Genomic DNA, 288,358 nt, shown 5'->3' with positions numbered 1-288,358 from the left:
TCACAGTGATCTGCCTGCTTCTGCCTCCCTAGTGCTGGGATTAAAGGCATGTGCCACCACACCCAGCCACTATTTTTTCTTTTTAAAAGTGTGTGTGTGTATCCAGGACAGCCAAGGCTACACAGAGAAACCCTGTCTCAAACCCTCCCCCCCCCAAAAAAAAAGTGTGTGTGTAGCTGGGGGGATGGTGACACATGCCTTTAATTCCAGCAGAGGCAGGTGAATCTCTGAGTTCGTGGCCAGCCTGGTCTACAGAGTGAGTTCGAGGGCAGCCAAGGCTACACAGAGAATCCCTGTCTCAAAAAATCCCAGAGGAGGAGGAGGAATCTCTCTCTCTCTCTCTCTCTCTCTTTCTCTCTCTCTCCCTCCCTCTCCCTCCCTCCCTCCCTCCCCCTCGTGTGTGTGTGTGTGTGTGTGTGTGTGTGTGTGTGTGTGTGTGTATGTGTGTGTACCAGTGTGTATCTAGTGCCCTTGAAAGACAGAAGAGGGAATCAGATTTCCTGGAACAGGAGATAGAGACGTTTGTGAGTCATCATGTGCAGGCTGGGATATGAGCCCAGGTCTTCTCAAAGAGTAGTCAGTGTTCTTAACCACTGAGCCATCTCTTCAGCCCCCACCATTTTTTCTCAAGACTGTCTCTCACTGAGCTGGAACTTGCCAAGTAAGCTATGTTGGCTGTTCAGTGAGTCCCCAAGTCTGGCATTACAACTGTGTATTACCACATCCAGGGAGCCATCTCCTGCCCCTGACAATTTTTCAGTTGTATTCTTTGGGATCTGTGTATTATTTGCAGGTGCCTTTTCTCTTTTGTTTTGTTTTTTGTTTTATTTGTGTTTGTTCATCTATCTGTCATCTACCTATATATGTTCTTTTGAGACAAGGTTTCTCTGTGTAGCCTTGGATATCCAGGAACTCACTGTAGACCAGGATGGCCTTGAACTCACAGAGATCCACCTACCTCTGCCTTCCAAGTGCTGGGATTAAAGATGTGCACTACCATAGCCTGGCCTCTCTTTTTTTATAATCCCTTCTAATTTCTGCTTCTCAGTTTCTTCCTCTATGAAATTGAGATAATATTAGCAAACAAGTTAATATATGTGTTAGCTTGTGATAGTTTAATATACTTAAACTAGTGTGGAGGGATGGGGGTATAGCTCAGTTGTGGTGTGCTTGCCAACAAAGCAAGGAACCAGGTTTGTGCCCCAGCAACATAACACACACACACACACACACACACACACACACACACACACAGAGAGAGAAAGAGAGAGAGAGAGAGAGAGAGAGAGAGAGAGAGAGAGTGTGTTAACTATCCCTACCCAAAAAATCCACAAACAAAAACCCTCAATGTTTAGCAAATAGGGAGCATTGTAAAATTGAATAACATTTTAATTTTTTTCTCTCCTATGGCCACTTTTTTTTTTCAAATGCCCTGTTTCACATACACGGCAGAATTACCCCTCTTCTCTCTCTCTCTCTCTCTCTCTCTCTCTCTCTCTCTCTCTCTCTCTCTCTCTCTCTCTCTCCCGTAAAATTTAGTAGACCCTCCAACAAATGAATGAGTGTTTTACCAAAGGCCTTGTCTGTTCAGTGAACGGAGTTGATTCACTGTTCTAAGAAATAAAACCATCCACACCACGTTACCTCTTGCAATGTCACTGTGCCACTCTTACTGGTGAAAATGAACTTCCAGGCTCCTCTGCGGTCAATTGGTTCCTTCTGCTCTATTAAAGACATTGTGATGCTGTCGGGAAAGCCGAATAAAAGCAGCAGCGGCCATGCAGTGAGAGCACAGCCGGGCGCAGAGCGGTCCTGTCCAAACTCGTGGAGATGACGGTGGCCAAGAAGCCACAGCACTTTACTGGACGGGTTGGACAGCCCAAGTGAATGCTGGGAGAGTTCCTGGGAGAGTTCCAAAGGCGCTTCCGGTAGGAAAGCCTTGCCTGGCCCAGAAGGCTGGGACTCCCTTCCCACGGGATCAGGTGGGGTTCTGTCCGGCCATAAATGCCGACTTCAGGACTGGTTTCTACTTTACCACATTCTTGGGGTTTGCGAAGAACAGTGTTCACTCTGCAAACATTTCTTGAGAATATATGTAAGCTTTTCTGCCATCCAGTTTATATCAGTAATCTGTGTATCCCAGAGAAATGACACCCCTGGAAGGGTGTCTACATGTCCCCAAAATTTAGGGCCATGAAATCTTTACTCTGAAGTTAAACCATGTTAGAAGTGAAGTGTGGTCACTGAAAACTCTGCTTTCTTGGGGGGAAATAAATGTACTTCTTTCTGGGAGTTAGAATATTAACAGGATGTTCACAGCTTATTTCTCTGACTAAGAAGTTCGCTCTCCTTTTACATTCAATGGTAGTGTTTGGTTTTTGTTGTTGTTTCTTGTTTTGTTTTTGTTTTTTCGAGATGGGGTCTCTCTGTGTAGCCTTGGCTGTCCTGGACTCCCTTTATAGACCAGGTTGGCCTCGAACTCCCAGCGATCCGCCAGCCTCTGCCTCCCAAGTGCAGGGATTAAAGGCGTGCGCCACCATGCCCGGCCAACATGTAATTCTTGATCTAAAAAAGAATGTTAACGGCATTCCATTCATAGTCCATATCAGCAATCTTAGGTATCGCTCTCAACATCTGTGCCTGACAAGACGTGTTCAAATGTGCTACAGTAACCATCCTTGATAAGATAGAGGGGGCTTACCACAGTAGAAGCTGTTTCCCACTCCGTTAAGTGAAAGCTGGGCACCACACAGATTCTTTCAGGTTCTAGGATGCTGGGGCCCCAACCATCTGCAATATGATCAGTTACCACCAGAGGGCGATGAGCATCCTGAAGACTTTCATCTTGGCAATTTGATGCTCAGCCTTGCTGGGCCCAGTCAAACCAACTTTCCTCAAGTTTGCCTGAGAACACCTCTGGCAGCCCTGCTGACTGACCTATACCCGCCCCAACTACAGAATTGCATGTACTCAGAACAAAAACTAATAACAAGAACCAATGCCTTACCAGGGACTCCCGGAAGCAGTCCTGAGGTGAGGGTCCATGTAAAATGATTAGGGGTGTCACAAAGATAAGGGAGCAGGGCAGAGAGAAGATGCAATGTCAGACAGACTCAAAACCACACGAACACCCATGGAGATGATTTAGGTTTAGCTCCACAGAGGTATTCTGGATGGTGCCATACCCCAGAGTAATGTGGGTCAAGAACAAGAAACTAGAATTCATACATACATAACGCATACACACCTACTATGTACACACACACATACAAACATATATGTATATATACACACATACATACAAACACATTTATTTTGCGTGTATGAGTGTTTTGCCCACATGTACATCGGTACACCACATGCGTGCCTGGTGCTTACAGAGGCCAAAGATGACATTAGATTCCCTGGAACTGGAATTACAGATGGTTGTGAGCCACCCTGTGGGTCTTGAGAATTAAAACCAGCCACTCTAGAAGAACAGCAAGTGCTCTTAACAGCTGAGGCATCTCTCAAGTCCCACAAACCCCGTTTCTCAGATGGCAAAACCGAGGCTCAGAAACCTGAGGTCTAGTCACTTGCCCAAGCCTTTCAGTTAGTGACAAAGGGACAGAATGCCAGTCTAGTGTGTATTAACCCCACAGCCTTTCTCTTTATATCAAAATGTTTCTGGATCATGAATGGTCCTCCCACTGTGCCTTACTGCCACTTCTATAAGCTTTGTGTGTCTGAACCCAAATACATGACCCATTTTACTTCCCCATATTGTTAATGGTCCTGTCACCCCTTGGTGGCATCCCTTCTGTATTCAAGTTACTGTACTTCTGACCCCTGAAAGTCTATTTCTGCATCGGGGCTGACATTGTGTGCCCAGGCTGTGGTATACAAAAGTCCCCCACAAGCACTGTACGTGGGTGGTCCTGGAACCAAGCCAGCAGCGAGTTCTTTAGCAGTGGACAGCATCCCAGTGAAACGCCGCGCCAGGAATGAGCTCAGAATCCAGGGAAGGAAGCCAGCGTTGGCTGGTCAGTTTGCCAGGCTGGGAGCCCTTGCATGTGGTTGTCAGCCAAAGGAAAGATGCCAGTAGAGAGGGACGGACTGACTGATGGTGGGATGAAAGACGCAGGGACGGGTAGAGCAGGCTCCTGGGGGAAACGAAAGAAGGATCTTATATACATGCACGCATCTCTTCGGGCGAGAGCTTGCTCTGATGGTGGGGGTCTAGACACCACATACACACACCACACACACACCACACATACACACACACACCACATACACACACACCACACACACACCCCACATACACACACACACCACACACACAACCCACATACACACACACCACATACACACACACACCACACATACACACACACACCACATACACACCACACATACACACACACCACACACACAACCCACATACACACACACCACACACACAACCCACATACACACACACCACATACACACACACACCACACATACACACACACACCACATACACACACACACCACATACACACCACACATGCTGCACACACACACCACAACCACACACATAGACCACATACACACACCGCACACACACCACACACACACACACCACATGCATACCACATACACAGAAACACAGACCACATACACACACCACACACACACACACCACACACACACACACCACACACACACACACCACACACACACACACCACACACACACACACCACACACACACACACACACACACGCACACACCACACACGCACACACCACACACGCACACACCACACACACACACACCACACACACACACACCACACATGCACACACCACACATGCACATAGACCACATACACACATACCTCTGATGAAGTTTCATTTATAAATTAGGAACAATGGGAATTTAACAGCATGAACTAAAATACAATAATTTTAACAGTATGCTGCAGTAAAACTTCCTGCAACTCTAATCTCGGGGCCATTAAGTCAATACAAGTTGCCTCCCAGGACACCACAACACTACAGTTGGCTTGACAATAGCTCAATGCTATTTAAGTGACTATTGGGCTAGCGTCAGGTGAGTGGCATATACTATACTCACATTCAGAGCAAAGGCTTGATTCCCTTGCGTGGGATGGATCAGACAGCGAGCAGTTACATTTTACCACATGAAGCAGTATGCAATTTATTTCTGGAATTTTCCACTTAATATTTTATGATCCTGGAGGACCATAGAAAGTGAAACCAATGATAAAGGGCGATTACGGTAGAGATGTGCAGTTCAGAACGAGGGCAGCAGCTCGGGGATAGGGATGCTCCAGAGGGCTGAAGGCAGCCACTGAGTCGGGAGTGGGGGGGTGGGGGAGGATAGAGTTGGGAGGGGGGAAGGGTGCACTCACATTGGTGATCCAGAAAGCAGGGCACTTTAAGAAAGTTCCACTTCTGGCAGAAGTGTCTTGGCTACCCTTCACTTCAAGGGGGGTTGTGCTGCTTATTTTATTTTTGTTTTCTTTCCTTTTTGGTTTTTAAATGGTTGGTGGCTTTGTGAAACGGGGTTTCTCTGTGTAGCCCTGGTTGTCCTGTAGTCCAAGCTGGCCTTAAACTCATAAACATCTGCCTACCTCTGCCTCCCAAGTGCTGGGATTAAAGGCTTGCACCACCACACTCAGGTTGTTTTGTTTTGTTTTTGGGAGTAAGAAAGAACAAGTTGGGCGGATGGGGAGGAGGGGGGCCTGGAAATATGATCAAAATATATTGTATAAAAAGTTAATAATAGGGGCTGGAGAGATGGCTCAGAGGTTAAGAGCACTAGCTGTTCTTCTAAAGGTCTTGAGTTCAGTTCCCAGCAACCACATGGTGGCTCACAACCATCTGTAATGAAATCTGGCGCCCTCTTCTGGCAGGAAGGGGTACATGCAGGCAGAACATTGTATAATAAAGAAATCTTTTTAAAAGTTAATAATAAAACGTAGAGTGAATACGTACATACAGGAAAGGGAACCAAGCTGTAGGAGCTTTAGGTGGTTAGTGGAAGGGGCTGGGCTGGGGCACAGTTACACACTGCCATGCTTCCTGAAAATTTGCGACTGTCTTGTGTTCTCCATGGTAATTTCTGCCAGTGTAAGCGCTCAGTTGTAAAGAGGAATGGCATCTTACACCCAAATGAATGGGATGGAGGACGCCATGTTATGTGAAATGAGCCAGACACAGACGGACAAATTCTACTTGTTCTAATTAATATTCATAGCATGCATCTATCCAATATGTAATATGCTAATAAAAATAAATACATTAAAAAAGACAAGAACGGCCTGGATGAGCATTTTGGAGAACGTATTTAAATATCCCGAACCAACTTCAGTTATTTTGATGAAATGAAAAAAAATATCATGTCCTTATTGTCAGGCAAAAACTGGAAGCAGAGGCTGGAGAGATGGCTCAGTGGTTAAGAGCACAGTCTGCTCTTCTAAAGGTCCTGAGTTCAATTCCCAGCACCCAACATGGCAGCTCACAACTGTCTGGAACTCCAGTTCCAGGGGATCTGGCACCCTCGCACCAATGCAAATAAAATTAAATAAGTAAAAACAAACAAACAAACAAAAAACAAAACAAAAAACCAACAACAAAACCAAAACCAAAACAAACAAACAAACAAACACAAAACTGAGCCAGGCGTGGTGGCGCACGCCTTTAATCCCAGCACTTGGGAGGCAGAGGCAGGCGAATGGCTTTGAGTTCGAGGCCAGCCTGGTCTACAAAATGAGTCTAGGTCAGCCAAGGCTACACAGAAAAACCCTCTCTCGAAAAACCAAACCAAACCAACCAACCAACAAACACTGGAAGCACAAAATTGTAGGGTAGGGAAGAAGAGAAAGAAGATGGAGCGGGAGTGGAGAGTATCAGCCGCTGCCCTGCCCTCTTCTGAGGACTGGACACATGTTTGAAGTCTCAAACAGGGATTACGGACCTGCCCACTCATTGGAGATGCTGGCTGGTGGCCGCTCAAGTACGACAAAGCTGCAGTGGGCCATAATCTGCGTGCTCGCGCCCTCTGGTGGTAACACTATGAAGTTCCTCTTTCAGGGGGTGGGCAAAGAGAAAGAATAGAGAGACCCTGAAGTGAAGTAATTCATTCTGTTTTGTTTTGTTTTTGTTTCTTTTAGAGACAGAATTTCTCTTGTAGTCTTGACTGTTCAGGACTCGCTTTGTAGACCAGGTTGGCTTCAAGCTCACAGATCCGCCTGCTTCTGCCTTCCCCAAGTGCTGGGATTAAAAGCGGTTTGCCCACATAATTAAAAAAAAATTTTTTTTAGATTTCTGTAGCAATTGAAGATATTTAAAGTCTCTGCCCCCTCGTGTGTGTGTGTGTGTGTGTGTGTGTGTGTGTGTGTGTGTGTGTGTGTGTGATGCATTTTCACTAGAACACAAAGTTGAAGCTGCTTTCAAAAAAAAATTAAAATTGACAGCCAGGCGTGGTGGTGCACACCTGTAATCCTAGCACTCTGGGAGGCAGAAGCAGATGGATCTCGGTGAGTTTAAGGCCAGCCTGGTCTACAAAGTGAGTCTAGGACAGCCAAGGCTACACAGAGAACCTCTGTCTCAACCCCCTCAAATTAATAAAATTGACAAATAAAAATTACTTGAACATTTTAAATTAAGATACCCCTTATGCATATATTGTAAAATGTACAGATAATGTGAGGAGGGCGTCTCCCCACCTCACTTTTCAGCCTATGGCTGCCTTAGTGCATTAGCACTGACCAGCATGGATTCCAGAATTTTCATGTAAAAGCAGTTAATTCAAATATATCCTGCCCCCGTACTAACATGTAAGTGAAAGTGCCATGCTTGCCCAGGACCATGTGACTCTGACAAAATCTAACAGTATGTCTAATAGGGTTTTTTGTTTGTTTTTACAAATCAGGAGACCATTTGAATTAACAGAAAATAAGAGGCAGGTATGGTGGCGCACACTTTTAATCCCAGCACGTAGGGAGGCAGAGGCAGGTGGATATCTGTAAGTTGGATCCCTGTGAGTTTGAGGCCAGCCTGGTCTACAAATCAAGTCCAGGACAGCCAGAGCTATTACACAGAGAAACCCTGTCTCGAAACAAACAAACCGACCCAAAAAAAAAAATAAAGAAAAGAAGTCAAATTACAGGCAAGTGACAGAGGGAGAGATGGCCCTCCCTAGCAGAGAGCATAACAATTGGTTGTTCAGTGACACACAGTCAGCCCTCAGGACATACATACAAGTAATGGTCTACAGCCTCAACAGGTTAGATTTAAGAATATATATGTGGGGGCTGGAGAGATGGCTCAGAGGTCAAGAGCACCATTTGCTCTTCCAAAGGTCCTGAGTTCAATCCCCAGCAAGCATATGGTGGCTCACAACCATCTATAATGAGATCTGGTGCCTCCCTGAGGCAGGCAGGTACACACATGGGCAGAACACTGTGTTAAATTAAAAAAAAAAAAAAAGAATATATGTGTATATATATATTCATGCAATAACAATAAAAAAATAGACCACGAATTTGAAGAGGAAGAGGGAAGGATATATGGGAGTGTCTGGAGGGAGGAATGTTGTCATTAAATTACAATCTCAAAAAATAAAAAAAGAAGTCGGGCGTGGTGGCGCACGCCTTTAATCCCAGCACTCGGGAGGCAGAGGCAGGCGGATCGCTGTGAGTTCGAGGCCAGCCTGGTCTACAAAGTGAGTCCAGGATGGCCAAGGCTACACAGAGAAACCCTGTCTCGAAAAACCAAAATAAATAAATAAATAAAATAAAATAAAAAAAGAATTTGGAAAAAATGTACATTTTTACTATATGACAAATAGATGGCTGACTATATATTTCACACACACACACACTCTTTCTTTAAACACTTGAATGTTAAGTTCAATGTTAAAAAGCTTTTTTAAATTACATGAAAGAGAAATGCAGTAATGTTGGAACTCAGAGCCTTCTGGAGTGAGTGAGGGGGAGAAGGGCTGTGGTCCACTCCTCCTGCTTGGTTTTACTGAGTGTGAGTGTGAGTGTGTGTGTGTGTGTTGCTAGGGGTAGTCCTGGTTGGTCTGGAGTTCACTTTATAGATGAAATTGGCCTTGAACTTGGTGCAGCTTTCCTGCCTCTGGCTTCTGAGGGCTGGGGCTACAGGTGTGCTGCACTGGCGTGCTGCACTGTGCCCGGCTGCTATAAATTGCTTTATTGGTGTCGGGCGGTGGCGGTGCACACCTTTAATCAAACAGACACTTGCCCAGTCCCAAGCTGTATCCACCTCAGTGAACTGAAGACAGAAAGGCCATTTTGAAAGCTTGGAAGTTTGCTTGGGGTTTTATACTTTCACTGTCAGTTACATTTTAAAAAATTAATTATTTGCTTTACATCCCATCACAGCTGTCCTCTCCTCCCAGTCCCTCTATCTCTGTCACATTTTTCATGAACTCACCCACCACGAAAAAAAACCTATAAAACTGAAACTAGAAATCCAATTAGCTTTGTATCCTTTTTTATGACTCATATTAAAAAAAAAAACTGTGATAAAGTATACATAACACAAAGGTTACCATTTGTTTTATTTTTCTGACAGGGTTTCGCCATGTTGCCAAGGCTGGTTTGTAACTCCTGGGCATAAGTAAGTGATCAGCCAAGTCTTCTGAACAGAAAGAACTTGGGGAGTTCTAGAATAAGTGTTGAGGATGGGGGGCCCACCACCTACACTTCCTGCTATGTGTGTGCGCATGTGTATGTGCATGTGTGTGTGTGTGTCTGTGTGTATACCATATGCCCATCTTGTCCAATTCTGTGGTTTTAAGTGCCTTCATGTTGTGTAACTATTACCAGTGTTTCTTGAACATTAAAAAAAAATATTTATTATTTATACAGTATTCTGCCTGCATGTACACCTGCAGGCCAGAAGAGGGCACCAGATCTCATTATAGCTGGTTGTGCGCCACCTTGTGGTTACTGGGAATTGAACTCAGAACGGTTGCAAGAACAGCCAATGATCTTAACTTCTGAGCCACCTCTCTAGCCCCGTGTTTCTAAAACTTTAAACCCCATACAGAAACTTTGTGAGCGTTAACCTACAATGCCCCAGCCCCCACACCACGTTGCACCTTTATTAATTGCTATTCAAATCAAATCGTTTTGATGGTCACTGCTTTGTTGCCACTGAGCACAGCCTTGCCCCACTGATTCTCAACAAAGGAGACAAATGACCAAGACAGAGTGCAGTTAACACAGCCTGAGAAGAATCAAATGTGCCTGAGGTAGGAACTCATGCGCTAATAACAGAGCACACCAAGAGATTCGTGGAGTGTGCTGCCATCTAGGGGTCAACTAAAGGGTTACAGGCAAGGAAATCTGAAGCACAGCAAGTAGTGATGGGAATATCTCAGACAGAACAGGGGGCAGCAACAGGCATCTGAAAGAAGAAGAAGAAGAAGAAGAAGAAGAAGAAGAAGAAGAAGAAGAAGAAGAAGAAGAAGAAGAAGAAGAAGAAGAAGAAGAAGAAGAAGAAGAAGAAGAAGAAGAAGAAGAAGAAGAAGAAGAAGAAGAAGAAGAAGAAGAAAGGAAGAAGAAGAAGAGGAGGAGGAGGAGGAGGGGGGGAGGGGGGAAAAGGGGGGAGGAGGGGGAGGAGGAGAAGGGGGGAGGTGGAGGAGGAAGGACCTGACTACTCCTAGGTCTGGTGGAGAAGAAAGTTAATTGTAGATAAAAGGGACAGCATAGCCAGAGGCAGGGACACCTGGGAGAGTCCAGAGCAACCATGACTCTGAGCCTGGCCATGTGAGGAGAGAGGAGAGGAGGGGAGAGCCAGGAGAGTAAAGCGTAGACAAAGGGATGGGTAATGAAAATGTCTGGAAGCCGGGCGTGGTGGCGCACGCCTTTAATCCCAGCACTCGGGAGGCAGAGGCAGGTGGATCGCTGTGAGTTCGAGGCCAGCCTAGTCTACAAAGCGAGTCCAGGACAGCCAAGGCTACATAGAGAAACCCTGTCTCAAAAAATTAAAAAAAAATTTAAAAAATAAAAAAAATTAAAAAAAAAGAAAATGTCTGGATTATATAGAGAAGGGCAACTAGGGGAAGGGCAGCCCTGCCCTCAGGATGAGGGATGCTGGGAGAACCTGGCAGCCATGTCTGCTTTGATATCTTAAACAGGCACGTCAGGACAAATAGCCATTTGTCCCAGGTTTGAGACCTAATATCGCAGCCTTTTTTTTTGTTGGTAATAATTGATAAGGGGTGAATTAATCTTTTCTATGACTACTTCCTGTTGACAGTGGGCCATCACTTTGGGGGACTCCAGAAAGATGGAATGCTGGCCAAGTCCAGGAAGAGAAAGGAGTGCAGGCGTTCACTTGCTATCCAGGCGTGAGGGACCATCTGGGGCTAGGGAAATGTAGGCCTTCCTGGTCTGGGGTCCTGCTGTCTGGGAGGCTGGACCACATGGGTTTGAAACTTCCAGGTCCGAGGTTCTGGTAGTTGGAGGAAGGGGAGTCCCAAGGGGAGGGGGAGGAGGGGAGGGAGAGGGAGAGGGGGAGAGAGGGAGAGGAGGAGGGGGAGAGAAGGAGAGAGGGAGAGGGAGGGAGGAAGAAAGGGAAAGGGAGGGAGGGAGATAGAGAGAGGGGGGGAGAGAGAGAGAGAGAGAGAGAGAGAGAGAGAGAGAGAGAGAGAGAGAGAGAGAAGGAGAGGGAGAGAGAGAGAGAGAGAGAGAGAGAGAGAGAGAGAGAGAGAGAGAGAGAGAGAGAGAGATCCCGCCCTCAGGAGTAAGGAGTAAGCAGGTGGGGGGAGTTAGGAGTATTTATCTGGAGTCCATTTGATCTGTGACAGGTGATTCAAATAGATTACCTGAAGCTTATGAGATTTTTTTTTAAAAGTCTACACAAAGAGACAGAAGTTTAGGATATGCTAGCATTACCACTGTCTGTAATCTGTACTGAAATCCGTGTTGTCGAAAAGGCACTAGACTCACGCCTTTGAGTCACAGCAAAAGCTCGGGAACCCAAAAATGATGTTGAGTTAAAAGCATCTTTGAATATTTATCTCCTTTCAGAGGCGCTTTTCTCAGCTAGAGACTTAGTAGCTCTAGGAAAGTGAAGCCCATGGCTAGATTTTTATATATGACAAGAAGCTGTAGCCTTGGGGGGCAGAGGGGGGACCCCCCCCCAGGAGCTGATAGGCTCCCTGCTGTTACAGCTACAGTTAGTCACAGAGATCTGAGAAGGATACATTGTAGCCGGAGGTATAATCCACATGACATATGTATCAATTAACATGACAGAGACCTACCCAATGCGAGATGGTTGCCCTAGGCTCCTGTCCTCTCGATGTGGGGGCAGTGGGCAGTCTTTGGCTGTCACACAGGACAGCATTTCCTCTTCAGCTACCACACAGAGCAGCACTGGCCAGGCCCAGGTCTAAGAGCTTTTCCTTGGGAGGAGGGACTTGGAGGACTGACTTTATTTTGATCAGGGAGAGTAGGGCAATCAACCCAAAAGGGTCCACAGCTTGGGCGGAGACCTGGCAGCTGGTGAGGCAGCTTTATTAGACACTTTTAATGCCACACTCAGTAGATCTTTCACATATCTGAGGGCTATCTATTTATTAAGGATACATGATTTTAGGCTTAACCCTGCAAACACGTACAGGAGGCTAAATAAAGCTTGTTATTGAGTGAATTATGTAACACTTTATAAGTTAGTAGCCTTTATAAGATTTTACAGCTTTATCCTTGTTACATTTGAGCCTTAAAATTTTGAGTTGAAGATTTAATTAAAGGTCCTTTGTTCTCAAAATAAAACTCAGCTATAAATATAGTAAACTTTAAACCATAAGTGCCATTCATAGAGAGTCTGAGAACTTTACTGACCCTTTTATAGTGCACCATTATAGAAATCAGATTTTTTAATAACTCAGTTTATTTGAATAGCCAAAGCTTAACAAAGTGAGCAAAGACAAAAACGCTAGTAGACCTTTGAAATTTATAAACTTTATTTATCATATATACACACACACACACACACACACACATATATATATATATATATACTAAATATATGTTGTTCTTTACTTAAAATATTTAGAAGCCTGAAGTTGAATACAGTTGGCAAAGACACAATAGTAGTTAGGCATAGATCTTTAGGTTAGGGTCTGGTAACTTAAAGATACCTCTATAACCTTAGGAATTTTGTATTATACAATAATTCATCCTAATTAAAAATATTTTGCAGACCTGGTGTTGTTTCCCTGGTCTAAAAGGTAGATACAATGGAGAGCTCAGTAGTACTAAGAAGGTTTTTGTTGTTTGTTTGTTTGCTGTTTTTTAAGCAGGGTGTCCTGTGTAGCCCTGGCTGTTCTGGACTTTCCTGTCTCTACCTTCCCAAGCAGCTAAGAAATTTTGTACTTGTTACTTTATACCACGAGGTCATCTTTTCTTTTCTTTTCTTTTTTCAAGACAAAAATTTCTCTGTGTAGCCCTGGCTATCCTGGAACTCTGTAGACCACACTGACCTTGAATTTACAGAGATCCACCAACCTCTGCCTCCAGAGTGCTGGGATTAAAGATGTGTTCCACCACTCCTGGCCTCCATGTGGTCATCTTAACCAAGATTTTTTTTTAAAGACTTATTTATGTATTATGTATATTATGTTCTGTCGGCATGTAATGCTTGCCTGCCAGAAGAGGGCACCAGATCTTATTATGGTTGTGAGACATCATGTGGTTGCTGGGAAATGAACTCATGACCTTTGGAAGAGCAGGCAGTGCACTTAACCTCTGAGCCATCTCTCCAGCCCAACCAAGATGGTTTTGAAGTTACATGACATGTACCCTTTTTTACCTTAGTAAAGATGGCCACTAGCCACGTGGCTATTATTAAAATATCCTTTATTTTAGATCTATTTTTTAAAAAAGCAAGTATTGAGTCACATATATAGTAAATTGTAACAAATTAAGATTAACCATGTATAAAAATTTAATTATAAGCTTTGTGTTATAAGTATTTTGTTTTGTTTTGTCTTTTGGTCTTTTAAGACAGGGTTTCTCTGTGTAGCAGAGCTCTGGCTTTCCAGACTCACTCTGGACCAGGCTGGCCTTGAACCTCTGCCTCCTGAGGGCTGGGATTAAAAGTGTGCACCACCACACCCAGCTTGTTATAAGTTTTTTCTTTTCCGAGACAGGGTTTCTCTGTGTAGCCACATGTTGACATCATCCTACCAACCCCACCCCAGACAAATACAAGTGCCCTTGACAGTGTTGGCACCATAATGTACTTATTTAGACTAGTCACATGAGTGCAGAGTGCAGCCACTGTGTTGAGAACATAGTATTAGAGGTAAAACGCTTCATGAATTATGGAAAATCACATACTGTAAAAACACAAACTACTGCAAAAAAAAAAAAATTCCATACCATAGGAACTTAATCTGGATGCTGATTTTTTTTTCTCCGAAACAGGGCTTCTCTGTGTAGCCTTGGCTGTCCTGGACCCCCTTTGTGGATCGGGCTGGCCTTGAACTCACAGCCATCTGCCTGCCTCTGCCTCCCGAGTGCTAGGATTAAAGGCATGAGCCACCACACTGGGCTCTGATTGGTCTTCTAAATTCAGCTGTGATGAATCTACAGCTGTTGCAAATTGTTCAGTTACTAGTTTATGTGAGCTGTATTAATGACGGTGACTTTAAAGATGAGTTTCTTTTTTGCGAACCTCTTGAAACAACTACTACTACGTGCGATGAATTTGACACAGTTGGCTCATTTCTGAAAGAGCCTAAGGTCTCCTGGGGAAAGGCCGTGGTGTTTGCACAGACGGTGCTCTGGCAATGCTAGCATGCCGATCTGGAGTTTAACGTTTGGTTATGAATGAGTTGCCAAAAGTCATCGGCAAATATTAGCAAGGAATATGCTGCCACAAGAGTTACAAGAAGCCATGAAAAACCTCGTAAGTTCTGTCAGTTTTGTAAAGGTGAACACTTTAAACAACAGCCCACTGTTTGCAAGTGTGCACCCGTTTGGATTTGCTGAACAAAGCTCTGAACTGAGATGGTTGTCAAGGGGATGTTTTGTTTATATTTTGTTTTGTTTTTCGAGACAAGGTTTCTCTGTGTAGCCCTGGCTGGCCTTGAATTCACAGAGATCTACCTGCCCTGCCAGGAGTGCTGGGATTAAAGATGTGCACCACCTCAGCTAAGAGGACATTTCAAAACATGTTTTTGAGCTTCGTGGTGAACTCAAAATGTTTTTTAGGGCCTGGAGAGATGGCTCAGAGATTAAGAGCACTGACTGCTCTTTCAGAGGTCCTGAGTTCAATTCCCAGCCACCACATGGTGGCTCACAACCGTCTATAATGTGATAAGATGCACCATATACATAAGAATAAATAAATCTTTTAAAAATGTTTTTAATAAAAAAGCAAGACGGCAGTTCAAAGCACTTTTCAGCAATAAAAGTGAACTGCAGAAAACCTTTTGAGGAATATTTCTCCTAATTAAGAATTGGTCTGTTTAGACAAAGAAAGGCCTACAGCTTTAGGCAAGCATGCCCTGGTCTGGCTTTGAGCTTATCTGACAAGCCAGGAATGTCAGGGGATTTGGGGTGGAACTCTACCAGTGAGAAAAAAGTCAGTTAGATGCTTGTCTCAAGCCTCCAGGCTGATGCTTCCTGTGAGGAAGGTGAGGAAGCCTGCTGTCTTTATCTACCTGTGGCCTCTGTCCCTATTTGCCTGTCAGGGTCCCTCCACACAGGGGCAGTTCTTTTTCTCACCTGTAGATGGCGCTGAATAAAAGCAATTCGGCAGGATTTAGCTATAAGGGGATGACTTGTAAAATCATTTAAGTGTTCTGCATAGCCAAGTCAGAGGCCAGCCTGACCTTAAGATCTGACCTGTTTGCTTACTCGGTCTCTGCGTGCACAGGACAGTGAGCTATTGTATGCAGGGGAGAGAAGCTGCATATGACATCTCCTCCTTAATTATCAATTGACTTAATTTTTTTTGGGGGGGGTGTGGGTCTTCCAGGTGGGTTTATTGATCTCTGTTCCTGATGGCAAAAACCTGACGTAATATGGGAAGTTAGCTTCGAAGCAGCTAAGCATTTGGATCTCAAGTTTCCTGTTGTTAATTATCTACTCATTATTCATTTTCTTATTCAATTTTCAGCCAGAATGAATTATCTTAAAAAATTGTGCATACCTGAGCCCGTTCAAGATATGCACAGTGGGGTTTGACCATCATAGAAAAAACAGTTTAGTTTTCAGTTCTCATAAATGAGTCTTTGTTTGTTTGTTTGTTGAGGCAGGGTTTCTCTGTGTAGCCCTGCCTGTCCTAGAACTTGCTCTGTAGACCATGCTGGCCTCGAACTCCGAGATCCATCAGCCTCCGCCTCTTGAGTGCTGGCATTAAAGGCATGTGCCCCTGCCACCTGGCTCTATTTTCTCTTGGAAAAAAAAAAGAAAGAAAGAAAAACTAACGACCTGGAAACATTAAGCTCAAATAGTAATGTGGGCCTGCGTATCTTGTCCTTCTCTGCAGGCTGCCTGTGCCTTCTGAGCACTGGGGCTGCACTGAGAGCTGATGGAGATTCCCACACTGTTATCTGACCTTGACCATGAGACCTTTCCCAAGTGTGCTTTTATAGTCTCTTGCCTTGACCTGCCTCTGTCTTATCTTTCAGCGTACTCTTTTCGCTTAAACTCACGATGACGTCCTAGTAACATAAAAATAGAAAGGATTATTTTTAAGGACCCACGGTTATTATTTGTGTGTGTGTGTGTGTGAGAGAGAGAGTGTGAGTGTGTGACAGTGTGAGTGTGTGCATATTCCCATGAGTGCAGGTGCCCATACTGGCCACAGGAGTTGGGCCCCAGTGGTGCTGGAGTTACAAGTATTTGAGAGCCATCAGCTATCTGATGTGGGTGCTGGGAATCAAACCCAGGCCTTTGGAATAACAGTACTTGCTCTTAACTGCTCAGCCACCTCTCCAGCTCATGGTGCTTAATTTTCTTTTCTTTCTTTTTTTTCCAAGACAGAGTTTCTTTGTGTAGCCTTGGCTGTCCTGGACTCACTTTGTGGACCAGGCTGGCCTTGAACTCACAGCGATCTGCCTGCCTCTGCCTCCCGAGTGCTGGGATTAAAGGCACGCGCCACCACTGGTGCTTAATTTTCATTGCTGTTTATTACAAATATGAAAACTAAAGTTTTAGCCAAACGCTTCCTTTTGATTAGCTCTCCCCATGTGCCTGAGGATGAGATAAATTTATGACATTTCGTGTACACTCTAATCTTTAAAAGCCAGTTTTCTTTTCTCATGTGTAGCTATGTTTACATGTGGGGGAACACGTGTGGGTATGCATGCGAATGGGAGTGAGTACGTTGTGGAAGCCAGAGTTGTCTTCAGAGTAATCTCCCATTGCCTTCCCCTCATTCAGTGAGACAGGGCCTCTCAATCAAACTCAGAGCTAATTGATTATGGCAACTAGCCTTGCTAAGCACCTTGCTTTGGGGATTCTCTGTTTGCTTTAATGTCTATGGCTTCCTGACAAACTGGAGTTTATTTTTGGTCATGAGCCTTACCTTTCACGGCTGAACAATCTCTCCAGCTCCAAACTAGAGTTTATGAAGTGATAAATCTGAATAATTTTGAACTCAGATTAAAAAAAAAAAAGATTTATTTATTATGTATACAATGTTCTGCCTGCATGCGTCCCTTCTTGCCAGAAGAGGGCACCAGATCTCAATATAAATGGTTATGAACCACCCTGTGGTTGCTGGGAATTGAACTCAGGAAGAACAGCCAGTGCTCTTAACCTCTGAGCCATCTCTCCAGCCCCAAACTGCTCAGATTTTAATGTCACCATTTCATAGATATTGCTTTGCATTTACAAAGCAACGTCTGCCTGTGCACACTCTGCATACTTGTCCTGTTGCCCCTGCGGTGGTCTCTGTTGGAGTTTTCTCCTCTTGGTGCACACAGGGAACATAAGCAGTTGCCCTCCATTCACACCCTACCCAGCATCCTCCCTGCAGAATGTCAGGTTACTTCCTGATTTGGGGTTCCAGTGTGCTGACATCATTCATCATCCTCTTACTGTCAAAGACACACACACACACACACACACACACACACACACACACATACACACACACACACACACACACACACACACACACCCCTTTTGATTTCACCCCTTGGTTTTGATAGGAGTAAGACATTATTGAGGCTGTTAGGCGCTCTAGTGTTTTCTGGGTCAATGTCACCTTGCTTCTCAGTGGGTTACTCATGACTTCCAGCTGTTGTGGAAAGTGGGTTAACATTTATTGAGTTGTAACGTGTGGTTTAAGTAGCTAAGGTACACACTGAAAGTCAAGGCAAATATAAAGTTGTGTGTCCTGAGGTGACCTCCTCCCTCACTTGTCCATAAAACACACCCTGTCCTAGATCACAACCCTATTCGTTTTATGAGTATGTCCTTCCAGTTGGTCTTTATATAAACAAGCTAGAAACACATACTGTTTTTTCTCTTTCTTACACAAAGACAAACATATTGTATCTTGGAGGGTTTTTTTCTTATCAGTACGCAGAGAGCTGTTTCTACCCTTTACAGTGTTTCTGCTCTTTAAGTTTTACGTCACTCAACAGTTTTGTTCTCCATCTTTAGTGGTTGTTTTTTATTTTTTAATTTTTTCGAGACTAGGTTTCGCTGTGTAGCCTTGGCTATCCTGGACTCACTTTGTAGACCAGGCTGGCCTCGAACTCACAGCGATCCGCCAGCCTCTGCCTCCCGAGTGCAGGGATTAAAGGCGTGCGCCACCGTGCCTGGCAAGTCTGAGCTTTTACAAGGCAAAATTAAATCTGAGTTAGAGATTTTGGTGAGAATCGTAGAGACAACTGCTAGCTCATAATCATCCCCTTGTACTTGTGGTGGGTTGGGCGTCTGTGGAAGCCGGAGGTTAACCTCCAGGGTTGGGCTTCAGGAGCTGTCCACCTTGATTTTGGAGACAGGACCCAGCACTTGCCAATCAGCCTGGGCCTGCAAGTCAGTGAGCTTTGCTATATTCAACTCTCTCTGTACCCCAGCCCTGGGCACTGGGATTGCATTGTTATGTGGGTGCTGGAGTCAAACTCAGATCCTCGATTTGCATGGTGAGCATTTCAACAGTGCTGTTTCCCCAGCACCGTGCTCTGTTATTTTACAGTTGTTGGGTTGCCTGGCTTTTCATTCATTTGATGGTTCTTTGCTTGTTTTGTTTTTGAGATAGGGTTTCTCATGTAGCCTTGGCTCTCCTGGACTTGCTTGATAGACCAGGCTAGTCTTGAACTCACAGAGATCCGGCTGCTTCTGTCTCCCAGAGTGCTGGAATTACAGGCGTGTGCCACTGTGCCCAGCTTGGCTTTTCATTCTTGATTTTTTTTTTTTAAAACTAAAGCTAGAATTCACTGGAGCCTCAGTCATACCTGATGCCCCTGAGGGCACTAGGGAATTAAGGAGAATTCCATTTACCCAGAGCAGCCCCCCCATCTAACCCTCCATGTAACCCCCCCCTCCAATCTAACACACTCTTTAACCATCTCTTCTGATGTCACTTCCCTGTTCCTTCACTGTGCATGTTAGCTTTCCATCATGGTAACAAAATGTCTGACACAGTCAGCTTAAAAGCTAAAAAGTTTATGTTGGCTCATTGTCTCAACCCCCATTAACTAATTAATTGCTCAGGGCTTGTGGCGAGGTTGTACATTATGGCTCAGAACACATGGGGCAGCAAAGCGGTTTACCTCATGGTACCTGGATGAGTAAAGACACAGAGACAAGAAAGGACAGGGAGCCAGGCGTGGTGGCGCACGCCTTTAATCTCAGCACTCAGGAGGCAGAGGCAGGCGACCACTGTGAGTTCTAGGCCAGCCTGGTCTACAAAGTGAGTCCAGGACAGTCAAGACTACACAGAGAAACCCTGTCTCGAAAAACCAAAAAAAAAAAAAAAAAAAAAAAAAAAAAAAAAAGAAAGGACAGACACCCAATATTTTCTTAAAGGACACACTCCAATACCCTAACTTCCTTCCATCAGGCCCCTGTTTCTAAAGGTTCTAGAACCTTCCTCTGGTGCCTCAGGCTGTAGCATACGGACCTTTGAAGAACATTTAAGATCCAAAGTGCACGTCTGTGTTGTATGAGATCACCTCCTTAATGCACTGCTTGTACTCAGGGTTTTCTTTTAGTCTCCTTGTGGGGAAAACTGTGACATGGCCCTAAACCAGAAGTAGCGTGGTGAAGAAAGGATGATTAAAAAAACAAAAACAAAAACCCGGTGGTACAGTTCTTAGGAGAGGGGAAGGGACCTTATGTGACAAGACAAGCGACTTGTTAAGCCAGTGCTGATATCACATGCTTTATAACATTTTTTTCTTGTTTTTGAAATTTACATTTTTATATATGTCATGAAAGTAGAAGATGTCTGGTAGGAGGAGGAAGGAGTAGGACAGAGGAAGGTAATGGTAGGCGGCAAATGTGAGCCAAGTGTAGATATAAATATATGTATATATGAAGGTCATAGTGAAGCCCGTCGTTTTCTATAGTAATATTAAACAGCAATAAAAATTAGTGAATAGATGGGATGCTTTATTTCCTTACTTATGATGCTGTGTTGGTTTGAATGATCTTGGCCCCCCAAAAGGCTCATGTATTTATAAGTTTAGTCCCCAATTGATGAGCTGTCAGGGAAGGGTTAGGTGTGGCCTTCTTGGAGGAGGGATGTTACTAGGGGTGGGCTTTGAGGCCCAGCGTGTTTGTGTTTGCGTGTGTGTGTGCACATGTGAGTGTGTGTGTGTGTGCCTGTCTGTCTGTCTGTCTGTCTTGGCCTGTTGCCTGTCTAGCTCCAGGGCCATGCCTGTTTGCTTTCTACCATGATAATGGACTAGCCCTCTAAAACTGTAAACAAGCCCCGAATTAAATCCTTCCTTTTTTAAGAGTTGCTGTGGTCATGGAATCTCTTCACAGTAATAAAACAATGACTGAAATGGACAAAAATATCTCATTAGCCAAGAAGTAGATTAAGGGTAAGGAAGGTTGAGTCTTCAGCATCCTGAACTGTAGCTACTTCCTGCTAGCTCAGAGAGTCAGAGGATCACAGTGTTTCTAAGATGCTGGAGGGCATCTTGTAAGGTAATATTTCTCTAGTGCCGTCATGCATATATATGCACACATGCAATCATCTTGACTGTTGCTTCCTTTGTTTTTGTTTTTGAGGCAGGGTCTCTCTGTGTAGCCTTGGCTGTCCTGGACTCACTTTGTAGAGCAGGCTGGCCTTGAACTCGCAGCAATCCACCTGCCTCTGCCTCCCGAGTGCTGGGGTTAAAGGCGTGCGCCACCATGCCTGGCCTGGACTCTCTTTATAGACCAGGCTGGCCTCGAACTCACAGATATCCGTCTGCCTCTGTCTCCCCAAGTGCTGGGATTACAGGTGTGTGCCAACATGCTCAGCTTTGTTGCTTCCATTTGTAATTGATTTATATTTTTACTAACAATTTTAAAAAGCAACCTTGCTATTTAAAATGGAAATATTTAGTAGACAATGAATTCAAGATCTTTGGCTATAAATGGACAACTTTTGGGGTTGGGGATTTAGCTCAGTGGTGGAGCACTTGCCTAGTAAGCACAAGGCTCTGGGTTCAGTTCTCAGCTCTGAAAGAAAGAAAAAATAGATGACTCTCATGCAAAGAAGTATAAGACTGTAAAAATTCAGATATTTCATTCACACTGTAACAAGTATCTCTCTTCCTCAGAATTGAATATGGAATAGTTATATGGAATATGAATTGATTAGAGATTTCTAGTCATTTTTTAGGCTTTTTCCCCCTTTTTTTCCTTCTCAAGAATTTTATTATATTTATTTATTTATTTTTTAAATATTTTATTTAATTTTAATTTTTATGTGCCTTAGTAGGAAAGTGTCAGCTCTTGGAGTTACAGACAGTTGTGAGCTGCCATGTGGGTGCTGGGAATTGAACCTGGGTCCTTTGGAAGAGCAGGCAGTGCTCTTAACCACTGAGCCATCTCTTCAGCCCCGAATTTTATTATATTTAAATAAAATATTCTGAGAAGGCATGTAACATACACATTTGTACATAGCATCTTTCAATTTAAAAATGTACAGGTGGGACAGTATTTTCGTGGAAAGCTTGAATTTCTTCTTTAATTAAACTGTGAGATACTCATTGTCTTAAATGTAACTGTTTACACAGAGAAAGTGAGCATCCAAGAGGTATGGCAGCTGTCCTGTAATGAATGGCCCGTACACCAGGAAGTAATTAATATGCGTCCTCCTGCCTCCAGCAGTTTCCTCTAAAGCTGGCGGTTTCCCCTGTACTCCTCAAGGCTGGTTGACTGTTCGATTAGCTATGTTCTGCCGTGGTGGTGTTTTCAGTCCAGTCGAGTCGTCCTCTGATCTTTCTATGTAAGAATGTGTGCTCTTGAAGAAATCTGATACATACACAACAACGAATACTGCAACCACAGCTCCTTGAATGAGTCCAACCAGCACGTCGCTCGAGTGGTGTTTGTAATCAGAAATTCGAGAAAGGCCCACGTATATGGAAAAAGCAACAAGCCCAAACTGCAGCGTGGGGCGTAGGAGTCTTGCCCACTCTGCTTTCATCCTGGCTTGAAGGTAAAGTGCTGTAAACAGCATGCAGTACATAGAAAACGAAGCATGGCCCGAGTAGAAGGACAGCCTGCCTTCCCTGACTTTCGCGGCACTCCCCTGACATACGTAGGTCTCAATATAACCATCGCTACAGTTGATCTTTGACCAGTCTGGGTTGCAGATGGCCAAGAAGTGAGGCCGCAGTCTGCCTACAGAGTACTTGGCGATGTCAGTCAGTGACTGACTAGCTACGACTCCGAACAAAAACGTGCCCACAGCTTTGTAAATAGAGGCGACGTAGTGGTTGTTGACAAAGGAGTTTGATCGCAAGGTACTAAAGTAAACAGACAGGGTTTCTCCGACAATCATAGAGGAAATGGGTAAGCCAAGCCCCACTGCGGTGAGAATAACGAATCTGACGGTACTGTTATGGTACGGATACTTCACGCTGTTGTCAGAACAGAAAAAGCCTCTCTGAAATGGATATATTTGGCCCAAATTTAGAACAGCCGTAGGCATGGAAACCAGCAACAGGCACAGCACATCGAGGACCACTAACGGCAGCCGCGTTTTGTCGAACATGTTCACTGGCTGGGAGATGTGACAATCTGATGCTGGCGGCGGTTGGAACAGGCGGCAGGCCGCAGGCGGAGGAGGTCCAGACACCTAATTCCCAGGAGCCCCGCCCTCGGGATGGCGGCAGCCTCCTCTGAGGACTGTGCCTTCTCCGCTGAGGGCAGCGACTGTGACGACAAGTTGGACCCCTTCCGTGAGAGGCCTGCAACCTTGGCCTTCCTGTTGGTCCTCTGCCAATGGATGTCTTGGCAGAGATTTTCTCCCCACTCACTGGCTTCACTCCCTTTGTTACCCAGCGAGGGATCTCCAGCTCAGTAGCCTCAACTGCAGGTCAGGACTCCTACTTCTTAGGTGAAAGATGTCAAGTACAAATCACAAAACACGCCTTCTGCTTTCTCAGGTGCTTCCTGCAAGGCACCCCAAAAGACCAGTGGGAAGATGTTCATCTTGGGGAGTCAGAGGTATTTCCAAGTGCAAGGTTGTGGTCCTTCATGAGGAGACGTCCGGGCAGGAACTAAAGGCAGGAACTAAAGGCAGGAACCTGGAGGTAGGCGCGGAAGCTGAGGCTGTGGAGGAACACTGCTCACTGCTCTCCTAAGCGAGCAGATGCTGTCAGCAGTCTTCTCCAAGCCACTGCGCCCTGAAGCGTTCCTCTCCGTCTGTCTCTGCTCGCTTCAAACTGCTACACGCCACCTTTTTTCCCCCTTTCTGATAGCAGTGTTGGTATGCAGGCTTGGTGTGAGCGTGATCTGTCCTCATCTGTTGCTATGAAGCCCAGCGCCTCGTTCCCACTGGGGGAGCCAAGTGATGACATTTCATTAAACAACAGTGGTGCTTTGTGGCTGGTTCAGTCAGGTTGTTTTGAAAAGATGGGCTGGTGCCACTTGTCCAGGAGTGCAACATAGTCGGGTGCCATCTCCTTAATGGCTGTCTCCAGTGTGTTCCTTTCCTTTCCTTTTATTTTTTGTTTTGTTTTATTGTTGTTGTTGGTTTTGGTTTTTTGTTTTGTTTTGTTTTCAAGACAGGGTTTCTCTGTTGGCTGTCCTGTACTCCTTTTGTAGACCAGGCTGGCCTCAAACTCACAAAGATCTACCTGACTCTGCCTTCCTGACTGCCGGGATTAAAGATGGCCAGCTTCCTTTTATTTTTAACCTCTGTTTTGACCCTGGGCATTCTTCTGGTTTGCAAGGGGATGTAATGTTTGGTAGCATCTGGAGCTATAGCATCTTCTAGCTGTCAAGTTGTGTTGATGGATTACTGTTTTAGAGACTAGACTTTGGTGTTATGTGGTCTTTGACTGTCAGTTTTCTTGGCATTTGGGTTTATTTCCCCAAGAAATTGACACATTAACAACCCATGTTTCAGGGCTGGAGAGATGGCTCAGAGGTTAAGAGCACTGCCTGCTTTTCCAATGGTGCCAACTCAATTCCCAGCAACCATATGATGGCCCACAACGATCTATAATGAGATCTGGCGCCCTCTTCTGGCCTGCAGGCGTACATGAAAGTGAAGCACTGTGTACTTAAATAAATACATCTTTTTAAAAAAGAGCACGTACCATTCTTCCAAAGGACCTGGGTTCAGTTCCCAGCATCCACAGCGGGCAGCTCCAGGGAATCCTGTGTCCTTCGTGGCTTCTGCAGGCAGCCACATGCATGTGCACATATCTACACACAGAAACACAGAAATATATAATTTTAAAAAATCTTCTGGGCTGGACTGTGGTGGTACAAGCCTTTAATCTCACCACTGGAGAGACAGAGGCAGGTGGATCTCTGTGAGTTCAAGGCCAGCCTGGTCTACAAAGCAAGTCCAGGATATCCAAGGCTACACAGAGAAATCCTGTCTCAAAAAACAAAAACAAAAACAAAAACAAAACAAAACAAAACAAAAAAAACCCCAAACCAAACAGAAAAATCTTTATTGTAAGAATCATCATCATTTTTATTACTGATATTATTCTTTGCATTTTTATTTTTGAAATCACAGTCTCTGTGGTCCTGTAGAATTTATTGCTTATCCTAAATCTTCCACTTTCTCCAGTAAAAGATAAAGAGCCTAAAGATATGAGTTATTTTACTGTACCATTAATGGAGAAGGAGGTGTTTTTAACAAAAATAGTGTTGCTTTGGCACATTTTGGTTTAATGCTGAACAAAATGGATTATCGGCCAATAAATAAATAAGTAAATAAATAAATAAAACCCAGGCAAGTGCCATTGGTTTGTATGCAGATACATCAGTGATCTGAGAAAGAGAAAGAAAACAAAGGTCCAGCCATTAGGAAGTGGCAGAACTAAGCTGTGTAGTCATGATTTATTTATTAGTTTACTTATTCATGCCTTTTAGATAGGGTCTCACTGTAAACTATGTAATCTAAGCTGCCCTTGAATTTTGGATCCTCCTGAATCCGCCTTCTGAGTGCTGGGGTTATAGGTAAGCATCACCACATCTAGCTAACAACTCTCTTTTTCTTTTCTTTTCTTTTTTTTTTTTTTTTTGAGATAGGGTTTCTCTGTGTAGCCTTGGCTGTCCTGGACCGCTTTGTAAGCCAGGCTGGCCTCGAACTCACAGCAATCCACCTGCCTCTGCCTCCTGAGTACTGGGATTACAGGCGTGCACCACCACGCCCTGCTTCTTGTAGCTTTGTTTTTAATTCCGAGGATCTTGGAATCCGTGTCTTATTTTCAGCTGTGCATGTGACTCTGTCAATCTGACTTGTCTGAGCAACCCCTTCACTTATGTGAGGGCCTGGCTGGGGTGCACACCTACAGGTATGTAGGTACGCGGAGACCTAGCTCAGGTCCCTGCAGTGGTCAGAGTTGAATCTCTGCTCTGGAACTAGAGTTACAGGCAGTTGTCAGTTACCTGACATGGATATTAGGAATTTAAGTCCAGCCTTCTGGAAGAGCAGTATGGATGTACTCTCTCTCTCTCTCTCTTTCTCTCTCTCTCTCTCTCTCTCTCTTTGGTTTTTCGAGACAGGGTTTCTCTGTGTAGCCTTGGCTGTCCTGGACTCACTTTGTAGACCAGGCTGGCCTCGAACTCACAGTGATCTGCCTGTCTCTGCCTCCCGAGTGCGTGCTCCACTATGCCCAGCGTGGATGTACTCTTAACTGCCTAGCCATCTCTCCATCCTTCTCCCCTTTGTTCCTCTAGAGATAGGTCTACACTATGCAGGCCTTGTTGGGACTCACTTTATATCCTAGCCCAGGTTAGCCTCCATTCATCTGGTTGTGGCTGCTTCTGCCTCCTGAGTGTGAGGGTTAGAGGGTGTGGCCACCTGCTCTGGTGCAATGTTGTTTTTCAGTACAAAAAGAAACCTTGACGGATCAACATCACTTCAAGGTGCCAAGAGCAGAGGCCCCTGGTGGCTTGTTCCTTACATTGGGGCATAATAAACATAAACCAGCACAAATGAGCTGATAGATGTCACATTTGTATCCTTTGCTTTTGTTCTGGAGAGCAAGGTACAGCCACTGGAGAGTTCTCTGCGTGGGTAGGCTTCCTGGATCAGCTTATCACCAACACAGCCATTTCAGTGTTACAGGAGGTGCTTGACAAAAGGTGATGACACTGAAGGTAACTGTAGTTAGTGCAAGCGTCTCCGCAGCAGCCGGCTACTGCTAAATAACCTTGGGTTGAGCATCTTTAGATAAGGCAACACGCAGCAGTGACTTTGTTTTCAGCTGAACTGAAAGCGACTGCCTTGCTGTTTAAAGACATCCACTGACTATTCCAGCCAGAAGGATAAGGGAATTAATTACCCCTCCCACGGAAGCCGATAGGAACCCAAAGCAGCCATTTCCTGGTAGAAACTATTACCGCAAAGCAAATTCAATTGCTTTCTGCCCACTCCTCCCATTCACCGGAAATTTTAAAGAACAAAACAGTTCCAGCTGGTTAAGCCAAAGGTCCATGCAGGAGGCCTCCAATGTGGCCAGTTCTGGGAGCTGGAGGATGCTTGACCCAGTAAATTCAACATGAGCAGGATCCCAGTAGAGCCTTGAGTTCTCCTGTGCTCTGGGCTGTGTCTTCTGTTCACCCTTTAAGGGAGATGCTCCTTCAATGGCTTGATGTTCCACTTTGTCACTGAGCATTCGTGCAATGGCCATGTGGGTGCTAAATTATAAATGAAGCCTTGCTTGCCTCAAGCTTGGGAAACTATCCCAGCACTTTGCTAGTGTCTGTCAAGATGCCAGAATTTAACATCCAGGTCAGTCAGGAGACACAGGGAGATTTTGAAAGATTTAGAACATAATGGAGGTTACTATTCCTTTTTCCCCCCTCAGCCCCCCGAAGCTACATATTTCCTCCCTTAGAAGCTCTTAAAGGCAAGGTCAGAAATTACATAACCAACATTGCAAGGTTGGCAGTTGACCTAACAATAGGTCGTAGAATACACTCTTATTTGGACAGAAACCCCGAGTGACTGTAGCTTCCTCAATAAAGACATGCACACACAATAACCAGCTGCTATTTAAAAACGAAAACATATAGCAAGCAGCCAAGCAGAAGATGCATTGCTGTACATTGATGTATACATGACCCATGATACGGATATACATTGTACCTACTTGAAAAATACTGCAAAGCCAAGCATAGCAGATCTGTAATCCACCACCGCCTGGCGGCAAGTTTTAATTAAATTCTGCTCAGGATGATGGACACTAGCCAGGTCTATTCTGGGGTTCCCAGAAAATGGTGATGAGCCTTTGTTCAATCAGGGCAGACATACCTCCTAACTCATTTCCTGCCTACGTACCTCCCTCCAATGATCAAGTACATCCAAGTGCAGTTACATCAACCAAACTTGCTCAGGGAAGTGAACACATGTGGTTTGTTTTCTTATATGGACAACAGCTTCCAGCATCTCAGGAAATATATCTGTACCTGAGCAAGGGGCTTACAGGTCAGAGGCATTTTTGTTTTATGGATCTCTTAGGCACAGTAATTAAAACGTAAAACTTGACGTTGGCTCTCACACAATATTCTGGAGGCTGAACTGGGAGTATTATTGTAAATCTAAGGCCACCCAGGATTATGCAGCGAGACTGCTTCTCAAAATAATAGCAGCAAACAGACAAACAAACCAGTAAATCTCAGCTAATATACAACTTAAAAACTGTGACCCAATTAACAACATAATAACCATGGCCTCTGAGACACAAAATTTTCATCATATTTGGGACTTGACAACTTGCTGTATTATGACTCTCAGGGATGCTACAATTTGGACATTCTCCTAAAATTCCACACTTTAAAATTGTAGTCTCCAGATTCTGGCTACTACGAATAAGGCTGCTATGAACATAGTTGAGCAAATGTGCTTGTTGTATGGTGGAGCACCTTTCAGGTATATGCCCAGGAGTGGTATAGCTAGGTCTTGAGGTAGCACTATTCCCAATTTTCTGAGAAAGTTACAGATTGATTTCCAAAATGGTTGTACAAGTTTGCACTCCCACCAGCAATGGAGGAATGTTCTCCTTTCTCCACATCCTTGACAGCATGTGCTGTCACTTGAGTTTCTGATCTTAGCCATTCTGATGAGTGTAAAAATGGAATCTCAGAGTCATTTTTATTTGTATTTCCCTGATGACTAAGGATGTTGAGCATTTCTTTAAGTGTTTCTCAGCCATTCAATATTTCTCTGTTGAGAATTCTCTGTTTAGCTCTGCATCCCATTTTTTAGTTGGATTATTTCATTTGGTGGTGTTTAATTTCTTGAGTTCTTTATATACTTTGGATATTAGGCCTTGGTCGGCTGTAGAGTTGGTGAGGATCTCCCAGTCTGTAGGCTGTCACTTTGTTCTGTTGACAGTGTCTTTTGCCTTACAGAAGCTTTTCAGTTTCATGAGACCCCCCATTTATTAATTGTTCGTCTTAGAGCCTGAAGTATTGGTGTTCGGTTCAGGAAGCTGTCTCTTGTGCCAATGAGTTCAAGACTCTTCCCAACTTTTTCTTCTAGCAGATTTAGTATGTCTGGTTTTATGTTGAGGTCTTTAATCCACTTGGACTTTAGTTTTGTGTAGGGTGATAAATAAGGATCTATTTACATTATTTGTTGAAGATGCTATCTTTTTTTCCCTTGTATGGATTTGGCTTCTTTGTCAAAAATCAAGTGTGTGGGGTTATTTCTGGGTCTTCAACTCAATTGCATCGATCAACCAGCCTATTTCTATGATAGTACCATGCCGTTTTTATTACTGTTGCTTTATAGTACAGTTTGAGATCTGGGATGGAGATTCCTCCAGAAGATCTTTTATTGTATCGGATTGTTTTAGCTATTCTGGGATTTTTGTTTTTCCACATGAAGTTCAGAATCAATCTTGTAAGGTCTATAAAGAATTGTGTAGGTATTTTGATAGGGATTGCATTCAATCTGTAGAATGCTTTTGGTAAGATGGCCATTTTTACTATGTTAATTCTTTCGATCCATGAGCATTGGAGATCTTTCCATCCCCTGATATCTTCTTTACTTTCTTTCTTTAGAGACTTGAAGTTTGTTTGTTTTTTTTTCCATACAAGTCTTTCACTGCTTGATGAAGAGTGGTTTGGAAGAATGGGGGGATGGAAGGACCCAGAGGGTTAGGAGCCCCACAAGGAGACCATCAAGGCTGGCAGATCTGGACCCAGGGGGACCTCCACAAACTGTTGCAACAACCAAGGCCAGTGCATGCAGTCATACTAGACCCCTGATTCAGATGTAGCCAATGGACAGCTCATTCTCCACAGTTGTGGGGAAAGCAGGGACTGCCTCTAACATGAACTCTGGTGCCCCCAATTTGATCACTTTCTCCTTGTGGGGAGGCCCAGCAGGCACACAGAGGAAGGAGAAGCAGACTTTCAGGATGAGACCTGATAGGCTGTGGTCATATGGTGGGGGAAGGAGTCCCCTTTTGTCAGAGGTCTAGGGGAGGGGAATAGGAGGAAGAGGGAGAGAGGGGGGAAAGGGAAGATACAAGCAGGGATAACAATTGGGATGTAATCTGAATAAATTATAATAAATTAATATTAAGACAAATTGTAGTATCTAGGATGGTAAGCCTCAGTTAAGAAGTATAGGCCTTGGGGCTGGAGAGATGGCTCAGAGGTTAAGAGCACTGGCTGCTCTTCCCGGGGTCCTGAGTTCAATTCCCAGCAACCACATGGTGGTTCACAACCATCTATAATGTGATCTGGTGCCCTCTTCTGGTCTGCAGGTGTACAGACAGGCAGAGCACTGTATATATAATACATAAATACATAAATAAATAAATCTTTTTTTAAAAGCACCCCCTGTACCTGCACTAGCACTCTTAGAATGTTGTAACAGCTTGTTTAACAAAAGAAGAAGAAGTAAAGGCCTAGTGGGAGGGGCTATGGCAACACATACCCCACAAAGACAAGATCCAAATGACCTCCTTCCTTCATCCAGGCCACTGCCCAGCATCCTATTATCTCTCAGTGGGCTAGCCACATTTTGAATAAATCACTGGATTAAACCATCCATTAGGTTGGAGGCCTTAGGATCCACCCCTCTTGTGATAGGCTCTTATCCTCCTAGAGCCATGAGGTAAAAAACAAACATCTTCTCCCATAAGCTGCCTTTGGCCATTGCACTTTATCTCAGCCAACAGGAACGTAAGTGAAGTAGACGTTGGCTGGTGTCACACATCCAGCTTTTTCTGGGAAGAACCTGACCACATTGTTTCTTTGGAAGAATGTGGAAAACTTTGGGGACTTTGAACCGAAAAAGCAGTTGGATGCTATAATCAGGGCTTAACAGGCCATCCTAGCAAGGGCCTGGACGACAGTGAGTGCTGAGAACAGAGCAGACAGTAGAGGCCCCAGGTCAAGAGGTTTCTAGAAGAAGCATAGACTTCTAGACCAGCGGGGTTAGGGGCCATTCCTGAGATATTTTTGGCAAATAGGCAGGCTATCCTTGTTCTAAAAACATCCCTAACACTAAATTTAAAACCAGTGGGTTGGCTGGGTAGCACAACCTTTAATTTCAGCACTCAGGAGGCAGAGGGCAGTCAGACCTCTGTGCATTCAAGACCTGCCTAGTCTACATGGTGAGCGTCAGGACAGCCAGGGTTATAGAGTGAGACCCTGTCTCAAAACAAAACTAAGACAACAGCAGAATAGTAATGGGCTAATTTCTTCGGTGAAGGACATTTCAAGACAGTACATTGCATCTGTGATGACTGGTAACGTTTATGTAGTTCTAGAAATACAAGACATACAGCTGGGAGAGCAAAAGTGCACTAGAAAGCTTAGGGCTGTAGCCAAGGCTTGTGCTGATGGGACAGACTGGAAATAGATTACTGTAATTACTGAGAAGCCCCCCACTCTGCACTGGAATAAAGGGAAGGGTACCCTCAGGGTCAGACCCAACCCAGCTACGAGTCCAACCTGTGAAAGAGAATTTAAGATGTTTTCTGTTCCTGGAAAGCAAATGGATAAAATAGGTGCTGCTGGTGTGATTCAAGAAGGCTGGGGTCCATCCCAAGCTAACATTCAAATCTGGCAGTGTCATCTGTGTAATGCTGGCTTTAGAGGCATGAAGAATGCAGCAGTGTGTGTGGGGGGCAGGGGTTGTGGATTCTTTTTCTGTGGTTTCAGAGTCACTAAGGGACAGCAGGAAATGCCTGTCAAGGTGAGTCCCTTCCTAAAGGCTCGGAAAGAGCGCGGGGCTGTGAAAGTGAAGGCCAGCTTGCGGGGGAGATTCCAAGCTGTTGGGAGAGGTGAATACAGGGAGTGGAACCTTCCCAAAAGAGAAATATGTTACAGATTAAGGGCATGCCTCACCACACCCAGATTGGCCGTTTTTTAAAAAATAATTTATTTATTTTTATTTTATGTGCATTGGTGTTCTGCCTGCATGTATGTCTGTGTGAGGGTGTCAGATCTTGGAGTTACAGACAGTTGTGAGCTGCCATATGGGTGCTGGGAATTGAGCCCCGGATCCTTTGGAAGAGCAGTCAGTGCTCTTAACCCCTGAGCCATCTCTCCAGCCCTTGGCCATGTTTTTTTTTAATCATAGCAACAGAAAAGAAACTGACACACATGGCATAGGAGTTCTCATAAAACAAAAAACAAAAAACAAAAAACAAAGGGCTAACAATTTAGATATAATATGAATAAATTAATGAAATATATTAAAAAAAAACAAAAAACCCAAAGGGCCCAAGAAATAGTTAAAAGTAGGTTATTTCACTGACTCGGACTGAGAACAGCAGGTTGTGAAGAAGCCACTGATCCTTGGGAAGGACGGAAAGAGTAACAGTTATCTTAACAAGGGCTGCCCACAGTTCTCTTGGTCTCAATGTCTCATCCTTGGAGATTAAAGTTTCTTTTCTTTCTAGAATAGGGAGAGTGACTATCCCATGGGGATTACGAAGCAACAAAGTTTAAGATGATCTACTTGCATCCCCTGGGATTCAGATGTGTTTAAAAACTTAAAGTGTTGATGTGCCAGAACAGCGTATTTTCCTCACTCAGTGTGAGGCCCTTCTGACCACCCACAGTCTAAAGTGCTTAGCCTGCCAGTTCGGATTTTATATTCTGGACTCAATGCTCCTCCTCCTCCTCGTCTTTTTCTTCCTGAGATTTATTTACTTTTATTTTATGTGCGTGAGTGTTTTCCTATATGTGTGTATGTACACCATGTGCATTCCCAGTGTCCATGGGTGGGAGAAGAGGTCATTGGACACTCTAGAAGTCAAACTACAGACTGCTGTAAGTTATCATGTAGGTTCTGGGAACTGGACCGTGGTCCTTGCAAGAGTAGCAAGAACACCTAGCCACTGGCCCATCTCTCTAGCCCCAATGTGGTGATGGCCACTGGCCCATCTCTCTAGCCCCAACACTTAAATGTGGTGATGGCCATTTTAAAATCTTGCATTTTTTTTTTAAATTTTTTTTTCTTGCATTATTTTTTATACAAATTAGAAAAGTATAAGCCTTAGCTAGACATGGTGGCACACGTCCAGCTCTCAGGAGGCAGAGGCAGGTAGATCTCTGTGGGTTTGAGAGCAGCCTAGCCTATATAGCAAGTTCCAGGCCATCCAGAGCTATACAATGAGACCTATCTCAAACATAAGTACATTATCACAAAAAGGAAAACACAGAAAACCCAATCTTGGTATTTGCTCTGTGGAGGCCACAGAGGGAGAGCAAATGCATTTATCTAGAGAAATAAAATAATTTTTAATATGCATTATATGTTTACTGCTTTGGGGCAGAGACATGTCAAAAACAAAAACCAAAGGTTAAAATGTTTTAAGGAAACTTTTGAAGAACTTTTGAAAGTACATAAAACTAATTGACAGGTTTAGCTTGCTTTCAAACAACGGACACATCTAAAATAAGTTCAGAGGATAGAATAAGATCTGGACAACATGCTGGGTGTGGTGGCATACACCTTTAATCCCAGTACTTGGGAGGCAGAGGCAGGTGGATCTCTGTGAGTTCGAGGCCAGCCTGGTCTACAAAGTGAGGGGAGCCAAGGCTATACAGAGAAACCCTGTCTCGAAAAACAAAAACATAAAAGAAAGAAAGAAAGAAAGAAAGAAAGAAAGAAAGAAAAGCAATAGGAGGGTGAAAATCAGGATAGAGCTCTCCAGAGACAGTTTGAATTTTGTTTCAAGCGCATGGAGGGGGAGTGCTGAGCTGCCATGAATTAATCAACAGGCCTCAGATCTTGGAGCCAAGGTCAGAAATGATTGTTATCATGGTAGGTGGCTGAAATCTTATGGAGGGAGCCTTCAGGGAACAGAACAAGGAGCCGGTATGAAGAGGAGCCGCTCCCTGATGGTGATAGTCACCCATTCAAAGGGGAGAGGAGGAAATCGCTGCAGCTAAGCAGAACTTACATTTTGATGCCAAATTGGCATGGCTGCTAATGGAGGTGGCTTGACCTTTGGCCTGTTGAACGCACCCCGAATGCTTCAGAGCCTCATCACGTGTCTTCCTCCCTAAGCACTGCTCTCCTGCCAGGCGTTTCCCACACGTCACTTCCAACTCTAGCGACAGTTGAAATGTCCTGCCTGGGCTTCCTATGACTCTCAATGCTGACTGGAAATGACCTTAGGTTTAAAAGCATAAATAGGTCACTCCCCTGGGACCAGTGGTTCTCAGAGAATCCAACCGGGATGAACTTCTTGCTATAAACCATAGCAAAAAGAGTGCTATGGAGGTGGAAAGCAGCTAGTGGCTTGAAGTATAAAGCGCAGTGTTTTATTAAAATGCACATAGCGGGCTGGAGAGATGGTTCAGTGGTTAAGAGCACAAGGCTGCTCTTCCAGAAGCCCTGAGTTCAATTCCCAGCAACCACATGGTGGCTCACAACTAACTATAATGTGATCTAATGTCTTCTTCTGGCCTGCAGATGCACATGCAGATAGAGCACTCATATACATAAAATAAATAAAATCTTTTGTAAAAAAATTTAAAAATGCACATAGCAAGAACACATGGGCTGTTCCAGATGATTTATAGAAGCACTGACTTTAAACACAGAAACAGGTGAGCTAGAGGGCAGAGGTCAGGGTGGATGTAAATTGTTGTGTCCCGGAGACCTCAGGTCTCAAGCTGTAATCAAAGGTCAGCCCTATTGCCTGTGACTAATTAGTGGCCAGGGCTCTGGAGTGCTGGCCATGTGCCAAGCATCACACAGCCCAAGAGCGCCATGAAGCAGGCGTATTGAGAGAGTGGGGTAGTCGGGTACCATGTGAGAAGAGCAAGCTGGTAAGTGTGACAGTCACTGCTGTGCTATAGATGCAAAAGAAAAGGCAAAGCACAACGTTCTTGTCTTCCTCCGTTTCTTCTGTGTGCGCGAACGTGAGAAGGGAAAATGAGCCTCAAAAGGTGCTCACGCGTGGTATCAGCCCCGTGGAGGCCTCAGAAGGAGAGCAAATGCATTTATCTAGAGAGAAGGAAGCGGTTGAGGCAGCTAAGAGTGAGCTTTGGCAACAGAGGCCTCATTCATTTGCAAGCTCATTTTCCTTCCTTATCTTCCCCCTGCTGGTTAGTGGCCACAGGGGAGTCCAGGCTGTTGCCTGTCTCAAGCTCCAAAGCTTCCATGTTTCTTAGCATCTCTCTGCCTAGGGACACATGTGCTTAGTCCTCCAATGCGATGCCAGTTCCGGGGAAGGATTGGGGACTGCAGAGGCATCTAGTTCCTCTATTTCCTTGTAGCTCTGTGCCTGGACAGGTAGGACCGCCTGGAGGCAGGAGAGGTATAGTCTATGACCCACAGGGGGTGCCAGAAACCACAGAGAGCACCTACCACAATATATGTTATGGCTTCTTCCCTCTCCTGCTGCGCCCCCCCCCCCCCCCGCAACCCTGAGACAGGGTTTCTCTTGTGTAGCCTTGGCTATCCTGGACTCACTTTGTAGACCAGGCTGGCCCCAAACTCACAGCGATCCGCTTGCCTCTGCACCACCACGCCCAGCTATATTATGGTTTCTTTATACATATGTTTTCTATACATGTGCAAAAGCCCAGTTGGTAAAACAAACATGGTAAAATATTAACAAAAGCTAAATAGAACAGTTGTAACAATAGAAGGTGGGAAACACACTCTCTCTCTCTCTCTCTCTCTCTCTCTCTCTCTCTCTCTCTCTCTCTCTCTCTCTCTGCTTGCCTGGTCCTCCCGAGGTGATGTGATAGGCAGTATTTGTGTGATGTAACATTAGGGTATTATTGATCTGCTGATGTGACATCAAACTTACATGCTGTCTCTTTCTGGAATCTTCCATTTAGTATTTCTGGATCAAATTTGTCCACGTGTTAACTGAAACAATGTAGAAGAAAACTGAGGCTAAGGCTTGGGGACCTCTGTGACGCAATGCCCTTTAACCTTAAAAGATTCCCTTCTTCCCATTGCTTCTGTCTCGTTTACATTTATACAGCCTGAGCCCTCTGTACTTCCAAGCACCTTCAGGAAAGGGCTAGATAGGAGAAGCAGGCTACCAGGATGAGACCTGATAGGCTGTGACCATACGGTGGGGGAGGAGGTCCCCTTCTGTCACAGACCTAGGAGGAGGGGAATAGGGTGAAAGAGGGAGGGAGGGAGGAATGGGAGGATACAAGTGAGAGGATAACAACTGCGATGTAGTCTAAATAAATCTATTAAAGAAAAAAAGAAGAAAAGAAAAGGGTTAGATAGACTCTTTCACAGGGTGGGGGTGGTGGGGGGGTGGGGGTGGTGGGGTGGGTGGTGGGGTGGGGAGGTGGGGGGGGGGGGGGTGGTGGGGTGGTGGGGGTGGTGGGGGGGGTGGGGTGGTGGGGGGGTGAGGGGGTGGGGTGGTGGGGGTGGTGGGGTGGGTGGTGGGGTGGTGGGGGTGGTGGGGTGGTGGGGGGTGGTGGGGGGGGTGGGGGGGGGGTGGGGGGTGGGCGGTCATATATCAGGTACCCTGCACTTCAAGTATTTACAAGGAATAAAAGTAGGAGATGTACAGTTATGAGGTAGCAAGGGAAAGAATGTTGTGGTTTGGGGGGGGTCACCCCAACATGAGGAACTGTATTAGAGGGTTGCAGCGGTAGAAAGGCTGAGGACCACTGTGCCTCCACTGGGTTTCTGCTGTCTGACCTCCAGTGTCCCTGTTTGTCATGTCAGAGAGTTCTAGGATTAGGAATATCAGGAGAAATTCTAACCTGGACAGAATCTGGATGTTCCTAAGACACGTATGGAGTAAAGTTGAGTTCTTGTAGGGTTACAGAACTTGGCAGGTATGAAACAAATTTCCTTTCAGAGCTTTTCTTCTCTTTTCTTTTCTTTCTTTTTTTTTTTTTTTCGAGACAGGGTTTTCTCTGTGTAGTCTTGACTGTCCTGGACTCACTTTGTAAACCAGGCTGGCCTCGAACTCACAATGATCTGCCTGCCTCTGCCTCCCGAATGCAGGGATTAAAGGCGTGCACCACCACACCCAGCCAGAGGTTATTTTAATGGTATGGTTATCTGACCCTCATTCTGTCTAAGAGTTTATTCTCTCGTGTTCTTGGTGACACAGTTATTCCTGGGCTCAAGTGAGCTACTGACCCAAAGCTGAGCTGACAAACTTCAGGGCACCTTAGTTAACACCCCACAACTGCATTTACCATTTATCCTTGTCTGAGAGCATAGATATTAGCAGCCACGGGCGCTCCCTGCTGCCCCCCCGCCCCGCCCCCCGCTAGCGAGAAAACCCCGCAGGAGCTCAGGGCTGCACCAAAGTGCACACACAGCATCCTGCTGACCAGAGCTTCCGATAGCTATGAGAACTTTTAGGTCTCAAGACGCTTTTTTTTTCTCTGCAAACGGATCATTGCTGAGGTCAAATGGCTTCCATTATATGCAGCAAGTCAGAGGCTCCACCAGAAATAGAAGGTACTCCTGAAACCCCGGGCAGGAACTTCAATCACCGCAAACCCCAGGAACAGGAGGAGGGCACGACCCCGCAGAGTCTGTCCGTACCCCGCCCCCCCCCCCCCGATAAAATACAAAAGCGCACTCTGAGGTCAGAGTGACTCTGGCAATTCGGAGTGTGTCACCACTTTCCCCAAGTCCACTGTAACTCTGAAAGTGCTCCACCGGAAGCTGAAAATTGCAAAGCACAGGCCAAGGAGCTAACATGCATCCGCTTAGTGGATCTGAGTGAGTACCTAAATTCCGCATGCGCAAATGAGCAGTGTGGGTGGGCTCCAAGAGGCAGGCGTCTTGATGATGAGCAATGGATTGCGAGTGTCCCCACCAACGGCCTAGTTAACCTACAGTGATGCTGGGCTCCCAGGGTGGTTGTCTAATTGCTAGTTGGGGCTGAGGTAAAGCAACAGCAGGATGCTGTGGGGGCTGCTTGCTCTCACACTATGTGCCAGCTGTGCACCCCTGGGCCACTTCATTCTTTCTGTTTGTTTTTCTCGTCCATAAAAGGCCAATGGTAAAAGCACCCAGTTCCTGAAGTGCCATGTAACTGTATTACGGTGTCATCTACTCAAAGGGTTGCTAGGTGATCTTTCAAAGTGATGTTATAAACAGCAGAGGGCTGGTAACTGTTTAACAACTAGCTCTCTGGAGAAACTTCTATGTATAGTGCTGGCTGATTTTCATGGCTCACATATTCTTTCTATGGCTGATGCCAGGCCACTAACGCGCATGCACCTGTCACTTACCACTCTAGTACGAAATACAGAGGGGAAGGAATCATCACGCTCATGAGCTGGCAGGCTGCCGGTGACAGCACGCAGGGGCTACGTGGAGGATACTCATGAAATGGGAACGGGCAGGAAACTAAAACGGAGACCAGGTGTGAAGAATCACGGAGTGGACAGAGCCAATTAGGTGCATAGGAGACCTGAACTTCGATTTGCAGCTATAATGGGAAACTAAGGAACTACTTTTTTTGTTTCTTTGTTTTTTGAGACAGAGTTACTCTGTGTAGCCCTGGCTGTCCTGTGCTCACTTTGTAGACCAGGCTAGCCTCGAACTCACAGCGATCCGCCTGCCTCTGCCTCCCTGAGTGCCGGGATTAAAGGCGTGCGCCACCACGCCCAGCTGGACCTACTTCTTGTAGATGCCTCCACCGAAGCAAAGCAGAACGTGGGGCTGAGAAGATGGCTCAGAGGGTAAAGTGGTTGCCAATGGGGGATGAGGACAGAAGTCTGTTTCTGGGAACCATGTAAATGCCAGGAGATACTGTAGCTTCAAACCATAATGCCAACATAATGAAGATCAGAATTATGTAGGGATTCTGAATGGCAGAACTGGGGTTGGAGAGGAGCTGGGGCAGTGACAGGATCTAGCTCTTGGACATTCCATGGCCACCAGCCTTTGACACCCAAACTCTACCTGCTTTCTATCCAAGTTCTCTGGATATGTATTAGTGTCTTCTACTGGCGTCAGTGGTCCCTGGCTAGGCTGGACCGAGCACCAAGGAAGATGCTTGGTCGGGAGCTAACCATTTGGACCACTAAAAAGACTGCGTTCCACAAAAATAATGAAGCTAGCACAGCGTGAAACATCTCAGACTTGCCTCTTAGAAGCAATGAAAAGGCTGTCTGACTGAGAAAGAAGGGGCATGTTATTTTTAGACAAGATTGGCACATTTACCAGATGACGTCACTATGCAAGACTGCTCTAACCCTTTTGTGGGTGCTCAGTGGAGTTCCACTTGGAAAGTCTAAGCATAGAGGATCCCCCGGAGTTTGAGTATCCTTTAAAAATATGGTCCCCGGAGGACAGAAAGCTCCTGGGTCTGAAAAAACAAAGCCCAAATTTCCCAGAAAGCCGTATCTGGGAGTCAAGTTAGAATTTGGACTACGGTCATTTGAGGGAAAAGAGCTATCTTTATCTGACCGACTGTTTTGTCTTTGATAAAGAAGATGCAAGTTTGCACAGACTAAGCCGCCATCCGTCTAGGAAGAAGAGTCACATTTTGGCTCCAAGTAAGGAGTCAACAGGAACACAGGAGACATAGCTTTGAAAGTAGTGACCCCACTGTTCCCTGGACTGTGTTCAGGCATGTGCAATGCAGCCAAAGAAGAACATGGAAAGCTGAAGGGATTGCAGGTAAGCATCATCATCATCATCATCATCAGCAGCAGCAGCAGCAGCAGCAAAAAAAAAAACAAAACAAAACAAAACAAAAAAACAACAACAAAAAACCATTCTGAAGACTGCATTCTACAGAGACCCATCTCACATAGAAAGGGCTGCTATAGCCGGGCATAGTGCATATGCCTTTAATCCCAGCACTTGGGAGGTAGAGGCAGGTGGATCACTGTGAGTTCAAGACTAGCCTGGTCTATAAAGTGAGTCCAGGACAGCCAAGGCTACACAGAGAAATCCTGTCTGGAAAAACAAACAAGCAAACAAGAAAAAAGAAAAAAAAAGGGGGGTGTGCTAAAACCACAGACATCCCCTGGAAGATCTTTAGCAAGGATAACCATGGAGAAATGACCACATCTTTTCCTCTGCTCCTGAGGGCCAGACTATGGTGGTCAAGCACAAATCATGGAGAATGGGACCAGATAAATGTAAACAAACGTCACATAAAATATAATCTCTGACCCGGAAATTCTCCCGTGGAGAAAATGCTTATGACAAGGAAACTGCCTTGATAAGCTCAGTTCGTGCAGACACTGACCGACTTTGTAGGGCGGCACGTGATAAGGAGTACATCTCAAAAGGCAGGAAGGGACATTTTACATTTTGTGGTTTTGTTAGAGAACAATGAAAGGGAAAAGGGAGTGGGTGGGCAGAGGGGGGAGGGAGGAAACCCCTTAAAAGAAGAGCCGGGTGGCGGTGGTGCACGCCTTTAATCCCAGTACTTGGGAGGCATAGGCAGGTGGATCGCTGTGAGTTCGAGGCCAGCCTGGTCTACAAAGCGAGTTCAGGTCAAGGCCACACAGAGTAACCCTATCTCGAAAAACCAAAACCCCAAAAACAAAACAAAAACACACAAACAAACAAGAAGTGGGAAGCCGGAAGGGCAGTCTTAGTGGCCTGGCTGTAACAGAAGGAACGGATGAGAAAGGACAGGAAAATGACTCTCCATGCTAGTTAGAAGGGACAATGCGATGAGCAAAGGAGACACAGTGATGCCTCCCTTCGTCAGCACACTCTGCGGCAAAGGGAGAGCAGACAGACACACAAATACATAGGATGCAGTTTGCAGAAAACATCCCGTGGTAAAATAGAGCCTAGAGACCCCGTGGGAATGGTCGCTTGGTTCAGGGACCACCCAGGTCTCCTTTTGGTTGGGAACCGAATAAGGTGAGTGGTTTGTCACCACAAGTGCCTGCAGTGGAGAAAGAAGGTGACCACTCAAGGGCAGAAGCAAAGCCTCATTACGCTGCGGAACTTCAGGAGTAGAACCAATCTTCTCAAAGGAGCCACCTCCATCTGGTCAGTGAAATGTGCAGAGTGCTTACTTAGCCCGTGATGCCCCAGAACTACACTCAGCACCCACCCCTAACAAACCAACCAATGGGTCTTCTCTCTAGAAGGTTCTCAAGGTGCATCAAGCCCCTGTTGCTGAGGGGATGTTGTGGGAGGTAAAATTAATTTCATTAAAAAAAAAAAAATGGCTAGCTTGCTGTAAGATTTACTTGATGTGCCAGGCATGGTGGCACACGCCTTTAATCCCAGTACTAGGAAGGTAGAGGCAGGTGGATAGCTGTGAGTTCAAGGCCAGCCTGGTCTACAAAGCGAGTCCAGGACAAACAAAGCTAATACAGAGAGACCCTGTCTCGAAACACAAAAACAAAAACAAACAAACAAAAAGATTTACTTGATGTAAATTTCCAGGCCTTGCTTCAGGAATTCCGAATGAGAGCTTTTGCAGAAAAACGATAACCAGGGGTTTGTACTTTTAAAAAAGTTTCCCAGTGTTCTTGAAACAGAACACACTTGGCATTTGGAAGCTAACAAACTTGGCGACTTTTAAGATTTCCTTTAGCTCAGAGAGTTTGATATGCCAACTCCTTCATAGTCAGTTGCCAGTCAGCAGCTAGAGTTCTGAAAACTTTATAGTTTTAAATAGGCAGTGTTTGCTATAAAGAAAAAAATCCCTATGAGGGCTTGGGGAGATAAAGTAGTTGATAAAGTGCTTGCCGCGCAGGGATGATGTCCTGAGTTCGATTCCTAGTACCCATCATAAAAAGCAGCACCTGATAGCATTGGTTGTAATCCTAGCACCAACAGACACTGACATGTTTTTCTTTTCTTGATGGGCAGACAATATAGCTCCCAGTGAGAGTCTGCCTCAAAACACAAAGTAGATGCTGGGCAGTAGTGGCACACGCCTTTAATCCCAGCAGGTTGGAGGCAGAGGCAGGTGGATTTCTGAGTTTGAGCCAGCCTGGTCTACAGAGGAAATCCAGGACAGCCAGGCCATTTTACACAGAGAAACTCTGTCTCAACAACAACAACAACAACAACAAAAGAAAACAAAGATAAAAAAAAAAAAAAAAAAAAAAAACCCAAGGTAGATAGCTCCTGAGAAACAACACCCAAGGTTGACTTTAGGTATACATACATACACATACATAGGCACACACAAACACACACACACACACACAAGCATGTAATCCTCATACTCCCACCCACATACACATGCACACAAATACAAGTAATGTAGAAATATAGACTGTATGTTCCAGAAATAACCATGGTTGGTATGCTATTCCAGATGTTTCTATGTGCATATATATCCATATCTATATATGTATAAGAAAAGTAATAATCCTTTTGTTCACAAAATATAACCATAATTTATTGCTTCTTGTTTTGTGTAGTTAATAACATATCTTGATAATAAAAGATCTGTGTGTGAGCATAGGCTATGCAATGTATATATGTGTGTGTGGGTGTGTGTGCACTCTCATGTGAAAACCAGAGCTCCATCTTGAGTGTTTTCCTTTACTCTCTACATTCTTCTTATTATTTTGAGACAGGGTCTTTCACTCTATGGCTCTGGTCATTTGGCCTGGAACGTGCTTTGTAGACCAGCCTAGCCTCAAACTCACAGAAATCAACCTGCCTCTGCTTCCTGAGTGCTGGTTTTAAAAGCATGCACCGTCGCATCTGGCTTACTCCACATCACTACTATTATCATTATCATTTGTTTTATGTGTATGGGTGTTCTGTCTGCATGTACGTATGTGCGCCATGTGTGTACCTGGTGCCTGTGGAGGTGAGAAGAAGGCGTCAGATCCCCTAGAACTCGAGTCAAGGATGGGTGTGAGCCACCATGTGGGTGTTGGGAACCAAACTGAGCTTCTCTGTGAGAGCAGCAAGTGCTCTTTACTGCTGAGCATCTCTAGCCCCACCTTAGCACCCGGAACACATCACCTTGGCTAGACTGTCCTGCTAGGAAGCTCCAGGATCTGCCTGGTCCCCCTCCCCCACCCCCCCCCCCCACAGTGCTGTGTTTACAGACAGCATGGCTTGTACATATCACCTCTTGTCCTCAGGCTTATGTAGCAGGTACTTTGCCAACTGAACTTAGAGAATCACCTCGTGATTAGAACTGCCTAGTGTTTCATTTCATAGGTCAAAAGATAAATGACGTTTGTTTCTTTCTGCTGTTACAACCACTACTGAAATAAACATCATTACAATAATCTATTCGTTGGTGTTCGTTGTGTGTATTGGGCATAGGTTCTTAGATTTGGAATTTTGGAGATGCTTTAAGTGTTACTCATATACATTTATATCATTAATTATATATAAACCTTCCTAGTCAGGCATATTGATTCATGTCTAAAATCCTAGCATTTGAGAAGCTGAATACTCATAAGTTCAAGGCCACCCTTGGCTACACAGTGAGATCCTATCTCAAAGAAAGTGACTATTTTCTATCCCATATTCCGGTAAAAACTTACTCTTTCTTAGTGCGCAGTAGAATGGATTTTGGCAAATGGATGGAGTTGTATAGCAACATCGAGATACAGGACCAGTGAGTCACCACAGGACTTCCCTCACAGGCTTCACTGTCAGACACTGACCTGATTTCTCTTGCTCTTCACTGAGCTGTCAGCTTGGGATCCTCCAGACCTCAGCTCGTATTTCACAGTGAACCTAGTCTTCTAGGAGTGGGAGCAAGGTCTGACCTGGAGAAAGGAAGTTCTGGGCTTTTCATTGTGCCCAGGCAGGCAAGAGAGGTCACCAGAAGAAACTGGATGCTCAGTTCAGCTGTGATCAGCCTACCTGAGAGCAACAACATGATAGGCCCCTTTCAAGCCACCAGCTTACACCTACTCCCCTTAGAGTCTGCGTAGGTGCCTTAGTTTAGGCTTTATGAACACTTGAGGTTTCTCTGCAAGCACAAAAATGAGAGAGAGAGAGAGAGAGAGAGAGAGAGAGAGAGAGAGAGAGACAGAGAGAGAGAGAGAGAGACAGAGAGAGACACAGAGAGAGACAGAGAAAGACACAGAAAGAGACAGAGGCAGAGAGACAGAAACAGAGACACAGAGAAAGACAGAGACAAAGACAGAGACAGACAGAGAGAGACAGAGACAAAGACAGAGAAAGAGACAGACAGATAGAGACAGAGATAAAGACAGAGAGAGACAGCAAGAGAGAGAGAGGGAGACAGAGATAAAGACAGAGAGAGACAGCAAGAGAGAGAGAGAGGGAGAGAGAGAGAGAGAGAGAGAATTCAGGTTCTGTGTTGTTCACATGTGAGGGAGCCAGAGGCATTCCTCAGGGATGCCCTCTACCTCCTTTGAGACAGGACTCGCGTTGACTTGAAGCTTACTAATTCGTCTGTACCATCTGGCCAGTGGGCACCAGGGATTTGCCTATTTCTACCTCCCTGGTACTGGGATTACAAGCACATACCAGTGTGCCTGCATTTTGGTGTGGGTTCTGGGGACTGAAGTCAGGTCCTCAGGCTTGTATGGCTTTGCTGACTGAACCAACTAAGCCATCCTCCCAGGCCCAGTTTCATACTTTAAAGTCTGGGGCCCATGGTGTGCACGTCTGAGTAGGATTGACATAGGGGCTTTGAGTTGTCCTGTGATTCTGGGATTTGAGGGAACAGACAACGGAGAAGAGACAGGTGGCTCTGGCATATGAAAAAACCCCTGGCAGAAAGAGGTCTGGGGAGGTTTTCTTTAATTCAGGCAGACTTGTAGTAAGTGACGAAGCTTAGGACTTAGCTGTGGGTTCCGTTGCAATGCAGAGGAGGTCATGAAGCATTAGCCATGGCTTTTTTCCTTGCTGAGTACTGCCAAGCAATTACCGTCCATGTTGCCGACATTTCAAACGATGACACACCGCAGAAAGTGTCCCATTCTGGTCTTCAGGGATTAAAGACTATTTTGAGAAACAAGTGAATAAAAATGGAGTGATGGCTAAATCTAGTCTTACTGACACATACAGTATTGCATATCCAATAAACTGGTAGGAACTCATTGCTACCGAAGTTAGCGAGGAATTTATCAGTTTTTTGGTTGTTCAGTGCTTAAGACGATAGTTGCGTGTGAGCGAGTGCTGAAGTGAACTGATTCTGAGAGTTATTGTCATTGTTTTTAGGAAATTAAAATTTCTGCAGATTCTGACAGAGCCACCTGGGCAAAGGTCCCAAGAACCTGTATCCAGATAGATTTATTCACCGCCATTTATTCTTAGTTTTGGAGTCTCAACTAAAACAGATGACAGCCATTTTCATTTTAACATCCACCGTAGGGGGGTGGCAGTGGGGGGGGATCTCTTAGGAAAAATGTGATCACAAAAAGGAGTTGTTTCCACAAAAGCCCAAGTTAAGTATTTCAGACACATACAAAAGCTACACAAAGGACGCCGCAGATCTTGGTTTGGACAGCTGTAATTCTCGGAGTCGGTTTACAAAGCTATAGGAACGGGCCCTTAGCTTAACAGCTGCTTAACTTTCAGCTTCCTTTTCAAGAGGCTAAAGTGATTTCATGATTTCTAGGCTGATTTCCATGGCTCTCAAAGAACACAAGGTGGGTAACTTGCAGCAGTAGAAATAATGAACTGATTAACACACACACACACACGCGCGCGCGCACACACACACACACACACACTCTTGTTAAATTTTAATCCACTGGCTAGAATAGTTTCCGGAACAGAGTCAGTCAGGTTGCTTGAAGGGGATCAATGGCCTGACTAGAGAGGACACACATGGGAGTCTTAGCAGACAGGGAGGACAGGTCTGCCTACCAGAGGCATACACAGGGAACACTAAGGACAAACCCGTCTGTTGCCAGTGTCCACCAGCCACACCTATAAAGCATCATTGGTTGGTGCAAGACAGATGGAGTCTTGCAAGGAGCCAAAGCACAGCTCCAGTTGCTGATATCTGGCAGATTGGAAACCATTTATCAAACCCACCTGAAGGATGGATGTGTGTTTCAAATAAGACAAGTCTCCCTGTTGGGGGTCCTTGTGAGATTTGATTTCTAGTTCCCAGGGTGCTAAGAGGCTCTCAGTGTGGAGGGGAAATGCTTGGTCTGCCTGCCTTCCTGTCTGGCCTCGCGCTTCATCGATTGGCCTGAGTGCTTAGTGCCGTTTCCCCACTGAGGAAACTGTAATTGCGCTTATTCGTCACTCTCCTAATTGGAGATGAGCTCCGGGCGATAATCCGATTTACTGGTTTTGCTTTTCCGGTCGCTTTTCTGAGAGGATCCATTGCAGCAGTGCAGGATGGAAGACGCTGCTGATAGGAAACAGGTGGAAGTAGGGGGCCAGTCCAGGCTGGGGAGCCACGGGAGCTGGGATGCCCGTTTGGGACGTTAGCTGTTGCCACATATGCATGTGGTGACTGTCCCATTCGTTAAGGGTCCTGATGAAGAAGCTATGACTGTGGAAGGCTGTGGTGGGAGGGGTTAGAGCTGGAGGATTTCCCTCGCTCACACATAGTCTCCTTTAGCATCTCCCGCGGTTGCCTGAAAATCATTTTGCCTCTATATTGTTTCCTGCTATGCAAATGCAGATTCAGGTCTCTTAGCATCTCTTCTAATCCAGAAGGTTGCTGCTGACGCCTTCTAGAAAGAAGTTCTGAGGGTAGGAATGGCCTTCTTCCCTGAGGAGTATTACGGCTTAGTTATCAACTAGCTCTGACATATTGTCTTCCAGTGCTAGGATATGGATGTCTGCTGCCCAGTCTAGTTCTAGTTTCATCTCTGTTATGGTAAGACACTCGCCAAAAGCAATTTAAGGAAGGAAGGAAGGGAGGGAGGGAGGAAGGAAGGAAGGAAGGAAGGGAGAGAGGGAGGAAGGAAGGGAAGAAGGGAGGGAGGGAGGAAGGAAGGGAGGGAGGGAGGGAGGAAGGGAGGGAGGGAGGGAGGAAGGAAGGAAGAAAAGGAGGAAGGAAGGAAGGAGGGAGGGAGGGAGGGAAGAAGGGAGGGAGGAAGGAAGGGAGGGAGGTGGTGAGGGCAGGAGGAAGAAAGGGAAAGAGGATGGGAGAGAGGAAGGAAGACAGGAAGGAGGGAAGGAGGAAGGAAGGGAGGGAAGAAGGGATAAAGGAAGGAAAGGAGGAAAGGAGGAAGAAAGGGAGGAAGGAGGAGGAAGGAAGGGGTTTGTAGGTTTAAGAAAGCTTACAGGTTACCTTCTATCACTGAGGGAAGTCAGGGCAGGAACTCAGGCAAGAAACTCAAGCAGGAACCACGAGGAACACTGCTTGCTAGCTTTTTCAGACTCATGCTTAGTTAGATTAAAAAAAAAAAAAAAAACATCCTAGGGACACCTGGCCAGGGAATGGTGCCACCCACAGTGGGCTAAACAATCAAGATGATCCCTTGGACATTTCCCTAGGCCAGTCTGATCTGGGAGATCCTTCAGTCGAGACTCTGTTCTCGGGTAGATAATTAAAGCTAACTTGGTCAGTGGCCATAGGTAAGACAGAGCCGTGTGATTTCATAATGGTGACTAACATGATGACATACATCATTGCAGCTTCAGACAGTGTGACAGTCTCCCTAGCCTTAGACAACCATGGAGAAGGCCTCACGCTGAGTGATAAAGCTCCCAAGGGTGAAGCATTCTGGGTAACTCAGCCACCTTAGGGCAGCTACCCCGGAGGGCTACCTTTCCCTCCTTGCTAGCATCTGAGGGGCAGGGATTGTTGGTTTCTGCAGGATCACTCAGCCTGTCCTTGCTCCTACAAGAACCAGTCAGTGGAACAGTTGGTTGGCCTGTTTCCCTTTGGTCTTATTCTATGGGTGGTTGATGTGAAACTCTACCTCAGGAAGAGTAGCCAGTGCTCTTAACCACTGAGCCATCTTTCTAGACCGCAAGAATCTTTGTTAAATCACCTTTGCTTAAGCAAGAAAAAAAATTTTTTAAAGATTTATTTATTTATTTATTTATTTATTTATTTATTATGTATACAATGTTCTGTCTGCATGTGTGCCTGCCTGCCAGAAGAGGGCACCAGATCTCATTATAGAGGGTTATGAGCCACCATGTAGTTGCTGGGAATTGAACTCAGGACCTCCGGAAGAGCAGCCAGTGCTCTTAACCTCTGAGCCATCTCTCCAGCTCCAGGAAGAAAAAAATTTTTGAGAATGAACCCCCCTACTGTTTCATTATGATGAGAGACTAAGAGTTGGAGAGATTTCTTGGGAGGCAAACAGATGAGGAGAGGGGTCCTGGCTAGGTAATAAAGGTGGTAAACTTTGAAGATGGCTGCCTTCTTCCTCCCCTTCTGACCTGAGACAGAAGCCAGGCAGCTCAGAACAAAGGCACTGCAGGCTGATGAACCAGCTCGCCAAATTCAAGGTGGGGTCAGGACACATTTACACCTGCCCCAACAAGTTCAAGGCTGGATCAGGGTGTGTGCCTCAATGGTTGTGGGCCAATCAGACACCCCGTTTTTCTTCAAACTGATCAACCCAAAGTTAGAGGGAGAAAAATCTCTAGGGACTTTAAGAACCCTAGGCCTTGAGAAGAAACTGGGTTTTCTGACTCCAAACTCTTCCCTTTGCTCTGTGGATGGTCTGGTCTTTTTCTGTGTCTTCAGTGTGTGTGTGTGTGTGTGTGTGTGTGTGTGTGTGTGTGTGTGTGTGTGTGTGTGTGTGTGTGTGTGTGTGTGTGTGTGCGCGTGTGCATGCATTTCATCAACACCAATAAACACTGATCTTCAGGGACTGATCCTGTCTACACTGTTGGAGATTTCTCCCCTGCAATATGTTGTGCTGGAGACTTTTTTCCTGCCTTTCAATTGTCTAACTGGCAGAGAAGATGAACCCGATCAAACTGCCCCCCCCCCCCATGTTTTGGGGTTTTACAAATGGGGCAAAAACTTCATAGCCCCATTGAGAAAGTTTGAGAACCTAGGGGAGCATTTGGTGCTCCTCACTTAATGCGTGCGTGTGCACACACATGCGCGCGCGCACACACACACACACAAAGTAAAAGTGGGAAAATATGTGTGCATAAGTCAGAGGGCAACTTGTGGGAGCTGGTTCTCTCCTTCCATCATGTGGGTTCCAGAGATCAAACTCAGGGTTGTCAGGTCGGGCAGCAAGCTCTCAGCTGGAGTTTCTATTGCTGCGAAGAGTCACTGTGGCCATGGCAAGTCTTAGGAGGAAAACATCTAACTGGGGATGGCTTACAGGTCAGAGGTTTAGTCTGGTGTCGTCACTGTGGGAAGCATGGCAGCGGGCAAGTAGACGTGGTGCTGGAGAAGGAGCTGAGAGCTCTACATCTGCATCTGTAGGCAGAAGGAAGAGAAAGACGCTGGGCCTGGCTTGGGCTTCTGGAACCTCAAAGCCCACCTCCAGTGACACACTTCCTCCAATAAGGCCACACCTACTCCAACAAGGCCACACCTCATAGTCCTCTCAAATGATGCTGCTCCCTATGGGAGCCATTTTCATTCCAACTACCACTGAGCCACATCAGCCGCACTCCCCATTTGCCCTTTTTAGGTGATAAAAAGAGTGTCCCTTTCCCTGACACTTCTAAAGGCTAGTGTAAAAGCAGTTGCTCTTTTTCTCTTCTGAGAATTTAATACCTAAATTCAGAGCTCCTGAAGGCTCTGCCAGAAGCATAAATTATCAAGCATTCCTTAGAAAGATGCCCAGTCCCCCCTCCTACCCCCCGGCCTAAGAAAGTGTTGCCTTTGTCTAGAAGTCATGCTTGCCACCTTGGAAGGTCCCATCCACTTGCCTGAAAACTCTTCCTGGGAAAGCTTAGCAACAAACAGGATCTTGACACTACCTTAGCAACGAACAAGGTCTCCAAGTTTCCCATCACCTCAGAGTGAACCAAGCAGAGTAAATATGGTGATGGCTTTTCCACTGTGCTTTTATTTTTAAAATTTATTTATATGTTTTTGAGAGAGAGAGAGAGAGAGAGAAAGAGAGAGAGATGAAGTTGTTGGGTGGGTAGGGAGGTGAGGAGGATCTAGGAAGAGTTGGAATAAGGGAAAAAAATGATCAAAATAGATGGCATGAAATGATTTTTAACAATAACATCGGGAGGTAGAGGCATGCAGATCTCTGAGTTCAAGGCCAGCCGAGTCTACAAAGCCAGTCCAGGACAGCCAGGGTTGTTACACAGAGAAACCGTGTCTCAAAAAAAAAAAAACAAAACAACAAAAAAAAAAAAAAACAAAAAAAAAAAACAAAAAAAAAACAACAACAACAACAAAAAAAAACCCAAAACCTACAATAATAATAGAAATCTACTGAGCAAATTTAGAGAAGTAAATATCACATGGCAGTGTCCACTGACCGGTTTAACTTTACATACAAGACAGATACTCCACATACGGGCCCGATTGGTTTGTAGTCCAACATGCTTAACTTTATCAATATTCTTTCTCAACCTCTTTCTGCTCTTCTTTCTACTTTGAGTTCTCATGAACCACAAAGACGCAGTGAGCAGCAATCATGCCACCACTGCTGCTTTAAAATCTCTTCTACCAGACAAGTCAGTTTGTTGTTTTTATAACTTTACCCTCATTCAAATTTTCAGGAAGAATGAATGCAGTGAGACTCTGAAGTCCTTATGTTGGTCTAAAGCAAAATGAGTGTAGCCTTCGCTGTACACATTGTCTGCTCTTCCATACTCCTGCCAGAAGGACCCTTTTAGTTTTGCTTATAGCATCCTAGGGCTCTAGCATGCAGCTCCAAACTCTTCCATGTAGAGGGCTTTTAATCCAGAAACATGCCTGCCCTGGCAAGGAATCACATTTAAAGACCTGGATCTACTCTATTGATCCTGCAGGAACACAGCCATGCGTTCAGTACACACTTTCAATCCCAAACAATGTAATCTAAGTGACGGGCAGACAAAGTGACTAATCAAAGATTTGACAGAACAAGGTCAGGGTTAGGATATGCCCAACACTCACGAGATGAGCCTATGGGAGGTGTAAATACACCACCCTCAAATACACTCCTTTGAGAAACTGGAGCAGATTATTTTGAGAAAGTGAAGAAACCAGTATTCTCTGAAGAGCTGTCTCTCTGTAAAAGAAATTCTTCCATACAGGAGATCTGCCCTGGTGGCGTGCTGGCATCAGAGATAATGTTCGTTACCCGAGCATTTTCTCCCTTCCCATAACCGTTTTCCTCACCCTCAGAAGTTCTCAGCCCTTATTCTGTTGGGTAGCTCAAGATTCTTGTACATACATTCACAAGGCATCGTTTTTATGTCAGTTTAATTCGTGGCCTAGCTAAACGAACCCAAGGCTGCACCAAATTAAAATATTTTTTTCCTCTTCCTTTATTTTCAATTTACAAGCGTAACTGTTTTCCCCTACTCTATATCTTTTGTTTGTTTGGCTTTTTTGTTTTTGTTTTTGTTTTTGTTTTTGAGACAGAGTTTCTCTGTGTAGCCTTGCCTATCCTGGATTCACTTTGTAGACCAGGCTGGCCTTGAACTCACAGAGACCCGCCTCCCTCTGCTTCTCCAGTGCTGAAATTAAAGGCTTGTGCCACCATGCCTGTCTCCTGCTCAGTTATCTTAATGATTAACTACACTGGCCCTTTGCCACTGCCAAGTTACAAGAAAGGGCATAATATAAAGATGATTGTCAGGAAAGTATAGAGCTGAGACTGGCTGTGTCAGAAACTAGACACACCCACCCTCAAACAGCAAACCTCTGAACACTCATGCTCCCTTTGATTCTCTGGTCTGGGTTGACTCTATGTCCTCCAGACCAAGATAACATACGCAAAGCCTGTGTTCTGGAACTGGCCATGCCTCAAGACATGAATCACCCTGGTGTTCACCTGTCTGAGACCAAGATAACCTTCCCATCAGTGCTGTTGTGTAGAACTCACTGGTGCCAAGGAAGATGAAAACAGGTTCATTCTTGGTTATCAACTTGACCACATCTGGAATGAACTAAAAGCCAGGTGGATGGATATACCTATGAAGTATTATTATTATTATATTATAAAATCATTGACTAGATCTTCTCAAGTGGGAAGATCCACCCTTAATCTGAGCCACACCTTCTGTTGCTAGCTAATACAAAGGACAGGGAAGAAGGAAGCTCTCTTAATCTGCCTCCAAGTCCATTCCTTCACTGCCATTAGAGCCACTTCCTCAGGATTCTAGTGGGCTGGGAGGTCCAGCCTCATGGGCTGAACAACTACTGGATTCTTGGACCTTCTGACAGCCATTGTTGAACTAGCTAGAACACATCCTGTAAGCCAGTCTAATAAATCATACACACACACACACAAACACACACACACACACGCGCACACACACACACACACATACACACACGGGTTGGGGAATGTCTCACTATTATCTCTGGCTGTCCTGAACACACTATGTAGACCAGAATAGCCTTGAACTCACAGAGATCTGCCTGCCTCTGTCTCCCAAATGCAAAGATTAAGCATGTGTGGTGCGTGTGGAGGTTGAAATTGACAAATTGATCTAAAATACACTGTAATACAAAAGACTATAGATAACTGATGCAACTTTGCAAAAAAAAGTTTGACTCAATTTATTTTGAGACTTATACAGCTACAGCTGGAACAGGGAAATATTAATAAGGCTAGGCAAAAAGAAATATTTGAATAGAAGGGATAAAGTACAAAAGGAATTCAACTGAAAAGGTCAATTTTCACCAGGTGGTGGTGGCACACACACACTTTTTTTTTTTTTTTTTTTTTTGAGACAGGGTTTCTCTGTGTAGCCCTGTCTGTCCTAGACTCACTTTGTAGATGGGTCTGGCCTTGAACTCACAGAGATCCCCCTGCCTCTGCTTCCTGAGTGCTGGGATTAAAGGAGTGCGCCACCATCGCCCAGCGGTATACACACTTTTAATTCCAGCGCTTGAGAGGTGGAGATAGGCAGACCTCTGTGAGTTTGAGGCTGTCTTGGTCTATAAAGTGAGTTCCAGGGCAGCCAGGACACAGAGAAACCCTGTCTTGAAAAAAGAAAAGAAAAGAAAAGATGGTCTTTCTAATAAATACTGCTGAGTGTCCTTTTTTTTTTTTTTTTTTTTGAGATAGGGTTTCTCTGTGTAGCCTTGACTATCCTGGACTCACTTTGTACACCAGGCTGGCCTCAAACTCACAGTAATCTACCTGCCTCTGTCTCCTAAGTGCTGGGATTTAAGGCATGTGCCATCACGCCTGGCTGAGTGTCTATTTTTTAAAGAAGTGGGTGGGGCCTGGATACAGCTCAATGGTTAGGAATATGCTGTGCAATCCTGAGGACCAATGTCTACATCCTACCCTGTCAGTAGTGTGCTGTGCAATCCTGAGGACCAGTGTTTACATCCTACCCTGTCAGTAGTGTGCTGTGCAATCCTGAGGACCAATGTTTACATCCTACCCTCAGACACAAGCTTCTGTTTCACAAACGCCTGTAACCCAGCTCTGAAGCACGGATGGTGACAGAAGGATCTCGGGGGCTTGCTGGTTTTGGCTTAGCAAAGAAAACTCAGCCCCTAAGGTTAGTGAGCGACCCATCTCAAAGGAACATGAGGAGAGTGACAGAGGAGGATGCCTGATGCCCTACTTTGGCCCTCCCATACATATAGAGGCACTTGCACTCCACACGCACACATACACTCACACAGACACACATAAATAAATGAGAAGGCTGACTGAAAAATCAATAGATACAGATGTGAAATCCAAAACTATAAAACTTCCATGGAAAGATGGACTTAGATCAGAAAGATTTCTTAGCTACAACACACAAGCACGGCGCTTAAAGGAATTTTACAGAAAATTGACAAGGTGACCATTTAAAAATTTTGGTTTGGAGGGGTTGGGAATCTAGCTAAATTGGTAGAGCAGCTGCCTAGCAAGCACAAAGCCCTGTGCTTTATAACATATAGCTATATGTATAACAACAACAACAGCAACTACAACAACAAGTAAACCCCCTTTTGAAAAGTACAGTCAAAACACAACCACATATTAGCAAGCAATACTGCAAATCATATGTCTGATATTAAAGAATTCATAGCTTAAAACTTGGTCGAGATAGACAACAGTCAAATACAAACAAGCCCTTAAAAGGTGGGTGAAATTCTGGGTAGCCACTTTGATGAGAAGAGATGCAACGTACAGCTTTAGAAAGTCTAGAGAGGAAGTGATGGCAAGGATGTGGAACTGGAACTCTAAAGCAGTGCTGGAGGGATATAAAATGGCAGATGCCATCCTGGGGTGCCATGCAGTCCAGTCATCGTACCCCTAGATGCTGAAAAGGAGAAAAGGTGTATGTCTGTGCACAGACTTTTACCTATATCTGTAACGGTAAAAAACAAGACACTCTAAATGTTCTCTGATAAGGATATCAGTTACCTCCCTTGCTGATTGAAAAAAATAATGAGGGACTGGAGAGATGGCTCAGAGGTTAAAAGCACTGGCTGCTCTTCCAAAGGTCCTGAGTTTGATTCCCAGCATCCACATGGTGGCTCACAACCATCTATAATGAGATCTGGTGCCCTCTTCTGGCCTGCAGGTGTACATGCAGGCAGAACACTGTATACATAATAAATAAGTATTTTTTTAAAAAATGAGCAAAGGCAACTTATGGGAGAGTTTATTTTGGCTAATGGTTCCAGGAGCAGAGTCCACATTGACAAGGATGTCATGGCAGCTAACGGCCCCACAGAGCAGGAAGCTGAGAGATCACATCTTCATCTGCAGACCAGAAGCAGAGTGAGTGAAATGAGAGTGGAAAGAGGTTATAAACCCCCCATGTCTACCCCAGGTGACACAGTTCCTCTAGCAAACTCCTCTGCATACATGTTGCATAGGCTCCCCAAACATCTCCACCAGCTGGAGACCAAGCGCTCAAGGACAGGAGCTGGCGAGGGACAAAACTCATTCAAACCACCACGGTAAGTGAATGAATATGCCAATTGTGGCATATCCACAGAACAAAACATCCTATGAAATAACCCATTGATACATACTCCAACATAAATCTTAACTCTGTTGGGTGAAAAAGCCAGACAGAAGGGAGTATACCCTGTTCATTCCAATTACCCAAAGTTCTAGAAAACATGAACTACTCATGCATCCGGTTCCTGATTTTCAGTGACTTGGTCTAGGGCTTTTTCAAGTTTGTGGTGGTGCAAAAGCGCTGTGAACTGACAATATGTGGCAGCAGCAAGCTGAGCTGCCATGCAGCCACATCGTTGCGCAAGGAGGCAAGCTGCAGAGGAGCGATGATTCAGAACATGGCTGCTCTGGCAAGAGATCACATCCAAAGACCTTCTAGGTCTGTGTGTTCTGCCTGGAATACAGACATGCCTTTAATCCAGGTGACAAAGGCAAATAGATCTGAGTTCAAGGCCAGCCTGGTATAGAGAAAGTATCGGGTAAAGAAAAGCTTAGGCCCAGGCATGGTGATACATGTGTTCAATCCCATATAAAGGTAAAGTTAGTAGGTAGAAGAAGCACCCATGTTTGAAAATGATGTCTAATTGAGTGGCCAAAAAGGTGAAGAATCGGAGAAGATTTGACAGAATAGGATAGCCAACTTTCATGAGGACAGAAAGGAAAGGGAAGCTACAAAAGAGGGATTTGTACCAGGACAGTAATGGAGAAATGGGTTGCAGAGAGAGAGAGAGAGAGAGAGAGAGAGAGAGAGAGAGAGAGAGAGAGAGAGAGAGAGAGAGAGAGAGAGAGAACTCAGGTGAAGACAGAACAAGCCAGAAAATGAGAAGCCAGATGAGAGCAGATTGTTGAGTTAGCAGAGCAATTCCAGGCCAAGAGAGAAGCCAGATTAAATCAGTCAGCTGGGAGAAGAGTTTGAGCCAGAACAGTTCAGTTGAACCAGCCAGCCCAGAGCCTAGAAAGAACAAGAAAGGGTGAGCTTATTAAGCAGTAAGTCTCAGAGGCTGAAAACATTCTAGGCGTGGTTAGATTGTATGGAGGCTAGAAGTTTCTAGGACTAGGCCCAGGTTAGCAGGAGAAGGTTGTAAGTCTCCCAGACAACAACTGAGCCAGGAGAATCAAAGTTACTTTCACAGCAAGTGGTGCTGCAGTGCATGGCAGGTTAGGTACAGGAAGGGCATTATCATCTTGCCATGGGCTTACGTTGAGGCATGCCTACAGAGATAGAAAATGGGCTCATGGTTCTTTAAATATAAGGAGAGACACAGGAGGAGATTAAAAAGGTCACTGCGGGGCGGGGGGCGGTGTTTCACTCTCTCAGTCGCTGTGTTGGCTTCATGCTTATATCAAGGGTCAAAATTTATCAGATTGTACACTTCATGTGAAGTTCATTATCTGTCAATTATACCTTTTAAAAAGCTATTTTAAAAGGAAGATGAAGAACTTACTACCCCTGGCACTGTTGAACAATTAAATCAATGGCACAGCTGCCCATAAGCCCTTTAGTTATGAAGAAATCCTCAATAATGAAGCCACCGGGGAGTCAGTGTCCCTGTCACACACAGCTGGAAGCATGATTTTCTGCTACGTCCGACACCTTGCTTACGTAACAAAAATCACAGAATGCTAAAACTAGATGGGTGCCTAGATTATCTCAAGTCTCCCCTGTGGATCTGTGACCCATTTAAACAAACATTACATTTATTCATTTGTGTGTGCGTGTCCCCGCGCACGCGCATGCGTATGTGCACATATGTGCCTGCTATGGCACGTGTGTCAAGATTGGAGGACAACTTGTGGAAGTGTGCTCTCTTCAGCTACCATGTGGGTTTTGGGGCTCACACTCAGGCTGTCAAGCTTGGAAGCATAAGCCGTTACCCGCTGAGCCATTTCACCAGCTCTCTTTGAAAGAGAAACCCATTTCCACGAACATCTGTGTTCCACAGATAAAGAGGCAGAAACCCAGAGAAGTGGACAAAGCCCCAAAGCCGCAGCGTCGCGGCTCCCAAAGCGACGCACATTCCAGCATGTCCCCCTGAGGTGTGCTTTGTCAGTTTTTCGTTTCTAACTTTTATTTCTTAAGGACAGCAAAGAGAGCACACGTGGAGTGGAATTTAATGCGTACGAGTGGAATTACCTACAGGGACTCTTGCATGTTTTATAAATGAGACAGCAGACCTGGAGTTAGGAGCAGAGGTATTTTTCTCTCAGAGTCACAAGACCAACATTAAATGGTGTTCTTTTGAAACAAAGAAAAAAATGTCCCTATGTGTCATAAATACTTCTCAGGCGTATGACTTATTTGTTATCTGTCCTTTAAAGCCAATCAGCCTACCTCTCTGCATGTGTGCACGCCTGGAATCTTAAGCTCACTGTTTTCCTACAGCTTGCTAAGAACCAAGTGCAAAATTTCCATCATTTTTGTGCTAACTGTCATTTTCTTAAACGACATGACTTTTTATATAACTGAAAATTGAATTTGTTTTAGGTTGGGCTTACTCACAGGGACTGAAGGTTCTTTTTATTTCTGTAATGTTCCCATCCTTGAGCAATAAACCAAGCAGTGAAAATTCTAGCTGAGGCATAGAACGGAAGTTAGTCCCTGGTAGTGGAAGCCTTCCCAATTCCATGTGCTATTAATAGCTATGGGTCAAACAAAGGTTAGAGTTGTTGTTTGGTTTTGTGAGACAAGGTTTCTCTGGGCAGCCTTGGCTGTCCTGGACTTTGTAGACCAGGCTGGCCTCGAACTCACAGAAATCTGCCTTCCTCTGCCTCCCTGAGTGCTGGGATTATAGGTGTGCGCCACCACACCTGGCGTGGTTAGAGATTCTCTTTTTGAAATTTTTAATTTTATTAATTTATTCAGATTATAACTCAATTGTTATCCCATCACTTGTATCCTCCCATTCCTTCCTCCCTCCTGCTTTCACCCTATTCCCCTCCCCTAGGTCTGTGACCGAGGGGGACCTCCTCTCCCACTAAATGGTCATAGGCTATCAAGTCTCATCTTGATATTCTTTCTTTGAGTGCCATCAGGGCTCCACACCAAGGGGAGGTGGGCAAATATGGGGCACCAGAGTTCATGTCAGAGTCACTCTCCACTCTTCACATAACTGTGGAGAATGTCCTGACCACTGGGTAGATCATAGTAGGGGTTTGATATTTACTACTTGTATTGTCCTTGGTTAGTGCAATAGTTTGAGCAGAACCCCCTGGGTCCCGATCCACCCTTCACGATGTTCTTCTTGTAGGTTTCTAGGACCCTCTGGGTCCTTCTATTTCCCCATCTCCTCTATTTCTCTTACCTAGAGTCTCAGTAGGATGCCCTCACATCTATCCCACTCTCCTGGTGGACATGTCTTTTGGGATAGTGCCCAGTTATAAGTGAGTATAGACCATGTGAGTCCTTCTGCTTCTGGGTTAACTCAGTATGATCATTTCTAGTCCCATCCATTTTGTCCACAAATTTCTGGATTTCCCTGTTTTTAATAGCTGAGTAGTATTCCATGGTGTAAATGTACCACAGTTTCTTTATCCTGGTTAGAGATTCTTAAAGGGGAAAAAAATGTTCCTGCTGCTTGCTAAAGCACAGGAAGGATTTGGAATCGTCACAACAGTTGTAGCCCACTGCAATGCATCTTGGAGCAGAAGAGAGAACTTGAGGTCAACATGAGCCAGTGGGAATTGTGACCAAGGAGCAAGGTGGGTGTCAGTGGATGGAAGATTACTGAGAAGAAACACAGGTGTGTGTGTGTGTGTGTGTGTGTGTGTGTGTGTGTGTGTATGTGTACTCTAGCAAAACTGACCTAACAGACTGTTGGTGAAGACAGACATCTCCTGGAGGAGATGGAAAATGAGGAAGCTGATCCAGCATGGATGCTGATGAGACATCAACAGGAGGACTTCTGCTACACTTGCTTACCTGGATTCTTTGTGAAGCCTGGGTTTTCCCACGAAGTGCTTAGGTAGGTCAGAAGTTTCGTAAGCTTGATGGTAATTTGGCAAAGATGCTGTCAGGACATAGCTCTCTGAGGGGCTCAGTAAGCGATACCCTCAAATATGTCGCATCACACAGGGAACTGGGAGCCCCTGGGGAGTAGGACATACAGGTCAGAGCTTCTCTGAATGTCTTATCCACCTGAAGGACAGCCTGTGGAAGAGGAACGAAGATGTCAGACGCCTTCGTGTTCACAGAGGAAAAGATAAAGTTTTTTCTTTCTGTCCACACCGGAGTCCAGAGGAACTTTATTCCAGGTCTCTGATTGTTCTCCAAGCTTATTCCCTGCCCTACTTACTATCACCAAGAATGGCCTACAGCCCTCCACTTCAGCAGTCTGTAAGGATAGTATTTGTGTCAACCACCTACCCTTTCTTTGAATTTCCAACATTGCACGGCTCCCGTGCACACGTGGGCACTGATGCACTGCTATGCTTGGCTCCTGTTAGTCTTCCTGTGGTGTGTCTTTTGGTAGACCCACACCCATACTTTCATTATTGCATTATGTTAACGTCAGTGTTCCCAATACCATCCATGTGGTAGAAACAGAATGTAACAGTCTGCCACTGTGCACCTGTCCTACCTGCGTCCTCAAGAGTAGCTTGATGCTGGTCCAGGTGGGAACACTGGGGCAAGGGTTCCATATCGGGGCAGTATGGCTTTCTGATTCTGTTTTTTCTTTCTTTCTTTTTTTCCTTTTCTTTCTTTCTTTCTTTTTGAGATTAGCTATTAACATACATGTTGGTCAGAACATCAGGCAGCACCAAGGAGTAAAGTTGTGTGTTTTAAACGAAGCTGGGTTGATGACAGGGATGCATCAGGGGTATAAAACAAACTTCCTGGCCAGCTGAGGGTTTAAAAATTGATGACCATTTAATTACATTCAGGGTTTCTCGGGCTCCAACACTGTGCTGATGTCTGATTATGTGATAGCCGGTGGTAACTGAAGGCAGCTTGGCCTGGCTTTCTTTGCAGGTGTATCTGGTGCATTAAATTCCTAGGGCTACCATAAGAAAGTGAGCCTCACGGTTTGGGTAGCTCAAGAGAAAGAAATAGTCTTGGAGGCCAGACGACTGCACCAGGAGGGTCCGGCTCCCCTGAGAGTCTGGGTAACATAGCCTTCCTTGCCTCATGACTGCAGAACAGTGATGTAAAGTCTTTTTTGTTTTGTTTTGTTTTGTTTTTCGAGACAGGGTTTCTCTGTGCAGCCTTGGCTGTCCTGGACTCACCTTGTAGACAAGGCTGGCCTCAAACTCACAGTGATCCGCCTGCCTCTACCTCCCGAGTGCTGGGATTAAAGGCATGTGCCACCATGCCTGGCTAATGATGTAAAGTCTTAACTAGATCTTTTTACAACGATCCTGCTTCCAAGTGAGCTCCTGCTCTGAGTTACTAAAGAATACAGTTTCGGTCTATCACTTCAGGGAGCATAATTTACCCCGTCCTAACTGCAAGCTGCCTGTTTCTTCAGTGCATGAATAGTGTGTTGCAAGCCACCAGAACTGCAGGTGCAAGCTCACCTACACGGCTATGTGTAACCAGTCTAGACAGCTCTGCACTTTTTCTAGCTCCAGAACTTGCCTCAGCCAATCAAGAAAGAGGAGCATGCCAGGGCCTCAAAAAGGCCTGAGGTCAAATATAATTATCTGTTGTTTTGGCCGAGGATTTAAGTAAAACAATTCATGAGCTATGAGTGTGAGGGGTCAGAAGCTGGCATGGGGCTCAAGGAATTATTTTCTAGTCCCAGGATGATGATGTGCCCAAGAGGAGGCGGCCAGTATTTATCCAACCCTATATAAGTACTGACGTGTCTGAGATAGTTAGCACCTCCTTCGCCTTACCAGCCAAGAGGGTGGCTGGCCTAGTCCTCCTCCCAGGTCTGGCATAGCGGAAGTGTTTTTACTTCCTTTTGGGGGACATTATGGTTTGATGTTCTCCAAAAGGCTCGTGTGTCAAAGGCTTAGCTCCTACCTGGTAGGGTCAATTGTTGGGAGGTGATCTGGGCTGTGAGGGCCATGATCTAATCAATAGGTTAATCCACCAATGGACTAAAGCACTGACTTGTCTATTGGTAGGTTGTACAAACTTGGAGGAAGCAGGCTGATAAGGATATGTGGGGTGGTCTTCTTCAAAGAGCATTCTTGTGAGACGCCCTTGTCCTCCATAAGGTCAATGGCTCTGTTCTACCACACATTTCTGCTATGGCTCTCTGTCTCACCACAGGTCTAGGTGTCATGGAGCCAACTGGCTATCGAACAAAGCTTCTAAAAACATAGGCTAAAAGAGAGCTTTCTCTTGGGTATTTTTCACAGCAGAAACTATTTGCTTCTAGTCAACATTGGTGTTGACGTATTCGTTTGGGATCTAGTTATTTGAACTACTTGTTTGCTTGGGGGGAAGGGGGAGGCAGCCCAGAGTGGTGACCTGTGCTGACCTGAGTTACCAGGATACAGAATGGCACAACCCAGCCTAGAATCCAGGCGGTCTCTCTCTGCATGGTGGCACTCCACTGCTCTGCTAGGAGCTTTATAGTGCAAGGTTCATGGCTACAACGATCGGCCAAAGACAGGGCAATGGAGAGTGGCCCATTGTGGGTATGTTCTCTGAGACCCAGAAGTCTGTAATACATTCCTAAGGAGAAGACAGGAAGTTGAAAGTTTTTGTTGTTGTTAAAACAACATAGTACGTTAGCTATTATCAGTGGTTTTTATAGGAGAACTGTAGGCTTCAACCTTTTCCAACCCTACTTCATTTGAGATTCTTTAATGATTATACCTTCCTTCCAACCCACCTACCCTAGATAGGAGAGAGAAGAGGTTAATGGGAACAGGAGAAGTAGACCTTTTTTAGACTCAGTTCCTGGGAGTGATTCCTCTGGCGTAGTCAGCAGGATTTCAGCAGATCAGCAACTCAACCAAAGTTGCTGCTGGAACCTGGAACAGCAGCTGGAACCTGTAGCCCTGAAGCGTTCTCTGGAGCAGTTCTCTCTAGGAGCATCTCGGAGTGGAGCGATAAACAGCCAAACAATACCAAGACCCAAAACACCCCCGCCTCCTGGTTTGGCCATATACATCTCCTCTCAGAATCTGTCCTAAGATGTGTTTCAGCTGGCAACAGCCACGCCCCTGCACGAGGTGGTTCGACTTCTAAGTGGATAGACATCACCTGATCTCTCACAAGTCTGTTCCCCATCCCACACTTGGGATCATAACAAAAACATGTTGATATCTGCTGCAGAGAACAAAATACACTGAGTATTGATGAGTTTGCGCAGATTTTCTTTCAAAGAACTGGCCTGTTTCATTTGGATTATCAAATGTGTGAACACAGTTCACAGTATTCCTTCATATTTCTTTGATGTCCGCGGCATGTGTGGTGAAACCGTCTCTTTCACCTCCCATGTTAGTGGTTTGTGTCCTTTCTTATCTGGAGAGGGACTTCACTCATTATCTTTGGGAGGCAGTGGCAGCTGGATCTCTGTGAGTTCGAGGCCAGCCTGGTCTACAAATTGAGTCCAGGATGGCCAAGGCTACATAGTGAAACCCTGTCCCGAAAAAAAGAAAAAGAAAAAGAAAAATGCTTGTGTAGCATACAAAAGGTAATCTTGAACCCCAGTAATAGAAAAATAAATTATTAAAAACAACTCAGTTCCTGGTCTTGTATCACTGTGGTGATTTGAAAAATGACCCTCATAAACTCAGAGAGTGGCACAATTAGGACTTGTGGCCTTTTTGGAGTAGGTGTGGCATTATTAGAGGAAGGCTGTCACTGGGGGCAGGCTTTTGGGGTCTCAAATGCTCAAGACAACTGGGTGTCTCACGGTCTCTTCCTGGATCCAAGTGTAGAACTCTCAGCTCTTTCTCCAGCACACCTTTAATCCCAGCACTCAGGGAGGCAGAGGGTGGCAGATCTCTGTGAGTTTGAGGCCAGCCTGGTCTACAAAGTGAGTCCAGGACAGCACACGGTGGCTCATAACTGTCTCAACTCCAATGCTTGGGAACCCAACACCCTTTTCTGGCCTCCACAGGCACCAGGCACACAAGTGGTGCACAGACATTCATGCAGTGAAAATATCCAAACACATAAAATAAAATAAAAGACCCACCAGAAATGGGCTTAACAACACAGAAAGTTATAGGACAATGCAGAAAGCCAGAGGAAAGCACACAGTGGAAGAACATAAGACATCACAAACAAGAGATTGAAAAGACCCATGCAGTGCTAGAGGGATCCGTAGGGTTATAGCTACTCAACAAGCCCAGAATAATCAGACTCTAACGGATGCTTCCAGAGGGGAATCAAAGGAATTGTAGTTGGCTCACTGTACCTGTGGTTTCTGCCTTGTTGGAGTCAACCAACCAGTTAGAAAATACGTTCGAAAATTAGTCCTAATACTGTGTAGCAACTATTTAAATAGCGCCTGCATTGTATTTTATATGTGTAATATATAGACTATTAAAAGCATCTAAGAAGATAGCTGTAATTTAAATCTAAATATGTCACCATTTTGTGTAAGCGACTTGAATATGCTCAGAATTTTGTGCCTGTGGAGGTGGCTGGAATTAATCCTCAACAAATACAAGGAGGAAATACAACTATTTCTTTGGTAGTACTATATCTTAAAGAGTTTTGTTTAGCATACTATTTAGAAGTATGGATGGATGGAGATGACTGCCATGGATGCTGGGTTCACTCCCCAGCTTTGCCTAAAACAACCCTGAAAATCAACAGCAACAACAAAGGCAAACATATGATGGAAGGGGTTGAATATGGGTAGTAGAGGTTCTTTGGGAAGTAAGATTTTTTTTAGTCTTGCACTTATTTGCTTTTATTCACATATTACCTTGATTTAAAAATTAAGGCATATTAAAGGAAAGGGGCCTAGAAATTTAGAGTCATACCAAAGACCTTCCATGTTTCCCCCAGGATGTCATACAACTGTCTCCCAGGCTTTGACCCCCAAGGGCTCTGACACTATGAGGCTGTCCCTTGTCCACAGCATTGTCTTTCCACCCTGGAGATCTGGACCAGTGACAGGCTCATGGTGGGAGTGCTGGCGCCCCTGAATTCTGTGGAACGGTATCAGAAGGCCAATTAGTCATTTATGGGAAAACCACCACTGTCCAGGATGATGGGAAATTCTTAGTAGCAAGTCAGGATGTATTTTAATAAGAAAACATACTTCAGAAATACAGTTACAGTTAGAGGGCTGTTGGATACAAAGGGAGCCAAAACAAATAAGAGCCTGGGAGAGTGCTCAGAATTACTTCAAGCAGACCACAATAGTCTTGGGAGTTCCTGTTCCCCTGTAGCAGTTTCCAGAGATCAGCAAATGTTTTCCATAAGGATATCCAGCATTTGCAGTTTTGCAGGCTGCCTCTGGCAACCATTGATGATGAACCCTGTTATCTATCACAGACAGGGCACAGATGGTATCTCCTGAACAAATATGGTTTTCATAGAAGCTTTGCTGCTAGAACACTACAACCTGTGCCATCTGGAGCCAGGCAAATCTCCCTTTTAATCACCTTTCTCTAGCTTTCTTAATTTTTCCTCATATTTTCAGAAATATTTATTTTTGACAATTTTATGTGTATGTATGCATGCCTGAATATAGGCATGTGCACCATGTGTGTGAAGGTGGCCACAGAGGCTCGAAGAGGGCGTCAGATCCCCTGGAACTGGAATTATAGTCCGTTGTGAGCCACCATGTGGGTTCTGGGAACTGAACCCAATTCTCTGGTGGAGCGGGAAATGTTTGTTTGTTTTTGTTTTTCAATTCAGGGTTTCTCCATGTAGCCCTGGCCATCCTGGAACCCACTCTGTAGACCAAGCTGGCCTTGAACTCAGAGCTCCACACCTGCCTCTGCCTCCCAAGTGCAGGGATTTAAGGCATGCGCTCCCAACGCCCGGCTGCAGGAAGTGCTCTTAACTGCAGAAGCGTCCATCTAATCCTCCCTCCGTTTTGTAATATTTTTAAATCATAATTTCAGACTTGGAGACAAAAAGAAATCCATCAGCTTTTAGTTCTAAATGGCAGCATTTGGGTTAGAGAAAGAAAAATATCTTAAAGCCCTTTAGTGCATCAGCTGCTGGGCTCACCCTGTGTAGAAATTTATGTAGTTGAGTTTCTCATATCAGTGATGGACTTAAGATCTTGTGCCTTTTCCAGAGGGCAGGTATTCTCTCCCTCCATACCTTCTTGGTCACAGGCTCCATGTTCCCAGTCATCACTGCTACAGCTTCTTTGTCTTCACTGCAGATCAGTGGTTCTCAACCTGTGGGTAGCGGCTCTTTTCGGGAGTTGATTGACTGACCCTCCCACAGGGGTCACATATCGGGTATCCTGCATAGCGGACATTTGTATCATGGTTGCAGTGTCAGGAAGGCTGAGACCATTGCTGTAGATGCTACATAAGGTGGTACCCGGCTCTTTAGGAGACACTTAGACTAAACTCTGTGGTGGTACCCAGCATTCCTGCAAAGCATTTGCTGCACATGGGAGGAAAAAGGCACCCTGGAGGAGCATCTCTGCCTGGAGCCAGGCTGAGCTAGTGGAGACAGATGAGGTAGTTTCCATCCGTACACATTAGGGTGTCTGTGCCAACACTTGCTAAATGCTTCTCAGACTGGACTTCACCCTCACGAAAGGATGTGTGCTGCGTCTGAGTGATAAATTAAAGTGCTTCCTTGAGCCCCTCAGCATTACAGGGGTCCACATTCAAAGCAGGCAACTTTTCAGAGCTACGGCTTACAGCTAAATAACTCACGGATGGTAATTGCACGCTTTTCCTTAATTCCCAGGTGCCTCAGTATTGATTTCACAAGCCTGGGATTTTAATCTTGGGATCACCCAGGATATGTTTTTGAAGCACTTACTCCCTTTCAGAAATTCACGTCATATTGATCCAGAGAACTGGCCTTTTGCATATCTGTCCAGCTCCAACAAGAGGCATAAATCTGAGGGAGAAGCAGACGGCTCGTGTGCTTATTAATGAGCCAGGTGCTCTGAACAAGTGAAGTCTGTTCCTTAAAAAGATACTTTAATACCTCCTATCTGTCAGGCGTTTTCCTTGGCAATTGAAATCCTGCAACCAGCACAGCAACGACTATAAATATCTACTTTGTTTTAATGAAATTTGGGTTAACTGGTAAAGAATGCGGGATCACACAAAATAGACAAATAAACAAGAGTTAGGTGTGATGGGAACTATAAAGAGAAACAAAGTGGGCCAAAGAGATTGAGGCTGTTAGAAGTGGAGGGCCTCTGAGTCAGTTAGACAGGGTGGTCTGGGAAGGCTTACAGGGCGAGTGACATTTGAGCTAGGACTTAAATACGGGGGCAAGACACCATGTGGGTGTGAAGCCTCACATGAGGGTGAGGGTGAATTGCATTCCTCGCAGAGAAAACAGTGACCACAAATGCCCAAAGCACAGTCTCTCTCAGTTGTACCCTCAGGAGTTTTAATATATGAAGGTCACTGAGAGATATGGAGAAGCTAATGCCATTTCACTGAGGGACATATACCTGAAGTTCCCGAGAGGAGAGGCACACTGTGCTACTCTGGGCCACATAGGAGAAGCAGGAAACATGGGTCCAGAGATTTTTAGTGGGATTTTTGTAAGAAAGGCAAAGCAAGATTCCAGTGGGACACCGCACACCTATCATCCTAATCCTCAGGAGACGAGACACAAGAATCAGTATTTTAAAGCAGCTGGTCTGTAGAGTAAGTTCACGAGGATGCATAGCGAAACTCTGTCTCCCTTCCAGCCCCACCAGAAAACGTCAAGGCAGACAGGAGAGACGACTTAGGAGTGGGTACCTAGTACTCGGCCCTTGGTGGTGTAGGGTAGGGAGAATATTTTAAGTTAGGCAAGATGGTTCACAGTATGTGTGTTAGCCAGCTTTCCGTGACTGTAATAAAAGACCAGAGATGATCAAATTATAAAGAGAGGGTGGTTTCAGTTATCAGTTGGGCCTGCTGCTTCTAGGCCCAGGTGAGGCAGTGGATCATGGTGGGGAGCTGTTTCTGTAGATGGTGTAGATCCGCGCTGTTCACCTACTGGACAGGAAGTGAGCAAAGAGAGGTAGAAGAGGGGTTAGCACCCCAAATCCCAAAGGAGGGCAGCTTCCAGTAATGAAGATTAAGCTCCATTTCAAGTTTTTGTTCCAATGATCAAGGCTAAGCCCCATTTCAAGTTTTTGTCACCTCTCTATAGCACCAAATTGGGGAGTGTGGACTAAGTTTTTGATTGTATTCCCTCCCCTCCCCCCTCCCCCCCCCCCCCCCCCCCCCCCCCCCCCCCGCCCAGGGCATATTAGGTAAGTACTATAGCACTAAGGAATCTGGTTTTCTGGGGAAATGGAAACTATTTTGCCCTGTGATGGTAGGTGCCCAATAGACAAATATAGACTCTATGGCTTTGCGGAACTCCATCGTCTATGGTATTGCAGATCATGTTACAATTGCCACTGTGTAAGGCTGGCTATGCTAGGGGCAGGTGGGCTCGTCTGATCAGTGCAGACCAAGCCACCAAGTACAACGACTAGTGTGGCCCTCACATAGTGACCCCCATCCCTTGTATGTAGTTTTTCTTAGGAGTCTCACTGCTTCCCACCTTCTGCTGCGCTCTATCTCCATGACAAACTCTACACCCAATGAAGAGTTGTCTCATTATCTAATGAATCTGTTCTTCAATATGTGGTCATTTCTACTGTTTTTTTTTTTTTTAATTACTGTTCCAAAAGGAATAAGAAAACTTCTATGAAAAGATTTTTTTTTTTTTCTGGAAAAAGATTCTTGTTGGTCAAAATGTCAAGGGGAGCCTGTTCATTTTCCTTTGTCATTAAACTTTCATTTACTAGAAAGATGTCTTGTGTGATCGCTACTTACTCATGCACACGGGCAGGCTGAAGTTTATTCTGTGACTCCACAAATGCTTTTACAACTTGTGCTTGTTTACTTGGTGTGCATATGTATGTGTGTATGAGGGCGTGGGCGTGGAGGTCAGAGAACAACTTTCAGGGATCAATTTCCAGGCATCAGGCTCATCAGCAATTCCTTTTACCCACAAGACAGCTGGCTCCCAGGTACATCACTTTAGATCATTTCTTTTTTTCTTTTTTTCTGAGACAGGGTCTCTCTGTGTAGCCTTGGCTGTCCTGGACTTGCTTTGTAGACCAGGCTGGCCTCGAACTCACAGCGATCTGCCTGCCTCTGCCTCCCAAGTGCTGGGATTAAAGGCGTGCGCCACCACTGCCCGGCACTTTAGATAATTTCTTTCCTCCCCTGTCCCCAGTCTAACATTCAACTTATAGTGCAAAATATAATTTTAACCTTAAAGGTCTCCATAGTCTGTAACATCTTCACAGTTTAAAAGACCAAAACCTATGCCTCACCTTAATGTCAAGGCAATCTCTTATCTGAGTTCCTGGAAGTCAAAACCAAGTTGCATACTTCAAACATACAAGGGCACAGAATAATCAGGGCACAGCAAGGACGATCAGACCAAATGTCTTACCTGCTTTTCTATTGCTGCGATAAAACACCATGACCAAGGCAAATTATAAAAGAACGTGTTTAATCGGTTCATGGTTTCAGAGGGCTAGAGTCTGTGATGGCGGGACAAAGGGAGAGCTGAGAGCTCACATGGTGATCCATACCCACGAAGCACACTGGGAATGGCAGGAGTATTTTTAAACCTCCAAGGCTGTCCCCAGTGAAGGCCTCCAAGAAGGACACATCTCTTAATTCTTCAAAAATATTTCCACCGACTGGGGACTAAGTTTTTAAATATACGAACCTATGAAGGGTAGTCTTATCCAAACTGCCACAACAAAGAAAGACACAAATGCAGCAGGGTAAATGCCCAGCCCACACAGAGCTCCATGTGCAGCATGCGGGGCTCAGGCAGCCTCAGCTCTCCAGCTCTCTCAAGCTCTCTCTGCACTCACAGTCTGTAGTTTTCCCTCTTTTTTTTGGACCTGTTTGAGAATGAGGGTGGTTTTCACACCCAGAAGCCTTTTCTCATTGTACAGTTACATTTATTTATATATGTTAAGCTTTGTGGACTTGACAGTGTTCTGTAGACCGAACCTTTGAGCACAGAATCTAAGCTTTGTTTGTGACCAGATAACCAAAGTTTGAGTCATAGGAGTTGACGCTGCTGATGTTGCACTTAGATTTGGAGTGAGTGTGAGAGAGCGTTTGTCATGTGACCCCATTATTGATCGTTAAACATAAACAGATGCCTTTTGACACCAGTTTAAACACAGGACCATGCCAGAAGATGATGGTTTCTACCAACACCTACTGCTTTAATATACTGAGAGGCTGTAATGGGTTATAAGCCTGCTTCCTACTAGAGAATTCCTGTTACTCAACAGAACGTGAGCTTAACAGTTTTGATCATCCGGCCTATTCAGTTTTTCATTGTCCTTCAACATTCTTTCTTTCTTTTTCAAGAGATATCTGGGCATGGTGGCTCATGTCTTTAATCCCAGCACTTGGGAGGCAGAGGCAGGCGGATGAATGTGAGTTCGAGATCAACCTGGTCTACAAAGTGAGTCTAGGACAGCCAAGGCTACACAGAGAAACCCTGTCTCGAAAAACAAAAACAAATCCAGAGATATAGCATCACCTATGTGTTTTATTCCAGTGCTATGGACATGGGAGGCCGTGTAGTTTACACCTGTCTACAATTTCACCCTTTAAAATTTGTTCAGAGAGATTTTGTCTACCTTCCAAGGCCTGAAAACAAGGGATTCCCAGTTCTCTTACATTCCATCTGAGGATTGTGTGTACATAGAAAAGTATTCATTACTTATATACAGCGTGGACGTATATATAATTGTCTTTTGAAGAGGCTGCACTGGTTTTCATGACAATGTTTTGTAAGTTGATGCTACAACATAGACCATAAAGATCTATCTGGGTTTATAGAACAGCTTTCATTAATATGTATTTTGGGGATAAAAAAAAGGTAAGTATTTTTATTTGTAATATTCACAAAAAAACCCATTATTACCATATTCCAGAGAGAACTACTAGATACCAGCACATGGGAGTTATGTTCATAGGCCTGCTTGTTACTAAAAAGCCTTTGTATTAGTGTTTTTTGAGATAAAAATATGCCCTGGTGTAGGAAGTCACTGAGTGAAAGCAGGAAGGGACCCAAATATTGCCACAAGTGGTGTGGGGCATGCGAAATGGTACAAGGTCTACGTTTCAATGCCAGGAAAGGAAGAGGGTCGCGGGAGCCTAGGAAGTCAATGAGAGTTTGAGGAGCCACAGGCAGACGAGACGTTATTCGTGCTGGGTTGAGGCCATCACACTGACTGAGAGGCGGAAAGCACCCGGGCACAAGCCATGAACACTTGAGCTGCGTGGCTACACACACATGGGCCTACAGAAATGCATACACACGCAGGCTGGCAAAGGTGAAGGCTGAGGGCCTTAGGCCTCAGAAAAGTATCCGTTACTTATGTACAGTGTATATAAATATATATTACATCCAGCATCAGCCATTTTGTACTGACTCATAGTCCCCTGGATGCTCAGAGCTGGCCATCTTGGTGCATGCTCAATAGCCCTATTGGCACCATATTGTCTAAACGTACACTGGTCCTTACTGTCCTCTGTTCCCTATAAGGTGACACCTGTCAGTTGGTTCTATTGTCACTTCTTTGCCTGCTTTGAACTTAGGATTCTATACTAGCCCTAGGTTGGCTAGTTCAGAGGAGCAGGCGCTGATGCTCATTCAAGAACAAGTACTTTCTCTAAGGAGAGAACAGTTACCGAGGTCAGTGAGGTGAAACATGAGATGGACAGAAACTATAGCCACCAGCAGGAGGGCAGTTTGCATTTCTCAGGCCGGGGGTCAGTCCACGTCAGCCACTAGAACTGCTGCTGTTCTCATTTACATAAATGCCACACTGCCTACCTGTAGATGGAGAACAGATTTTATTTTTATGAATTTTTCTCTTGACCTAAAGAAGGATTTCTGTCTGGAATTTGGCACTAATTTGCTACCACACCCCGGGACCCCCTTGTTAAGTGTGTGCTGTTGCTCCTACTCCCAGTAGTCATGCGGGTCTGTTTCAGAACCTTCCTGATGGACACTGATAGATGACCACAGCTTTGTTAACATTTTTCATACAAAGTTCCAAATCCATTGGCTGTGAACTTTTGCTTTAGCGGAGAGACAACCTCCGGGCTTAAGGCATCCTTCCCAGCAGGCATCTGGAAGGTGTTTGTTTGCTTTTGTTCTCCCCCATCCCCATAGAAAGGATGCCAAAGGAAAAATCTGGTGCCAACTCTTAGACACTAATTCATCTCAGCTATTTGCAAGGTTCCTCTCCTGTCTTTTGTCCACCGCAACTATCAAAATCAACTCGTGGTCTTGATTTCGCCCTGGAGCCCCAACCCCCAAAGTCCTGCATGGCGATCTACAGCTTTTCAGAGATGCGGAACGAACTCTTCACATTTCCCACACCAACCCCTTCCCTGCTCATGTTCTGCATTCCCTCGTTTTGACACTGACAAAGGACAACTCTTTAAAGGCAACCGGTGACATAACTTCCAAAGGCTTTCATTGTGTCCTGGTGACAGCAGACAGCAGAGGTTATCAGTGGAAATAATGGAAGATTTTAAAATTTGATTACTGCTGTGAGGAGTGTGACCATGTATGATACAGCTTAGTGGTGAAAAAAAAAAATCTCAGAATTGGGGCTGGAGATACAGCTTAGCAGTAGAATGCTTGCCTAACATAAGCAAGGCCCAGGTCCACTCCCTGGAACCATCCTGCTCCTCCAAAGATTGGGGTGAAGGGTGTTTACCCGTTTCAGGCTGAGTAGTATTTTATATGATATATCTATATCTAATCTATATACACACACATACATATGTGTAATATACAATATGTACCATATCAATATATACACCACATGTGTACATATACACACATATATATGCATGTTTTTCTTTTATTTAAAAAATTATGTATTCAGTGCTCTACCTTCATGTATGCCTGCATATGCCTGCAGGCCAGAGGAGAGCATTAGATCACATTATAGATGGTTGTGAGCCACCGTGTGGTTGCTGGGAATTGAACTCAGTACATCTGGAAGAATAGACAGTCTCCAGACCCTGTATATATGTTTTTCAAGACAGAGTTTCTCCGTGTAGCCCTTGCTGTCCTAGAGCTCGCTCTGTAAACCACCTGGCTTTGAACTCATAGAGATCCACCTGCCTCTGTCTTACTAGTGTTGGGATTAAAGGCCTGTCCAGATGGCTTTATATTTAACAATATTTAACATCTTTCCCATTGTGAAAATTCCCTGTGGATCTGAGAAATAAAATCATGACAGAATAGCTGGAACCTAAGAGTGACACAATTTGCCAGCAATGCCTGATTAAAAGCTCAGAGGATGTGAGTTTCTGTCAGATGAAAGGACTACCTGGCTTCAACTAAAGTTTTGGAATTTAAAGAAGTTGAAAGTCTTGAAAAACTCAAATGTCATCCTTTTACTCTGTCTTACCATAAAACTTCCATGTTCACAGTTTTTATTCTTTGCTTTCTTTGTTCTTGAGATAAGGTCTCATGTGGCCTAGGCTGGCCTTGAACTTGCTCTACAGCTGGGAGAGCCTTGGGCTCCTGGCCTTCTGGCTTCCATTTTTTTAATTCTGGGACTACAGACAGGTTCCCCATGCGTATCTGTGTTCACAGTGTTAAGTAACTAACAGCATTCCAGCTAAGGCAAGCACTGCAGGCTGTAGGTGTAGTCTAAAATCTGTTTTTACTTTGGTTTCCTTATACCTCTTTTTCCCTCCTCCAACCCAATGCCTCCAACACCCCAACACCAGGTAGGAGAGAAAGAAGGTTATTGGGGAGAAGGGGTGTGGTTTCCCTTAGCTACTTCCTGCTGCCTTGGGGCAAGTCCAATCCTCGATTCAGCAGAACTTCTGTTCAATCTGCAGCAACAGCAACCAGGAGCGCCAGCAGCCTTCTTCTTTCCTGGAGCCCCCAGTCTTTTTCTGGGTCTGGCATTTATTCCCACTGGCAAAGACCACACCCCTGCACAAGGCAGTTCCCAGCTGGCAAAGATCACATGCCTTCTCATTAGGCAGTTATCAGCTGTGGAAAACTGGAGCGGCTACCCATATCCCACACCTGGGATCAAAACAAGAACATGCTTACATTTCACAAACCAAAACTTCCACAACGGCGGGCACTGAGAAACATTCCAGGAGGTGGGGGAAGGTGAGCTATGGGGACTACCTTCTAAACATTCTCAGCTGCTCAGCAGCTTCCGCTTAAACCGGTGGTTCTCAACCTGTGGGTCATGACCCCTTTGGAAGCCAAATGATCCTTTCTCAGGGGTCACCTAAGACTACCAGAAAACACAGATATTTACATTATCACTCATAATAGTAGCAAAAATACAGTGATGAAGTAGCAATGAAAATTGTTGTATGGTTGGGGGGTCACCACAACCTGGGGAACTGTACTCAAGGTCTCAGCATTAGGAAGGTTGAGAGCCACTGGCTTAACCACATTTGCTACACCTAGTGAGAAGGGAGGCCTCTCTGTCAGCCTCATAATGAGTGGTGCAGAATGGAAGCTGAGGGGAAATCACGGCCAGTAAATTTGGGTAAATGTATTGTGTTGCCATAGCAATGTGTGTGTGTGTGTGTGTGTGTGTGTGTGTGTGTGTTAAACAGAAACAGCTTATCACTATAATTCTAACACGATGGTAAAACACAATAGTTCTCTAATGCGAGGCATATGCATAAGCACTTATTGCTCATGGCTGCCACCACTTTGCCATGTGGCTTCATGGCTAACTAACTTACATGTTAGACTAAGACCAGGAGGTCAGGGAGAGTGGAACCAGTGGCCACACGGATGCCCACTCTTCTACCACTGACATACGATACTGTCATTTGTGAGGCCACAGGTTGGACACATTGCTAGGTCCTTTTTAGAACAGAGTCAACTATCAAAGTTCTTTTGAGAACATTATTCTAAGACAGCTCTTTGTTAACCACACATTAAAATACTGCCTTTATGTTTTCGGGTGAAATCTACATCCATGCATAAGACAAAAGTCTTTGATTATTTTGAGAATCAAAATAGCTATTTATCAGAATAAACAAAACGACATTCTACTTAACAAGTAGGAGACTATAGTCGACACACATCTATCAAGTGTCCTATATAACTCCCAGGTTGTACTTTGCCTTGTGGAAATGCATAAGCAGGGAGTAATAATTCAAAAGGTGAAGCTGTATTTGCAAAGCTGTTCACATTACTGTTATCTATGACAGCAAAAAAAAAAAAAAAAAAAAAAAAAGTTTACAGCCTAAATGACCTACAATAAAGAAAAGTCTGAATGAATTGTGTTACAACCATCATACAGCCATAAAGAGCATGAAGCCACATGGCAAAGTGGTGGCAGCCATGAGCAATAAGTGCTTATGCATATGCCTCGCATTAGAGAACTATTGTGTTTTACCATCGTGTTAGAATTATAGTGATAAGCTGTTTCTGTTTAACACACACACACACACACACACACATACACACACACACACACGTTGCTATGGCAACACAACACATTTACCCAAATTTACTGGCCGTGATTTCCCCTTAGCTTCCATTTTGCACCACTCGTTCCGAGGCTGACAGAGAGGCCTTTGCTGGTGTGGGAACACCACAGGGCTAAGGTTGACAGTGCCGCCTTTCTGACGTACATATGTGTCAACCTGGGTCACCATTTTGGTCAAATCTCTGAAGAAAAGATCGGGGTATTATGTGGCCAATAGAACGGAATCTTCTATTCTCTTGGGCCAGAGTTCCCTCATGGCTGGTGTCAGGAAACTATCATTTTCTAAGTGGATATGGATTTATGGACAGCAACACGAACAAAGATGTATTGAACTTCCCATAGGAATGCAACCCATAGTGCTTTTTCTTTGTGTAGTAGAGATAAGGTCTCACCATACATTGGCCAGGCCGGCCACGGGAACTTACAATCCTCCTGCCTCTACCTCCCGAGTGCTGAGAACACAGATGTGTGCTACCACTTCTAGTTCAGAGCTGTCATATGACCCTGAACGCACCCAAGGCTTCCTGAAGCGCTGATGGCCATGCCTGGTGGTGGTTCAAATTGGCATCCTTAGGGGCAGCGGAATGCTTGTCTCTATTATGTTGATGGTTCTGAAAACGGCCTTACTTGTTGAAAAGGTTCATGGTCTACGTACAGGACATATGTGCATGTCTGCAGAAAAGGTAGATGCATTACCATGACTGCATTAGAAACTGTGTTTTCCTATCATCGAAGCTTGGGGTCCCCAGTGGTGCCCAGATCTACTTCTCCATACACGTTCAACAAAGATAAGGACTCTTCCGAGAGGAAAAAAAGAAAATCCCATTTTCCAAGGATCAAGGGGCTAAAAAGTAGAGAGCTCTCTCAGGAACTTCCAGAAAGTTATCAAGCAAACAAGATAATCTTAGAAACACAGATAATTAATCCTGGAAGAGAAACCAGGATGAAGAGTGACAACAGGCCAGTCCTGGAGGACTCAGACTTCATGAAACAACCTGAGTTCTAACCCTGGGTCTATATTCTGAGTGTAACTGTTCTTTGAAAGATTTATTTTATTCATTTTACACAGATGCATATCTATTTGCACATACACCTGCACACCAGAAGAGGGCATCAGATCACATTATAGACGGTTGTGAACCACCAGGTGGTTGCTGGGAATTGAACTCAGGACCTCTGGAAGAGCAGCCAGTGCTCTTAACCACGGAACCATCTCTCCAGCCCTGCACTGCAATTCTTTCACACTGAAGTGACATGAACTCTGATCCTCATTCAGTCAGTCACTGCTACAGACAGAAAAAACTTGGGTGGAGACCAGCACGCCCAGAGGCAGGAAAGCTTGTAAGTCCAAGGAGTTTGATTTGAGCAGCATGTTTTTATTTTGCAATGCCAGAGAACTAACATGTGCCAGCAGCATAATTAAAACAATAAATCACTATTTAAAACTCATACACGGGGCACTCATTACTGAACAATAGGGACAACACAGAAAGGAGCTTTAGAGATGATAAGAAAAATGCGAAAAATTATACCATCAAGAGAAACAGTTTGAATATACTTAGCAATACACTCATTTCACATTGTCATTTTATTTTCCAGGAAATACTTAAGCACATACAAATTCACATTCTGGGAGCCAAGAGAAATCTTTAACTTTTAACTTATTTTACGTGGATGAGTGTTCTGCCTGCATGTATGTCCGTGCACCGTGTGTGTGCCTGGTGCCTGCAGAGGCCAGAAGAGGACATAGGATCCCTCGGAGCTGGAGTTACATATGGTTGTAAGCTGCCATGAGGGTTCTGGGAATTAAACGTGGGTCCCCTGGAAGAGCAGCCAGCTCTCTTAACTGCTAAAGCATCTCTCTCGCCCCAAAATCTCTAACTTCCAATGATACTTTTATTTTAAATAAGCAAAAGAACAAAATAGCAATACTGGCTTTTCGATACACATAGTATCTAGGGTACAGTAGATTACTCACGTGATATATTTCGACAGCTTTCATTATTTGTGTAATATTCACATATAATTCGTAAACTCATCTTGAAGTAAATTAGAGTCTAAGTTCAATAAATACTATAGAAAGAACGATTATAAGACAGTGTTGCACGTTCTCAGACTGGGGAAGGGCTTTTGCCAGAGTCAGTTCTGAAGATGAACAGGAACCTACAGGGTTCCCAAGGCAAGGGCTGTGCTTTGGCACGCTCCCTGAAACATGAGCAGCTGACATTTCTGAGTCCAGAGAAACATGTCCTCGGGGGAAAGGAAGGCATTGCCACCTTGTCTGACTACGGTCCACTTGAGAAGAGCGTGAAAGAATGGAGCAACTCGAGACACTTTCCAAAAACACAGGAAACAGGGCCCTTTCCCTCCAGAGAGACAGAGGCGCAGTTAGATGCTAACTTATTTGTTACACTTACATTCTACTGATGACCAGAGTCATAAAAACCATTTGTTTTCAAAGAGCCAAGACCTTGTGAGTTTGTGGATGGTCAGTGAAGTTTCTCTAATCCTTAGTCCCTATCCAAACTAACATGCTAATGCTGTTGGCTGGAGAGGAAACTGAGAATGCCCTGACGGGGTTTTTTCTCAGAGCTGAATTTGGCGACACAGGTTCCCCTGCGACTGTGGCCTACTTGTGTTTCAAAAAGGATAGTGTTTAAATCTCACAATGGAGTTGGGCCCTGTGCTTATCTTATAGTCTTGACATACTGATGTTTCAAAATTCGTTTCTACTTCTTGTGAAGTAAGGAAACCCCAAGAGGCAGTCATGTGTTCAGAGCACAGAGAACAAGAGCCCACTGAGAGCAACATGGTGGCTGTGTTAGGGCTCACCCACTGGTAGACGTGGGCAGCTTCTCTGGGAAATCCAACTCTTTAAAAAAAAAAGTGTGTGTGTGTGTGTTTGTGTGTGTGTATGTATGTGCAGATGGGTGTAGGTGCCCATGTGTGTGTGCGCGCGTGTGCAGATGGGTATAGGTGCCCGTGTGTGTGTGTTTGTGTGTGTGTGTGTGTGTGTGTGTGTGTGTGTGTATCCAGATGGGTGTAGGTGCCCTTGGAGGCCAGAAGGTGGCACTGGATCCCCTAGAGCTGGAGTTACAGGCAGGCGGCAGACACTTGGTATGGGTGCTGGGAACAGAATTTGGGTCTTCTGCAAGAGCCGCATGTGTTCTGAACTGCTGAGCCATCCTCCAGTCCGCCTAAAACTTTAGGGATAAAGACTTGGAAATAGCTGTTTTCTGGGGGCAGTGGAGGACAAAATTATTTAAAGGATATCAGAAGAGGTGGAGAGCAAGTTAAAGATTAAAGAAGAAGGAGGAGGAGGAGGAGGAAGAGGAGGAGAAGAAATGGTGCCACAGGGCCCTCAGTGTTATAAACTGTTAAACACACCAAGTGCACCTCACGGGCCGAGCACAGAAATTTGGAAGGATATTTAAGCACGTCAGTCTTTCACACAGCCTGATTTTGGCCTTGATTACTGCGCAGGTAAGTAGTTACAGTGGCTGTGATCAAGACACAGGGGTTTTTACATGTGTCCCACTTTCCCCAGGGACTGTTGTGATGCTGCAGGCTGTTCTCAGGCCTGTGCCTCCACAGCACAACACACAACATAGTCAGTCTCAGTGAGCCTCTGCCTCACCCCTCTGTGCGTGTGTGTGTGTGTGTGTGTGTAAAATAATGCTCTTAAGTGTGGGTATTTGTAAAATAAAGATAACATTTTCTTTGGTGCTTAGTTGAGACAAATGCTACAACCAATTTGGAGTGTTTATCATTTTGCATTTTTTTTAAAAAGAAAAAAAAATGTGCAAGTGACCACAATAACCAACTGAGAAAGCAGTCATATTCTCACAAAATCTTTCTAAGAAAGCTTACTGGCTTGATAGTTACATAAAACAGAGCCATCGACCACGTTCGAAGTGTACCACTATAGCCAGGGCACAATCTTGTCTATAGTGTCAATGTGTGAAATGATAGGCCCAGGCCTGGGGTACTGGTCTGTGACATGTTCAACTAGCAGTACCCAGTTTTATTTGCATCAGGACACGTGTTTTAAAGAAACAAGTGAATTAAAAAGGAAGCCATTCATGCCACCGTTGTGTAACACACACAAAAGCTAAATAAAGCCCTTTGTCCCTCTTCAGGCACTACCTGTCCCAATCCACCCACCACCTGCCCCCGAGCCTTCTCAGACAACCCCACCCTACACACGTCACACCAACAGCACTGCCTCCGCCCTGAATCAGAAAAGTGAGGCACCAAAAGGTAAATTATACTTTGGCAAGCAGGCGATCAGACAGTTCTTTGAGTTTCTCTGAGGTAGTGGAACCCTGCTCCTAATAGTCTAAAGATTTGAAAATGTCTTAGTGGCTGAACTAGGAAAAGGTAGAGCGTTGGCTTCGTACTCACGCACTTCTCAGAGGCAAGGGGCTTGCATGATTCGCACACACTCGGAAGTCGCCTTCAGTAGCGCCCTCGTTGTTATACGGAAACACGAAACACTACAGTTCGGAGCGTAAACCCTGCTTCCCAATAATTACCACTTAGATTTAACTCCCGAGTGTCTTTTGATACTCTGACACCGTGAGACACCAAGCAAAGCCAGCACTTTTTAAAAACCAGCCAACTGTAGGCTCCAGGTCCACACATGGAATTCTATAGAAGTTTCATCCTTGGAAAGGATTTAGTTCAGAGGGTGTTGGGCAAGGCATCAGCACATAATTCCATCTTCCTTAAATCTCTGTGTCAGACACCCTTAGGTCTCTAGTGATCTTGCGACGTGTGGCTTTGGGATTTCCATCTGTAATGAGCATTTCTGAAGACACAGTGGCCAACTTTCTCTGTTGCTCTTCAAGCTTTTCTGCGAGACATTTAATCAAGATGGGGTCCACTTTAGAATCAAACTTATTTGCAAACCAATGCCCTTCCTTTATAAGCCACCGTAGTTCTGCAGCTCCATAAATGCACACGCTTCGAAGGTGAGAGCCAGTGCAATTGGGGTAGAAAAAGCCTTCATAGTAATTCCATTTCACCAGCCGGGTCTTACTCTGCAGGTCAGACACGTCCTGGGATGACCTGGGAATCTCTCCGGGTATCCCTGGTATCCGGATTAAGGTAGCCCAAAAGTGTTCATCGGGAGAGTACGTATCTTTAGACCAGGCAAAAAAGTCCTCAACGAGGGAGCTGTTGAAAACATATTTAACAAACGCTTGACTTAAAACAAAATAGGCACTGCCCACAAACACCTCGATATTATGAGGCGGGGCTTTCTTGGAGATGTTCGTTTTTACTGGCAACTTCATATATTCATAAGGCACCTGTCTGAGCTCATGGTGGTAAGTGAACCTTTCCATTTTACCAGTGGGAGGTCTCACTGTCTCTAACATATTCCTTCCTTGGAGTTTTTTCAGCTCCGACACTAATTCAAAGTTTGACTTCAGGGGGAAGTCTTGCCCACATAGGTTGATGACGTACTTCCACTGAACGGAAGACTTGAGAAGGTCTGATAAGCAATTCATGTCAGCCTGGAGCCTGGAAATGTGGGCATACTCCACAGCCTCTAACTTGGAAGCAATAAAAATATTGGAGAAGCACTTAGCTAAGTTGTTCATGGCAGCTTTGAACGCGTCCGGTGACTTGAGGTCATAGTGGATACAGTAAATATTGTGTGGGTTATAAATAGCATGGATCAGCCGCTCGACCATAATTGCGTCTTTGTGGACGACCAGCGAATAGGCTATCGGGAAGCTCTTCTCCTCCCTTGAAACATGCTTCTCATGGTACCGTCTTAGGGTGTGGTAAATGTCACAGTCGCTTGTCATCACCACGACATCACCATCCTCCAAGTCGATAATGTTTCGCTGTCTGATTTCCAGACTCTTGCCGATTTCCAAAGGCTCGTGCTCGTAGACCCCTGAGCAGTTGACTTCATCCCTGACCACGTCCTCAGTGGGGGGGAACCTGTTTCTTACAAACGGCGAGGTGCTTAGGGAATACTCGACCAAGTAGATGCCTCTTTGAGGGAAGAGAAGGCTGCCCACATTTAGCAGCTTGAACAAGGAGAGCAGCCACAGGGCTAAGAGCAGGATGAGGAGTTTTTGCTGAAGAGTGTATTTAAAGCAACATCTGAATATCTTCATTCTGCAGAGGAGACCGGGGGGGGGGGGGGGCGGGTAGTAACTGTTAGTTAACTAATAGAAAGAGGAGAATCTGCTCAGTTTATCCAAAGTTTCCTGGGTACCACCCACTACACATCCCCCAGAGCGCGGCATCCAAAGATAAAGGAAACAAAGTCCTTCATCAAATCACAAAATAATACAATAGAATCCGGTCATGGAACTTAGCTCATTTTGAGAGGTGTTGGTTATCAAACACAGTGGATGATAACAGTCACAGTTGCTACTATGATGGAGAGCAGGGCTGGTTCCTGGACCTCCTGGGGATGACCAAGGTCCACAGATGCCCAAGTTCCTTAGATCCAATGGCTTAATATTTGCATATAGCCTATGCATAATATCTTACAGGCCCTTTCTGTTTCTAGGTAACTTACAATCCCTAATGCCGTACTAACACAACACTTGTTCTCATGGTTCATAATAACACCTGGTTCAGGGAAAATTCAAGTTTCGTCTCTAGGGACTTTCTAGAATTTTTCTTCTCAGGTCTTTCAAGTGAGTGTTTTGCTGATTTTTCATACAAGTAACCCACAGATGCAGAAGGCTGATGACATAATGTACCGCTTACAGTCTTAGCACATTCGAGGAGCGATTTAATGTGGTTCGGGCAGAAGTTGAGGGAACTAGATGCTCAGAGATGCACCAACTCACTTCAGGACCAAAAGACCATCTAACTTTATCCGGCCTTCAGGTGCTTATTGGATGGAGGTCTGAAGTCTGTTAGGAACAGCCCAGAGAACCCCATTTCAGAAATAGCAGCACACAGTCTTTGAGATGTACAGATTATGGATATCGCATAACTTTTATCTCTGTTAGTCCCCATTTTCTCACAGGGATTATTAGCGAAATGGCCTTGAGACTGGGAAGTCTCACACTCATTCAGAGTAGTTATAAAAATGTTCTTGGGCTTTCAGTGGGTCATCTTGCCCGGGGAACAGTCAGTTCTCCAAAGCTTTGTAACACTAGGCAGAAACCTTGACCTTGGGCCTCAGTGGCCAAGACTCAATTACTTTGTGTCTTTGGAGGAATAAGAGCTAAGATCTGACATGGTCTGAGACCCCTGTGCTGGGCCCTCATTCAACAAAGATGGGCCTGGCAGTGGAATGGAGAAGGCAGGACAGATTGGAGGCATGTTTATGTATGACCTGACCTGTTGACACAAGTGTGAGGTACGTGAAGAGAAAATCCTCACAACTTTCTATGTGGACGGTCTCATCATTTGTGGAGATAGAAGGTAGAGGAGCGGGCGAGAAGAGCGGCCCAGATCTGTCCACACTGGGCTTGAGTGCCTTCCGGGATTCCACACAGACATTTCGAGCAGGGAACTTGAAGGGCCACCACTTAAGCTTGGGTGAGGGGTGAAGACTGGGAGAGAAATGTGTCAGCAACATAAACATGGAACTGAAAATCCCGATGGCCAGGGCAAGTATGGAGGAGATACAGTGAGCAGAGAAAGAGATCCCAGGCAACCGCAGAGGGTAGGCTGAGATGTGGCCAGAGGCAACGGTCAAGGGCACCAAGCCTCGGACTCAGAAGCCTGCGCACACCTGTACAGAGGGGCTGTGGTAAAACAAGACAAGAGATCAGTCAATTCCAAGCACACTTTATACGTCCGGGGATCTTAACTGGCATCAGTTACTCTTTCCCTTGGCAAAGTAGGGAGATGTTTAAGGAGACACGGGCCCCCCAGAATTGTCCTGCCGTTTTCAACCTAGCTCCCACCTTCACATGGACATCAAGAGATAAAGGCCAGCTCTCTGAATACTGCCAGGGTCTCAGCATCTGTGTTCCTGCCTTTCTTGGGTCCAGTCCTGGGCTTGGAGAGTGTGAGCTGTCAGGAAGCCAGGGCTAGCTGCCCGAAGCAGGCCAGTCCCAGGGGACCGGGCAACGGGGTAGGGGAATGCTGGAAAAGGCTTCTGGAACCGGCTCTGACTCCCTGCTCTGGCCAGAGACAAGGGTGAGTTTCAAAAGAAACTGGGGAGGCCCTGGGGCAGCCCAGGCCTGTCCTTGGCTCTCTGGATGTCTCTCCTGCTCACCAAGGATCTTGTGAAAGGAAAACTTGTCTGGCTGGGGGCAGCCTCTGATTTGAAAGAAGCACCTTCCAGTATTAGTACCCTGTCCCAGGTCAGAATAAAAATACCCTTATCCCAACCACAGTCCGTGAGCTAAAAATGTCTCAGTGTTGGGGTAAGGACACAAACTTGGGCAGCTAGGAAAGGCACGGGTGCGGGGTTGGGGGTGGCGGAGGCAGGGGGAGGGGAAAGACCTGGAAAGAGTTGAGGGAGGAAAGTTGACTGTGATCAAAGCATGTTGTATAGAATTCACAAAGAACAAGGAAGGAGTTTGAAAAAAAAATGCATTTAAAAAAAGAAGAAAAAGGTAAAGGACGTGGAGGTGGCATGCCCTCAGATTTTAATGAGTTCCTGCCAATTCCTAAACAGGCATGTTGGCCTCATCCCAAGATGCTGGCAGTGCTGAGAAATCAGTTCTGTATCCTGGGTACCACAGAGGGAAAGCTCCCCTAGGAGGTCGAAGATGAAAATCTCCAGCCTCCACTTGGCTTTGGCTTCCTCCTGCAGAACTTCAGAGGGTGCCCTTGTGCCAAACCACTGGGTTCTGCAGAGGCCAGCACAGCCCCAAGAGCCACAAGCCTCAGAGGTGAAGGTGGCCAGGCCAACACCTACACATTATAGACCCTTCCATCTTCCTGCCACCTGCACCCCAGACCTGGGGAATCCCCTGACACCTCAGGTATAGAGCATAGAAGGGAGCCTTAAGGCCCTACTCAAGTCAGAAGGGTGGGCTAGGCTAAGCTGGCCCTCAAGCTGACCACATTGCTCCCAGGAGATCAGTCTACACTACCTTCTACTGTAAACACTCTAGTAGCCACTTTCCTCTTTAGGCTTGTGCTGGCTAGGAGTATGTAACGGTTACATTATACATGACTTCCTATAGGAGAAGGGACTCTCCCCTCTCACCAGGGTAGACAATGAAGTTGCCTTGTGGGGTCTGTCACCATATAGACACAAGTTCCTAGCCATGGCAACCAAACCAGAAGAAGACAGTAACAGCAAGATTTGATAGCGATAGCTCAGGTAAGTGAGGCCCATAATGATTCACTAAAGCCACAACAGGGAAGACACAAAGTATTTCCCCAACCTCCAGATCTCCCAGCGCTCAAAGGCAGCAACAGTAAGTGCTGAGATCCACAGCAATTAATGCCAATACCTACATTCAGGGACAATGGCTACCATCACCAGCAGCTGTACAACCATCTTTTAAGTTATCTCTCTTGGAGCTCGGGGCCGTTAGAGCAAGAGGATGCTCCTTCCTCAGAGAAGGAAGAGGACTAGTCAATCAGGAATAAAAGTAAGAAGACTGGGGAGAAAAAGTACCAAGTAAGTTTCAGCCTTTAGGAACCAGGAACTGAAGGTTGGAGAGATGGCCCAGTGGTTAGAGCACTGGCCGCTCTTCCAGAGGATCCGTTAGAGCTCACAACCATCTGTGACTCCACATCCAGAGGGTCCAATGTCCTCTTCGGGTCCCTGAGGTCACTTCACACATGTAATGCCCAGACATACATGCAGGGAAAACACCCATAGACATAAAACAAAAATAAACAAAATTTCAGAAATAAAAATAAAGAATTTCATGCTTACAGGGCTCTCCGGGAACCTACAGAGCTTGGCAGACATTGGAGAAAAAGTGGGAAGTGGTGGGCTTTAGGATGTCACAGAGCTGAGCTTGAAGACTCTGAAGGAGCACTCTGTAGCTGTGTCTAGCTAACCTCTCTGAAGGCCAGCGTTTTTGCTCAATAGGGGATTTAGAAAGCTGGCCCCCCAGTCCCAGTGTCTTAAGTTGTATGCTGCATATGAGGTCACATAGCTAACTAGGGAGTTCACGAGAAATTTAGTAACAGTAAAGGGTTTCTGAAGCCTTCTCTTCCCTTTTCTTACCCGTGGCCAGCTCGCTTAACACGTCTTGGAACTTTTTCAGTACACCAATTATTCAGGACTTTATTGGTTTTAGAAAACTGACATATTTTGTGGTTACGTGTATGCATGTGTCTCTCTACAGGGATATGTACACAGGAGTGCAAGTGCCCACAGAGGCCAGAAGAGGGCCTTGGATCTCATGGAGCTGGAGTTACGGGAGGTTGTGAGCCACCTGACGTGGGTGCTGGGAATTGAACTCGGGTCCCCTGTAAGGGCTCTTAACCCCTGAGCCATCTTACTAGCCTCTGGCTTTTAAAAAGAGAATCTGTAAGTCATTTTATGTGAAAATGTTAAGAACATGGCTGCCTTGTCCCTCTTCTGATCAAGGTAGGAGGTGGCGATGTCTTAAGAATCGATGGCAAATACTTTTTAAAACCTAGACCTAAGCTTATTGCCTTTTATTTGTTTTTCAGCACCTAGGACTTTACGTAAGCTACCACCAGGTCTTCTGCCCATATTTCCAACCGACCCCCAAGGCCTCAGTACAAATTTAGTGCTTTGAAATCAGTGCCTGAAAGCCTCCATCCCAATCTCTTTGTTAATTTAATAGCATTGTTGTGGAGGTAGACTTACTCGGAACACTGTTCTGAATTTCTATATGTGTAATTCAAGCCCTAAGAAGGTGGCAACTACCACTGTCCCTCTTTTATGAGGAAAGAAGCTGAGGCCCATGAGACAAATAAAATACTAACCAAGAGCCAGGGCAGAAACCTCTCCTCCCATGGAAGGGACCTTCTTCATGATGGTGGGCCTCAAAGCGTCTCTGGGTGGGACCCTACCAGTACCCTTCTGGCTGCCTGCCTGGGGCGCATTCAGGTCATGGTATGGAAGAAGGGGTGTTCCTTCTTCTCTTCTTCTTACTCCAAGTCTCTCCTGCTTTAAGTTCATTTTTTACCAACGTCTCAAATTAAAAAGAAAATCTACAAACCCCAACCAAATGGCTCAAGGTCCAGATGTGGAAAGTGCTGTCGCTGTAGCTTGACACCAGGAGGCTTTGCTCTGCAGACATACTCAGCCTTCCATGCAAACCCATCCATGGGACAGGAGGAGAAAAAAAATCTCCGTATTTCCCATGATGGCTCAGCCCTTGACGGATGTTCCCATTGGAAGCCTCACACAACTGTACTGAAGCAGAGACAAATGAATTCCACTCGTGAAATGCTATACCTGTCTGAGAGAGAGTCTGCGTGGAGAAATACCCTATGGGGACCTAGGTGATGAGTCCTAGCTCCCTCTGAGGCCCCAGGCCCAGGCCAATTGATAAAGAGATTAGCTGGTTTTCAGCCAGTAGGATCCTTCATAGGAAGAGGAACCAGGTCATCCCAGGAATCCAGTCACCAGTGATGCCTGGCCCACATCCTGTCACCATGCAGTTGGGGATGTCTGAGAACACCCAGGTACTTTAGAAAACATTCTGGTTGGAATCTCCCTCCAGTCAGAGAGCGTTCCCTTCAATGCACCCACTTTCAAGTCCTTAAACTTTGTTTTATTCTATGGCAACTTGAAAAATAGGACACATAGAGCTTATTAACTTGGGTATGCCAGGATCTATTTTATTTTTCCTAAAGCCTTACAAAGGAGGGTCATCATTTACATAAGGACAGAAATATAAAGATGAGCATACTAAGAAAACGAAACACAAATAAATAAAGAACCAAACCTCCTCCTAGACAGAGGGAACCTGCATTGAGAGCTGGGCGAGCTACTGTGCTACCACAGCACCTGATCTCAGCGAGGCTGCTAACTCTCCATGACGTCTGGCTCATCACTAGCCACAGAACATTCTGGACTGGGACCATTAGGTGGGAGGATGACTCAGCTCTAGTGTATTTCCGTAACGCCTCCATAGAACCTCAGGAGTTGTGCAAAGGAGTCCAAAGACAAGTTTCTCTAAGAGCTTATGCTCTTTGTTCTATTCTAGAAGGGACATGGCTAAGGCTAACAGTTGTCCCAGTGTGAAGCAGGTAAACACGGCACCTACGCAAAACACCAGAGCCTCATGGCTGGGCCAATAATGCAATGTACAGAAAGATAGACAGCTCTGAAAAGGCCAGCAATTACAGCCCCTTACAAGGAAAAGAAAATGCGTTTTCATTTTCATTTCATTAAAAGAAAAAAAAAAACAATAAACAACAACAACAAGGCAAAACTCAGGAAGTCGAGAAGCCAGTAGTGGAAAATAGAGCTTGCTGTGATCCATAACTTGGCATGACATTCCATGGACAGCATGTCCTTCCAGCTTGTTTTTAAGAAACATGTCCTCCATATCGTCAGCCCTACCCACCCACATACCCATACACCTTAGGTTTGCCTTTCTAGAAGCCTCACTACGCAGGCACTGACCTACCCGTTTCTTTCATTTACAATATACTCTGACCACTCGTATTCTCAACTGGGTCTGAAACTGTTCAAGGCTCTTCCTAACAGCAGCAAACACGCCTTTCATCAGGAAAAAAAAAAGCCCACTTAAATAATAAAATTTCTTTCTCTAGGTCTTTTTTTTTTTTTTTTTAACCAATGCTTAGTTAACAAATCTACAATTCCCAAAGAAACCTAAGATGTAAACTCTTAAAACTTTAAAGCACTTTAAAAATGACCGAGTCTGTAGCCCTCCTCCAAAGATGCCTGCCCGTCCCAGACCCTCACTTCAGTCCTGGGACGTTGGAAACACACTCTCTCTATTTACATGTGTGTCTTAATCTGTTCCCATTGCTATGACAAAATGCCATAAGCTGGGGAGTTTATCAACAACAGAAATGTGCTTCTCACGGTACTGGAAACTGGGAAGCCATGGTCAAAGTACAGCTTGACATCTAACGACGGCTCACTCCAGCTTCTAAGATCCTGTCTTGTAGTTGCATTCTCCCATGGCAGAAGGCCAGAAGGGCACAAGTGCAGGAGGGGCGAACAGCTCCCTCACACCTTATAAGATCACTAACTCCATTTGTGACAACTCCACGCAAAAGTGCCACTAACCTCCTATACCTCTTAATTCTGTGACATTGGCAGTTGAGTTTCAACATGAATTTGGGGAGGGCGCATTCAGACTGTAGTGATGTGCTTTCAGTCAACTGCTGTCCGTCAAGGGACTCAACAGAGGCCAGGATCCCCAGTCCCTTATGTAGGCTCCAGATGGTGGCATCTATCCCTGCCTGGCTCCCTATTCCTCACCACTAACATGGTTCTGACCAACGTCAACAACATTCCTCATGTTGTCAGAGGCCATGGACACATGCCTGTCCCTTCTTAATGATCTAGGCAGAATATTAGTATTATTTGTATTTTCTTCCTTACACTGTCTAAGGCTAGGTACTATCATTATTCCTGTTTTGTTTTGTTTTGTTTCAGATGAGAAAATGAATCACAGAGGATAGGTAACTTACTTTGGGTCGTAATACGTAGACGAGCCAGGAATTTCAACTATGGCCCGGTTATCACTAACTACAACTGAACTTGCCCTTCCAGCCTCTCAGTGGTCTAGAGGAACCAGGAGCAATCAATGGATGTTATGAGCATCGACCAAACTTGCTTAGGAGGCACTAAGTTACATAAAGTAGAATTCAACTAAAGGAACTAAAGAATTTAACTAAAGTAGAATTTAATTAAAGACCATATTCTGGTCTGGGCTCTGCTATCAAAGCTTCCTCACGTGATCCAGCAAGCTAGTAACCATGGGCCAGTCTGTATGCCCCAAGCACTAAGCAGAATAATAGTTTTTCTATCTGGTTTTCTTCTCAGGAAGAGCAGGCAGGAGGACCCTGGCTAAGAGCTGTGTGGGAAAAATAGGCCTGGTCTGTGCCAGGTTAACTATGAGACTATTTTACAGTATAAATCTCCCCATTTGTCCAAACAACCAAACTTTGGGATTTCCGTCTCTGCAAAACATGTTTAATCAATCACAATGTAACTTGGGGGGCATGAGACTATATAAACTGATAGGGATTTCCGTTCAGGTCAGGGCTGGCTCGCTTTTGTGTATTAGCTACAGCTAGACGTATGCTATTATTAAAGCGTTTTTATTTATTCACCTGTAAGTGGTAGGGAGATTTCATACTGGGAAGGCATATTAGTTGCTACATTGCAGGAACCCATTGGTTCAACATCCAAAATGTATTTCTGAGCCATATGCCCGCTTCCCACTCGGTTGGAGACACTCTACTCTAAGCTACATCAACTCTGCCTTTGGGAGAAAACAGTCTCCTCAGCTCCCTCGCTTCTTGTAGTCCATTCTTGACAAGTAAATAAGATTTACCCCACCACACATACCTGCTCCCTCTATGCCAAACCCTTCACTTCACTGGGGATAAAAATTAGGCTCTTTCCTAGTGCCTACTTCCCTCATTGAGCTCTAGGTGACACCAGCCTTTTGGAACCTTCCAGAACTGCTGTCTGTTCTTTGCCTCAGGGCCTTAGTCTAGACCACCTTTCCCTGGTCCCTGGCCTGCTAGGATTCTCACAGTGAAGAGAAACGAATATATCACTTCTTTGGGGGGGTTCTCGGGAGGGGGTTCTCTCTAATCACCTTTTTCAAATCTCCCTCTGGCCTACCCAGACTCCTGTTTTTATTTCGTTTTGTTGTTGTTGCATGTTTGTTTTTGAGCCATTTGCACAGTCCATTTGTGCTCATTTATACTGTCTTTAGATAGGAACACAAGGTCTTCGAAGGCTCCGGTTACTCCCTCATCTTCAGCACCGAGCAAGCACATTCATTCCTGGGACCTATAGTTGTTGGGTAGGACAAAGCCAAAAGACCCACATTCTAGTCTGGGCTCTGCTATCAAAGCTTCCTCAAGTGATCCAGCCAGCTAGGAAGCATGGGCCAGTCTTTATGCCCCAAGCAGTAAGCAGAACAATAGTTTTTTAATCCAACAGACCTCTTGTGAAGGCCCTATAACACAATGCATGTGAAAGAGCTATAGGAAAAAGACGCTGGTCTGCAAAAGTCAGGCTTTAGGGCCTCCGTAAGAAGAATGGTTTCCTGGGGGAAACCCAGAGCCAATTCTTTGTTTGTTTCATTTTCCCGAAGCAACGCATCCATTATTCCCTCCACTCTGACATTCTAGATGATTACTCGCTGCTTACTCTTTGGCAACATTCTTTATGCTGACAGTAATTTTTAACGGATGGTTCAGAATTCTCCCTAGGGCGTCAGCATTATGTAGACCCAGACTTTCCCTGACTGTGAGAGATGGGAAGATAGCTGCTGTAGTTAATTCTCAGAGGTGGCTCCCCACTCTTCTGAAAGACTGGTTGCCAAATAATCCCTCCTAAAGGGCACCTAGGAGTACACCCAACCCCTCCCTGGCCAAGCCTCAGCAGCTAGTGCCCTGCATGGCAGTGCTACAGATCTCTCCTCTCAGCCCCCACTCTTTTAGGGGTGACTCTCTGTAGTGGCTCTGTATTGACCCCAACACCCAAACCAACAAAGCCATTCCAAGGCTTTTACAGCACCTAGGACACATAAGGCACAGCCTCAGATATGGTCTCTGTAGTGTCCTGCCACCAAGATCCCACGTCCAGTGACACTGTCTCAGCACCGTTAACTACACTGCTCGTCATCCAAATGGGCTCTGTTTAAGGCCCTCGTAGGGTGAGCCACCACCGACAGCTTTCCTGCTGTTTGCTTCAGCGTAGCTGTGTACAAAGTATGACTACCATCTTAAAAAAAAAAAAAAAAAAAAAGAATAGTTACTTTACCTGCAAATCAATAAGAACAGAGGCCTCAGTGGAAAAGCAGGACATGAAAGTCATTCTCCATGCTGTTTCTTTAGAGCATCCTTCTGTCTGCAGTGCCTTTTCCGGAGTCTTTCAGGTCTAGGGGGAACCACATGATGTGTAAGGTAGCATGGGAAACAAGGAACTGATAGCAAGATGTCTTAACCGGACTGATCGTGGTCCCTCAAGGTTGCGGGGAACCTGGTTCACAGCAACAAAAAGTACAGATGGCAGCTCCTGATCAGTAGCTACAGCAATTCGGGGTGGGGGGTCACCTCGATTCTTGGTTTTCTCTTATGTCTCTAGGTAAATATCAGAAGCTGTTCATGACTCAGCCGGCAAGACCACTTGGATGCCACGCAGCTCTCTCTAGCAGGCCTCTAAAAATGCCAGAAAGCATGAAGCCAGTGAAATTTCCAATTCATAACATCCCGTGACCCTTATCAGGGAGTGAAATGTTGAGTTTTTCTCAAAACAAAACAAAACAAAACAAAACAAACCATTTTTTAAAAGGACAGATTCCGGAAATACCTATACCCTCAAATGTTAGTTGGTGGAAGCCATGGCCACCATGCTTACCTGTGTGAGCACAAGGGACTGCAAAGGAGAGGCTGACCAATGCCTCAGACCTTTGCCTTGAGCTTCAGTGCCCACCCCCACCCCCTCCACCCCCTCCCTCTCCTTCTGCCCATCTTATCTAGCTTAGGTACAATGGAAACCAAGCTGTGTTTGAAATTCCATGTTATAACCTTAAAATGTGGGTCAAGAATATTTTGGATTCTTTTTTTCTATAGATAACTAGAATTTTAAAAAAACATTTGTTTTTGTTGTTGTTGTTGTTGTTGTTGTTGTGTGTGTGTGTGTGTGCGCGCCTGTGCGTGTGTGTGAGATTGTGCATTCTTGCATGTGCATGCAAATGCCAGAGGAGGCTACCAGGTGTTTTCCTATATGGGCTCTCCTTCTTACTGACTTGATGCAGGTTCTGTCAATGAACTGGAAGCCTGTTTGAGCACATGGGATCCAACTATCTCTGCCTCCCGATGCTAGTTACAGGCACACATAGTCATGCCCAGTTTATTTGGTTTTCACATGAGTATTGGGGATTCGAACTTGGGTCCTCAGGTCTTCCTGCTTATGCAGTACTGCTCTTATCTACTGAGCCACCCCCCGCCCCAGGCCTTGTCTATTATTTTTTAATGAACTTTATTGTGTTCACCCAAGGTGTGCAGATGTGACTGTTTCTCTCCCCCTAGATCTCTGCAAGCATTTATTTTGGTGTCATATAGTCAACTCCATATTTTATTCTCCCCAAATTAACTCCACAAAAATCTCTGTAGCTAGCTGAGCTGAAGATGTGTGAGACACTGACTTCCACATGTACATTTGTGCCTTTATGAAAGTGCATGGTGGAGAAACCCCGGGAACAGACAGATGTGAATCAGAGCACGTGTGTCAGATGGCAGAGGCCCAAGCTCTGCAGCTCTTTTCTAACTCTCTTTCAACTTAGAAGAGCTTGCTCATTTGTTTTCTAGGTTCAGCCAGAACAGTGGGAGTGCAACAGACATCAACACTTTCTTCTGTTCTAATCAAATAAAGATCATCTAGGCGTGATCACCCACATTTGGAATCCTAGCACTCAGGAGTCTGAGGCAAGAGTATCAAGAGCCAGCCTGAGCTATACTGTGAGAGATTTTCAACACACACACACACACACACACACACACACACACACAAAGCCCCCCGCCACAAACACCTATAGACACATACACACACGTGCATAGTCACATCACAGGCACACAGACATGCAACATGCACAGACCCCACCATGTACATTCACACATATTTACTTGCACACTGACACTGACACACACACACACACACACACACACACACACTCCAGATATGTGCATACAAGCACATGCAGACAGAGACAGACACATATGGGCACCTCTGTCATGAATGCATTGTTTAGACACAGATCTGTTGGCTTAAAGTATGCAAACTGCCCCCAAAATCTTGTGCATATACATAAATACTAAGTTAAAATCCAGGAACTCAAAAACTAAGTGGGAAGGATAAAAGAAAATCCACAGTGCTTGGGTCAATATTACCAAAATAGTTAGTTCCAAAGCAGAGATTTTTTAATCTTTGCAGAAATTCAATCCGGAAAATCCTGTGGCAGCTGACCAGCAGACATCTCTGGCAAGGTTGTATTTGAACCCTAGCTCCCACAGGTTACAGCGGACTATAACACATAGGTCATGTGACAGATAAAGACAAGGCTTGCTTAGTTTACTAAGTGTCTAAGCAAGTCTACACACCAGCCTTATGAAAAGCAGAACTCAACAGCCAAGCCAATTTTTCTTTACTTTTTTTTTTCTTTTCTTTCTTCTTTCTTTCTTTTTCTTTTTCATTTTTTTTTTTTTTTTTTTTTTTTTTTTTTTTTTTTGAGACAGGGTTTCTCTGTGTAGCTTTGGCTGTCCTGGACTCGCTTTGTAGAGCAGGCTGGCCTCGAACTCACAGAGATCTGCCTGCCTCTGCCTTCCAAGTGCCAGGACTAAAGGCGTGCAACACCACACCTTGCTCAGACTGCATTTTGTGATGGATAGTGATGCGATCTTGTGCCAGAACAGAGATGTGATAAAAATTTAGAAACAGAGCCACAGAGAGGACTTTACCAGACTGCCAGTTGCCTTCAACACTCACCCTCGCCTTTTTCTCTCAGAGCACCCCTTTATTCAGAACACTTTTCCCCCACCCCACACATAGAACAGCAGGCAATGAACGAAGCGTGGGGCGGGGGGAGAGTGGCTTTCAGAAGGAAGAACGCGCTACTCCTCTTTTCTCCTATTTCCCTTCTGTGACTCTAACATGGTGGCTAGGGCCTTTTGGAGAGAGATGGCACAGACCAAGAGACTGTTGGTCTCTCAGCCTCTGACTCCTCCAGCCACTGAGCTGACAGCAGCAAACGCCCTCCCTGAGCATTTGCTAGATGAGAAAAAAAAAATGAGCCCTTACATACTTAGGCAACTTGCACCTTGAAAGACGAACGCAGGAAAAAAGTAATGATGCTCCTCTCTCTCAAATTAAATCAGGGTGAACTGAGTACTTGCTCAACAGCACGATCCTGTATATAGCCAGTGCAAAAAAATATGTCTCAAATATGCTGAACTTCTCATCCGTCTAAATTTGGAGGCAGATGGAGGCTTAAGGTAAACATCTGAAGGAAGGCAGCCTGTGAGATTTACCAAATTAACTCTAGCGCTGGCGAGAACCGCAGTTGGCTGACCAGGCTTCTCTTAGACACGCCTTGCACGTGGCAAGCCTGCTCTGTTTGCTAGTCACAGGCCATAGTCCACACAGGGCCCAACATCTCCCCATGGGTGGGCGCCCTTCTCGAGAGGTTCTTATCACAGAGGCTTGTCAGAGGCAGGTCAGGACCATGCACCTCAAGGACATTCAGTGCCGTTCAGAGCCACGAGTGTGCCCCTCAGCTCTTCTTTCTCGCCCCACCTCCCTTCTTGCCACACACTCACCCCTTCCATCTGCCCTTTGGGGGCACATCCTAGAAGTTTGGAACTGGAAACCAACGGTGCTAATTTGAGTCTCGAGGCGGCCACCAATGAGACGTCATGGCTAGGTAGATGGCCCCTACTGCCTAGTCTAGGGGAAAGTCCTGACTCCCGCAGTGGCAAGACGGTTAGTAGAATTAATGCCCTGGGTGTCCTGTGCCAGGAGAAGCAGATGGGCAGGCTCACAGGCATTTAAAGCGGCTGGTCTAGTAACCAGACAGTGCCCTGCCAGCCAGGACAGGGAGTTCTGCTCAAAGCCGTCTTGCCCACTCCATACCCAGACACTGTCATTGGTAGGTGACCACCATGGGTTCCATAGGTCACCCTGGGGCCGAAGTCACAACAAAGGTATTTTTTTCCTTTGTGGTCCAAGGCAGTCAGAGGGATGGGGGCGGGGGTGGGGGGATGGCGCACAGCTGTATTTACAACTATCTGTAAGTCTGAAATGTTGAAAATACATATTCTTTTGTTTTTGTTTTTTTTCAAGACAGGGTTTCTCTGTGTAGCCTTGGTTGGCTTGGACTCACTTTGTAGAGCAGGCTGGCCTTGAACTCACAGTGATCCATTTGCCTCTGTCTCCCGAGTGCTTGGATTATAGGTGCGTGCCACTGCACCCAATGAAAATACATTTTTATTATTTATTTATTTATTTTATTTTTATGTATGTGAGTGCTCTCTCTGCATGTACACCGGCACACCAGAAGAGGGCACCAGATCTCATTATAGATGGTTGTGAGCCACCATGTGGTTGCTGGGAATTGAACTCAGGACCTCTGGAAGAGAAGACAGTGCTCTTAACCACTGAGCCATCTCTCCAGCCCAAAATATACGTTTTTTAAAAAAGAGAGAATCATAGTGATCATGGGAAAGGCAGAGCAGGTGGGGTTAGACCCTCATGAAAACACCAGCCCCATGCTATACCGGCTTTGGTGGCTCAGTTACAAGCCTACTGCCATCACCTTGTTTTCCTCAATGGCTCATATGGTAATGTCTTCCTTTACTCTAGAACTTCTATTATTCTATATTTATAAACTAATTGAGGATCATAAAGGTATTCTTTTCTCTGGTGAGGGCTCTTGCCATCAAGGCCAATGACCTGAGCTTGGTCCCCAGAACCCACATGGTGGAAGGAGTGACTACCACAAGCTGTCCTCTGCCCTCCAAGTGCTGCATGGCACACTCGTGCAAGTGCCTGTGCACACACACATGCATTCACGTACACATGCACACACACACACACACACACACTCACACACAAGCACACTACCAAATGTGATACTTTTGGAAAGCTATTCTTTTTCTAATCATGGTGGTAAAATGTAGGGAACCCAAAATGTATCACTTTGACCATTTTAAAATGCCAATTTACATGTATTAACTGTCTACATTAGCGGGGTTAATACACTGCATCTGTACAGACAGGCACTAAGCACGCAAGGGTCACGTTAGCCGTCTCTGAGAGTATGGCTCTGCGGCATTAGACTCTCATGTCACTGTGCAGCCATCAGCCCTGTCTGCTCCCTGAACTGTCTCCTTTCCCAGCCGGACTTTGTGCCTACTGAATACGAGCTCCCAGTTCTCCTGTGTGTCCATCCCATGGCAACCGCCATTCCACTATTTCTATGACTTTGGCCAACTTTGTGTCTTTTTTTTTTTAAACCCATCAAGTCTCCTATGTGATGCTCATCTCTTCTTGGATCTGTGGTTTTTCCACCGCAGTGTGGTAGAATTACCAGGGGCCACACTCTTAATGAAAACTAACCTTACCTCTCTCCTGGCAGCAATCAACTGCCAATTGCTACTCTAGCCTTCCAAGAAACAAGACATTTCATTGCCTATCCATCCACTCACCCACCCACCCATCCACCCACCCACCCATCCATCCATCCACCCACCCATCCACCCATCCATCCACCCACCCATCCATCCATCCACCTATCCACCCATCCATCCATCCACCCACCCATCCATCCATCCACTTATCCACCCACCCATCCATCCATCCACTTATCCACCCATCCATCCATCCATCCATCCATCCACCTATCTACCCATTCATTCATCCATCCACCCATCCATCCATCCATCCATCCATCCTTGAAACACTATGTGTCCGCCACATGGTTGGAGGCACTATGTAGACACAGCTGAACACACTATGCTGCCTCGAGGAAATAGAAGTGAGGCCCTTGGTGACTAACGGATACACACACACTCACACATGCACACACACACACACACACACACACACACGCACACACGAAGGAACTATAAAAGGGATATAAGAATAATGGGGGTGGAGTAGCCAATGATGGTTATTGGCCTGGGACCTCAGGTTGGGCACCTCAACAGTCCCAGTCTGGCACTGAAGCTGCCTTCATGTTCCCTGTTGAGTTGCTGGCATTGCATTCACATTAGAAAGCCCAGGAAGCTGGATTCTGGTAACAGCAGATGCAGGTAGAGCTGTACGTGTTTAGAAAAGAGAGGAACAGACAGAGGGCTGCTCTTACCCAGAGACTCACTGGAAAGGTGTCGCCACCCTGAAGCTGTGTCATTGCCCTACAGGGCAGTCCTTTCTGGAGATGCCCTCACAGACACACCGGTGTCCATTTTCACCAGTTCAGACAACCTCCTTAATTCAGCCAAGTGGCTGACCACAACTGATCGCCACAGTGCGTACATAGGCGATGTCTCTAGACAAGCTGGCAGCTAGCATTTGGAACTGTCTCTCTCCTGGGATTCTTTTTTTGCTGTGGTGTTGACTTTCTTATGCTCCTTTCTTAGGCTCTCTTGTCCCCTGGCACACGCCTTCCTTCAGCTGTGCAAAGACCTTATCAATCCAGCTCTGTTCCTCAGGTTCTGTCTAATCTTCGCAGCCTAAGTCACGTCCCTTCTGTGTGTCTTTCTCCTGACCCTTCTGCTGCAAGTCTCTGGCTCTGGCAGCTCAGGGAAGGCAGGATGCTGGCTGGGAAGGCTACAGAAGAAGGAAACTGGTGGAAGACCACTGGCATGGTGGCTGTGCAGGGTCAGGTGCTTCCTCTGCTGAGGTGGAACATGGGAGCGGACACACTCGCCCTAGTCTTAGATATTCATGCAGGCGAGTGGTAGGAAGAGGAAAGCAGCTCCGTGCTCTCTTTGTGCCACTGCCACAGCCAGAGCCTCTTTCCCACCGCCGCCACCACCATGTGCCCGCTCACTCTCAGGTCCTCTCCCTCTTGCAGACCACCAGGAGAAATGGAAAAGCTTGCTGACCCTTGGAGACAGATCTCGGATCTCTTTATAACTCTGGGAACGAATGGCTCTAACCAAACTCTTCTGACCACAGGCTGGGGCTCAGAGCAAGACCCCTGCTGCCTCTTCGCAGGACCAGAAAGAGTTAACTTTAAGGAGTTAGCTGCAATCCCTTTTAGCACTTCACAACCCAAGGCAGGGAATTCCAGTTTTTAATGAGCAGCTCAGCCCCACAGGAATTTGACCCTTAGTGACTCCAGTTGCATTGCACATATAGCCCGTCCCATGGAGGGATTACCCACACTAGAAAATGTATTCCTCAGGGAAATAATGACATGTCTGCCTGACCAGATACATCCCTCCCTCCCCCCGCCCCCGTAGATATCCAGCTGATAAGCCCTAAGTAATTAGGGCACAGTAACATTGACACACTGCCTGAGTAGAACCCCCTATGACTGCAGCCCCTCACACAGCCTTTGTGTAGGCAGCTTCTCTCGACTGCCTTGCTCGCTGTAGTTATACCAGAGTGAGTCTAATAAACTCCATTCCTCTCTTTTCGTTTTGTTTTGTTTTGCATTCTTTTACCACGCACACATTACTGGCCTGTCACCACAGTCCCCACACAGCATAACCCATCTTATGCCACATAGGCTGATGGGCCACGCCTAAGCACAATTAGGAGATCTCAGTCAACAGGACAGCCTAGTTTCCCTTGAGCTAGATTAGAAGGAAAAATAAAACCTGGATAGCAGAGAAAATGACAAGTAAAAGAAACAGTAGTGTAGTATATTCATGTTCAGGACACAATATGCCACCATCAACTATGTCACTCTGTTTTTTTTGACCTAATGCAGTTGACAATCAGAGGAGCAAGATCACTCTAGCCTTTACACTCTTAAAAGCAGGAGACAGTGGGCTGGAGAGATGGGTAAGTGGTTAAGAGCACTGGCTGCTCTTGCAGAGGATTTGGGCTCTGTTCCCAACCCCCATGCGGTAGGATACAACCACCTGTTACTATGGTTTCAGGGATTTGGATCCCTCTTCTGGCCTCTGGCATCAGTCATGCACGTGGTACACACATACACTTACATGTCATGCACGTGGCACACACACATGTAGGCACTCATAACATAAAATAAAAATAAATTCTTTTTTTTTTTTTTAAGTTAGGAGACCAAGCTCTCATACAAAATGAGCCAGTGTCCGGCTTATCATGGAAACTGCACAAAGCTTGCTGAGCTCACTCTTTCTTCCTGGTCACTTTTCTACTCCTCCCACTCCCTGAGGCCATGCCTCTTGCCTTTGTCCCATTTTTATAGTTTTCCATCTAATGCATCTCTAGTCTTCATTTTCTTATGAGAGCTGCCCTGTCACACAGGACTTATATTGTACGTACCCATACGCTACTGATCATCCTTAGGTGAATTCAATCTTTAGCCCCTACAAATAACCCTGAGAGAATAAAGGTGACAAGCCCTACCCTTGCACAGGGGACATTTACGTCACATTAGAGGAAACTCCAGGTGTTCTGTTTTCCTGTTCACGGTGAGAAGCGACATCCTATCGGTTTAGCAGAGGCCGTAGGGTAGTAGACTAGAGGCAGGGCATACAAGACTGTGCTTCCACCCCAAGCACTTAAGAAACAAACAAACAAATCGAAACCAAGGGGCAGTGGTGGTAGCATCTTGGAGGGGGGAAAAGCTTTGCATTGGCGACTCTGGATTTGGGTTGAGGGAGGCCATTTTAATGCAAGCAAGGGCAGACAAGGAGGTAAGGACACCATTACAGATGTAGGATTGCAGGCACGGCCACACCCTAGAACACCTGGCTAAAAGCATTCCTTTTATGCAGTGTTCTGCTTTTTGTCCTCTGAAATTTTATGATTGTTTTTGAGAGAGGGTCTCACTATATATAGCCCTGGATGTTCTGGAACTCACCATGTAGACCAGGCTGGCCTTGAACTCAGAGACACCCTGCCTCTGCTTCTCAAGTGCTGGGATGAAAGGTGTGCGCCACCATGCCCAGAAACCTTGTGACAGCTTTACAATGCATTTATATCATTCAACTCTATTCCTTTAATTATCACATAGGGGCATGATTTTTACACTTAAAATCCCAGATTGTCTGAGACACCTGCCTCAATCTAGACTCTAGCCGAAAGCTTACATAAAGCTGAGAAGAATTCTAAAGAACATAGTTTACTTCCTGAATTCACTTTTGTACCACCTAAGCCCACCCCTCCCCACCTAAGGCCCCAAGTTAATGATCCAAACACTTAGCAAGAGAAGCAAGCCATTCTCACTGGCAGTTGCTGACCGCTGCTGACCAGGGGCTGTGTCCGGGGATAGGGGTTACATAAGCAGGGCTGATACAAAAGGAGGGCTTTCCAGAAGAGCAGAGACTCAAAGGCGACCACTGCCAGGACCGACCATGGTCATTTTTCTTGTGCTGCCTCCACAGGACAACAAAAGAGGCCCCAGTTTTGTGCCTCATTAGCTTTGAGATGGGGCCACTAACAAAGAAACTCCCATGTCATTAATTCATTGGCCTGGACCTCAACGACCCAACTAGCCAGGCAGTTTGGTCTCACTTGGATCTGGAATGGTAAAATTTGAATGCAAAAGAGTAACGTGTGGGCCCCTAACATCAACTGCATGCCCACCCTGGACTGATGCTCGCTGCAGGGGCACCCCTGGAGAACAGCTCTTCGCCTTGGCTGACTGCGTTTGGCATGAGTCACTGTTCAGAATGAGGCCGCCAAAGAGGGTAAAGAAGAAAGTAGCAATACAAAACCACCCCTGCCCTGGATAGCTGAGGCACACAGGGCTGCAGAAGGCTGAAGCTGTGAGGTTAGACCCATCGCCCCTCAGGAAGGGACAGCTCATCCTGCTCTGCTCTGTCCTGATGTTGGGATCCCTCAAGGGGGAACCTGGAAGCTGAGGGCCAAGTGAGCAGAACAGTCAAGAGGAACAAAAGCTCCTCTGAGAATCTAAAGTCGATAAGAGAGCTGGCGGGTGGTGGGGGGTGGAGGTGGGGGATGTGGGGGGGTGCATCATCTCCAGAGGGGAGAGTCTCACAGTGGCAACTGGGCAGTCTCAGGAGCAGTACTTCTAAGTTCCCAGGTGACAGGGAAGCAGCTGGCCCAGGGCCACATTTGAACACTGCTCCACTAACAAAGCTATCTTTAGTTTCTTTGGCTGTTTGTTTCCTTTATCGCTTTAGTTAATGATCTAATGAATTAACTTATACAGAGTTCCATATAGCCCAAGCTAGCCTTGAACTGACTACACAGCTAAGGAGTTCCTTGAACGGGTCCCTGTCCTTGAACGGGTCCCTGTTTCCAACTCCTGTATGCTAATATGGCAAGGAGGTGCCTGGTTTGTTTGTTTTTTTTTTTAATATCCTGCCTCCCTAAGATTTTGCTAAGGCATAGTGGCCTGTTCCCCAGCAAATCCAAATTTGGAGGAACTTACTAGTTTTAAGACGTTATACTTCTCGGTTTCTCTGTGTAGACCAGGCTGGCCTCGAACTCACAGAGAGCCGCCTGCCTCTGCTTCCTGAGTGCTGGGATTAAAGGGATGCACCACCAGACCCAGCAAAATCCGTACATGTTTGTATCTGAGATTAGCTACTTTTTGAAATTTCAGACTGTTTAGCCTTTCCCTTGTAACCACCTTAGGATTTGTCTGCTCAGCTTCTTAAGGCAGACCGGTGTCTGCTGCATTTTCCGGCATTTTGTATAATCCAGCTCTTCTCTGGTCTTCTCTGCTCTTCCTGTATTTTCTCACTTCGTGTTCAGCAGGCACGTGTCATGACATATCAAGGGGTGGCCTGGTCCTATCAAGTGATGTCTGGCTTCCTCGCCTCCTGAAATAGTAAGTGCAGACTTAACCCTGTCCCCCTGAAGGAAGCCCACAATTCCTGTCTGTCAGGACAGGACAGCTGCGTTTAATTCCCGAATAATCTTGTTTTTCTTCTTATCCTTGAAGATATTAGACCCTGCTAGGAAAACTACCAGCATATGGGAATGCATATCAAATGACATGCAAAGCAATGCAAATTAATACCAGACGTGCGTCTCTAAATGGCTTGGGCAAAGTGTGCAAGCTCTGCTAAGACTGATGCTACCTGTTCTGCCTCACCTCACTCTGGCAAGCAGTGGATCTTGTATCTCCTTCCTTTCTTCCTCCTCCTCCTCCTTTTAAGTATTCTAGACTATTCTGGAACTCTGTATGTAGCCCAAGCTGGTCATGAATCCTCCTGCCTCAGCCTCCTGAGTCTTGGAATTACAGACGAGTGTGCCATGTCTGGCTTAGATTCTCTTATTTCAGTTGGTCCCCAGCCATGTTCAGAAGCTGACACTGACTTGCTGAGGAAACGGGCCCTTGCTTGGAAGCCATCCAAAGGGACACAGGTTGGTTCTACGGCCTTTGCCATCTCAAATTCTCCGATTCTCAGGTTATGTATGATAGACATGAGATGGCAGAAATGATGTTGGCATCATATTCAAATCAGCAGCTATATGCCAGGACACACACACACACACACACACACACACACACACACACACACACACACACGGAGCACAAACTGGAAACATGAAATCCTTTCAAACAGTTCTTAAGGAAGAACAGAGGTCTTGGTTCTTGAACCGTAGGGTCATTTCAGAGACCAGGACAAGTCACAGAGGCCAGGAATCCTGAACTAGCATGCAAGCATGGGAGGGACAGAGCCGAGAAGCAAGCTGTCATAGCCTCACTTCAGGGGCCTTGTCCCTAATCAAAGTACAGCTGTGGTACTTTGGTCACCCTCTGTATTCCCAGCACCATTAAACTCATGTTATCTACAAAGTAACAAGTCAAATTGCAGTCATACTCCCTTCAAAATATTGTATCTGTAAGACCTTAACTGTTCATATGAGTTTGATATCAAACTACCATCAGCATCAGCAGCAAACTTTTTTAAACATGATACTCCAAGGGTACTCCTGCTCTCCTGGATGCCATCCCCTGCCATTGGCTCCATGCCACTCACAGTTAAAAATCTGTACGAAGCCATTCCTCTGGCTTTCTTCTCACGCTGGAGGCAGCCACCAGACCTGGTCACCACCTCTCTTGCTGCTTGCTCTCTGGAACCATTTTCCCAACTCCTAATCTCTACTCACCCCTACCCCCTACACACCTCATCCCTATCGAAGGTGGCCCACAGCCTTGGGAAAGCATTCAGAGCTGCTCTATTGGCCACAGGGGACACACGTGTCTCCGGGAAGCCTCAGGAGCTGCGGAGACTCCACAGAACCGACTGTCCTTCCTGCTCCATCCCTGCTGCTCCATCTCCCGTGTTCCCTGTTTCTGGGAACAGCAGCACCCAAACTTATGGAACCTTTCTGCACCCACACCCCTCCCCGCCCCCACCCAAATGATCTCCATGGCCTGCCAAGTCAGTCTCCAGGCCACTCACCGATTTATCACTCCTTGGACCCGGCCCTGCTACCCTAGGGCATTCTCCAAGCAGCCTCCCAAGTGGCTGGGCCTGAAAGCCCTGCGCACCTGTACCTGGCTAGTTTTTGGAGACAGTCACAGGTTGAAGTGGTTTCGAAGATCCACCACAGGATGTCACTGGCCCCACCCTCCACCACAACCTCAGTAACACCCTTCTCCACCGTCCCCTCAGGCTCTACGGGACTCTCCTATCATTTTCCTCTGCTCTGATCAGACGTGCTGATGGCTTTACTTCCCAGATCCCTCGGTTTAGACAGCCCCTACTCTCATCCTTAGCCCACCTTCCGTTTTCTAGGATGGGAACCTGCACCCCAAAAAGGCGAGCTTCAGCCCAGCCCATCTGTGCCCCCTACAGCAAGGGCCCAGCTCACAGTAATGACACAACGCACTGCTTTACCCAACTGACTTTTTGACCCCGCGTTGTTGCTCAATTTTATTGTCTCAAGGTGGTGTTTCTGCCACTCTAGTCTTAAGAAAAACCTCTGAAGCTTGCTCAGCTGAACTCACACGATGTAGTGCTAATAGTAAGCCTCAAAGGAACCGGGTCAGGCCCCATCATCTGTGTCTCCTCACGTGAGGGCAGGAAAGGCAGTGCCACAGACAGCCTCCGCAGCCCCTTCTGCCGGGAGCTTATTCGGCAAGTGTTTCCAGCCTGCTTAGGTTGAAGGAATTTACTTTAGCGCTAATTTCACCCCCTTGACCTGCCCACCTCTGCGCAGCGCATGTGCAGTGTTCAGGAAACAACTCTAACACTTGCCTCTAAAAGGAAAGAGTGTATACAGCTTCCCACGGGAGCTCTCTTTCCAGTCTTCCCGGTGCCACACACCTCTGGTCATTTCTCCTCTGATACCAGGAAAAGGTAATTCAGGCACACCCAAACCCAGCATTCCTCACAGATCTGGATTCTTAGTAAGTGCCATTCAGACAGCTCGCTGCAAATAACTCACTTTTAAAGACCTTACTTCCTCCGGGCACCATTAATGAAAGCTGTCAAAACAGATTACAAGTGCATGTTTTATGCATATAAGAGGTTTTTAAAAAGGTGATTTCTATGCCTCTCAAACCATACAAGAGACTCAAATTAATATTATTCCAGCTCCCTTAATCTTCTCGTTTATTACCCTTAAGTTTTAAAGGTTCAAAAAAGGTGAGAGGCATGTAGCCCCAAACTGGCATCATCCTTCCACTTGCTCAGCACAGGAATAACACTTAAGATTTGCAACCCCTACCTGGAAACTTGGTGCTTTCATTCACACACCATGTCCATCTTGGAGGCACGCTCACGTCCGTAAAGGGGATCTACGGTCCCTTCCCTTGGGCTGGGATATCCCAGAGGTTCCCAGTCCCCATGGGAGACGCCGCCACTTCACAGGAGGCTACGATTTCTGGCGGGTTCTGCGGCACAAAAACTTGACCTTAAACCGCTCAGACGCTTGTCCCTGCAGAGGCCAAGGGCTGGGACAACGCGACCTGCAGCTTGACTCTCCCAGGACCTCTGTCCCCTCGCGAGGAGCCAGGTTTGGTAGCCGAAGCCAGGGAGGGCTCCCACGCGGGCCCCGGGAACTTTGCGGCGTCCCACTCACGGCTGGGGCTGCCTCGTGGGGCTGCGAAGCCGCAGCATCTGCTGGGCGCTCACTGCGGTCGCACCGCCGCCCTTGCCTGCTTCTAGGGGACCCACGCGCTACGCCGCCAAGAAGCCTAAACCCAGTTAGTTCCGGATCGCGCCTCCCCGGCCCCATAGCGACAGGAACGCGGCGCGCAAGTTTCCCCCGAGGGAAAGTGAAAGTGGCGGGCCGGAAAGGGGTCTCGCGCGGCCGCCCAGCGCCCCTCGCATGCCCAAGCGACCAAGCCGACCTACCGGTGAGCTGGGAACCCCGGGCGCGAGGTCCCCACCGCTGCACCAACCGGGCGCTCTAAGGCCAGCTCCTGTGCTACACTCGCTGCCCCGGAGTCACTCTTCCTTCCCTCGGCCAGGAGTGGGACAGCGCCGAGACCCCCGTGACGCCAGAGGAAGGAGGAGCGGCCCCCCGCGATCTCGCAGAGGGTTCCCCCGCACCGCGCTGAGGACCGAAGTTCCTTGGCGCGCAAGCCTGCAGGTCGCGGCTATCGGGCCGGCTACCCTCTTCTCTGCAGCTGGCCCGCCCGCAAGACACACACACACCGGATTGATTTGCCTAAAGTCGGCCGAGAGGGCGGTGACAAAGCAACTCACATCTGCAACCCCGGGTTGTCCCCGGCACTACTGGCTCCGGGCGGGCAGGTCTAGCCGGCGGCTGGATGCAGCGAGCTCTCCAGGGCGAGGCCAGCAATGGCCAGAGCTGCCTGGCGAGCGTTATCAGCGGCGTGGGAAGGTGGAGCCTGGCAGGATAATTAGGGTACAAAGTTGTGTTTTAATCAGTGCCTACACGCGGAATACGCTTCCTCTTTCCCCTCCGGCGGGGGTGAGGGTAGCAGGGGTGGGGGGTGATGCCGTATCCGGCCGGGCTGGAGTTCACAGAAAGACAGCACTAAAGAGGGTACACGCCCATTAAACCAGCGCGGCAGCGCCTGACTCCTTGTAAGGGGTCCGGCAAGTATGGTCACTTTGTAAAACCGACACTGTAGGTGTGAAAGTGCCTAAGTCTTCCGCGTGGGGTCGGGGTGGGGGACTGTTCCTGGAACCTGCCCTGCAGGGCAGGGAGTGACACTAAGCAAGTCAGTCGCGGCAACTGGCTTGCTCTTTAGCTCTGTTCCATCTTTTGAAACGGACTGGAAGCTTGCTGTATGCTTGGTGAGCTGGTGAGGAGCTCGTGGGACCTAGAATCCAGATGCGGTCAATTACAAAAGGTCAGCAGAGAGCCTCAATTTCCTTACACTGGCTTTAAAAAAGTCCCTTGGGCTCAGGGCCTTTTTTTTTTTTTTTTTTTTTTTTTTTTTTTTTTGAGACAGGGTTTCTCTGTGTATCCTTGACTGTACTGGACTCGCTTTGTAGATCCACCTGCCTCTGCCTCTCAAGTGCTGGGATTAAAGGCGTGCTCCACCACACCTGGGCTCCTCAGTGCTCATTTTGCAAACGTACTGAGAGGCCTTGCTCACATTTCCTTCCCAGTGGGATCTCTATTTTCTGGAGAGGTCGTTGTATTAGCTCCACAATTCGCCGTCCCAAGTTAGCATTATCTGCACACAAGATGGTGAAGAAAACCAAGGAGGCTTTAGATCATCCTCCAGTCTGCGCACAGTTCTAAGCATTAACGCAGTATAAATAGGTCTGCACAACCTTATGAAGGGGAAGGGCCATTTTTATTCTGATTTTTTTCTTCTTGAGACAAGGTTTCTCTGTGTAGCCTTGGCTGTCCTGGACTCACTTTGTAGACGAGGCTGGCCTCGAACTCACACCGATCCGCCTGCCTCTGCCTCCCGAGTGCTGGGATATTTTGATTTTTTGAATGAGAAGTGGGAATCAAGTAACAGGGAGGGGGCCTTGGGAAGGGGTGAGGCAGAATGTAGAGTCTGTGCTGTGTTGGGATTGTGTTCTTAACCACAGAGGAACCTAGGCTAAGAGGGCTGGAATTCATAGGAACTAGCAGCCATCATGAGCCTCAGCTTAAGCCACGGAAGCCTCCAGTTACTTCAAGCCAGGCATAGTAGGAAACACACAATTTCCCTCCCACATGTCTGTTTTATTATTTTGAGTATATCAAAATGGATATCCACTCACTCCCTGGCTCCCCTAGCCCCAGCTCTTTGACCAATCATTTGGTCCTAAAGCAAGTAGTTTCTATGATGGAATCTTTATCTTCTATTTTTACTTCTTACATTTATTTATTAATTTGGGGCAAAGAGGTAAGAGGACAATTTTGGGGAGCCACTCTCTTTCTACCATGTAGGTCCCGGAGATGGGCCTCAGGTTGTAAGGCTTAGTAGCAAATGCCCTCATTCTATGGACTGCCCAGCGATGAGACCTTTGGTTCTGCCTTTCTTTCTGTTGCTGTGATAAACACCATGACAAAAAGCCACTTGGAGATTTTAAAGATTCACTGATAATGAGACAGGTTAACTCCTGGCAACAGCAAGTCTACCTCAAAGAGGATGATGAGCATCAAAGAACCTCCTTATGGAGATGGCTTCGAATGTGGCAAACAAGCCACTGAGCAAAATGTCCTCATTTCTACCACAGACAGGATTCTGCCTATAAAAAGGAGAGCTTGGATGCAGGCAGAGTCGATGGCCAAACTCTGCCAAGACAGGGTAAGCAAGTCCTCAATAGTTCCTGCCTCATAAATATGTCTGTCAGATATATTGGGCCAGTAGGCTGAAGAAGAGGCTCCAACATAATAGAGAGTTTTGGGTGACTGTTCAGGTAGCAAACTGTCTCTGACATCTCATTTGGAAAGCTACTAACCTGCACTCCTGGCATACTCAGGTAATCAAGTTTATTCCTTCTCAAGTCTCTGATGGAATTGAAGACCAGGTAGCTTAGTTTTACAATGAAGCTTAGTTGTTTAGGGGTTAAGATGTTTTTAGGTCTAGATAGATGTTTTAAGTTGATAATGACAAGATGTGATGGAGACTGATTTACATTCGGAATTTTAGACTCACCAAGATAGGAAAGATGTTTTCTTCAAGGCTGTCAAATACAAATAACCAAAACCACTAAGAATGTAACATTTGTATACTTCCTGATTGTAGTTTATTGTATATGTGTGTAATAATATAAATGTATATGTAAAAAATTTTTAAAAATGTTTAATTAAAAAAAAAAGCCACTTGGGCTGGGCGTGGTGGCGGCACATGCCTGTAATCCCAGCACTAGGGAGGCAGAGGCAGGTGGATCACAATGAGTTCGAGGCCAGCCTGGTCTACAAAGTGAGTATAGGACAGCCAAGGCTACACAGAGAAACCCTGTCTCAAAACAAACAAACAAAAACAAGCCACTTGGGAAAGAAATGTGTATTTGGCTTGTACATCCTGATCACAGTCTATCGTTGGGAAGTAACTCAAGCAGCAATCATGGAGGAAATCTGTTTACTGGCTTGCTTCAGGGCTGCCTATATCTAGCCTTGCACAGCCTTTGCCCACCGGCCCAGGGATGGTACTGCCCAGACTGGACTGGGCTTAGAGGACGTTTAGCTCAGAACATGGCCGCTCTGGCAAGAGATCACATCCAAAGACCTCCTAGGTTTGTGTGTTCCAGCTGGAATACAGACATGCTTTCAATCCCAGGAGACAGTGGCAAGCAGAACTCTGAGTTCAAGGCCAGCCTGGTATAGAGCAGGTTCCAAGCAGAGAAAAGCTTAGGTCCAGTAGTGGTGGTACAGGCCTTATATCCCAGCACTCAGGATACAGAGGCATGCAGATCTCTTGAGTTCTAGTCAGTGCTGTTCAGGCAGTTCAGGTGAGAGGCAGTGTGGTGGAGTTGAGTTCCTGGCAGGTCAGTTCACGGAATGCAGAGAGTTTTACCTGGACAGTTTGACATATTGAGGTTGAAAAGAGAACAAGTTAGACACAGGTGAAGACAGAATGAGCCAGAGAATGAGAAGGAGCCAGAAGGTTAGAACAGATTGCTGAAGTTAGTATGAGGCCAAGCAGAGCAAGCAAGTCAGTCAGAAGCTGAGAGAAGCCAGATTGAATCAGTCAGCTTGGAGAGGAATTTGAGCCAGAACAGCTGAGTTGAACCAGTCAGCCAGACTTCAGAAAGAGCTAGAAAGGGTGAGTTTATTCAGCGGTAAGTCTCAGAGGCTGAAAGCATTCTAGGCCTAGATTAAATTTTATGGAGACTAGAAGCTTCCAGGATTAGGCCTAGGTTAGTAGTTGGAGGCAATAAGCCTCCGAAATGACAATTACATTAGGCAAATAAAAGTTACTTTTACACTGGGTCCTTCTACATCAGCTAGAAATTGAGAAATGCCCTATAGAGATGCCCACAGGCCAATCTGATGAATGCATTTCCTTTACTGAGGCTCCTTCTTTGCAGGTGTGTCAAGTGGACAATCAAAATTAGCCATCACACCTTTAAAAAGATATTTATTTTCCTAAGCTTTGTTTTGGATTATTTCCTTGCATCATCATCCCTATTTATGATCATGATGATAATGATTTTTTTTCCCCCTTGACACAGGAGTTTCTCTGTGTAGCCTTGGCTGTCTTGGACTCACTTTGCAGACCAGGCTGGCCTCAAACTCACAGAGATCCACCTGTCTCTGCCTCCCTGAGTGCTGGGATTACAGGCATGCACCACTGAGCCCGGCTTTATTATTATTATTTCTGCTCAGGTCATACCCAGTGTTATCTTTCTCTCCGTCAATTGCCTTCAATGACTGTCCTTAAAATCTTATTGCAAACAGTACCCGTAGATTTTCTGAAAGTAGGTTGCCCAAAGCTAGATTGTGACCCTCCGAGGAGCGCCCCCTTTCACCATGGGTCTTGTATGTATGCAGCACCCCTACAGATGGGATGCCTTAACGCGCGCTCCACAGGTGTTTCATAGGTGGAGTGTGGCCCTCTGCCTCCTCCTGGTGGCCAGCAATCCTTGTCGGTGGCTGGCTTTGAGCTGTGTCACAACAATTCTGTCTCCACTGTACTCTGATTTTCTTTCCTGTGTTTCGTCTGTTTCCAAATTGCTCTTCACTTTAAGAACAGCAGGCATTGGATTTAGAGCCCACTCTAATTGAATATGACCCCATATTAACTGCATTGTATCTGTGCAGTTTCTCTTTCCAAATGAGTCCAAGTGAACTCACAGGGTTCAAGTGGACAAGAAGTTTGGGGGAAACTATTCACAAGCTTATCCTCTAGCCTACTCCTAGGTTGCCTAGCAACCTTATGTCATCACTTGCAGCTGTCAGGTGTGTGTCAGACACACTTCAGCTGCACAGAGATATAAAAGGGCCAACCCATGATCCTCCTGCCTCTGCCTCCTTCAGAAAATCCTAGCAGCTTTATTCATAATAGCCAGAATCTGGAAACAACCTAGATGTCCCTCAACCAAAGAATGGATAAAGAATCTGGTACATTTACGCAATGGAATACTACTCAGCTATTAAAAACAAGGAAATCTTGAAATTTGTAGGCAAATGGATGGAACTAGGAAAGATCATCCTGAGTGAGGTAACCCAGACCCAGAAAGACGCACTTGACATATACTCACTTATAGGTGGATATTAGCCACATAACACAGAACAACCACATTACAACAGAGACTGATGCGCCAACCAAGGACCATGTATGATGTGGACCTGGACCCTCTGCCCCGCTGTAGTAGATAGGCAGCACGGTCTCCTGTGGGTCCCACTATGAGAAGTAGGGACTACTTCTGACATGTACTCTGCCCCCGCCCCACTTTGATCACTTACCCCTGGCTGGGCAGCCTTGTGGGGCCACAGAGAAAGAGGATACAGGTAGTATAGATGAGACTTGATAGGCTGAGACCAGATGTTAGGAGGGGAGGGCTCCCCTTTCTGAGGACTAGGGGAAGGAGGGAGAGGTATGAGGGAGGGAAGGTGGGATTGGGAGGTGACAAGGGGGGCCTACAATCGGGATGTAAAGTGAACAAATTAAAATAAATAAAAGAAGGGCCAACCAGCCACCTCTTCTTCTTCTCTCTCTCTCTCTCTCTCTCTCTCTCTCTCTCTCTCTCTCTCTCTCTCTCTCGCTCTCTGAGCCTAAGTTTTCTCTCTCCCTCCCTGTGTCTGAGATGCCCTCGCCTCCGCCCCCATCCTTCTCTCTCCCACTGTCTCTCAGTTGCATCTCTCTCTATATATTTATATGTATTTATATATATTTAATGACAACAGAAACACTAACTGGTACTAACCTAAAAGTCAGTTAATGATGCACTACTTCAGTTTAGGCTGCAAAGAGGTAAAAACTGAGGTGCCTGCTACCCTCAAAGAAACTCTAGCCAATTAAAAACAAGGAATTCCCAAAATTTGTGGACAAATGGATTGAACTAGAAATTATCATAATGAGTGAGTTAACCCAGAAGCAGAAAGACTCAAGTGGTATATATTCACTTATAACTGGACACTAGCCCAAGGGGCATGTCCCATGAAAGTCTCCACCTACCGGGAAAGTAGGATAGATGTGAGGACATCCTATTAGGACTCTAGGTGAGAGAAGTATGGGAGAATGGGCAAACAGAAGGACCCAGAGGGTCCTAGAAACCTACAAGAAGAACATTATGACAGGCAGATCTGGGCCCAGCGGTCCTGCTCAAACTATGGCACCAATCAAGGACAATACGTGCAGTAAACATTGAACCCCTACCCAGATCTAGCCAATGGACAGGACATTCTCCACAGTTGAGTGGAGAGTGGGGACTGACTTTCACATGAACTCTGGTGCCTCATATTTGACCACGTCCCCTTGAAGGGGAGGTCCGGTGCCACTCAAGGGAAGGATAGCAGGCTACCAAGAAGAGAATTGATATCCTATGATCATATACAGGGGGAGGAAGTCCCCTTCAGTCACAGTCATAGGGGAGGGGAGTAGGGTGAAAGCGGGAGGGAGGGAGGGAGGAATGGGAGGATACAAGGGATGGGATAACAATTGAGATGTAATATGAATGAATTAATTAAAAAAAGATTTAGCTTGAAAAAGAAAGGTATTTCATCCTAACTATGAAATAAAAAAAATGCGAAGGGGGGAGGGGGAAGAAACTCTAGCTACAGATGTAAGCATTGTCCTAAGAACATAAACAACCAAAGGCAAGAGTGGTCCAAGCACATCCTTGAAGGAAAAAGGCCAAACAATCAAGGGAGGTAAGGATGCACCTGGCAGCATCCTGCATCTGGGGTGTCCCCAGAAGAGAGAGGCTGAAGGATGCAAGTACTTCCAAACCAAAGAAGAATGTAAGGACCTAGGGACATGATAGCGTGCTTCGGTATTTCGTGTCAAGCCCAAAGGCACTGCCAGCTCCCCAAACTCCAATAGGCAGTTGAAATATCCAGACCCGAGCTCAGCCTGGACTTTAGGAGGATTTCCGGTGGTTAGGTAAAAGCCAGTGTTCTCAGGAACTTGTGAAGCCAGTTCTTGTTTACCAAAGGGATATGACTCTCCAATGAGCATAGAGCTGTGCTGCCTACCAGTATATCAGGGCCCATGTTAGCCTCTGGGCTCCCCATCCCTACTCAGAGGTAGTTGTTATACATTTCTTTGTTGTTGTTGTTTTAAGTTTATTCCTCTTTCGTACAATACATCCTGACCACAGTTTCCCCTCCCTCCATCCTTCCCACCCGCTTCACCTCTCTTCTTCCCAAGAGCTACTCCTTCTCTGTTTCCCTTCAGAAAAAAGCAGGCCTCCTCAGGGATATGAATGGAGTGCAGCATCCTTGTTATGTATCTCAAAGTCCCCTTCAGCTCAGAGGCATCCCTCTGTCAGCCACTCCCTCCCACCTGCTTATAACCCTTGCTACTCTCACTGTGTTTTCTAGTCTCAACTCCAGATATTCACTCTGCTCTTTCTATTCGTTATCTCTGCCTGTTCTCCCCTCTCTCACATATAGCCCTGGCCACGTCCAGTCTACTTTCTCTCTCAGCTCTGGATCCTTCCAGATTCCACTAGCTGCTTTTTCTATTACTTATAATAAACTCTGTAGCCATGTCATGGCATAGACATGTCTGTAGCTTTTTCTAACCACACCCCCTTGCATACATTAAGCACATACTTTACCCATTGGGATAGGGGTGCAGCTCAGTGGTAGAGTCAGTCCTCACAAAGCCCTGGGTTCAATCCCATGGGGAGGTGGGGGGTGAGGGTGGGGGGCAGATCTTTCGGAATGTCCTGACCATCATCAGCGAGCGGAATACCATGTCTTATAATCAAGGATCCCGAGGCTTAAAGGAGTTGCATAACGTGGTTAAGTCACAGATCTGTCATAGAGTCAGAATGAGACACCACTCTGAAGGTTGCTTGTTCAGGAACCTGCCCTGCCTCTCTGTCCACACAGAGTGATGGAATTTCCTGAGTTGCTTCTCCAGTGCTGACTGTACTGCTCCGAGGAAAGCACCTGAAGAAAACAGAGCCTCCTTAAAGTGATGTGAGTTCCTGTCGGGAAGTGGATGGGCCTTCCTAGATACCTGCACAGGCTTCCCCTGAGTATATAGAAGAATCTCCCTTGGCCTTCCGAGACTTGACAGGATCCTTCTGCAGAACTTAGGTGGTTACCTTAAGGAAATAGGGGCATACAGAGACATGGGTTAGAAGTTGAGCACAAAGGATACGAAAATAGGTACTCACTTTCAGCAGTGTCATGTGATCTTCTGCATGTGCAGAGAGCCCTATCAGAGAGAGGATCATCTGGTCTTATAATCAGGGATTCCCAAAACTACTAAAAGGAGTCAGCTGACTAGCCCAGGGTGACTACCAGGTCAGTCAGGTTAGAGCTGGCATGAATCATATGCTCTATCCGGTCAGGATGGTAAAGAACTCGAGTGTTCACACCTCAGTGTTGAAGCAATACTCACACAATCAGATCTCGGCAAATTTTGAAGACCTTGTGGGGTGAGAATCTGCAACTGTGACAAGCGGCTGTGGATAAGCAGAAAGGCTAGCCTTAGACTGGGTAAGGGTCTGTGTTTTCCTTTGCTTAGCGAACTGGCGACCTGCTAGGTCCCTGGCAGTCTGTGTTTTTACAGACACACACCTTTCAGTGTTTTTGAGTCTGCTGGGAGCTGTTGCATTCTTGCTCATGAAGTGCTACACATTTTTGCCACACCCCCAATACTTTTGAGACAGGGTATTATGTAACCCAGGATGGTCTTGAACTCCTGGTCCTCCTGCTTTCACTTTTGGGATTCCAGGTGTTCTATACCATGTCTTGGTTTGGCTAGGGTCTTAAGTGATGGCTTCCTTCATCCCTGTATCACCTCTGGCCTTTATCATCTTTGGGGTATATTACGTCAAACTAAATTTGACCTAAGTATAGGTCTGCAGGGAATTGAGTAGTTACTTCCACAGTGAACTGGAACTTAACCAAGAGTGTGACCACCTGGTCATTGCCTTTGCAATAAACATCTGGGTCTCAGCCATTCACAGCAGTGGACTATCTATACTTTAAAAAGACAAATGCCAAGTTGTGGCCAATCCAGGTATGTCTTACTTCTGTTTTCTGCTTGTGGTTTCTACGTCTTTGGCTGTAATTGAATGTGTACATGTGGCAGTATGTGCCTTCTAAAGGATCTTTGTGGTGTTTTGGTGTGCTCCTGCCTGTGGATTCTAGGTAAAAGGCAATTAATAACTGCGAATCTGACCTAGGCATGGTGGCTCACGTCTGCAATCCCAGCACTGGGGAAGCATGAGCAGGCAGATTGATGTTAGTTTGAGGCAAGCCTGCGCCATATGGCAAATTCTAGGCCAGCTTAGGCTACTCAGTGAGCCACTGTCTCAGGGTTTCTATTGCTGTGTTAAAACACGCAATCATAAGCAACATGGAGGCAAAAGAGTTTATTTCATCGTACAGCCTTTGGTCCATCATCCAGGGAGGTCAGGGCTGGAATCCAAGGTAGGAACTGATGCAGAGGCCATGGAGGGGTGTTGCTTATTGACTTGCTGCCCATGGCTTGCTCAGCTTGCTTTCTTTATAGAACCAAGGACCAGCAGCCTAGGGATGGCACCACCCACAATGGGCCTGGCCCTGCCACATCAATCACTAATTAAGAAAACGCTCCACAGGCTTGCACACAACCCGATTTTATGGGGGCATTTTCTTTTTTAAAGATTTATTTATTTATTTAGTATGCATCAGTGTTATGCCAGTATATATGTCTGTGTGAGCGTGTTGGATCTCCTGGAACTGGAGTTACAGATAGTTGTGAGCTGCCATGTGGGTGCTGGGAATTGAATCCACAGTCTTCTGGAAGAGCAGCCAGTGCTCTTAACCTCTAAGCCATCTTTCTAGCCCCCGATGGCATTTTCTTAATTGCAATTCCCTCCTCTCAAATGACTTTAGCTTGTGTCAAGTTGACATAAAACTGGCCAGGACAAACACCAAGGAAGAGTTCCTGGAAGAGGTCACAACCCACTTTCTGTCGTTTGCTGGGCTGTGTGCTATATAGCTCCTTACCCTTTATCAGCGAACTGTTACTAAAACCTGCGTCATAGAGTTAGGGGCAGGGTGGGAAAACGGCCAGGTGGAGGGAGGTTAGCTGACATTGGCTGAGGCAGAGCTGATAGCACTGGTGGGACCAGGACCAACCTGAGTGCAGGCTAACAAAACAGTTTATCGAAAAAACAGACACAGCTGGGGAATCTAAGTCCCTTCTGGGTAACTGTAGAAAAATAAGGGTAGGGGCAATCACTGTGGAGGGTTGGTAGGCTTTGCCTTCTATATGGATGGGAGAGGCTTGGCTTAAACCATGCTGCTTGCCTTCTAAAGGAAAAGGACATCCCTGTGGCTAGAAGTTCTCTGGGTTTGCATGGTTGAGGAGCATACCGTTCGTAGCATAGAGCTGGCGTTTTCCAACTTTGGCCAATATTTTCTTCAACTAATTCTTTTTTTTTTTTTGTCAACTAATTCTTTTTTTTATCACCAGTATATTTCTTTGGGCATGGATTCAGGGACACACACACACACACACACACACACACACACACACACACACACACTTTTGGTTTGTTCTGTTGACTCACTTCACAGCAGTTACTGAGCAAGCCAAAGTGCATGGATGGGGAAGCTCTGCTGTGCAGCGTTGGGGAGCTCTGAACTTGCATTCCCACATCCTTACCTTCAGCTTTGAAGGGCATGACCCAGCTTTACATCTCAAACAGTCAAATATTCTGGAACTTTAAGGTGTCCAGTGCTGAAAACACAGATGTCAACTGATCTTTACCACCTACATGTCCTTTTATTGACATTATAGCATCTTAAGTGTGCACCTGCCTGGCTGGAAAAGAAGGCATGCCAGCACCACATAAATAGGGTGCGGTGGTGTAGAGGTAATTTTAATTCAGAACACGGTTGCTCATATTCAAAGATCATATTCATGATCATATTCAAGGTCTGTGTGATCTGGCTGCAATACAGACACACCTTTAATCCCAGAAGACCGAGTCAAGAAGAGTTCAAGACCAGCCTGGTAGAGAGCAAGTTTCAGGTAAATAAAGGCTTAGGTCTAGGCTTAGTGGTACACGCCTTTAATCCCTGCACTCAGGAGACAGAGGCATGCAGAGCTCAGTGCTCTTCAGGCAGCTTGGTTGAGTCAGTGAGTTGAGAGGCTGGGGTGGGGTGTGGGTGGGGGTGTGGGTGGGGGTGTGGGTGGAGTGGGGGTGTAGAGGGGGAATGCGAGCAGTTTTACTGGGAGAGCTTTACAGAGACAGGTGGACGAGAGAACAAGCTAAACACAGGTGAAGTTAGAACAAGCCACAGAATGAGGAGGGGCCAGAAGATTAGAACAGATTGCTGGAGTTCCTCTAAGGCCAAGCAGAGCAATTTAGGCAGAAGCTGAGAGAAGCCAGAAGGGTGAGCTTATTCAGCAGTAAGTCTCAGAGACCAAAAACATCCTAGGCTTAGGTAAGACTGTACAGAGGCTAGAAGCTTCCAGGACTAGGCCTAGGTTAGAAGGCAGAGGCAGTAAGCCTCCAAGATGACAGTTACACCAGGTAACTAAAATTGACTTCTACACTGTGGCATACGTGTAATGTCAGGATTTGGGAGTAGGAGGAAGGAGGATCAGAAATTCAAGGTCAGTTTATTAAAAGCAAAACAAATAAACAAAAACTCCTGGTAAAGTACTACCAAATCAAAGAAAGTAAACTTACAAATACGTCTGAGGAATTTAATGGTTAACCACAAGCCCTATATTTGGGGATGAAATGAAGTCAGGCAAGTTGACTTGGCATGGCCTCCAGTTCTGATCTTATTTAAGTGGTAAGAGAATCAGGACATTAAAAAAAAAAAAAAAAAAAAAAGAAAAAAAAAAAAAAAAAAAAAAAAAAGAAAAAAAAAAAAAAGAAAAAAATCAGGACTTGAGAATGCTATGGTTTCAGCTGGATGAAATCACATGTTTAAAGATAAGTTTCCTCCTGTAAAATAGGCCTTAACAGTATGCAAACAGAAGAACAAAGCAAGGACAACAAAAACCCAGGACCAGATTCCAAAAATACACGTGGAGATTAAGTGCTGGTCGCTCTCAACAGACAAGAAACCGGGTCCCACGGGCTCATGCAATCACTCAAAGCAGCAAGATAGTTCTTCTGTGACAAATTAGTTTGGCCATATTTCAGTCTTTCCAAGACTGGGAAGCAAAGAATCTTTAATAGTAGATACCAATGTGTTTATTTTAGAACCGGGCAGCTGGACAGCTGTGCTCCGTTGGCTACCAGTGAGCATCAGTCTCCCCTACCACACTGAACAAATGGACTCTGTTAAAATGTGTAGGTAGCAGGAGAAGCCCAGGTCAATATAAGGCTGACCCTGTTCCAATAGCTTAATGTATGTTTTGAAGCAGAGAACTGGTTGAAGGAACAAATACAGAGCACCTAAGATGAGCACCAAAGCCAGATCCCAGTTTTGATTTCCAGATCTACCACTTGGTAGGGGCTCTGTAACTATAGGCCAAACTACTTCCTTTCCTCGGTTAAAACAAACGATAGCATTTCCCGTCCCATGAGGTGTGGTGAGGATTACATGTGTTACTATGTCAAAAGCGCGTGCAATGACCACTGCAATGTATCATTAAAGGTATTAATTCTCATTCCAACCCTCTACACGTGTCATCTACTACACCCACCTTCCTCTCCTTCTCCCCTCCCCTTCCTCATCCTTGCAGTGGCTGATTGGTGCAGCTGACTGCTCTCCTACACTTGGGCATCTTTTCAGCAAATCAAAGATAATGTAACTGTAAACTCAATTTTCTTAAAAACTATATTTTATTATGAACTTATTAAACAAGCCTACCCCCCCCCTTACAACTCGACTAACACATAAAATAGGGAAAGGAGATTAAAGAACACAATAATGAAACCTTAAGGATATTAGTTCCGAGGGACGATTCTCCTGGCGTGATCAGCAGGACCTCAGCAGACCAGCAATTCACCCAAGGTTGCTGCTGGAACCTGAAGCAATAGCTGGGACCTGAAGCCTCAGCTGGAGTCCAAAGCTTTTAAGCTTTGCCTGGAGCAGTTCTCTCTAGGAGCGTCTCTTGAAGTGTTGCAATCAACAGCTAAAACAATACCAAGTCCTCTCTCCCAAGCCTCTTGTTTTGGGCTCTTATATATATATCTCCTCTCAGAGTCTCTACTAGGATGTTTTCAGCTGGCATCATGCCACTTCTCCAGTGAGAGACCTACTGAGGAATGGCAGGAAAAAACCACTCTAAGAAAAATTTAAAAATTGTGTTTAGTCCTAAGATACCTAGAAGAACGCCTGCTGTCAAGCAGTGGTGGGTGCGTATGCTGAAGAAACCCAGAGAAATGTCAGCCACCACATAACACAGGTGGGCAGAAGACACCCACAGGTCTATGATAAGCAAGGATGTGGTGAAGAGATGGGAGAGAAAGAGAGCTGTTTCAACATTATGAAGAGAGGGGGAATTGGAAACGCGAGAGTGGTTAGGAACAGCCTGATGTGGGTAGCCTGCATTGCCACCTGAGGCCATGGGAGGTCTCTGCCTCTGCTGCTCCTGGGGGGCATGTGGGGGTCCACAGCCCTGCAACGGCATGGGTATGTGTCAATGTCCACTGGACCATGTTACCACCAAAGGCCATACGAATATACCTGGTCTGGGCTGCTCTGTGGGGCCAAGTTGATGCCCAAGGGCAGTGCACAGCTGGCTCCACCCTTACCAGCTTTGGCACTTGGAGAAACTGGCTCCACCTCTTGCCTGGGCGGTAGGGTAGAGCTGGTCCTGGTGGTGTGGGAATGGGAAAGCTGGGTCAGAGGGTGTGAAAACTGCAAGCAGGAGAGCTGGCCCTGCCCCTAACCAGGGCATGCTGGAAAGCTGGCCCTGGTGGACAAGGAGAGCTGGAGCTGAACAACATGGCTACAGCCCAGGCTCAGATTCAAGGCCTTGAGTTGGGCCACCCCAACATCTACCCCATCTATGAACTGCTGGCGTGCATGAAGAGGCTACTCCAGCAGACCCAAAGCTGCAGGATCTCCACGACACAGGGCAATAACAGGCTATCCAAGAGGAGTCCGGTGAGGATGTAGTATTGATGGTGGAGCAGAAGCCAAAGGCCTTGAACCAGACCCATGACTCATTGCAATGAACATTTGCAAGTAAAGCTGTTTAGTCAAAAGGGTATACTATGTGACACAGCGTCTGGCAGGTGGCTTGGGTCCAGTGGGTGGGTCTAGGTGCTGCTTACTTCCCAGTGAGGACAGACCTCAAGATCAAAGGTCTCATTTCTCTCAGGAAGGGCTAGAACACTTTAGGGCGAGGCACATGCACTAGGACAGGGTGTGGAGTTTTCCATGGAGTGTTATGATTTAGCTCTTTTAGAATGAAATTGCTAGTATTAGACTGCAGTGGCGCTCCACTAGTCCGTGGGGATACCAAAAGTGTTACGGTTCTTCCTTAAGCTGACATGCTAAGCACGGCAGAGGATTCTGGCAGCGGCAACAGCGGAGGAGATGGAGCAGGCTTTGGTGTCTGCCAAGGCAGCTTCATTATTGCTGCCTTGGCTGCCTTGACCAGCAGTCAAGACCTGGGTGTCCAGTGGTGATTCTCCCCCAGAATAAATAAGAGTTTCAGATGAACATGGTGGAAGGATGGTAGGAGCATGAGAGAGCAAGCCAGCCAACCTTCATTTATAAACTGTGGCCAGTGGCGAGGGGTTTGTGGGTGAGTGTGTTTGACTCACTAGTGCTAGGAATGCAAGGGTACTTGATTTACATGCAGTGGTAGAGTAGCTCATTTACATGCAGTAGCTTGGGGTCCTATCACAAGAAGGAAGACACAATCATCCTATGAGTGGAGGAAAAACATCCAGGTATGATTAAAGGTCATTTGTTGAAGGTTATGATCTCCTCAGCATTGGATGGGGTAGTTATAGGAGTCCCCAGGTGCTTGCTGAACAGGTTCTGTGAGGAAAGGGTCAGGCCTGTACTCTTCCCTGAGGGCTCTGTGATGCTCCTTAGAGGATCTGGGGTGTCCCAGATCAGGGAAAGGGGGAACCCCACTGAGAAAGAGAGTCTGTTGTAATAGATTGAGCTCAGTTGGCTATCTGTATACCCCAGACTTAGACCTTTCCAGCAGAGCCCCACATGACACAACATGACACTGCAGCTTCCACATCAAGATTTTATATTTTAATGTTATTTTCACTTTTTTGTTTTCTGGGGGCAGGGAGGTTGCAACAGTGGAGGGCATATATGGAGGAAAAGGGAGATGAGTAGGATTGGGTGTATTATGCAAAATTCATCAAGAACCAATCAAAAGTTCAAAAATTGTGTGTGTGTGTGTGTGTGTGTGTGTGTGTGTGTGTGTGTGTCTGTGAGTGCACTGAATCTCTTAACTCAGGTTGCCAGGGTTGTTGACACGCACTTTTCCCTGCTGAGCCGTCTTGCCAGACTGGAATACAACTTTCTTGAGAATGACGTGTTCAGGAAAACTATTTCCCAAAAGAAGTGCATTAGAAGAAAATCGTCTCATTTCTAATGATATTTTCTGATTGTAGCAGCAGAGCCACGGTGAGAAAAAGCACAGAGAACAAACAACAGCACTGCTCAAGGGATGCACAGTCATTCCTAAGTCCCTACATCTTGGCTTGTTAAAGTGAAGCTTAAGCCATTTTTAAAGTGGGATTTTCTGTTACTGGCCTCAAAGTACCATATGTAACTGACAGGAAGTTCTTAATCTACTGCACTTGAGATACTTTAAAGGAAATATAAACTATACAGTGTGCACTGAATTCTCAACAAGGTTTTCAAAAACACTTCAGGGAGACAAACCATGAAAGCCAAAGCTAGGAATAGCGCGCAGCAACTGTGAAGGATTTGGATTGAGGTGACTTGACAAGTCGACATCAGAGGTCATATATAAGAGGTGGCCTAAGATGCGACCGTATGATGAACACAGATGTAGGGAGTGACGCTTTGAGCAAACCCGTGCTGTTGGCACAGGCATGGCCATGTCAGGGACCCTAGAGTCCCAGAGCCACCTGGGAGTGTGGCTCAGAAGGAAGTGGCAGCACCTTCCTTGGAGGACCAAGTGTGAGTATTGATGATGTGTACAGAAAATGTTCACCATAGCTCCCTCTCCCAGGATATTTATGGCCTGAGACCTGCTCCCCTATGGATACCAGGCCTATAGAGATTAGCTAGTCCTGTCCCCTGGATCCAGCTGTGTGCTATAAACCTTATCTCCTTGTCTGGCTCTGCAGTATCCCTGCCTCTCTGCTCAGCTCTATATAATAAACATGCTGAGCGTCTGAGGTATGAAACTTTTCCAGATGAGAGCACAGACCACCTGATGCCAGCTTTTCTGTCTGTCATTTCTTCATTCTGTTGGGGGTTGGTCTAGTGCGCTGTGTATTCAGATGCTGGTTGCTGTGCCCTGAGATCTGGTTGCAGTCTGGGTGTGGGCACTGCCATGATCCTTGATCAATGTTGTGTAAACACTGCTCCCCAATTATCTCTGATTAGTTAATAAAGAAGCTGAGCAGCCTACAGCTGGGGGAGAGAGGGCAGAGAGGTTGGACTTATGATCCAGTGAGGGGTCTCAGGTAGGGACCAGGAGGAAGAGAAAGGACGTAGCCACGAGGACTGACCTGATGGAGCAGAGCAGAAGCAGCCCAGGAAGGATCAATATGGAAGCAACTCGGAGCACACGGCTGCAGAACAGCGAGACCAGCATAAATGGGTTAGAATAGATCAGTGTCTGTCCAGCTCTAGTGCTTTAAAGCTTGTTGAATAAATATAATATGTCTCTACTCAGTTATTTGGGAGCAAGAACAGGTGATTAGAAAAGCCCCCCCCCCAATTATATCACATATTCTTAAATCGTTCACTTGCCAGCCTCAGTTAGATCCAAGACCCAGGAGACAGGCTGGATGAAGCACAGAGGGAATTCTCTGGGTGGGGGAGGCAAGGCAAACAGGGAGGAGGAAGTCAGGCTGCATACACTTGCTGAGGTCGCCATAATGAAGACACCACACACTGGGTGGCTTTACACAACAGAAGGCCATGTCTCAAGATTCTGCTCTATGGGAGTATCACCATGGTTAGTCCATGCTGGGGCCACTTGTTTGTAGATGGATGCCTGTTACTGTACTCCCTGTGTGTTCAAGTCTCCTCTTTTTTTTTTTTTTTTAAACAAGGAAGACTGAGTCAGACAGAGCTTGCTGCTTTAATGACTTTATCTTGATTTAACCAACTTTTTAAAGGCCGTGTCTCCAAATACACTCACAATCGAGGAATTGGGAATTTGAAATTTAACACATGAATTTTGAGAGATACAATTCAGTCCTTAACAGGGACCAAAAATATTTAGGCTAGAGATTATTGAGAGATGCAGTTGGAAAATTACATTAGGACCAGGCAGTAGGTAATTTGAATTGTTGGTCTGGATTTCATTGTGAGAAATCCACCAGAGAAGACTACTCAGACACAGGTTCTAGCCAATAGCCTTTATTAGCTGGCTGGTGACTACACTGGATGTTTAGGAACTGAGTGCAGTCCCTAGCTTTTCTCAAGGTGAGCTTTTAAGCACAAATCCATATCCTGGTTGATAGACCTCAGTTAGCAAGAATAGTTAGCCAGAAGTGGAACTATAGAAGCCAAAAAGCAAGGTTAATTAACACGTTTAGGACTTTCCCAGAACTACAGACTTGGATGAGATTAGGTCTTCACACTGTCAGTTCTGCTAAGGGCTGGGAACTTGTTACAATTTCATTCATTGCAAAGGGGGCAATATAGATATTTAAGATGAAGCCAGGTGTGGTGGCACACTCCTGTAATCCCAGCACTCAGGGAGGCAGAGGCAGAGAGGCAGAGGCAGAGAGGCAGAGGCAGAGGCAGAAGCAGAGGCAGAGGCAGAGGCAGAGGCAGAGGCAGAGGCAGAGGCAGAGGCAGAGGGTTCTCTGTGAGTTCAAGGTGAGCCTGTTCTACAAAGTGAATCCAGGACAACCAGGGCTGTTACACAGAGAAACTCTCTCCTAAAAAAAAAAAAAAAAATTGCCTGGCAGTGGTGGCACACACCTTTAATCCCAGCACTTGAGAGGCAGAAGCAGGCAGACCTCTGTGAATTCAAGGGTAGCATGGCCTACAGAGTTTCAGGACAGGCAAGGCTACACAGAGAAATCCTGATTTGGAGGGGGAAAAAAAAGAATGACTAGGCAGCAGTATGCCACAGTGCTCAACAGTAAGAGAAACTGGTTAGAATTGCTGGTACTGATGAGGGCGGAACAGAAGAGAGTGAAGGACTTAGGTCAACATATCATACAGGATACTTGCACATCAGTGCTTACTGCAGCACTGTTCACAGTGGCAGACACCCAACAACAGAGGAATGAATAAAGAAAATGTGGCATATAAACACAAAGGAATTGTTTTCAGATATAAAGAGCAAAGTTATACCATTTGCAGGTAAATGGAAGTAACTGAAAATAATAATGCTAAGGAAATTAAGCCAGTCTCAGAAAGTCAAATCCATGTTTTCTCTCATGAGCGACTCCTATATTTTAAATAGGTAAAACAACGTATGTGACTGTCTAGGGAAAAAAGGGACTCAAGGGAAAGGGAAGAGGAGAAGAAAGGGACCGAGGCATACAAGAGGGATATACTCAATATGCAATATACACTTATATGCAAATACCCTCATGTAATAACGTACCTTGCAGTACAGTGAATACATGCAGTGCATTTTTAAAAACCAGTTTCAGAGAAAGGACACAAAGGTCAAGTAGATTGGATCATTGGACACTCTCCAAGGTCCTGTGTATGGCTGAGGGTCACCCGGAATAGACAGAACCTCTTGTAAGCACCCTCCAGACTTCCAGTGATCTTAGAGCAGGGCCTTGGCAGAGCAGCCCGCTCCAGCTCTGGCTGGGACAGATGCTCCTCAGTTGTCCAGATCTCTATCCTTAACTCCCCAAAGTCAGCTTTCGACTGCATATTCTAAAGATACTTTCTAAATACTCTATACACTTAAAGTAAGACACCCAAACACCCAAAGCCAACACCAAATGTTCTACCGAATAAAAAGTTAGATTATTATTTTATGTGTATTGGTGTTTTGTGTACATGCATGTCCAGTGCCCACAGAGGTCAGAAGAGGGCGATGGATTCCCTGGGACATAGACGGTTGTTTGTGAACTGCCCCATGGGTACTAGGACTCCGCTGAACCATCTCTCTAGCCTCCTCATGATTTTTATTGCAATTTTCACTTTTCTAGACACTGAGAAGTGATAGAGTAAGAATGGCAGGCCAAAGCTTACTGGAGAGTCAGAGATAAAGAAGGATTAGAACCATTTTGTTATCAAAATATTAAGAAGTTTGAGAAAACCGATAAAGCTCTTGGGTACCTTACGAATGCTCATGACAGTGTAGATGTCAGGTTCATCCGTCAAAAGCACTCAGCCCCAGTCAGCACTTGGTTAACTCTGTTCTAGGATTCAGCACTTCCTATACTAATCTTATATAGAGCTTAAATTTCCTTCATAACTTTACCTTTTGATTTTAAGCTTCATCTCAGAGTAAACAGGGGAAACATTGCAGGGTCTCTTGAGAGATAATTATCTGTTAATCATTATTTGTATCTTCACTTCCCGAAGAGGAACTGTCATTCATGCACAGGTAGAAGAGATGAATGCAAGATTAGTTTTATCTCTGTAAGCCAGCAGTGGTGGTGCACACCTTTGAGCCCAGCGTTAGGGACGCAGAGGCAGGCAGATCTCTGTCAGTCTACAGAGTGAGTTGCAGGCCAGCCAAGGGATACACAGTAAGACCTTGTCTTGAAAAACTACAACAAAAACAACAAAACAAAAAAGCTATGTCAATAAAAGTAAAGCAAGAGACTGAATACAATCTTACTCAGAAGTGCTTTTATTTAATAAGCAAAAAAAGAACTAAACTTACCAAAACAGTTTCTTATCACAGTGAACACACATGTCCAGTACCAATGCACAGTGCAGGTAAAGACAGCCCACCATACAAGATGGAGATGCTGATTGTAAGAAAAAGTACTAAATAAGCTACCAAGAAAACAAGGCTTCAGAATGTTAGCGTCTTACATTCCACATAGAACTTCCAATGCTGCTCCATTACATGGCACGGCAGGAGCTCTCGATCGTTGATTAGAAGTATTTCTTTTATCTGTAGATAATGAGGGAAGCTTTGCAGTGGCTTTCCAGAGGTGCCTGCTAAAATAGGCATCAAAATTAGAACAAGCTTTTATAATGTAATACTTAAACACAGTTATTACATACCCTAGGATCCAGTCAGTCCATGTCAGAGCATGCTTGATAGGTTTTCTGACCAGGGCATTCAACACTCCACTTCCTGTACTTGAGACAAACCTACAGACCAAGGACTGACTTTGGTGGAGGTGGGGGAGAGGAAGAGCGATGGAGAGAAGGGTAGTAAGGAGAAGGGAACTGTTTATAGTCTAAAAGCATAGCAAGAAATTATGAAGAAAGTTTCTGAAGATAGTTGAATTTCCAGTAAGTTGTGAATAAAGCAACTGTGACGACTAAAGGAGATTTTGCATGTGTACACTTAACACATTATTTGGCATATAACAAATAGTAAATAACTATTATTATGATCACTGTTAATGGCTAATTTTAGGATGTTTTAGAATAGAAGACAGAGGACCAATTTCCTAGTCCTTCCTCTACCATACATGTAGAGTGTGATCTCAAGGAAATGATACCACTTCTAGTTCTTTATTAAAGGAAAGGGTTCTTTACTTGCACCAGCTGAAATGGTCAATAATATTAAAACTGGTTGCTTCAAGCTCCAATAGCCTCAGAGCTTGGCTATTTGAGTTATGCATTAATTAGGGAATTGAATCTTACTCCACAGACTGCCAGGATGTTAAAACTTCATCAAGACAGTTTTAGTTAGGCATACCACATAGACCATTAATTTTATCCATATTCTATGAGTATAAATGTTTCATAAAAGTAGGTATTATAAAAGCAGTGGTGATTTTGGTGACTAGCACCTCTCTATATTTCCAACTATAATTTGCCTCTCTGTGGCCATCCCTTTTACCTTACTTGACTCACATTCTCTGGGTGAATTTATTCTCAATTTCTCGATTCATTTCTATCTGTGCCCATCAGCAGGCACTGACTCAGTGTCAGGAACATACAGGGGGAGGTGAGATACAACAAGATTTCTGTTGAATCTTTGGGGAAAGACATATTTAAATCCCCCTTTTCTATCCTGAATCAACAAGCAAACAACCTTGGTTAATGAAAGGCTATTAGGAAGGAACCAAATGTGGAAGTGGAGCTTAGAGGCATGCTGGCTTTTTTCTTTTCTTTAAAGATGGATGGAGTCTTATGCATCCCAGGCTAGGCCTAAGATCACCGAGACAGAGGATGACCCTGCACTTGTGATGCCCTTGCCTTAATCGCCTGAGTGGTAGGATCACAAGCATGCATCACTATACCAGGCTTATGGGATTAGAGCTTAGAAGTTGAAAGGTGGAAACTTCATATTTAGTCATGCAGTTTGAATGCTAGATAAAGGCTGCAGACCCCACCCCGGCCTTTATTGACATGTACACATCAATAAAATCCCATTTTCAGAGGCTTAAGTCACTCTAACTGTTACTTACAGACTGAGGTGAGAGCTTAGTCAGTGAAGCACTCACTTGTCTTGCAATTAAGACCTAAGCTTGATTCCCCAGAATGCAGGAAAAAAAGGAAAAAGAAATACCGCAGAGGCTGGAGAGATAGCTCAGAGGGTAAGAACACTGGCTACTCTTCCAGAGGTCCTGAGTTCAATTCCCAGCAACCACGTGGTAGCACACAACAATCTATAATGTGATCTAATGCCCTTTTCTGTCATGCAGGCGTACATGCAGGCACAGTACTGTATATATAATAAATAAGTCTTAAAAAAAAAAAAAAGAAAGAAAAAGAAATGAGGAAAGCACAGCTTAGAGGGCAATGGTGCATATTTGTGACATCTACTGACAGGTGGATCCCTGAGGCTCACTGGCCACCCAGCTAAGCTTTGTTGGCAAGTTCTGGGGCAATGAGACCTTATTGAAAAAACAAAACAAGACAAAAAAACCAGGCAGAGCTGGGCGTGGTGGCGCATGCCTTTAATCCCAGCACTCGGGAGGCAGAGGCAGACGGATAGATGTGAGTTCGAGGCCAGCCTGACCTACAAAACGAGTCCAGGACAGCCAAGATTACATAGAGAAACCCTGTCTTGAAAAACAAACAAACAAAAAAACCAGGCAGAAAGTGAGTCCAGGATGGCCAAGGCTACACAGAGAAACCCTGTCTCGAAAAACCAAAAAAAAAAAAAAAAAAAAAAAACCAGGCAGATAACAACTGAAGAACAAGTTGTGTTCTGACTGGCACATGTGCATGTACATTCCCTGACACCCGTTACTATAATTAAATACTTTTTACAATTTAAAATGTTCCATATATAAATATATCTCCATATTAACTGGAGAGGGCAAAAAGTCCTTGTGCATACAGATAAGCACTGGAGAAGCCAGAAAAGTTAGACTTGCAGGCATCCTTCAAAGAAAGGAGCTGTTTAGCCTGTCCTCTTAGAATGCTGGGAGTGGATGTAGTTTACAACCTGGTGACCCTAGGCTGTCTGATGAATTAGCTTCCACCTTTATCTCCCAGAATTTATGTTTTACTTACGCCTTTTCTCCTAAACTATGAATACTACTTCTAGATCATAAAATCCATCCTTGTAAGAGATGTCATTTGTACTTTACAACAGCCTAAGTAATTTCTATGCTACCTTAGGGTCAGGCCAATCCTGACTCCCACAGGCATTTTTACCTCAGTCATTCTCCCTAAACCCTTATCTTGAGCAATGTTTCTAAGTCAATAAGAACCCATTTTATGGATGAAAGAGTTTCAATGAAACATGTCTTGAGCTTTGTTGTACTCACCAGAGCTGAAACAACTGGTAACTAAAACCTTTTTTCCAAAATTTTACTATACTTAAATATGGCAAAAAAATATATGAGCTGATGTCAGACTCTGGAAGTCTTGGCCCAGCACTGGTTACCTAGTCACCCTTCCCTCACCAGACTGTTTCCCTGCAGTGACCTCCCACAATGAATAGCTGTGGTTTTCACAGATCTCCCGCTGAACTAATGGGCTTGGTAATGCTACTGTAACTGGGACTGTGGGCATGGACCACCACACCCTGTTTTCAGAAACGAAGTGTTCCATGAGAGTTGGGGACAAGAGAAATTGCTGAGGCTAAACCCACAACAATAAGGCTCCTACTACCTGCTTTTACCTCCGTAAGATACTGTACCTCATTTACTGAACCCATCCATGACCGTTTATTTCTAATTTACACTTTATTTCAGCCATGTGCAAATACTGTAGGATTGCTACTTGTGAGCAAAGTGCGTAGGTTGAGGGTGTGTACATCACATGTCAGACCCTTCTGCCAGTGTCTATCTACAGCCTCTTTTACACGACCGATATATGAATATCCATGATGCCTGCTTTCTCCTCTACATCCTTACTGATACTGCACAGTATAAACTTTAAAGGCTTTCCTGCTCTGGCTATGCAAAATAAAACTATTGTTTTCACTGATACCTTCCTGATGACTGTCTAGCAGGAGCATCTTTCATCTGCTTTAAAATATCTAGAAGGTACCTAGGATGGAACCTATTAAATTCTGTTGGCAGTGACTGGTCAGATAGCAACCCAGAGTATGGTGCTAATTAGGTCAAGAATTTAATCTATATATGGATCAAAATTCTGCTTTCAAACTGCACTCCTCAGCTCGCCGGGCAGGACAGTGCGATGCTTAGGTGAGTGTGGTGCAGCAAGAGGGAGCAACGTGTTACACATCTTGCTAAAGGAGGCTCACAGCAGCACCAGCTCCACACTCAGGGGCAGTTTCAGAGACTCTGCCAATTGTTCCTAGTCTATGGACACTAGCTCTTTTGGGCCCTATGAAGCACAGTGGAATCTTTCCCGTCTTCTTCGTTTTAGTCTTACATGTTTGCACAAGACTATCCTTCTTGTGCAATATCCTTCTCTCCGTTTTTTTTTTTTACAATAACCAAGCTGAAAATGCTCAGATTGGCATGCACAATACATCCATGAACAGACTTATGCTTCCTCTCTCCAGTTCTTCTTGGTCTATAAGAAGAACGCCCCTTACTCAGCAGCAGGCGCACTCTGCTGTGAGGCACGACACCTTGTTTCATGAGCAGACCTTGCTTGTCATTCTTACCACTGATTCAGACAACACAGCTCCTGCACTCTTCACCCAGAGCACCACAGCAACTTCCATGGTCACAGGCTTCTCATAGAATGGGCACGTTTGCACTCATTGTGCACTGCAATGAGTTTCTGACAGCCAGTGGCTGGGGGGAAGGAGATATTTAATTTCATCTTGACATGGCTGTTGAGAGCTCAAGAGGTGTCAATGGAGGACAGGAGGGATGGCGAAAATCACCTGTCTGGGCTCCAGACTACCGAGTTTTGAGCTTTTACCCCTATGCATGGCTCAGCTGTGTCTGAAGTACTGGAGTTTTCTCCTGACTGCTTCACCTGCTTTTACTTCCCCAGCTAACCAACAAAAAACCTGGCCACATCTTAGCTGCTGAATTTGTTTCTGTGCTCTAATAATATTGCATATTTGTCTAGCACCTTTGATACTTAAATCTTTGTGCAAACATGTAAGAAAAACTTAGAAAGAATACAAAGTAGTTAGGTATCAGATTTTAAAATTTTAATAATTAACTCATTTGTAATACTCAATATAATGTTTTTAATATGAGCATTAACAAAAGCTTTCCAACTAATCCACTCTGTACTTTAACCTACTACCCTGACTAAGCTTTGGCCATGAGGAGAGAAGGAGACATGTCAGGGGACCCTGAGAAGGAAACATAAAAGATCTGCCTTGAAAAAGAATATAGTCCCACACTAGAGATTCTTACTTCAGCCCTGACGTTCCTTTGAGCAGTTGAAGGAAGAAATCAGATACTACACAGTAAATGCTGTGTCTTTTATTTTGTTCTGGTTCCACTAGGAATGCTACTAGTCACATAAAAAGATCTTAGAAAAGCCAAGCTGTTGTGATTGAGAGTAATATGAATTGACATGCAAAATACTAGTCCTAGGAATATCCCCGCTGCTCCACAGACATTCATGTAGTTCAACAATATCTGCTAGTCATTTTTCCTTCTGTAGCTGTCACAGTCTTGACTGTGGAGAGGACTATGTGGAATCATGTTCCGAGGTCTAGTTACATGAACTGAGTCAGACACTTCCTGCCTCTGAAGCATGAAAACAAGGAAGACTGGATGGGGAGGGGTGCTGCTTAAGCTCATATTTAACAATAGCACTTTGAGTATTATAAATAAACTATTAGATAAAGAAAAGAAAAAAAATCTCTCTTTCTCATCTTACATGTTTGTACAAACAATAAAGTACCAAAAATTGTTAAAAAAGAAATTCTGAGCTGGGCACCGTGGTGCATCCCTGTAATCCAGGCACTCTGGGAGGCGGAGCCTCTGAATTCGAGGCCAGCCTGATCTACAAACTGAGTCTAGAATAGCCAAGGAGGAGGAGGAAGAGGAGGAGGAGGAGAAGGAGGAAGAGGAGGAGGAGGAGGAGGAGGAAGAGGAGGAGAAATTCTGTCTCCGAATTTTTTTGTGACTAGAGAAAGGAAAAGGTAGGATCCTGAGAAATGATTTAGTCCCTTCTTGGGTCAGAAGTTGCATATCTTTTTTTTTTTTTAAGATTTATTTATTGATTATTTATACAGTGGGCTACATGTACATCTACAGGTCAGAAGAGGGCATCAGGTTACATTATAGATGGTTGTGAGCCACCATGTGGTTGCTGGGAATTGAACTTAGGACCTCTGGAAGAGCAGTCAGTGCTCTTAACCTCTGAGCCATCTCTCCAGCCCAGAAGTTGCATATCTTTACAATGACCAAAGCTGCCTTACTGATAGCTTCATGAAGGCAATCACCTGGTTGGGACGTAGGAACAGCTCATTCTCTCCCTCCACCTCCCCTGCCCCGCCTCCGAGACAGGGTTTCTTTATGTAGTCTTGGCTGTCCTAGACTTGCTTTGTAGACCAGGCTGGCCTTGAACTCACAGCAATCTGCCTCCCTCTGCCTCCTGAGTGCTGGGATTAAAGGCGTGCGCCACCACGCCCAGTGAAACAGCTTGTTCTTTAATTTTCATTTTTACTGAGGTACAATTCTTAAACAGGGTTGCTGGCATCTGAAGTCTATAAACAAATAGTAGCAAATGAATGTAGATGTTTGATGCTTCCTGCTGAGCCTCCTCTCCAACAAGGACTGTAAAGGTAAGGAATTATTACGTTTATGAATAGGGTAGGGCAGAACACATTTTCCTCAGGTAATAGTACCAGATGTTATGTATTCTACAAGTATGTTCAAACTGAATTGCTAGATTCACTAACTAGGCAAAATAATGTATATACATTTTTTGTTAACTAGTTACAAGAACTAATACTTCAGCAGGTATATTAATTTGGTTAGGTTGAAAGTAATTTTTATTTTTGGCTTCCCCCCGCCCCTAATGTTTTGATTGTTTCCACTTAATAGATCAAAAGTAAAAATCATCAGATTTGTTCTAACTCAGCTTCCTTTTGAAACTTCACTAATCTATCAGCTCTTTTCACTTAACCAATTTTACTTTTCTAGCTCTTAGATTTATTACTTATAAACCAGTCCCAATGCTCATATTTGCATATAGGGTCAATTCTAATTGTGAAAATTTAAACTTACATGTCTAGGATTTGTTTTTACAAGCCAAGCACTGCATTTCATTAGGATTATAAAATGAAACCTGGGTTACTCTGGGACTAGGTGGAAAGCACCATATTAGACTTATAGATGCATTTATTCTAATGAGCTCTATTTACTCCCAGCACTTCTTACATTTGGACTTTTGTTGTTTTCCCCTTCTATCAACTAACCAGCCACCTGACACCAACTGTATGTCTACTGTAGTTTGGTTCTTCAATGTCTTCCAAAGGCCTTTATATTGACAGTTTGACCCTCAGTGAGGGTGTTGAGAGGTGGTGGTGAGATCTTGAGTTAAGGAAGGCTCTCAGGTTATTAAAGATGTGCCCCTGCATACTGTGAGACCACACCCTCCTCTCTCTTTGGCTTTCTGGCTATGCTAGCCATGAGGTGAAAGGGGTTACCCACTGTTCTTGCTATAGCATACCTACTTTCCCACAGGCCTAAAGTAATTGATTACATCACTGGCCACTAGTGACTAATCCAATATTAGCTCTTGTCTTCCACAGAGTCTGGAAGACAGAGCTGAAGGTTCCAAGCTTCCAATGAAGGCTTGGTGTCTCTGGAGATCAGCCCCTATCCTGACGCTCTCATCTGGGAACCAAGACACTCTTATCATCCTTATCATTCGGGAAACTCCAAAGACGTAAGCAGCTCTGTGCTGGGGACACGAGACAAGACCCACATTCTTTCTATAATAGCTCAGAATGACAAATATAATTTAAACCATTAACAAAATGATCAACAATTATTTCAGCAGACAGCATGATGCTTGGTCTTCATTGTGGACTTTACAGGAGCAAGAGTTACCTAGACTGTGTCTATTATAGTGTTTACAGAGAGAATGACATTACCAGGGCTCTGGCCTAATGAATGGATTAAAACCTTGATGTGTTCATGATAGGACAGTGTTTCTGGGAGATGAGGAAAGAGTAGGAAGTCGGGCCTTGATAGAGGAAGCAGGCCATAGGGGTGTATTCTGGAATGGGGGTAAAGCTGAATCTTTCTCTGGCATCTTTGAATTTCCTGTTTCTTGCCCCTCATGAGACAAAGCAGATCCTTCTCCACATGCTCCTGCTACAGTGATGCTTTGCCTAAGCAAAGGGACCTGAGTATTTTAAATCAACCTAAGCCTTTCTCTCTCTCTCTGAGAGAGAGAGAGAGAGAGAGAGAGAGAGAGAGAGAGAGAGAGAGAGAGAGAGAGAGAGAGAGAGCGCTCTAAAATCTAATCCAAAGTTTCTTAAAATTATTGGGATTGAAGTATTTGATTTTAAATGTAAATTATTCAGGTTTTTGTGCATTTGATTAAATAGAAAAAGAACTCTGAATGTTACTATAAAGAAGCAAATGGTTTAATACATATAAAGTGACTTCTTAGTGGGTTGTAGAGAAGGCAAATCTTCATGCATATATATTCCAAGTAATGAATTAGGCTAAAGTAGTGTTAGTCATGATATCTGAGTGAGAAACTATGATTAAAACAATTAAAATAATTCAGAGTTGTCAATAAAGCTGAAACAAACACCCCGGTACTATTATGAAGCACGGCTCTTCCGTTGGGTTTTGGTTTCTAACTGCATAAAACAGAAACACCTGTGGCTCTATCACATGCACTTTTACAGAGAAAATGAGCAAAACAACAAGCAGCACTGAAACGAAGGGAACTCCATCTTTTCAAGTCATTTTTTACATTATCAGCAGATTAAGTACTATTTTATTATAATTTAGAAAAGCATGTTCTTGTTTTTTTCCTGGAAAAGCACACTCTGTTTCTAAAAGATAAACAAGACATCAAGTCTCCATGAAATATGTAATTAGTGTGTTATAATGATGTTCTAAAACACCTCAGACAATGTTCTTTCTCTTTGTTATATACGATCAGCTTAATATTGATGTGTTTTGAACATATTGGCACTTACTGACAGGAAACATAAATATATAAAATGGAATCCCACTTTTTGAGACAGGCTCTCACTGCATAGTCCAGTGTGGTGTTGAGTTTGCAGTCTCCTGCCTCGGCCTCCTGGGTGCTAGGATTATAGGTGTGCATCATCCTATCTGGGTTGGAAAAAGTCTTAAAACGGCCACATTAAGATTTTAAAATATTATTTTCATGACTTAAGATTCTCCTGATATCATGAGCCAAATGTGAAATACACACACACACACACACACACACACACACACACACACACGCACACACACACTCACACACACATGCATACATGTTCTGTAAAATGTTGCAGATGTCATCTGATTTTGTAAGTTTAGGAAGAAATGATGAACAAAGCTCAACATACTTCATGATTTTTCATGAAGAGGGAGAGGAAATACGACTGTGAATGTGAGCATTCTTTAATTTCTTGCTGAGAAATTGGAAAGGGCCATTACCCTTCACAATTAGAAACAGAAATTCAAGAAGAAACAGACGATACTAACTGGTCTTGCAAGATGGGCTAGTAGGTAAAGGTGCTGACGCTGAGGACTTGAGTTTGATTCTCTGAACCACATGGTAGATGGAGTGAATTGACTGCTGCAAGTTGTCATTGACCACCACATGCACACGGTGGCATGCATGTATGTGAACATGTGTGCACACGCACAAACATATAATAAATAAATGTTTAGAAAGAGGAAATATTAACTAACTAAAATTGTATTTACCATTTGTTGAATTCCTTACCTCAAATTCTATTATAGTTTTGAGATTTTGACATGGCTACTTATTAAAATCATCCAAATAATCCAGTTTTAAACAGAGTCCTTCCTTGGAATCATTTTCATACTTACAAACATTTATTCATAGAGTCAATGAATACTATTCAATGGATAGTTATTGGAAGCTTTGGTGTGGTGAATATTGGGGATTATAAGAAATACGAGCCTATAAAAAAAATCCCTTTGAACTGAAAGACCTCTTCAATCTCTCAGAAGAGAAAAGGCCATGTAACCAGCAATTATTTACAACAGAGTCCAGTGATGGTCTCACCCACAATGGGCTGGGTTCTTGCCTATTGACCATTAATTAAGAAAATGCCCTAGAGTCTTGCCTACAGCTTAATCACATGGAGGCATTTTCAAAATTAAGTTTCCCTCTTCTCAGATGACTTTAGCTTGTGTCAAACTTACATAAAACTAGCCAGCACAATATTTTTTGAGACAGGACCCTAAGGGTTCAGGTGGATTAAGAATACGTTAGGAAAGGGAGGCAGTTTGAATTATGTAGCTCTATTATCAGAAAAGTAATAATCCCAGGGAGCCCTGGGTAGGACAACAGGAAGCCCGTTTGGTTCTTGGCTGCATTCATCACAATAACATCATTTTCTACTGTGCAGCACTCTCTGCCTAGATTGTCCCTAACTGGCCTGATACAGGGGCACACCATAAAAGAGGGGCACTGTAGCAGAGGTGGGAAACGTAATGTTGCTTATATCTGATTTTCACGACTGTGTTTTTCTCTTTCACAATCAAGTCAAGTAAGATACTCATTTATGAGAACACATCTTCTTTAGTTTTTCAGGATAATATCTCCATTTGATAAGGAGTATTAACTTAATAACCAAAGATTCATTTTAGTGCAAGTTTTCAGAAAATATGTGAACATAACAAGTCTTTGTGAAGGAAAAGCACTCTTTCCTTTGTGTGATACTTTTTAAAAAACACTCAGCGATTTTAGAATAGATTCCCATAAAAGGATTAATTATAAAAGATGGTATCACCTAAAATGTTTCCTAGAAGCAACTGTGGCTAGGACAATAAACTAAAACAAATATTACTGGGGGCATAGAGAACCTAAAACCTTTGATCACTACTGTGGGAATGTAAAATGGTTCTGATGCTATGGAAAACAGTTTGGCTAGTCTTCAAGAAATAAAATCTAGAGTTATACTATACAATAAACCAATTTCATTCCGAGCTATGTAGCTATAATAATCTAGGACAACTAATCAAACAACTAAATGTGTATGCGTAGCCATCAACAGCATCGTTCACAGCACCTCAGAAGTGGAACAGCTCACATGCTCAAATGATGAATGAATAAACTGTGGCATACTCACGGGATAGAGCCACAAAAGAGAACAAAGTACAAGCGCATGTTACAATATGGATAAATCCTCAGAACCACTGGGCTGAATAAAAGCTAGGTACAGGAATGCATTATTCCACTTCTATGATATATTCAGAAGAGCACATCCATCCAGAGAGAAAGAAACTCCTAGGGACTGGAGGATGTAGAGATTGGAGAGTAATTGCTGGACAGGTAAAGAAGTCTTTGGAGGCAACAACAGCATTTTGAAGCTACACAGGGGTAGTATTGCACAACACTGCAAATATACTAAATGCCACTAGATATTTATGCTAAAATGGCTAATCATAATGACTAATTATGAATTTCATCTAATTGGAGAAAAAGAAGTAGCACTTTCCAGTGGACTAGGCTTGGGTACGTATGCCCCATAACTAAGAACTAGCTGTTGGGCTGCATTTACCTGGGAGGCAAGGCTGATGCTGCTGAGGTGCGTTTTGTGGTTCTGCATAAACAGGGGCTTCTTCAGAAACATACTTCAAAAGTTCCTTCCCAAGGTATGTTACCTGGAAAAATTTAAAAATGGAATTTAAAAATCATACATTTCGTAAGAGACAAATACACTCATTTCCTAAAAATCTGTGATTTTTGTAAGCAATTTGTTTAATAATACTACAGATCACAGCCAAGTCTAACCTTGTATAAAAATATTTTGTTGGAAATATTGTTATGTTCATCTATTTACCATCTCTGGCTGCTTTGGGACTAGGTGAGAATTAAATTCTTGTGGCAGAAATCATGCATTAGTGAAGCCCGCACTACAATTTACTACCTGCACCTGTACAGAAAAAACCTCTCAGCCTTTGTTTCTCATTAATACCACATGGCCACCAGCGATTAACCTAGCACCTGCTGCTTTGTAACTTAAAACCAAACATTACAATAAAAGCAAACCATAAAAGAGATGGTACTTTGCAAGAAATGAGATACCTAACTGATCACATTAATAACATTTAAGAGCTGGGTGTGGAGGTGCACGCCTTTAATCCCAGCACTCAGGAGGCAGAGGCAGGCAGATCTCTGTGAGTTCAAGGCCAGCCTGGTCTACAGTGTGAGTCCAAGACAGCCAAGGCTACAGAGAGATAACCCTGTCTCAAAACGACAAAACAAACAGAAAAGCAATCAGAAAATATGCTGAATAAAAAAAATTTTTTTTAATTATGTCATTAATTTTTAGATGTTAAATAAACTAGATCTTGCAGTTCCTCCAAAGTTTCTGACAGAACAGAGAGGCGTTAGTGGCGATAGAACACAGTAAACATTGACACGTGTGCTTCTGAGACTCGCTGGTGACCTATCTTTAGTAAAGACTTGTAAATTAATAAAAACTTTGTCCAGCTAACCCCAGCAAATCCTTATAAAACCAGAATAAAATGTGCTTTACTACAATCTGAGTACCAGAAAACAGATTTTAGAAATTTGCTTTTTATTTATTTATTTATTTATTTTTGAAATTTGCTTTTTAAATACATGTCTTTGGCACCACTTTTGTGTTCATGCCCTCAGAGGTCAGAGGAGGCCATTGGATCTCTTAGACCTAGAATCATAGACTGTGTGAGCTGGCATGTGGGTGAAGGTTTCTTTTTAAGTTCACAGTAGTACAAAAGACTTTCTAAGAATATATTTTAAGAGGTTCGGAACACAGGGCAGAAAGTCCTATCAAAGGACAGTAGCTGCTCTCTAGGGAAATGCTGATGCAGGTGAATCTACTTCTTCACCATCCTGGTACCAGGCTGCCAACACTTCAGTAAGAGAAAGCCCTCAAACTACTCCTTCCTTCCTTCTATACTGAACTCCAGTAGAAGCTGAGTTCACTGGATGGCTCCATGAAGACACTGTGACATTTACTTATTAAGGGAATCCGTGCAATTTTTCTCTCTTTCTATAATCTTGACCCAAGTCTTGATATTCCTAACTATTCTAACTATGGTGGATAGAAGTGTTTTTATAAACTAATTCTCCTCCCTCTCTCCATTTATGTGTGTATACAGGTATGCACTTAGCATGCATGTATATTGGCCATGGGGAGCATAGAGAAAACTCAACGATAAGTCCAAAAGAATGAATTTGTATGATGGAAATTCAGTGAGGCATCTGGATAAAAAGTATGCGTGCAGGAGTGAGCTGCCTAGCACTCTGTCAGTAAACACCTACAAATGGCAGCCTACTCTTCATTTGTATCTGTCCACTGCTGGGCACTCGCTCAGGCTACCATTCCTACCATTCTTACGATTTTCATATGACAACTGACTCATACAAAGACACTTTCCTGTCCCATCAAGAACTAACCGTGGCAGATCCTGATTTTTTTCTTTTTTTAAGATTGGATGAGATCAGGCATGTTCAGGGTGGTTTTATGAAAACTAGCCCCACCCTCTTTTGCTGCACATAATAGACTACAGGATCTTTTGAGTGCAAAAAAATCTGTTTGTTTTAAAAAGATTTATTTATTATTATGTATACAGTATTCTGCCTGCATGTATATCTGCAGCCCTTCAGAGTACCAGATCACATTCTAGATGGTTGTGAGCCACCATGTGGTTGCTGGGAATTGAACTCAGGACCTCTGGAGGAGCAGTCAGTGCCCTTAACCTCTGAGCCGTTTCTCCAGGCCCCTGTTTGTTTTTTTAATGTGGGTCTCCCTTGCGCCATTGTTACAAATGTAGAAAATGGCATACAGAGCATCAGGAAAACATGATTCTGGTACTTACTAGCCATGACACAATTTGGGTCACTTAATATCCTAAAACTCTATTTTCACATCCATAACGAGGCATGATAGTTGATCTACCTGCCTCATGAAGTTTTTTGTACAAAAGTGCACACTGCTGTACCAGTCTCAGCTCATGTCAGAAGGCTAGTTGTCTAGCAGTCTGTAGTTTAGACATAATAAAGATGAAATGATCAAGATTTTCATTCCAAGTCAGCACACCAAAATCACGTGGACAACTTTTAGAAAAACACTGCTACCTGGGACTAGTGAGATGCCTCAGTAGTAAAGGCTCTTGCTGTGTAAGCCTGGCAACCCGAGTTTGATTGCCAGAGCTTACATAAAGCTGGGAAAATCAACTCCATAAAGCTGTCTCTGACTCCCATGTGCTGTGGCAAGTGTCCTTCCTCTACAAATATGAATTTAAAAAAATTCAAATATAGCTATCTGGTTCCTGGTAAAACCATCAGATCAGAAACCGTGGAGCTGGGGTCCAATAGGCGTTGGCAGTTTTTAATTTTTGTTTGTTTTGTTTTTGAGACAAGGTCTAGCTGTATAGCGTTTGTTACCCTGGGACTCGGGTAGATCAGGTAGAGCTGGAATTAATGAAAATCTACTTGCCTTTGCATCTGAAGTGCTAGGATTAAAGATGTGATCCATCATACCTGGCCCCTGGTAGTTTTAAAGTGCTTTTAATGTATTGCTATCATAAAAACTATTGTTCTGGTCATAATTTATAAAGAATAAATGAACCAGGGACTAGGTTGATCCTGTCTCTCGCCTAAAGATGACTCTGCCCATTGGAATGAGCACTAGCAGCTAAGAGGTGGCGGTGGCAGCGGCAGTGATGCCCAATGGGAGTAAGCATCAGGACTCTGTGTAGGATGCTGTGCAGCAGCCCACGCTCTGGATGGGAGGTATGAAGCAACTGTCTAGTGGCTCTGTTACACTGTGGGATGCAGAGCAAGTCCTAGTGTTTTGGTATTTGTGGTGGCCAGCAAATCATCCCTGGCTGTATACCACTACCATTCTCAGAACTAGTCAGCAGTAATATTACATTTATGAACATAGAAAAAACCCCTTTGTATCTAGAAGTGACTGTGACTTTAGGAGTTCCCCTAAAACCCCAAGAAGCAGGTTTTTCTGGGAAACTGTTATAAAGAAGTCATGTTTCTTAGCCTTGAGCATTTACTAAACATGCACGAATGACCTGTAGGAAGTGTTGAAGCTCTACTTTTTTTCCTTTTTACGAGTCTTTAAAAATTAATCTAAAATAATTAATCTAAGGCTGCTCATAATCTGGATAAATACCTCACACCAGCGCTGTCCTGTTTCTAGTGCCCACTCTTGCATCTACTTCACCATCACACAGGTGCTAAACCACAAGACTAGCTTATGCTGCTAATAGAAACTACCAGAAGCATGATGATATATAAATGAGTCACTAGTATAGCTGAAGAGCTGTATGTAGCAGCCAGTTAGACAAAGGCAGAAAATGCAGTAGTTCCAATAGAGTGGGCAAAGTCAGTCCTCACCGGGTACACTGTAACATGAGCATCCCGAAGTCAGAAGACCAAAGCCAACAATCTGCCAGACTCAGGAGAAGAGGAAAGATTCTGTGTTATCAAAGACTATAAGCTATCACAATTTAAAAAATATTACAATGAAAGGGATTATTAAGATATAATTGGTAACAGTTAAAATGAATTATGCATTCATGAGAAGGACGTGGCAAAAAGACTAAGGATAAACTGAAAGTAGATACCATGGAGATTCCCAGGGGAGGAAAAAAAAAAGAAAAAGTCAACCCTTCAGTGAAGAGGGACAGGCAGACAGATTACATAACATACAAAATCCAAACTAAGCTGACACAACTGAAGGAACTAACACAGTACCAGAACTACTCCCATAAAGATCTAACACAGTGGTCCTCAACCTTCCTAATGCTGCGACACTTTAAAACAGTTTCTTATATTGTGGTGATCCCCAACCATAAATTATTTCATTGCTACTTTATAACTGGAATTTTGCTACCATTATGAATCATAATGCAAATACTTGATATGCAGGATATCTGATATGTGACCCTCAAGAGGGCTGGTTGAGACCCACAGGGTGAGAACCAGTGGGAAGAATGCAAAGTTGGGGGCACAGCAGGAGCTAGAGCTAGGTTGGAGCAAACAGAGAAGCCCTTGTTAACGTGTGCTCTGAGGCTTACTAAAGAGGCTAGCGGAGTTTAGGAGTATCTCCTATTCTTTGAAATCATAATGGAGGTGTCTTGGATAAGGTTTCTCTTGCGGGAATGAAACATGACCAAAAGGCAAGTTAGGGAGAAAAAGGTTTATTTCTTTACACTTCCATATCACTGTTCATCATCAAAGGAAGTTGTTGGGCCTGTCCTCAGTCATTTCCTGATGCAGGGCATGGCTGGCATACACCACCCTGGACCCTGAACTTTCCAGCCCAGGGGCAGGGGCTTCCCCTCCTCGTTCATTCTACAATCCAGCCATTATGATCCCTTCTCTCTTCTCTAGCTCACACTCTCTTCCTTCTTTCTGCGTTTCCTCTCTTCTCTCTCCCTCTCCTTCTCGCTCTCTCTTCTCTTTGCATGTGCTTTTCTCTCTCCTCCCTCCCCCTGCATGGTGGCCAAGAGCTGCTCCCATTAAACCTGTATTTATATACTTTAACTTGTCTTGCAGCAGCTCATCAGACACGTTTCAAGCACGTTTATCATTTGGTGCATGTGACCAAGGGAGCTGAGCTCTATCCAGCCCAGAGAGCCAGGCCAAATGGACACACGAGAGGCCTCTCCTTTTCTTCATCTTTCTCACTGACCTAAATTGTGGACAAACAGAGACCTAGAGAGTTGATTGCCCCATTTTGCCTAGACAAAGTAAGGTCGGCCAGTCTCCCAAGTTCCTCTTCCACAGAAAGGCCTCTCAGATTTGCTTGGCCTCACAACCTAAGAGAGATGCTGCCCTGGGACATTGTGTCTTTAATGGAGCCATTGAAATGACTGGAGCCCATTGGGATGGCCATCTAGGTACTGGGTAGCCTCTGTCATTTACTTGCTGCTATAATTTATTCTTCTCAGGTCTCTGATGGGCTTGAAGACTAAACCAGTGAAAAAAGTAACTTTTTATTTATGACTCCTTTATCTGAAAAGACCTTACTTTATTGTCCCCAGTAATCAACCAACTGTCTCATAGTGAATGAAAAATGCTTCAGATTTCTTTCCCTCACTACGCTACTGTTCAGTAGAGATTACAAATAACGGTGATGCTCACATATCTAACATTTATATTTTTGTAAACTTAAATTCTTGTTAGCTTCAGGAATCCACAGGTCAAATGTACTGTCGATCAACAGCCTGATCCCCTGGTTTTGGGACTCTCCCTACCCCAAAGGCCAAGACCATGGGCCTAGGAGTTTCAAATACACGCCCAAGGGGGAAACCCCTTTTTCTACCTAAGCTCCTTTAGCTTTCTCTTCTGCCTCTAACATATATATGTCCCAGCATCCTGCCAGGTCCAGGTGCTTCCTCAGGAGCCGCATCCAGAACATAGGTGCTCTGGCCTAAACCTCAGACTGCTTCACCTGGGTCTGCACTTCCTCAGCTACAAATGTTCTCACAGATCCTGGACAGTAAGTAGGACATCGGGCTCTTCCCAGACATGGCCAACATTCCAGCTTTTTGCCCCCCGCCCCAACAATATCAACACCTCAATGTCAGCAGAAAGCAGTCATAAATGAATATGTCATCCCTTATTAATTTATTATCAACAAAAGGCTGAGGTTTTGGGCTTTTCCCATCATCCCTCAGTTCCTACCTCCTGCAGGGCGTGGCTGGCGTAAGCCACCCTCTACTCTGACCTTCCCAGCCCAGGGGCAGGGGCTTCCCCTCCCCATTCACTATATAATCCAGACATTTTGGTTTCCCTCTCACTTCTCTTGTCAGTCTCTTTTCTTTTTTTCTGCATTTCCTCTCTCCTTTTCTCCTCCCTTTCTCACTCTCTACCCCCTCTCCCCCTGCATGGCAGCCCAGAGCTGCTTCCAATAAACCTGTATTTATACACTTTAACTTGTCTCACATTAGCTCATATCAGAAATCATGACCAAAACTAAATAGGGCAGGAAGCTGATGGAGGCCATGGAGGTGCTGCTTACTGCCTTGCTCTGCCTGCTGTCTTATAGAGCCCAGGAGCAGCAGGGATGGCACAACCCACAAAAGGTTAGGTCCTCCTCCATCAACCATTAATTAAGAAAATGCCCTACAGGCTTGTGTGCAGCCCAATCTTATGGAGGCATTTTCTTTATTGAGGCTCCCTCGGCTCCCTCCTATTAACTGAAGTTAGCTTATATCCTGTTGACATAAAACTACCAGAATAGGTAGATTTGAAGATTCATGCTATTTGTGAGTCAATTATGTAGGATGGTTCACAAAGCAGCAGAATTCTACCTGGGCTTATAATTTAGAAGCCAGGACTCAGCAGAAGTCTACTCAGGCTAAAAGGCATAAATGGAAATGAGACATAACAATTCTTTGAGTGATTTGAGGATAGGGCCATGTTCAGAAATGAAAGTGTAATGCAATGATATAAGCCTTAGGATTCTTGCCCACTCCTTTTATTATCAGGGGAAGACTTGGGCTTCATTTCATTAGACTAATAATAACATACATACTTCTATGACCCCAAACTTTCTATGGACTCAGACAACTGAAATTGGGAGGAAAAAAAAAAAGAGGTGTGTAAATGTAATGAAGTTCCTGACAGTCGATAAAGAGCAGAGCAGGGGTTCAGTCAGCTGTGCTGCACGCCCTTGGGGATAAAGAGCAGAGCAGGGTTCAGTCAGCTGTGCTGCACGCCCTTGGGGATAAAGAGCAGAGCAGGGTTCAGTCAGCTGTGCTGCCCGCCCTTGGGAATCCCAGCAAGTAGAGCTGCACAACGGAGATGCAGCATATCACACAGCCGGGTCAGCAATCCTTCAAATCTGTTTTAAAGACGTTTGAAACTAAAAAAAAATAAACATTTTCTAATATTTACAAATAATGGTGATGGTAACATATTTAGCATTTATCTTTTTACAAACTTAAATTTCTGTAAACTTAAATTCTTGTAAAGTTAAATTTAAAAATGACTCACCTAAAAAAAAAAAAAGACTCACCTTGCTCCAAGCATAATTCCAGGTCACATAGCTGCCACCTCCCAGGAGATCCTTGAGCCAGGACACTGGGTTCTTGTAAATCTGACCATTTTCTACCTTAAGTTTACCACTCAATAAAACACTGGCTCTGTGGGTAGTCTCCTGAAGTGAAAAATATTGTAAGACAAACAATTGCTGAAATGTGTGAACTATTGTTTCTGGCCATAATGAAATAAGAGAGATCATTTACACATGACACTGGCCCCCCCCACAAAAAAGCCCTAACAAAATATATAAAAGAATGGTCTTTAAGATGCCAAGCATCAGGCAAAACAAAGTCCACTGAACACTGAGATGTAAAAGCTTAATGTGGGGAGGCCTCCACTGCCTCAGCCCACTGTCTGCATATCCAGACTGCAGAGCAGGAAAGGGGAATACGGGCAAGACTCCAGAGTTTCAGGGTCACAGCAGAACAAAGTACTCAGCAGAGTGAAATTAGGTGCCATCTTTAGCTCTTCACAGCTTAGCAGTGACTGATGTTTATATGAAAGGAAATTATCAAACTGTCTAAGAATGGGAAAAAGAAGCATGAGAAAGGATTGGAGGTAGTGACAGGAAACACTCTCACAGGACAGGAATTGATACTTTTCTTCATCATAGAAATAGAAGTTCCTCAAGACTAATAATGGTGTCATTAGAAATTTTCATCACAAAGTTTTGATTCACTAGGAAAAAATAATTAGTCCTAAATTTGACACTGCTTCAACAAAATTTTAAAAATATTCAAATGGCCAACAAATCTCCAAATAATTTAAAAAATGTAAAAATATCTAGCATTCATGAAACAAATTTCAATATGGGATCCAATAAAAATTAACAGGTGAAAATTCAACAATAATAATAGCAACATTTACTTGTCTAAATACCTCATTAAAAGACAGGTACTGTCAGGCTAGATTAAATAAACAAGATCCAACTATCCAATGTACACAGAAGACAGACTTCATATTAAAAGAAATATGTAAATTGAAAATTAAAAGATGATGTCTCACACCAGTAAAAAGCACAAGAAAAATGGAAATGTTATACTAGTAACAGAAATACTTTAAACCAAAAATTACTAGAAATGGAGAGACACTATATAATAGTGAAAGGGTTACTGTATCAGGCAGATGTAACAATTATAGGCACACACATGCTTAACTCAGAAGAGCTCCAAAACACCCGAAGCAACACTTATGGGGAAACAGGCAGATCAATAAGAACACTTGGAGACTTCAAAGTCTTACTTTTAACAAGGAGGTGTAAAGATTAAATGAGCAGAATACCAATTTGAAAGGCAAGATTCAACCACCATAAAACTGAACACTAGACTCAGCAAGAATAAACAGAAATCTCTACTTAAGTGGGTTATAGCTAACAAGAGAGCAAAACAATAAACACTCCTACCTAGCTGTGAAGTCTATGAATCACAAAAATGACCTCCCTGAAAGATACTCTGAAGGTGCAAAATGGCAGTTATACCTTGGCACTAACCAACAGCTGTCTAATTCGATCTAATGTCTGTTCAACAGGAGAGAAATCATGCCTGGTACTGGAAACCCAGCTACACATAGGCTACTGAGGTCATCAAATTACGAGAGAACCTACTTCTACAAGTAATTCTTAAATAGCACATGAAGAACCAGTTAGAAAAATAGATAATGGAGCTGAACCAATCAATACTTGAAACAAAAAGTAAATATGAGCGGCCAATAGCACAAGAAAATATGTTCAACATCATTAACTGTGGATATGCAAATTAAAACCATAATGATAGCCAGCATGCCTGTAATCCCAGCACTCAGGGAGGCAGAGGCAGATGGATTTCTGTGAGTTCAAGGCCAGCCTGGTCTACAAAGTGAGTCCAGACATCCAAGGTTTCACAGGGAAACCCTGCCTCAAAAAAAAAAAAAAAAAAAAAAAAAAAAAAAAAAAAAAAAAAAAAAAACCAAAACAGCAACAACAACAAAAAACCCAAACCCAAAACTCCACAATGATAAAGCAGTACACATATACACATCCACATATACACTATATGTTAGCAAGGCTAACATCAAAAGACTGATCACACTAAGCACTGGTGATGATGTGGAGCAACTAGAGCTCTCGTGCACAAGAGGTGTGTGCATCAGATCTTACAAACGACTTCAGCAATTTCTTTAAAAGTTAAATGTATACCTATCTTACGATTCAAGAACTCCATTCATATGTGTTTCCCCCCCCAAAAAAGTGAAAGTCTGTCTCTTACCAAAACCTCTTTAACAACAGTAGCTTTATATGTAATAGCCAACAGCTGGAGACAACATAAATACTATCAAGTGAACTGGTAAACTATGGTGTGCTGTCTGGTTTTGTGTCGTACCCCGACACACGCTAGAGTTACCAGAGAGAAAGGAGCCTTAGTTGAGCAAATGCTTTCATGAGATCCAGCTGTAAGGTATTTTCTCAGTTAGTGATCGATGGGGGAGGGCTAGCCCACAGGGGGTGGTGCCACTGCTGGGCTGGTGGTCCTGGCAGAGCACGCCATGCCTCAGCTCCTGCCTCCAGGGTCCTGTCCTGTTTGAGTTCCTGTCCTGACGTCCTTCAATGATGGGCTACGACGTGGAAGTAGAAGGCAAATAAGCCTCTCCTCCCAACTTGATTGTTTGGTCATGGTGTTTTTATCTTAGCAATAAAAACCCCAAGACACTATAGTATTACATGAAACAAACCACTACTTAGAAATAAAAAGAGAATGAACAAAGATGAATATCAAACAGTTAGACTACAAGAAAGGAACCAGACAAAAATGAATATATGAAGTATAATTCTCATAAGTAAAATTCTTAGAGATACAAATTAGAAGCAGAAAGCACACCAGCAATTGTCTGAGCCAGGGAAGAGAGAGCTGTAAGGCAGGCAGAGGAAGCTTCCTCTGCAGATGGATAGCTTACTGTTTGTGGACAGAATTTCACAGGTAAATAATATGTCAAACTTGTCAGATAGTACACTTTAAATATGTACAGTGTACTATATACAAATTAGCCCCCACAAACGATGTTAAAATACCTGTTATATTAAAAACTCTACTGAAGATTCATTAAGCTGATCCAAAGAAGTGACTGTAACTGTCTAAGTCTGAGTATATATAACTAATCTACTAAAAATTGATGTGCTTTGGTTAGTGTAAGGCATGTATTACTTAACAAATTGGTTAAGGCAGGCAAACTAGAATATTGAAGGAAATAAGATCAAACCATTAATGTGATCACAGAACTGTATTTTGAAACTTTAATATTAAACTGCTTTGTTCTTAACTTGCAAGTAAAGCTTCTGAGGTAGGAAACGTCTTAGTGTCCAGGAATGAGAAGGGAAGCAAGCAGCCATTCAGGCTAAATTCTGGTTAGGCTGGGCTGATTTCTTTTTTCTTTTTTTTTTCATTATAATTTTTTTAATTCATTAATGTTAAATCTCAATTGTTATCCCATCCCATGTATCCTCCCATTCCTCCCTCCCTCCTGCTTTCACCCTATTCCCCTCTCCTATGACTGTGATTGAGGGGGATCTCCTCCCCCTGAATATGATCCTAGGGTATCACATCTCTTCTTGGTAGTCTACTTCCTTCCTCTGAGTGCCACCGGGCCTCCTCATTAAGGGGACATGGTCAAATATGGGGCACCAGAGTTCGTGTGAAAATCAGTCCCCACTCTCCACTTAACTGTGGAAAATGTCCTGTCCATTGGCTAGATCTGGGTAGGGGTTTGATGCTCACTGTATGTATTGTCCTTGGTTGGTGGGCTGGGCTGATTTCTCATGGATTTGACCACAAGCAAAGAAACATTCAAAGACTTGAGAATTTTTGCCACTCTAAATTCCTCTTTCAAAAAGTGAGAGACTAAATATTTTTTTAAAGCTTTATTTATTTTGTATACAGTGTTCTGCCTATTTGTACCCCTGCAGGCCAGAAGAGGGTATCAGATCACCTTATAGATGGTTGTGAACCACCATGTGGTTGCTGGGAATTGAATTTCAGGACCTTTGGAAGAGCAGCCAGTGCTCTTAACCTCTGAGCCATCTCTCCAGCCCGATTAAATGTTTTTTAATAGGCACATCTAATAGACTCTTTTCTCATCATCTACTTTTATGCATATACTATTTTTTTTAGTAGAGTTTCTTACTGAAATGTCAAATCTAGTCTTAAGGTGAGCCGCTGTGAAAGATATGTTCATTTATCACATATGCACTGGCAGCTATTGAACTATTTGGAACTAATCATTGCTCCAGCTCCAATTTCCTATCTTTGCTCATTTTTGTTTTTGTTTGTTTGTTTTTGGTTTGTCAAGACAGTGTTTCTTTGTATAGCCTTCATTGTCCTGGACTCACTTTGTAGACCAGGCTGGCCTCACAGAGATCCACTCACCTCCGCCTCCCTGATTTTTGAGATCACAGGCATGCACCACCACACCTGGCTAATATGTTTGTTTAACTTCTTCCTGCTACAATATAGCTGACTTACTGTAGTTGAGAACCAAAAAGTACTTACAACTTAAACTCTAGAAGGGCAATTCCAGAATAGGGTATGGATTTGCTTCCTAGGAATGGGGACGTCCCTCCACTTAGAAAGCACAGCCAGATATTATCTCCTATATGTCTATACTATGCTACACAAATGTAAAATATGAATATTAATATCTGTAAGACTTTAGAGAAAAAAATACCTGTGTTTTGAATTCCAGAATGTCATTTCCAGGATTAATTCTTCCAAGTAGTATCAAGTCTTTGAGCTGCACAGTCTTCTTGCTGGCAGTTGTGCTGTGCTGTGAAGCCTGTTCAGCAGGTTGCTGATGGGCAGACAGAGAGGAAGGAGCGATGTGAAGGCCATCTGCAGGTGAAGCCACAGAAGCTGTCTTTCTAAAACTCAGCCTTGTGGGAGGCACAGGACCAGCATCTAAGGCAGCAGTCCCCTGATGAACCAGAGCTGGTTGCTGGGATGCTGTTTTTCTGTTTCTTCTCTTTGGGTTACAACGGGAAAGGCCCTGATTCTGAGGAACAGCTGGTGGACAGGCATCAATTTGGGAAAATATACTTTTATCTTCTGAAATATTTGCAGTGCCAGTTACTACAGGAGAACTCTCAAATCCATTGCCTTTGACCACAGTTCCTGTAAAAATGTTATCTGCTTGTGAATTTTCTTCTTGAGGAGTAAGAGCAACAGATTGGGATGATGATGTAATTTTCTCAGTGCCATCTGAGGGTCTGGGTTTCCAGAACCCATCCAAGGCACAATCCTGGACATTTTGTTTAGAATTCATCACATTCCCAGAGACTTCTCTTCTCACTGCCTCTGCATTTAAACAAATGTTAGTATTTTGGCTGTCACTCGGTATTTCTGGAGACGGTGGTATTTCTTGTATGCTTCTATGAGCAAGACTGACAGGAGAAGGTGAGCCTGGCCGGGAATGTGCGGAGCTCTCCACACCAGGAGGCTCATGGCTCTTCTCACTGGAGATGTCGGAGCTACATGGCAGCTTCCTTACATTAACAGCAGGTAAAGCTGTGGCATTCTTATAGTTTTGAATTTTCAGTCTTATCTTTTTGTGTTTCTTTGCTACAACTAAAAGACTCTTTTGTCTTGCGGCCAAGTTAGCTAGTTGTTCTCTCAGGGCCCCATGCTTAAATGATTCCATTGATACCCTATAAGAAAAAGAAAAAAAAACAAAACACTAGCACAGAAAGTATTTCTCCACAGACTTCTGGATATAAAAGCTATAAAGGATGTGAATCAAATTCAAGTACAACAAAGTCTGTATTTGAGCTGCATATTCCTTTGCAAGGTAACTGACAATGTGATTTTGCCTTTAAAACATTTTAAAATTTATTTATTTTACTATTTTATGTATATGAGTGTTTTGCCTGAGTGATATATGTGCACCACACGCATGCCTGGTGCCAGAAGTCATAAGAAGGCTTTGGATTTCCTGAGACTAGAGTTATAGATGGTTGTGAGTCACCATGTGGGTGCTGTGAATTGACTCCTAGTCCTCTGAAAGGGCAACAAGTGCTCTGAGCCTCTGAGACAACTCTCTAGCCCCAGGATACCTTTTATTAAAAAAGAATGTAACATTATGTGAGTGAACTCAAAAATAAAAATAGAATTTGGATAATCTATACTATATTAGTGATTGGCGTCTGGTTTTGTTTGTTTGTTTGTTTTTCGAGACAGGGTTTCTCTTTGTAACAGCTCTGGCTGTCCTGGAACTCGCTCTGTAGTCCAGGCTGGCCTTGAACTCATGGAGATCCACCTGCCTCTGTCTCCCAAGTGCTGGGATTAAAGGCGTGCGCCACCATCGCCCGGCATGATTGGCGTCTGAAAAGGACTACTGTTACTTAATTTTCATTTTGTTTACCTGGTTTAAAGAAGAAAGGGTATATTAGAAATTAATATATGGACTTGGGCATGGTGGTGCATTCATTTAATCCCAGCACTCGGGAGGCAGAGGCAGGCGGATCCCTGTGAGTTCAAGGCCAGCCTGGTCCACAAAGCAAGTCCAGGACAACCAAGAGTACACAGAGAAACCTTGTCTGAGAAAAAAAAGAATAAAGAAAAAGAAAAAGAAAGAAAGAAAGAGAAAGAAAGAAATATATAGAGAGAACAAAATTGGTTTTTGAATAATCATACTTCAATGAGATCTGAGAATGTAGTTAGTTCATTTGTATTCTGGTTCTGTCCTGAGGTAGTTTCAATTTGAGAAGGATCTCCTAGACAAAACACTAGCCTAGGTACCTTCAACTCCAAGACCTCAGAATGGTAAAGTTTAGGATAGAGGAAGAGACTCACCTCACCTTCATATTTGTCCCTCACTGGTTCTCAAACTTTTTGGCCTCGGGACCTACTGATACCCTTGAGGAACCTAAACAGTTTTTGTTTTACAGACTGTATCTACCACTATTTATTATCTTAGAATTAAAACAGAAAAATTTTAAAGAAGGATATAAAATGCATGTTTTATTAGCTATCAGGTGGGAACATTTGGGAACATTCTATTGAGTCTCACAAGTGAATTAGAACAAATAACATCTTAGTATTAGAAAACTCAGCTTTAACTTTACATAAAATGGCCTCAAGGACCTACCAGGGGTCTGTAGCATGTACTTTAAGAGATACTGTTTTAAGAGAAAGCATTATAGAAATAGCCTGCCTTCCCAACAGAGTTTCCAGGTGCTGATATTGAACACAGGCTGTGATAGAGTACTAGTCTATATGAGGGCATTAAGAAGTGAGACTGGGCTAAATTTTAAAACTTAAAAAAGGAAAAAACAAGAAGTGAGACTGGAAAAGAACTGCTAGCATAAGATGCAATACATAGATAAAGTAGAAAGACAATAAGCCATGTTTCGAATTATGAAAAAAAAAGTGAATTCACACAAAATACAAGTGTCCTCTTTAGATCACCCACATCATCAAGACTGAAATCTTACAGTAACAGTAATGTGATTTAGATATCTGAAACTTCAACTGATAGAAACATTTCAAAATCCCAGGTACACTGTATACCATAGGACAATAAAAGAGAATTGGAGCTAGAAGCTGCTCAAAATCTCCTAGAAATGGCCTATAGCCAATTTCTCATCGTTGGCAGGAATTCACTTGCTTGATGTTATCAGGAAAGCTACTTCAAAAGGAATAAAGGATGTATTAACACATCTACTTGTGAGAAAGAAAAGCCAATTAGGCTTTCATCCCTGTCTTTCCACACTTACTGTTTGTCCTACTGTGACCTGACCTGTGGGAGGCCCTCCTCCCGCCCTATGGCCATTACGTGGAGACTCTGCCTCTTGGTGAAGACCCCGAAGGTTGGATCTTTTCCGCTAACCCCCTCAGCCTTCCCTCTTTGCTCATCTTCATTCCTTGGTGTCAGCCTACTCTCTTCAGAAACACTTTCTACCAGGGAGCCCCAGTGGTCGCTCACACTGGGATGGGACCCAGGTAGGAAAGTTTCACTATCCTTGTCACTTATTACATCATCTCCAGACTGCTTGCAGGAACCCCTCCTCCCACTTACCTGCATCCCCTGGGGACTCTGCCTCTTGGTGCAAGCACTTTCCCTCCCCCGCCCCCCGAATTTTCTCCATGGCCTCTTTCAGCTTTTCCTCCTAGTCTATCTCTATGTGTGTCTGCTACCTCCCTTTGAGGGACCCAACAGCTATAACTCTTGCCTAGGATCCAAAGAGGGCTACAGTAATCAAAGAGTGGAACAAAGGCAAAACTAGATCTCAAAACCAAGAAATACCTCAAACATTGTAACTCCAGAAGTCTAGATGACAACACAAAACACAGCATGAACCGCCAGGACATCAGAAACCAGTATCCTCCAGCAGAAGACAGTAGCCCTATTGTAACAGGCCCTGAGAAATGCACTGTAGCTGATGCAAAAGGTAAGGACTTCAAAACAGCTATTATAACAAATATGATCAAGAACCTTAAAGAGGAACAGATAAGTCCCATAATGAAGTCTGTGAAAACATGAACATACAGTTGAATGAAACTATAAAAATAATTCAAGACATGAAAGTAAAAATTGAACAAAGAAATAAACCTACTAAAGAAAATTCAAACGGAAATATAACTGGAAATGGAAATTTTAGGAAGTCAAACAAAAACCTCAAAGGTAAGCCTCAGCAACAGAGTACAAGACATAGAAGAGAGAATATTAGGTTGAAGATGAGGTAGAAGAAATGGATACTGCAGTCAAAGAAAAAAATTAAATCTAAAAATATCCAGGTACAACGAAATAAAAATTCCCCAAACTAAAGAGGTGACTATCAAGGTACAACAAACATGCAGATAACCAAATAGGACCAGAAATGAAATTCCTCTCAACTAAATAAATATACAGAACAAACAAACAGGATATCAAAAGCTGCAAGGGGGAAAGACCAAGTAACATATAAAAGCACACTCATTAGAAAGACTTGACTTCTCAGTGGAGACTCTAAAAGCCAGGAGGGGTGGTCAAATGTTCTACAAACTCTGAAAGACCACAGATGCCAGTCTGGTCTATGCCCAGCAAAAATATTAATCATAATTAATGGAGAAATAGATACATTCCATAAGAAAGCCAAACTTAAGCACATTTAGCTGCCAATCTAGCTCAAAAAAGGTACTAGAAGGTTACCATACCCAAGAAGACACAAGGAATGAACAATCCCAGAACAGTAAATGAAAAGGAGGGGCAACTCACACCTTACAACAACAGGAACCAATAAATACTGCTCACCGATAACTCTCAATATTATTGGTGTCACTCAATAAAAAAGGCACAGACTAACAGGCTGGATTAGAAAACAGGATGTGTCTTTCTGGTGCACTCAAGAAGCACACTATAAAATCAAGGACAGACTTCACCTCAGGATAAAAGGATAGAAGAAGATATTCAAAGCAAATAGGACAAAGAAGCAGGAGGGGTAGCCATTCTAATATCTGACAAAATAGACTTCAAACCAAAATTAATCAGAAGAGACAGAGGACACCACAAACTCAGCAAAGGAAAAAACCACCAAGAGAATATTGCAATTTAAAACATTTATATATCAAATACAGGGGCAGCCAACTGTATAAAAGAGAAACTACTATACCCCCAAAATCACGTAGACCCTCACAAAGTGGTTTGGGTGACTTCAATATCCTGCTCTCACCAATAGTCAGGTCACTTAGACAAAAAATAAACAAAGTAATGCTAAAGTTAAATAGCATCACAAATCAAACAGATCTAGTACACATCTACAGAAGATTTCACTGACAATACAGAAGAATATATTTCCTTCTCAGCAGCTCATGGACTTTTCTCCAAAACTGGCCACATACTTGGACACAAACAAATCTAAAAGATAAAAGAAAACTGGAGTAACACCCTGTGTCCTATCTGATAACTGTTAATTAAGCTGGGTATCATCAATAGAAAAAAGACAAGCTCATGGAAAGTGAACAGCTCAGTGCTGACTGCAAAACAGATCCAGACAGATGTCAAGAAAGAAATTTAAAACATTTTAGAATTGAATGAGAATGAAAAAACAACACACCCAAATAAATAGGACACAATGAAGGCAGTCATGAGAGACAAATTCATAGCATTAAGTGCCTATATCAAAAACAGTGAAGGGTCCTCATATTAGCCACTTAGTGACTCACCTGAAAGCTCTAGAACAAGGGAAAAGATAACACCTAAAAAGATTAGATGGTAAGAAATAATAAAACTTGGGGCTGAGATCAATGAAATACAAACAAAAAGAGCAAAATAAAGAATCAAAGAAATGAAAGAGTTATTAGACAAAAATCAGCAAGATTGACAAGCTATTAGCCAAATTAACTAACAGACTAAGAGAGAAGATCCAAGTTCACAAAACGGGAGATGGAAAGAGGACATACTTCAAAAATCTATAATGCACAAACTAGAAAAAGTGAAAGAAATGCGTGCATTTCTTGATATAAACATACCAAAGTTAAATCAGATAAAATAAGTAATTTAAACAGATCCATAATCCCTAGTGAAATAAAAGCAGTAATTAAAAGTCTCACAATCATACATACACAAAAAGGCCAGTGCCAGACAGATTCAGTGAAAAATTATACCATAACATCAAAGAATTAATGCCAATACTCCATTTTTAATAATGCCAACTATTGCACAAAACAGAAACTGAAGAAACATTTCCTAATAAGACCACTATTATCCTGATACCAAAACCTATAAAGCGCCAATAAAAAGAAAAAGTATAGACAAATATACCATATGAACACAGATGAAAAATTTCTCAATAAAATACTTATATACAGAATCCAAGAACACATAAAAAAATTATCCATCACGAGTCAGATGGTTTCGTCTCAGACGCAGGGACTATTCAACACATGTAAACCAATAAATGCAATGCACCTCATAGATAGACTGAAAGAAAAAAAGTCACATAATAACCTCATTAAATACAGAAGAAAATCAATATCCCTTCATGATAAAACTCCTGAAAAATCTAAGGACACAAAAGAGATACCTCAACAAAAAAAAGCAATTTATAAAAAGCCCACTGCCAATGTTATCAAACAGAGAGAAACTCAAAGCATTTCCACTAAAATGAAGCATGAGACAAGGATGTCCAGGCTCTCCATACCAATTCAACATAGTGCTTGACGTCTCAGCTAGAGCAATACGACAACTAAAGGACATCAAAGGGATATGAATAGGAAAGGAAGAAGTATCTTTATTTGCATATGATATGATTTTATACATCAAAGACCCCAAAAACTCCATCAGGAAACTTCTATAGGTGATACTTTTAGCAAAGTAGCAGGAAACAAAATTAACACATACAAATCAGTAGCCTTCCTATAAAAAATGACAAACAGATTGAGAAAAAAAAAAATCAGAGAAACAGTACCTTTCACAATAGCCTGGAAAAAAAAAAAAAAGGTCTTTGGGTAATTCGAATCAGCAAGTGAAAGGCTTGTATGACAAAAAACTTTAAGACACTAAAAAAGACACCAGAAGATTAAAAAATTTCCCATGTTCACAGATTGGTAGAATTAATATTGTGAAAATGCCCATCCTACCAAAAATAAAGTTTCAATGTAATCCTGATCGAAATTCCAGTACAATTCTTTACAAAAATTGGAAAAAAAATTCAATTTCATATGGAAACAGAGAAACCTAGGATAGCTAAAATAGTCGTGAACAATAAAAGAACTGCTATTGGTACCATTCCAAATCTCAAGTTGTACTACATAGCTATAGCCAAAACAAACAAACAAACAAACAAAACAAAAAACAAAACAAAAAAACCCAACACACACAAACAAACAAACAAACAAAAACCAGGGCATTGGCATAAAACCAGATACTTTATCAATGGAATTGAACTAAAGATCCAGACACCCAGGACATTGAATTTTAACCAACACAAATACACACTATAGAAAAGACAGTATCTTTAACAAATGGTGCTGGTCAAACTGGATGGCTGCATGTAGAAGAGAGAGAGAAAAGTCCATTATCTATCCAGCTGCCCCAAACTGAACTCCAGATGGCTCAAGTACCTCAGTGTAAGGCCAGGTACCCTAAATATGGTAGAAGAGAATGTGGGAATGGAAATAGGCTTGAACTCACTGGAACAAAAAAGGATTTTCTGAACAGGACACCAATGTACACAGGCACTAAGACCAACAATTAGTAAGTGGGACTTCATGAAGCTGAAAATCTTTTGTAAGGCAGAAGACATCATCAATCAGACATTAGCAGCATACAGAATTTTTTTTTACCAATTATATATCCCATAAAGATTAGCATATAAAATATATAAAGAACTAAAAACTCTAATCATTGGGGGCTGGAGAGATGGCTCAGAGGTTAAGAGCACTGGCTGCTCTTCCAAAGGTCCTGAGTTCAATTCCCAGAAACCACATGATGGCTCACAACCATCCATAATGAGAGGAGAAGAAGAAGAAGAAGAAGAAGAAGAAGAAGAAGAAGAAGAAGAAGAAGAAGAAGAAGAAGAAGAAGAAGAAGAAGAAGAAGAAGAAGAAGAAGAAAACTCTAATAATTAAGAAAACAACACAATTTAAAATGTGGTACAAAAATAGTTCTCAAGAAACGAAGCATAAATGGTTGAGAAACACTTAAATGTTCACCATACTAAGCTATCAGGGAAATGTAAATTAAAACTAATTTAAAGTTTCATCTTGTACTAGTCAGAATGACCAAGATCAATAAAATGTGCTAGTGAAGACATAGGGAAAGGCGAACAGTCCTCACTGCTGGTGGGAGCACAAACTTGTACAGCACTATGGGAATCAGTGTGGTGGCTTTTCAGGAAGCTAGAAATCAACCAACCTCGAGATCCAGCTATATTAGTCTTGGGTATATACCCAAAAGACTCTACACCCACAGAGTCACTTGTTCATCCATGTTCATTGCTATTCTATTTATAATAGCCAGAATCTAGAAAGAGCCTAGATTTCCATCAAGTGAAGGATGATTAATGAGGCTATGGTACATTACACAATAGAATAGTATTCAACTGTTAAGAAAAACGAATTATTAAATTTGCAGGTAAATGGATGGAGCTAGAAAAAAATCATTATGAGTGAAGTAATGCAGATACTAAAAGATAAATATTGTACGTTTTCTCTTATATGTGGATATGATCTTCCAGGCCTTTGATAATATGTGTTCTACAATCCAAATAACCACAGAGACGGGGTACCTAGTAAAGAGCTAGGGCTAAGAAGAGAATTTTCCAAGGGAGAGGAAACAACATATTGCTATGGAGAGACAAATGGGAAACTAGAATAAGAGGATTAAATGGGGAGGAGAATGGAAGAGAAGAATAAGGGAGGGAATATGGGGAGGCACAACTAACTAAAAGCCATTTGAAAATCCATATAGAAAATACTACTGTAGAAGTTTCCTAAAGTGTATATATAAACAAAGGAATTTACCAAAGAATGGGGGCTGCAATACCTCAATTAGACATCTTATGCCATTAAGTAATATAGGGGCAAAATTAATGCCATATTCTATATTTAATCTATATTCTGCAATTAATGCTGTGGTCCGTGAATGTTCTGTAAGAACCTGTTCTCCAAGTGACTTCACTTCTTCCTTGTGTTCCGGGAATGACCATGCACTGCCTTAAACTTGACCTGCTAGCAGTTTCCAGAAACTCCACCGGAGCGATTATCTGAGATAAAATAACCTCCCTGGAGACTCAGTCTCCACCCAACCTGCCTAAGGAACTGTGAAGTTTCCACAGCCTCACCTGTCCCTCCCCTCCAGGAACTGTGACCAAAATCTGCCCAGCCTAAGAATATAAAAACCCTAAAATTCTTCTGTTTGGGGTCACCTGACTCCGGTGTACAGGTGGACCCCAGCGCGCTGGAACATTAAAGCCTCTAGCTTTTGCATCGACCTGGTCTCCGTCTCTCTCATTTGTTGCTTCCCAGTATAGACTCTGCCAATCAGAGTCTTGCAGTAAAACCTCTAGTGCCAGGAATGAGCTAATGACTTGAGTCATTGGCCAACAAAGCCCTAGGGAGCCCCCCAAACATCACACGCTATTGTCAAGGCTATTGTTTTCTCTCTACAACTTGAATTAAGCCCCTAATGTTGAGGACATCGATTACTTATGTCAAGGAACATGAAGAAGTTGGACTGGTACCTAAATCAAAGCTTCATCCCCTATGGACTATTCTTCATGGTATTGGAAGGTACTATGCACACTACCCGAGGAGAATCTGTGTCTCTCGGCTACAATCCCTGAAACCTACAACAGTGACCTGCTTGTAAGATATAATGGTGCAAAAGTGGCACAAATACTATGGGCGTAACCAACAACGTTCAGATTGGATTTACGGTCCATTCCATGAGAATGGAACCCACACCTGACACTGCTAAAGTGACCAACAACCTGACCCTAGATAGGCCATGGGCCTAGAGGAAAACCCAACACTATTATTCTGCTAAAGGAGCCGAGTGATAAAATGATGCCTAACAACATACTTCTATACTCATAGATCAGTCCCTCACTCAGCCCTCATCAGAGAAGCTTCTTCTTATAGCAGCTGAAAGCTAATGCACAGACCCACAAATATGCAATGCAGAGAATAAGAAACTTTGGAGTACTTAGTCCTGCAGAGAATTTACAAAGACTATGGCCACATGCATAGGACTCATACAGGTTCAAGATAGATGGGGTCCAGCACTGTGAGGGGGAAGCTGACAGGAGCTCCCACCCTGAGCCAAGAAGCTATCTACAACTAATACCCCTTGGGGGAAAAATCAGTTTTGCCAATGAAGTTTCAGTAGGCATATTAACCACAATTCAGGGCAGACCCCAAGCCTGGGAGTAGTTTGTCAACATAAAATTAATTCAATGATATTTTTGTAGATGTTTTGTCATATTTTGCTCTGTTTGGGTATTTTCTTTTTTGTCTTATAGTCTTTTACTTGTTTATTCTGATTTCCATTTGTGTGTGTATGTTTCTTGGTTTTTGAGTTTTTTAAGGGCACTTGAGAGAGAAAGCACATAAAGTTGGGTGGGTAGGATCTGGAAAGAATTGAGGTAGGAGAAAAACATGATCAAAATATATTGCATGAAAAAATTCTCCAGAAAAATTGAAATCAGATATTTCATATGATTAATTCCACAAGAAGGTACTTATATACATGGCTAAAAGCAATTAAGCTAGTGTGACATATACAAAAGAATGAAGACTAGAGATTATAAATAAAGCTTTAAGAGCTGATTTTTAGGTAAGTTCAGAAAAGGTGGGCACAAAATAGATGCCAAATAGTTATAAGGCAAAAGAATAAATAAAATATTTTAAAAATTTGAACGTAAATAAAGAGGACATTTGTAGGTAAGTTATAAGAAACTAACTTTTAAATATTCCCAAAGAAGAAGAAGCTAAAGAATGTTTTATCAAAAAAGCACAAGAAATAGATCACCAATATTAGCATTATACAGTTCCTTAATGACCCTTAGGAATTAGAATATAAAACCACAAAATTAATTAACTGATTAATCAACACTGAATGACAGTTGTGATAACAAAAAATTAATATAGTCAATCTGAATATAAACAATGCAGTGGGATGGAGGCTAAATGTTACATGTGAGATGAAAGCTGAAAGGGAGTGGAAAGGCACAAAGGGAGAAGGAGATATTGAGGAGAAATACAGGGAAAAAGAAAAGTAAAACAAATTTTATTTGATGAGAATGGGGATGTCTCTGACTCTTTTGCCTGCTCGTGGGACCCTTTTCCTTCTAGTGGGTTGCCTCACCCAGCCTTGATAGGAGGCTTTATGCCTAGTCTCATTGCTACTTGTTATACTGTGTTTGGTTGTTATCCCTGGGAGGCCTGTTCTTTACTGAAAGGAAATAGAATAAGAGTGGATTTTGGGGAGGAGGACACTGGGAGGAGGAAAAGGAGAGGAGGCTGTGGTCAGAGTATTAAAAGAAGACTAAAGAAAAAAATGAAACAATAAAACTTAATTCACATGCTAATAAAAATGACATTAAATCAGTGAAAATTTCAGTAGCTTAGTGCTCTGTTTCTATGACAAAAAACAAGACAAAGGGCAACACAATTCCCACAATTCTGGCTTACAATTCCAAAGCACAGTCCATCATTGCAGGGAACTCAGCAGCAAGAGCTGGTTGCACCACATCCATAGTGACGAGCGGAGAGAAGTGCATGTGCCCATGTTGTCTGCCTTCCTTGCTATGCATTAGCTTTGTCCTCTTTTATGCAGTCTAGGGCTCGTCCTGTAAAATGGCGCTGGCCACACTAGGCTTGGTCTTCCTACATCAGTGAACAGTCAAGACAGGCCCTCACAGACATGTGCATAGGCTAACCTAAACTAGACAGTTCCTTACTGAGGCTTTCTCCTCAGCTGAATCTACACTGTGCCAACTTGACAAAGCTAGTCATCACATGTAGAAAGAAATGTGTCTGTAGGATACACGACCAGAATCATTTTCAGAAGCCCCATGTTCTTCAGTCACAGCACCTTTGCCAATGATGCTAAAAATACACACGGAGGAAAGACAGCATGTTCAATAAAGGGTGTTGGAAAGGTCGGGTGTCTGTGTGTAGAAGAATGGATCTAGATACCCAACTCTCACTCTGAACAAAAATCACCTCCACATTTGTCAAAGACCTCAACATAAAACTCTGAAACTGCTAGAGAAAAGGTAGGGAGTGCCCTACAAAACACAGGAACAAAAGACTGTTTAAAAAGGACAGCAGACCCTCAGGGAATACAGCCAACAAGTGACAAATGAAAGCTCATAAAATTCAAAACCTTCTATCCAGCAAGAAACTAACTGAAGAGGCTACCCATAGAATAAGAGAAATATTTGACATCTATACATCCAACAGAGGATTACTTCTATAATATGCAAGGATTAAATAAACCAAGCATCAAGAAAACAACCCAGAGCCTGGCAGTGGTGGCACACACCTTTAATCCCAGCACTTGGGAGGCAGAGGCAGGCAGATCTCTGAGTTCAAGAGAGTGAGTTCCAGAACAGCTAGAGCTACACAGGGAAACCCTGTCTTGGGTCGGGGGAGGGTACTAAAAAAGGAGAAAAAGAAAAAATATCCAGTTTTTAAAATGTGCTATGTGTTGGAACTGAGAATTCTGTCGACAGAAGAAAGACAAATGGCCAATAAACATTTTAAAAAATGTTCAGTCTCATTAGCTATCATGGAATGCAAATTAAAGCTACTGTGAGATTCCATCTCATCTTAGTCAGAATAATGAGCTTCAAAACTGACAATGAATACAGGAGAAGAAGCAGAGAACGCGGAAGCCTGACGCACTAATCTTGAGAGTGAAAACTGGTGCAAGCACTATGGAAATCGGTGAGGAGGTTTCTCAAAAGCTAGAAACTAGGAATAGAAAGGATACTGTCAGTTTTGTGCAGCACTCAGAGAGAACACCTGGCCTAACTAATACCACCCAGTTTGTAGTGACTGTACCAGGTCCCTGAATTTCATTTGGGGTCACACCTTTGGAGGTTTCAGTCATTGCCAGTTTACTGCTCTTAACCTGCAGTGAGACCACGGATTACTGCAAGAGTGTGCAACAAAACAACACTGTTTACTTCATGGTCAAGAAGCAAAGGAGAAGGGAGGACTAGGGTTCATATACTCTTCTGGTTTATAGAAAACTTCCTACTGGGTCCTACCTTAATGTTCCCAGCACCTCCCAACAGCACCAAGCTGAAAGCTAAGCTTTTAACACGTGGGCCTATGGGAAACTTTCAAATCTAAACTCAGCATAATGATTTAAATGAGTAAGTTCTCTCCACTCACCTGTATTTTTTAGCTAGATCGTCCCTTTCTGTTTTCTGTTGAGCAAGTATATTGTTCATAACTTCTTTTATCTCTGACATCTTTTCAATGTATTGTTCTAGAAACACAGTGATAAGAGAAAAGGTCAGCTAACTGAAGAGTGGCAAGCACTGAACCTATTCACCAGAATTTAGACTTATTGCCACTTACTTTTTAAAATGGGACTTAAGCCCTCATTGTTCCCAGCATACTTTCCAATACAAGTGGTCCAGATACTTAAATCAAAGCTTATTTAATTATATCATCTTAATGAAATACCCCAAGGTATTCAGATAAGAACACTGTACTAAGAAAGAACAGTCTATCTTAAATTCTGAATCTGCTACCCCACTGTTTGATCCTCTAGGAGCTGGGACTCGCCTGATCTATCTCTGTGATCAGCTTTCTTTCCTTCTTGTCTGTCTTATATGTGGTGGTGATGTGTATGCATGATGTATACAGGGTCTATGTGTAGAGATACATGCAACATACACAGCCACGTAGACATCACATGGGATTCAGGTCGTCAGATCTGTGCAGCGAGCACTGAGGCATCTCATTGGCTTCCACCTTATTTTTTGAGACACAGTCCCTCACTGAAACTAAAGCTCACTATTTTGGCTAAAATGATTAAGTATTTGTTTTCCTTAAATAAAATGTTACCCACTATAATTTGGTCTTTTTTGATACTACTTTTCAAACATATATCAACCTCACAAAGCAAGGCATTCCCAAGCAGTCTTAGAGTAAGCCATATATGGTGAAAACACAGGGCAAGAGATTCAGAATTTATAGATGTAAATGATGCATGCCATCCATATGTCACTTTTATCATTTCTAGAACAAAGAACATGATCTCTGAAAAGAAAATAATGACCACTTCTATCAATATGGGAAGCAACTTTATTTCTAGTCTTTAGAAAAAGACAGTTTATCCACCAGATTGGAAACATTGTTGTTTAATTAAAGATCAATGTTCTATCATTCTCCTTTTTTCCAAGCACTTAATTTTTCTTCAAAGTTTCAAAGACTATTCCACTAAGTCCTCTTTAATTAAAAAAAGCCTTCTAGCCACAGTATGCTGACCATGAGAGAGGATAAAGGCATCCTGGATCTATGTTTTCTGAGCTCCACACGTCATGGTCTATGATTGCCTAAACACACACACACACACACACACACACACACACACACACACACTTTACACTTCACAGTTTCAGCTATTATGAACTTTGAAATAAGAAGTACATATTTACCTGCATCTTCAGAGTTTCTTATTTCAAACTTTAATAAATTTTCTTGTTTTTCTTCTATATCTTGTAGAATGGCACTGATAGTCTGATGCTGCCAGAGAAAAATGTTAGGAATTCCATCATAAGGAGGGAAGATGTGCATAGGAACAGTCTGATAAATACAAGTAATATGCAGCTTAAAAGCTCTTCTCTCCTTGGTCTCAAAATACACTCATGTTTTATGTAACTTTAATTGAATGAATGTTGAAGACATATAAAAATAAATTTAGATACACCTTGCTTTATGTAGTGGAGCTGCTGAAAAACAGAAGAAAAGAGTAACCATACAAAGAATTGTAACTTCTGACTTCATTTGAAATTGTAGAGATGGGACAAGGGAAAAACCTAACATATACTTCATGATCACACATGCAACAAGTTCACTTTAAGGCTGCATCACTATCACTGCACATTATTTATTATTTCTTTTTGAGATAGAGTTTCTTGTAAAGCCTTGGCTGTTCTGGACTTACTTTGAAGACCAGGCTGGCCTGGAACTCACAGAGATCCGCCCGCCTCTGCCTCCCTGAGTGCTGGGATCACAGGTGTGTGCCACTCTGCCCTGCTCAGTGTACATTATTAAAATTCCAGAGAAAACCCTAGATATAAGAAACACTAGTCTCAAAAGGCACACCAAGGGGATGTAACTCTACTATTTTGTGCCTCTGACAATACTAATTTTCCTGCCCGGAATGCACTCCCAGTTCCCATTCATTCTTTTAAGAGCCATGAAGGGGGCTCCAGAGGCAGAGTTCCTGGCTCCACTTCTTCCTAGTTAACTAGCTGCAGGAAGTTACTTTTACTCTTCTACCTGAGCTAAGAGAGGATATATTCATGCAAAATGTTAAGAACAGCACCAGTATAAACTAAGAGCTCAGTAAATACTGGTTCTTATTGTTCTATAAAATCCATCTCAAACATAAAACCTCTGCCTAACATAATCCATACTGACATATTTTGGTAAATTAATACTTTTAGAGCCACATAATGTCTTTTACAAAATATTTCCTCATCAGGTTTTATGAGCAAGAACATGACTTTTTATTTTTGTGTATGCTTTCCAAAATCCTGCATACATAATTGTCATGCAATAAATGATGACTGATGGACTAACTAATACTACCTATCTTTTCATAAATTTTCAGTATATATTTATTATTTTAGTTATGTGTCAAAGCCTACACAACATTTACACTTATTTATTTATCTATTTAATTTGTGTGTGACACATGTGCGTGCACACACACATGCCTGGAAGATAGAAGACAAATTTTGGAAGTTTGTTTTCTCCTCCTACTAACTGGATTCTAGGAATGGAACTTTGGTTTTCAGGCTTGGTGCGAGCGCCTTTACCTGGTAAGCTGTCTTACTAGACATGGTAAAGCAATCTTTGTGTTGTCACTTATTAAATACATCATAAAAACTATAAATTAAGAAATTGAAAAACAAATAAACAAAAAACAGAAGGCCTATCTCTTCACATGGTGAACTGCTTATGACTACAAAAGCCAACAGAAGGCCTAAGGTTGTGGCCAGGCTAGCCCTCTACTTTAGGTTACAGGAAAGATGACTACCTCCATGCCAACCCTCCTATCTTGCTTACATTGTAGAGTACTCATTCTTCAACACAACAGACCAAGACATATTTAAAATAACACTGAAGATGGTACCTTACTTAAGTCTGTGTCTAACGCACAGTAGTTTTAAACTAAAAACGTAATTTATCGAATCAATCTATTTATATGTAAATGTAATTTATTAAGCATTAGTGAGGCTAATTTTTGCAAATATCACCTTTATATAATGGTTTCCCCACAAACTCTAACATTGTATATGAGACTCAAGGCAGTTAAGACAGGAAACACTCTTGTCTTCTATCTATGAACTACATACATATCTTAGACAGTTTGGGGAGTGAACAAAGACACACAGGATAGTAGGAGTGTCAAATGACCCAAGCTGGGTGGAAAGGACAGCAGCTAATGTCAGCTAGTCAGTGCAGACAACTAAGAGTTAATCACACAGCATTATCTTCTCAACTTACTCTGTTCAACTGACATCATCATGAAAAACTCACATTCAACCCATGTCCTTAAAAATGGAAAGACCGCTGTCACCATCCAATGTCTGGCTGTTTTCCAGGCTGAAGAATGAACGTGCTTCAATGTCACTTACCGCAGGAAGGCTTTCACTTCTCTTTGCTTTATGTAAGGGGGAAGGAGAACCAATCGTTTTGTCATCATCACCAATACACTGCTTATATCTTTTTGGCCGGACAGCAGGAATTTTTACTTTAAAAAATAAAGTTAGAAAATGAGAGTGTTTTTAGTGTTGTTTTCCTCTATCAGCTTTAATTGTGAAAAGGATGTAAAAGAAATTAAGACTACAATTATTGTCTTAATGCAGGTAGCTTCTCACTGTTATTAACTATGACAACATTTTATGAGCACATATCATATACTAGACTATTTCCTGGCAGATCAAATTATTTAATATCCTAATATTCACATAAACCCCTTGAAGTAGGTAGTTTGTTGCAAATATTATTATAAGAAGTGAAATTTCAAAGAAGTTCAGAAACATTTCCAATACCACACAGTTAATTACTGAAACTAGATGTTATCTGAATCCAAATCAGCACTCGTAACTACTTTGACCATTTGCTCTGCAGTGCTTTTGCAGGCTCTCTTCCTATTTTGGGTTCCTTTTGCTCGTATTACCATCTGTTCTATGTTCCTCATTCCTCTGGGCATCTGACTAATGAAACATATATTCAAGGAACAGTAGACACACGAGTCCCAATATCTCCAAATGCCAAGACTCCCTAGAATGCTAAGCATGGTCAAGTTACAGGAGCTGAACCTTCAGGTATGGCTGCAGAAAGGGAGAGAAAACTCAGTGGGCTCCTAAAAAGAGAAGAGTTTCAGCAGTCCTGACCCCGACCTGCATGTGATCTAGATCACTAATGATTACATACTGAATATTTTTGGTTTTAACCAATCACATCAGAAACTCATTTGCCCCTGGTAATGAGCATGGTACATGCTAGGGAAAATATGTTGCCTCACTCCTACATGCTCCACAGCAAGAACAGAAACATTCCTGAGTTTCTTCTGAGTCAAGGTTCAGTTACGAGGAAAAGGAAAAATACAATTCTCTTTCAACACTTTGTAAAGTGGAAACTATTGCAGAAGTATTTGATAAACTTTTGCCTACCTATACATCTTCTTGAAATATTTATTTTACTATGAATCTAATAAATTCAGGAATCTATGCATTTTTAAAAAATGAAATCTTAGCTGCAAGAACTTCAAAATAATGTCACCCCTTTCCAGCCCAGCCTCAAGTAAGTTAGCAGCTTGGTTTCAATTATGTCTCTATCTCAAAACAAAGGCAGGGAGACTAATGTGTGATTAACAGATGCTGTGTGTTCCACTTCAGTTACTTAGGAATAGAGGCTCTCCTCTAGTTCCTCGGCATGTGCAATGCCTAGGCCTGATGACTGATGACCTCCAGGTCCTGAAGATGGGAACTGTGGAAGATAAAAGCATACCTATGGAAGGAATAATTTCAAATCTGTAAGGTTTGACAACAGGATAAATCTGCCTTTCATTCAAATACTCTACTGCTCCTTTCTCTCTGTCGCTCACACAGCACACACATCGAATTCATCTGCCCTATGCCTCTAGCACTCACGCCTTCCCTGTATCCACAGGGTTCTTCACTGACTTTCTCTTTCCTACACTAAGGTTCTATTTACCCTTGAATCCTCAGCAACCACCTACTAGTTTCTAAATCTCCAATTTCTCCCAGAATTGAATAGCACCAGCTTATACACTCTGGGTAATAAAAATGTTAATAGTTGTCCATTATCTTTTGTTCAATATTTTGATTTGCAGGTTTTTTTTTTTTTTTTAGCTTTATGATAGTGCAATAGTAGTACACATTCTGTAGAACCCAATTTGGATTTGGGTCTCTCCCCTTGTAACCAATATGTGCTGGCACTTTCCCTTGGTGTACAGGCTACAATCTGCAGCCAGTCAGCCAAACAACTCTAAAATGAACAAATGGTATTCTATAGGGTTCTGTTTTGTTAGGCTTTGTGTTCAATGGCCAGCTGGTGTCTTCCTGAATAATAATGTGTAAGGATACAGAAGTGCACAACCCCTAGCAAGTTTCACAGACATCCAAACAGGTGGTTTCTGGAAGACCAGTAACAAGAAATGTAAACATTCAATGGGCCACAGAAGACTTCATGACCCCAGGGACTCATCTTCCAAAGGACTCAAAGATTCAGGCTTTAGGCAAATGCTTAGCTGCACTGCCCCTCACGGGAGACTTGTACACAAATTTAAATTTTATATATAATCTATGACGATATTAATAAAAACATCCTTTGCACTAAAAAATTAAAAAGGAGGGTGGGAAAGGATCTGTAAATTTTATTTATTTTGAAATTTATTTATTTTTATCCTACACATGTCACTGTGCCCTGTATATGCAGTGTCTGCAGAGGCCAGAAGAGAGCACCAGAAACCCTGGAACGGAATTAGAGGTGGTAGTGAGCCACCATGTGAGTGATGGAAATTGAACCTGGTCCTCTGGAAAAGCACCCAGTTCTTTTCACTGCTATCTCTTGAGTCCCTAAATCAAATTTTAGAATACCAATTTCTAAAAATAAATGATGTATTTTTAAGAGTTTAATGAGCAGAGGGAAACACCAACCCCAAGTTAAGGAAGTAACATTATACTATATATCTGAAGATTTTATTTTGCTGAGCAGAGAGGTACACTTATATAAATAGAAAGTAATGTTGACATGCATACCAGTAGCTGCAGAGTTACTCTCATCTCCATCATTGCTCTCAGTAGCACCGTAAGATTTTAGTAGTTCTTTCATTTTATCATCATCTGCTTCCTCCAAAGCAGTCCTCTGTTTCTCATCTTTCTGATTAGGGTTTGCTCCATGTTCTAGGAGTATCTCAGCTGCCTGGGAGGTAAGTTTTCATAGTTATGTCTACACATCTGCTCTCATGTTAACTTAAAATAGACCATAGACCTGAAAGAGTTAATTAAAACAACCTCTTAGAAGGAAATTTTGTGATTTTTCAGATAGACAAATATCACTGTCAAAAATCAGCTGACCATATCAGAACAAAAGAACAGGACACCGACATTGGATCAGACCTGACAGAATTCATTCCTCTCAGTATGCTGGACACTGACATCCTGCATCCTTCATGTTCCAACACCAAGTGCTTCAGTTGCTGTGCCTCATCAGATTAAGACAGACACCTTCGAAGAAAGCTTCCAATCCCAACTGGTCCAGCATTTCAGACTGTGCCACACAGGACTCTAATTAAGCCTGGAATTTCTCAACATTTAGAAACTGGACCACAAATGCTATTTCTAGCTTGTTTAACAATTTCCCAGATTTTATTTGGGCCCCTACACAGGTATTATTCATACCAAATCAGATGGAAGAAACCTTAAGAGAATGATGCCCATTTCCTTTAAGGGGGTTGGGTAGGTTTTTGGTTGCTTTCTGGAACTATAGAGGGTTATTTTCAATGGGAGGTGGTTATAAGTTATTATTGGTCTTACTTAGAGAGAAAAGAAGGTTGGACTCAGGGATGTCTCTCCGTTCCTTTATTTTCCATTCTTCGGTTTTGAGATGGCTTCAAATGTGGCAAACAAGCCAGTGGGCAAAATGTCCTCGTTTCTACCACCGACAGGATTCTGCCTTTAAAAAGGGCAAGCTTGGATGCAGGCAGAGTTGACAGTCAACCTCTGCCAAGACAGGGGAAGCAAGTCCTCAATAGGTTCCTGCCGCACAAATATGTCTGTCAGACATATTGGGCTAGAAGGCTAAAGTTGATGGCAATGTTATAGAGAGTTTTGGGTGACTGCTCAGGTAGCAAGATGTCTCTGTCATCCTCTCATTTGGGAAACTGCTAATCTGCACCCCATGTATACTCAGGTAATTAATTTTATTCCTTCTCAAGTCTCTGATGGGGTTGAAGACCAGATAGTTTAGTTTTACAATTAAGCTTAGTGGTTTTGGGGTTAAGATGTTCTTAGGTCTAGATAAATGTTTTAAGTTGATAATGATGAGATATGATAGATACTGGTTTACATTCAGAATTTTAGACACACCAAGATAGGAAAGATGTTTTCTTCAAGGCTGCCAAATACAAATAGCCAAAATACTAAGAATGTAACATTTATATAATTCCTGATTGTTTCATGGTTCTTCTTGATGTAGGTAGTTTATTGTATATATGTGTAGTAATATAAATGTATATGTTAAAAATTAAAAAATATTTAATAAAAAGGGAAAAATCAACTGAACATATTTGTGGGTCTATTTCTACATGCTGTTTTCTGTCCAACTGATCTGTATATAAAACACAGTGGTTCTTAATTGGGGTGTTTTTCCCCCACAGAATGTATTGAGCAGGATGTTTTCCAGCATGTCTGGAGATACTTTGGTTAACACAAATGGAGGTTGTGCATGCTATTGGCATTGAGTAGGTAGAGATCAGCAATGCTGTTAAACATCCTGTTTAGGTATAGTAGCACTCCATGACAGAGAAACATTCAGTGGTGCTAATGTTGAGATAAATTAGATTTCTTAATTGTTACAAATATAGAGTAAGTATCTACACTCTATAGATGGCAATGAACTATCTACCTATTTTCAAAAGTATCCCAACTATTTCAAGCTCTTTTCACTTCCATATAGATTTCAAAACCAGTTTATCAATTTCTATGTTAAACTACATGCAAACTTAGTAAGAAAATACAAGCAATAGTAAGCCTTCTAAGCCATGAACATTGTACATCTTTGTAAATAATCAGGCATTTTTTTTTTTTTTTATGTTTTCAGTCTGTTAATTTGGTAAATGACATTGACATTCAAACACAGACTAATCTCACATTCCTGACATAAACTCCATTTGGTCATGTTATAGTTGTATAAATTTCTAGATTCAATATAATATTTTAACAAGTTTTCCAAATATGTCTTTTTATTAGCTTAAGTTTATTTAATTATAACTTACTGTATTTAACATAGAATTGCTTTTTATAAGTGATATTTCCTTATTAAAATCAGGTTTTAATTTTTGGTATATCTATTATAGTTTCAGATAAGTTATTGTTCATTAGGCTTGTTATTTTATTGCTTTCCAAATTTAAAGATTTTTAAATTAAAATTTTAAGTTAGAATACAAAATAATGGGTTTCATTATGAAATTTTCATGAATATATATTATTGTACTTTGCTCTTACACAGATACACACACACCACTGCCCTTCCTCATCCCTTCTCCTCTGTCTGGTTTCCTTCTCCCTTCCCCCAACAGTCCCCATATACATATAATTAAATCTAGATTCTGCACATAAGAGAAAATGTGATTATTTTTCTTTCTTCCTCATTACTTTCCCTGTTCCTTCTTCTTCTCTTTACAAGTCTTCTTTCCCTATCTTGGACTTCTACGTTTTTTGCTATTGTATATGTATACAAATATTACATGTATGTAAACACACTCATGTATATGCATGCAAACATATATTAAATCTAGACTCTATATATGACATAAAAGATGCAGTCTAAGTATGGCAATTTCTATTTCTTTATAGACAACATAAATTTATTCTTCTTTACAGTTGAATAACATTCCATTGAACATATATACCATACTTTCTATTCCTCTGCTGATGGGTATGCTGGCTGGTTTCTTATACTGACCAGTACTTCAATAAACATGTATACTTGTCTTTATAGCAAGCTGATTTAAGATTCCTTGGAGTACACAGTAGAAGTAGCATGTTGCATGTGTGTAATATCTCTTAAGACATGTTAATCTGCTTTTCTATTTACTTACAATTCCTTTGCCTGTTGTCTGGTTTAGTGTGAAAATCACACTAGCCTTGTAAAATCTGTTGGGAAGTGTTTACTTTTTCTGGAATAGTTTGTCTACTAAAGCTGGTTTCATTTCTCCCTCCAACTGAGGAAGTGAAGCTACCTGAACCTAAAACCTCTACTGTGAGGTATTTTTTTTTTTCTAAACAATTTTTTCCAGAGGTGGAGTTATAAGGATTATTTCAGGTTTTGTTGTGTAAGTTTTGGTAATTTGATTTTTTCTATTAATTAATGTATTCACTTTACATCCTGATCACAGTCCCCTTCCCTCTCTCCTTAGTCCCACCCTCACTCCTCCTTCCTACTTCCCCCTCTCCTTCTCAGAGAAGGGGAGCCTCCCGCAATGGGCACATCAATTCACAGCAGGACTAAGTGCATCCTCTCCCACTGAGGACAGACAAGTCTAGCTGGAGAAAAGAGACCCAAAGGCAGGCAACAGAGTCAGAGACAGGACCCACTGCAATTGTGAGTGGACCCATAAGAGGACCAAGCTACTCATCTGCTACGTATGTGTTGGGGGCCTATGTCCAGCCCATACATGCATGCTCTTTGGTTGGTGGTTGTGTCTCTGTGAGCCCCCATAGACCTAGGTTAGTTTACTCTACAGATCTTTGCTGTAGAAGTTTTGGTTTATACGTAAACATGTTTTTGTTTTAATCTCAGGTGTGGGATATGGGGGCTGCTCCAGTTTGTCCACAGCTGATAATTGCCTCCTGATGTCTGTCAGCTGTGAACCGCCTCGTGAGGGGGTGTGGTCTTTGTCAGTGGGGATAAAAGCCAGCTCCAAGGAGAGACTGGGGCTCAAGAAAGAAGAAAGAGCTCCTGGTGTTTTCCCCTTGCTGTTCCTGGCTGCTGCTGATGCAGTGTGACAAGAAGTCAAAGATATACTGAAATGAAGATTGGACTAGCCCCAAGGAACCCGATGACCCTAAACAGATGGAAAACTACACCCGCTCTCCCCACTAACCTTCCCTCCCCAACCTGGTGTTGGGGTGTTGGAAGGGACTGGGGTGGAGTAGGGAGAAAGAGACTTAAAGAACCCAAAATAAAAATAGTTGTTTAAAAGTATGCCAACAGGTCTTCTGTGGTATCCTTCCCCCAACTCTTCCATAAGACTTCCGAGCTCCGTCTATTGTTTGGCTGTGGGTCTCTGTATCTGTTTCCATCAGCTGCTGGGTGAAGCCTCTAGGAAGACAGTTATGCTAGGCTCCTGTCTGCAAGCATAGCAGAGCGTCATTATCATTGTCAGGGTTGTCTCTCTCCCATGGGGTGAGTCTCAAGTTGGGCCAGTCATCTGTTGGTCATTCCCTCAATCTCTGTTCCATCTTCATCCCTGCACATGTTATAGGCAGGAAAAATTCTGGGTGTGAGGTAAGGGGAACACTACTTTATTACTGGTGGGAGTGCAAACTTGTACAACCACTTTGGAAATCACACTGGAGCTCTCTCGGAAATATTGGGAATAGTTCTACAAGACCCATATATATATATATATATATATATATATATATATATATATATATATATATATATATATATACACACCACTCCTGGGCATATATCCAGAAGAGGCTCTACAATACCACAAGGACACTTGGTCAAGTATGTTCACAGCAGTATTATAGTCAGAAACTGGAATCAACCTAGATGTCCCTCAAAGGGCGAATGGCTAAAGAAACTGTGGTGTATTTACCACTCAGCTACTGAAAACAAAGACATCATGCAATTTATAGGCAAATGGATGAAACTAGAAAAGATCATTCTGAGTGAGGTAGCTCGGAAAGACATGCACGTTATGTACTCACTTATAAGTGGGTATTAGCCATAAAGTATAGGATAATCATGATTCAATCCACAGACCCAAAGAAGCTAATAACAAAAGGAACACAAGGGAGAATCTGACTCTAACTAAGAAGGTGAAATAAAACAGACATCGGAAGTGGTTGGAGGGAGGGAACTGGATGGAAAAGAGGGGAAATGGGGTGAGGTGGGATCAGATGTGGGGAGAGCAGAGAGGGAGAGGGCTGGGAGAACAGAAATGAGGGGCATCTCTGGGACAAGCTACAGATTTCGGATGGAGTGGAGTGGGGTCCTGAGAGTGTATGGGGGTCGCCCTAGCTGAGACTCCTAGCAACAGGAGATCTGTAGCCAGATAGGACTCCCAGTTAGTAAGAAAGTCACTAACCCACTCACAAAACCTTAGACCCAAAATAACTAAGATTTTAACAATAGTCCCTTACTAACAAGTCTGTCATGTTTAAAATCTGGCCAGAAAAACTCAGAAATTTTGTTAATTTTTCTGGGCTAGAGAGATGGCTTAGCCATTAAAGGTTAGGCTCACAACGAAAAATAAGAAATTTTGTCAATTTTCTCAGAAAATAAACTTTTCTTTTGTTAATTTTATTGTTTCGTGTTTCACTAATTCTATTATCTTTATTTACTTTGGTCTTTTTGTTGTTTTTAGAGTTTATTTAAGAGGAATCTAAAGCCACTCAAGGTTTTTTTCTTCTTGCTAATGTAAAATTTGAAGTTATAAAAATTTAAAGGTCTTGATTTCATAGGCCTGGATATGTAACTCTATTTGTTGGACATTCCTTTATCATGCATGAAACTCTGGATTCAATACCCCATTGTTGCAGTTATTTTACCAGTATGACCTAATAATGTTTATTATTAGGCCCGTTATTATTATTATGGCAGTATTTTCTAACCAGCTAGCAATCAATCAAGACACAGACACCTGTTATATTTTTAAATAGCCTTAGTTATAACCTGGGGCAGGGCAGATATTAATCCCCTAAACTACTGGCCATAGTGGGGCAGGTATGCCATCTGGTTCTAATAATTTCTATCAAGTAACCTCCCATCCATAATCCCATATACTTGCTAATGTTCTTCATCTGGGCCAAAATCTCAATCCACACCGGCCATGTGCTTCTCCTTTACCTAACCCATGGTGGTGGCCTTCCTTCTTCTCCCTTCTCCTCCGGTCTCTCTTCTTCCCCAGATTCTGTCTGTCTCCCCAAGCCCCGGAATGTAGCCATGCCTATCCCATTTGCCCTGCCCAGGTGTGATGGCCTTTTACTGGTCAAACAGGTTAGGTTCTTAGGCAAGGTGGGTCACAGAGACAGCAAGCAGTAATTAGCACACAAGATAAACTGAGCAGGATAGAACACACCTGTGAGGTAAAGACAGGAGAATCCAGAGTTCATGGTCATAAACAAATAAGCTCCATATCTACCTTTAACAACTGCTTTAGTTATATCCTGTCATTTTTATATATTCTATTAAGTCAGTAAACTATTTTACAATTTCCTTTGTGATTTCTTCTGTGAACTATAGGTTATTTAGAAGCCTATGCTTAAATTCCTAAATAGTTAAACAATTCCAGACAACTTTTATTAAGATTTGTGGTGGTCTGAGTGACAAACAGGCTCTGGATTTGAGCACCTGGTCCCCAGGTGGTTGGTACCATTAGGAGGTAGAGCTTTGCTGGAGGAAGTAGCTGAGTGGGGACAGGGGCTTCCAGGGTTTACAGCCTCGCCCCTCCTCCCGTTCTTCTGTCAGCTTCCTATGTGGATTACAAGTGTGCAGCTAGATTTCTGTTCCTGCCACCATGCCTTCCCTACAGTGATGGACTATGTCCCTTGGGAACCAGAAGCCTAAATAAACCTTTTCTCCTCTGAAGTTCTTTTGGGCCATGGTGTTTTATCACAGCAATAGAGAAGTCATTAATACACATTTACATTCTATTTTGGCTAGAGAATATACTTTACATGATTTAAAGTCTTTTAAATTTATTAAAAGTAACTTCATGGTTTAAGTCTATGGTTTGTATTAGTAAATCTTCTATCAACACCCCAAAAGATGTCAAAATGACATCTTCAGAAAAAAATAAAATAGATAACTAAGTTGAAGTGTTCAAAATCTCTTTAGCCAGATCATTTATTAAAAGAATTGCAGCTTCTATTATTAAAAGAATTGCAGCTTCTAGCTATGACTGTGGATTTTTTTAACCCATTTATTTCAATGCTATTGTGTTTTCCTCATGTACTTGCAATTTAATTACTGTGTCCTGTGCTTTCTGAACTGTAATGTCTTCCTGGTAAATTGTTTATCATGAAATGTCTATATTCTAGTGGTATTACTTACTTTGAAATTTACTTTGCCACATGTAGCCAGAGCCATGACTTCTTTCATTATTTGTGGAGTGTATATATCTTTTCTATAATTTTGCTTTGATGCCATTTGTGTCTTTATAATTGAAGAAAGCTACTTTCACACTACATTTAACTAATGTGGTGCAATGGTTTAAATTTTGGATGTTTTCTGAAAGTCTTTCAGTCACTGGGAGCATATGCAACCTGTCTCTTCCTCTCTTTTGCTTTGTTTAACCAAGTGCTTTCTGCCACTTTTCTATATACCACAGGCCTAAAGCAATAGGGCCAGCCAACTACAGACTAAAATCTCGGATACCATGAGCCAAAATAAAAGTTTTCTCCTTATTAAGATAATTTTTCAGGACACAAGGGATGGGATAACCATTGAGATGTAACAAGAATAAATTAACAATAAAAAAATTTTAAAAAAAGATAATTTTTCTAGTATTTATTACAGCTAAACAAAGCTGACAGTCAATGATTGGATCATTTACATTGGAAATTGTAATTAGCAAGTCTGGGTTTGTTTATTTACTTGTGGTTTTGAGATAGGGCCTTGTCTGAAGGGAAACAAAGCCACATAGCAGCGTTGCAGAGGGTAGATCACTAAGCATCACACCAACTAGGGCAGCACTGTCCACTGCCTGCTGCTGTGGCAAGCACTCTCTGGCCCCCTTGCTCTCATCTTTTCAAAACAGCTAGGTGAGGGATCAGAAACCACCATGCCTTGGTGTTCATTCAATGATATATAGTTAAGGTGTCACATATCTCTTCAAACAGTAAGTAATTATTTATTACATGAATTTTACAATAAAATATTTCAATTTCTCAAATCCCATTTATTCTGGCCACTCTTAATCTTTCATTTCATGAGTCCCACAGTACAATATTATTTTATCCCAAGCGTTTAATTTTTTCTTTTCTTTTTCTTTCTTTTTTTTTTTTTTTTTTTGGTTTTTCAAGACAGGGTTTCCCTGTGTAGCCTTAGCTGTCCTGGACTCACTTTGTAGACCAGGCTGTCCTTGAACTCACAGCAATCCAGCTGCCTCTGCCTCCCGAGTGCTGGGATTAAAGACATGAGCCACCACCGCCCAGCTAATTTTTTCTTTTAAAGATATTTATATAGTAAAAATTATTTAAATCTACATAATTGTCACATTTATAATTATTCTTTTATAAATCTCAATATCCTTGTAGTTTAATCTTCCTTCTGTCCAAAGAACTCTGACATTAGAAATTTATTTTAGTGTGTGTGTGTGTGTGTGTGTGTGTGTGTGTGTGTAGTTGCATATTATTGTTTATGTGCACTAGTATTCTGCTGTCTATGCATCGTGTGCATACAGTGCCCTCAGCGGGCACCGGATCCCCTAGAACTGGAGTAACAGACAGTTATGAGCTGCCATGTGGGTACCCAGGTCCTTTGGAAAGCATAGTCAGTGATCTTACCCACTTAGCCATCTATTAAGCCTCATACTTTAATATTTTTAATGCAACCACACAGGAAATGAATTCTCTCAGACCTTATTTGCTCAAAACCTCTCTGAGCTGAAAAGATGGTTCAGCTGCTAAGAGGCTAGGCCCACATCCAAAAACATACATTTTAAAGATTAAAATATACTACCACCTGTAACTAGTTCTAGAGGCTCTGATGCCCTCTTCTGGCCTCCATGGGCATTACATGTATGTGATGCACAGACATACATGTAGGCAAAACACTAATACATATAAAATAAATAAAATCTTAAAAAGAGAGGGTAGTAATAGACTCCTGTGGTATTCTTGACATCCAGTTAAGTTCAGTCAGGAAACTATGTGCCCACCGACAGAGCCTGTCTCAAAACTAAGATGGAGAGTGATTGAGCAAGAAACCCGCTGTTGACCTCTGGGTTCCATATGCACGCACACTCACTTGCACATACATCTACACACACACACCCCAGTGTGCTTTGTGTTTCTTTGAGTATTAATTTTCGGTACATGCTAACAGGTTATCTACAATAAAAATACTGTGGTCTTAGTCACTCTAAACAGCTTAAGCAGAAACTTTGCATATATATTCATACTTTTTCATTGTTGAGGAAGAGAACTGCCTATATGAATGTCTTGCGAAAAACAGAGCATTAGACAATTCCCACATAGATATCCCAACCTTCCATCTGTCTTTCTTATATGATTCACAGGCATATCCTTAATACAGAGATATGATTATGACTATATACTAAGTTAGGTAACTGTAAAAATAAACCTCCAGTTGTCCAATAAAATTACCAATTATATAATTAGTATCTTTTAAAGATTTATTTATTTTATGTATATGAGTGCTCTATCTGCATGTGCACCTGCAAACCAGAGAAGGCATCAGATCCCAGTATAGATGGTTGTGAGCCACCATGTGGTTGCTGGGAATTGGCTTTTTGAGACAGGGTTTCTCTGTGTAGCCTTGACTGTCCTGGACTTGCATTATAGACCAGGCTGGCCTTGAACTCACAGCGATCCACCTCCCTCTGACTCCCAAGTGCTGGGATTAAAGGTGTGCACCACCACTCTGCCTTACTAGAATTAATATTTTTAATGTGGTCTTTTTTTTTTTCCAGGATAATAGTCTAAAAAGTTGATTTCTCCACTATAAAACATTGAAATTTATTTATGTGGCTTGATAATTACCTGGCCTTTCCCTTGTACAGTAGCCAGTAAGTTTATCATTTTAACAATTCTTTCTGTTTGCTTTCTTCCATTTCAAAACATACATTCTTTTTCATGGTCAGTAAGATATTATGAATTTATGTGATTAAAATTAACTCACCATCATCATAAAACAGAGAATTGAATATATTATCTTTCTTATTTATTTTGTTTTTTGAGACAAGATTTCTCTGTTTAGCCCTAGTTGTCCTTGGAACTCTCTGTAGACAATGTTGGCCTTGAACTCAGAGATTCTCCTGCCTCTGCTTCCTACAGATTAAAGGCATGAGCTGCCACCACCTGACATATCATCATCATCATCATCACTGTAAACTTTATTGTTGTTGTTGTTATTATTATTATTAATTAAGCTCCTAATAGATGATGATGATTATTGTTGTTGTTGTTATTTAAGCTCCTAATAGCTACAGAACAAGAATCTCTCTAGAAAAACAAAGAAGAAAAGGAAGCTAATCAAATTATACCACTACATAAAATCACCAAAGCACAGATAAAGAGAAAAGAAAAAAAATAACATCAAAGTAGCTAGAAAACAAAACGAAACAAAAAGTGTCAATAGTAAGATCTTACTTATCAATAGCAGGTTTTAGAACAAATTATTCAACAAAAGACATAAAGTGGCAAAATAGATAAAAGTCTCATTTTAATTTTAGCCTTCATAACATGGGCTTAAAGTGAAGAGATAGCAATAGTCCTGAAAAATGAAAAGTAAAATTTGATAAGAGCAGCTATACTTACATTTGAAGTAACAAACAAATAAATAGAAAGAAAGAAAGACAGAAAGACAGAGACACACTATAGCAAAAGTTGGAGTAACAGCCTGTTACAGTTGTGGATGTAAACACAAACAGCACAGCACATACACAAAACAAACATTAGCAAACTGACAGCAACATGCTAACAAGAGTAGACATTAACACCTCATTATCCATAATGAACAGGTCATGTGGCTACAAAATGAACAAGGGAACAGCAGACTTCACCTACACTTTAGATCAAATTGACCGAATAGGCCAGTAATAAACAAAACAGCTAGCCCAAGGCAGCAAAACACATATTTCTATCTAAAACACAAAAACATTCTCCAGAATAGATAATATATTAGATCACAAAGATAGCACTAAGAAATTTAAGATTGAGAAACTTTGGTATCATATCAAGAACTTTTTTTTCAACCATAATATGAAACTAGAAGTCAGTAACAAAAGGAAATGAAGGCCAGGAATGGTGGCACACATTTTTAATCCCAGCACTCAGGAAGCAGACCTATGAGTTCAAGGCCAGCCAAGGCTATATAGTAAGACCTGTCTCAAAGGAAAAAAAAAAACAAAAACAAAAACAAAAAAAAAACAACGGTAAAATCTACAATATGTAAAAATTAAACAGTAATTTTCTGAAGCAACCAATGTGCCAAAATAATTAATAGGGAAATGGAAGCAATATCATGGGAAATATAAAAATTGAGATTAAAAAAATACCAAAAATTGAGAAAGACACTAAAAACAGACCTAGTAAGGAAGAGTATAGCAACAAATAATTATGTTTTAAAAAGTAGTTTAAATAAAATAAGTTTACATATCAGGGAACTAGCAATAAAAAAGCAAACCAGTCCCAAAATTAACACAAAGAAGTAAATAACAAAAACCAGAACACAAGTAAAATAGATTTAAAACCAACAAAAATTCCAAGTCTTTAGTTGAGTTACAGTATGTAAACTGAGGTTCCCAGGAAAAGCCATGCCTATGCTGAATATTGTATAAGGCCAATAGATTTCCTGATTTGCAGAATGTGAAATGTTGCAGATCCAGAGACAAAACTGTTTCAGTCTAACTTTAGTCCCTTTAAATCTATTGGTCACCTGTGTCTGACCTAACATCCGTTCTAAAAGTTAAAACTTGTTTTCACTATATATTTATTGTACATTGGGGCGTATTACATAGGAAAATTATTAGTATGTTATAGACATACATACATACAGACACACACACACACACACACACACACACACACACACACACACACGACCTAACAATGACCTAGCATCTTTTTGACAGACTGGGTAAAGCATTTGGAATGTTTTCCTAGCCAACCACTAATCTCTACTAACCACAAACCCTGTAACAGTTTTCCCCACTTAGTTACAACCTACCAATTTGATGTCCCCAGCATTGTATTTGGTAAATGCTTTGGCTTATGATTTTATTCTGTGACTATAAAAGTTAGTGTAACTACTTCCAAGATGGAACATGTTATTTGAGGCAAACTGAACCCATGCTTCTGTTTCATGGTCATGTATATCTGTTGCTGAATAAACTGTTTCCCTGTTGTTACGATGCACTGTATTTTGCATCATAACAATTACAGAGAGCACAGAGATCTTCAGAAAACTAAGATAAAACTAATCTATAATTTTATCAATCCCACTGCTGTTCGTACCCATGACTGGAATAAAGCCAATGCTCAAAGAGGCCTCTGCACCCCTATGCTCATTCCAACATTATTCACTATAAAGGAGATGCGAATGAATGCAGATGTTTGCTGGTGAATGAGAAAGTAACACACACACATATTTTCATACTCCTATATATTCCCACACATGTGCAATGGCATAATACCCAGCATTTAAAAACAAGCAAAGCGTCCTGGCATGCAATACCATTGGCATGTGGCTGACTGAGCCAAGGACACAGCAGGTTTCAAGGCACTCTGCGCTATCTAGCTAGATCTTGTAAAAACCATACGTTCTTGAGAATTTGTTCATTCTTTGTTATTTTAAATACTTTAAAGTCCAAAAAATTCTGCCCAAAGAAGCCTCCTGATCTTGGACTTACTTTAAATGTTAGTTCACATCTCCTATCTCTATAAATATTAAACTCAGAAACATATGGCTACACTTAGGCTGAAATAGCATGGGGAAATTTACAAAATTATTACTTGGCTCTCAGAGCTATAGACATACAAATAAGTACTCAAGAGAGTTGCAAAGAATTTTGTGTCCATGTCCATATTCGTGTGTGTGTGTGTGTGTGTGTGTGTGTGTGTGTGTGTATGTGTGGGTGACTGTGAGGGAACATGTGTACATGTGAATATAAAGCCAGAGGTCACCCTTAGGTGTCATTCATTTAAAACCTGTACCTTGGTTTTTGAGACAGGGCCTCTCGGTGGAACCTGGTGCTTACTGGCTGGGCAAGGCTGTGTGGTCAGTGAGTCTGAGAACTGCCTACTCCACTTCCTCAACACTGAGTTCTCACTTATGTCGGTTCTAAAGATTGAACTTGGGTTCTCATGTTTGCCTTGGATTTTCATGTCCTCAGCTCCTGTGTTACTTTTGGTTATAGTAAGATTCTTCCACGATTTGTCAAAAAGAAAAGAAGAGGAAGAAAAAGAAAGAAGAACGATGATGATGAGTTTGGGGGCTGGAGCAACTTCTCAGTGGTAAAGACCACTGGCTGCTCTTAAGGAAGATCCAGGTTAAGACTGCAAACAAAGCAGGGTAGATAACCACTGTCTGTTACTCCTGTTCCAAGGGATTTGATTCCTCTTCTGGCCGCTGAGGGTACTGCATGGATGTGGTACACACACATGAAATGTAGGCAAAACACTCATCCACATTAATAATAAATTTACTACAACTACGACAACGACAACGACGACCACCACCACCGCCTAGAAACAAAACTTTTGAGTCTTAAGGTCAGTATTTGAAATGGTGTAATTGAAACAATGACCTTTTAATTTCCTGTGACATGTTTACTGCTTGGTACTGCTTGGTGGAGAAAACTAAAGTAAGTGATGAGGATGACAAATTTCCAAACAGCAGTCACTTCATGCTTCTCCCTCCACAGGACCGAGAACACCTAGGTCAGAAAAGAACTGCTCGGGTGGGTGTGAGGGTGCATGCTGCCTCCTGGCACACAGGAGGTTGGGGCAGAAGCAATCTTTAAGTTCGAGGCCAACCTCAATTGCACATTAAGAGCCTGTCTTAAAAAATGAAGTATCTGTCCAACGTCTCATCACTAATATTAGATCCTTTGCAGAAATCACATTAGACAGTTAAAAATAAAATTAGATTTACAGGATGTTTTCTTTTGACCTATGACATATGTGATAGACAATGGAAAAATAATTCATTAAAATATGTGCTGATTTTCTAATCCACACACTATTATTTCTTCATTCATAATTTTAGCAGGCTTTAAATAATTTATTAGCATAAATATCTCCTTAGTTCTCAGTTTAAAATACCTTCATTTTTCACTCATTTTCCTAAGGAAAGAACAGGAAGCTAACCTGTCAAGCACCATTACCTTTAAATGATTCCCCGCAACAGCACCATGTAAAGGCAAAATTCCATCTATATTTTCACAGTTGACATCTGCACCAGCTTTTAATAACTCTATAATTACATCACTCAACCCCTCACTAGCTGCCTCATGAAGGGGTGTCCAGCCTGAAAAAGAGAGAAAGAGAACAATAATAAAGCTGTTCCACACTTATCAAGTCCATGTAATATAGTTAAAGGGGTCCTTGTGTTAGGGGACTCAGGAAGTCTACTGAAATACATGCACTAAGTATTGGACAAGAAATAATTTCAAAAGTATTGCTTCTAAAACATATGAGCTTCATTTTTGGAAAAAAGTGCCCCAACAGAAACAGGACAAATGCTAATCCTTTCAGCGTGGGTTTGATGCTATCTTATCTCGGATGTGCACTGCTCCATTTCTATTTAAAGCAGTATCTGACTCAGTAAACCTTTGCATTTCCCTCTTTAATTATTTACATGAGATTATTTTATTTATAAGCCAAATACCACAAAATTCATTTTTAGGACAGGTTTAGAATAAGAAAGAAAAAACAGGAAAAGAGGGAGTCACATAAAGGAAGCAGCGAGAGAAGACCGGACAGGAAGCTGGCAACCTTCTGCATGTTCTCCAGGTCAGGGGAGGGACTAAGGCTTCCACGGCACAGTCTAACTAGCTCCCTTTACTCCCCATTCTCTGCATCCTTCTGGATGTGCTCAGTTGTAAGAACTGTTTCAAAGGAGACAGTCGCTGAAACAGTGACAAATCTTATTCACCAAATTAAACTATGGTATAAAAATACAGTTCAAAGTATCAGCTAGCATCAAAATTGGGGGCAAAGAAACAAAATAGTATTTCAGTGAGGTCAGATTAAAAAACACAAACAATTAAAAGGACTCAAACCTGCATTATCTTTCAGATTCACATTGGCTCCAGATTCTATTAGAACTTTCACCAGAGAAAGATTTCCTCTTCTGGAAGCCAAGTGGAGCCGGCTCTCTCCTTTGGGGTCTCTCTTACTGACTCCAGCTGTGTTCGCTTCTGTAATTGTACCAAGCAAACCTGCACCTTATTTTCTGCAAAGCACTCATTGTTATAAAGGACCTTAGAAAATACAGATCTACTTCTTGGTAATACTCTAAACAAGATGAACTACATTAAACCTATGTAATATTGCCTCTTTGTACAAAAAACAGGACAGAAAGTTTTTATTTTAGATCACAACTCCAGATAAGAGACCATCACCATAGGGGAGTCACAGGAACAGGAGTTTGAGATAGCTGCTTAAGATCTTGCAAGCTCATTATATTGAAGTATGCAGAAGGTATATAACAGATAAAACTGAAAATACTGGAAAGTTTTAATGATAAATTGATAACCGCCTACTAGATACTATGTATCCTTTTACTAGATGCCTCTTTCAAGGTGTTTCTGAACTGGAGATATATGCTAATTTTCAGAGTTAGTTCATGAGAGGTGAGTAATAAAGGCATAGTTTCTTTTTAAAATTGTATCACAATTTCTTGGGCATACATCAGTAAATTGGGGAAACTGCTGTTTTTTGTTTAAATCCTAGTTCGAGAAGAAATAGTAATGGTTTTCATTCATTCAAGCAAATACTCAGTCAAACACTTGGTTAAAACACATTTGTTCAGTTTCACATTCATCTCATTCTCAGTAGTCCTTTAACAAAAGAATAAATTATTTTTTTGTTTGCTCATTTGTTTGTTTTTCTTTTCTAAGACAGGGTTTCTTTGTGTAGCCCTGGCTGCCCTGGACTCACTTTGTAGACCAGGCTGGCCTCCAACTCACAGAAATCTGCCTGCTTCTGCCTCCCTAAGTGTTGGGATTACAGGCGTGTGCCACTGCACTCGGCAAAGTTTTTCTTAAAATAACCACATTCTGATGTTATGGAGATGCCTGTGCGTTGTAGGCATTAGTGCAGGCTTGGAATGCCAACACTCGGAGGCTGACGGAGGAGAGTCATGAGCTGTCGGTCAATGTAGGCCACAAAGTGAAATTCTATCTCAAAAACAAAGCAAAACTCCTCCGCCACAGCTGTTTCACAATGTGTATGTTCCTACCACATATGGGAACAGACTGTAACAGACTGTCTTTTTGGGTTCTCTGTTTTTCTTTCATTGAAAACTCAGTACAAAGTCATTTTCCAAAGAGACTCCTTTAAAGTCTTTTCTTTGCACTGTAAGTTAGAGAGATTAAGTTGCAACTAAAAACAATGAACAAACTGTATTTTTCCTCATTTCTTCCCCACACCAGGTCCTGTACCAGAGGACCAGGATATCTGCTGTTATATTATACCATCTATATGCGACATAGAAGCTGCAGCTACGAGATCGAAATAATATGAGAGTACCAACTGATACCAATGCTGATAAGGGAAACTTCACAAGGTCCCACGCCCTAGATGAAGAGCTCCAGGAATGTAATGACCACTGAGAGAGGATGAATCAGTCTTCCTCAGGGATAAGTCCCAAATATTGAATATTGATTACCTAATATCAAGTGGTCATGTCTAAAAACACATACATACAAGCAATACTAGGTGGTCTCACTAGGTTGTGTTTATATGTAACAATAACAATTAATGACAAAAATCATGAATTTGAGAGAAAGGTATAAGGAAAGGACCAGAGGAAGAATGATGTACATATAATAAATATACATAAAATCTTAAAAATTAAAAAAATTGAAGCAAAAATTATTCAGTGTTACTATCACCAAAAATCTCTATAACATTTAGGAGAGATTTTAAAATAATCTGACACAACTTCTAAAGTGTCCAAGTAGTACTCATTAAACACCTCCTGCAGACAACTGTAGTCTGGAAAGGGTGCTACTGTTAACAAGTACAGGCCTTCCTCTCTTGTCCTTTGTAGCAGTGCTCCTTAAACACTTTTACCTAGTGACTCCTTTGTGCCCACGAAATTTTTGGATGACTTAGAATGTGGGTACATAAAAGAGGTATACCAATCAATTATGGATAATAACTCATAAAGAGATTATTTTAAGATGATTCTTTGATTTTGATATATATCTCAATATATATATATTTGGTATATTTTTGATATATATATATAAATCTGCATTTACTAAAGATGAAGTCAAATTTGTGTATTAAGGAGATGGATGTACTTGCTTTTTTAAAATTAATTTATTCATATTACATCTTGATTGTTAGCCCTTCCCTTGTTTCCTCCTATTCCTCCCTCCCTCCCACTTCCCCCCTTCTCCCCTCCCCTATGTCTGTGATTGAGGGAGACCTCCTCCCCCTATATATGCTCTTAGAGTATCGAGTCTCTTCTTGGTAACTTGCTATCCTTCCTCTGAGTGCTGCCAGGCCTCCCCATCCAGGGGACGTGGTCAGAAAAGGGGCACCAGAGTTCGTGTGAGAGTCAGATCTCACTCTCCACTCACCAGTGGAGAATATCCTGTTCGTCGGCTAGGTCTTGGTAGGTTTACTGCCTATATTCTCCTTGGCTGGTGCCTTAGTTTGAGGAGGACCCCAGGACCCAGATCTGCCTGTCATAAAGTTCTTCTTGTAGGTTTCCAGGACCCTTTGGATCCTACTATTTCCCCATTCTTCCATGCTACTCTCACCTAAAGTCTCAATAGGATGTCCTCTCCTCTGACCCACTTTCCTGGTAAGTAAAGTTTTTCATGGGACGTATCCCTTGGACTAGTGTCTTGATATAAGTGAGTATATACCGTTTGTCTCTTTTTGCTTCTGGGTGAACTCACTCATTATGATAATTTCTAGATCAATCCATTTGCCCACAAATTTTGGGAATTCCTTGTTTTTAATAGCTGAGTAGTATTCCATAGTGTAAATGTACCACAGTTTCTTAGTCCATTCTTCTACTGAGGGACACTTAGGCTGTTTCCATGTTCTGGCTATTATATATAAAGCAGCTATGAACATGGTTGAGCATATATGTCCCTGTTGTGTGGTAGGGCATTTTCTGGGTATATTCCTAGGAGTGGGATGGCTGGGTCTTGAGGAAGCCCTATTCCCATTTTTCTGAGAAAGCGCCAGATAGCTTTCCAAAGTGGTTGTACTAGTTTGCATTCCCACCAGCAATGAAGGAGTGTTCCTCTTTCTCCACATCCTCGCCAACATGTGGTGTCATTTGAGTTTTTTATCTTAGCCATTCTGATGGGTGTAAGGTGTGTACTTGCTTTTTATATGACAAATTAAATCTTGGCTGAATGTTTCACACTGCAGGATAGACAGCATTTTCAGCATTTGTGATAATCAGTATTAATTGACTATCAACAGGATCTAGAATTACATGCTTCTGAGCATGTCTATAAGAGAATTTCTAGAGTGAGTTAATTAAGGTGAGGAGAGCCGTCTGAAGTTTGTCCATGTTATTTCATGGGCTGGAGTCTGGTTAGAATAGGAGAAAGCAAGGTGAGTAAGAGCATGCATAGCTCTCTGCTTCCCTACTGTAAATGAAATGTGGCCAGCTGTCCCCTGCTTGTTTTGCTATGCCTTACCTCACCATGATAGGTGATAGACAGATGGATAGATGGATGGATGGATAGATGAATAGATAGGTAGGTAGGTAGATAGATAGAATATTCTATCTTTATATTTGAACTATAAGGCAAAATAAACCATTCCTCATTTAAGTTGCTTGTTTTATAGGTATTACTTCAGCAATGAGAAGATTAACTAATGTAACAAATTCTCAGAGTTGATCGATATTTCAGTGTTCTATTCACTAATACAGAGAATGCCACCTCACATGAATACATAGTACAAACAGCAGAATCATGTTTAGAGCCATTCAGAAACTGTTTGAAACTCTGACCCAATCCCAAATCAAAATTCACTTAGTTATTTCTCTTATGAAAGTCAAGTCAGTAATTCAAAAAATCTGATCTTTCAGATCAAACATTATAATACAATGCAATTTAAAGATACACTAATACTTATGTGTTGAGTAATTATGGTAGGAAAATATTAAGTCTTTTGATCATAATGAATCCATTATGTTTCTATAAAAGTAACAAAGTGCATGTGTAGTGAAGAAAGCCCTGAAACCCATCCTGTGCAATCGTCTCAGATCTGAGCAGTGTCGGGCAGGGTTCTGCGGCTCTCTGCGGCATGAAGGCATGGACAGCATGGACAGTGCACAGGCATGCTGTGTGCTCAGAAGCAAGGCTGAAGGCTCACTTATATGAGTGAACTTGCAGGACACAGCACAAGTAAGTGCTGCCACAAACACCTTAGATTCATTACATGCTTAATTTCAGGTTAAAATCTTTTAATATTGCCAAAAATTTCCCAAGCTCTACCTTCAGTTATGTGACTCTTGAGGTTCCAACACATAAGTTTTTTGTTTGTTTTGTTTTTCAAGACAGGGTTTCTTTGTGAAGCCTTGGCTGTCCTGGACTCACTCTGTAGACCAGGCTGGCCTCGAGATCTGCCTGCCTCTGCCTCCCGAGTGCTGGGACTACAGGTGTACACCACCTCCCCAGCTTCAATGCAGTTTTAAGCTGTGCTTTACAGATTTGTGAAGCTCTATCAACTCCCCTACATCTCTTTCTAACGACAGCATCTATATATTCTTTTACGTTTTTAATGCAGTTATATATAGGGTCTCACTATGTAGCCTGACTAGCCTGGAATTCAGAGACATCTGCTTGCCTCCTGAGTGCCAGGTGAAAAGGTGTGTTTTATCACTCCCACCCATGCCATTACATTTCCTTTCTTTCTTTCTTTCTTTCTTTCTTTCTTTCTTTCTTTCTTTCTTTCTTTCTTTCTTTCTTTCTGAGACAGGGTTTCTCTGTGTAGCCTTGGCTGTCCTGGACTCACTTTGTAGACCAGGCTGGCCTCAAACTCACAACAATCTGCCTGCCTCTGCTTCCCAGGGGCTGGGATTAAATGCCTGCACTACCATGCCTGGCTAGACATTTTCTTTTTTAAAAAAGCCCTCCCTCCCCAGACAGGGTTTCTCTGTGTAACCTTGGCCGTCCTGGACTCCCTTTGTAGACCGGGCTGGGGATCACAGGTGTGGGCCATCATTCCCCACTGCCATTATGTTTTTAGCATCTGAAAACTCTGTTTTATTCTCTGATAATTCCTTCTTTTCTTTACTTTAAAAAAATGAAATATTCTTGAATTTTGTTTCTTCTGGGTGTCTTTGATCTGAGCAGTTTACTTTGATGTCTCTTTCATATTGGAGCATTTATAAAATATGTTTGTATTTAAATGATGGAAAATACAGAAAATCTATGGCTGGTGGGAGCAGTGCAGTAGAACTGAGGGCATGGTTAAAGTCACTGCTACCACGGTTAGGAGATAAGGAAGTATCAGGGAACCTCCTGATGCCCATATCTAGAATCCTCTGTTCAAGTTGCTTACAGGTTGGTGGAATGACATGCATACACAAAGTTCTACATAAATATGATGAAGTGCTACTAAGGAAGTATGCTAGTTTGTTGGGTCAGCTCTAACAACTTATACATTATAAGGTATAATTTCTTCTGCTACCTGAAATCTAGAATTAAGGTGCCAGCATGGATATATACTGGTTACTCTAGGGGTTTTCCATGCCTCTTCCAGCTCCTGGTGGCTGTTGGCACTCTTTGGCTTTGCCAGCTTTAGGCTACATGAACTCCTTTACTCATCTTCTCTGTGTCTCAAATTCCCTCCATCTTTCTCTTATAAAAATTTTTTTCATTAGATTTAGGGCTCATCTAAGTAACTCAGAATGGTTCCACCTCAAAGACCTTAATTTGATTATTTACATAAATATTCCTTTTCTAAAGAGGGTAAAACTGTTCGATCATTTATCAGAGAGGTGTTATTCATATGCTCCAGAGACTAAGAAGTACACTTATTAATGAAAGACCCTCATTCAATCCACTGTAGGAAGTATAACCATAAAAGTCTTCAATTTATACAAAAGAGGGAAAATACAAGAAGGCTCACACAGAAAATGCCTTGTCCAGCACTTTTCCTACCTCATAACAACATATAAATTGACTTTTCAGTGCTTAGTATTTAACTTGAGGTGCCCAGGTTGTTGTTCATTACAAGATTAGCTTTCAGAACCACTAAAGGAGTGATAGTTTGCCACACAAATATAGACAGTTGATTAATGTGACAAAAATTATGCCCATGCTTCTTTAATATTCCTTAAGTTAAAAGAGCTAAATGATGTGCCCTAAGAATCTGAGACATTACACAGTGCTAGCCCTTCCACTGAATATTTTTGACGTCTGTACTGTTTATCTGCTCTAATGTAACAACAGAAAGCCATAGCCAGCAATATGACAAACAGAAATCTGGAGACTACCGGACATTCTCAAGTGGACCTTCCACAATAAGAGCTGAGATCATCTCACAGCTAAAGGAATGTGCTCCAGCATGAAAAGCAAACAAATGCCCACCAGTTTAATTAAACATTTAGGAATTCTTTAAAGTAGATAGTGAGGCTTAACTGCAAAACTTTGACATAAACATGTATACAAACCTTGGCTGCAGGGAGCTTTCAAGGAACTTTTTCTTTTTCTGAAATTCTGGTCTTTTCTGTGTTCTTGTGTATCACAAGGCATGTGAGTTTCAGAGTTCATGTTTTCCTTTTTCTCCTTACAATATTTTACAGTTCTTTCAGCTCTACTGGGATTAATAGTTACCTCCTCATCTGAAACACAACCATTTATATTATTATTCTTATAGTTCCCCTTACTGGCTATATGACAAGAAAACGAGGCTCCTGTTCTTCCAGAGTTTCTGTTTCAGTGAGAACTACTTATTAGGAGCCCTGAAAACATTTTTACAAAGCAAACTAAGTATTGCTGGCTGCAGTGCTAATGGAAACCCAAGAACAGCTGCAATCATAGAGCTACCAATTAGTGCCATATTTTAAAGATATAAAACTGGCAGACATACTGTTCATTAGCTTTCACTGGTATCAGTTTAGCAACCTTCTTTGATAGAAACAGTTTGACTTTCAAAGTAAATGCTAGGGATGTCTGGCTAGCTCAGAAAAATAGAGCAAGTCAGCCTCTTACTTGCATATCCAACACAAATGCCTTACTGAACTCATCAGCTTCCCAAGCCATGACCCCCATGAAGGCCTTACGCTTTTCATCAGGGCCAAAAGGTTAAGCAGAATTCAGTTGTAAATTTCTACAGGAGATCTATAAGTAATGTACAGCTGGACATGGTGTGATCCCAGCATTCCGGAGACAGAGGCAGGCAGATCTCTGTGAGTTTGAGGTCAGCCTGGTCTACAAAGTAAGTCCAAGACAGCCAAGGCCACACAGAGAAACCCTGTCTCAAAAACAAAACAAAACAAAAAAGTACAAATTCAGAAATATTCATACCTGATTTGTAAGCAATTTCCTTCTCCTTTCCTTGATTAAGTTGTGAGGAATTAGCCAATTCTTTTTTCACATTGTCAGCGGAGTGTAAATCTGAATGATTCCGTATCCCTGGAAGGTCTTGCCTTCTTTTTCCAGTTTTAGCTGTTCCTGGTACCTGAGGAGGAGCACTTGTGGGTACAGGGCTAGTTGAAGAAGCCGGGTTTTGGCCTTCCGCAGTACGCTCCCTCTCTGGGTCTTGCTTCTCCACATCATGTGTGTCATCAGCTTCATTTACTGAAGGAGTTGGGACTCTGTGGGCACTAGCCTGGGATGCGTGAAGCTGCTCCACTCCAACAGTCAGCCGGGAAACTGTCTGTGCTGAAGGCAGTCTTATATGAGGCACAGAACTTTGCTTAGTACGAAAATATGAGTGGTCAAAAGCAATTCCATATACACACTTCTCATAAATTAGAATATTCTCTTCAGAAATTAAGGTATTGTTTAAATCACAAGAGTTAACAGCTTCCTCTTGTGGGTATGTAGTTAGGCTGCCTACTTTTGGCTCATCTTCTTGTGAAGAACACTTTTCAGAAGGTAGAAACTGTTGAGAATCCACTTCTCTATTTGTCATGCTTTCTTCCTTATGACAGTGGCCGATGCCCTCGTTGTCAGAGGTGTGGCAGTCACTATCACTGTCAGCACAGAATCCCTTTATGAAGGAGAGGAAAGAGTTCTCCCATTTGTTACTGCTCTTGCCCTTTTCATCTGAATGGTTGTCTTCAGGGGACTCAGCTGGGCTGTTGCACGGCTCTTGGTTAGTGTGAGCCTGTGGATCTGCAGTTACATGTGGCCATTTTATCTCTTTATATGATGAAAGCTCAGAGAAGGAAGCAGCTTTAGCTTCATCAATGGACTCTAATTCCAGGAACTGCACCTCTTGAGGACCTGGTAAACCCAGGATGTGGGTGTTGGACTTTGTGAAAGGCAAAGCAGCCTCATTGCTATCTATCCCATTCTCCAAGCTTGGTAGGGTTGGGGTAGAAAGTTTACGCGATTCTTCTGGAAGGGCATCAAGAGTCTGGACAGTATGCTGGTACTGAGGGACTAATGTGTTCATTCCCCCGAGAGAAGAAAGAGCTATTCCCTGACTTAAACTGCAGTCTTTATCGTCTTCTTGCGTCCTTTCAGGTTGTCTATTTCTTCGTCCTTTATTCTTAGTTCTGCTATTTTTCCTATTGTGGAGATTATTCCCTCTGAGTCCTGTAGAGTTTGTTTGCTTAATAGTTGATTTCTTAGGTTTGGACTTGCCAAATTTTGTGGTTTGGGAATTTTTCTGGCAATATTCATGTACATACTCCTTATTTATAAGTAAATTGTTGCTTCTCTTATTGATTTCTACATGTCCTGGTTCCTGTCTATTAAATTTTTCACCACAATTAAATTCAGTATAATTATTAGAACTTAGTTTTGGTTTCTATAAAACAAACAAACAAACAAAAACTATGGTTAGCTTTAATTTCAGCGGCAGATCTATAGATCTACTGTAAAGGGAGTGTTACAGGAGTATTTTCAAGACACTCTCCTTCAAAGTGACACATAGCAAGGACTAGAACTAAGGATGTCTCTTCCTTTGCCATCTATAAGAAATATGGGTAGGGAAGTGGAAAACGGGATTTAAAAACTTAAAGACAAGTGACTGCTAAACTGGCACCTGAACGTGGGATGCTAAGATTAAGACAAGAACATTACTTCTCACTGGATATGCCGCTAACACCAGGTGAAAAGTTGCCTCGTGTAATGTGAAATTTGTTGGACTGACAACTGTAAATTATACTTAAATCAGAAAAATTTTGATAAATTCCAGACCCCATAAAGAATGACAGAAAGGAAATGGCTTACAAAGTATTTCCCTACTACGCTACACTTACTAAATACTTCTCAGCCTGAGAGACTGGGCCTCCTGCTATCTCAGGCAAATATTCCATTATCTTAAACCAAAGGTGAAGTCACTAACCTGACTATACTTTACCAGTCTTTCTTTCACTCTGGTAACCTATAAAAATAACCAGTAGGCACAGATCTACAAAAATGTTCATTACTAGATACCTTGAACTGGAATATATCTTCTACATATGTTGGGTCAGTGCTCTTCCTTTGAGCTGCAGACAAAAAGAGAAAAATAAAAGATAGCTTCTGGTAGTTAGATCTAGACTTCTAAAACCTGAAAGTATTTTGCCATGAAAAAAACTAGAGGGTGGGCCAACAAAATGGGCCAGCAGGTTTGTACATAGCCATGATGGCTTGAATTCAATCCCGGATCCCACAGGTGGCAGAAGACAACTACCCAGAGTTGTCCTCTGCCTTCCACATATCCACCTGGCATGTTCACACCTGTACTCACATACATGAATACACATGCACACTCAAAATAAATTAAAATTTAAAACTAGAGGGAATATATGAAGTCATGTAAATGTTTAATATTAAAGTTGGCATTTACAACATGACTATATGGTTTCTATATTTATTACAAGCTAAGTATTACTTTGAGCGATAATATTTCTATTGGAAAAGTAAACAGTTCTGACAAAATAACTAATAATAAAGATGGGCACTGAGCATCATGGGCTGGCAAGATGGCTCAGTGGGTAAAGGCACTTGCTGCCCAGCTTGACAGGCTGAGCCCCATCCCTGGGACTCACAAGGTGGAAGGAGAGAACTGACTCCTACAAGCTATCCTCTGGTCTCCAGACACAAGCCATAGTGTACACACACATCCATGCATATGTGCACTTGTGTGCTCTTGCATACACACACATGCAAATATACACACAAATAATGTAATTAATATAATAAAAATTTAATAGGTGATAATCATTTCCCAATATGTGTGTATAATACGGCCCTAGCATGAATGCTGCATTCTCTTCAAAGGAAAGCATGCACAGAAAAGATCACCAACATCATGAATGCATAGAGGGAACAAAAAGATGCACACACATATGTAAAACTAAGGTTGTTAATTAAAGGGTTGTAATTTAGCATATCTCTCCATGCCTTCTTAAAATATTGAATGTGTAATTATAACTATACATATATGCAGTTAACTATAAAAGATAAAACCTTAGGATGGTTTCTATTTGCACACAGAAAAATTCAATGAATATCTGATAGGAATAAATGAACATTTTAGAAGGGATACTTAAAAATATAAATTTCCTTGAATATTAGTAGGAAACAAAATATCTTAACAAGGACATAATTAAATATGAGGAATTTATTTCTTAGAAATGACTTTTTCCACTACAACAAATTATAATGTATATAGTCAAGCCTCTATCACTCACCCACCCCATTCAAGTGAGGAAAGTTGTTCACAATGTCCTGCCCACACCACACTCCAGAGCTCCACTATTGCTTCTCTTGTTTGTGTACTGGGTGACCCTTGGCAAGTTTCTTAATGTCTCTGCCTTCATAGAAATGCCCATAAATGAAAACCAACAGCCGGGCATGGTGGTGTATGCCTTTAATCCAAGAACTCAGGAGACAGAGGCAGAGGCAGGTGGATCCCTGTGACTTCAAGGCCAGCTTGGTCTACAGAATGAGTCCAGGATAGCCAAGGCTACACAGAGAAACCGTGTCTTAAAAAAAACAAAAAAACAACAACAAAAAGAAAAAATAAAAGAAAACTAACGACAACTACAGAGTTACAAAGATTAAATAGTAAAATCCATGTAAAGAAAATAGTCCATTATTACTACTGTTGCTGTTAATAGCTTTTAAGAACATAAAGGACACTATGCCCTCTCCTAACATTGTATTTTTAAAAAAGATTTATTTATTTATAACTCGTACAGCATTTGGCCTGCATGTTAGCCCCAGAAAACGGCACCAGATCTCATTATATATGGCTGTGAACCACCATGTGGGTGCTGGAAATTGAACTCTGGACCTTTGGAAGAACAGCCAGTGCTCTTAATCTCTGAGCCATCTTTCCAGCCCCTAACTTTGGTTCTTGGGTCAAAAGACAGAAATACTATTTTCTATAACTACCCAGACAGGTAAGCATGGATCCTAAGAGACTCTGAAGGAATAAAGGAGACTGTATTTCCTCTCAGCTCTAAGACCTATTCTCTAGTAGGCCAACTAACTGTACAGACGTACACTCTGACATGGGGAGTCTAGGCTGCTGGTAAGTTTGGAAACATTCCTTCTGCCCCTCTGAGCTCCTATCACAGTATGTTCAGGTTTTTACTGACAGTACTCCAAACCGCACACAAACATTTCCACAGATATTTGGGTTGATGAGTAGATATTAAAAGTCCAATCTGCAAGGCAGTGGTAGCAGACACCTTTAACTTCAGGAGGCAGAGACAGGCGAATCTCTGTGAAACTGAGGCCAGCTTGGTCTACACAGTAAGTTTCAGGTTAGCAAGGGCTAATAGTAAGACCCTATCTTAAAAAAAAAAGCAAAGCCAAATTGGCCAATTGCAGAAAACAGGGGAATGTCAATTACCCAAAACTGTCCAATGTCATAAAATCTGTAAGAATGAGTTTTACTCATTAAAGTAGATGTATATCCTAGAATAGAAATCAGAAAATATATTTCATATTGAGAATATTTTTAATTCTTCATTTCTATAATTTTAAAAAAACAACATTCTTCAGGGATGGGCTATATCTTAGGGGAAAATAAATAAACATAAAAATAAAACAAATCCCTCTTCAGTTACAATGTAAAGGTAAATGTTATGTATATATGTATGTATGTATACATGTATAAAACAAAACCCACACTATTTTGGAAAAAAGGGTGCTAATTAACGACAGAATTCAAGTGTTCATACTTAGTCAAACCACCTACTGAAGCACGATAAATTATTAAATTCTCTCACAAAGAAAGAATGAAAGCCAAGTCCCAAGAAGAAGGATTAGGAACTCCTTTACATGAAGGAAATTTCCTGTATGGGATTAGGTTAAGAAGCAGGGATTAGGGTGGGGTAGGTATTAGTGAACAGTGCTTCAGGATTTAGAGAAAGAATTCTAGAGAAAACATTTCACAGAAAGGGGAAAAAATCTCTTTTATTACGAAATAAAGAAGTCAAGCAATTAAGCACTCATCAAAGCAAATTGTATAGTTTATAAACTTTTGTCTCTAGCTGGATATTTTATTTGCAGTTTTAATGTGCCTCAAAATATAACTATGACTGGTATGCGCAACCATGCCCAGCCTAACTATGACTGCTTTAATAATCTACTTCAGCATGTTTTTATGCACCCAGCATCAACAAGTTGTTGTCTCTTCTAATGGGATTTGGTTCTGAAGAACTTCACTTGCTGCTTTGTGGCCTTCAGTAATTAGTGAAAGCAGCCCAGGCCCTATGTCTACAGATCCAGCCACTAAGGAGGCTAAGATAAGATGATGGCTTCATGTCAGGGCTTAAGATTAGCCTAAGCAATACAGTAAGATAACATTTTTAAAAATTCAGTGGTGTTCTCTCTTTATTATAAAAATGGGGCATTTTGGTCTAGGTTTCAGTCCTAGTCAATAGCATTTAAATAATTACAAGTAAAAGACATATAACGGGGCCGGGCGTGGTAGCACACGCCTTTAATCCCAGCACTTGAGAGGCAGAGGCAGGTGGATATCTGTGAGTTTAAGGCCAACCTAGTCTACAAAGCGAGTCCAGGACAGCCAAGGCTAACACAAGAGAGACCAAACAAAAACAAAAACAAAACCCCCAAACCCCAAAAGATATAAAATGAGTGGCTATAACACAATAAAATGGGAAAAACAATAAAATATAACTATAAAGGAAATGACCAACAATCAGAACGCTATATAGCCTCTTGTTTTCAGCAAATGCACTCAACATTAATTGTTGGAACTGTCTTATAATAAATATAATCTAGTTGGGACGGAAGTATACTTTCAATGTTATGTAAAACAACTTGTATCAAGATAAGAGCTTTCCCAGCAGAGTCATCAGAAAGCTTGTGACAAAAATCACTGTCCATGATGTTTCTATACTATGTTCTGAGGAAGCCTGGGCACTGCATTCTGATGTAGTCTTATGGGATATAATCATTTCTTTATCACATTCTTCACTGTAATTGTTTGTTGCTGTTGCTTTACATTCATTTTGTATTATTAGGTGTTACTTTAATTGGTACGTAATGTTTAGTAAGCCATGAATGATAGAAGAGGAAAAAGAGAAAAAAGAGAGAAGGAAAAAAAGAAGGGAGAGAAGAGGGAGGAAGTGAATTTCTGCAGAAAACTGATAAATTCTTTCAGCGTGATGGTGGTGAGCAGTGTTTTAGCTGCCAATATATGTCTGACTGGCAGGACTCTGAAGTGAGGCTACAGATTCTTGCTGCCTAGAGTCCTAGAGCTGCCTTTATTCCTGATCTTTCCCAAGGCCTGGATCCTCGCTTTCCTTTCACTCTTGAGCTGTTCTGGCAAAAATAACTGTCTGCCACAAAAGAAAAAAAAATAAATGAATGGATGGATAAATGAATAAATAAATGAAACAAAACATAGAGATAGATAGGCGGGTTGATTGAGAAAATTCGGTGTTCACATACATCTCCTGAATGGAAAACATAGTTTTTGTTGTAGGCACACATTCAAAAAGTATTTGCTGAATGGCTACTATGCATAAGGCCAATTCCATACTCATAAAAAGATAAAGCAAAGGCCTTTTTCCTTCATGGAGCTTAGATTCTCTATAAAGGCCACACCAATGAAGCAGTAAGTGACCAGCCTCCTGTGCCAGCGTATTATGTGCTGTGGAGGAGGGATCTGGAGAGCAATGGAAGGAGGGCTAGACTCAACACAGTGATGCCAAAAGTGTGTCCCGAATGTTTTTGAAACTGTCTTCAAAATACAGAAACAAAATTTTCTCTCCTTGAGTGTGGGTGAACTTAGTGACCCATTATTTTATATATTGTTCGCAAACAGAACATAGCAAAAGTGATGATTTAAGATGAGGTTATGAAAAGAATGGAACACCAACTCCTTTGAGCGAAGGAATCTTATAATGCTACAAAAAAAAAAAAAAAAATCAAACAGATGCTTTAAAGAGAGTATAAAAATATATCATGAGGCAGGCAGTGACAGCACAGGTCCTTAATCCCATCACTCAGGAGGCAGAACTCAGGAGGCAAAGGCAGGTAGATCTCTTGAGTTCAAGACCAGCTCTACAGAGCAAGTTCTAGGCCATCCAGGGGTACAAAGAGAAACCTTGTCTTGAAAACAAAATAAAACCAAAAAAAGCCAACCACCATACAATCAAACAAACACAAGAAAGAATACCATATATTTGAAGTATTTAAAAAAATATTTTATTAATAATCACAGATAAAATTATTTTCTAGCCTAACTTGACAATATAATAGATAGAAAATCAAATATGGCCATAAGAGAGGCTTCTTAGGTAGTGAATAATTGGTGTGTGTTTGTGTGTACGCATGTAATACATGTATGTATATATATATATACATGTGTATGATATACATACACATATATACAGATCCACATATATGTATTACAATCCACATTCACTGAAGTGGCTAGAACTAATTATAATTTCTATCATATCAAAATATTATTGGGGAAAAAAGCAGCAATTTATAAAATGTTTCTTGCTTGTTTTTAATTTATTTTTTATTTTTTATTTTTGAGACAGTGTCTCTCTATATAACCCTTGCTGTCCTGGAACTCACTACATAGGCCACACACTGGCCTCAAACTCAGAGCTCTGCCTACTTCTGCCTCCTAGGTATTAGGATCAAAGGTGTGGACCACCACACCTGGCCTGCAAAAGGGTTAACTTTTAGCAATGCCACGACTGGAGGAAAAGCAGGATCTTTCTTTTTCTTTTAGGGTCCTTTTCATTATTTACAACTGCAAACAGTGAGTTTTATACAAGATTGAAACAAAGACATCATTGAATGTACTTTCTCAGAACTTACAGGAGCAACTGATTCACTTTCCACAATTCTAAATTCAGTTTCTATAATTCTATCAACACAACAGAGTGGTTCAATCTTACCTGATAGCTGGCATTTTTTATGTTCAGGGATGTATTTCATAAGGAGATTCTCCATAAATGAATCTCTGGCTTCATCCAAAGCACATGTTCCATGGTCACTTCTACATAAAGGATCAGCTCCATTCAGAAGAAGTAATTCTGCCACCTAGAAAAAGATTGTTCATAAAAGGAGCCCAGACAAAGGTATATTACTGTAACTGTGTGCTAGCACATAACTCTAAAACAACACCAAACTCTCACTTCGACAACACTGGGGTTATCTATGAAGTCTTTGCCCAATAAGTATAATTAGTAATTGGCAATGAGTCATAATTTGTTTAAATAGAAACCCTTTCTCTTACAAAAGAACTAAAGAGAAGCAAGAAAAGAGGAGAGATGAGAAGAAAGAAAGGGAAGAAGGGAAAGGGAGGATATGTTGTGAGGAGAAGGCCACTTTCCCTTTGTCTTTCCCCACTAAGCCCACAACTTTGGTCTAATCATGAGACAGACGGCAGATAATGGTTCCCTAGGGTTGGACACTTGGGGTCAGTAGGGAGTGCCAGCTAAAGAACAAAGGTTTTCCTTTAGTATTAAAAACTTATTAGGTGAGTGTGGTGGCACAGGCCTTTAATCTCAGCACTCAGGAAGTCAGAAGCAGTTGGATCTCTCTGAGTTCGAGGCAAGCCTGGTCTACAACAAAGCGAGTCTAGGACAGCCAAGGCTACACAGTAAAACCCTGCCTTGAAAAATCCAAAAAAATAAATAAATAAATATTGAAAAATGTACCATAGTGATGGTTACCAAATTCTGTGAATAGACCAAGTCCAGCTGCACTTCTTTTTGTTTGTTTGTTTGTTTGTTTTTTGAGACAAGGTTTCTCTGTGTAGCCCTTGTTATCCTAAATTGGCTTTGTAAACCAGGCTGGCCTCAAAGTCACAGAGATCTGCCTGCCTCTGCTTCCCTGAGTGCTGGAATTAAAGGCATGCACCACCACACGCAGTCCTAGCTACACCTCTTATGGGCAAACTTTATAGCATATCAATTATATGTCAATGAATATGATTTTAAAATGAATCCTGGGCTGGAAAGATGGCTCAGTGGTTAAGAGCTCTGTCTGCTCTTCGAGAGGCCCTGAGTTCAATTCCCTGGCAACCACATGGTGGCTCACAACCATCTATGATGTGATCTGATTCCCTTTTCTGGCATGCAGGTTTACATACAGATAGAGCACTCATAATTATTAAATAATACATACATACATACATACATTTTTTTAAAAAAATAAAATGAATCCTACTAATTTTTCTCTCATAGATAATTTTCCTCAATGTTACTACAACAAAAGCTTTCAATAATGCAAAATGTTGAAACAAAAATACAATGGGAACCTGACATGTTGGCACAATTCTCAGCACCCAGGAGGTCAAGGCAGATGAGTTTGACCCACCCTGGAATATATAATGCATTTCAGAACAACCAGGGCTCTGTAGAGACCCTGTCTCAAAAACAGACAGAGAAACAAACAAGAATACAATGGACATTTATATATCCTTTATCTGATCAACAATTAACATTTCCCCCCACTTCATACATATATACACGTATCTGTATAAACAAAGGTATATATTTAGGTATAAGTATAAACAGAAGTGAATAACTTAAGTAAGTGGTTGTAAAGACAGTGACATTTCACCTCTAAATATTTCAGTGTGATCTCCTAAGAACTCTCACATGACAATGATTATAGCATTACATGGTTCAGCAGCCAACCATATATAACTAATATCACTCATCCAGTACCTAGTGCATATTCATATTCTCCAAACTGCCCAAAAACATATGTTCTAATAGTGGCTCACATACTCTTTCCTCTTACTTTCCAATTTTCTCTAAGTACTTACTTTTTGCAAATAATTATGCCATTTTTCTTATAGATGTCCTGATAAGTTTATTAAATCTTTCTGAAAACACGTATTTATTTTTCTATGTTTCCTTAAACTGGAAGTTAACTTAGATGGAGTGGCGTGAGATATGTGATCTACAGCTAATATTTTATGTTTCATACTTTCATCTTTAGCCGTAATTATTTAACATGAATTCAAGGTAGGCTACAGGAAGGATATGGGGATGTCTCTAGATGGCAGAAGGGGACATGGAGACTGAGGAGGCCACTTTCTTAACAAAACCTTCAAACTGAAATTTATTCTGCCTACAAGATGCACAGAGATAAAGATGGAGCAGAGATTGAGGGAAATGTCCAAACAATGACTGGCCCAATCTGAGACCTACCCCATGGGAGAGAGCCAACCACTGACACCAACTAAGTAAACTCTGCTATGTTTACAAACAGCAGCCTAGCTTAACCATTCTCTGATAGGCTCCCCCAGCAGCTGATCGAATCAGATGCTGAGAGACACAGCCAAGCATTAGGCGAGCTCAGGAAGTCCTGTGGAAGAGTAGGAGGGAGGAATAGAAGGAACCGGTGGGGACAAGAACGCTGCAAGAAGACAAACAGAGCCAACTAAGCTAGACCCATGGGGGCTTAAAGAGAAGCAGCAACCAAAGAGCACGCATGGTCTGGACCTAGGCCCCCTACTGTTAGGGTTCAGGAATAACTGCATACTGACCACACAAACACCAGACTTGGACTGATAGAAATTTATTGAACACTGAACAAAACTGACTGGTCAGGGATACAGTCTGGGCTTGGCAGCCAGACTGTGACCCTGAGCCATTCTCAAAGTGAATTTTTAAAGTAAAAAACCACAAACAAGCAGGAAAATTCATTTCTATTCCAGGTTATATTCATCTAAGCAAAAAGAATTAATTTTTGTCTTATGTTCATTGTATCTAGGTAGCTAGACAAAGCATTTTAAGCTGATTGGCTGGGATTTTAAGATTAGGGAGCTCTTGGGGGGCTTTCCAGCTTTCCAGGAGAAAAGAACATAGCAGTGAGTTATGGTTTAATTCTAACAGAACATACATTTACCTAACTCAAGCAGAATATGCATTTACCATGTATTGTTTTATCTAAGCAGCAAGCACTCAACTATTGATTTGTAAGTAAAGGATATTCTTTTCTCTAGCAGGCCCAGCCTTTGAACTTGAGCTTCTTTTCATCCTATGATTAAAATGGAGACTTAAAGGAAAATTGTCTTCTGTTATGCTAAAGGTGAAAGTAGGTGCTAACAAAGGAGCTACTGTTATCTTAAGAACTAAAGTAGGACTCAAAAGAGAGGCTATGGTTATGCAAAAGGTTTAAGCAGGTTACCACACTAATGTAACCATGGGCAGTTTGATCCTCATGTGCGTCCCCTAGTAAGTTGAGCAGGTGCTGTCTATGACAGGGACTCTGTTGTGTACTTGCAGTCACTTTGCCCTAACTGGACTGCCTTGCCTGATCTCAGTGGATGAGGAAGAACCCAGCCCTGATGCAACTTGATGTGTTGGGGTGGGTTATTGGGGGCTCTCCTTTCCTAGGACAGAGAGAGGGAGAGAGGGGGAAGAATGTGGGAGGGAGGGGCCAGGGGAAGAGGAGGAAGAGGTTATGGGGATGTAAAGTGAATATATAAATTAAAATTAAGCTTAAAAAAAGAATTCAATTAAAAGAAAAGAAAAACCAACAAGTCTTTTAATCTTAATTTACAAAGAAATAAGGGTCAACAGCAACAGTGTGAAATGAAAAACCGTTTCTCTCTGTTCAGCCTACACAAAGACAGTATCTAACTGTATTTGAAATAATGGCACAATGAGATGAACATACATGCTGTAAGTGATGAAGACGACAACAGTAACAGCACTGCTAACAGTTCTTAGAAACAGAACCACAGACACTAAACTGATCCAATATTACTGGCACTAGAAACTTTCCCTAACCCTAAGCTTTTGCTAATATTTACTATTACTACTGTCATCATCTGGAGATTTTATTTCAAGAGGTCTTTTAATGACTAACACAACAACATCCTGTTCTGACTCCATTTGTGTTCTTAGTCCTTGGCCCTCTGCCCCTCCCCCTTTCCCTCAATAGTCATGTCTGCCTTGGCAATACATTGGAGCTTTCCATGCCCTTGACCATGGTCCAGATGTATTAACAAAAAGAATAGGTACATTATGCCTAAGATAACACCATGCGATTCTCTGCCAGGAATGAGCATTTCAAGGCTACTCTGACTTTCCTCTAACTCTGATGTAAATTATGGTCTTTGTGAGTTTTGTCTTCAAACACTGCATCCCTGAGGTTGGATATCAAGAGACTTTTCAGAGCACAAGCCTGCTCTTGTTCTGGCCTACAATAAAAAACCAAACCAAACCAAACCAAAAAACCTTGAGCCTTTAATTAGCTTAGTCAGTAAGTATCTCCTGTGGGTCATCACAGTCTATAAAATGAAGTAGTACAACACTTACAGCTCTGAAAGCGCAAGCTCTGGCAGTTACAACAGAGGGCAGGAGGTAGCACATGGAGGAGGTAACACATGGAGGAGGTAGCACATGGAGGAGAAACACAAACCCTTTAAAGATGAATCAGCAATGTGCCGAGTCTTCTTTAAACTACTTTACAGTGGGGATTTAACAAAAAACGAAGCAACTGTAGACAAAATTAGTTTTACACATAAGCCAGTCACAGGAAGAAGCCAAAGAATCTATATCTGGTTCTTCACATATCGTTCAGATAGGAACTGTCAAGGGTGGCAAATTAAGCAAACTTTCCCTGAATAGTGTTATTGTATATTCAATAACTGCTGCTACCAAAAATAAAACCACCTCAAAATTTAGTGACAATTAGGATAACACTAAGAATGCACACTCTCACAGTATGTGAATCAGGAATTTGCGAATGGCCTAGGTGGATGGTTTGTCCAACAGCCTTTCACGGAGTCAGGCTGCTGGCTAGACACAGTCATACAAAATCCTGTCTGGGGCTGGAGCACATTTTTCTAAAATGTCTGGGTAACCTGGCTGTAGGCAGAAGGAGTCATTGCCATGTGGGCTGCTCCAAACAGCTGCTTGGGTGTCTATAACCTTCTTTAGTCAGTAAGTCAGGACAAAGAATCAGAAGACAGCTCCAGTATTTCTTTTTTTTTAATTTTATTTTACTAATTTATTCAGATTACAACTCAATTGTTATCCCCTCACTTGTATCCTCCCGTTCCTCCCTCCCTCCTGCTTTCACCCCATTCCCCTCCCCTAGGTCTATAACTAAAGGGGACCTCCTCCCCCACTATATGGTCATAGGCTAGCAAGTCTCATCTTGGTAGCCTGCTTATTCTTTCTTTGAGTGCCATCAAGCCTCCCCACTAAGGGGAGGTGGTCAAATATGGGGCACCAGAGTTCATGTCAAAGTCAGTCCCCACTCTTCACATAACTGTGGAGAATGTCCTGTCCATTGGGTAGATCAGAGTAGGGGTTCGATGTTTACTGCTTGTATTGTCCTTGGTTAGTGCAGTAGTTTGAGTAGACTGCCCTGGGTCCCAATCCACCCATCACGATGTTCTTCTTGTAGGTTTCTAGGACCATTTGTGTCCTTCTATTTCCCCATCTCCTATATTTCTCTTACCTAGAGTGCCAGTGGGATGTCCTCACATCTATCCCAATCTCCTGGTAAGTGAAGACTTTCAATGGGGACATGCTTTTTGGGCTAGTGCCCAATTATAAGTGAGTATATACCATGTGAGTCTTTCTGCTTCTGGGTTAACTCACTATGATCATTTCTAGTTCCATCCATTTGTCCACAAATTTCGGGAAATGTTTGTTTTTAATAGCTGAGTAGTATTCCATAGTGTAAATATACCACAGATTCTTTATCCATTCTTCAACTGAGGGACATTTAGGCTGTTTCCAGGTTCTCGCTATTACGAATAAGGTCCAGAATTTCTTAACATAATTTTAGAAACTACACATTGCCATCATTGCCATGTCTTACTAGGCAGAAGCAAGTCACTAAAATGCCATTCTTCATTCCTTGGAGGGGAATTAGGCTCTATCTTTTGCGGGAGGAGTATTACAGAATTAGTGGACTGATCTTAAAACTTTCCTATGGATTTTCATCATCTGACATTCTATTTTTGACCACTGATAGCAGCTTTACTTGTAACAGCCAAACACACAACCCAGGTAACCTTGGAGTGGAATATTACTCAGGAATAAAAGGATACCCACTCTCTGACAACAGACAACATGGATGAATGTTTAAAAGCATTATGCTGTTTTAAAAGGAGAATACAAAAGAAAATATATTGTCCGACATTCTAAAAGTTAGAACTACAATTGAAATCAGATAAATAGTTACAAAGGGTTGGGTTGGGAGAAAGGAGACTGAATTAGATGCCATCTTTGAAAAAAGGAAGGACAGAAAGCGCCATACTGTCATCCTTCTAGCCATTAAACTATGTCCCATGTGGAACTCTCTTTCCCCAGTTTTCTCCAAATGGTGTCCCCGCCACGATTATAACATACATCATCAAAGTAAGCAACACTCTTCCACATTATGAATAAATATGCCTACAGCTCCTATAAGCCTGTTCCACCTCTATGTTTGGTATATGTTCTAAAATTACAAAGATCGTACCAGGGTCAACTGATCAAGCCCCTTTCCTACCCTAGAAGTTTTAAACCTAAAAATAACTTCTCATGCCTGAAATAAACAGTTGAGTAGGTTCAGGGAGTGGGGGTATAGCTCAGTGGTAATGTACTTTACTAGCATGAGCAAGGCCCTAGAGAGGATGCATAGCACTACAAAAAACAGGAAGCGGCCAAGAAGAGGGGAGGAAGAAGGGGGGAGGAAGAAGGGGGGAGGAAGGAAGAGGAAAAGGAGGGAAAAATGGAGGAGCAGGAGCAGGTGGATGAGGAACAGACATTTTCAGCAAAGCCTGTTCATGCAGGTAACCATTTTTAGCTCTGGGATTCTCCTGCCCTGGGATGATCTTGAATGTTCCACTAGAGTCCACAAGGTTATATTGGCTTCCTATTGGACTGAACAGCACTGTGTGACACTTTATAGAAGAAAACATTCTTTGAAAACCTTCAGGTCATTGTATGAAAAGAGCTTTAAAGAAGTACACAGTGACAACAAAGCACATAACAAAAATGTTCTGTATGATTATATCCAAATAGTATGTTAAAATGGCATGTTGTCTCAGCTACTCAGAAGGCTGAGGCAGGAAGAGACTTGAGCCTAGGAGCTCAAGGCCGCCCTGGAAAATAATATCAAGCTGTATTTCAAATGACCACATAAAAAATATCACCAAATAAAGTGAAAATGGTTTCCACCATATTGGGCATAATGGTAAATACCACACGGTAATTTTTTTTTAATTCTGAGTATTCATTAGTAAATTAACTCAAACTTGCTTTCCAGCTGTGTGGTATCAGAGATCATCCATGTTTACAAGTACTGTGTGTGTTCAATAAAAAAAAAAAACTAGTAAAGTACCTTATAATGTCCATTCATCACAGCATCATGTAGGGGAGTAATCTGGCACTTTCCTTTGACATTCACATAGGCTCCACCCTTTAATAATTCACTTACTGTCTCATAGTTTCCTCCTACACTGGCTTCATGGAGGGCTGTCCAACCTATTATACAAAAAAGACATTTTTATTTGACATCTTAATAATATTTCAAGCCTTCTCTTTCAAAAAAGCAAAACAATTCCAGGAGCTAAAGAGATGTCTAAGCCATCAAGGGCACATACTACTCCTGCAGAAGACCTGGGTTTGGTTCCCAGCACTTATAACTACCTTTAACTCTAGTTCTAGGAGGCCCAAGATGTCTTTATGGGCACTTACATTTACATGCACATAGCCTTACCACAGAAATACACATGCATGCACACATGAATGCACACACGTGTTTAAAAGTATTCTAATTAGAGAAGATCATATAACATCTCCATAAAAATATTTTATATTATTTAGTGGATTCAAAGATGGTTGGGAATGTAACACAGTGTATAGTGTGTGCCTGGCATGCACAAGGACTTGGGTTCAATAAAGCCAGACACGGTTGTGTATGCCTGGAATCCATGCACATGGGGAGTAAGGGCAGAAGAATATAAAGTTTCAAAGCTACCCTTTGATACATAACAAGTTTGGGGCCAAATTGAACTACATGAAACCTTATATTAAAAAGAAAGGAAGAAGCGGGCAGAGGGCTGGAGAAATCGCTCAGAAAACACACTGGCTGCTCTTCCGGACGTCCTGAGTTCAATTCCCAGGAACCACATGGTGGCTCACAACCATCTATAATGTGATCTGATGCCCTCTTCTGGCGTGTAGCTGTACATGCAGGCAGAGCTCTGTATAATAAATAAATAAATAAATCTTGAAAATAAAAAGAAGAGGAGGAATGAAAACAAAAATCAAATTTTTAACCCTGCTATGACAGAACATAAAAAGGAGACAAATATTTTATTTCTAATTATGTATGTGTACATATCTCTTTATGTGGGTATGTATATATGAACGCCCATGGAAGTCAAAGGTACTAGAGATACCTATACCTAAAGTTAGAGGGAGCTGCAACTGCCTGATATGGGTGCCTGGAGCTGAACTTGGGTCCTCTTGTAAAAGCATTCTTAATTTTCCAAAATAAAAAACAATCCCTACAGGTCAGTTATCAACTAACAGAGACTGTTTACAGGCTACTTTCTGCAGAGAAGAAAGAAAAAAACTTATTTCTAATTCAAGGTATTAGAATATCTCATCCAGCAGACTACATATATGTGAGATAAAAGGCATACTTTCACCTTTATAAAAACAGCTATTTATATTTATAGTAATTCAACTAACAAACCATATATACAATGTCTTTATATAAATACCATCTTCTTTGTTAGTTAGAGGTAATAGTATGTTGCTAATAATTATTAAATTCTAATAAATTATGATAGATTTAATAAAATCCAAAAAAAATGTTAAAACCATATTTAACTTGCAACTTGGGTCTCAATCTAGCATTGAAATATTTAGACTGGAAATTTCATTTTTGTTGAATTTTCTGGCCTTAAGCCTCCTGGACTGAAGAGAGATCTCCTATTTCTGTAATAATCATTAAAAATGTTTGCGAATATTCTCCAATGTTCCATTAAGAGGAAAGTCAACTCAACTGAGAAACCATTAATACAAACATCATGATAGTAGCTTCCCCAAAACAATAAACTATGGAGTCTTAAAGAAAAAGTGAAGACAGCTGACCTCAAAGAAGATGATGAGCATCAAAGAACTTCCTTATGGAGTTGGCTTCAAATGTGGCAAACAAGCCACTGGGCAAAATGTCCTCATTTCTGCCACAGACAGAATTCTGCCTAAAAATGGGCAACCTTAGATGCAGGCAGAGTTGACGGCCAAACTCTGTCAAGACAGGGTAAGCAAGTCCTCAACAGTTCCTGCCTCGCGAGTAAGTCTAGCAGAGATATTGGGCTAGAAGGCCGAAGATGAGGCTCCAATGTTAGAGAGAGTGTTGGGTTCACGCAGTAAACTGTCTCAGTCATTTTTTTTCATTGTGGAAGCTGTTAGCCTGCACTACCGGTTCACTCAGGCATTTAAGTTTTATTCCTTCTCAAGTCTCTGAAAGGGGTTGAAGACCAGATAGTTTACTTTTACAATCAAGATTAGTTGGTTAGGGGATAAGATTTTCTTAGATCAAGATAAAGCATTTAAGTTAATAGAAATGAGATATAATAGATACTGAATTTCATTCATAAACTTAGACCCAATAACATAGGAAAGATGTTTAAGTTTGACAAATACAAATAGCCAAATCACTATGAATGTAATGTTTATATAACTCATGATTATCTCATGGTTCTCCCTGCTGTATATAGTTTGTTTTATTCATATGTAATAAAATAAATGTGTATGCTAAAAAAGAATATCTAAACCAGTAAGTATATTACTTGTAATTTTTTTCCTCAACAAAAATACAAAAAAATCAATTAAACAGAGTTGGTTCTCTGAGAAAAGCAGTAAGATTGATAGACCTTTATCCCCTAAGACTGGAGTTACAAACAACTGAGAGCTGCCCTGTGGGTGCAAGGAATGCAACCCAGGTCCTTTGGAAGAGCAGCCAGTGCTCTTAACTACTGAGCCATCTCTTCAGCCCTGTCAAATTTTTTCTTTAATGAAAATTGCTAGCTTCAAATTAAAAAAAGAATTACAATCTCCATTTTTGCAACAGTTTTGATTTGCTAAGTCATGATACTCAATTAAAACTAAACCAAGTACTAATTCTCAACTGTGCCTCTTAAAATACTAAAACTAACTCCTCCCATGTATTCTCCAAACCCAGCCACTTCTTGGGGATGATACTCTATGGATTTCTTGAATTTCAAGGTAGTTTTGATGGTAACTATTCTTATTTTATCTAGCTAACCACCCTCCTCCCCACGCCCCATTTAAAAACTTGATAGTAATGAAGCAGAAATAGGCACAGTTCGGTACTCCAGCAGGAAGGAAGGCTGGGGGGAAAAAAGGCTTTTCCAATTCTGATCTAGCCAACCTCCGTGATCTATAAAGTTGATAACGATGAACCAGAAATGGGGGCAATCCTATAACCCAGCAGGAAAACCATGAGCTCCAGGCTAGCTTAAACTACACAGAACACTCCAGACTAGCCTGGGCTACCTAGTCAAAACAAACAAACAAAACTGTATAAAGATAACTGAATAGTGGAGGACTTTCTCTGTAATTTCAGTAAGTTTCCTTTTATTTTGCTGCCTCTATTAGGTCTTGCTATAAGGGGATAAGAAGAAAGAAGGAAGGTTGGGAGGAAGGGAGGGAAAGAGGGAGGGAGGGAGGGAAGGAGGGGAGGAGGGAGGGAGGAGGAAGGGAGGCAGGCAGGCAGACAGACTACCCTAATTGCTGAACATGAGAGACTATTGTTCTTATACTGAAGAATACAAACACCCTCCCATAGATAATATGTATTCCTACCAGGAAACAATGGTGCTTGTTCCAAAATATGTATTTTAGTTGTACTTGCTATTATAATTATATAATTTATTAAAAGAAGCAAATGAAGACATAAGCATAAACAATTTCTCAGTGAACATTAACCTGTGAAAAATCTTATTGTCCAGTCACTTGTCCTCTCAAGCGAAACAAAGCAGAAAAACAGACAAAATAAGTTAAGACCTTGTTACAAACAAGAAAACTGGCATTTTAGATTTGACCCTAGGGGTAGAAAATGAATTCAGTGAGCCCCAAGGTCCCTATGGCTTTTTGTTCAGATGAATTTTCAGAGCATAGTGGTACAAGAGAAGGCTTTTACAAAGTAAGGTGACCCCACTAATCTTAGAAAATAGGATCTGAGATTGAGATGGTTGTATAATTTGCCAAGTGGGGTACCACAAATGAGAAAATAAAGAAAGGTACCAGAAATCTATATAAGGAGGTCCCTGAATCATTATATAAATAAACTGCTTGTATATAAGAGGACCCTTGGGCTGGAGAAATGGCTCCATGGTAAGGTGCTTGCTGTGCAAGCCTGTGGACCTGAGTTTGATCCCTACCACCCATGTAAAAGCCAGACACAATGGCATATGCCTGTGACCTAAGAGCTGGAGAAGTGGACACTAGCCAGGTGGGCATTTGAGAGAGCACAGAATGGTCATGTCTCATGAAATCACTTCTGCAGGGCCCAACACTATACCTGCCGATCAAGATTTTAACAAAGTATTAAAAAATTAAATCTTCAAGTAACTTGTCAACCGAAGTAAAATTCAACACTCCTTTAAAAATATACAAGCATAATATTTTGTTGCATATGAATATCCATTTATTTACTACATTGTCCTTCTACTTCAGGAAAGGTAGTTTTGCATGACTATGTTTCCAGATTGCATTTTCTTTCCTTGATCTATTTCCCTATCTTGATATCAACATCATGCTATTTTTATTATTATAGCTACATAATTCTTTGTCTGATCATGGTAGCTCTCAAATTTTATTTTCGGGTATTTTGCTGTTGTAAGTCTTCTGCATTTAAAAACAAAATGACTTAGTAATTTTATGAAAGGAAAGTAAAACCGAGAGGGGAAGGGTGGGGAGGGGAGGGGAGGTTTAGTGATGGTTCAGTCAGCAAAGTACTTGCCTAGCAAGCACAAGAACCTGGGTTTGATCCAGGATGGCAGCGCCTGTGGGTCCTGGGACTTGTGGCCAGCTGAGTTTTACTGCAGGTTCCAGGCCAGTGAGATCCTGTTTCAGAAAGTGGGCATTAGCTGAGGAATGATGCTGGAGGCCATCCGCTGGCCTGGACATGTGCTGCACATGTGCACCTTTCCCTCTGCCTACGACCCCCCCACTCCACTCCCCCCGCACATACACTGGGGTGGGGGCAGGGCGACACAACAGAACAGTCTCTGCATGGGTTTTGATTAGATTTGAGAAGTAACAGTCCATTTCTCTCCATCAAATTTCCCTTGATTTCTCTGCTTTTTGTTTGTTTTGCAGGCTTTAGTGATCTATCTGACACTAAAAATGATTTATCCTTAAATACTTGTTTTATTTTAATGGTTTTAAATTTGCACTTTATTTAATGCTATAATATATAAGAATATTCACATATTTTTGTGTCCTAAAACTTTGCTAAACTAGATTATAGAAACAATGTTGGTTGCGTTCCTGTTGCTATGATAAAATAATATGACCAAAGTAACTTACAGAAGAAATAGTTAATTTTGGCTAACAGTTCTATAGGTAAAGTAGCTTTTATTATAGATCTCATCAAATTTTTAGCACAGATGATTGTGTTATTTGTGACTAATATACTCTTACTTCTAATACTGTTGCTTTTTGTTTTTCTATAAAATAATTATCTAGAACGTTACAATGTTCAACAGAAATAGAAGTGGTAAGACTAAGTATTTTTGTTAGTGGTATTACTAGGGGGTTTCCTGCTTATTTTAGTTTAGTTTAAGTTTAGTTGAGCTAGTTTATCAACATGACACACGCTGGAGTCATTTGGGAAGAGGGAATCTCAATGGAGAAAATGCGCCCAGCAGACTGCCCTGTGAGCAAAGCTGTGAGACATTTTCTTTACTGATGATCATGTGGGAAGGCCCAGCTCCCTGTGGATGGGGCCACCCCTGGGCTACATAGGAAGTTATGTAAGAAAGCAGGCTGGAAAACCCATGGGGAACAAGACAGGTAGCAGTGTGTCTCCCCGGCTTCTGCTTCGACTCCTGAGTACAGCTTCCTGCCCTGACTGCCCTTTGTAGTAGACTGTGACCTGAGGACTGGAACATGAGAGAACAGAGCAAAGTAAGACAAACTCCCCCCTCCCCTGGGTGCTTTTGGTCATAGGGCTTTGTCCCACCAACAGAACCCTGACCAAGACAAGAGGAAACACTTATTACTTCAGCAATGAAGATAGTAGCTGTACGACATCTGTCAGGTTGAGGAAATCCTCCTCTATGCATGTCCACTGTAATTTTTAACCAGAAGTGAGTGTTTGATGTTATCAAATGCTTTCTTTAAATCTGATGAAATAATCTATGTAGTTTTTCCTTTTGAGATTGTTAAGATAATAAGTTGCAGTGAGTAATTTTCAAATTTAAGGCCAGTATTAGTAGTAAGGTTTTTAGGTATTAGTATTTTGACATGTAAAAATCACACTAATTAATGTTTACAACTCAGTGAGTTTGGAGACAAGGATATCCTGGTAAATCAGTCATCACGGGCCCAGACACAGCCTCCCCCTTGGTACTGACTGTCTCATGAGAGTCTGTTCCACACTACTGCACTGAAGCCTTTGTGTCGCGTCACTAATAGTCCTCCTGTTTCACGTTGGTCTTCTGTAGAATGTATTTCACTGAATTTTCCTTTTCTATCTTAGCTCTTGGCTTGAATAATTCTTTAAAAGGATTTGGACTTTTCACAATATTAAGACTATGAGAAAGATTGACCTCTGTTCTCTTTCAAAAATTTTCACTTAAACCTTTGGTCAGCCTAAAATTCAATTTAGAATGAGGGATGTTATATGCAACACTTAGTCCCTTTTACCAGTACTTTTGCGATATGGCCTGTATCATTCATCACCGTCATATTCCCATTGTATCTGCTTTTCAAATCTGAGTCCTTTTTTCCATTTCACTGATTTATCTGTCAGGTCCTACACCATGACAAATAACTGATTTATCTGTCTGGTCCTACACCATGACAAGTAACTGATTTATCTGTCTGGTCCTACACCATGACAAGTAACTGATTTATCTGTCTGGTCCTACACCATGACAAGTAACTGATTTATCTGTCTGGTCCTACACCATGACAAGTAACTGATTTATCTGTCTGGTCCTACACCATGACAAATAACTGATTTATCTGTCAGGTCCTACACCATGACAAATAACTGATTTATCTGTCTGGTCCTACACCATGACAAGTAACTGATTTATCTGTCTGGTCCTACACCATGACAAATAACTGATTTATCTGTCAGGTCCTACACCATGACAAATAACTGATTTATCTGTCAGGTCCCACACCATGACAACTTTAACTTCAGTGGTTTTCTAAAATGTTATCATTTACACAGAACACATTCTTGTCACACTATCGCTGATTTAACTTTTCTAAATATTTTTTGCTGGTTTTTTATACTTATTTTTCTTCCTGAAATTTAGTATCATTTTGTAGCATTCTCATAGCTACCCTCAAGCCCTATTAAAATAATAAAACAACAAACAAGCAAAGAAAACTCTATATATATGGAACTAGAGAGATTATTCAATGGGTAAGAGGACTTGCTCTTCAATCATGAAGACCTGAGTTCAAATCCCTACCACCCATGTAAAAAGACAGACATAGCTGCGTATGCCAGAAAACCCACTACTAGGAGGCAAAAGAAAGTTGACCTGCCAGCCATCCAGTCTAGATGAAACAGCGAGCTTCCCAGCCAGTGAGAGATTCTGTCTCAAGGAGAAAATGTGCGGAGCAGTGAAGTAAGACACCTGATGCTTTGGCTTCTGCATGCACATATAGAGGCATGTACACCAACAAACATTCATGCATGTAACACACACACACACACCTATGGTTTCATATGTGTGTGTGTGCATGTTTAGGCAGATATGTGCAAGGGAATGTGGAGGCCAGCCAGAGGCCAATGACAAGGGTCTGTGCACAATCAGTTTTTGAGACGGAGGTTTCTCACTGAACCTAGAGCAAATGGATCTGATCAAACACTTGGCCATCAACGCCCACATATCTCCCTGTCACTGTCTCTCCAAGTGCAGGGATTACAAGAATGTACTTGTCTTAGTCACTGTTCTTTGGCTATGAAGGGGCACTATGACCAAGGCAACACTTACAAAACAAAGCATTTAATTGTGGGCCTAGAACTTCAGAGGTCGTCATCATCATGGTAGGAACACAGCAGCAGACATGTCACTGCAGCAATAGCTAAGAGCTACATCCTGATCCTCAGGCCTGGAAGCAGGGGGGCATTTGACACTTCAAATATATGTTCTTATGACTGAACATTCAAATATATGTGCCTATGAACACCATTCTTATTCAGACCACTGCAGTGCTAGAAATTAAACTCAGGTCCTGTATTGGTTTGGCAAGCGTTTTACTGACTGAGTTACCTTCTCAGCCCCCCAACCCACTTTTGATTGAGACCACATGCACTTGTAAGTAACAGAGAGAACATTCCTTAAGTTCTTGAGAACTAGTTTCTCATTTCCATTTGTTCAAGTCTCCTTTTGGTACCTCAGAAGTAAGTTCAGACCTTCTTCTTACAGGGATGACATAAGTTTTCCTGTCGTAAGTAGTAGTTTCCTTCTTTTTTACAGCACTGTAATTATTATAATTATATATAATTTTCTCTTATATTGCTTATCTAGTTAACATATGAGATATACTATTTTGGAGATTTTTCCAGTTTATTAAATTTGTTTATATTTTGAAATAATTTCAGACTTTCAGAAAAAGTATGTAAAGAGAATAATGTTCTAAGGATATAGCCTCTAAGTTTGATCTGACTAAAAAATATAAGCAAAGGATTCAATGTTACACATTTTACCACAACTTTAAATCATTTTCATCTGTCTGTCTGTCTATCTATGTATCTATCTATGTATCTATGTATCTATCTATCTACCCACCCACCCACCCATCCATCCATCCACCTACCTATCTATAATCAGCTGTACATAGACAGATAGCTGGAATGATAATGAGGGACTTTTTTGTTTGTTTGTTGGCTTGGTTTTTCAAGACAGGGTTTCTCTGTGTAGCCTTGGCTGTCCTGGACCCACTTTGTAGACCAGGCTGGCCTCGAACTCACAGCAATCCACCTGCCTCTGCCTCCCAATGTTTGTGAACCACAATGTGATCGCTGAACTAAAAACCTCTGGAAGAGCAGGCAATGCTCTTAACCACTGAGCCATCTCTCCAGCCGAAGGGACTTTTATATAACAAAAATGTTATCCCTAATACTTGACATGTATTTTCTAAGAATATAAATATTCTCTTATACACTCAAGAGTATTAGTTTCAAATTCAGAAAGCTCAGATGCAATGTATAGTTCATGTTTCAATTTTGTCAAGTCCACTATTACTTGGAACCAATGTTTTTATATTATTTTATTGTAATAGAACTTTTTAGTTTAATTACAGGTTATATAAAACAGAACAAGTTAATAATTAACCTGTTAATAATTTGCCCTCATCTTTTCTCTACTAATATTTTTGGTAGGCACTGGCAGTCTTTTGTATGCTAGCCATACAGCCAACTATGAAAGCACTCTCAGCTGCTCTCTATAGTAAAAACCATATGTACTACCCCAAGGGCCATTCAATCTCAAATCCCACTTATGCTACTAATGAGCTGTGTGTGCTAGTGGGAAAACTCTTACTTACCATCACTGAAACTGTTAGTTAACTCATAAATACAATTGAGGTCATATTATAAATTGTTCTACTTCAGATTTTCTTTTTGTTTGTTTGCTTTGTTTTTGCTTTTTGTTTTTGTTTTTCAAGACAGGGTTTCTTTTGTAGTCCTCCTGGCTGTCCTGGACTCTCTTTGTAGTAGAGATCTGCCTGCCTCTGCTGGCTTTAAAGGTGTGCGCCACCACACCAGGCTCAGTTCTGTTTCTATAAGCTACTTAAAGAAATGAAATATTCAAAACATGTCTCACCATTTTTAATTTTACGATGTTCCTTTTTCCTTCTCTGTTTACTCTTGGATCTAGATGAATGCATATCCTTCCTTTTACTGTCAATCATTAAAGCAGAATCCTGCATTCTTTAAAAAAATGGACTTATTAAATAATTGCAATATTTTCCATAAGCCTTCATGAAAAATTACATTAATTTTTGACAAAAATTGAAAACCCATAGACAATTACTGGTTTATTCTCAATTGACAAAGCAACTTAAACATGGAGATGGGGTCTAAGTAAGCTGTAGCTAACTCTGTGAGAGACAAGCCCATGCCAGTCTTTTAATTCTGTTACTTTAGGTGTAGTTTCCTACAAATAGAAGGATTCTGAGCTTCCTGCCCTTCACTCCCAAGCTGGCATGTCACTATCCACTCTATTCACCTTGTAGGGGAAAGGAGGCAGGCTCTTTGCAGGGGTGTGAGGGGTAAAGAGACTTGTTATGAGGTAGGGCACTGATCTAAACTGTAAAATAAAAAACAGCAACATAAAAATGCTTTTTACTTAGGGGTGAGTTGATACTGCCTCTAACATCCTCCCACACCCAATTACCAATTAAATTTGCAGCACATCTGGTGAGAAAGATATAATTTAAAAGCATACCTGAAATTATCAGTTGAAAAATTGCTATCTATTCGATGCTCGCAGCTAAGTGTTTTTAATAAAATCCTTTCTGGTATCTTCAACACAACATCTGTATGCATCACATCTCTGCTTGCTTTCAGTTTTTCCAGTCTAGATGATTTTCTTAGTGCATACGGTGTTTCCTGGACAGAGGTACTTTTCAGGGGGTCTGAATTTCCCTTATTGTTTAGTTGCTTATAAGAGGTGGCATTTTCATGAGTCAATGTTGGCAAGCTAAATGGTTTTACATCTTCTATTGTCTATAACGATATATAGATATATATCCACAAATAGTTACAACATTAAAACAAAAATAATAAAATTTATCTGCTACTCTGTTAAAACTGAAATGTCTTTAAGATGAAAGCGTAACAATTCACAACCATATATGAACATAATGAGAAAACTTTATAATCATATTTTTAAAGAACAATATAGATTTTAAGCTTATGAAAAACAAACAGCTAGTCTTAGTGACACATGTCTATAATCCCAGCACTTGGAAAACTGGGGCAGGAGAATTGTGAGTTTGAGACCAGCCTGGGCTTCATAAGGAGACCGGGTGGGGGAGAAGGGGGAAAAAAAAGAAAGAACTTATTTCATCAATATTCAATTTAAAATTCAGGAAGTAAGTAGTATAGAATAAGACACACACATAAGAACATGACAAAGACCAGTCAAGAACAGATTAATGGTCTGTGCAAGCCAGTACTCTATGACAGAGGCAATGACATTTAGGGGACAAGGTGATAGATAATTTCCATATTTTCAGAGGTCAAAAGTATGTCATGAATTCTTCCAATTTCTCCTTGATAATCTACTATAGACTAATTTTTACAAGGACATTCACATTTTACATGTATCGCCTAATCCTTCTTGAGGTACTTTACAGATCCAGACGCAAAGCTTCTCAAAATAAAATAGTGAACATTTTCATCACAGCTGAGTATTTAACTTGATTCAGTTCTACAGATTAAAGGGTTTCCCTTCTTAAACTTGAAGATGCACTAAAACTTGTGTTTGCTTTACCAGTATTAATCATATTTTCTATATTTTACTTCTTCTTATACTAGAATTCTAAAATATTTAACAATCTTTATCTCCTTGATTAGTGTGCCTTTTTTCTGTTTTCTTTTCTTAATCTTCTAATGTCTGGAAGAGCTGATGGCCAGACTACACTGGTATTACTCCAGGTTTGTATGCTGCAACATAAACTCATGTTTTCTCTAAATCTTCCTGGGGATGCACATGAAATATTCTGTTAATAGCCAAGAGGAAATAGAAAAGGAATCTAAGTTTCCATTATTATTAATTGATTAAATTATAATATATTTATATATCATTTAGTAATCTAAAAGATTTCATTTAAAAGTGCTAAATTTCCTCACACTAAAAAGATAAGCAGCATATGTTATATTTAAAAATAAGCTGCAATGCATCCTGTATTATACAGTCTCATTTGAAAGAGATAAATGTACATGGAATAGAAGTAACTGAAGATGCACCAAACCGTTAACAGTTTAGAGAGTGGACCTATGGGGGACTTTAATTACCATACTGTTCAATAATCTTATAATCTCTGATATGTTCTTTTGGTTTTGGCTGATCTGTGACAGGTGTTATTGTGTCCCCATGCTGGCCTTGAACTCTTGAACTGCTGCCCCTGCTGCTCCAGTCTCTCCAGTGCTGGTATTACTAGTACACACCACCATACCTGCATTTAACTTTATAATAGTGAGAATACAAACTCTCAACATGAAAAGGGAACTTGGCTCCTGTTCCATATCTACAGGGCCTGCAGGCACAATGCTGTCCAAAGTATAAAACCCCACGTTGTTATAGCACTTCACTCATACACTAAATGCAAACAGAGCTTAAAGAAGGCTTAACTCTTCCTCTGATACCTAATAGCCCAAATCACTGCGCCTAACTATAGGTGGGTCAGTATCTACTCTGTACTCAGGTAAATATAGTAAGTAACATTCTGAACAGGAGAGAAACTTCTAGTAAGAAATTCTTTCCTATATACTAAAAAGCTAATGATATGCTGTAAGTTGGGGAGAAAATAATTTTAGCTTAATTCCTTGTAAACTTTACCCAGGACTTCTAAAAGGAGCAGTCTGTCTATGAAAGTTACATAATACCTTCTAAATGTTGGTAGCTGGTGAGATGATTTGGATTTAACACAATGAAGATTGTTTTAGGTCACTACACAACAGATTCAGATATTCATAGTGTGTGTATACATTTGTCCTACTAACAGATGGTTGTTCCACAACCTAGGTAACCCCAACTGTTTAAATGGTAGGATAGGAAATTCACCTGCTCTATTTGTGTGCAATCTTCATCTATTTGAGACACCATAGGCTGCACTTGTAAACATCCATTTCCACCGCTAACAGCGCTGCTTTTCTCTTGTTCTTGACAGATGGGTCCTACCTCGTCACCCGGTAATGCGTTGATGGTTGCCAGCAATTCAGCTGGCAATGCAGCATCATCCTTCATGTTTTCTAGTACATCTATGTAACATGCTGCAGCATCCTCCTCCATGTTTTCTACCACATCTCTATGGAACGCTGACAAGGCATTCAAAGGGAACGACACAGAACTCAATGGGTTCAACAACTCTTGAGGATTGGAGTCATTCATTATTTCAAGCAGTGTTTCCTCTTGGGTGCCTCCTGGTGATTCTAGTAACCCTTCTAAAACAGACACAAATGTTTCAAGAGAGCTTTCTTCATCTTTGGTTTCTTTAGATGTCATGGTCAGTGTTACTTCCTTTCCAGGCTCAGAAAATGTATCTGGTACTGCTAAGGTCTTCACTGGCTCTGTTAACGATTTCTCCTTTAGTGCAACTGAATCAGACTCCACAAGAGAAGTACCTGAGAGAAGACTAATTTCAGGGGAATCTGTGGTTTCATTTAGTTCCTGTGTATTACATAAAACACAAAGCAACATTTAAAATAAAAAATGAGATTAATAATTCATTTTGTTAGTGATTTATTTTTACCAAGTGTCTATTTCATCCATAAATAAAAATAATATTCCTTACTACTCTCCTATATAAAATTAGTATGCCTGAATGTCATCACAGATGACAAATTATCTCAACTACGTTTTAATTATCTGTTCCAACAAAAGAGACAGATGCTCTGATTAGTTAAATTAACAAATCACCTCAATACTTCATAGTTTAAATAACGATATAAAATTCTTTCTATCAATCATAACTTTCTGAATGAATATGCCAATATGAAATAAGAAAATAAAAAGAACGGAAAATCAGAAGAGAGCTGGAAGATATGTGGGTGCAATTCTATGAAATTCTATGAATCCTGACTCTAAATTAATAACCCTGGGTTTTGTTATTCTAAACAAACCCCAACTTCCCCAGTGAGTTATTTTCAAAGGCAATACCCTAACAGATTGTTCTTGTTCTTACAAAGCTTCCAATGTCCAATATTAGAATCACTCTTAAAGTTGCTATCCCAATTAGCTGTTATGCTACTCAGGAAAATAATATATTTTATGGGTATTGAAATTTATAGTTTTCAATCACTTTGGCTGCTCTCCCTGTAGAGGAATTTTAACCCAGCAACATGGCTGCTCTGGCAAGGGATCACATCTAAAGACCTTCTAGGTCTATGTGATCCGGCTAGAATACAGACACGTTCTTGGTACACATCTTTAATCCCAAACAACAAAAGTAAGATTAGTTTATAGAAGGGAGCAGCGATGTTTGAAAGTAGCACCTAGTTGAGTGCTAGACAACGTGATGAGCTGGAGAATGAGAACAGACTGAGTGAGAGACAGGATGCACCCGGTTCTCCTGGGAGCAGCACAGGGAGAGCAGCGAGGGCAGTAGGAGTAGTAGGCAAGCCAACCGTGTGGCACTTTTACAAGGACAGGGTACAGAGAGAAGAAGCTAAAGGACGAGAAGGAACCAGAAGATTAGAACATATTGCCAGGGTTAGTGTGAGGCCAAGCAGAGCAAGTCAGTCTGAAGCCCAGAGAGAAGCCAAATTGAACCTGTCAGCTTGGAGAGGAATTTGGGCCAGAGCAGCTAAGCTGAACCAGCCAGCAAGAGTTCAGAAAGAGCTAGAAAGGGTGAATTTATTCAGCACTAAGTCTCAGAGGCTGAAAGCATTCTAAGCCAAGGTTAGCAGATGGAGGCCGGAAGCTGAAGCCTTCAAGGCTTGGGTTATAGATTAGATTGCATGGGGGCTAGAAGCTTCCAGGCCTAGAACTAGGGATAGTTAGAACAGAGAAAGAAATGCTCTAGGCTCAGTCCAAGCCCTATTAGTACAGCTTGAGTATGGCTCTCATCTCATCCTCTCATCAGAGGAAACAAAAATAACATTTACATCTGGCCCCCAGCATCTACACCCCCACAACATGTCTACTACCTCTCTGGCAAGATGAGTTATTATCTCCTCAGACTGCTAATAATTTGTTCCAGGTTGGATCAAAGAAGTAAGCGTTAGCATATTCTGCTACCATTCCCCGTGTTTATAGCATATAGAGCCCAAGAAGATATCTTTGCTTATCTATAATGCTAACTATAATTTTCTTACAAGACGAGAAATCTAAGAACTGGATCCTACTCGTTATTTGAGTCATATCTCAAGGGTCCCTACTATTTAAAGGTCTTTTATGTTTATTCAATTCAAGATGCTAAGGTGTACCAAGTAGCAGCCCCACAGAACCTAATGTGTAACAGTAACCACCCTTTAGAGAAGAGGAGGCCATAGAGAGTTTTACTGATTTTTTCTGAAAAATTTTTTGGTAATACAAAATTAATCAAATTGCTTTCCTACAAAGTTTTTCAAAATATATAAAGATCTAAGACACAATGGTTTATTTAAGTATTTTATTTAAATTTTTAAATTTTTTTATTTAAAAATTAAATGTTTTGTTTACATTTTTTCAGATAATCTATTGGGAACTATTGCTATAGGCAGTGAAAAATAGATATCAGAGAAGAGGCAATAGCTTTGATCAATACTACCAGTCACCTGACACAGATCCAAAGACAAGGAAGGATTTGAGGCATGAATGAATGACTTATGGAGAAGAGAAGCAATAACATATAGTTATTCAGATACAACTAGGTGCCAGGCCAGAAGTCATCACTGCTCACTCATGGCCCTCACAATAGCTCTTTGAAACATCTCTCTGTCAGTACTTTACAGATATAACCAAGAGTTACCCTTGAAGCCACTCCAAATCGTATACCTATTTCCCTACTTTCTGGCTTGTAATTTCAGCAAAAAAACGTGGTAAGTGGATTTATAGAAGGCACAGCTAAGACGATATAGCCATGTAAGATAGGGTGGGCCTGGGAAGGTCCATCACTTGATAGATATCCTGAAGGAGGATGTGAGTCCACTGTGGGCAGAGCCAGTTCCCAGCACCAAGTGAAAAGCAAAGACAAAGTAGACCCTTGTTACACATTATCAATAGGACAACAAGAAAGCAAGCTTGAAATATTAAAGAAATGGGGTTAGCATTAAAAGCAACAAAAGGTTACACTCCATCAGCTGGGCATATGTAGCACCAAGTTGTATATTTCTCTAAACAAAGAATAAGAGACTTTAAATAGTGGGTAAAGAACATAGATCAGAAAATTACTAAAACTATCAACAATACTGAAGAATAACTACATGAACCGAGTTTTAGACACTGTTTCTCCTCCCCAAGGACTATCTTCATGGAAACGGAAAGCACCATGCAAGCCTACAAGGAAGGGGGGAACCAACAATCCTACGCAGATGTAACACCTATGAACATAGCAATAACCAGCATGGCTCAACAGTGTTAAGGGTGCAATAGTGGCAGTAATCCACTGTTGGGAAGCAGCAGCTCCTCTAGTTGACATAGACCTGCCAGGATGAGTTCCCTGGTACTGGAAACCTACACAACTAGCCAGGGCTGGTGAGGCTATGGGTCTTACAAGAGAACCTACAGTTGTCACTTTACTAACCCAGTGTAACTCCTAAATACACTCTAAATATTTATATTTACAAGTGTAATTCTCACCCCTCATAAAAAATTTCTTTGCAACACAAGGAGAAAATTACAGGAAAACCCAAATGTGGAGAAAAAAAGAGATTGTGTTTACCCAGTCCCAACCAACAGATCTACAAGACAACCCCTGCACTTAAGACTCAGGGATTATTGCAGAGAAGGAAGAGAGACTGAAAAAGCCCGAGGAACAGAAAAGTTGCTGTGAGACTGTATCTCCTAGAAATGCCAGCGAAGCCACACCCATAAAGTTTCATCAGCAAGACCTGAACAACGGTGACATCACTGAACATGTTAACATGGAAGGGGTATAGTTTATGGGGGGCTCAACCCTACACAAGGAACTACAGAGAGCTGGGGAATGCTGAGAGTGGAAGGAATGGTCTTCCCCAGGGCGATCAGCTCTGAGGTCAAATACATACAGGTAACATTATACGACGAACTAGGCAAGCTGTAGTACATTTAGGAATATACACAGGAATAACACACACACACACACACACACACACACACACACACACACACACACACTGAACTTCTGACCATTCTGAGTGTTGAGATAACAGGCCTACATATATGCAGTATAAAAACAAATTTTTAAAAGAGGTCACGAATCTGAGAGAGAGCTGGTGGAGTACATGGGAGAGGTTGGGGGGGGCAAAGAAATGTTGTAATTATATTATAATTTCAAAAAATATTATAGCTGGGTAGTGGTGGTACATGCCTTTAATCCTAGCACTTGGGAGGCAGAGGCAAGTAGATCTTTGTGAGTTCAAGGCCAGCCTGGTGTACAGAGAGAGTTCCAGTGTTACAAAGAGAGACCCTGTCTCAGCTCCACCCTCCCCCCACTCCCCACTACCAAAATTATAAAAAATAATAAGTTTCTAGCTATTGATGCGATTTACTCAGATTACTGCCTAGAGCAGAGTCTAAAAGAGCTTGAAACTTTAATCAACATGATTTTTTAAAAAATATAAACCCACAATCTACAGAACCAATTTTGGTTACATAACACCAACCTTTTCTGGATGTGGCAAATTTTCACAATTTTCAGCGTCAGGTCCTAGGAGAGAACAGTATGTATTTATTCTAGCTTTATTGAACCACAAAATACACCCTTCTCAATCAGCATTTTATAACAACAACACTTGAGCTTTCTTAAACAATTCAACAGACATAGCAAACATTTTATTAATATACCAATTTGTTGATGTAAACATTATTATTTAGAAAATAATAAACTTCTTCCTTTCTTGGCCTGGGGCTATAGTTCAACTGGTAGACTGCTTTCCCTGGGTTCTATGCCTAGTAGGCCTTACACCCTTAAACTAGGAGAGGCTGTGCAGGCCTGAAATCCAGCACTCAGGGAGGGGTCAGAAGTTCAAAGTCATCCTAGACTACATACACATTAAGATCAAGACTAAGCAGGGTTAAGTCAGACACTATGGTTCTTCATTTTTAAGAAGAGAGAGAAAGAAGAAGATTATGTGGTGTTGGAACATTATTGATGAGTGAATGAATTGGAGCTGTGCAAGGAGAATTCTGGGTGCTTTCAAGAAAACTAAAAACAAAACCAAGACAAGGGTCTTGTGACCTCAGTTTCTTCAAAAATAAGAATATGGAATTGTTCCTGTAATGTGCTTTCTTGTTCCTCCCAGGTATAACAGACAGCAGTGAGTTTATTTTAGTTTATTAATCACACCTGGCTATTGTTATTTGTTTATGTGCCTCTACGGAGAAACATGTTTCGCTGCATGCAGCTTGTCCTTGTGATTGTACACAGCTTGAACTCATGAGAACTTTACTCATATGGCCTTTCCTAGCCCTCCGGGTATGAACTATCTGATGCTCTAAATAAAGTTGGCTATTGTATGAGAGGTTAGTCGGCCTCGTTTTTAGGCTCTACTATCCCAGGTCTAACTGCCAATTAGAGTGGTAAACAATATGAATCCAAACAGAACTGTAACTATTTAAGCCTAGTTTAGCTTAAAAACAAACCTCTGTTTTTGTTGCATTATTCTAAGGATTTATAATAGCACAAGAATAATTATAACTACTTCCTAAGAGTTACCATCTCCTCTGTGGTAGGTAATAGAGCTTACATGATTCAAGCTATTTGGAGTTAGATGTGAGTGCCTCATGTGGGGCCAAGAAGAATCAGGGATCATCTAGACTCTGAGATTTCAACTCTATTATCTGTTCTTAGCCTATTGCCTCTGAGTGGAACTGGATCAGAGCAATTCACACCAAATTAGATTGAAGAATGATCAAGAAAAGATTTTTTTCTCCTATTCTAGAACCCTTCTGCCTTCCACCTTCATTTTACCACCAAGCCACAAGAAATCTGATATATAGTTGGGTAGAATCCACAATTCACTGATGCTTCAAGTCGTGTCTGAGAACATTAGACAAAACCTAAATAGCTAACAAAAAATAAGAAGTGGTTGTCTGCTGAATCTCCAAATACATCCTTACAGATAACACTGATTTACAGGGAAGAAACTAAGCATTAATATACCTGCTAAACACCATCTGAAAATCTCAGGGTTTTTTTTGCACGGGCGGGCGTGGGGGAAGGGGGGGAGAACAGAGGATGCAGGGGTGGGGACAACGTAAGAAGTGGTTACTTCAGTTGTTTTGGTCTTTGGTGTTTTGCTTCACCTTGCCATTTGATAATAAAAATACACAAATCAAGAAGGTTAATTAAAATCTGGCTGCTAAGGCTGGGCATGACAGCTCATGCCTTTAATCCCAGCACTTGGGAGGCAGAAACAGGTGGATCTTGTAAATTGCAGGCCAGCCTGGTCTACAAAGAGAGTTCCAAGACACTCATGGCCACCACAGAGAAACCCTATCTTGAAAAAACAAAAACAAAACAAAACAAAAATCTGGCTGCTGTTCTAAAAGATGTACATTCAATTCCCAGCACCCAGCATCTACACGGCAACTCACATCTGTCTGTAACTCCAGTCCTAATGTATCTGACACCCTCTTCTGGCTTTCACAGGCACCAAGCACACAAGCGGTACAGATATACATGTAACCAAAGACCATGTGCATAAAAATAAATAAAAATTTTAAGAAAAGATTAAAATCATGACATTCTATTCCTTTACAAGATGATCAGTAAAAATAAGCCATATTTAATTTTATACTCTTTTAGAACCAATATTTAATAACATTATTCCTTTAGAACCTTTTATTTCAAGCATTCTACAACCCATATCTGAAGTCATTAAAATATTAATAGTGGGGGCTAGAAAAATGGCTTAGTGATCAAAAGCACTGCTAATCTTTAAGAGAATCCAAGTTTGAGTCTCAGTTCCCACATGTTGGCTCACAACCATCTGTAACTTCAGTCCCTGGGCATCTGTCGCCCTCTCCTGGCTTCCACAGGCACTGCACACATGTGATGAACATGAAGACAAACATCCAGGTAAAACAGCCATATACATAAATAAAAATTTTAATGTTAATACTAATGAATGAAATATTGCTTTAATTATCTTTGAAGAAAGGGTACATTTTTTATTTAAACAGTCAGATTCTTGAGAGAATTTTAAAAACTTTATAATTCCTTTAAATAATAAAGAAAACTTTATAAACAATAAGACATCCTTCTCCATTGTCTCTAACAATCTCATCAGAAGGATAATTAGCATTTTATGACACCAGTTGACATTTCAAAAGCTTGATAATTAATCAAGTGTCTTATATTGATTTTATTTCACAGAAAAATAAATATTTGAAAGAAATAATATGGTTAGAGGGGCTGGGGTGACGGCTTGCTCAGTGAAGTACTTGTGACACAAACATGAGGACCTGAGTTCAATCCCCATCATCCACATACCAGCTGGTTACAGACAAGAGGATTTCTGCGCTTGCTTGCTAGCCAATCACAAGCTCTACATTCAGTGAATGACCCAATCTCAAATCTTAAGGTGAACTGGAAGAGATATCTGATCTCAACCTCCAACCTTCAACATGCACATGTGAACATGTGTGTGCACACATACACAAGCACCTAATACACAAAAACGTGAAAGTTACTGTTTCCTTAACATTTAAACACTAATTACAAACTGAAATTTCTTTCTTTCTTTTTGTTTTTATTTTGTTTTGTTTGAGACAGGGTTTCTCTGTGTTAGTCTTGGCTGTCCTGGACTCGCTTTGTAGACCAGGCTGGCCTCGAACTCATATCGATCCGCCTGCCTCTGCCTCCCGAGTGCTAGGATTAAAGGCGTGCTCTTTCTTTTTATATTAATTAATTGTTTTGTTTACATCCTGGTCATAGCCCCTTCCCTGCTCTCTTCCCAGTCCCAACCTCCCTCCCTGTTCTTCCCTTCCCTCTCCTCTATTCCTCAGAAAAGAAGATCCCCTCCCGACTCACCCACTCCATCTCATCAGGTCTCATTAGGACTGAATGTGTCCTTTTCCTCTGTAGCCTGGGAAGGTAGTCCCATCAGGAGAAAGTGATTAAAAAGCAAGCAACAGAGTCCATGTCAGGGACATCCCCCATTTCCCTTACTAGAGGGCCCACATGAAGCCTGAGCAGCCCATCTGCTACATCTGTGTAGGGGGCCTGGGTCCAGTCCATGAATGGTCGGTCCTTGGTTGCTGCTTCAGCTGCCACAGCCCCTCTGGGCCCAGGTTAGTTGGCTCTGTTGCTCTTTTTGTGGAGCTCCTGTCACCTCCAGGTGCTTTTCTCCTTCCCCCCACTTTTCCACAAGGCTCCCTACTCTTCACACAATGTTTGGCTGTGAGTCTCAGCATTTGTTTGGAACTGTTACTAGGTGGAGCCTCTCAGAGAACTCTGCTAGGTTCCTGTCTGCAAACATAGCAGAGTATCATTAATAGTGTCAGGGGTTGGCTCTCTTCCATGGGGTGGGTCTTGGGTTGGGCCAGGGATTGGTTGGACATTCCCTCAATCTCTGCTCTATCTTTATCCCTGCACATCCTGTAGGCTGGGTAATTTTTGGGTGAAAGTTTTTGTGGGTAGGTTGTGTTCCCCTCCCTCTACTAGGAATCTTATCTAGCTAGAGAGTGTCCTCTTCAGTCTCCATGGCTCCTGCTACTAGAAGTCTCAGCTAGAGTCCCCCTCATATCCTCCCAGAAGCCTACTCTGACTTAGGTCTCCAGCTTGTCAGAGATGCCCCGCTCAATTTCTCTTTTCTCTATAGGCCTTCTATCCTCCCACTCTTGCTCTCCCAAGTCTGATCTCCACCCTCATTTCTCTTTACAATCCCTCTCCTACCTTGTTCCGTCTCTTCATCCACTACCACTGTCTATTCTGTTTCCCCTTCTCAGTGAAATTTAAGCATCCTCCCTTGGATTCTCTTTGTTACTTATCTTCTTTGGGTCTGTACATTGTAGTATGTTTGTCCTGTACTATATGGCTGAAATCCGATTTTAAGTGAGTATACACCATGTTTGTCTTTCTGGGTCTGGGTTACCTCACTCAGGATGATCTTTCTATTTCCATCCACATGCCTGAAAATTTCACGACTTCCCTGCTTTTACTAGCTGAGTGATATTCCATTGTATCAATGTACCACAATTTCTTTATCCATTATTTGGTTAAGGGACATCTAGGTTGTTTCCAGATTCTGACTATTACAAATAAATCTGCTATGAACATAGTTGAGCAAATGTCTTTGTTGTATGGTAGAGTATCTTTTGGGTATATGCCCAGGAGTTGTATAGCTGGGCCTTGAGGTAGAGCTATTCCACTTTTTCTGAGAAATCTCCAGAATGATTTCCAAAGTGTCTGTACAAGTTTGCTCTTCTACCAGCAATGAAGGAGTATTCCCCTTGCTCCACATCCTTGCCAGCATGTACTGTCACTTGAGTTTTTTATCTTAGCCATTCTGACAGGTATTAAGATGGAATCGTAGGACTGTTTTGATTTGCAATTCCCTGATGGCTAGAGATGTTGAGCATTTCTTTAAATGCTTCTTGGCCATTCAAGATTCCTCTGTTGAGAATTCTGTTTAGCTCTGAACCCCATTTTTATTGGATTATTTTATTTGTTACTGTTTACTTTTTTAGTTCTTTTTTTTTCTTATTTACTTTGTATTCATAATCATAAATTTAACTCTGCAATCCAGTGAGACTTGGAAGGGAATGAGGAAAATATGGAATCCAAAGAACTTCAGGAAAAGCAGAGATTACAGGGTACTGCAAGCTGATGGGGTGGGGGTACTCTCCTGAGCTACAGAAGAAATGATCTGGTGGGTAAGATGCCCAAAAGTGAAAAGAATTAGAGTTGTCCATGGTCAGAAATGGTGATGTTCTTGCTGGTCTTGCCATTCCAGGACCCAAAGCACTCCATGGCTTCCACGATGCTCATGGCTTCTTCCACCTTCCCAAAGACCACGTGCTTGCCATCCAGCCACAAGCATCACCTCTGCTCCCTGGCATGAGGAAAGTTCTAATTAAGGGCACCCCTCCACATTTGAGAATGACATTGACATCAACTCTGGCCAATTGTCAAACTGTTGGAGAAACTCTTAACTTCTTCAAGCAGACTAGAGAACTAGAGGCAGATAAGATAGTATCCCTCCAGTCTAATGTACAGAATCGAACCAAACCAGTGCCATGGAAAACCCCATCAAAGGTGGCCATTTTTAGGCAAAAGCAGGGCAAAACTACCACCCCAACCCAACCCTCCATTCTTTAAGAAAATTGGGGATATAAGATAATTTGGAAGACAAGATCAGATACCAATAAGACAAGCCCCAGGAGGAAAGTTTAGAAACAGAATCCTAGGCAGGCCAAACAATGTATGAACTCAACCACTCCAGAATCAAGAAAGAACTCTAGATGCTTCTTACAGGTGTCAGAAAGATCAGAGGAAATGGTCCAAGTGATAAACTGGATGATGGATACAGGGAGTGGGGTGACAATTTGCAACCTCTACCTACCCCTGCCAAACCTCCAAAAATTATGTAATTATTGGAAGAGTAGCAGGAAGACCATTTAAAACAGAATAGAAAATATAGAATTATTAGCCTATAATCTATCTCTAAATATTCTCACAATATTTACCAACACCAAATGGCATTACATTAAAAACTTAAACCCCTGGGCTCTAACATCACCCAAGTACAAATTCTTATAGAACTCCCTAAAATTAAGGGATTATTTATCAAGCAATACCCTGTCAAGTAAAGTGATAAAACAAACCATCAATGACACTTTAAATAAACTATTAAAGGAAAATAATATTGAACCTACACAATCCTTTAACTTCAATAGTCCTGTTTGGCCAATAAAGAAGCCAAATGATCAGTGGACATTCACAATAGAATATATAAACAGTAGTCAGCTTTCTCCACAATCACCAGGAAATTTACCTGATGTAGCAGACTATTCTTAAAGATTGGAAATTACAACCCAAAATTCTTTGGCACCACAGACTTATCAGGTATGTTCTTTAGCATACCACTCCATATGGGCTCTGGGGAGATTACTACTTTACCTGGAATAATAAACAATATAGATCTTAAAAAGTGTCTAAAAGTTGCAAGAATAGCCCAATCACTGCCCATGTGACACTAAGATAGTCACTGGAAAAGCTACCCAAATCAGACTGCCTACTTTTAAGCTATGTATATGATATTTTGATTGAAGGATACAATAAGGACACTGTTCAAAACTATATGAAGTCAGTAATTGATATCCTGGTACACAATGGCTGGACCATTATTAAAGACAAGGCGAAAGGGCCAGATACCTCACCAAAATGTCTAGGTGTGTTATGAACATCTAAAGAACACAAGGTCCCAGATAGTGTATTGCACAAGAGTTTAAATATCCCCCCACCCAGGGACAATACTCAAATGCAATACCTAATTTGTATGTTTCCATACTGGAGAAACCACATACCATATTTACAGATTATTAGAAAACCCCTTTACAGGGTGACTAGAAAGACGCCTGATTTCCAATGGGGACAGGAACAAAGAGAAGCTATTGAGACAGTCTATAAGCTCATCTCTGAGCATGCAACCCTCACCAATATTGAACCAAATGACACCCTAATTATGGATATCATATTTCTTGGTGAATATGGCAACTAGGGACTCTTCATAAAGTGAAAGGCAGTCCAGCAACATTTGCCTGTTTGTTTCTAGTGCAAGTGTTTCCCATACATGAAGACTACATACTCTCTGAGAAACAAATCTGGATATTTTATGAAGCACGAAGAACCCTACACTAAGTCATTGCCAACCACCCTATGGCCATACGGGTGCCCATTCCAATGATGGACTGGACTTGCTTGAAGACAGAGTCCTTCATAGGCTTGACCATGGATGAAAAGGTGGAAATGGTACCTATATGAATTCCTTCACGCCCAGGATATGGTAGCAAAGGAGTCTGTACATTCCAGGACTCAGAAAATAGCTCAGTTGCCTAAAATCCCCATCCCTAAACTGTTCAACCCTCCCTCAAAAGAGGCACCTATTGGACTGTGGGGAACAACAGAAACAGTCACAGCATTGGGTTGCCATACGGTTTACTGATGGAATCAAAACTAAATGGAGAATGGCAGCCTATAGACTAAGAGGTGGAATGGCTATCACTGAGGAAGAAACCACCAAATCAGCACAATACACTGAAATAGTAGCAATATTGGCTATAAGACAAACAGTTAAGGCAAAAAGGAAGTCTCTATCTTCTCTGATCTATGGTGTGTATGTAATGGTATAACTAGCTTATGGTCATCAAAAGGAAAAACCACTAACTGGCAGATAAATGAAAAAAGATATTTGGTTAAAGGAGGCATGGATGGAAGTGGAAAAACTTAGCCTGATATCAAAATTTATGCAGCCCATGTAGACACCCACAGGCAAGACAGACAAGACATCTAAAAATAATAAAATAGTGGATAAATTGGCATCACGTTCAATTAAGACTAGGATACTAAAACTTGCTAGGGAACAAATTCAGAGTAATTCAGCAAGGATCACATATCACACAGATGATAAACTTAAAAGTTTAACCCTAATACTAAAAATGAGGGGAAATGAAAAGCCAAATTAAATCAGGACAATGCTATGAAAATAACTATTAAAAGAAAGCCAGATTCAAAAATTAAGAAATCTGAGAATGTTATCATAATTAGTAAGGACGAAATCCTAGGATTACATAAAACATTGGGATTTACAGGCACACGGGCTTTGTTCCAATGGTTTGATAAAAGGAACCTTAAGGTATACTGGCAGGCCTGTAAGTAGGCCATTAGAGACTGCCAGAGGTGGTCCTAGATTATGGACATACAATGGGACTTTCCTCTGGCACATAACCAAACTTCAGCTGGCAATATAGAAAGATGGAATGGACTGCTTAAAATCAAGTTACTACAACTCAAAGATACCCCCTTGAAAAGGGCTAATGAAATTGCCTGCTATGAGTTAACTACTGGACCAAGATTGAATAGAGCGTCTCCCTTAGAAGAAGCTATTAAATTAGACTTAGAGCTTGAACAACTACTAGATATTTCCAGACCACACAGAATAGTTTGCCACAACCTGTTTATAGGGACAGAAATACTTGAGACTTAAAAGACACAGTAGTCATAGCACCCAGAACAGGCAATACAATCTAGACCACAGATGAGAAAGGAAATCTGAACCTTAGAAAATTAGATGACTTACAAGCATAATATGTCTAGAACCTAGCCCAATTATATTGGAGTTACACTTTCATAAGGTTAGCAATCGTCTCAGGATTAATTTACTCAGTACTGGTGATAACTGGGCATCATACCTTCTGCCCAGACAGAGGAGAAAATAGCAGATGGTAAGGCAAGGACATAATAAATTACATACATTCTATGCCTCATTGAAACTTTCACAAGAAAATAAAAGAGAACACACGATGTAACAACACCATGGTATCCATCTGCTAGGCCAAGGCAACCAGGCCATTGTTCCTGGAACTCCTGTTGAATCCTTTTTTTTTTTAGTGTATTTTTTATTAAACATTTTTTATTTTTTACATATACATTTATATTATTCCAGATATGTACAATAAACTACTTACAGCAAGAAGAACCATAAAACAAGCAGGAATTCTCCTACTGAATTCTGCACGTCTAACATCACAGCGCATCAAGCTCAGGCTCTTTTCGCCAACGCCATCAGAGGTGAAGGAACTGTCACCTTCATCAACAAGCGTAGCTCCAGAACAGTGAATGAAGCAGCCACCGTCGTAGCAGCTTCAATGACAAGTTAACCAAGAGTAAAGTATGACATTTGTGACTTCTCCTACTACATCTTGGATGGATTTCTACCAGAATTCTGGGACCATGAACACTTTATCCTAAACCTCACACATGCCAGAAATCCATTCTACGCTTAATATGCTCATTTTGAAGCTATTGGGAAAACAGTTTATTATAGCTATTGTGATGAACGGAGAAAGACAAGTCTACTTTACATCAATTTTGAGAGCCATAGTAACCGATGACCAAGACGGAAGCTGAAAACACCAATTTTAAGGGAATAAATGTCATTTAACACAAAATATCACAGCAGCATCAGCCTACAAGGTCCGCTGAAGAGAAATATCTCTTAAACCATCCTTCCACCTTACAATGAAGAACAATGAAGGGGCGACTAATATTTGAGATGACAGGCATAGAAAACTCCATATCTGACTGTGAAATAGAAGCAAACCCAAAATTCTTCTCAGTATTCTTCGCCCCATACATATGGCAGATGAACCCTGTCCAGTAAAACTTCCAGGATTGCAAACGAAAGTATATACAATTATCCAGATTGAAAGCAGAAAAAGGAGCCAGGTTATTTGATTGATGAGACATCAACATCAACCACAACAAACCCACGTGAACTATGATTTGGCACAACTCTACCTTTGACCCAGAAACTGACAGGAGAACACTATGAAAGCATTTTCTCTCATGGAATGTAATGTCACCACCATATGAATGTCCATATTCACTTTTGGACAATACCCACAAATGAATAAGCCAAATATAACTGTATTGTGTTTGGCCAAATTTCCCAACCCACACTACGATGGTAAGATGCACAGATGGAATAGGCACCTGATATGGGAGGCAGAAATTTATTCATTTCAACCTACTAGTGACTGGACGGAAATTGCAGCATTGGGATATGACATTACAGGTTTCCACTGATCTTGACTATCCCACTGCCACAACCCTTCACATCTTATGATAGTGAGAACCCATGCAGACAGCCAGATATTCTGTGCCTGTATGGTATTCTACAGTACTCAGATTATAATGTAGCATAGCCAGCTATATTTTGTACAGACACCGTCTATATACCACCACAATTTTTGATGCAAAAGGCCTCAACCCTCATAAAAGAATCTCTGTGATAGGTACCAACCCATGCAAATTGGATTAATATACCAATGTCACCTCTTACATATGGTATGACTTTTCAATGAAATCACCCAACTCACACTGAACTTGGGAGGGCAAGTCTGTTCAAATTGCCTCACAGCCCATCAATGACTCCAACTTCAACTGGACCACCACTATTCAAGGTTTAATACACCACCAACAAAACAAGTCTAAGTGATGGAAAAGATAACGGAGTACCCTCCTACCAGTCTTTTTTATGCACTACTCTCAGAAGATTTATAAATTGTCAACTATATTTACTGACACATTTTAAAGGAGAACTATAACCCAAAAGAACAACAGGCCCACTAATTATCAATTATACAGAACCCATCTTTAAAACCCAAAAATATGCTTGCCAAATGAGGAAGAGTTTTGGAGTTGTGATACCATGCATACACTCACACCAATAAAATGATAGTCTTCCCAATTCCTCTGGATCTACACAACAGAAACACCACATACTTGCTTCCTCCCAGTCTGTTAAAATTTCAGCCTGGACTACCATACTAATTACATCATCTCAAGAGTAGACACGATACAATTTGCAAGCAGAGGATACCCTAGGTCCTGTGACTCCTTTGCGTCAAGGTACCACACAAAAAAGGCAGACCGCAGACACTTCCATTGGTGGAAACTGCAAGCATGAGTATTCCCAAACTAAACCATTGCAAACATATGCGCACAAGACTTCCCTGTTATTACATGATTCTTCCACTACCACAGCTCAAGGAATGGGTCACTGGAGATTTTGTGGCCCATAAGCCCATACTCAATATAATCACATGCAGGAAATCTGCACAAAGGACCCCAATTTAATGGGGTGCATGCCTCCCCTACAATGTGGAATCAAAGAAGGCAAGATAACGCCATGCATCAAGAGACGAAGATGGGATGAAAACAACAAATTCTTCAGGGCAGCATTTTTCAACAACTCCCCTACTTCTACACAATGGTTAATAAAGCATCCATGATCATGCCTGGCCTTACTCTACCCGCATGATTTACAATTACAGCTAAGACGCAGGCAATCTCACTTACCTTCAGCCTCAAATCATGGCTCCCACCTGAAGAACTCTGCTCTGAGCCTCAACTTAGGAGAATACCAGTCTTATCTTACTCCTGAGGGAATGGGTTTGCTGCAGGAAAACCTTTACAATTTACGGTTGCTGGAGATATGCTGGTTGGCTCCTGACTTGGAGCTGACATAGCATCTTTTGTTTTTTCAGACATCAATGCAGATAGAGCAGACATCCAAAATCTACCTAAATAATGAGTGTTGGCTGGCCTTGTCTGATAATCTGGTTACTACTCACAAACTGCTTACAGGCCTTCATCTGGAATCAAATTTATTAAAGCAATCACTGGCAGATAGTAACAAATATACAGCTGAAAATATAAACAGACTAGATACAGACAACCAGATCTCTCAAAATTATCTGCTACCACTTATTCAGAGGAACAGACGGAGAGAAGAATGTATCCAAGAAAGACTCACTATTCTGAGAGTAGGGACAGACCTGTCCAGCCTCATTTCTACTGGATTTGGAACAGAAACAGCAGTCTACAAGACTCTACTGGACCCAGTATGGCTGCTCATGAAAGCATACCTTCAGTGTTTTGGTGGCTCCATGAAACTTCAGGGTGAGGAAATGACACAGTGAATGCTGGGAACTGTTTTCTAGTTCTAAAAAGTAAATTAATTAATTAATAAAAACAGACTTGTAAATGGAAAGAAAAATATTTTTGGTTACACGATTCTATTATCTTTGCAATTATTAGCAACTTGTTAAAATGAATCAAAAATGGAGAGTGCTAAAAAGGCTAATGGATAAACTCAGGAATATAAACAATCTTAACTGCATTTAGGTTTAAAAGTGAGTGTCTACGAAATAAGGTGGCACAGTTAGAGAACATGTTTCTAAACTATGTAACGGCTATCTTCAAATATACTGATGGTATGGCATTAGAGTTTAGATATAGGTGGGAGTCACATGAGGAATTTCTCAGATATTATTTGTTACTTTTATACTCCATAGGAATATAAAGAGGGAGTAGAAAATTCTGGACAAAAGGGGATTATAACAGAATAAAGGCTATGTCTAATGCAAGTTTGATTCTCTATTTTTGCATAATTAAACGCTAACTGAAAAGAGCAATCAGCCAGCTATATTTTTTTTTTGGAGTAACTTATTACATAAATGCAAAAGGGCATTTTCCTGTTTAAAATAAGAAATCCTCTTGCTTCCATGTCTTATAATAGTTTTTAATGTATTAGGCATAGCTATTTAAATTCTCAGCAAGAATAACAAGCATTCTCTCCGGTCCAAAACCAAAAGTGGTCAGTGGAAGTTAGGTTGAAAATGTTGATTAAACTCCTCAAACAGAATGATAATGTCTGTGAGGCCAATAGGAAACAACGCCAAATAAAACCACAGTTTAAATCAAGAGAAGAACTTCCTTTTTTTTTTTTTTTTTTAAGAACTTCCTTCTTGGGGCTGGAGAAACAGCTCAGCAGTTAAGAGCACTGTCTGCTCTTCTAGAGGTCCTGAGTTCAATTCTCAGCAATCATACAGTGGCTCCCAACCATCTATACTGGAATCTGATGCCCTCTTCTGGCATGCAGGCATATGTGCGGATAGAGCACTCATATAAATAAATAAATAAACAAATCTCTTAAAAAAAGAACTTCCTTCTTTAATTTCAAGAATAATATTGAAAGTATTAGGACACAGTTTAAATACACAAAGGCCTCTTCTAAATATTAAAAATAGTTATGTTAAGCAGGACCACAAACAAGATCTAAATGAATAATTCAACAAATTATAAGTTACACAATAAACTATTATATGCTTCAAAGCATTTTAGTTATATAACATGGCAAATAATTTTGTGTATATTGTTTTAAACAAAGCAAATTAACAGAAACCATCTTATTTGTGAAATTAAAAAGATTTATGCAGCACTCAGGGAGGCAAAGGCAGGCAGATCACTCTATGAGTTCAAGGTCAGCCTGGTCTACAAAGTGAGTCCAGGACAGCTAAAGCTACACAGAGAAACTCTGTCTTGAAAAGCAGAGGTAGGCAGATACATCACTGTGAGTTTGAGGCCAGCCTGGTCTACAAATGAAGTCCAGATCAATCTGAAGCATGTCAAGACTAGCTGTAGCCTTAGCTAATCGACAGGCACAACACACGCACCCTCAAAACCTATTTCTAACTTGGGGGAATAACTGTGTAAAAGCATGACTTGTGTAGTTATAAAGCTGCCTAGGAAACTGGCCCAAGGAATGAAAAGAACCACTAATACTGGTGTCAGAGACCAACTGGCTAACCAACTGCATATTTTAAAATGGCTTTGAATCTTAAAAAGTGAAATGCTTCCTTGTATGTTCTTGGAAAGAAATCAAAAGACTACAGAATCCTACACAATTTAGAGACACAAAGTGGATGCAGAGTGATGAGTGGTCACGCTAGTTGTGGCATCATGGCTCTGATAACAGGTACCAGGGAATGGCGCTCTTTAGGGGAGGTAGGGACACTCTGCCATTGGCCAGTGAATAGATGAATGCCACAGCTGGAGGTGGAATCTTCAGTTCTAGGGTTTATCTTCCACTGTTCACCTGTCTTCACAGACGGACTTCAATAACTCAGAGTCCTCTTCAACAGGTATAGTGGATATAAACATGTTTTTGTTTTGATCCCAAGTGTGGAATGGGGAAGAGACTTGTGAAAGAACGGGTGATGTTTATCCACTAGAAGACGAACCACCTCGTGCGGGGGCTTGGGTTTTGCCAGCTGAAACACATCTTAGTGCAGACTCTGAGAGGAGATATGTATATGAGCCCAAAACAGGAGGTGGGGTTTTTTGAGTCTTGGTATTGTTTGGCTGTTCATCACTCCACTTCGAGACTCTCCTAGAGAGAACTGCTCCAGAGAATGCTTCAGGGCTCCTGGGTTCCAGCTGCTGTTCCAGGTTCCAGCAGCAACTTTGGTTGAGTTGCTGGTCTGCTGAAATCCTGCCACGTATGCCAGGGGAATTGCTCCTAGGAACTGAGTCCAAAAAGGTCTACTTCTCCTGTTCCCATTAACCTCTTTTCTCTCCTATCTAGGAAAAATGGGTTGGAAGGGAAGTGTAAGAATTAAAGAACCTCAAATAAAGTAGGTATGTAAAAGTTGAAGCCTACAAAAAAGAATGTGTTAGGAGGTGGCCTTGGGGAGCTTTTCAGAGTTCAGATTGTTTCTTCAAACTGTTGTCCATCAATCCCGTTCTTCAGCTCCATGGGAACTTGCTATGGAGCATGTGCTCTTATGCATAGTCTTCCTCAGTGAACCCATTCCCAGACACTGCTGTTTGGAGTTGGTCTGGCACTATGTGTTCTGATGCTGATTATTGTCCCCCAATATCTGGTTGCTGCTCAAACAAGCAGACACTCACATAACCCACATGATGTTTGTAACCTTGCCTCCCTGTTTGACCAATAAAAAGCTGATACCTGGGCAGAGTGTGGTAGGCGTGGCAAAGGCTCACAGGCTAGGGGACTGAAGGATCTTGGGGAGAAGAGGAGAGACAAAACAGGAGAAAGACAGCTATAGCGATGGGTTAGATGGAGAAGAAGCACATGCTGCCATGGATGGAGGATTCAGCCCAGATAATTAACATTAACAAGTATTTGGGATTATAGATGGGAAGTAGCTCAACAAAATTATTAGAAACGGATGCCATGGGATTGGGGCAGAGATGCAATACTTGCCCCAATATGGGAGGTAGTTTAGGGGATTAGTATCTGCCCCACCCAAGGTGAACCAAGGCTATTTTAAGATATAACAGATGGGGAGATTCCAAGACGGTGGCACCAAACACACACTGTATCTGATCTACAGGAAGGAGACTAAGGACCCCACTGGGAGCCACAGACTGTAAGACCTGGAGAACACTAGGTTCCCCAATTTAAAGAAGGAGATGCATATAAACATACAAGAGGCCTGAAGAACACCAAATAGAATAGACCAGAAAAGAAAATCTTCCTGTCATATAAAAATCAAAATACAAAATATACAGAACAAAGAAAAAGTATTAAAAGCAGCAAGGTAAAAGGGCCAAGTAAAGTATAATGGCAAACCTATCAGAATTACACCCGACTTCTCAGCAGAGACCATAAAAGCCAGAAGGGCCTGGACAGAGGTCCTGCAAAACCTAAGAGACCACAGATGCCAGGCCAGACTACTACACCCAGCAAAACTATCAATAGCCATTGATGGAGAAAACAATATATTCCATGACAAAAACAAATTCAAACAAATAGTACCTATCCACAAATCCGGCCTTATTAAAGTTACTAGAAGGAAGCCTCCAACCCAAAGTGACAAGCTACAACCAAAATTACATGGGAAATAGCTAACTACACCATGGCAAAAACATAATCACACAAACACTCTACTGTAACCAACATCAAAATCAAGGAACTTAACAGTCACTGGTCATTAGTATCTCTCAACATCAATGGTCTCAATTCTCCAATAAAAAGACACAGACTAACTAAATGGATGCATAACAAGACCCAACATTCTTCTGCATTCAAGAAACACATCTCAGCCACAAAGATAGACATTACCTCAGGGTAAAAGGCTGGAAGAAGGTATTCCAAGCAAACAGACACAAGAAGCAAGCTGGTGTAGCCATTTTAATATCTAATAAAATAGACTTTCAACCAAAATTAATCAAAAGAGATAAAGAAGGATGCTTCATACTCATGAAAAGTAAAGTCAACCAAGATGACGTCACAATTCTAAACATCTACACTCCCAATACAAGGGCACCCACATTTGTAAAAGAACTATTAACAAAGCTTAAACTATACATTGATCCCCACACATTAGTAGTAGGAGACTTCAACACCGCACTTTCACCAAAGGATAGGTCAATGAAACAGAAACTAAACTGAGAAATAATGACACCAACCAACATCATGAATCAAATGGATCTAACAGATATCTACAGAACTTTTCCCCAAACACAAAGGATTATATCTTCTTCTCAGCACCTCATGGAACCTTCTCCAAAATTGATCATATAGTAGGTCACAAAGCAAGCCTCAACAGATTTGAGGAGACTGAAATAATACCTTGTATCCTATCAGATCACCATGGTCTAAAGTTGGACTTCAACAACGACAGAAATAACAAAAAGCCTATACACACATTGAAACTAAACAACTCTCTACTTAATGACACCTGAGTCAGGGAAGAAATAAAAAAATTAAGGACTTCCTGAAATTCAATGAAAATGATGGAACAACATACCCAAATTTGTGGGACACTTTGAAAGCAGTGCTAAGAGGAAAATTCACAGCACACTACTCAGCTATTAAAAACAAGGAATTCCCGAAATTTGTGGATAAATGGATTGAGCTAGAAATGATCATAATGAGTGAGTTAACCCAGAAGCAGAAAGAATCAAATGGTATATACTCACTTATATCTGCATACTAGCCCAAGGGGCATGTCCCACGAAAGCCTTCACTTACCAGGAAACTGGGACAGAGGGGAGGGCATCCTATTGGGACTCTAAATGAGAGACACATGGGAGAATAGCAAAATAAAAGGATACAGAGGGTCCTAGAAATCTACAAGTAGAACAATATGATAGGCAGATTTGGGCCCAGGGGTCCCGCTCAAACTAAGGCACCAGCCAAGGACAATACAGGAGGTAAACTTTAAACCCTTTCCCAGATCTAGCCAATGGTCAGAATATTCTCCACAGTTGAGTGGAGAGTGTGATATGACTTTCTCACGTACTCTGGTGCCTCACATTTGACCATGTCCCCTGGAGGGGGAGACCTGGTGGCACTCAGAGGAAGGACAGCAGGTAGCCAAGAAGAGACTTGATATCCTATGAGAATATACAGGGGGAGGTAATCCCCCTCAGGAACAGTCATAGGGGAGGGGAATAATGGGAAAATGGGGCGGGGGAGGAATGGGAGGATACAAGGGATGGGATAACCATTGAGATGTAACAAGAATAAATTAATAAATAAAATAAAATAAAATAAAAAAGAACTTCAAAAAAAAAAAAAACAAACAACCAAAACCAAAACAAAAACAAAACAAAAAAACAAAAAAACAAAATAAGAAATTGGAAACATCCCATATAAGCAACTTAACAACATATCTGGAAGCTCCAGAAAAAAAAAAGCAGAAACACCCAAGAGTAGACAAATGGAAATAATCAAACTCAGGGCTGAAATCAATAAATTAGAAACAAAGAGAACAATTCAAAGAATCCACAAAACCAGGAGCTGGTTCTTTAAGAAAACCAACAAGATAGATAAACCATTAGCCAAACTAAAATGAAGACAGACACTATTCAAATTAACAAAATCAGAAATGAAAAGGGAGACATAACAACAGACCCTGAAGAAATACTAAGAATCATAAAGTCCTACTTCAAAGGTATATATGCCACAAAATTTGAAACTCTAAGGGAAATGGACAACTTTCTTGATTGATTCTACTTGCCAAAATTGAATCAAGATCAGATAAACAAATTAAATAGTCCTATTTCTTCTACAGAAATAGAAGCAGTCATTAATAGTCTCCCGGGGGGGGGGGGGGAAGCCCAGGGCCAGATGGTTTCAATTCAGAATTCTACCAGACCTTCAAAGAAGAGCTAATACTGATACTCTTCAAGCTACTCCAAAAGACAGAAAAGGATGGAACATTACCAAATTCATTCTATGAGGTCACAGTCATGTTGATAACTAAACCACACAAAGACCCAATAAAGAAAAAGAATTACAGACCAACTTCTCTGATGAACATTGATGTAAAAATATTCAATAAAATACTCGCAACCCAAATATAAGAACATATCAAAGATATCATTCACCATGACCAGGTAGGCTTCATTCCAGGCATGCAGGGATGGTTTAATATACAGAAATCTATCAATGTAATCCACTGTATAAACAAACTGAAAGGAAAAAAACTACATGATCATCTCCTTAGATGCTGAAAAAGCATTTGACAAAATCCAACACCCATTCATGTTTAAAGTTTTGGAGAGATCAGTGATACAAGGCACATACCTAAATATAATAAAGGCTATATACAGCAAACCAATAGCCAACATCAAATTAAATGGAGAGATACTCAAGGAAATTCCTTTAACATTGGGAACCAGGCAAGGCTGGCCACTTTCTCCATAGCTCTTGAAGTTCTAGCCAGAGCAATAAGACAACAAAAGGAGATCAAGGGATTCAAATTAGAAAGAAGGAAGTCAAATTATCCCTATTTGCAGATGATATGATAGTGTACACAAGTGACCCCCAAAATTCCACCAGAGAACTCCTACAGCTGATAAACACCTTCAGCAAAATGGCTGGATACAAAATTAACTCAAAAAAGTCATCAGCCTTCCTATATACAAATGACAATCATGCAGAGGAGGAAATTAGGAAAACTACACCATTCATGATAGCCACAAACAATATAAAATATCTAGGAATAACTCTAACCAAGCAAGTGAAGGACTTATTTGAAAAAAACTTCAAATCTCTAAAGAAGGAGATTGAAGATGGCATGAGAAGATGCAATGGTCTCCCTTGCTCATGGATCGGGAGAATTAACATAGTAAAAATGGCCATCTTACCAAAAGCAATTTACAGATTCAATGCAATCCCTATCAAAATACCTACACAATATTTTAAACATGTTTAAAGATCAATTCTCAACTTCATATGGAAAAACAAAAAACCCAGAATAGCTAAAACAATCCTGTACAATAAAAGATCCTCCAGAGGAATCTCCATACCTGATCTGAAGCTGTACTATAGAATAATAGTGATTAAAACAGCATTGGTACTGGCACAGCAATAGGAGAGTTGATCAATGGAATTGAAATGAAGACCCAGAAATGAATCCACACACATATGGTCACTCGATTTTTGACAAAGAAGCCAAATCTTTCCAATGGAAAAAGGATAGCATCTTCAACAAATGGTGCTGGTCTAACTGGATGTGTACATATAGAAAAATGCATGTAGACCCATATTCATCACCATGCACAAAACTCAAGTCCAAGTGCATTAAAGACCTCAACATAAAACCAGATACACTAAATCAGTTACAAGGAAAAGTGGGGAAGAGCCTGGAACATACTGGCACAGGAGACAACTTCCTGAACAGAACTCCAATAGCCCAGGCATTAAGGTCAAGAATTAATAAATGGGACCTCATGAGGTTGAGAAGGAAGAAGACACTATCAAAGAACAACTGGGAAAAGAGCGTCCTCAAACCTACATCTGACAAAGGTCTAATATCCAAAATATATAAAGAACTCAAGAAATTAAACACCACCAAACCAAATAACCCAATTAAGAAATGGGGCTCAGAATTAAACAGAGAATTCTCTAGAGAGGAATATCGAATGGCTGAGAAACACTTACAGAAATGCTCAAAATCCTTAGTCATCAGAGAAATGCAAATCAAAACAACTCTGAGATTCCATCTTACATCCATCAGAATGGCTAAGATCAAAAACTCAAGTGACACCACATGCTGGCGAGGATGTGGAGAAAGAGGAACACTCCTTCATTGCTGGTGGGAATGCAAACTTGTACAACTACTTTGGAAATCAATCTGGCGCTTTCTCAGAAAACTGGGAATAAATAGGGCTACCTCAAGACCCAGCTATTCCACTCCTTGGAATGTACCCAGAAGATAGATGCTCCACCACACAACAAGGACATATGCTTAACCATGTTCATAGCAGCCTTATTTGTAATAGCCAGAACCTGGAAACAACCTAAGTGTCCCTCAGTTGAAGAATGGATAAAGAAACTATGGTACATTTACACTATGGAATATTATTCAGCTATTAAAAACAAGGAAATCCTGAAATTTGCAGACAAATGGAACTAGAAATGATCATACTGAGTGCGTTAATCCAGACCCAGAAAGACTCACATGGTATATACTCACTTATAATCAGACACTAGCCCAAAAGGGATGTCCCATGAAAGTCTTCATTTACCAGGAGATTGGAATAGATATGAGGACCTCCTATTGGGACTCTAGGTGAAAAAACTATAGGAGAATGGGGAAATAGAAGGATCCAGAGGGTCCTAGAAACCTACAAGAAGAACATCATGACGGGCAGATCTGGACCCAGGGGGTCTGCTTAAACTACTGCACCAACCAAGGACAATACATACAGTAAACAGTAAACCCCTACCCGGATCTAGCCAATGGACAAGACATTCTACACAGATGTGTGGAAAGCGGGGACTGATTCTGACATGGACTCTGGTGGGGAGGTCAGGTGGCACTCAGAGAAAGGATATGCAGGCTACCAAGATGAGACTTGATAGGCTGTGACCATATGGTGGGGGAGGAGATTCCCTTCTGTCACAGACCTAGGGGAGGGGAATAGGGTGAAAGAGGGAGGGAAGGAGGAACAGGAGGATGCAAGTAATGGGATAACAATTGAGATGTAATCTGAATAAATTAATAAAAATAAAATATAATAGATGTCTGTGCTTTTATTAATTGCTAGTGGGTTAGAAATGCCACCATAATAATTATACAACTAATAATAAACATTTCTTAGGCCCTACCTTTACATTAACAGCAACACTCTACCATCACTTGCTGCAGCCTCATGGCAAGGATAGGACCCACCACTCCACTTCCTCAGCCTTCAATAGCTGTCACCACCAGTGGCAAAATTCTTAGAAATTACTTAAATATAGAAAGTGAGAGAAGGAACTTTTTGTCCCACACTAATACTGATTGGGCCACCTTACAAATTGAACAGGTCAATTCCCTGTTTATGATTCTATAACATTATTCATTAATCTCTGTCCTACTTAGCTTCAGGTGTCAACTCACAGCACTTAGATTCACCTGAGGAGGGAGTCTCAATTTGGAGACTATGCAAATCAAACCAACTGTGACCAGGTATGTGAGAGGTTGTTTTGACTTGTCTTAACTGATGAAAAAGTGCCCGCCCATTGTGGGCAGAGGCATTCCCTAGGCAGGACATCCTAGACTGCATAAGACAGCTAGCTAACCATGAGTCTGTGAGTGATCCAAAAGGCAAGGCACATTCCTCCATGGTTTCTGGTTCAGTTTCCTGGCCTGAGTTCCTGCACTAAATGCTCTCAATTATGTCTGGGACTTGGAAGTGTAAGATCAAATAAGCCTTTTCCTCCTCTAAGCTGCTCTTGGTCAGAGCACACTATCATGTCCAAGAGAAAGTAACTACAGCAGACTTTTTAGGAAATACTGTTTCATTAAGTTATGTACATCTGAAATATTTCATTATAAAGTATCAAAAATAATCATAAATTTTACCAGTAGTTTCGTCAGAAAAGCTAAAGCCATCAAGATTAAGGGAAAGGAGAACATGAGCTCCACAGAGACAGTGCTAGGGCAAGTGAGAGCTGGACAGGCACTAGGCCACGCTGTGCCTCTCAGAAGAAATTCAACAAAACATGGGCAAAGAAGATTCTTAAGAAGCTAAGAGAAAACAAGGCCTTGTATGCATTCTTTGTGCAAACCTGCCAGGAGGAGCACAAGAAGTACTGGAAGTGTCTGTCAACTTCTCAGAGTTCTGTAAGAAGTGCTCAGAGAGGTGAAGACCACATCTGCTAAAGAAAGGGGAAACTAGCTGGGCATGGTGGTGCACGCCTTTAATCCCAGCACTCAAGAGGTAGAGGCAGGTGGATCACTGTGAGTTCGAGGCCAGCCTGGTGTACAAAGCAAGTCCAGGACAGCCAAGGCTACACAGAGAGACCCTGTCTCGAAAAACCGAGAGAGAGAGAGAGAGAGAGAGAGAGAGAGAGAGAGAGAGAGAGAGAGAGAGAGAGAGAGAGAGAGAGAGAGAGAGAGAGAGAACTTGGAAGACACGGCAAAGGCTGACAAGGCTCGTTATAAGAGAGAAATTAAAACCTTCATCTCCCAGAAAAGTTCAAGGACCCAATGCACCCAAGAGGCCTCCTTCAGACTTCTTGTTCTGTTCTGGGTACAGCCCAAAAGCCAAAGGATATCTAGAGCAAGAAGTTTGGTGTCTTTAAAAAACCAAGTTATGTAAACATGTTTCTGTTTTAATCCCAGGTGCGGGATATGGAACTGCTTCAGACTGTCCACAGCAGCAGACAATTTGCCCTGCGCATGCTCTGGAGGTGCATGATTCTGCCAGTTGAAGATAGTTTAATTCCGAGGACAGTTTAATTCCGGGGACTCTAGAGAGGGAATAAAAAGAGCCCCTAGAGAGGCGGTGTGGTTGTTCCTCCTGCTGTTGTTGCTGGTCCAGAGACAAGAGACAAGAAGAAGCTGGAGACACCCTGATGAGCCGAAGACTGAACTTTCCCCAAGAAATGCAATGACCCTAATCACCAGGAAGTAGTCTATTTTGTTGGCTGAAAGAGATCTACCCCCATTTCTCCTCTAATTTTCTTTCATGCCTGCCTAGTATTGGGGGCTTGGAAGGGATTAGGGTGGAATAGGGTAGAAGGTATAAGGACAAAATAATATAGCTAAAAATATTATGCCAACAGAGAACATCTTGGCTGGTCCATTGGTGATGTTGCAAAGAAGCTAGGAGAGATGTGGAACAGCACTGCAGCAGGTGACAAGCAGCCCTGCGAAAAGAAGGCCACCCAGCTGAAGGAAAAATATGAAAAGGACACTGCCGCCTATAGAGATAAAACAAAGGCAAAAAGCCAATGCAGAGAAAAAGGGGATCATCAAGGCTGAAAAGAGCAAGAAAAAGAAGCAAGACCTAGATGACGAGGATGAAGAGCATGAGGAAGAGAAAGGAAAAGGGGATGACAAGCTGGTTCCAGTGCAGTTTTGATTCTTTGGTTTTTTTTTTTTCTGTTTATTTGTTTGTTTTGTCTATGAAGCATTTAACCATGCTGTACACAGGTTACTCCTTTTTTTAAAAAATTGAAATGTAAGGTTGTGTAAGATTTGTTTTTAAACAGTACATTGTCTTTTTTAGTTTACATAGAACTAAATGTGTCTTTAAATAGCCCTGTCCTGGTATTATTTTCAATAGCCATTAACCATACCTTGTATAATCTGAGGGTTATAGACTGGCATGGAAATTTAAAGCAGGGTCTTGTTGGTACACAGAAAAAAATAAGCTATATATGGTAATGGTAGTTTTTTGGTTTTCTGTTTGTTTTCTTTTTTTCAATTTCCCATTGTCTGATGCAGTTTATATGAAGATAATTGTTCTGATAACTGAATACCAGTCAGTAACTTTTTAAAAATGCAGCTGTTTTGTTGATATTCTGAATGCTTCTAAGTAAATACATTTTTTTTTTTAACTTAAAGAAAGGGAAAGGAGGACACGGTTTTCTAAAACTGAAGCTTTTAACTGCAATGGGCAGTAGTTAATGCAGGGCCACATCACCATTCAAAGTTCTGGGAATAAGCACCTGTGAGACACGTGGGACATGGCTATGAATCCTGCCCCTACACACACACACACACACACACACACACACACACACACACACACACACACACACTATGGCTCAGGGATATCAAACGCTGAAATGCTGTCCTTTGGATAGGAAATGGCTGTTGCACACACAAACCCACAGCAACACTGATTACCTCCACGAGACCTGCACGAGATCAAGTCGGTTTAAAATTCTAGTGTGGGGAGGCGGGGCTCCTGAGATCTCAGGCTAGTTGGGGAGCTGTAGGTGTCATGACCCCTCCAGTAGAGTCTGTGTGACAAACGTTACTACAGAAGTTGAGGGAAGGACCCCTACCCAAGGGAGAGCCTCCTGGAATGGGTCTGATGTTCCTGCCAGGAGTAACTAATTGTAGCCCCCCTCCTTTTCTCTTTTTTCTCATTTGTTTTGGAACATTCTGCCTTTGTTTTTACTTCCTTATCAGAACTTTTCAAATGTAACTGTGTTGCTAGGAGACCCCTAACTTGAGACTACAGCCAAGTTCCATTCCACTTGTTAATAAAAACATGGCTAAGAAGTAATCATAGTTTATATTATGACTTACAAATAAAGTGTTTAAAGAAAGCTCCAGATAGTGATGGAAGAGCTAGGAAAAAAAAAACTGTCTTGACTCACAGATGTTTGGCATAATGAGAAAATATTGACCTTTGATAAAGAGGGCACATGTACTGATACCAATCTAATGACTTATGAATGATTATTCAAGATTGATGACATTATTACTCTGTATCCTGTATTTTGAGTTGTATGAAAAAATGTAACCACAAAAAAACAGCCCCCATTTCAAAAATGTATAAAAACCTGGGTTGCTAGTCAACAAAATACACTCAGATTCAAACACTATCCCTGGTTTGTCTCTGTTTGTCACTCGCCTATATCTGCCCACCAGCGCTTTGAGAAAACTCGTTCCCAAGGACCTATACCCGACTGAGATGGTCCACGAGGTGTAGGCAGCTGGTAACTGCTGGGAGAGAGTCCCTTTTCTTTAGGAATATGGCCACTGGAAGGCTGTTGATGCCCCACACACCTGGGCACATAAACAGCACTAATTGTCTCAGTGGGTTAATTTTTTTAAATTACAAACTAAAGAAGTTGGGAAGGAGAAGTTGGGAAGGAGATGTAGGACTGAGGGGTAGATGTGATCAAGACACATTTGATACATGCATGAAATTTTCATGGGATAAATAAAAATCCTTGTGTTTTTATCCCCATTGGCAACAATAATTATTAGTTGTTTTTTCTTGAAATAACCAGCTTACTTTATTCATTTTTAAAGTATTTATTTTTAATTATGTGTGTGTGTTTTCATGCACATGAGTGCTGATCCCTACAAAGGACAGAAAAGTTAGACCCGTGGGACCTGTCTTTACAGGCAGACATGGACAGCCCAACACAGGTGCTAGGAACTGAATGTGGGTTCTCTGCAACAGCAGTATACACTCTTAGCCACTGAGAAATACAACTAATTGTGAATAACTGGTCAATTAGTCTTTTGAGTCTTTTAAGGTGGGTTTTATGATGTTCACGACTACAGTAAACGCACTCGTGTTTCTCTCCTGACTACTTTACACTGCACGAAAGTGTATCAAGCCTACTGCAAGTTTCATCATGCTGAATACTAAAAAGGCATACCCTTAAAAGGAGACACTTCAATAAACCCAGCAACTTTTCTACTTCATCAAACAAACTCTTAAGTAAAATTAGCATCATTTCCTTTTTATAGTTAGCACATGGCAGGAAAAAAAAAAAAAAGATGACTACTAGTACTGTTTGGTGCTGCTGCCTTGCTTCCTGCTAAGGTCTATAAGCATTTTACTTACCACTGCTTAGCACTTGCTGGTGCAAACGTAAACCCCACAGAAAGCGGCAAATAATGTTAGTATTATTAAGAAAATAGTTTTCCAAGGTCACCTAAAACAATCTCAGGAACTACCAGGGAGTTCACAAGCCATATTTTGAGAACCACTGTTTTTAAAGAACTGAGAGAATATAAAGCTTAATTACAGCAAAGACTCTACAAACTCTTCCTTTATGCTATGCTATAAATTCACTCTTTAAATAACATTAGGAAACAGAATCAATTGAACTTAATTCATTTTCACATGAAATTAAATTTATCTTGAATGCTTATAGAATAACCTATATTTACCCAACTAGTATTCCAGAACATATAAATTTTTAAAGATTTATTTATTATTATGTATACAGTGCTCTGGCTGCACATACACCTGCAGGCCACAAGAAGGCACCAGATCTCATTATAGATGGTTGTGAGCCATCATGTGGTTGCTGGGAATTGAACTCAGGACCTCTGGAAGAGCAGTCAGTGCTTTTTTGTTTGTTTGTTTGTTTGTTTGTTTGTTTGTTTTTCAAGGTAGGTGTAGCCCTGGCTGTCCTGGACTCACTTTGTAGGCTGGCCTCGAGCTCACACCTGCCTCTGCCTCCTGAGTGCTGGGATTAAAGGCATGCACCACCATTCCTTGCACAGTCAGTGCTCTTAAGCTCTGAGCCATCTCTCCATCCCCTAGGAATACATAATTTTAAAAGACCTACAAAAATAAAGACTTAGCTTTGCAAACAGTAACAAAATAAATACCTATAATATAATGAAGCCCCAAGTCATTATACTTAACTGTAACAGAACTTGATTTTGTATTGTTTCATCCTGAGGAACCTGAGGGGGGGAAACGAAAAGAGGTTTTGTTTTTGTCAAACTAAGAAATTATAATTTAATGAAACAATCCAAAACATAACACTTCATAGAATTCTTACTTAGTACTTCTTACCTCTAAGTTTTTTTCATTTTTAAGATTATAATATAGTCACATTATTTCCCCTTTACCTTTCCTCCCTTTAAATCCTCTCTTATACCTCTCTGTGCTCTTTTAAATTAATGGTCTCTTCTATTTTTCATTAATTGTTGCTACATACATGCAAGAGTGCACGTGCACGTGCGTGTGTGTGTTCCTAAAGACACAAATATAGCCTGCTCAGTCTGTGTAAGCCATCAATTGGTGTGTTTTTCCCTAGGGAAGCCTCCTCTCCCACTCAGTGTTCCTCATTTGCCCATAGTTTTTTATGTAAGGTTGAGGCCTTGTAACCTTTTTTTACTGTGGAAAAATACATAAAATGTTCCATCTTAATGATGTTTAAATGCATACATGTAGGACATTAAGTAACTTATGTTTTGTGTTGCATTATCACCATACATTTCCAGAACTTTCTCCTCTGAAACCTCTCTGCTGAAATTCTATGCCTCATTTCCTTCTACCCTCACCATGGCCTACCATCTCTGTAAATTTGACTTCTCTAGGAATATCATGGAATAGAAATCTTATAGTATTTGCTATTTTGTGAACAGCTTGTTTCACATAACAAGACTGATCCATGCTGTAGTATATATCAGTATTTTCTTCTTGTTTAAGGCTGACCAACCTCCATCAACTGCATACCATACTTTACTTTCCACTCTTCATCTGTGAACACTTGCATTACTCCCACCACTTTTGGCTTTTGTGAATAATAAACAGTGCTACAGAATAATTCTGCTGTGAATTAAAAACTTTCTTCAGGTGCCTATTTTCAGTTCTTTTAGGTATAGACTCAGTAGTAGAATTATTAGATCATATGGCATTCAGTTGCTTAATTCTGGGAGGAATCACCATACAATGTAACATTTTACATTCATACTTGCAAGGCAAACGTTTGCGAGTTTTAAAACATCCTTGCTAACCTTTATTTTCTGTTGTTTGTTTCCTATAATAGTCATCCTAATGAGTGTGAAATGGTCCCCCTGGGAGATTTAGTTTGCATAGTTTCTTGTGCTCATTAGTCATTTGTATATACCTCCTTTGGTGAAATATCTATTTAATTTGTTATTACTCTTCCTTTTTTTCTTTATAGTATTGGGGATTGAATCAATGGCCTCATGCATGCTAGGCAAGCATTCTACTACTGAGCAGTAGCCTCAGCCCTCAAATTAGTTCTTTCACTTGAAGACAGTTTCCCAGTATGGCCTGGATTCACTCTAGCCTCAGCAGTCCTTGAATGTGCTATCTTCTAGTCTCAGTGTCCTGAGTATGAGGGGTTACAGGACGATAGCACTAGGCCTGGCCATTATCTCGTCATCGTTGTTGTTGTTGTTGTTGTATGTACGAATTCTTCTCTTTATACATTCTGGATACTGATCCCAAACCACAAGATTTGCAAATATGTTCTCCCATTCCATTCTTATTCTGGTAAAGTATCCTTTTATGATCAAAGTTTTAAATTTTCATTATATCTAACTTACCAATCTTTTTCTTGTCTATTCATATAGTGTTATTGAAAAAAAAATCACTGTTAAGCCCAATGTTTTCTTTTTGTTGTTGTTGGTTTGGTTTGGTTTGGTTTGGTTTTTCGAGTCAGGGTTTCCCTGTGTAGCCTTGACTGTTCTGGACTCACTTTGTAGACCGGGCTGGCCTCAAACTCACAGTGATCCATCCAACTGCCTCTGCCTTCCAAGTGCTGGGATTAAAGGCGTGAGCCACCACAGCCAGCTTCAATGTTTTCTTCTAGTTACTACTGTTAGTTTATATATTTTCCTTAACTTCTATAAAATAAGTTGGTAACTGTGTTGCTTTTCTCATTATTAGGACCAAATTCCTGACAGAAGCAACAGAAGGAAATAAAGACTCTGGCTCGCATTTCAGAAGATACAGTGCACTGTGACAGGAAAGTCACAGCGGCTGCAGGCTGGGGTGGCAGGCATTTGTGGCACAGACTGTTTACCGTTAGCAGACCAGAAAGAAGAGTGGTTGGCAAGAGCTTCCTGCCTCACCTGGGCAACACAGTAGAGGTGGCCCTGATGGCAAAGGCTTGGGTAAGCCAACCCTGAGGCTATGAGAGCAGGAGACCTGGCTCAGCCCCTCAGTCTGCAGCACTTAGGAAAGGGGCCCTGTACCTTGACTGGGCAGCACAGTAGAGATAGCTCTGGAGGCACTGAGTGCAGGTGAGCTAGTATGAGGGCATGAGAGACAGGAGAACTGACCCTGCCTCCTGCCAATGGCAGCACTGGGTGGCCTACCCAGAGCAGTGCTGGAGAGCTTGACCTTGTGGTATGAATAAGAGAGAGGCCTAGGGCTTAACCAGCTCAGCTACCACCCAACCCCAGATCCAGGGGTCTGAATTAGCCCACCACAAATGTGTATCACCTGTGAACAGTTAGAACAAGTGAAAGGGTCAGTCCTGCTGTTCCAAAGCTGTAGGATCTCCATGACACATAGCAACAATAAAATAACCAGGAGGAGTCTGGATGAGGACCCAGTATTGATGGTGTCACAGAAGCCAGAGATCTCAAACCAGACCAATGACTCATTGCAATGTACATTTGCAAGTGAATATGTGTGGACAGAGGGATATACGGTGGGACACACTGTGACACACTACAGCTTCCATGATGAGGTGTGTTCTATGTTTGGTTTTTTGTTTGTTTGTTTTGTTGATGGTAGTGGTGGTTGGTTGGTTGGTTGTGTGTGTATATATATATTTATTTATTTTAGGGGGTAAGGAGGCCTCAAGGGTGAAGGGCAGATATGAGGGGATGGTGAGATGAGTGGGACTGGGTTGCATGATGTGAAACTCACAAAGAATCAATAAAAATTTTGAAAAAAATAACTTAAACACAAAATGATTGAATTAGAAATGTCTTGGCTGAAGTTTAACCAAGTCTCAAAGCCCTATTTTAATCCTGTTCCTTCCCAGAAACATTTCTAAGCCACCACAAGTTCTTGGCAGCATGGGCAACTCAGGGACTGTGAGAATTAAATCAGGATGAGCTCCTGAGTCAGGAGAGGGACATCAAGACTCTTAGTGACCAAAATCCTCCCTGTTCTGTGAGCTTTGAAAACCCACCCTGTACTTTTTACCTCAAAGAGCCAGTGCTAATAGGAAGGAATCCTCCCTACCTACTGAAGCTTAAAAAGACAAAGTAAAGAAAGAAAAGGAAGAGGGAGAAAAGAAAAGACGAAAAAGGGGGGGGGGATAGAAAAAAAATTCCTCTCAAACTCTAGCCTTGCTAACCCTCTTCCATTACATGTCTATCAAGCAAGCCTGGGTTTATTCATGGCCTTTTCTACATTCCCTTTGGCATCCAAGTTAATTGATTCCACCTCCTTATGTGCATAAAAGTGGAAAGGAAATATGACAGGAGAGATGGCTCAGCATCAAAGAGCATTTGCTGCTCTTGCAGAGAGCCAATTCCATTTCCATCACTCACGTGGTGGCTCACAACCTCCTATAACTCCAGTTCTGGCCTCTGCATACACATATATACATATAAAATTAAAAAAAAAACTTTAAGTGAAAGAAGAAGCCTTCAGTTTGGATTCACACTGCTCAGGAATGACAAATCAATTACTGACACAACTAGAGACCTACTCTGCAGGAGAAAGCCAACCCCTGTCACTATTAATGACATTCTGCTATGCTTGCAGACAGGAGCCTAACATAATTGTCTTCTGAGAGGCTTCATCCAGATGCTGAGACTCACAGCCAAACAATAGGCCAAGCCTGAGAGTTTTGTGAAAGAGTGGGAAGAAGGAAAGAGGGAGTCAGAGGGTTCAAGGACACCGCAAGAAGACCTACACAGTAAACTCATCTGGGCCCATGGCACACAGACTGAACCACCAACCAAAGAGCAGGCATGGGCTGGACCTGGACCCCTTCACATATGTAGCAGATATTCAGCCTGTTCTCCATGTGGGTCCCCTAACAAATGGAGGAGGGGCTGACTCTACTGACTGCCTCTGGATGCCTTTCCCCTAGCTGGGTTGCCTTGTCAGGCCTCAGTGGAAGAGGAGCTTAGAACTGCTGCAACTTGAGGTGCTAGGGTTGGTTGGTACCCTTGGGGGACTCCCTTTCCCTGAGAAGGAAAGGGGAGACTTAGGGTAGGAGGGTGTGAGGGTGGGACTGAGAGGAGAGGGGAGAGGAGGGGGCTGAGATCAGGCTGTAAGGTGATTAAATAAAAAATTAATTAGTTAAAAAAAGAATACCCAATGTCAACCTTTGGCCTTCATATGCACACACATACACATGTGTAGGTAAACCCCACAAACAATTAATTGCATGTGCACCCCTTCACACACAGAGATGCATACACCACACACAGAGAGATATACATGTAGATGAGTCAGGTGTGTAGTCATGTTTGCAGTCTCAGCACTTAAGAGGCAGAGGCAGCTTCCCCATGGTGATATAACTGTAAGCCAGAATAAACCCTTCCTTCCTTACACTGCCTATTTCAGGCACACCCCTGCAATGAGTGCAGTACCTCATACATGCGCTGTCTCACTGTTCTTTGAAAACAAACTTGTCCTATAATGAGCAAACCTTTGGGCCTGTTAACACACCATTAACAGTTCATCAGACAAAATGGCGCCATGATGGTCGTAGGTTGACCATCCAGGATAAAACCTCCTGCCCTGCATGAGGAAGACGTGTATCTTTCAGGAATATAAAGGTAGTTTCCCGATCCCCAGGGGAAAAGACCCTACTAAAACCCATTCTGTGGCAAACTCCACCCAGTGCTCATTCTCTTGCTTGCTGTGCCTGGAGAGCAATACACCTTTGCTTTGTTTAAGTCTTTCTAAATAAATAAACCTGTCTTTGCTTTAAAAAAAAAAAAAAGAGAGTCAGAGTCAGAAAAACTGCTCCATATTCATGGGCAGCCTGAGCTACAAAGTCCTAGATAAGCCTGTAGTACAAAGTAAAAACAGGTCTTACGAAATAAACATACACAGGTCTGTATCTTCCCTGCCACTCCTTAAGACTTTGCAGGTGGGCACGCCTGGCTGGCTGGCTTCATCAAGCTAAAGTGCTAACTAATCCCCTGTGACTCCCAATAGGATCTGCACTAAGGAAAAACAAATAACTCATCCTATCTAAGCACATATTTGTACTCACACACAAAACAAAAGGGGGTCTTTGAGGCTGTATATACTGCACAGACTGGAGTCTCCTTCACAAGCTCTAAACTGAACTCTGACACAAGAAGAAGAAGAATTACTATCTCCTCCTTCTAACCTCTGCTCCTTTTACTTCCTTATCTCCACTGAAAAACAAGGCTGGAAGAAGAGAAAAAAGGAGAATGTTTTAAATTCCCCTTCCTAAAACAAATGGTCTTCACCGAATTTACAACAAAGGAATTGAATGATTGTTTTAAAAAGCAAAAGAACCAAAACACTAATGTACAAAGCCCCTTATAATTAGTAATTTTCCACAGACAGCAGTTCCAGCTTCTGACAGGTGTACGTTCAAATCCTGACACACCTGTACTACTGGGTCCTCACTAAGGGCTGGCAAGGCCTTATCTTTATTCTTTTGCTCTTGGGAGTCCTTTCTGGGTTTGAGCCCAAGCTGAATCTCAGGAGAAGGCATGCCTGTAATGAAATATAATTAGTCAATATCTTGCAATAGTCTTATTATTCCACTTTCAGATGAATTCAAGAATTTTATAAATACTGTAAAATGTCACTAATAATCACCTGACCTGGGGGAGGGGAACATATATTATTAAATGGTAGGGTGCATGCTTACCATCTATGAGGCTTGGGGACAAATCCTAACATAGTCCAAAATATTGTACAGCACAGTTTCTTAACTGCCACTGTTATATATCAATATTTTTACATTATTACTTAGTAGGGGGTCATCCTGCATTGAACAAAACAATGCTAGATATTTCTTGGCCTCAGGATGTAGGAATGCAATGAGCATGTATAGAAAATTTTATACACTGGGACTGGGGCTATGTCTTGGTGAGTTAAGTGTTTGTTGTCATTTTGTTAAAACAGCCTTAGCTAAGACACACCTTGTCATTCAACATAAGAAATACTAATGTACCAACAGCACAGAAATAGTCACAAGGATGAATTAAGCAGTGGGAAACAGACATTTGCATTGAAATTTACATTTACACGCAACATATAAATTTAATGTGCCACAGCCAGGCAAAATGTCACAGTGGGTATAGTTGCATCCCACCAAGCCTAACCACCTAAGTTAAATCCCTAGGACACACAGGGTAGAAGGAGAGAACCAAGTCCCACAGTTGTCCTCTAACCTACACACACACACACACACACACACACACACACTGTGCCACATGCCTCCCACATACACATATACAGCCTCTCTCTCTCTCTCTCTCTCTCTCACTCTCTTTCTAATATATGTGTGTGTGTATATATATATATGTATCTTTATAAATGGCTAGTTTATAGTTTAATATATCATAACCATAGTGTTTTGTGGGTTTTTTTTTTTTTTTTTTTGAGACAGGGTTTCTCTGTGTAGCCTTGGCTGTCCTGGACTCATTTTGTAGACCAGGCTGGCCTCGAACTCACAGCAATCCTCCTGCCTCTGCCTCCCGAGTGCTAGGATTAAAGGCTTGCACCACCAACGCCCGGCTATAACCAGTGTTTTAAACAGAATAAAATACTCAATAAATCATATTGAGACAATTAGCTTACTACTTGAAAAAGTAAAATTAGAACTCTTTCTATATACCAAAACATTCTGAACATACTAAGAAGAGAAGCCTGAAGGCAGCTAGAGATGCAGCTCAGGCAGCAGAGCGCTTACTCTCCCCACAAGCACAAGGCCACGAGCTTGGCCCTAGAACACATGGAAAGATGCTGAGCATACAGACACAAGCTTATGACCCCAGCACTGGGGAGGTGGGGCCAAGGTGCTCTCTGAGGGTTACTGGCAACTGCTTAGCTTAAGTAGTGAGATCCAGGCCAAGGAGAGATCCTGTCTGAAATGCAGACAGCATTTCTGAGAATGAGACCCAATCTATACGGGCAAACGTGTACACACACACACACACACACACACACACACACACACACACACACACACACACACACTTTTTTTAAAAAGACCAGAGGCACTTTGTCAAGCTCTGTAAAAACTCACTTCAAAATGGATTAAATACATTAGTAGGACCAAAACTTTACATTTTCTAAAAGAAAATACTTCAAGATACAGGCATAAGAAACACTTTTTCAGGGCTTAGAGAAATGGCTCAGCAGTTAAGAGCACTGGCTGCTCTTTCAGAGGACTGAGTTCAATTCCTAGCACCCACATGGAAGCTCACGTCTGTCTGTAACTCCAGCTCCAGGGGATCTGATACCCTCACACAAATACACATGCTGGCAAAATGCCAATGTATATGAAATACAAACAAATTATTTTTAAAAATTATTTTTCTAGAAAGGACTCCAATAGCACAAGAAATAATCTCAAAAAGTCAAGGGAGATTACATGGGGAAAAAAGCTTCTGCACATCAAGAGACCATGACCACAGTGAAGAGACCACTTACAGACTGGGAAAAACATCTTTGCCACATGTCAGATATGCATTTGGTATCTAGAGGACATGAAGAACTTCAAAAATTAAACACCACAAAAAACCATCTAATCAAAAATTATGCTGCTGGATGTGGTGGCACACTCCTTTAATCTTAGCACTCAGGAGGAAAGGCAGCTGGTCACTGTTTTTTGAGGTCAGCCTGGTCTACAGAAAGAGTTCCAAGACAGCCAGTGCTACACAACGGATCAACCACCTGCCAAGTTAGGGGAACAACAAACATGGCTTCCAACACACAGTAAACAAGATAAACTAGATTCTCATATGGAGAAACACTACCAATGACCTAACATTTCCATTGCAACTATACAAATATGAATAACCAAAAAAATAGGTCTCCTCCAAAAATTGGTGTGCACACAGTAATGTCAACCAAGAAAAGTCACTTAGATGACATACAAGAAAATGATTTCAAGATAGCAATAATAAACAAGATAAAAAACTCAGTAAGGATATGAATAAATGCTGGAAAGAAAACAAAAACAGATGAGTGAAATAACAAAAACAATTAAATATATGAAAATAGAATAAAAATAATCTCTAAAAAATCAAAATAAAATGTGAAATAAAAAATGTAAATTCAAACAAAAATTCTAGAGGAAAGATTCACTGATAGACTAGATCAAATGGAAGAAAGAATATCAGGTCTTGAAGACAAGTAGGGGAACTGGATCAGAGAGAACGTAGAATTCAAAACAAAACAAAACACGCAAGAATGGAACATGCAGGAAATCCAGAACACTATTTTTTTTTAAAAAATCAAATCTATGAATAATAAGAAAAGATTAATAATTTTAAAATGACCCAGATCAAATGCACAGAAAATATTTTCAACAAAATTACAGAAACTTTTCTAATCTAAAGAAAGAAATGCCCATCAAAATCCAAAAGGCATATAGAATACGAAATAAACAAACCAAGAAAGAAACTCCCCACATCATATTAAAACACTAAGTGACAACAAAAAAGATCAAGTCACACAGAAAGACAGGTGCATCAGAATTAACAGCTGATTTTTCAATGGAGAACAAAAACCTAAAGGGATTGGACCAATGTTCTACAAGTTATGAAAGAGCACAGATCTGAGCCCAGACTACTATACCCAGAAAAACTATCAGTCATAATTGAAGAAAAAAGAACACATTCCGTGATAAAAACAGATTTTAAAAAACTATGACCACCAAGTCAGCTCTACAGAGAATACTGAAAGGAATGCTCAGATCTGAAGATGTTAAAACATTGTTCAAGAAGACAAAAGAAACAACAATTTCCCAAACACTGAATCAAAGTTGTCTAATAAGGATCACAAAACACCAGGAATTAATAAGCATGACCCAATAATGACTCCTGATAGCAATGGTTTCAACTCTCCCAACAGACAAAGACTAACAGACCAGATCAGAAAACAGGATCCCTATTTTTGATGCTTCCAAAAAAAACCCACACCTCACAACTAATGGCAGACACCACCTTAAATTAAAAGAGTGAAAAACATGTAGCTAAGAAAATAGACTTCATGCTGGCTGTGGTGGCGCATGCCTTTAATCCCAGCACCTGGGAGACAGAGGCCAGCCTGGTCTACAAAGTGAGTCAAGGATAGCTAACAGCCAAGACTAACAGAGAGACCCAGTATTGAAAAACAAAACAAAACAAACAAAAGAAAAAAGAAAAAGAAAATAGATTTCATATCAAAACTAGTTATACTCATTAAAAGAAAAACAACAGAATATTATAATTCTAGGCACATATGCAGCAAACACAGGCGCACCAAATTTCATAAAAGAAATCCTATTATAAATAGGACCACACCACAGATCAGTACCAACACAGTGATAATGGGTGATTTCAATCTGCCCACTTTTACCAGTGTTAGGTTATCTGGGAAAAATAAATAAATAGAAACTGTAGTAAAACAACATCATAAACCAAACAGACCTAACACGTGTTTACAGGAAATTCTGCCTAAACACTAAAGAACACTCATCCTTCTGAGCAGCCCATGGAACTTTCTCTAAAATAGACAACTGGGACACAAAACAAGTTTTAGCTAAGCTTGAGAGATGATACATAAAGTTGTCCTTCCACATAGGCATGTGTATACCCACACACACATGTATATCTATAAACACACACGGACACACACACACACACCTTACTGATAAGAGATAAATAGGAACTATAATGGCATATATGTATGAAAAGGCCATGATACAATTCCTTACTCTGTGTGCTAAGTTTTAAAAATAAAAATAAAACACGAAAAAGAAAACATGTTATTTTCATATTTTACAAATAGGTTTTAGCATTAAGATGAATGAGAAGAGCCATCCAGGTGTCACTTAAGTACTTCCGGGCCCTTTCGAGGAGTCCTACACAGCCTCTGGAAGCCACAGTGCCCATGGCTATCCCTGTTATGGATTTAAATGACCTTAGGATCTATTATAAATGCACATAAGAAATTGTGTAAATAAAACAAGTTAACAGAATGGTAATACTTGGGACATTGACAATGCCTATTAAAAGGTTGTTCTCACCTTTCCACATTCCATTTACACCAGGATGAAGATACAACTCAGATCTAGAAGTTGTATCTTGATTCAAGAGCAACCTTTCAAATGCAGAAAGTAAAGCATATATTAATTATGTTTCCCAGAGTAACATTTTAACTATCATTTTTAATATATTTATATTATAAATTCTCTTATACTACTATAAATACTTATATTTCAAAGTACTATTTCAGAAACATACTTTAATATAGAATTTATCCAAGATGAAAAATATTCACCTAGCCATGTTCATTTTTTAAAAATATTTTCTTATTATGTTTGATTTACAGGACAAGGGACAGATACGAATAGTACTTGATTATCTTAGTTATTCCTGCAATAAAATAGGCAACTTTGATAAGAAAGGATTTATTTCAGCTTACAGCTTCATATCACAGTCCATTATTAAAAGAAGCCAGGGCAGGAACTCAAGCAAGGCAGGAACCTGGAGGCAGAGACTGAAGCAGAGACCACAGAGGAATGCCGCTTACCGGCTTGCTCCGCCTGCCTTCTTATACCATGCAGGATTACATGCCCAGTCGTGGTGGGCGCTGCCCACAGTACACTGGGCTCTCCTACAGTCTTCTATGGGTTCAAGCGCACTTTTTTTTTTTTAAGAGACGCCATTTCAAACCAGTGAGGACAAAAAAAAAAAATCAGCATTTTCAAAATAATAAATCTAGGGACAAGGAAGGAAATATGAAGAACTCTTTTATTACCGTGATTAAATAAAAGCCTTTTAAATTATGTGACAAATTTTAAAAATTCAATTATTAAGATCACAGCTGCATACTGTGACTCATGTCTGTAATGCGAGGAATCAGAGTTCAGTGCCAATGTGGGCTATACCGTGAGTTACAGGCCAGCCTGGAATACTGGAATAATTATACTCTTGTCTCTCTCTCTCTCCCTTCTCTCTCTCTCTCTCCCTTCTCTCTCTCTCTCCCTCTCTCTCTGTGTGTGTGTGTGTGTGTGTGTGTGTGTGTGTGTGTGTCCTCTTTCTCACTTCCCACCCTCAAGCTCCATGGATGCAGTATTTTAATAATGAAGTTTAACTTTCAAATATTAGAAATATGAAACACTGAAAAGTATTAGCCATTAAAAAAAGAGGGAGAAATCTGATTGGAGATTTGAAATTTTTTCCTCTAGTTATTAAAAGTATAATGAATTTTTGACAATTAGAGTTTCAACTTTATGTGCATCAAAACTTTAGAAATCAAATCCTAATATCATATTGAGATTTTTATTCAGTTAAGAAAATCTAATTAAAACATCTTTTCAACATAATGATCCAGAAACAGTATTTGGCAACATTCTGCCTTCATCAGAAGTAGAACCTCTATTCTGGCACAAATTTTGACGAAACTGTTACTTTCATGAATTAATTTTTTTTAAAGATTTGTTTATTTTCATACAGTATTCTGCCTGTATGTGTGTACACACCAGAAGAGGGCACCAGATGTCATTACAGATTGTTATGAATCACCATGTGGTTTCTGAGAATTGAACTCAAGACTTTTGGAAGAAGAGCAAGTGCTCTTAACCTCTGAGCCATCTCTCCAGCCCTCATGAGCTAATTTAATGTGTCCATTAAGTCTATATCTCCTATGCCTTGTTTTTTTTCTTCTACCTTCCCTGCTGGCATAAGGTTATTGTATATTTCAAATGCTGATTTCTGTATCCCCCATATCTGGTTACCAGCCTTGCTCTGAGAATCTCCTATCTCAATGCTGTATAAACTCTGCCCGCCAACTGTCCCCTTGTATGCCAATAAAGCAGCTTACTGCCAATTGCTGAGCAGGGAGAGAGACTAGGGCTGGACTTCCTGCCAGCCAGGGAAGGAGGAGTTAGAGGAGAAAGAAGCGGATTCAGCTACAGACAAAGGTGGAGGAGAGATAAAGACGATTCAGCTGGAGCAAAGAAAGAGCTAAAAAGCTAGTAACTTGGGGATGTTGACAAAGATGGAGTCAGAATAACATAGAGGGTTAAGAACAGACTTAAACTTCTCAAGAATGTGTTGTAAAGCTTTATAAGCAAATATGAGAGTCTCAATTATTATGATGCTAGCCATGGTAAGAGAGAAACTAAGAGAAACAAACACAGTTTTATAAAAATAACCTTAACACTTCTCTCAAATTATTTTATAACCACATGAACATAGTGCTACTGTGTCTTTAGAGTGGCAGAACCAACACCGATCTTTCTGGCTAATTAGGTCCAGGTAGCCATTCATAATATGTAATTCTAGCACTAGAAAGACCTTGAGCTCAAAGCCAGCCTATGGTACATAGAAGAAAACTTCTTTTTTAAAAGAGGGGTGTGTGTGTGTGTGTGTGTGTGTGTGTGTGTGTGTGTGTGTGTGTGTAAATGAGCCTAAAGATACACTATGAAAAATTATATAGTCTGATCCCCTAAAAGAAAAAAAATTAAATAGTTCAGGGATTTGAACGACTATATGTCAAGATCTAAAATGCACATCAAAAAGAAAGGGAAAGAAAAGAGATTGAGGGCTTGCAAGACAGCTCAACAAATAAAAATATTAGCTATATAATACATAGGCCTGCTGATTCTGAATTCTATCCCCAGAAACAAAGTAAAGGCAGAAGGAAAGAATAGATTCCAAAAATTGTCCTCTGACCTCCACACATCTGACACGTTTCACATACATGTACAATCATATATAAATTTAAGGCAATTAGATTGAGATGGGAAAAGAATATTCAAAGAAGCCATGATAGAAAAATTCCTAAGTATACTGCATTTACATCTTCAAGAATCTCAGAGAAGTCCAAACAAGTAAACAGAAAATATCATGTCAGGCACATCCCAATGACATTGCTGAGAACCAAAGAACAAGAAATGGGGGGGGGGGGAAGAGTTCATATTGAAAGAGAACAAGAACTCAAATGGAGGGAGAGGGCAATGCAGCCACAGTTAAGGGACAACACAAGACACGTTTCAGGACGGTAGACAACTTCCAGATATTGACTGTACTGGTTATTATGAACCTCCATGCATTTATCAAAATACTCACTGTGCACTGAAAAGACCAAATACTGTGTGTATATACATTTTTTAAAATGGGAGTAGCGGTGCACATATATAATCCCAGGAGGATTATTGTGAGTTTAAGGCTAGCCAGGACTATATAGTGAGACCCCAAAAGAAGAAAGATGAGTGAAGACAGTTGGGGGGGGCTAGGAGTAGCAGCCGTGGTAATCTGGATATTATTCCTTACAGCCTTTGTTCAGTGCCTCCACCACATCTAATCAGTCACCATCTCCTACCAAATGTACTTTGCAGAGAGTCCTCAATTCTCAATATTCCCTCCATTGCCACTACTGCTTCCTGGTCTCTTTCTCATCACCTCAGTCTGTAACTGATCCTAAACCCAAGCTCTCCAACCTTGCTTTGCAAAAGGGAAATCCTTGCTTTATTAGTAATAGCTTTAAGTGGAGCTGTTATAATCACAGAATCTTAACTACACACATACACGCACGAACGCACGCACGCACGCAGCCCTCTACTCCTGGACTGGACTCCAAGGTTAAACAGGATCCGGGTGACTCAAAAGCATACGAAAATGTAAAGCCTTAGTCTAAAGCAGGAAGAGTAAACAGAAATCTGATTAGAATACTCCACTTGACATAACACAAGCATCCCACAGCTGCTGCAGGAACACCTTTAATCCCAGCACTCAGAGGCAGAGGCAGGGAGTTTGAGGCCAGCCTGGTCTACAAAGCTCCCGGACAGCCAGGGCTGTCACACAGAGAAACCTTGTCTCGGAAAACCAAAACAGCAACAAGAAGAAGAAGAAGAAAGCAGCATCAGCACCACACCAAGGACAAGATGTATGTGGCCTTACACAATCTCACCTAGATCCCTCTGTCATCACTCCACACCTATTTTACAACCCTGGCAGATTGAACTGCTTACCCATTCCAAAACGCCTAACTCAGCGCTACATCCCACTTCTCCATCTACACCTAGCCAAGAATACGACCTTTTCTTCACATCAGTAACTCCTATGCCACCTTCAAGCTGCTACTCAGAAGCCACCCCTAGGAAACTTCTGGCAACCACCCATATTGAGTGAGGTTAAGAGCTCCCCGGCACTCCCAAACCACATTCCTAGACGCCATAATATACTTAAGTGTTTTTCCAGGCCTGTTTTCTCAAAGGTAGTGGCCTCGGTTTTTTTCCACTTCTTCCATTCTGGGTCTAACATTGAGAACAGGTTCAAAAAAGGTTCTAGCCAGGTGGTGGTGGTGCTGTGCGCCTTCAGTCCCAGCACTCAGGAGGCAGAGGCAGGCAGATCCCTTTGAGTTCGAGGCCAGCCTGGTCTACAAAGCAAGTTCCACATAGCCAAGGCTACCCAGAGAAACCCTGTCTGGAAAAACGCAAAGTTATAATAAGCTGAAATACTTTTAAAATCTTTTTATTTTTATTTTTGGACTTTCAAGACAGGGTTTCTCTGTGTATGTAGCCTTGGCTGTCCCAGACTTGCTTTTGTAGACCAGGCTGGCCTTGAACTCACAGCAATCCGCCTCCCTCTGCCTTTCCAATGCTAAAATCTTTTTTTTTTAAATGTTATTTATTACTTTTTATGTGTATTGGTGTTTTGCCTGTATGTGTGTCTGTGGGAGGTCATCAGGTCCTCTGAACTGAAGTTACAGCATCTGTAAGCCGCCATGTGGGTGCTGGGACCTAAACCCGGGTCCCCTGGTCCATTCTTTCTTATAACACATTTCCAGCTTGATACAAACCTGTTGCCCCCATTAAGGTTCTTAAAAGAAATTCGGTGAACAATCTCCTAGACCAAAGCTTAAGTTTGAATGCTGTAGTCCCTGTTCATAGCCAAAGCCCCCACTATAAGACAAACGGCTTTTTTAAATGCCATAAAACCACCACCACCATATTATTTCTAGTTAGGCTCTGGGGTCTAACGGAAGTTGCTATTTGTAAATTTTTAGCATGGCTGCCCCCCAAAGCTCTAATCTCACCCACAAGCCCCCTCCTGCAGGCGGACATTTCCACTCAAACCACAGAAAGCCTAGACCAACAGTACACAAGCCCTAATGGCGGTCGTCGGTCACCTTCTCCAAAGCAGCTCCTCATCTTCCAATTCGTTCTCTGTCACGGACCCCTCAATCACGGTTTCATCACTGTCGCAGTCTGAAGCCTGGGCACCTTTCTCCATCTTCGGCCTTCACTCAAGGGTTGCAAATCTCTTCCTCTCGTTCCGCCATACCAGGACGCTTAGAGGGAAGGAAGAAACTGAAGAGCTTAAAACAAAAAAACCCTAACAACAAAGGGAAGCCCCTCTGGGCTGCTGAGGACGCCAAAACCCACACGTACAGCGTTGTCGTCGACGCGCGGGCTGTCCGGGCTCTCGTGCTTGCGCGCGCCACCAGAGCGAAGCCCCGTGCTTCACGCACCTCAGCACGCAATCCTAGGCGCCCGCCATGCCCAGCCCCGCCCCTGGAACCTGAGGCCCCGCCCCCGGAGTCTGAGGCCCCGCCCCAGCTCCCAGGCCCCACCCACGGCTCGCTGAGACTTCTTAGGGGTTTCCTTGAGTAGAATGGTCAGCCCTGAGACTGATTCACCAGGGCATGGCCGGCCTCCAAGGCCGGTTTGCATAGTTTGCTAATACTTCTGATTCGACTATCTACACCTTTCCGCCTGTCCGAGAGGCCACGGTTCCAGAATATCCTGACGCTAGAATGTAAAGACCCAGAGGGATTCTTTTTCTCCTCCTCCTCCTCCTCCTCCTTCCCCTCCTTCTTCTCCTTCTTCTTTTTGGTTTTTGAGGCAGGGTTTCTCTGTGTAGCCCTGGCTCTCCTGGACTCGCTTTGTAGACCAGGCTGGCCTCAAACTAACCTGCCTCTGCCTCCCAAATTCTGGGATTAAAGGCTTGCACTACCATTATCCAGTTGGCTCCTTACTTCTTAATCCCCTTATTACTACCCTTAAATGTCCCCCTAAAAGAAATGTTTAACAAAGGTTTTCTGATCCTCTAATCCAATAGATACACATTTTTTTAAAAATTTTGCTCACAATTCTGAAATGCAGATTGTATAGAAATTACTCCAAAATGACTCTGAAATACAGATTATATAGGGAAAGAACATTTATCAAATGTTACAATAGTGGTGCCTGGCAACACTCAAAAATGATTATTTTCTAATGAAGAGCTAGGGTTGGTTTTTTGTTTTTTTGTTTTGTTTTGTTTTGTTTCTTTAAAGTCATTTGATGATTTTAAAAAAATTTTTTATACCCAGGCGTGGTGGCGTGTGCCTTTAATCCCAGCACTTGGGAGGCAGGGGCAGGTGGATCTTTGTGAGTTCGAGGCCAGCTTGGTCTACAAGTGAGTCCAGGACAGCCAAGGCTACACAGAGAAACCCTGTCTCGGAAGAAAAAAAATGTTTTAATTATCTCTGTCTCTCTGTCTCTGGTGTGGGGGTGGGAGTTGGGGTGGGGTTCAGAGAACAACCACTTTCAGAAATTGGTTCTCTCCTGACACTGTATGGGACCCAAGGATCAAACTCGGATTGTCAAACTTGGCAAGTGCTGTGTCTTTTCGCATTTCACGTGATTCTGCGATGGGTTCAAGAATAGCAGTACAGTGACCAACGCTGAACGAAAACTGACCAGTTAGAGCCACAATCTGGGCTCAACAGCCAGACTATGATGTTTCTAAAGCAGGTTTTTTTTTTATATATACAAAAAATCATAACCAGGTAATGACCAGGTAACCAGATGTAGGAAGCTGGGGGAGGGGGCCAGCATTATGTCCTTCTAACTAGCTAAACATAATTAGAATTTTTTCCCAAGCGTATTGTAATCTAGATAGCTAGACAAACTAATTGGCTAGGATATAGGCTTGGGGACTTTCCAGCTCTCCACCTTTCCAGGCGAAAGAAACATAGCAGGATGTTGCAGTCTTTAACTCTAATAGAACATACATTTATCTTTAACCCAAGAAGAATATGCATTTACCATCTGTTGTTCCATTCTAAGCAGCAAGCTTTGAACCTTCCTGGTTTCGGGCACACAGAGCCTGAGAGGTTGAACTTAATTTCACCTTACGATCAAAATAGAGACTTGGGAGTAAAATGGCTTCTGATAGGCTAAAAAATGATAGCAGGTGTTAGCAGAGGAGCCACAGTTATGCTAGGAACTAAAGTAGGTCTCAAAGGAGAGGCTGGAGAGTTGGTTAAGCAGGGGACAACAATTCAAAGTGCCTGGAAGTTTTTATGGTTCTGGAGACTGAACCTCGGAGCCTGGTGCACACTAGAGCAGCGTCTACCACTCAGCCCTGTCTGCGGCATTCTTTGTACTTTTTAAGACAAGGTGCCATAGAGTTGCCTGGGCTAACCTCCTTGTACTCTGTAGCCCAGGCTGGCTTTTAATTTGACATCCTCCTGCCTCAGTTTTATGAGTAATTGAGATTACAAGCCCACACCACCAGGCCCAGCTTTACTCAAAGGTTTTAAATTCAAACTACAGTTACACAACACGTGAGGACATTCCAGCGAAAAAAGACTATGATTGCCTGGTCATGTCCAAAGTCTTAGTGTGTGTAAGCACAATCAATGGTGTTGGCACAGCCACATAACTGGTCAGGAGACACATCACTGTGAATATCCACATGCCATGTGAAGGCTTAAATATTCAGAACAAGACTGAATTTTTTTCTAGCCCTAGAATTTTTACTGGTGTGTGTGTGTGTGTATGTGTGTGTGTATGTGTGTCTCTGTGTCTGTGTCTGAGTGGGTTAGTTTTTTTGTCAAATAAGTGGGTGAAACTATGGCTTTCTGATGCCCCAATTCTGTTTTCACTCCTTGTAGTGGGCTTGTCAACACTGCCTCTTGTGTTTATGGCTAGATTAAGTTTATGTTTCACTGATAGAAACCACCAGGCTGGTGTTTGTCTTTTAAGTTAAGGGAAACATTCCTCGTAAGAATCAAGAATAAAAAATAAAATAAAATAAAAATAAATGGTCTAGAGAGATGGCTCAGCGGTTAAGAGCGTTGACTGCTTTTCCAGAGCTCCTGAGTTCAATTCCCAGCAACCACACGGTGGCTTACAACCATCTATAATGTCATCTGATGCCCTCTTCTGGCCTGCAGGGCTACAAGCAGGCAGAGCACTGTATACATAATAAATAAATCTTTTTTAAAAACAGAATTAAGAGTAAACAAAATAATAAATATGCACAGATCTAGACCTCCATTCTCTTCTTTTTCTTATTTTATGTTTTGGCATATATATTTATATTATGACATGTAAGTAGAAAAATTACATATAGCAAGAAGAACCATCAAACAGTCAGGGATATGAATGCTATAATCTGGGTGTTTGGGCTAATTGCATTTGGCAACCTTGTAGAAATCATCTTTCCTATCTTGGTGAGTCTAAAATTCTGAATGAGAATCAGTATCTATCATATCTCATCTCTGCCAACTCAAAACTTCTATCTAGACCTAAAAACATCTTAACCCCTACATAGCTAAGGTTAATTGTAAGACTAAACTATCTTGTCTTTACCCAATCAGAGACTTGAGAAGGAATGAAACTTAGTTACCTGAGTGAACCAGAATGCAGGTTAGCAGCTTCCAACATGAGAAGGAAATGAAAAAAAAAAAAAAAAAAAGTGACAGAGACAGTTTGCTGCCTGAACAGTCACCCAAAATTATCTATAACGTTGGAGCATCATCTTCAGCCTTCTGGCCCAATATAGCTGACAGACATATTTGTGAGACAGGAACTACTGAGGACTTGCTTACCCTGTCTTGTCAGAATTTGGCCATCGACTCTGCCTGTATCCAAGTTTGCCCATTTTAAGGCAGAATTCTGTCTGTGGCAGAAACAACAATGATTTGCCCAGTGGCTTGTCTGCCCCGTCTGAAGCCAGCTCCATAAAAAGGTTCTTTGATGCTCATCCTCTTCTTGAGGTAGGCTGGGTATTGCTCCACTCTCTTCTTAATCCAATGTCATTTGTGTTAAAACAACGTGTAAATTCCTACCTATTCTCCTGCTCATCCACGCTTTTGCTCACTCAGCTCCATGTTCACAGCTGGGCAGGGGGAAACGCATACCCAACAAAGAGGGACTCCAGACGCCCTAAAGCTGTAGCTGACTTCCCACTGACAGCAGCCTGTGTTCCTAATAACTTAAGCTCTGTAGAAAAAAATGTGGGTGTCTGAAGTAAACATTCACTCTCAATGCTTTCTCCTATGGTAGAAAGGCATCTTGTTTAGTTCTACTCCCCCCCCCCACCCCGTTTTCTTTTTTTTTTAATGAGAGTTAGCAATATTTGAAGCACAAAGAAGAAACGACAGAGACAACCCTCCAGGAAAAACACCAGTCATAGTTTAAAGAAAAATAATACTTAAAAAAAATATTTATTTATTATAGTGTTCTGCCTGCGTGTACACCTGCAGGCCAGAAGAGTGCACCAGATCTCATTATAGCTGGTTGTGAGCCACCAGGTGGTTGCTGGGAATTGAACTCAGGACCTTTGGAAGAACAGACAGTGTTCTTAACCTCTGAGCCATCTCTCCAGCCCCAAAAAACAATACTTTTTAAAGTGAGGTTCGGAGTCTCAGTGTAAGGCAGGAAAGGATGAACAGGGCACCTGTGCAGGAACCTGTGCTGCCTTGCAGTTCAAACTGCTGTAGGGAAGGTGGACAAGCTGAGTCAAGAGAACTGAGCCCTCCAGGGACCCATGCCTTGTAGGGATGATAGGAGCCAGGTCCTCCAGTAGGAACTGGGAAGAACTGCATCTCAGCTTTTTAGTTTGGATTAAGTTGTTTCAAGTCTATTAAAACGAATCAAATACATAAAATCCGGTATTCATAACAACCATTGACCACTCCTGGGAGTTGCTGAGTACTGTTTATTATAAAATTAATAAAGGCACAGATAAAGCGCTTATCCCGCCTTTCCTATCAAATCTTTATTTTAGGATAACCACAGTTGATGAAGGAAAAGTATTCCATTTTATCACAATAGATAACATATATTCTCTTTTTGAGAAAGGGTCTTGTTGTGTGAAAGAAATAAAATTCTTATGGTTCATCTCCAAAGGTGTCTTGGACCAGTGTATGTCCAGCTATGAATGAACAGAAAACACTAGGTTCTTGTAAATGCTTGTTAGTCTACCTATTCTTCCTTGTAAACAATAATAATAATAGTAGTAGTAGTAAGCTAGACGTTTAGACTAGAAAATCACTAACAGCCAAGCTTGCCTGAAAGGTTATGTTCCTGACAAGATTTAAAACGAACAGGATGTAAGACATAGTCGTGAACCCACACATGACTTTTTTGGTTGAGGAGAGGACACACTCGGCCCACAGAGGGAACAGGAAGACCTATCTGAGGTGTAAAGTGATACCTCTTGATTGCCCAGTTAACAAGGAAACGGTGGAAGAAGGCCGTGAGTCCAGGGCTTACAAACTATTCTCTGTGCCCAACCAGTATGGCTGCCATGTCTGACTTCGCACAGTTGTAAAATAAAGCGCCTGACAGTGGTCCTCTGAAGAGCCAATGTTGTTATGATGACCTAAGGACCTTGGTATCTCTCACAGTGTCCCATAGTGCATAGCCATCCTGGGACATATGGGCCTTGGGGTTATAGGATTGCCTCAGTGGATACTGTCCCTGTCCCACGGGTTTAGTTATTTGGGTTCTCGAAGGGTGTCGCGCCCTGTAAATAAGAAGTGGGCGGGAGAGAAGAGACACGACTTTAGAAAGGCTGTCTTATCAAGAGTCATTTACTGAAAGCAGGTGTATGATTTTTAAAGTGTGCTTCAGGAAGGGCAGGGGAAGGAGGGAGAGCAGTGGGAAAGTACAGAATTTTCTGGGGTAGGAACCCCTGGGACAATGTGTGGGGCGGGGGGAGGAGACAGGTGGCCCCGCGGTCTTTTCCCAGAGACAACAGCACGTCAGATGTTCATGTACCGTGACTCCTGTGAAAGGCTACAAAGCCACGGTACACTGAGTGTTCCTTTTCTCAGGGCCAAGTTCCCTCTCCTGGGGCCAAGCACGACGTTTGCGGTTTGTTCATTGCCAGGCAAAATGTTTGATAAGTTCTTTCTGTATAGGCTGGCTGGAAAGGGTCAGCTGGAGTTCAACGCAACCAGGGTCTCTCAGCTCAGCCAGGGTCTCTCGGCTCCCAACATCTCCCCTTTCCCTATTTAATAAGGGCCCAGCACACCACATGCCAAGGAAGGTCTCACACATTCCCAAGAGCGCTCGCTGTCGGGATGGCGGAAGGCGAAAACTGGTGCCGCATGTGGGTGCAGTACTTCGCAGCTCTCCATAGGGTGTTATATGGGCAGTGAGCTTAGGAAAGGGAAATGGTCCGATCAAGGCTGGAGCATGTCTCAGAGCCAACCGATCAAGGACCATCTTAGAGGTGCCAATCAGTGCCATCCCGCGTGCAATGGGCAAGCTTCCCTGAGGGGTGCAATGGCCACTGGGTGCACACAGATATAGGGTGCCTTATGACGTGCAATGGCAACTAGGGCCAGTCGAGTGCAAAGGCCACGCAGAAAGAAGAAAGAGAGACTCACTGCAAGTTAGTTATGTAGGACTTACAGGCAGCCTGCCAGGCCTGGGGGAATGATCTGACCTCTAAGGCAAAAAGGCTGTGCGGTAAGAACTGAGGATGATGGGAAGGGGTTTGATGAGGTTGCCAGAAACGCCTGGGGCAGAGTCGAGCCCTCCATTTGGCATCGCGTAATGCCTGGAAATGTAGGGGTTGTCCATAGGGCTGCTGTGAAGGCTGTTGGACCCTTGAAGTCTCTATTTCGGAGGCATTATTTTTAAGATCTTCTGAGGAGAGGCAGTGGTAATGGACCTGTATATTCTTGGTAGCAGAGTCAACCTGGCTTTTAACAAAGGTGGTTAAACGATGGAAGGCCCAAGGCCCAAAAGAAAGGAGGAGGAGGATCCCCACAAAGGGGCCCAGGAGGCTGGGCAAGAGGGTAGAGAGCCAGGGGGAGGAGGAAAACCAATTTTGATACCAGGATTCTTGTTTCTCTCTGGCTCGCCGACGTTCCTCCAGAGCCTTGGAAACTTTGTCAAGGCTCTTTTGTGCTAAGCCTGTTTTACTGACATAGAAGCAACATTCCTCTTTAAGAACAGCACAGAGCACCCCCTCCTTGAGGAAAAGGAGGTCAAGGCCTCTGTTTTGAAGAACTACCTCTGCAAGGGAATCAAGGGAGTCCTTTACCTCCTGAATTCCATCTCTCATATTAGAAATATCTCTATCAATGATTGTCTGGAGTTCAGCAAAACCTTGTTTGGAGGTCACCAGGGAGGCAATTCCTGTACCTGCCCCCACTGCACCAAGGCCCAAAATAGTGGCTATGGTGAGGGTCGTAATGGGCTCTCTCTTAGATCGGGGGTGGATGGAGACGCCCTTATCTATAAAGTTCAGGAAATCTTCAGGGTTGTGGACAGAGAAGCGAGGGAACAAGAGGACTGTCACACACCAATCACATTTGTGGATAAATAAAGGGGTAAAGAGAAAAGAGGCCAGGCCTGAAGAGCAGGCAAAATAAGTACCATTAGGGGCCAAGGCGAATTGGAAGGTGGTATTTAATACAAGAATCTGATTGCAAACTTCCAATAGGTCTCTGGGGGGAAGCATATTTGGGCCCAGAAGGCAAGTGCCAAAACCAGAAATAGATTGAACTGTAATGGAGTTGTCAGGTTCGGACGTGGAAAGGGCGGAAGGTGTCTCATTGGTAAAGGAGGGGTGGAAAAGAGCGCGATGCCCTCATAGTAAGGGGGGGTGGGGGAGAAACATATCCAACATTCTGGGTAAGTGGAGGAGTTAGCACTTTTAAGGGTCTGGATAGAGGCATTAGCGAGATCAATAATGAGTTCTGCAGTACTAGGGGGACCAACAGGGATGGTGGGTTGGAACAGGGTAGGGAAAGAAGAGTGGAGGGTGGCAGAAGGATGAGGGGTTGGCTGTAGCTTAGGTGCAGGAGGCTTTGGGGCGGCTGCTACAGGCTTATGAAGCATATTATTGGGGCCTGCAGAGGCAGCATTTTTATTGGGGACTTCTTTTAAGAGCCTGATTTTAAAGGTTAATCCCATGTCATAACCTATTTTATAAAGGCGTAGGCCCCACTCAAAGCCTCTGTCAGTCCAAATTTGACGTTTACCTGGGGCAGTGAAGGAGATGGATAGGGGATTGCACCAACTGAGGGTGGTGGAACGAGCGCTATTGCAAAGGTTTTTTTAAGTCATCAGGTGTATAGTAATTATTAACTTCAGGGTGTATCCAAGAACTAGTGACAGAGATATAATCCCAGGGGGAGGATGGCTTCCAATAAGTGGTTCCCGATGTCTCACATCCCCAGGAGGCACAAAAGAAATCATTAGAGCCTCCGCACTTGTAATTATTGGTCCGGGGACGATGAGAAGTGCCAGGGCAAACATATAGGCCTCCATTTAGTCCCCAGTACCCTTGTCTTCTTAAAGCCTTATGAAGCAGTATTCGTTCTAAATCATTGCGGCATCCAACATAGTTTCTTCCTCTTATGGGCTGTTCGGGAGCCTTAGACTCATGTGTGGGCCAAAAAATGTTCTCAGTACCCCAGTCGGGGTTAGCCCCAAGTGCCAGTGCACAGAGGTCTACTTGGAGGACCAGCCAATGGGGCTGAGCTCCCAGGTGGCTACTGGAATTAACGATGTCACCAGCCTGGTTTACAATGACCCATGTGTAATTGAATATCACGTAGGGATTATAGCAGGGGTGGGAGAGGGGAGTACTTACCACCGGGCTCAGGAGAACGAGGAAGAAGATGTGCAGGGACATTCTAGGAGAAAACACATTTATTGATCTTTCTCAGGGATTTTCCCTGGGGAGGTCGTTGGGTTAGCCAGTTTGATTAGCCTTTCAGGAAGCCATCGAGCATTTTGTTGAGTCTGGTCATAGACACAGGCATGTCCTTTGCCAAAAATGAGCACAGGATCTGGTCCATGCCATTGATGAGTCAATGGATCTTTCCATAGTACTTGAACATAAGTATTGGCAGTTGAAGGATGCCAGAATCTATCAGTATTCGACTTTCCCTGTCTATCAAGGGTTAAAAAATTAAGGACAAATAAGGCATGATTTAATAAATTTTTATGATTATTATTGATGGGGTATAATATCCCCCCAGAATTTTTGAGTTTTAAAATCATATTTTTTAAGGTTTGATGAGCTCTTTCTACTATGCCTTGTCCTTGGGGATTGTAGGGAATTCCAGTAACATGTTTAATTTGTAATTGGGAGCAAAAGATTTTAAAGGAGGAGCTAGTATAGCCAGGCCCATTGTCTGTCTTAATGGTGGAGGGCCGGGGCATAACTGTGAGGCAGGAAAGAACATGGCTGATTACATTCTTTGTAGCCGCCCCGGACTGAAGGGTGGCGTAAAGGAATCCACTAAAGGTGTCTATAGACACATGGATGTATTTTAGTTTTCCAAAAGGGGCAAAATGGGTAACGTCCATTTGCCACAAATCTCCTGGGGTGAGTCCCTGAGGATTAACTCGCAGATGTGGCTCAGGGAGGAAGGTAATGCAGTGTTGACACTGACGTACAATCTGTCGGGCCTGTTCCCTGGTAATGCAGAACATTTGTCTCAGGGTTTGAGCATTTAGGTGGTGTAGTTGATGAGCCTGTTGGGCCATTTGAAGGGGGTGCCATTATTGGGATAACAGAATTAGGAAGCTGCTTCTGGTGGCTAGATCGGCCAAATGATTGCCCCTGGCCAAAGGTCCAGGCAGACCGGTATGGGCACGAATATATCCGACAAAGAAGGAACATGTCCTTTGCTGAATACTTTTTTGGATTTTAGCAAAAAGGGGGGAAGCATTAGTATCTGGCCGAATAAAGGGCACAGTTTCTAACAAAGGAATGGAGCAAGCAACATAAGCGCTGTCTGTATATAAATTGAAGGGGCAGTCCTGTAGGATTTGGAACACTTGGAAGACCACAGTCAGTTTCACTAGTTGAGCAGAAGAGAGATTAGTCTGAAACCTGGTAGTTTGTCCATCAATAACATAGGCAGCTACACCGGAAGAGGAGCCATCAGTAAAAACTAAGGTGGCTTGTGGGATAGGGGTACTCTTGGTATGTTTAGGAAAAATTAGGGCTTGTTTAATGAGAAATTGGATAAGTTTGTCAGAGAGGAGATGGTTATCAATCTTTCCCTGGAAGGAAAAGTAATTGATGGCCCAGTCATCGGATGTTTGTAGTAGCCATTGGATTTGGGCAGGGCAATAGGGTTGGCTGACTATGTTTGGGTCTTTTCCAAATATTTTAAGGGAACTCTCTCTTCCCAACCTGAGTATTTTGGCCACTAGGAGGGAATATGGGGAAAGGACTTTTGAAGGGGTAGCGGGTAAATGTAACCAGTATAACGGTTTATTTTGCCATAGCAAACCTGTGGGCGAAAAAGTGGTGGGGAGGATCAACAGCCAGAGAGGGGAAGAGGGGGAGTAATATGAAATGGTCTGATTCGAAATAGCAGCCTCAACACCCTGTTAGGATTTTATAGCCTCATGGGTCAGTTGTCGAGGGGAAGAGGGGTCAGGATCGCCCTGAAGAATAGAAAAAAGGGGCTTAAGATCTCCAGTGGTGAGTTTTAAATAGGGGCACAACCAGTTAATGTCCCCCAGGAGCTTTTGGAAATCGTTTAGTGTGTGTAAAGAATCTCCTCTAAGTTCCATCTTTTGAGTGAGAATCTTATGAGAATGTAATTCGTATCCTAAAAACAAATAAGGGGGCTGAAGCTGAACCTTTTCTGGCGCAATATGGAGCCCAAACTCTTGGAGTCTGGCTACTAGGGAGGACGCAACTCGCAGGAGCTCCTCACCATCCGCTCCTGCCAAAAGGATATCATCCATGTAGTGGATAAGGTAGAGATCAGGATGTTCAAGGCGAAAGGGATCTATGGCCTGGGCCAAATACTTTTGGCAAAGAGTAGGGCTATTAGCCATACCTTGAGGGAGTACTTTCCACTGGAAGCGAGGGGAGGGTCCTACACAATTAACAATGGGTAGGCTAAAGGCAAAGCGCTAGCAATCCTCCGGATGTAAAGGGATGCAAAAGAAGCAGTCCTTAAGGTCAATAACAATTTTTGAAAATCCCTTGGGAATGGCGACAGGGGAGGGGAGTCCTGTCTGAAGGGCTCCCATGGGAACCATAGTTTTATTTATTTCTCTAAGGTCTTGTAGTAGACGCCATTAACCCCCTTTTTTCTGAATGACAAAAATAGGGGTGTTCCAAGGAGATGTAGAGGGCTCAGTATGGCCTGCGGACAGCTGTTCCTGCTTCAACTGCATTGCCACGTTGAGTTTTTTGGTGGGGAGGGGCCATTGGTCGATCCAGACAGGGGAGTCATTTCTCCAAGTAATCTTATCAGCCTGGAGTGCAGGGGGAGCAAAGGCCCTTATAAAAAAGAAGTACGGTAACACAATCCTGTTCGATCTAGTTTGGGAGTTGTCTGGACAGGGGTTGGGCATCCCTGACTATTTTTGCCCAAGCCCTGACCGGGGAGAAATCCCTGATCTAGCATTTGTTGTGTCACTGTAGAAGAGGGGCTGAAAAGGTAAACTCCCATCTGGGTTAATATATCTCGCCCACAAAGGTTAACAAGCAAGCCAGGGACGATGAATGGCTGAACACAGCCTGTGTTGCCATCAGGATCCTCCCATGTCAGAATCTGGGAGCTTTGGAGGGTGTTGGTGGATACGCCTATACCCTGGAGGTGTGTTAGGGAGGGGTGGCACGGCCAGGAGGAAGGCCAGAAGGCCTGAGATAAAACAGTGGAATCTGTGGAGATGACTTGAACGCCCTAGTCAGGATTTAATATTGTGTAGGCAGAGGCACAGAAGTCCGCTCCTGCACTTCCAGGAGAGGCGTGGCAAAGGTTTGAGGCATTTGGGGCAGGGGCTGAGGGGGAGGCAACAGTGGGCTGGATTGTGGCTGGCTCACACCCGAGGCCGGCAAAAATTGGACAGGCTGGGGAGCCCGTTGTGGCAGCTGTGGCTTTAACATGATGACAGAGAAATTAAAGAGTGAAGGGAGAGGAGGGCCCGGGGATGGGCCCCAGCTGGAGAGCGCTGGAGCGTGTAGCAAATGGGGCGGGTGTAGGATCTTCGCTTGCAGCCTCAGCTTCTCCGGAGGATGGGGGAGGAGCAGGATTAGATTGAGAGTGAGTGGCAGGGAAAATGAGGCAGGGAACTCAAGTCTGTGAAAGATGAGAAGTTTAAAAGCGAAAGCTGTTTCTGAAGGCGAGCGATTTCAACAGCATCTGTGAGCTGGGAGTGAAGATGGGCTTTCAGGTTACAAAGGCAAGAAAAACATGGGAAGGAAGGAGATTAATTATAGGGGAAGACAGGAGGCTGCAGTGTATGGGGTGAAGCTGTAGGACGTGGCCACTCTTCAGAATGATCTCCAGTGGCTTTTTCTTCAAGGGCTGCAGCATCGTCAGGGTTAAGGGAATCTCCAGGATTAACAAAAAGGACAGCAGGGGGCAAAGAAGACTTTGTAGTGGTTGGAGAGGCAGTCTTGGAATTCTTACTGTTAAGAGGGATAACAGGTGCACAGAAAGAGGAATAGCCGTGTTCCATAGAGGAGGCAGGAGCAGAGGTGCGAGAGGAGGAACGAGAAGGCGGCAGGGAAGACTTGAGACAGTACTCCGCAGCAGAAAGGAGTTGTTTGTGCCCAGTCTCCGAATCAGAGGCTTGAATAATGTCACGGATGAGCCCCCAGTATGAAAAAATGTTGTGTCCTAGGGCCTCATTCCCATCCTTAGTTATGAGGACATTTAAATCATGACCGACTTGCTGCCATTTGTGTGAATCTATGGTCGCCCCATCAATAATGAACCAGGGGACATTTCTCATCGACAAAAATGAAAAATTCAACCAAATGTTTCTTTTTAACCCTTATGCCTCTCTCTCTTAGTGCGTCTTTTAGGCCCTTGATGAATTCCACCTCTTTAGACAAAGTTTTACCCATTCTGAGAAATTGGACAGATGACTCACCTAATAGTTGAAGCGGCTGGGCGAGCGGCGACAACTATGAAGCCACAGGGGCGATCGCGATCTTAATCTGTCCGTGGGGCGACCCGTACTTCGACAACCACGTCTGGGTGCCACTGTCCCCATCCCGCGGGTTTAGTTATTCGGGTTCTCGAAGGGGGTTGCGGCCTGTAAATAAGAAGTGGGCGGGAGAGAAGAGACACGACTCTAGAAAGGTTGTCTTATCAAGAGTCATTTACTGAAAGCAGGTGTATGATTTTTAAAGTGTGCTTCAGGAAGGGCGGGGGAAGGAGGGAGAGCAGTGGGAGAGTACAGAATCTTCTGGGGTAGGAACCCCTGGGACAATGTGTGGGGCGGGGGGAGGAGACAGGTGGCCCCGCGGTCCTCTCCCAGAGACCACAGCACGTCAGATGTTCATGTACCGTGACTCCTGTGAAAGGCTACAAAGCCACGGTACACTGAGTGTTCCTTTTCTCAGGGCCAAGTTCCCTCTCCTGGGGCCAAGCACGACGTTTGCGGTTTGTCCGTTGCCAGGCAAAATGTTTGATAAGTTCTTTCTGTATAGGCTGGCTGGAAAGGGTCAGCTGGAGTTCAACGCAACCAGGGTCTCTCAGCTCAGCCAGGGTCTCTCGGCTCCCAACAGGATACGATGCTTTCTGTGCACAAACCTCAGAACCAAAATCCAGGCTCCCCAGCTTCCACACAAAAGCCTGGTGGGTAGTAGCTTGCCTGCAATCCCAGTGCTCAAGAGGCACAGGTAGAGGATTCTACTGAGCAGGCTGAATCGGTGAGCTGCAGGTTAACTGAGGAGGGACCCTGTCTTGGTAAATAAGGTGCAATGTGATTAAGGAAGATGCCAGACACCAACTTCTGGCTACACACACACACACACACACACACACACACACACACACCTCTTAGGTATGTCCACAGACATGCAAACATACATACACACGCATCAGCATCACATATGCACTCATACATACACAGAAACCAGCAAGAAACCTTGCCTCAAGAACCAAACAATGCTAAAATAAACAAAATGACTTTTTTTTTTTAAATGCTGAAATTTAAAAAGTAATAGAAGAGGCCATAGCAGAATGTCAGAGAATTGAGGAATAAAGATGCAGCATTCTTAGGACACTAACACAGATATTTGTCGGCTAATTTGAAAAGTTCGACCAGTTCTTCTCGCTGGTCCATCTAAGCAACTCACGTCCACTGATGGCCTCAAAGCTGAGACGCTAGCTTATGTTTCTGTCTCTTCCCATCTCTCTTCTCTCCGCACCCATCTTCCCCACTTTATAGGAATAACTGATTAAAACACATGGGTGGTTTTTTTTTTTTAAGACACTGACAATAACTCAGGAAAGAAATATTTATTAAAATAGCCAATGAAGTGTTTGTCGGCTGACTTATTTAATCTATTTGCTTGGGAGTAAAAAGTCTGATCAACTCAGCACAGACAATGACATGATAATGTAGAGGAAATAAGAGCTCTCATGTATTCTTGGGAAAAGAAGAGAAGAGATTCATTTGATTTAAAAAATAAAAAAGAATAACTTAGCACTGTCTACCAAAATCTTTCATGCGTTCACACACTAAGGGGTATAGTCTTTCCACTCTCGGGAATCCATTCCTATGCCGCCATCACAGCTGCTAACTTTAAGAAGCCAGAAGCATCCATAAGGTCCAGCAGTGAAGGATGACTTGGCTTGGAGTACCCTGCTGCCATTGAAGCAAGTGAACCACAGCTGCAGCTTGAACATGTAGCCGTGTGGCTTCGTCTATAGATTAACCACAGCGACAGCTCTGGGATTTCTTGTACAGAAGCTCAAGTGATGCCCCCTGAGAATGTGGCTATGTTTGATTGACAGATACCGGTTCTGGCTTATGCGTGACAGAACACATCCAGAGCTTGACTTGTGGCGTGTTTCAGAAGGCTAAGAAAATAATAGAGTGTGATAAGACCCTCTACATGAGACATTCTGCAGCCAACCCTGCTGCTGCAGAAAAGCGTAACTTTTCCACTGCTGCTTTTTGTTTTAGAATAATTTACATATAAACAAACACACAAACCTTTACTGTTCATCTCAATGTGTGTGCGTATGTGTGAGAGAGTCATTATATATTTTTTAATATAACACACAAAATACTACAGGAAAGAATAGGAGTTTTAGATGGAGAAAAAGTAAAATGCAAGCTTTTTTTTTTTTTTTTCAGCTGAATTGGTCAAGCCTGGCTTGGTGGCACACACCTTTAATCCCAGAACTCAGGAGGCAGAGGCATGCAGATCTCTGTGAGTTCAAAGCCAGCCTGGTCTACAAAGTGAGTCTAAGACAGCCAAGACTACCATAGAAAACCTATCTCAAAAAAGAAAAAAATAGAGTTGGTCAAGTATGGGGGCACACACCTGTAATCCAGGCACCCAGGAGATAGAGGCAGGGTGGGGTGATGGCACTAGAGAGATGATTCGATGATTAAAAGTGTTATGGGCTCAGGAATAGCTGCACATTGACCACTCAAACACCAGACTCAGGCTCAGATTGATGAAAGTTTATTGAACACTGAACAAAAACTGACCACTCAGGGCTATAATCTGAGCTCAGGAGCCAGTTATGACACTGGTCTGTCTCTAAGGCAGGCTTTTTATTAAAAAACAAAGCAAAACAAAAAAACCCTAACCAGGTAACCATGTGGGAAGCAAGGGGGAGGACAGCATTACCTAATTTTGATTAGCCAAACACAAGAAGAATCTATTTTTTTCCAAGCAGAATGTATCCAGGTGGCTAGACGAGGCATTTTAAGCTGATTGGCTAAGATGTAGGCCTGGGGACTTTTTATTTCCCCATCCTTCTGGGAGAAAGGAACACAGCAGGGTATTGTGGCTTTGTTTAAGTAGAACATAAATCATTAATTCAAGCAGAATGTTCAACACATATTGAGTTGTGAGTAAAAGGCTGTTCAAGCTCCCAGGCAGGTACAGCCCGAGAACCAGAACTTAACTTTACCTTATGATCAAAATGGAGACTGGAGAGACAAAATGGCTTCTGGTATGCTAAAAGAGACAACAGTTATTAACAGAGGAACCACAGTTATGCTAGAAACTAAAGTAGGTCCCAACAGAAGGGCTATAAAGTTTAAGCAGGTTAAGCAAGTTACAACAAAAGCAGTTACAGCTCTCCCTGATGGCATAAGTTCAGTTCCCAGCATCCACGTCAGGCAGCTTGAAACCACATTCTAGATCCGGGTAGATCTGAAGCATCTGGCTCTTTTGGGCACCTGAACTCGTGGGCAGACCACCACATATATGCACACATAGTTAAAATAATAACAATACATATTTTTTTAAAGGTAGAGAAAGGTAGATCAGAAATTCAAGGACCTCCCTGGCTACATAGACATTTTGCAGCCAGCCTGTCTAAATAAAGGAGGAGGAAGAGGAAGAGGAAAATCGATATCGGTAAACAATATATATCAAAACTCCGAAATTTAATAGTTTCTGGACCAATGAAATTACCAACTGAGCAACCTCCAATGTGTATAACTAAAATAACCATGTAAATATATTTATATTAATATAATTGTGTGTCTGCTGATATAGGAAAAGGAACAAAACCAAAAGAGCTTAATCATAGTTTCAATGTCAGGCAATGCAATGCAATGATTTTGTGTGTGTGTGTGTGTGTGTGTGTGTGTGTGTGTGTGTGTGTGTATGCATATATATGTATGCACACACAGAGCGAGAGAGAGAGCAGTCACGCATCATCCAAGGACAGGAGGCAGTACTGAGAAATGTGTGTGTGTGTGTGTGTGTATGTGTGTGTGTATACACACACACATACACACACACACACACACACAGAGCAGTCACGCATCGTCCAAGGACAGGAGGCAGTACTGAGGAATGCGCTTGCTGCTAGGAGATGTATTTCCTCACTTTGCAAACATCACAGGATGTCCTTGCACAAGCCGAGATGACACAGGTCAGTCCCTTCACACGGCCTCTTGGCGTAATGAAGACTCAGCAATCAGAAGATGTATGGGTGTCCAGTGGCTGGAGAGGTTGCCAGCAGTTCTTAGCACTCCTTTGCATGGAGGTGTATGGGATTCTGTCTTCATCACATAATGGCATTGTCTCTGTGTCTCTCTTCTAAGATAACCAAGTATATTACACTAGAGACCAACCCTGCCTCCTTTAGGCTCCTTTTGACTTGTTATAACCACAATAGCTCTATTTGTCCCACAGAGATTCCATCTGAAGATTCCAGGAAGAGCACCATTCAAGCCAGCAGATTGCTCCTTATTTTTAATGAGAGTGTGCTTAAGCCAAAGTCGTAAAGATGTGATTTCCTCAGGAGTCATGAAGATACTGGGTATGATGGCACAAGCCTTCAAGCCCAGCACTCAGGAGGCAGAGGCTGGCAGATCTCAGTGAGATTGTCTACATAGTGAAACAGTGTCTCAAAAAATAAAAGTACAGTAACATATAATATCCTAGATTTTCACATTCAGTCACCTGTCATCCACCAACTTACAAAGGGCAGCTTCTAGGCTGGAAGACCCATCTATGGTGAATGCACTACATAGATACGCCATTTTGTGCCTATATATTTTGTATTGTTTACTGTGCTTTTCTATGTTTAGAAACACAAATAGGTCCCTTACAGTATTCAGTACAATCATGTGCCCCATACAGGTTTGAGGCCTTGACATACATTATAGCATAAAATCTAGGTTTTAATAGAGACACTCTTTGATATTTGTGCAAGGATGAAATGCCCTGCGGGTGCTTTTCTTGGCCTGCATCTCCACCAGACTGACCATTGTGGCACAGGCAGTAAAAGCCATAAAGCCAAAACTGGTTCTCAGTGTTTCCTAGCAAAGAACAATAAAATATGAAGGGAGGGTAGAGTTGAGACCTAGTTAATCAGCTACAAGATAGTTACATAAGTAAAGGCTGAACACTCAATCAATGTTGGCAGGCCGTGGCTGGGACAGGTAAAAGATGAGCCATGCAATTAATGATGACTATAAATCCAACTAGCGTGGGTATTGTGGTCCAATTTGTCATCCTTCCAGAACTCTGACACTCGTTTCACCTAATGGTCTTCTTTTTGCCTGGCCTGTTTCAGCTTTCCACCTTGTACACACTCTCTCTAATGTAATACCAGTGTTTATTAAATGGTGCAATGCCTCATGTCCCTCTCACAGAATTGAAATTTCCAAAATGGATTCTACGCGTTATGATTTCTTGTTTCCATTTTGTTTTCACTCTCTTAACTAAACACAGACCCTAAGTGGGAGAGACAGAGAAAGAAAGGCAGGAAAGCCCACGACATGGTGCTGGCTGGTGAGAACAAGTGTTAGATTTCAAAGGGGTTTCATCAAGTTCATGTAACAACGTAAAGTCAGCTGCTACATATATTCCTTAAAGTATATAAGCTTATAATTAAGTAAATCATATTAAAGAAAATTTCACTATGCATAAAATACTTATGAGTTAACTTTTAGTTCTTTTTACACATTCTGCTATAAAATCAGTAAAATAAAAAAAAAGGAAATAAGAGGTCATGATGTATAGATTACATCTGCTACATAAATTATATATATAACATAATATGACAGACTCTTCGAATGCTGCAAATCCTAGCTTTCCCCCTAACAAAGACTCTGTACTTGGCCAAACTTCAGCCATGCTTTTCAACCCCGAGCTCTATAGTGCTATTCCTTCAAACGTGGAGGTTTTGCAAAGATCTCGGATAAGTGAGCATAGCAAAAAATCTCCAACCCTAGATACCTGACCACTCTCAATATCTGATCTAGCTCCTCTTCCTTCCTCCATCTCCCCACAGATATATCCTATCCCTTTGGCCTATATATTCAATAAAAATCTATTGCGGCTGGAGAGATGGCTCAGAGGTTAAGAGCACTGCCAGCCCTTCCAAAGGTCCGGAGTTCAATTCCCAGCAACCACACGATGCTCACAACCATCTATAATATGATCTAATGTCCTCTTCTGGCCTGAGGGTAGAGAACTGTATATGTATTAAAAATTAAGTCTTAAAAAAAAATCTAGTGCATCATGATCTCCCTTACTCCTGCTATTTTAGCTCTTAATAATGTTACACACACACACACACACACACACACACACACACACACACCACATTTAGCTATCAGTTCCCACTATCCATGCCAACTAAAACACACATCTGAGCTCAACCTCTGCTCTCCACCCTTAGAACCTGTTGCAAAGACACCAGTGCCTATCAGAAGAAAAAAAAATTCTTTTCCATGCACAATATTGTAGCAAGTGTGATTAATGATTTTTTTTTTAAACCCAGTCCATCTCCACCTGGAGATGACTGGCAACCCAACATTACCAATGAATTTCTGAGTACTTTTATCCAGCGGCATCTGTGTATTCCTGGGGCCTGCCATTATTTTCAGGTTGATTCCCCCATAAGCTGGCTTGTAAGAATTGCAGAGGCTTGACTCACCTCTGCTGTCTGGCACACGTTTCCTTTCCCTTCATCCGGGAGGACGGAGACTATTCACATGCCTCCTTTTTCTCTGGAACACAGAGTCCAGAAGCCGATTTATTTCCTCTCTGCTGAGGTCTGCTCGCTCTTTGTATCCTCTGGTCTGGATTTTACCAGGCTAGCTCCCTTTTGAACATAGTCTGTACCTAGTTCACGAAAACAGTTTTTGCCTGGACAAATTCTAATAGTGCACACTGGTCACTCCCTTTGCCCCACTGTCAGAGCCAGTCACTCTGTACCCATTCATTTCCCCAAATGTAAGCCAGACATCAGCCTTCTATGACCCTAAGTGCAAAGGACACATGGCAAGCCTTCAAGAAGTCCCTCTGAAGTGCTTTCTAGACTCAGATTTAAAAAAAAAAAAAGAAAGAAAGAAAGAAAGAAAGAAAGAAAGAAAGAAAGGAGTCACAGCCCACCAGCTGCTCTCTCAAAAGAAGGCATCGAATGATAGGCCCCCTGCACATAATCCTTTCTCTGACATTTAGCATCCTAAGTGTGGATGATCACTGCTGGCCATACTGTAGTAAATGCCTATGGGTGGTTGATGTACAGTTCAATTTAACATAAGACGCTGTTATTAATTCAGGATTAAGAAAGAATCCTTGAGGCCAGCAAGACAGCTCTGCTTGGTAAGGAGGGGGTAGTGGGAGAGAACCAAGTGCAGCAAGTTGTCCTTTGACCTGTACAAGTATGTGTTGGTATGTACAAGCCCCTCCCCCTAAGTAAGTAAGTAAACAAACAAATAAATAAATTTAAATTTTAAGAATAAAGGATTTATTGAGACATCAAATTACCACACCAAAAAGATGGGAGTAAAATAGCAAAATTAAGAATTTGCCTTAATCTAAACACACAACACTCTTTTCCAATTAGAAGGAAGATACTTAAAACATGTATAATTAGGAAAAGATTAGAATCTAGAATATAAAGAATACCTAAATATCAATAAGAAAAAGATTAGTTATCCAATTTCAGAGGGTTTACATAGGCACTTTAAAGAATAAAATAAGACTAGAACCATATAAAAAGGAGGAAGGGTATGGGGCTGGAGAAATAGCTAAGCAGTTGAGGCAACTGGCTGCTCTACCAAAGGATCTAGGCTCAATTTCCAGCACATATAGTGAGTCACATACAACTGTCTATAGCTCCAGTTCCAAGAGATCAGACACCCTCTTCCGGTATCTTCTAGCATCAGGCATGCAAGTGGTGCCAAACATATGTGCAGGAAAAACATCCACACTCGTACAATTAATTATTTTAAAGGTCCAAAAAATGCCATGCAATTAATTTAAAGCCATCATGAGATGCAATTGCAGACTCAGCAGATTCGCAGACACGTAAAACTTAGGAACCACGAAGTGCTCGTGAAGAAGAGAGCAGGAGGGACTGGAGTTTGTCACTAGCAAGAGTCTAAGTTGATACAAACACTGTGAGAACAAGTTTGGCAGTTGTTACTTGTCACCACCCTCCAGTGGAGTCTGTGTGACAAACGTCACCGGGAACCGAGGCGACAGCCCCTATCTAAGGGAGAGCCTCCTGGAAATGGGTCTGATGTTTTTGCCAGGAGTAACTAATTGCAGCCTCACCCCTCCTTTTTTTTTTTTTAATCACTCATTGTTTTGGGAACATTCTAACTGTTTTCTTTTTCTGCCTTTGTTTCTACTTTTCTTATCAAAGAACTTTTCAGACATAACTGTGTAGCTAGGCGGCCCTTGACTTGAAACTGCAGCCAAGGGTCATTCAGTCAAGTTTACCACTAAGTTACGTTCTACTTGTTAATAAAAACACGGCTAAGAATTAGTCACCAGTGAATAGTTCATATTATAACTTACAAATAATGTGTTTGAGTAAAACGTCAGATAGTGACGGGTAAGCTAAGAAAACAAACTGTCTTGACTCACAGATGCTTAGCATATGAGGGAACATTGACCTTTGATTAAGAGGGCAAATGCACTGATACCAATCTAGCGACTTATGAATGACTGTTCCAGATTGGTGACAATAATTACACTGCATCCTGTATTTTTGAATTGTATGGAAAAATAATGTAACCACAAGAAACACCCCATTTTAAAATGTGTATATAAACCCGGCTTGCTTGTCTCCAAAATACACTCAGACGCAGACTCAATCTTGACTTTTGTCTCTGTCACTCGCCTATCTTCTGCCCACCCACGCTTCAAGAACTCCCGACCCCAAGGGCCTATACCTGACTGAGATGTCCACAGCAGTTACTAAATAAAACAGACATCCTATTCACCTATAATCCTACTCCTAAAGAGTTGCCTACACATTAGCACCAAGACACACACATAACGCTGCTTATAATTGCCTAGAAACATAGATAATCCAATTGTCTCACTATGTTCATCCAGAGAATCATACCAATGAGGTACTTTATGTGTAGTCTATCTCACAACTAAGAGGAAAAAAAATGAAGAATCAACATCAGTGAATTTTACAAAGTGTCTTAACAAAAATACAGAGCTCTGAACAATATATTATTTAAGACCCATTTGTATACGGCAAAACTTGAAATAAAAATAAGTTTAATAATAATAAAAAAAAAAAAAAAACCAAGCTTGAAGCTGGGCACGATGGTGCACACCTGCAATCCCAGCACTTGGGAGACAGAAGTGGGTGGATCTCTGTGAGTTCGAGGCTAGCCTGGTCTACAAAGTGAGTCCAGGACAGCCAAGGCTACACCTTGGCTCCAAAAACCAGAAGAAGAGGAAGAGGAAGAGGAGGAGGAAGAAGAGGAGGAGGAGGAGGCGACCACCAAACCAAACCAATAAAACTCCATGGTAGCAATGACCTCTCTGGGAGAAGCTGACGAAGCAGTGTGGATAAGACTTCTCAAGGACTCAAAAACACTGATGACACCATGTCTTGAGCTTTGTTGTACATCGCAAGTGTTTATTTTGTTGCTATCTTCATAGCTTACATAGAATGAAATTACAAACACAATATATAATTAACATCCTGTGCTACATGTCATTTATGTGTCATAAAATTACAATTGGTACGATATAATTATAATTGGCATAGAACATACTGAGTACTACATATTTATAAATTGAAAACAGTAATGTATCGTATGATATATACTGCAGTATTTTCTATCATGCTATATGGAATATATGGAATATAATTATTGCTTATAATAATATATGTAAGCCGGGCAGCGGTGGCACATGCCTTTAATCTCAGCACTCAGGAGGCAGAAGCAGGCAGATTGCTGTGACCTCGAGGCCGGCCTGGTCTACAAAGTTAGTCCAGGACAGCCAAGGCTTCACAGAGAAACCCTATCTCGAAAACCAAAACCAAAACCCAAAAATATGTGTAATATATTATGCTCAGTGCGCCCTAAGTGGTAATGCTGTGGATACTTTCTACATTTTTCTAACGGCCTAATGGTAGCATAATACAACTGAATCTTGGTAATTAGCGCTCATTGTGTCGCATATAAATATACATATCTTCCTCTATATCTAACTCATAGTATTTGCATATAAATATGCACATCTTCCTCTAGACTCTAACTCCTCCCTAAATTACAAACGATGCCTGATACAATGAAAGTACTGTACAAACAGTTGCTGTTCTGCATTGTTTACGGGGACATATGGGTAGTAAGCCTTTACGTATCCAGCACAGGCACGATATTTCTTCCAAAAAAATAAAAAAATAAAAGTTTTATGTAGCTCAGCTAACCTGGAACTCAGGGATTTGTAATTTCTGCCTCTCAAGTGCTAGGATTAAAAGCATGTACCACCATACCTGGTATTTCCAGATATTTTAAGATCAAGAT

At 42.3% G+C, this 288,358-nt stretch overlaps 3 protein-coding genes across 3 annotated transcripts; all 3 read right to left on the bottom strand.

Annotated features, from left to right (window-relative positions):
• Positions 1-22,367: 22,367 nt before the first annotated feature.
• LOC127212231 (phospholipid phosphatase 1-like) lies at positions 22,368-23,222 on the bottom strand. Its single transcript, XM_051172276.1, has one exon. The coding sequence runs from the start codon at positions 23,220-23,222 to the stop codon at positions 22,368-22,370; it is 855 nt and encodes a 284-aa protein (XP_051028233.1).
• Positions 23,223-79,207: 55,985 nt separating this feature from the next.
• Positions 79,208-90,570, bottom strand: Gcnt4 (glucosaminyl (N-acetyl) transferase 4). Its single transcript, XM_051172523.1, has 2 exons — positions 90,458-90,570; positions 79,208-80,730 (listed from the first exon to the last, which is right to left on the bottom strand). Exon 2 carries the CDS (start codon positions 80,727-80,729, stop codon positions 79,323-79,325), a length of 1,407 nt encoding a protein of 468 aa, XP_051028480.1. The 5' UTR covers position 80,730; positions 90,458-90,570; the 3' UTR covers positions 79,208-79,322.
• A 34,257-nt stretch (positions 90,571-124,827) lies between these two features.
• Ankrd31 (ankyrin repeat domain 31) lies at positions 124,828-265,211 on the bottom strand. The gene is made up of 24 exons (XM_051172275.1): positions 265,039-265,211; positions 259,928-260,001; positions 255,290-255,399; positions 249,616-249,656; positions 235,101-235,177; positions 223,109-223,152; positions 218,388-218,993; positions 216,045-216,325; positions 215,421-215,527; positions 205,709-205,851; positions 198,298-198,442; positions 192,350-192,402; positions 190,265-191,717; positions 189,409-189,579; positions 182,807-182,944; positions 181,910-182,052; positions 167,640-167,802; positions 164,988-165,103; positions 162,777-162,864; positions 161,503-161,599; positions 148,349-149,324; positions 143,631-143,771; positions 136,158-136,260; positions 124,828-125,056 (listed from the first exon to the last, which is right to left on the bottom strand). The coding sequence occupies exons 1-24, from the start codon at positions 265,140-265,142 to the stop codon at positions 124,911-124,913; spliced, it is 5,520 nt and encodes a 1,839-aa protein (XP_051028232.1). The 5' UTR covers positions 265,143-265,211; the 3' UTR covers positions 124,828-124,910.
• Positions 265,212-288,358: the final 23,147 nt, after the last annotated feature.

The sequence above is a fragment of the Acomys russatus genome, chromosome 30 (genome assembly GCF_903995435.1).
Source record: "Acomys russatus chromosome 30, mAcoRus1.1, whole genome shotgun sequence".
Lineage (NCBI taxonomy): Eukaryota > Metazoa > Chordata > Mammalia > Rodentia > Muridae > Acomys > Acomys russatus.
The sequence above is the reverse complement of the archived record's forward strand: the minus strand, read 5'-3'. Positions and strand labels throughout refer to the sequence as shown.

Excerpts from the sequence above, each read along its gene's own strand:
- LOC127212231 (XM_051172276.1), bottom strand. The coding sequence starts at position 23,222 with ATGTTCGACAAAACGCGGCTGCCGTTAGTGGTCCTCGATGTGCTGTGC.
- Gcnt4 (XM_051172523.1), bottom strand. The coding sequence starts at position 80,729 with ATGAAGATATTCAGATGTTGCTTTAAATACACTCTTCAGCAAAAACTC.
- Ankrd31 (XM_051172275.1), bottom strand. The coding sequence starts at position 265,142 with ATGGAGAAAGGTGCCCAGGCTTCAGACTGCGACAGTGATGAAACCGTG. Across the intron at positions 249,657-255,289 it reads GTGAGGACCCAGTAGTACAG|GTTCCTCAGGATGAAACAAT; the intron begins GTGTGTCAGGAT and ends TCCCCCCCTCAG. Across the intron at positions 165,104-167,639 it reads GAGTAACTCTGCAGCTACTG|TAAAAATTCCTGCTGTCCGG; the intron begins GTATGCATGTCA and ends TATTTTTTAAAG.